The sequence below is a fragment of the Ranitomeya variabilis genome, chromosome 2, assembly GCF_051348905.1.
Source record: "Ranitomeya variabilis isolate aRanVar5 chromosome 2, aRanVar5.hap1, whole genome shotgun sequence".
NCBI lineage: Eukaryota > Metazoa > Chordata > Amphibia > Anura > Dendrobatidae > Ranitomeya > Ranitomeya variabilis.
In genome coordinates, this window is record NC_135233.1 from 1,005,918,397 (window position 1) to 1,006,146,002 (window position 227,606).

Below are 227,606 nucleotides of genomic sequence, written 5' to 3' on the forward strand. Positions count from 1 at the left end.
ACTTTAATTACAAACATTTCTAGGATTCCCTCACTACTCGAACTGCTTTGATTTTATTTTTTTCACCTACTTATTCTTTGATGATGCTTCTTTTGAAAATCCCTAGTGAATGCTTGGATACTCAAACGAGACGTCATCAGAGGGCAGAAGCTACATCCACTGCAGCCATCTCCTCCCACACCCTGAAATGAAGCATTATCAGTAACTTCACGTTCAAGGGCTGGTCTGATCTCTGCTCATCAGGTCTTCTCCTTACAAAGCACACTAACATTGCGCTCTCTTGCCGGCTTGTCACTTCTCATCAGAGCAGGCGAGGGAGTGCACTGTCACTGTGCATTAAAAAGAATATTGCCCAATAAAAAATTCCTACTGAGAATCTGTCAGAATTGACAACTGACGCATGCTCAGTACAGCAGGGACAGCTGAACCAGATGTCACTGATGACGCTTTATTTCTGAATGGGGGCAGACGCTGTGGAAATGACCTCTGATGATGACTTTCTTGAGTATCTCAGCATTCACTATGGATTCTCAAACAAAGCATCATGAAATAGCAAGCAGGCAAAAATAAAACATAACATTGCGAGGGAATGACAAGGACTTTATTATTAAAAAATATTAGAAAACAGATTAGATTAAGACATTAAATAAATAGACACACATTTATGATTTAAATAGATGTTAGGACTAGGTACGGACTGGGACTGAAATTCAGCCCTGGCATTTGAAATCACACAGGCTCATGTTGTTTCTGTACCCAAGTACCAGGTGGGATATATTACTAATATTACCCTGGTTAGAGCAAAGGAAGATTTTCTACAAGACCAATATTTCTAATGATACCCATGGCCTGCTGGGGTAAGTGATGAAGTCAGCGACTTTGTGTTCAGTCAAAATCCTTAACAGCATGGGGTGTCTTGAGAACACAGATTCTGTTAACAACATAGCAGATAAGACAGCCCACAACCAGACAGGCCCTTTTGGCATTTGCCAGAATTGCCAGGTGGCCAGTCCTGCCTTGGTTAGGAACTCCTCTTTAATGATAAAGATGTTAAAACAGGCAAAGGCCCTAGTATCTAGACCTTGTTCACCCTCCAAACCCAACAACTATTTTGCATACGGTCTTGTCAGGGTTAACATCAGCATTTACAGTAAATAGATCGAACTTTTATTTCTTTACAGAGTGAATTAGCAAATTAATTACAGGAATTTGATACAAAGCAATATTTCATTATATAAAAACCAGGAAGAACAAGGGAGATTTTATGAAGACCTTTGCACCATTTGTATGGCATTAGTAAAGTCAAATATTTTTAGCACAACATTGGAAAAGTTTATGTTCTTTCCCTGCCACATTTCAAAAGTGATTAGAAAGGAAGGAGGTCTCAGATTTCAGTTTCTAGCTCTCAAACATTTAAACATGCGGCAAATATATTAAGAACAAGCACATAATATAACACATCATCCTCAAATGCTATTCAATTTAAAATTGGCATATAAAAATCCATTTTTTTAATGCCTGTGTAAAACAATATTTAACTTTTGCAGCAAAACCCTACAACTGCCCTTAATATAGATGCCACTCCCTAGACATCCTCTATAGCAGAGGGAATCACATGTTATCTGATATTATTTGGCCATATTACAGTAAGACTTTCAGATTATTTTGTCACTAATATGTGTTCACTGTTTGGCACTTGTTATATAGATTTTGTAGGTGTAATAGATAATAGGTTTCTATCATTGCTCTAAAAGTGGCTACCACAGATAGATTTAGTGCTAGCCACTAGTGATGCTCAATGATACTTGGATATCACTTGAGTATCTGGGTGCTTAAATGTGCTTGCCAATCGACGGTGCTCGGATGTAATGCTCAAATCCCCACCTCGCATATTTGGCACCTGTTACACAGCCAATAAACATGCAGAGATTGCTTGCCAGTCACTGTAATGGAGTAAAAACATAAGGATGAATGACCTCGGGGAGATCAAAACATCCAACACTGCGGAGACTCCATCAGGAGATCAAAACATCCAACACTGCGGAGACACCATCACGTGTTTCTCAACGCAGTGATCCAGAACACTGCCCCCATCCCTTAAGGGAAATATGCAAATACATGTAGAAAAGCCGCGGAGACACCATCACGTGTTTCTCAACGCAAGCAATAAATATCTAGGTCTTTCACCGGGAAGGAACAACCACGGGAAGGGCAGCATCCAATAAAGGAAAACCACCTATGCCAAAACATGGTATCCATCCACAGACAGCTGTTTCTTTCTCTTTTTTTCTTTTTCCCTCAGATGGGAAAATCCATGGTCCAGAAATCCAAGACCAAAGAAAAATCCCAAACAGCTGCGTCAAATCCAAAACACAAAAGCCGTTCCCATCATCATGAACGGCAACATAAAATTTCAGTTTAATACAACATCAGAAAAAAACAAATCAAGACATATTTACAAGGTATCTCCACTTCTTCACCTTCCAAATCCCTTCGGCATCCACCTCCCCCCTTCTCCTTTTATCCCATAGAAAGCACACATACATCTTCCCCAAAATCACTTTTAGACTATTATTTACTACAATTTCCTTCCTCTTAAAAACATACACATTCCTCACATCCCATAATACTTCCTTTATACATGCAACCATTAACCACAACATTCTCTCCTTCACTCCATCACACATTCCCAAGCCAAACATGAACAACTCGAACGATAACAAGCTCACACAATTCTTTACACAACGGTCCCATTCTTCCAATCACCTCCCTAGCATAATGACAATTCCAAAACACATGTATTACACTTTCCCTTCCACCACACCCACCTCTAGGACACATATCACTTCTCCCCAACCCACGATTCTTCTGAAATTCTCTAACTGGTAACACTCCATGCAAAGACTGCCACACAATCTCACTCTGCCTATTCGTCATACCATCCAACCACACTTTCTTCCATACTTTTTCTATATCATTCCCTCTAACCATGTTTATTCCACACTCTGTCTCTCTACATTCAATCATCCTATACACAGCCTTCTTATTACTCAACAACCTAACATCCACATCACACAACTCATACTTCACCAAAAATTTATAAACCCACACATACCATCTAGGCACATCAAAAGCAACCGGATACCTCAGATCCCTCTCTCGCCACCTCAAACGGAATAAATACGCCCCAAACAAAAACCTACACAAACAAGAAAACCCAAACCACCTTTTTCTAAACGTTTCACCAAAACCTCCCTCCTAGCCCTCTCCATTCTAGAATTCCACAAAAACACACAGAATCCTATTTAACCCCCTCATTCACATATACCCCGGCGGAGAGACCACTGCTATATATAAGAAAATAGGCAAAATCACACTTTTAATAACTAAGATTTTTCCAAAAAACGAAAGACCTCATCTTCCAAAAACATAACTTCCGCTCAACCTTTCCTTTCGCATCATCCCAACTTTCTTTCCCATCCAAACTCTCTGAAAATTTCACCCCCAAAACCTTAATAGACCCAGTCACCTCATTCACTCCGACATCCTTACTTAAAACCCCTCCCCCAAAAACCTTACACTCACTCTTCTCCCAATTCACCTTAAATGCTAACGCATCACAAAAAATAAACACTAATAACTTCACCCGCCTCACAGAATACTCTGAATCACACAACACACACACATGTCATCCAAATAACCACTAAAGGTACCTTCACACGAAACGACTTTGTAACGATATCGCTAGCGATCCGTGACGTTGCAGCGTCCTGGCTAGCGATATCGTTTAGTTTGACACGCAGCAGCGATCAGGATCCTGCTGTGATGTCGCTGGTCGCTGAATAAAGTTCAGAACTTTATTTGGTTGTCCGATCGCCGTGTATCGTTGTGTTTGACAGCAAAAGCAACGATACCAGCGATATTTTACACTGGTAACCAGGGTAAACATCGGGTTACTAAGCGCAGGGCCGCGCTTAGTAACCCGATGTTTACCCTGGTTACCAGTGTAAAATGTAAAAAAAACAAACAGTACATACTCACATTCGCATCCCCCGTCGTCTGCTTCCCACACTGACTGAGCGCCGCAAAGTGAAAGTGAAAGCACAGCACAGCGGTGACGTCACCGCTGTGCCCTGCTACTGCCGGCGCTCAGTCAGTCAGTCAGTGCAGGAAGCGGGCGCCGGGGGACGCGAATGTAAGTATGTACTGTTTGGTTTTTTTACATTTTACGCTGGTAACCAGGGTAAACATCGGGTTACTAAGCGCGGCCCTGCGCTTAGCAACCCGATGTTTACCCTGGTTACCCGGGGACCTCGGCATCGTTGGTCGCTGGAGAGCGGTCTGTGTGACAGTTCTCCAGCGACCACACAGCGACACTGCAGCGATCGGCATCGTTGTCGCTATCGCTGCAGCGTGGTTTCGTGTGAAGATACCTTTACCTTACTTTCCCTCCCCCACCTCCTGGCATTTGTACACCTCTAATCACTTTATCTTTCCTCAGCATACAAAGCAATGGTTCAATTGCACAGATAAAAACCACAGAAAACAAAGGACAACCTTGTCGCACACCTGAAAAAACATTCACTCTTCTACCCACATAACCATTCCTCAAAACACAACTATAAGGCCATGTGCACACGTTCAGTATTTTTTGTGTTTTTTTCGCGTTTTTTCGCTATAAAAACGCGAAAAAAAACGCTAACATATGCCTCCCATTATTTTCAGTGTATTCCGCATTTTTTGTGCAAATGTAGCCTTTTTTTCCGCAAAAAAATCGCATCGCGGAAAAAAAAGCAACATGTTCATTAAAATGCGGAATTGCAGGGGATTCCGCACACCTAGGAGTGCATTGATCTGCTTACTTCCCGCACGGGGCTGTGCACACCATGCGGGAAGTAAGCAGATTATGTGCGGTTGGTACCCAGGGTGGAGGAGAGGAGACTCTCCTCCACGGACTGGGCACCATATAATTGGTCAAAAAAAAAGAATTAAAATAAAAAATAGTCCTATACTCACCTTCGATGTCTTCCCGCCTCTCCGCTGCATGCTACCGCTTCGGTTTCTATAGCTGGTGTGCGGTGAAGGACCTGCGATGACGTCACTGTCTTGTGATTGGTCGAGACCGGTCATGTCACCGCTCACGTGACCGCGACGTCATGGAAGGTCCTGAGCCACACCGGCATCTATAGGAACGGACGCCTGCAGGTGAGTATAACCATTTTTTTTATTTTTTTTATTATTTTTAAACATTCTATCTTTTACTATAGATGCTGCATAGGCAGCATCTATAGTAAAAAGATGGTCACACTTGTCAAACGCTATGTTTGACAAGTGTGACCAACCTGTCAGTCAGTTTTCCAAGCGATGCTACAGATCGCTTGGAAAACTTTAGCATTCTGCAAGCTAATTACGCTTGCAGAATGCTAAAAACCACGAAAAAAACGCAAAAAAAACGCAAAAAAAAATGCGGATTTCATGCAGAAAATTTCCGGTTTTCTTCAGGAAATTTCTGCAAGAAATCCGGACGTGTGCACATACCCTAAATGTCCTTATATAAGCTCCTCACCCTCCAAACAAAATCAGGCGGAAACCCCATTCTCAATAATACCCGGAATAAAAAACTATGTGCTAACCGATCATACACCTTTTCAAAGTCCAAACTCAAAACAAATACACTCTTCTTCCGACTCATACAGTCCCACAAACAATCCCTCAACATACACACACACTCATGTATACGTCTCCCAGGCACTGCACAACACTGTTCATCCCCAATCACACTCTCTATCACATCACGCATCCTATTCGCCATTACTTTCGCATAGATCTTATAATCGCAATTCAACGTTATCGGTCTCTAATTTTCTAAACTCTTCAAATCTCCTTTTTTAGGTATTAACACAACCATCCCTGCACGCATACTCTCAGGCACCTCCATACTAGACCACATATACTTACACACATCCACAAAATCCTTACCAATCACATGCCACATCACCCTATAAAACTCTATAGGAAGACCATCCTCTCCTGGAGTCTTATTGACTGCTAACAGGAAAGACTTTTGTGTCCTCATCAACAGGACGACTGACCTTGCTGTCCTCCTCCTCATCCTCCTCCCTGTCCTCAAGCTATCCACGCTGAACAGACGGTATGACAGCTGTGCTTGTAGTACCATCTATATCGCATGAAAATAGCTCCTGTTCTTCCTCCTCCTCCTCTAACCTCATTGTCTACCAATCCACGTTGGGACGACATGAGGCTGGGCTGAGTGTAATCACCCTGTATGGTTCCTTGCTCCATGTCCTCGTACTCTGCCTGCAATGCATCCTCTTTAATTGTGAGCAGAGAGGTTTTCAGAATGCAGAGAAGCGGGATGGTGACGCTAATTATGGCGTCATCACTGCTCACCATCTTGGTGCATTCCTTAAAGTTTTGCAGGATGGTACGTATGTCTGACATCCATGTCCACTCCTGAGGTCTTATGTGTGGTGTCTGAACTGAAAAACAACGGCCTTCTTGATGCTGGTAGTCAACAACTTCTGCTCACAAATCCTTTCCAATATATGCAGTGTAGAGTTCCAACGCGTGGGGACATCACACACCAGTCGATGAGCCGGAAGCATCAAACACTGCTGAAGCACGACAAGGGCGGCTGAAGCTGTAGCTGACTTTCCAAAATGGGCAGACAGACGGCGTACTTTCACTAGCAGATCCGGCAGCTCCGGGTAGCTTTTGAGAAAACATTGAATGATGAGGTTAAGCACATGGGCCAGGCAAGGTACGTGTGTGAGCTCACCTTGCCTCAGAGCCGCCACCAGATTCCGGCCATTGTCACACACGACCATGCCTGGCTGTAGGTTCAGTGGAATAATCTAAAAATCTGACTGCTCTTTCAGCGCTGTCCACAATTCTTCAGCATTGTGCGGTTTATCGCCTAAGCAGATAAGCAGATTAGCTTCAGCACAGCCTGTTTCCGCTTGACTCGGGAAGATCTAACAGTTGGAATGGCAACTTCCCTCATGTTGGTGTTACGGGGAATGGATGCACACCTTCTGTCTGTGGCCACCACACTGCTTCTTCCTGCCTGTTGGGGTGATATGACTCCTTCTGTGTGCTGCTGTCTTCGCTCTGCATGTCTTCCTGTCAGGTTGGGTCAGCTACTATGTCATCCAGCACCTTGTCTTCCACATCTGAACCCTGCTCCTCCTCCTGACTTTCTGGCAATTGTGTCTCATCATCGTCCACCTCTTGTGATACTTTCCCACCATCGCCTTTGTGTGACAGTGGCTGTTCAAATCTTTGGGCATTCCTACATGCGATCTCATCTGGCCCCACTTCAAGTTGACCAGCCGAGAGTCCGGAATCTTTAAAGGGAAAACTGAACAGCTCTTCGGAGTGTCAAAGTGTGGGATCAGTTGTCTCAGGGCATTCGGTATGGTGGGAGGAAGGAGGATCAGGGTGAGGAATATCCGGTCCACACTCACAGCTACTCAGACTTGACCATGTGGAAGACATGGTGGTGGTGGCTATGTGCCTGAAAGCATTATCCGCTATCCAACCAACAACCGTTTCACACTGCTCTGGCTTCAATAGTGGTATGCTGTGGTCCCCTAGAAACTGGGACAGGAAGGTGAAGTGAAAAGATGTGGGTCTTTGTTGTGGCCCACTTTCAGCTTTGCCACGGCCTCGTCCTCTGCATGCACCATCAGCATCACATCCACTTCCCTGTCCCTTGCTCCTTGCCTTGCCGATTTTAAATGGACTACTGACCTATTTCAAAAGCTCAAGACAAATGTATTTATTTGGTGAAAAATTATATGTGATAAGTATGCCTGAGAAGCTATGATTTTTCAACCACAGAAACACCAGGCCTCAGCCTGACATAACAGACTGTATACATTTTTTTTGTTTTTTGCAGATTTTTTGAAAAAAAATAAAAATAAGTTGAACAAAGCTAGCAGACAGAACTATGCAACTTATGCCTGTGAAGCTGTGATTTTTACACCACAGATACACAAGGCCTCAGTCTGACATAACAGACTGTATACATTTCTTTTTGTTTTTTTGCAGATTTTTTTGAAAAATAAATAAAAATTAGTTGATCAAGGCTAGCAGACAGAACTATGCAACGTATGCCTGCGAAGCTACGATTTTTCCACTACAGATACACCAGGCCTCAGCCTTACATAACAAACTGTATACATTTCTTTTTGGTTTTTGCTGATTTTTTGAAAAAAATAAAATAAAATTAGTTGAACAAGGCTAGCAGACAGAACTATGCAACTTATGCCTTCGAAGCTACGATTTCTCAACCACAGATACACCAGGCCTCAGCCTCACATAACAGACTATAAAGCACCATAAGAGGAAAAACCTCCACTATTCTTGACAAAAAAAACACCAGTACACAGGCAGAGATGCTTACCTGTCCAAGGCCCCAAAACCAATTGCACTATCCAAGGTACAGCGGACCCAAGTTAAGGCTACTTTCACACTAGCGTTAACTGCATTACGTCTCAAAACGTCTTTTTTTCGAAAAAACGCATCCAGCAAAAGTTTTTGCTGGATGCGTTTTTTCCCCATAGACTTGTATTGGCGACGTATTGCGACGGATTGACATACGTCGTGTACGTTTTACGACGGATGCGTCAAAATTTGGCGATACGTCGTCGGCCAAAAAATGTTGCTTGTAGCGTTTTTTGTCTCCGCCTAAAAAACGTGTCGCGACGCATCCTGCGGCATGCGTCGTTGGCTACAATGGAAGCCTATGAGCGACGGATGCGTCGGGACACGTCGTACGACGCAATGCAGCGCTGCAATACGTTTTTTTACACTGAGCATGCTCAGAAGCTGGATTTTGTTGCCAATTGGCCAGACACCCCCAAATCTATATAAACCTGGCCTGGGCCTTCAACCCCACATATATGGCCACGTATATACGTGGCACTTATATACGTGGCATGTATATATGTGCCACGTATATAAGTGCCACGTATATAAGTGCCACGTATTTAAGTGCCACGTATATAAGTGCCACGTATATAAGTGCCACGTATATAAGTGCCGCGTATATAAGTGCCGCGTATATAAGTGCCGCGTATTTAAGTGCCGCGTATTTAAGTGCCGCTTATATAAGTGCCGCGTATATAAGTGCCGCGTATTTAAGTGCCACGTATTTAAGTGCCACGTATTTAAGTGCCACGTATATAAGTGCCACGTATATAAGTGCCACGTATTTAAGTGCCACGTATATAAGTGCCGCGTATTTAAGTGCCGCGTATATAAGTGCCGCGTATTTAAGTGCCGCGTATTTAAGTGCCGCGTATATAAGTGCCACGTATTTAAGTGCCACGTATTTAAGTGCCACGTATTTAAGTGTCACGTATATAAGTGCCACGTATATAAGTGCCACGTATATAAGTGCCACGTATTTAAGTGCCACGTATATAAGTGCCACGTATTTAAGTGCCACATATATAAGTGCCACGTATTTAAGTGCCACGTATTTAAGTGCCACGTATTGGCACGTATATAAGTGCCACGTATATAAGTGCCACGTATATAAGTGCCACGTATTTAAGTGCCACGTATATAAGTGCCACGTATTTAAGTGCCACGTATATAAGTGCCACGTATTTAAGTGCCACGTATATAAGTGCCACGTATTTAAGTGCCACGTATTTAAGTGCCACGTATTGGCACGTATTTAAGTGCCACGTATATAAGTGCCACGTATATAAGTGCCACGTATTTAAGTGCCACGTATATAAGTGCCACGTATATAAGTGCCACGTATATAAGTGCCACGTATTTAAGTGCCACGTATTTAAGTGCCACGATATTTCAGTGCCACGATATTTCAGTGCCACGTATAACCACATAGTTATAGTATTTATAGTACGTGGCACTGAAATACGTGGCACTATGACTGTCAGAAAATGTTCATTAAACGGTTAGGTGTGAGGTTAGGGGTAGGGTTAGGGTTTGGATCCCTTTATCATCATCCGTAGTTCATTAATCGGATGAATCCACAGTCGTCTCCGTCTCCGTTGCTGCAGAAGCATCCTACGTCTTTCCGCTGCCGCCTCCTTCTCCCGCACTATGATATCCAGGCGATTCATCTCAAAGATAACGTCGGTAACCAAACTAGCAATCCTCACAAGAACACCTTCCATCGCTGCCACAAAACTAAAACCCTCAAAGATGGGCTGTAAAAACAGTAACTATATAGTTTTCCATATTTTCCAGTAGCCAATCAAATTTGGGAGCCTCCCATTTTAAAAACGGATCCGTCGTAAAAACGGATGCAACGGATGGTAAAAACGGATGCAACGTATGCAACGCATCCAGTATTTTCGACGGAAACGTTTAGCGGATTTGCGACGGATCCGTCGAAATGCTGTATGCGTTGCATACGTTTTTCACTTTTTTTGACGCATCCGTTTTTTCGTCAAAAAACGGATTTGCGACGTAATGCAGTTAACGCTAGTGTGAAAGTAGCCTAAGATGGCAAATACACAGGTGCAATAATACCGATAAAGCACCCAGCCTACAATCAGGAATTGGCCGCTTGGTACACCAGTGCAAACAAATAATCTGTAAGTGGCAATGTTCACACAGAAATGCAGAGCATATGGCTCAAAGCCTACTAATGATGCCATATGGCGGGCTAACCAGTGCTGACTGTAATGCATCCTGTGTGAACAGAGGCCACAGTTTACAGAGCCATCTGGGCCCAACTGCACCTGAAAAATATATAAAGTGCACAAAAAAACAACAATGTATGCAAGGTATTGGTTGATATTATGGCCACAATACTTATGCTGGCAACCCACGTCAAGGGTCCGTACATATTGCCAGTCCTAATCTAACAAAAAAAGCACCATTAGGGTATGTGCACATGTCCGGATTTCTTGCAGAAATTTCCTGAAGAAAACCGGAAATTTTCTGCAAGAAATCCACTTTTTTTTTTTGCGTTTTTTTTTGCGTTTTTTTTCGCGGTGTTTTTAACATTCTGCAAGCGTAATTAGCTTGCAGAATGCTAAATTTTTCCAAGCGATCTATAGCATCGCTTGGAAAACTGACTGACAGGTTGGTCACACTTGTCAAACATAGTGTTTGACAAGTGTGAACAACTTTTTACTATAGATGCTGCCTATGCAGCATCTATAGTAAAAGATAGAATGTTTAAAAATAATAAAGAAAATAAAAAAATGGTTATACTCACCCTCTGCAGACAGCCAATCTCCTCAGCGGCGTCCTTTCCTATAGATGCCGGTGTGGTTCAGGACCTTCGATGACGTCGCGGCTTGTGATTGGTCGCGTGAGCGGTCACGTAACCAATCACAAGACAGTGACGTCATCACAGGTCCTGAACCACACCATCTATAGGAACGGAAGAGAGAGCATGCACCAGAGAAGCGGGAACACTTTGGGGGCCATCAGAGGGTGAGTATATGACCATTTTTAATTTTAATTCTTTTTTTTTTTACCAATTATATGGTGCCCAGTCCGTGGAGGAGAGTCTCCTCTCCTCCACCCTGGGTACCAACCGCACATATTCTGCTTACTTCCCGCATGGTGTGCACAGCCCCGTGCGGGAAGTAAGCAGATCAATGCACTCCTAGGTGTGCGGAATCCCCGCAATTCCGCATTTTAATGAACACGTTGCTTTTTTTACTGCAATGCGATTTTTTCGCGGAAAAAAAGGCTACATTTGCACAAAAAATGCGGAATACACTGTAAATGATAGGAGGCATATGTTAGCGTTTTTTTCGCGTTTTTATCATGTTTTTATAGCGAAAAAATGCGGAAAAAAAACGCAAAAAATACTGAACGTGTGCACATGGCCTTAGGGTATGTGTCCACGTTCAGGATTTGGTCAGGATTTTTCATCAGTATTTGTAAGCCAAAACCAGGAGTGGAACAATTAGAGGAAAAGTATAATAGAAACATATGCTCCACTTTTGCATTTATCACCCACTCCTGGTTTTGGCTTCCAAATACTGATGAAAAATCCTGACCAAATCCTGATGCAATCCTGAATGTGGACACATACCCTTAGGGTATGTTTCCACGTTCAGGAAACGCTGCGTGTTTGACGCTGAGTAGAGCCGCAGCGTCAAACACGCAGCGTCCAGATGTTACAGCATAGTAGAGGGGATTTCATGAAATCCCGTCTCCACTATGCGGTAAAACACGGAGGCGGCAGACCGGCGTAAACGGACATGCAGCGCGTCTTTTCAGAACGCAGCATGTTTGTTTTCAAAGCGGCGACGCTCCGTAGCCACGCCGTATATTTACCATAGACTATCATTAGATGCGATAAAATCGCATCTAATGATTAGTCACATGCGTAGAAACTGCATACAAGCAGCTTACTACGCATGTCTGCTGGCTAACCTGTCCCGCCTCCGGAAGTCCCTCCTCCAGTGCAGTTCTAGCGATAACTTATGTTATCGTGAGAACTGTCGTGCACGTGACCGGGACTTATCTCCAGTCACTAGTCTGGTTCTCGCAAACAGCTGATCAGCTGTTTGCGAGAACGCTGTAGTGTAGGTGATCGCTGGAGAGTTATCTCCGGCGATCATCTACCGGCTCTGCTACATCTGGATGTCAGGCATCCAGATGTAGCAGTGCCTAGACTGTATGCACATACACCACACAACATACACCATACAACATGTGACATACAACATGCACCATGCGACATACAACATGCGACATACAACATGCATCATGCGACATACAGCATCCAACAAAATGCGACAGCATGCGACAACATGCAACATGCGACATGCAATAACATGTGACATGGGACATGCAACAACATGCGACATGCTACATGCAGCAACATGCGACAGCATGCAACAACATGCGACATGCGAAATGCAACAACATGCAACATGTGACAGCATGCGACAACATGTGACATGCAATGACATGCAACAACATGCAACGACATGCAACATGCGACAGCATGCGGCTTGCAACATGCAACGACATGCAACATGCGACAACATGTGACAACACGCGACATGCAACAACATGCAACATGTGACAGCATGCGACAACATGTGACATGCAATGACATGCAACAACATGCAACGACATGCAACATGCGACAGCATGCGGCTTGCAACATGCAACGACATGCAACATGCGACAACATGTGACAACACGCGACATGCAACAACATGTGACATCCAGCATGCGGCAACATGTGATATGCGTCGACATGCGACAACATGGACATGCGACAGCATGTGACGACATGCGTTGACATGCGATAGCATGCGACATGCGACAACATGCGACATGCAACATGCCACAACATGCAACATGCAACATGCGACAGCATGCAGCAATATGTGACATGTGACATGCAACAACATGTGACATGCGACAGCATGCAACAACATGCGACATGCGACAGCATGCGACAACATGCGACATGCAACATGCAACGACATGCAACATGCGACAACATGCGACAGCATGCATCAAGATGTGACATGCAGCATGCAACAACATGCGACGTGCAACATGCGTCAACATACAACATGCAACACCATGCGACATGCAACATGCAACAGCACGCGACAACATGCGACATGCGACATGCAACATGCGACAACATGCGACAGCATGCATCAAGATGTGACATGCAGCATGCAACAACATGCGACGTGCAACATGCGTCAACATACAACATGCAACAACATGTGACATGCAACATGCAACAGCATGTGACAACATGCGACATGCAACATGCGACATGCAACATGCGACAGCATGCGACAACATGCGACATGCACCATACAACATGCAACATACACCATACAACACATACAGTACATACATATAGACATACAGTACAGTACATTAAACATAGATTACATACTCACCATCACTTTTCACTTTGATCCCCAAAGCCAGTGTCATCTGTAAAAAATATTTAAATAATAAACAAACAATATACTCCCTGATCCACAGAAATCCAATTAAAACGAGTGTCCCACGATGATCTCCCGTGGAGAGCAGCAGCATCAGCTGATGCGACTGCTCTCCAGGGGCTCCAGGAATACAATGATGGAAGGTATCCTTCCACAATGTATTCCCCACAATGTATTCCTATGCCCCTGTGAGAAAATAGTCCCTAGTCTCACTTTTAGCATTGCTGTGTGATAAATTTTCCCATGCAGCAATTGTCATAAAGTGAGACTGAGAGGTTATTATAGTTCAGTGATGCACTGCAGGAGCCATTATCTCCTGTCAGTGCGTCACTGAAGGTCCTATAGAGCAGTGACATCACCCGATGTCACTGTTCTATTGGGGAGATCGTCTTGGGACCCTCGTTATTAATTGGACTACGGCGGACAGGTAGTATACGGTTTATTATTTTACATTTTTTGCAGGCGCTGAAGTATGGTAAGTATGGTTACATTAAGAATAATAAAATACTTTTTTCTGCCTGTGTCTTTATTTTGCTTTTTAACCCTTTCACTACTCTAGGATTAATAATGGATAGGTGTCTTATTGACGCCTCTCCATTATTAAGCCGGCTTAATGTCACCTACAATAGCAAGGTGACATTAACCCTTTATTACCCCATATCCCACAGCTACATGGGAGTGGGAAGAGAGGGGCTAAGTGCCAGAATTGGTGCATCTTACAGATGCACCATTTCTGGGGCGGGTGGGGGCTGGTATTTGTAGCCGGGGGGGGCCAATATCCATGGTCCCTCTCTAGGCTATGTGTTATGACCTGGTGGTTACGGAGTGGTACTGAGATGACCTGGTGGGTAAAACCAATCATGGACAAGCTCAGAAGAGGTGGCAGCTCCACAGACAGTAATCACAAATATGACCTAGTGATTACGGAGCAGCACTGAAATGACCTAGTGGGTAAAACAAATAATGTACTAGCTCTGAGGAGGTGGTAGCTTTACTGACCGCAATCCCTACTCCTAACACCAACACTAGAAATAGCCGTGGAGCGTTCCTATCTCTGCCTAGACGCCTCTTCACAGCCTAAGAACTAGCTACCCCTGAAGATGGAAACGGAAAACTATCTCGCCTCAGAGAAACCCCTAAAGGAAGGATAGCCCCCACAAATATTAACGGTGATTGGAGAGGGAAATGACAAACTCAGAAATGAAACTAGATTTTAGCAAAGGAGGCCAATACTATCTAAATAGACAGAGATAGAAAAGGCTACTGTGCGGTCAGTATAAAAACTAAAAGTCCACGCAGAGTTTACAAAAATAACCTCCACACCGACTCACTGTGTGGAGGGGCAAATCTGCAACCCCAGAGCTTCCAACTAGCCGGAATATTTCATAATGACAAGCTGGACAAAAGAGACATAACTTAAACTGAACAGAAGGTCATAAGCAGGGAAACACCCAAAAACTAGCAGATCTTATCTTAAACTGAAATGGACTGGCCAACAGAGAACTTCCAGGAAAGGACTGAATCCACAGGAAGAAACATTGACAGCTGGCATCAACTACAGCAAAAAGCCCAGTTAAATAACAAGGTCAGGGAACCGATTAGTGAAAGCTGCTGCTAAGTTCCACTTGAAACCACCAGAGGGAGCCCAAGAGCAGAACTCCCAAAAATACCATTCGCAACCACAGGATGGAGCCCAAGAACGGAATTCACAACAGCTATGTATATCAGCCCGCAGCTGTCTGCGTAGCCTTTCTGGCTATAAAATATAGGGGGACCCCACGTCTTTTTTTTGGGGGGGTCCCCCTATCTTTATAGCCAGTAAAGGCTATGCAGACAGCTGCGTGCTGGTATTCATAGTCTAGAGACGGGCCATGGGTATTACCCCCTTCCCAGGCTACAAATATTGGCCCACGGACGTCGGCTTTCCCCCTCTGGAGCAGAAAATTGCGCGGGAGCCCACACCGTATTTTTTCCCCATTTTTTTTTTTAACCCCTTCCCGACATGTGACGGAATAGTACGTCACATGTCGGGACCCCCGCTTTGATGTGCGCTCCGGCGGTGAGCGCACATCAAAGTCGCGACATGTCAGCTGTTTTTTACAGCTGACATGTGCGCGCAATAGCGGCGGGTGAAATCGCGATCACCCGCCGCTATTAACTAGTTAAATGCCGCTGTCAAACGCAGACAGCGGCATTTAACTACCGCATCCGGCCGTGCGGCCGGATATGAGCGCATCGCCGACCCCTGTCACATGATCGGGGGTCGGCGATGCTCCTCCATTGTAACCATAGAGGTCCTTGAGACCTCTATGGTTACTGATTGCCGGTGGCTGTGAGCGCCACCCTGTGGTCGGCGCTCACAGCACACCTGCATTTTAGCTACATAACAGCGATCTGATGATCGCTGTTATGTAGCAGAGCCGATCGGGCTGTGCCTGCTTCTAGCCTCCCATGGAGGCTATAGAAGCATGGCAAAAGTAAAAAAAAAAAGTTTTTAAAAATGTGAAAAAAATAAAAAAAACATAAAAGTTTAAATCACCCCCCTTTCGCCCCAATCAAAATAAATCAATAAAAAAAACCAAAAACCTACACATATTTGGTATCGCCGCGTTCAGAATCGCCCGATCTATCAAATAAAAAAAAGCATTAACCTGATCGCTAAATGGCGTAATGAGAAAAAAATTCGAAACGCCAGATTTACGTTTTTTTGGTCGCCACGACATTGCATTAAAATGCAATAACGGGCGATCAAAAGAACGTATCTACACCAAAATGCTATCATTAAAAACGCCAGCTCGGCACGCAAAAAATAAGCCCTCACCTGACCCCAGATCACGAAAAATGGAGACGCTACGAGTATCGGAAAATGGCGCAATTTTGTTTTGTTTTGTTTTTTGCAAAGTTTGGAATTTTTTTTCACCACTTAGGTGAAAAATAACCTAGTCATGTTAGGTGTCTATGAACTCGTACTGACCTGGAGAATCATAATGTTAGGTCAGTTTTAGCATTTAGTGAACCTAGCAAAATAGGCAAGCAAAAAACAAGTGTGGGATTGCACTTTTTTTGCAATTTCACTGCACTTGGAATTTTTTTCCCGTTTTCTAGTACACGACATGCTAAAACCAATGATGTCGTTCAAAAGTACAACTCGTCCCGCAAAAAATAAGCCCTCACGTGGCCAAATTGACGGAAAAATAAAAAAGTTATGGCTCTGGGAAGGAGGGGAACGAAAAACGGAAACGGAAAAACGGAAAAAGCTCCGGGGGTGAAGGGGTTAAATTAATCGTTCATTCATAAATATCGGCCTTGCTATTACATATCTACTAGATGGTGGCCCGATTTTAACGCATCGAGTATTCTAGAATATGTATGTACGTCGTGCTGTGAGTGGGGGTTAAATTCCGGCCCAATATCGCTAATTGGTCGCGGCCGGCCACGTAGTATATAGCACAGCCCACGTAGTATATAGCACAGCCCACACAGTAGATAGCACAGCCACGTAGTATATAGCAGCCACGTAGTAAATAACACAGCCCACAAAAAGAATGAAAATAAAAAATAGTTATATACTCACCATCCGTCGTCCACCGAAGCTGTCCCGCTTCTCGCGATGCGGCCAGCAGCTTCCATTCCCAGAGATGCATTGTGAAATTACCCAGATGACTTAGCGGTCTTTTCCAGAGACCGCTAAGTCACCTATGTAATTTTGCAATGCATCTCTGGGAATGGAAGCTGCCGAGAGCATCGGGAGGAGCGGGAAAGCTGCGGAGGCGACAGAAGGTCAGAATATCATGATTTTTTATTTTTTTTATTACTTTTACCATTATATCTTTTTACTATTGATGCTGCATAGCCTGCACCAATAGTAAAAGAGTTGGTCAGGGATGGGGAGTAGGGAGGGACCAATCAGCGACTCGGGATTTCCGTTACAGACAGAAAGACAGACAGATAAACAGACGGAAGTACCCCTTAGATGATTATATAGATAGATGGATAATCTATCTATAGATATATTTATAGATATTATAAGAAAAAGGAACAGCACAACACTAGTACTTATCTTCGGGTGCAGGGCCCCAGGCAACCAGTCCAATGATTACTCCAGACTCACAAAGATTCAAAAAAGAGGCAGCACTCCATTGTAAAGGTGAAAAATGTGGTAGGTTTAATCGACCCACATAGCCGGGCGACGTTTCAGCTCAATCTGAGCCTTTATCAAGCCTATATTTATAGATAGATATATCTATAGATACATAGATATACTAAACATCGGACTTGGTATTATCTATCTATCTATCATCTACCTATTATCTATCTATCGATAAATATCTAGCTATCTATAGATATATCTATTGATAGATATTTTATAGATAGATAATAGATACGATAGATACGATAGATAGATAGATAGATACGATAGATAGATAGATAGATTCGATAGATAGATACGATACATCAATCTATTATCTATCTATCTATCCATCCTATATCTATCATCTATCTATCATCTATTATCTATCTATCGATTTATCTGTTATCTATCAACTATCTGTCTGTGTGTGTAAACATTATTCTTCAATGGAGTATGTAAATGAAGAGGTTGGACAAGAAATGACATCACCCTTTTTTTTTATATATCTTTATTGAGCTTACTAAAACACACACAAATCCGCATGAAAAAAACGCGTAAAAAAATGCATGAAAAACGCGTCAAAAACGCATTAAAAAATGCATGAAAAACGCAGGTGATCTGTCAGTGACCTCAGGTGCAGATTTGGTCAGGATTTTACCTGCATAAAATCCTGACCAAATCCTGATGCAATCCTGAACGTGGACACATACTCTTAGAGGAAAAACCTCCACTATTCTTGACAAAAAAACACCAGTACACAGGCAGAGATGCTTACCTGTCCAAGGCCTCCAAAACAATTGCACTATCCAAGGTGCAGCGGACTCAAGGAACAGGTAAGCATCTCTGCCTGTATACTGGTGTTTTTTTGTTTAGAATAGTGGAGGTCTTTCCTCTTATGGTGTTTTTTTTAGATTAGGACTGCCAATATGTAAGGACCCTTGACGCGGGTTGGCAGCTTAAATATTGTGGCCATAATATCAACCAATACCTTGCATACATTGTTATGTTTTTGGTGCACTGTATATTTTTCCAGGGTGCGGCTGGGCCCTACATGGCTCTGTACACTGTGGCCTCTGTTCACACAGGATGCATTATGGTGAGCCCGCTACATGGCGTCATTAATAGGCTCTGAGCCATATACTTTGCATTCCTCTGTGAACACGCCACATACAGACTATTTGTTTGCACAGGTGCACCAAGCGGCCAATTTCTGATTGTAGGGTGGCTGCATTATCGGTATTATTGCACCTGTGTATTTGCCATCTTAACTTGGGTCCGCTGCACCTTGGATAGTGCATTTGTTTTGGAGGCCTTGGACAGATAAAGCTTCTTTGTCTGTGTACTAGTGTATACATTTTTTTGTTTTTTGCTGATTTAAAAAAATAAAATAAAAATGAGTTGAGCAAGGAACTATGCAACTTATGCCTGCGAAGCTACGATTTTTCCACCACAGATAAACCAGGCCTCAGCCTGACATAACAGACTGTATACATTTTTTTTTTTGCTGTGCCTGCGAAGTTACAATTTTTCCACCACAGATACACCAGGCCTCAGTCTGACATAACAGACTGTATTAATTTTTTTTTTTTGTTTGGGGGGGGGTGCTGATTTTTTGAAAAAAAAATAAAATTGTAGAACAAGGCTAGCAGACAGAACTATGCAACTTATGCCTGCGAAGCTATGATTTTTCCACCACAGATACACCAGGCCTCAGCCTCACAAAACAGACTGTATACATTTTTTTTTGTTTTTTGCTGATTTTTTGAAAAAAATATAAAAATGAGTTGAACAAGGCAAGCAGGCAGAACTATGCAATTTATGCCTGCAAAGCAATGATTTTTCCACTACAGATACACCAGGCCTCAGCTTCACATAACAGACTGTATAAATTTTTTTTTGTTTTTTGCTGATTTTTTTATTTTTCCACCACAGATACACCAGGCCTCAGCCTGACATAACAGACTGTATACATTTTTTTACTCTGATTTTTTGAAAAAAAGAAAAGAACAAGGCTAGCAGGCAGAACTATACAACTTATGCCTTTGAAGCTATGATTTTTCCACCACAGATACACCAGGCCTCAGCCTGACATAACAGATGGTATAAAAAAAAATTTGGGGGGGTTGCTGATTTTTTGAAAAAGTAAAAATTAGTTGAACAAGGCTAGCAGAAAGAACTATGCAACTTATGCCTGTAAAGCTACGATTTTTCCACCACAGATACACCAGCTGTCAGCCTGAGATAACAGACTGATCTAAATGTGGCCTTGACTTTTTGGGGCACAACTAAATTGTGTCAACAATATTGCTATGACAGAAAAAAAAAATTGGTGCACTCACATCTGATGCCTGGTACAAAAAAAAATTATTAGATTTGCACGCTCTCTGCATTGGAATAACCTGGCTGTAGTCTGCAGTGTGACCAAGCAAATAAATGAAGACATAAGGGGGCTATGGATTGCTTTAGAATAAAAGGAGCAGGTATACAGAAAGGTGAAGAAAATAAAAAATTGCCACAGATAACAGCAGCTAGGTATATATTAAATAAACAGCAGCAGACAGTAATGGAGCTTTTGGATGTATGCGGTGGAAGCTATGTACTCACATACAGTGCCTGCAGGCCTTGCACTGATGTGGATATGTGCACATATACTCCCCTGCCTACCTAGTGCTGCAATCTCTGGACCTCCGAATTAGCCCTAAAAAGGACTGTTGGTTTCTCAGGAGTTGTGGACTGAACAGTTGCAGACCTTCACTAACTATTAGGCCAGAGTCACACTACAGTGAGATACGGCCGAGTATCGCAGGTTAAAAACAAGCTCTGGCGCCGGCACTCTGGAGCGGAGCATGCGGCCGCATACCAATAAATGGAGCTGCACGCTCTGCTCCGAAGTGCCGGCGCCAGAGCTTGTTTTTAACCTGCGAGACTCAGCCGTATCTCACTGTAGTGTGACTCCGACCTTAAAAGGAAGATTCTGACCCTATCTCAGCAGCAGCTCTCCCTACACTCGCTAAGTCCAGAGCAGAATGCGGAGAGCAGGGCGGTGCCAGGTCTCTTATAGACCTGATGACGCTGTGCGGCCAGCCAATCACTGTAATGCCACAACAATCCCTGCATTGTCATTGGCGCTCTAAGGAGTCTTTAGAAATACCCTGGTTTAGGGAAAGGGAAAACAAGAGACAAGTGCGGCGCTTCCTCTGAGCGTAATACGTTTTTACCAACAGTTTAAAAAAAATTATTTTAGTTGTGGTTATGGTCACCTTCTATCGGTCAGAAATGCACGTTGAGATTCTCAAGGAATCAATTCTTTAGGCAACTCTTCTCCGTATGTTGTATAATCCAATAAGGTGTGCAGCTCACTTTGGAGAACTAAGTGTTGATCCTGCTTCGGATCCACATAGGTGGCGAATTCTAAGGGAAAATAAACTCCAAGCAAATGTGGCGCTAAGCACCTATTTTTTGAATGCATCCACTTCCAGTGAAAAATGTTAATAAAAACTCATTTATTTTCTCAAAATAAAAAAATAAAATATATTTGTAAAATATTATTAAAATACAGTACAACGCGTTTCGGCTAGGGTTGAGCGAAACGGGTCGATCATTTTCAAAAGTCGCCGACTTTTGGCTAAGTCGGCGTCTCATGAAACCCGATCCGACCCCTGTGCTTGTCGGCCATGCGGTACGCGACTTTCGCGCCAAAGTCGCGTTTCAATGACGCGAAAAGCGCCATTTCTCAGCCAATGAAGGTGAACGCAGAGTGTGGGCAGCGTGATGACATAGATCCTGGTCCCCACCATCTTAGAGAAGGGCATTGCAGTGATTGGCTTGCTGTCTGCGGCGTCACAGGGGCTATAAAGGGGCGTTCCCGCCGACCGCCATCTTACTGCTGCTGATCTGAGCTTAGGGACAGGTTGCTGCCGCTTCATCAGAAGCAGGGAGAGCGTTAGGCAGGGTCCACTAACCACCAAACCGCTTGTGCTGCAGCGATTTCCACTGTCCAACACCACCTTCGGTGTGCAGGAACAGTGGAAGCTATTTTTTTTTTTTTTTCCCCTCAGCGCTGTAGCTCATTGGGCTGCCCTAGAAGGCTCCGTGATAGCTGTATTGCTGTGTGTACGCCACTGTGGAAACCAACTGCTTTTTTCAAAGCACATATCCTCTTGTTCCTTCCTTTCTGCACAGCTATCTTTTTTGTTTGTCCACACTTTTTATTTAATTTGTGCATCAGTCCACTCCTATTGCTGCCTGCCATACCTGGCTTACATTACTGCAGGGAGATAGTAATTGTAGGACAGTTTTTTTTTTTTTTTTGTTTTTTTTTTGTGGGAGATTAAGATTGGCATTTCTGCTACAGTGCCATCCCTGTGTGTGCCATCTCTCACTGAGTGGGCCATAGAAAGCCTATTTATTTTTTCCGTGATTTGTGTTCTAAAATCTACCTCAACACAGAAACACTACATCAATCAGTGGGAGAAAAATATTGGCCTCAGTCAGGGCTTGTGTGCCACTGCTGTGTGTGCGCTATCTCTCATTCAGTGGGCTATAGCAAGCCTATATTTTTTTTTTTTTTTTTTTTTTAATATTATTTGGTTTCAAAAGTCTCCCTGAAAAAAAAAAAAAACCTAAAAAAACAGTGGGAGAGTAATATTGCCCTTTCAGCTTGTGTGCCAGTCTTGACTCCTGGGTGTGCCACCTCTCTCCCTCTCATTCAGTGGGCCATAGAAAGCCTATTTATTTTTTTTTTTAAATATTATTGGGTTTCTAAAGTCTCCCTGAAAAAAACAAAAAATACATAAAAAAACAGTGGGAGAGTAATATTGCCCTTTCAGCTTGTGTGCCAGTCTTGACTCCTGGGTGTGCCACCTCTCTCCCTCTCATTCAGTGGGCCATAGAAAGCCTTTTTTTTTTTTGCTTTTTTTAATATTATTTGGTTTCTAAAGTCTCCCTGAAAAAAACAAAAAAAACATAAAAAACAGTGGGAGAGTAATATTGCCCTTTCAGCTTGTGCGCCAGTCTTGACTCCTGGTTGTGCCACCTCTCTCTCTCTAATTGTGGGCCATAGAAAGCCTTTTTTTTTTTTTAAAATATTATTGGGTTTCTAAAGTCTCCCTGAAAAAACAAAAAATACATAAAAAAACAGTGGGAGAGTAATATTGCCCTTTCAGCTTGTGTGCCAGTCTTGACTCCTGGGTGTGCCACCTCTCTCCCTTTCATTCAGTGGGCCATAGAAAGCCTATTTATTTTTTCCGTGATTTGTGTTCTAAATTCTACCTCAACACAAAAACACTACATCAATCAGTGGGAGAAAAATATTGGCCTCAGTCAGGGCTTGTGTGCCACTGCTGTGTGTGCTATCTCTCATTCAGTGGGCTATAGCAAGCCTATTTTTTTTTTTTTTTTTTTTTTTTTAATATTATTTGGTTTCTAAAGTCTCCCTGAAAAAAAAAAAAAACCTAAAAAAACAGTGGGAGAGTAATATTGCCCTTTCAGCTTGTGTGCCAGTCTTGACTCCTGGGTGTGCCACCTCTCTCCCTCTCATTCAGTGGGCCATAGAAAGCCTATTTATTTTTTTTTTTAAATATTATTGGGTTTCTAAAGTCTCCCTGAAAAAACAAAAAATACATAAAAAAACAGTGGGAGAGTAATATTGCCCTTTCAGCTTGTGTGCCAGTCTTGACTCCTGGGTGTGCCACCTCTCTCCCTTTCATTCAGTGGGCCATAGAAAGCCTATTTTTTTTTTTTTTAATATTATTTGGTTTCTAATTCTCCCTGAAAAAAAAAAAAAAACCTAAAAAAACAGTGGGAGAGTAATATTGCCCTTTCAGCTTGTGTGCCAGTCTTGACTCCTGGGTGTGCCACCTCTCTCCCTCTCATTCAGTGGGCCATAGAAAGCCTATTTATTTTTTTTTTAAAATATTATTGGGTTTCTAAAGTCTCCCTGAAAAAAACAAAAAATACATAAAAAAACAGTGGGAGAGTAATATTGCCCTTTCAGCTTGTGTGCCAGTCTTGACTCCTGGGTGTGCCACCTCTCTCCCTTTCATTCAGTGGGCCATAGAAAGCCTATTTATTTTTTTTTTTAAATATTATTGGGTTTCTAAAGTCTCCCTGAAAAAACAAAAAAAACCTAAAAAAACAGTGGGAGAGTAATATTGCCCTTTCAGCTTGTGTGCCAGTCTTGACTCCTGGGTGTGCCACCTCTCTCCCTCTCATTCAGTGGGCCATAGAAAGCCTATTTATTTTTTTTTTAAAATATTATTGGGTTTCTAAAGTCTCCCTGAAAAAACAAAAAATACATAAAAAAACAGTGGGAGAGTAATATTGCCCTTTCAGCTTGTGTGCCAGTCTTGACTCCTGGGTGTGCCACCTCTCTCCCTTTCATTCAGTGGGCCATAGAAAGCCTATTTTTTTTTTTTTTAATATTATTTGGTTTCTAATTCTCCCTGAAAAAAAAAAAAAAACCTAAAAAAACAGTGGGAGAGTAATATTGCCCTTTCAGCTTGTGTGCCAGTCTTGACTCCTGGGTGTGCCACCTCTCTCCCTCTCATTCAGTGGGCCATAGAAAGCCTATTTATTTTTTTTTTAAAATATTATTGGGTTTCTAAAGTCTCCCTGAAAAAAACAAAAAATACATAAAAAAACAGTGGGAGAGTAATATTGCCCTTTCAGCTTGTGTGCCAGTCTTGACTCCTGGGTGTGCCACCTCTCTCCCTTTCATTCAGTGGGCCATAGAAAGCCTATTTATTTTTTTTTTAAAATATTATTGGGTTTCTAAAGTCTCCCTGAAAAAACAAAAAAAACCTAAAAAAACAGTGGGAGAGTAATATTGCCCTTTCAGCTTGTGTGCCAGTCTTGACTCCTGGGTGTGCCACCTCTCTCCCTCTCATTCAGTGGGCCATAGAAAGCCTATTTATTTTTTTTTTTAAATATTATTGGGTTTCTAAAGTCTCCCTGAAAAAAACAAAAAATACATAAAAAAACAGTGGGAGAGTAATATTGCCCTTTCAGCTTGTGTGCCAGTCTTGACTCCTGGGTGTGCCACCTCTCTCCCTCTCATTCAGTGGGCCATAGAAAGCCTTTTTTTTTTTTGGTTTTTTTAATATTATTTGGTTTCTAAAGTCTCCCTGAAAAAAACAAAAAAAACATAAAAAACAGTGGGAGAGTAATATTGCCCTTTCAGCTTGTGCGCCAGTCTTGACTCCTGGTTGTGCCACCTCTCTCTCTCTAATTGTGGGCCATAGAAAGCCTTTTTTTTTTTTTAAAATATTATTGGGTTTCTAAAGTCTCCCTGAAAAAACAAAAAATACATAAAAAAACAGTGGGAGAGTAATATTGCCCTTTCAGCTTGTGTGCCAGTCTTGACTCCTGGGTGTGCCACCTCTCTCCCTCTCATTCAGTGGGCCATAGAAAGCCTTTTTTTTTTTTGGTTTTTTTAATATTATTTGGTTTCTAAAGTCTCCCTGAAAAAAACAAAAAAAACATAAAAAACAGTGGGAGAGTAATATTGCCCTTTCAGCTTGTGCGCCAGTCTTGACTCCTGGTTGTGCCACCTCTCTCTCTCTAATTGTGGGCCATAGAAAGCCTTTTTTTTTTTTTTTTTTAATATTATTTGGTTTCTAAAGTCTCCCTGAGAAAAAAAAATAAATAAATTAGGTGGGAGATTAATATTGACATTAGTGCTTGAGTGACAGTCCTGCGTGTGTGTCATCTCTGTGATTTTGTGCCACAGAAAACAGAGTGTGTAACATTGTGCCTGATTTTCCTTGTGGTCTCACCAACCTGTTAAGGGATATTGAAATCATACTGAAGTTATAGCTCACCGTGTAAGTTGTTTGATAGCAACAAATAAAGTTACTTTGGTTAAGATTTTAAAACAATGAGGAAGTCTGGTGCAAGAGGTCGTCGTGGGCGTTCATTGTCAGCTGGTAATGATGGTAGTGGTAGTGGAGCATCAGGTGGTCGTGGGGATAAAAATATTCCACCTAAGTCTGGAGCTGTGGAGCCAGTTTCGTCGTCAGGCTACACAAGGCCTCGAACGCTCTCTTTTCTGGGAGTAGGAAAACCGCTTTTAAAGGCGGAGCAGCAACAGCAAGTTTTGGCTTACATTGCAGACTCAGCCTCTAGCTCTTTTGCCTCCTCTTCCGAAACTGGTAAATGTAAAAGCAGCGCGTCGCTTGTGGATGTTCACGGTCAGGGACAAGTCGCTTCCTTGTCCTCCTCAGCAAAAACTACAACAAGAGAGAAGGATGCAGCAGGCGACACAACGGGTCACTCCATGGAGCTCTTTACACATACCGTCCCTGGCTTAGAAAGTGAAACATTTAACAGGCCATGCCCATTACAAGTATATTCTGACATGGAGTGCACTGATGCACAGCCACAGCCAGAGTACTATGCTGCTCCTTTGACTCAGACCACCACATTGCCCTCTCAGGGTACAGATCCACAATCAGACCCTGATGAGACTATGTTGCCCCGCCACGAACGCTATACCACCGACCGACACAGTGACACAGACGAAGTTGCACACGAGCTCGAAGAGGAGGTAATAGATGACCCAGTTATTGACCCCGATTGGCAGCCATTGGGGGAACAGGGTGCAGGCGGCAGTAGTTCAGAAGCGGAGGTGGAGGAGGGGCCGCAGCAGGCATCAACATCGCAACAGGTTCCATCTGCCGGGCCCGTATCTGGACCAAAACGCGTGTCAAAGCCAAAACCTGTTGGAGCACAGCGTTGCCATCCGGTTAAAGCTCAGTCTGCAATCCCTGAAAAGGGATCAGAGTCTAGGAAGAGTGCAGTCTGGCATTTTTTTAAACAACATCCAACTGATCAGCGCAAAGTCATCTGTCAAAAATGTTCAACTAGCTTAAGCAGAGGTCAGAATCTGAAAAGTCTAAATACTAGTTGCATGCATAGACACTTAACCACCATGCATTCTCAAGCCTGGACTAACTACCAAACGTCCCTCAAGGTTGTAGCACCCTCGGCCAATGAAGCTAGTCAGCAACGCAACATCCCTTCCGTCACTGTAAGGCCACCATTTTCCGCACCACCGGCAGTATCTGTGCAGGTTTCTTTGCCAGCCAAAAGCAGTCAGGGTCAGGGAATCACCAGTTTTGTAGGAGGAAATATTGCATGTAGGGCACCGGCGGAAACAATACCGTCTCCAACCGTCTCTCAGTCTGCCATGTCCACCGGCACACCCGAAAGTTCCACGATCTACAGCTCTCCAGTCCAGCTCACCCTACATGAGACTCTGGTTAGAAAAAGGAAGTACTTATCCTCGCATCCGCGTACACAGGGTTTTAACGCCCACATAGCTAGACTAATCTCGTTAGAGATGATGCCCTACCGGTTAGTTGAAAGCGAAGCTTTCAAAGCCCTGATGGAGTACGCTGAACCACGATACGAGCTACCCAGTCGACACTTTTTTTCCAGAAAAGCCATCCCAGCCCTGCACCAGCATGTTAAACAGCGCATCGTCCATGCACTCAGGCAATCTGTGAGTACAAAGGTGCACCTGACTACAGATGCATGGACCAGTAGGCATGGCCAGGGACGTTATGTGTCCATCACGGCACACTGGGTGAATGTGGTGGATGCAGGGTCCACAGGCGACATCAATTTAGGGACAGTTGTGCCTAGCCCACGGTCTAGGAAACAGTTGGCTGTAGGCGTTCGCACCCCCTCCTCCTCCTCCTCGTCCTCCTGCAGAAGCTACAGCTCTTCCACAGAACGCAGTCGGCCAACCACTCCATCGGCAGATGACACTGTTGCACACCAGTTGTCCCATTATGGGCCAGCTACTGCCAAGCGTCAGCAGGCTGTATTGGCTATGAAGTGTTTGGGCGACAACAGACACACCGCGGAAGTTCTGTCCGAGTTCTTGCAACAAGAAACGCAGTCGTGGCTGGGCACAGTAGATCTTGAGGCAGGCAAGGTAGTGAGTGATAACGGAAGGAATTTCATGGCTGCCATCTCCCTTTCCCAACTGAAACACATTCCTTGCCTGGCTCACACCTTAAACCTGGTGGTGCAGTGCTTATTGAAAACTTATCCTGGGTTCTCCGACCTGCTCCTCAAAGTGCGTGCACTTTGCTCACATATCCGACGTTCGCCTGTACACGCCAGCCGTATGCAAACCTATCAGCGGTCTTTGAACCTTCCCCAGCATCGCCTAATCATAGACGTTGCAACAAGGTGGAACTCAACACTGCACATGCTTCAGAGACTGTGCGAACAGAGGCGTGCTGTTATTTATTTGTGGGAGGATACACGGGCAGGCAGTAGGATGGCAGACATGGAGTTGTCAGGTGTGCAGTGGTCGAAGATACAAGACATGTGTCAAGTCCTTCAGTGTTTTGAGGAATGCACACGGCTGGTTAGTGCAGACAACGCCGTAATAAGCATGAGCATCCCCCTAATGCGTCTGCTGATGCAAAGTTTGACGCACATAAAGGAGCAGGCGTCTGCACCAGAGGAAGAGGGAAGCCTTGATGACAGTCAGCCATTGTCTGGTCAGGGCAGTGTACAGGACGAGGTAGCGGGCGAAGAGGAGGTGGAGGACGAGGAGGATGATGGGGATGAGTATATTTTTAATGCGGAAACTTTCACGGGGGCACAGGAAATTGGTTGCGTGTCACGGCCGGGTTCTGGTTTTTTGAGGGACACAAGTGACGTAGATTTGCCTGCAACTGCCCCTCAACCAATCACAACCGGAGATTTGACAACTGGAACTTTGGCCCACATGGCGGATTATGCCTTACGTATCCTAAAAAGGGACACACGCATTACGAAAATGATGAACGATGACGATTACTGGTTGGCCTGCCTCCTTGATCCACGCTATAAAGGCAAATTGCAAAATATTATGCCACATGAGAACTTGGAACTAATATTAGCAACCAAACAATCAACTCTTGTTGACCGTTTGCTTCAGGCATTCCCAGCACACAGCGCACGTGATCGTTCTCACACGAGCTCCAGGGGGCAGCAGACTAGGAGTGTTAGGGGTGCACACATCAGAAGTGGCGTTGGACAGAGGGGTTTTCTGACCAGGTTGTGGAGTGATTTTGCTATGACCGCAGACAGGACAGGTACTGCTGCATCAATTGAAAGTGACAGGAGACAACATTTGTCCAGTATGGTTACTAACTATTTTTCATCCCTTATCGATGTTCTCCCTCAACCGTCATTCCCATTTGATTACTGGGCCTCCAAATTAGACACCTGGCCAGAATTGGCAGAATATGCATTGCAGGAGCTTGCTTGCCCGGCAGCAAGTGTCCTATCAGAAAGAGTATTCAGTGCTGCAGGGTCAATATTAACCGAAAAAAGGACTCGTCTGGCTACCCAAAATGTTGACGATCTAACATTCATTAAAATGAACCACAACTGGATTTCAAAATCTTTTGCCCCACCTTGCCCGGCCGACACCTAGCTTTCCTATGAAAAGCTCTTGCCTGTGAATTACTTTTCTAATGTCTAATTTGCTGCTGCAGATTGTACAGCATACGACATGTTTACACCTCCCTAAATGGCCAAACTCCCCACACGGGGCCGTGGTATCGCGACTTGGCGCAAGCACCCGTGAGACTGCTGTTTGTCTGAAGAGGTGGGTGTGCTCGCTTTTGGTTGACGGCATTGCTACTGGGTCCCTCATAGTACAATGTAGTGTCTCTGGCGGTGGTGGTGCGCACCCAACGTCAGACACACCGTTGTAACATGAGTGGCCCTGGGGCGGTCCCGCCGGCCTCAAGAGAGTTCCCCCCTACCCCAGCTCAAACTGGGCTCTACTACGTGCAAAATTATGTCGCACAGCTCCACCAATCTTTAGTCTATTCGCTGACATCATTCAATGTCTGGCACTGACAATACAAATTTGTAGACATCTATGATGCAACTTAAAGTAGTCTGTGTCTGTGTCCTATATTGGCACCATTAAATAGTTACTGCCAAATTACTATGTCAGAAACACAGCAGATGAGCCCACCCCTGTACCTAAGTATGCCATCTTTTTTTTTGTTTTGGTTGTTTTGCGAGACATTAACATCTATTTATATTTTGGGAGTACTGGGACAGACACTCCTTGCACTACTCCTCCACTCAGCACCAAGCTGCCTGCCCGTGTATCCATGTAACCGCTGTAAAACTGCCATGAGCCTATTGTTTGTTATTTTAGGCCTTTGATAGCCTGTCTGCGGTCCCTACTCCTCCACTGACCACCAAGCTGCCTGCCCGTGTATCCATGTAACCGCTGTAAAACTGCCATGAGCCTATTGTTTGTTATTTTAGGCCTTTGAAGCCTTTCTGCGCTCCCTCCTTCCACTAGTCCTCCACTGACCAGACCACTGCTGCCCGTGTACCCCTGGAACCAATTTTAAAGTGCCTACAGCCAGCCCATTTTATTGTGTTAGGCCTTCGAAGCCTGTCTGCGGTCCATACTTCCACTAGTCCTCCACTGACCAGACCACTGCTGCCCGTGTACCCCTGGAACCAATTTTAAAGTGCCTACAGCCAGCCCATTTTATTGTGTTAGGCCTTCGAAGCCTGTCTGCGGTCCATACTTTAAATACTCCTCCACTCACCACCAAGCTGCCTGCCCGTGTATCCATGTAACCGCTGTAAAACTGCCATGAGCCTATTGTTTGTTATGTTAGGCCTTTGATAGCCTGTCTGCGGTCCCTACTTTAAATACTCCTCCACTCACCACCACCAAGCTGCCTGCCCGTGTATCCATGTAACCGCTGTGAAACTGCCATGAGCCTATTGTTTTTTTATGTTAGGCCTTTGATAGCCTGTCTGCGGTCCCTACTTTAAATACTCCTCCACTCACCACCACCAAGCTGCCTGCCCGTGTATCCATGTAACCGCTGTAAAACTGCCATGAGCCTATTGTTTGTTATTTTAGGCCTTTGAAGCCTTTCTGCGCTCCCTCCTTCCACTAGTCCTCCACTGACCAGACCACTGCTGCCCGTGTACCCCTGGAACCAATTTTAAAGTGCCTACAGCCAGCCCATTTTATTGTGTTAGGCCTTCGAAGCCTGTCTGCGGTCCATACTTCCACTAGGCCTCCACTGACCAGACCACTGCTGCCCGTGTACCCCTGGAACCAATTTTAAAGTGCCTACAGCCAGCCCATTTTATTGTGTTAGGCCTTCGAAGCCTGTCTGCGGTCCATACTTCCACTAGGCCTCCACTGACCAGACCACTGCTGCCCGTGTACCCCTGGAACCAATTTTAAAGTGCCTACAGCCAGCCCATTTTATTGTGTTAGGCCTTCGAAGCCTGTCTGCGGTCCATACTTCCACTAGGCCTCCACTGACCAGACCACTGCTGCCCGTGTACCCCTGGAACCAATTTTAAAGTGCCTACAGCCAGCCCATTTTATTGTGTTAGGCCTTCGAAGCCTGTCTGCGGTCCCTCCTTCCACTAGGCCTCCACTGACCAGACCACTGCTGCCCGTGTACCCCTGGAACCAATTTTAAAGTGCCTACAGCCAGCCCATTTTATTGTGTTAGGCCTTCGAAGCCTGTCTGCGGTCCATACTTTAAATACTCCTCCACTCACCACCAAGCTGCCTGCCCGTGTATCCATGTAACCGCTGTAAAACTGCCATGAGCCTATTGTTTGTTATGTTAGGCCTTTGATAGCCTGTCTGCGGTCCCTACTTTAAATACTCCTCCACTCACCACCACCAAGCTGCCTGCCCGTGTATCCATGTAACCGCTGTAAAACTGCCATGAGCCTATTGTTTGTTATGTTAGGCCTTTGATAGCCTGTCTGCGGTCCTTACTTTAAATACTCCTCCACTCACCACCTAGCTGCCTGTGTATCCATGTAACCGATGTAAAACTGCCATGACTGCCTACTGTTTGTTATTTTAGGCCTTTGATAGCCTGTCTGCGGCCCCTACTTGCAATACTCCTCCACTGACCACAATGCTGCCTGGAGTGCCTGCCTGTGTATCCATGTAACCGATGTAAAACTGCCATGACTGCCTACTGTTTGTTATTTTAGGCCTTTGATAGCCTGTCTGCGGCCCCTACTTGCAATACTCCTCCACTGAGCACAATGCTGCCTGGAGTGCCTGCCTGTGTATCCATGTAACCGATGTAAAACTGCCATGACTGCCTACTGTTTGTTATTTTAGGCCTTTGATAGCCTGTCTGCAGCCCCTACTTGCAATACTCCTCCACTGACCACACCAATGCTGCCCGTGTACCCCTGGAACCTATTTAAAAGTTCATAGAGCCTAGTTATATATTTTATTTACTATTAATAAGGCCATGATGGACTACGCTGTACCACGCTACAAGCTAACCAGTCGACACTTCTTTTGCGAGAAAAGCCATCCCAACCCTCCACCAGCATGTAGAAGACCGCATTGTCCATGCACTCTGGCAATCTGTGAGTACAAAGGTGCACCTGACAACAGACGCATGGACCTGTAGGCATGGCCACGGAAGATTACGTGTCCATTACGGCGCAATGGGTTAATGTGGTGGATGCATGGTCCACAGGGGACAGCCTACTAAGTCTGTCTGCAGTCCCTAATTCAAATTGTCCTCCACTGTCTAAATCGGAACTTCCACCTTCTGGCTTTCGGCCTATAGTATCAGAAATTAAACTGCATTTGGCCTTCAACTTTGGTTAGGGCCTACTAACGGCTTCTGCCCCTCCCTGGTGTTGTCCTCAACTAAATAAAGCTGAGCTTCAACCTTCCGGCTCTCATTATGTGGTTTTAAAAAAAAAAATGGTGGTTAGGGCCTACTAACGGCTTCTGCCCCTCCCTGGTGTTGTCCTCAACTAAATAAAGCTGAGCTTCAACCTTCCGGCTCTCATTAAGTGGTTTTTAAAAAAAAATGGTGGTTAGGGCCTACTAACGGCTTCTGCCCCTCCCTGGTGTTGTCCTCAACTAAATAAAGCTGAGCTTCAACCTTCCGGCTCTCATTAAGTGGTTTTAAAAAAAAAAAAAATGGTGGTTAGGGCCTACTAACGGCTTCTGCCCCTCCCTGGTGTTGTCCTCAACTAAATAAAGCTGAGCTTCAACCTTCCGGCTCTCATTATGTGGTTTAAAAAAAAAAAATGGTGGTTAGGGCCTACTAACGGCTTCTGCCCCTCCCTGGTGTTGTCCTCAACTAAATAAAGCTGAGCTTCAACCTTCCGGCTCTCATTAAGTGGTTTTAAAAAAAAAATGGTGGTTAGGGCCTACTAACGGCTTCTGCCCCTCCCTGGTGTTGTCCTCAACTAAATAAAGCTGAGCTTCAACCTTCCGGCTCTCATTAAGTGGTTTTAAAAAAAAAAAAAATGGTGGTTAGGGCCTACTAACGGCTTCTGCCCCTCCCTGGTGTTGTCCTCAACTAAATAAAGCTGAGCTTCAACCTTCCGGCTCTCATTAAGTGGTTTTAAAAAAAAAAAAAATGGTGGTTAGGGCCTACTAACGGCTTCTGCCCCTCCCTGGTGTTGTCCTCAACTAAATAAAGCTGAGCTTCAACCTTCCGGCTCTCATTATGTGGTTTAAAAAAAAAAAATGGTGGTTAGGGCCTACTAACGGCTTCTGCCCCTCCCTGGTGTTGTCCTCAACTAAATAAAGCTGAGCTTCAACCTTCCGGCTCTCATTAAGTGGTTTTAAAAAAAAAATGGTGGTTAGGGCCTACTAACGGCTTCTGCCCCTCCCTGGTGTTGTCCTCAACTAAATAAAGCTGAGCTTCAACCTTCCGGCTCTCATTAAGTGGTTTTAAAAAAAAAAAAAATGGTGGTTAGGGCCTACTAACGGCTTCTGCCCCTCCCTGGTGTTGTCCTCAACTAAATAAAGCTGAGCTTCAACCTTCCGGCTCTCATTAAGTGGTTTTAAAAAAAAAATGGTGGTTAGGGCCTACTAACGGCTTCTGCCCCTCCCTGGTGTTGTCCTCAACTAAATAAAGCTGAGCTTCAACCTTCCGGCTCTCATTATGTGGTTTAAAAAAAAAAAATGGTGGTTAGGGCCTACTAACGGCTTCTGCCCCTCCCTGGTGTTGTCCTCAACTAAATAAAGCTGAGCTTCAACCTTCCGGCTCTCATTAAGTGGTTTTAAAAAAAAAATGGTGGTTAGGGCCTACTAACGGCTTCTGCCCCTCCCTGGTGTTGTCCTCAACTAAATAAAGCTGAGCTTCAACCTTCCGGCTCTCATTAAGTGGTTTTAAAAAAAAAAAAAATGGTGGTTAGGGCCTACTAACGGCTTCTGCCCCTCCCTGGTGTTGTCCTCAACTAAATAAAGCTGAGCTTCAACCTTCCGGCTCTCATTAAGTGGTTTTAAAAAAAAAATGGTGGTTAGGGCCTACTAACGGCTTCTGCCCCTCCCTGGTGTTGTCCTCAACTAAATAAAGCTGAGCTTCAACCTTCCGGCTCTCATTAAGTGGTTTTAAAAAAAAAAAAAATGGTGGTTAGGGCCTACTAACGGCTTCTGCCCCTCCCTGGTGTTGTCCTCAACTAAATAAAGCTGAGCTTCAACCTTCCGGCTCTCATTAAGTGGTTTTAAAAAAAAAATGGTGGTTAGGGCCTACTAACGGCTTCTGCCCCTCCCTGGTGTTGTCCTCAACTAAATAAAGCTGAGCTTCAACCTTCCGGCTCTCATTAAGTGGTTTTAAAAAAAAAAAAAATGGTGGTTAGGGCCTACTAACGGCTTCTGCCCCTCCCTGGTGTTGCCCTCAACTAAATAAAGCTGAGCTTCAACCTTCTGCTCCAAATTACCATTTTAAAAAATGCAATAGGCTTTTCCGGCCTACTAAAGGTGTCTGCCCCTCCCTGGTGTTGTCCTCAACTGAACAAAGCTGAGCTTCCACATTCTGGCTTTCGCCCTATACTATCAGATATTAAACTGCATTTGGCCTACTAGTGTGGTTAGGCCCTTGAAACAGTGTCTGCTGCTCTTGGGTTTGCTACTCCACTGAACAAAGCAATGCCGCCTGTTTAGTCCTGTTACCAATTTTGAACTGCATGTAGCCTACTTTATTCTTTGGCCCTATATCTGTTTCCTCCTCATCCTGCCCATTGCCCAGCCACTGCTAAATGAGTCTGCTGGTACATTGACCTAGACCACTACATTCCCCTTGTACTCTACACAGCCAGAATCTGTCCCTGCTGAAAGTAAGGTTCCCCTTCCCGCATGTTATACCACCTTACACAGGGACAAAGAGGAAGGTGCAGATGAAAGTGCAGGTTCCTTCATCAGGTGGGGGGGCATACTCGTTGGCGACGTCACTGGCACAGGGCCCCTCAGAGTACGCAAAAGTGTCGCTGCTGGTGGGAGGCGCCCCCGCCATGCAAACACACCGCCGTACTTTGAGGGGCCCTGTGCCAGTGGCAATGCGAACGAGTGGGCCCCCCCTGCTTGCTCAGGATCACAGCACTTGCAACTTTTAAATACTTACCTTTCCCTGCAACACCGCCGTGACGTAGTCCGCATTTCCTGGGCCCACGAAAAACTTGAGCCAGCCCTACTCCCCCCACAACTTTCCCCCAATTCCCTATGCCCAACTATTATTATACAGTTAATTAAGATTGGCAAGCTTCAGAAACAAGAATGGATGTTTTTGGCATTAAAATGGGCACTGTAGGTGTTTTCCTGGCCTCCACTCACTGCCGACTATGCTTCCCCATTGACTTGCATTGGGTTTCGTGTTTCGGTCGATCCCCGATTTTTAGCGATAATCGGCCGACTGCACTCGACTCGACTCTGGACAAAATCGGGTTTCCCAAAACCCTACTCGATCTTAAAAAAATGAAAGTCGCTCAACCCTAGTTTCGGCTGCTATTTTTACAGTGCAGCCTTCATCAGATAGCAAAAAAAAAACAACCAAAGAACAGACATACAATAAGCACTATTAGGGCTTGTTTCCATTTGCGAGAAACAAGTCCGTGTCTCGCATGTGGAAACCAAGCTGTGGAGCCGGCACTTTGGAGCGGAGCGTGCGGCTCCATGTGTTCCTATGCGGCCGCACGCTCCGCTCCGGAGTGCCGACACCAGAGCTTGGTTTCTACATGCGAGACACGGACGTCTTTATCGCAAGTGGAAACAAGCCCTAAAGTGATGTTACAACCTCCAAGTTTTCTTATTTATGAGGGTTCCTAGAAGGGATTAGCAGGGCGGGACCGGGGATCAGGTTCTCCTTTCCTGACGAATATCTACATGGCAGCCTCTAAAGAGACTCATTTTTCTTATATATATAAAAGAGCTATTTAGTACTTCTATCCTATCCAAAATGAGCTTTTAAATACATGGTGTTACATTGTTAGGAACAAACATAACATTATAAGTATAGGTATAGGTATACACATAATTATAAATATGATTCACTCTAATACTTATCAATTTTACTACCATCATCTCTACATGAATGAATTCATCCCTTAAAAAAATTACATTAAAAAAACAACAAAAAAACAACAACAAAAATTCAAACAAAAGACAATAACAAAAAAAAGGATTTTGTTGTTATATTAACCCATGCGCAAACGACTGAGCTATTTATGACAAACCCTTGCACATTCTCTACTACATCATTAAGTCCATTTGGATAAAGGCTTTGTAACCTATATATCCAATATGGCTCCTTACGGTTTAATAATTTGTTCCTGTTATTAGCCTCTTTTGGTATATGCTCCAACGGTGTGACCGTGATGCAGAAGCAGGAAATGATGGGACAGACTATGTTTAATCTGCCCGTTCTTTGCATTATAGCGTGATTATTCATCCGGGCGCTCAATTCCTGGGAAGTTCGTCCCACATATTGGAGCCCGCATTTGCAAGTCACTACGTAGATGACAAAATCCGTTCTATTTCTAATTTTGTCCCATTCTAATTTTGTCCCTTCTGATGCATGACGTAAAGGAGATGCCCCAATTATTGCTATTAAGGGAATCTATTAATTTACAGGCTTCTTCATCCATCCCGGCCCAGAAAATGATCAAATCATCTATGTATCTACTGTATAGTAATATTTTTTCTTTGTATTCAGATGCATACAACAGCGATGAGGACTCGAAACGCCCCATGAAGAGATTAGCTAAACTTGGCGCTACCCGAGTCCCCATCGCTGTACCGAGGCGCTGCAAATAGAGTTTACCCTGAAACTCAAAGAAACTGGTCGCCCGATTATATCTGGAATTGATTCCTTAACAAGTTCATTATCGCATTACATTGATTTATTTCTTCAAGAAATTGTGACTACCCTTCCTTCATATTTGAAAGACTCTGCACAACTGATTGAGGAATGTAGGAATATAAAATGGCAGGAGAATTACAGCTTTATCACACTGGATGTAAATTCATTGTACTCCAACACTGATCACATACTTGGCATCAGATCAGTAGATTATTATTTATCATTAATATATTAATATCAGGATTGCGGGAGGAACAAAAAACATTTTTTTGGAAGGGTTGAAATTCATATTAACGCACAACATCTTTGAGTTTCAGGGTAAACTCTATTTGCAGCGCCTCGGTACAGCGATGGGGACTCGGGTAGCGCCAAGTTTCGCTAATCTCTTCATGGGGCGTTTCGAGTCCTCATCGCTGTTATATGCATCTGAATACAAAGAAAAAATATTACTATACAGTAGATACATAGATGATTTGATCATTTTCTGGGCCGGGACGGATGAAGAAGCCTGTAAATTAATAGATTCCCTTAAAGGTAAGGTACCGCGTTTGTAGATCATTAATAAATCACTGTAATGTAGCATAACATGCTGCTATAACCAAGTTTTAAATGCATGTGAAACAGATTTCGTGTGGTATATGTGTTTAAAGAAGGAACTGGGGGCTGACATCTTGGTTTCACAGCAGTTCACGACACTAACAGTGTCATTTTACCGCACCCCATGGACATAGGAGATAATAGACCGGCGCTGACCCTATCTATAACATTGGAGAGGCGTTAGCAGTGAGCTGGGCACGCCTCTGTGGGCTGCACAACTCACTGCTGTAGGTGTGACTAGCTGCCATTTTATTATAGCCCAGTGCTCTCTGCCCAGCTCCACTTACTCTCTATCACAGGAGCTCCATTCACTCCATTAAGCTGCATTCACAGCCTGCAGAGAGGTGACACCTGACACCTCTCTATGCCATACAATGTATCTCTCCCCTCCCTCCACAATGCCTGGCCATTCACTGCAGACCTGGAGCTCCTTCTTATTACTGAGGGATGAGTCACAGACAGCTCTGCACAGACAATGCTGCTCCATACACACCACATAAACTAACTGTGCTTCTGATAGCAGATCACAGGGCAGTCACACACAAAATGGCTCTGCCCTGTGACGCTGCTCTTCATTCTGCCCCAGGGATATTAGACCACCCAAAAGGGGAGGGAAATGCTGATGTCAGCAGTTACTGCCCCAATTTTCCAGCTAACAGTAAAGCTGGTAAGTCTCACTATAGCTGCTTGAGGTCTAAAACGGAAAATGCTCCCCCTAGTGGTCAATATATATATTTGTAAGAAAATATATAATATTTTTCATATAGAAATGTTTGCAAACAGTGCAAACATTGCATTAGTACATTTTATTTACTATTTTAAGCTTAATTTCACAAAAAAACAAACTACAAGAAAACTGGTGGCACCTTCCCTATAATAGCAATGACTGGGGCATCTCCTTTACGTCATGCATCAGAAGAGACAAAATTGTGTTCCTGGACCTGGAATTGGGGCACAAAGCGGGGAAAATTATAACAAAAACACACTTCAAAAGCTGTGATAAGAATGGCTACGTGGACTTTAGAAGTGAGCATTATAAAAAGTGGAAAACTAATGTACCATTCAGCCAGTTCTTAAGGATACGAAAAAACTGTACAAACACCAAAGATTATGTGACCCAATCAGCGATACTGAAGAAAAGGTTCAGGGATAAGAAATATCCAGAAAAATTAATCGAGGCAGCATACAGAAAGAATTTGGAAAAAGTACAGGAGGATTGTCTCCCAAGTAGGAAGGGAAAAGATTGCAATACAGAGGAAATTAGAGGGAAAGAACGGCCAGCAAGCAATGAGGAGAATAAGAGAAATCTTTGGAAGTTTAATTTTATAACAACTTATAATAAAGGGAATGTATTGATAAGGAGAATTTTAAAAAAATATTGGTATATTTTGAAAAAAGATGTGATCCTTGGGAAAATGCCTCCAAGGGAACCGGGAGTCACTTTTAGGAGAGGGGCGACAGTGAAAAATATTGTAGCTCAGAGTAAATTAAGAGAGGTTCCAAAAATAGAAAATATGATAGGCAGTGGCGTAACTACAAAGTTATGGGCCCCGGTGCGAACTTCCAAATGGGGCCCCCCCCCCTACCTCCGTGACGCCCCCCCACCCCCTTCCCCTAGATACGCCTCGGACTGTTGCAGGAATCTCCTGCACTGCAACATGGTGTTGGGTGCCAGCACAGCCCGCACAGTGGTATATCCAGCACAGCCCGCACAGTGGTATATCCAGCACAGCCCGCACAGTGGTATATCCAGCACAGCCCGCACAGTGGTATATCCAGCACAGCCCGCACAGTGGTATATCCAGCACAGCCCGCACAGTGGTATATCCAGCACAGCCCGCACAGTGGTATATACAGTACAGCCCGCACAGTGGTATGTACAGCACAGCCCGCACAGTGGTATATACAGCACAGCCCGCACAGGGGTATATACAGCACAGCCCGCACAGGGGTATATACAGCACAGCCCGCACAGGGGTATATACAGCACAGCCCGCACAGGGGTATATACAGCACAGCCCGCACAGGGGTATATCCAGCACAGCCCGCACAGGGGTATATACAGCACAGCCCGCACAGGGGTATATACAGCACAGCCCGCACAGGGGTATATACAGCAGAGCCAGCACAGGGGTATATAGAGCACAGCCCGCACAGGGGTATATACAGCACAGCCCGCACAGGGGTATATACAGCAAAGCCCGCACAGGGGTATATACAGCAGAGCCCGCACAGGGGTATATACAGCAAAGCCCGCACAGGGGTATATACAGCACAGCCAGCACAGGGGTATATACAGCACAGCCGGCACAGGGGTATATAGAGCACAGCCAGCACAGGGGTATATAGAGCACAGCCAGCACAGGGGTATATAGAGCACAGCCCGCACAGGGGTATATAGAGCACAGCCCGCACAGGGGTATATACAGCACAGCCCGCACAGGGGTATATACAGCACAGCCCGCACAGGGGTATATACAGCAGAGCCCGCACAGGGGTATATACAGCAGAGCCCGCACAGGGGTATATAGAGCACAGCCCGCACAGGGGTATATAGAGCACAGCCTGCACAGGGGTATATACAGCAGAGCCCGCACAGGGGTATATACAGCACAGCCAGCACAGGGGTATATAGAGCACAGCCCGCACAGGGATATATACAGCAGAGCCCACACAGGGGTATATACAGCAGAGCCCGCACAGGGGTATATGCAGCACAGCCAGCACAGGGGTATATAGAGCACAGCCAGCACAGGGGTATATAGAGCACAGCCCGCACAGGGGTATATAGAGCACAGCCCGCACAGGGGTATATAGAGCACAGCCAGCACAGGGGTATATAGAGCACAGCCAGCACAGGGGTATATAGAGCACAGCCAGCACAGGGGTATATAGAGCACAGCCAGCACAGGGGTATATAGAGCACAGCCAGCACAGGGGTATATAGAGCACAGCCAGCACAGGCATATATACAGCACAGCCCGCACAGGGATATATACAGCACAGCCCGCACAGGGGTATATGCAGCACAGGGGTATATAGAGCACAGCCAGCACAGGGGTATATAGAGCACAGCCCGCATCTCATCTTCCCCCCCTCCCCTCCCCGATAATGGCCCCACAGTCCGGTGAAAAAGAAAAAAAAAAACTCTCCTCACCTTTCCTTTTGCCCGCGCTGCTCCTGGTGGCTGCAGTCTGCCCAGGACACTGCAGGTGCGCGATGATATGACGTCATCGCGCACCCGCAGTGTACTGTCAGAGGCAGAGCGGGGAATGATGGGAGAGGGAGCGTCAGGTGACGCTCTCCTCCATCATTGCATTGAACTATACCGGTGTCATAGACGCCGGTATAGTTAAATGCGGCGGCGGCGGCGGCGGCGGGGGGGGGGAGGAACAGTGCAGCGGCCCACTACTGGCATCGGCTCTTCTGGCATTTGCCAGAAGTGCCCGATGTCCGGCCCTGCCCTGACCTGCCGGCCCGGGGCCCCTGACCTGCGGGGCCCGGTCGCAATGGCGACCGCTGCGACCGCGGTCGTTACGCCCCTGATGATAGGAAACAATACCAATGTACTGTAAATGGAGGGAAGGTAAATACAGGAGTATATAGATGCTCTTCAAACAAATGTAAATGTTGTAAGATCATTAACCATGGAGCTAGGAGTATCCAGTCTAATACTACTGGGGAAACAGTTAAGATTAAGCAGAGACTCACATGTAGAACGGATTTTGTCATCTACGTAGTGACTTGCAAATGCGGGCTCCAATACGTGGGACGAACTTCCCAGGAATTGAGTGCCCGGATGAATAATCATGCTATAATGCAAAGAACGGGCAGATTAAACATAGTCTGTCCCGTCATCTCCTGCTGAAGCACAATAAATGCTTCTGCATCACGGTCACACCGTTGGAGCATATACCAAAAGGGGCTAATAACAGGAACAATTTATTAAACCGTAAGGAGCCATATTGGATATATAGGTTACAAAGCCTTTATCCAAATGGACTTAATGATGTAGTAGAGAATGTGCAAGGGTTTGTCATAAATAGCTCAGTCGTTTGCGCATGGGTTAATATAACAACAAAATCCTTTTTTTTTTGTTTTTTTTTTGTTTTTTGTTTGAATTTTTTGTTGTTGTTTTTTTTTTTATGTATTTTTTAAGGGATGAATTGATTCATGTAGAGATGATAGTAGTAAAATTGATAAGTATTAGAGTGAATCATATTTATAATTATGTGTATATGGAGCGCCCCCAGACGCAGGACCGCGGGGTACTCGGTACTGGGCCTCTCTGTCTCGATCTCGGGGTTGTCACGGTGGCCTAGCCCGGTCCGTGACCCTGCTAAGGGATGTCCAATTAAAGGTGGTGGTGCGTGGTGCGATGAAATAACGAGGACACAGGGTTGCAGTCTCTTTACCTCTTTACTGAAGGCTTCAGGATCCTCAATCCAGAGCACTGCTAACAGGGCTGGCTGAGACCGGCCGGTCCGAAGGCACATCCAGAATTCCCTTTGCAAGTGGAAATCAGTGCCTACCTTCTAGCGCCTGTGTGTTGTAGTACCTCCCTGCTGAGCACCACGGGATAGTCCTCACAACTGTTGTGTCTGTTTCTGATGTTCTTTCTCACAACTTTCGTTTCTGTTCTGATGTTCTTTCTCTCTCCGTCCCCCAGATGATATGGCTAGGACGCACCCGTATGACGGGTAGGCCTGGAGTTCTTACGGGACCCTAGAGTTGCCCCTCTCCCACAATTGCCCCCTATGTCTGCTTAGGTGATTTAGGTGAGACAGCCAACCTATAGTTAACTGTCCTGCCGTTGGTTTGAAGTAATGCTTGGAGCCCAATACTTCCTCGGCGTTCCGGCCACCGGCTACGCGCCTCAGTAGGATGCTGCCGATCTCACGGCACGACTCTTACTGGTATTATCGCCTTGTTGCTGTAATCTCGTTTCTCACTTGTCAATGTCGTGCAGGCGCAGTTCCGTAACGTTCTGTCCTGTTCGCTAGGCCACTGCCAGGATCCCACAGCTGACAGAGACCACCCTGAATCCTCCCAAGCAACCCCTTCTCTCACTAGGTGTTGCCTGGGCAAAACCCAGTCAGCTTCTCCCTAACTTCCTATCCAGCCCCCAGTTTTACGCAAGTGTGAGGAGTGGCCTAATACATAGAACCCTTTTCTCCCCTTGGTGGCCGGAGTGTGAAGTGTAATGTGTGACTGTGATACCTGGTCAGGTGAACTCCTTCAGTGCAATCAGACGTACCATCACTCCCCTTAGTGGTAGAGCGACATTACTGCAACGACCAGGTCTCTGGGGCGCTGCATATACCTATACCTATACTTATAATGTTATGTTTGTTCGTAACAATGTAACATCATGTATTTAAAAGCTCATTTTGGATAGTATAGAAGTACTAAATTGCTCTTTTATATATATAAGAAAAATGAGTCTCTTTAGAGGCTGCCATGTAGATATTCGTCAGGAAAGGAGAACCTGATCCCCGGTCCCGCCCTGCTAATCCCTTCTAGGAACCCTCATAAATAAGAAAACTTGGAGGTTGTAACATCACTTTATAGTGCTTATTGTATGTCTGTTCTTTTTTTTATTTATTTTTTGCTACCTGAAGAAGGCTGCACTGTAAAAATAGCAGCCGAAACGCGTTGTACAGTATTTTAAAAATATTTTACAAATATATTTTATTCTTTTATTTTGAGAAAATAAATGAATTTTTATTAACATTTTTCACTGGAAGTGGATGCATTCAAAAAATCCGTAGGTGCTTAGTGCCACATTTGCTTGGAGTTTATTTTCCCTTAGAATGCACTCTAAGGAGTGACAGAATTGCAGGATGGAGACCCGAGCTCCCTCCAAATAATCCTGGAAATACTCAGTGCTTGCCAAGTATAGTGATACTTGGGTGAGTAGTGGCGAGCACGTTCTCTCATCACTACACCTTATCGATCCTTTATTTTTTAGTTCTAAAAGTTGTCAAGTAAAGTAACTCAAGTAAAGTTTTTCATCCAAATTTATAAAGAAATACTTATTTCTCTACTAGAGATGGGCAAACCTGAACTGGAAAGTTCGGCGTCCGTACCGAACACCTACTGTTCGGGCACAGACACCAAACGCGGACTTCTCCAAATTGCCCAAACACCGGGTGTTTGTCATGCTGTCATGTGCATGACAGAGCAGCAAACACCGATTCTGATCGGCAGCGAAATCATCCCCGCTGGTCAGTGAGTCGCGATTCCCATGCTGTTAAAAGACAGTCTAAGCACTCAGCTGTGTTTAGAGGTATAAAGTTTACCTCCGGTCACTGATGTCAGCTAATGGGAACACCGCTCCCATCATCCGACGTCTGCTGCCGATAATAACAGTGAGAGCAGGAGCAGCTGATGGGAGAATTCACCTGCCGCTCATGCACTGTAAATAAATAATTTTAAAAAATCCTGGCGTGGGTTCCCCTGTATTTTTGCAAACCATCCAGGCAAAACTCACAGCTGGGGGCTGCAAACACCAGCTGTCAGCTTCAGAAAAGGCTAGTTATCAAGAATAGAAGGCCAGGCTCTTCCTACTTGTCCTGTAGAGGTGGCAAGTGGGGTGATAGTTGGGGGGTTGATGTCACCTTTGTATTGTCAGGTGACATCAAGCCCCAAGGTTAATAATGGAGAGGTGTCTACACGACACCTATCCATTACTAATCCTATAGTGACATTGTAAATAAAGACACAGCCTGAATAAAGTCCTTTAATTGAAAAAATGACACAGACTCTTTTAATAATCTTAATTAAACTATACTTACAACCTCACCTAATTCCACCGAAGCCCTCGATCTCCTGTAATAAAACTAAAATAAAAAAACAATATACCATACCTGTCTGTAATTCTGTCCCACGCCGTAATCAATGTTTGGGGGATAAACAGTTTTCAACATGGACGGTGCCAAGATACGACTGTCCCACCTAAAAACCACTGGTGACTGAACTGCTGCGAGCGCAGTCTCAGTGACTAGTGGTGACATCACTGAGGCTCCATTCCTTGCCGGGCTGAACTGCGGTGACCTCTGTGAGATCTCCGTAAGCACTGGGAGGAAAAACTCTCACGGTGCTAGAGGGGATGTCACCGAGGTCACAGCAGTTCAGACCGGCTGGGAACGGAGCCTCACTGACTGGATGGCACCACTGTATATACAGCATACAATGGTCTCTTTGAGGCCTTTATACAATGATACCACATTTATCATATGACTAGATTGTGGCCCGATTCTAATGCATCGGGTATTCTAGAATATGCATGTCCCCGTAGTATATGGACAATGATGATTCCAGAATTCGCGGCAGACTGTGCCCGTCGCTGATTGGTCGAGGCAACCTTTATGACATCATCGTCGCCATGCTGTGCCCGTTGCTGATTGGTCGAGGCCTGGCAGCCTCGACCAATCAGAGACACGGGATTTCCAGGACAGACAGACAGACAGAAAAACCCTTAGACAATTATATATATAGATAACACTACAGACACTGTGGATCTGTGACACCTGTGATCTGTAAGAAGATGAACTCTTATTATCAGCAAGGGCATTACACTGGCAAATCACCAGTTTTAGTGACCTACATGCCCTGGTTGGCATCTAGCAGTGCCTCTGTACAGTACAGTGCTACATGTTCCACTGACGTGTGTTTCATCACCTGTGCTGAACCCTCAATCGTTCCTCTGCAGATAAACATCTGGCAAACAGAGTTTCAAATTGGCAGAACTCTGTTGATGTCACATGAAAGAAAAAAAAAGTCTTTGTGCAAAATAAAACATACTCTATCAACAAAAAAGTGACAGAGGTGAGTGGGTCTTGTTGGGAAACTTTTGTGTAAATAACACAAGGACATCTGATCTGCTCACTCAGCCGCCCCCTTATCAATAGAAAGCGAGGTTATAACAGGCAAACAGCAGCTGGATGAGACGCTCTTCGTATGCTGCCTAGTAAGAAATGAGGATGACTCTCCGAGTGCTGCTATGTCTCTGCCTGTGGGGTAAGTACCTGTCCATACAAGCTCATGATGGAATATGTCAATTTGCATATTTAAAATGTAGTTTTTGCCACTGGTTCCCAGCGCTGATAACCTCCGCAATCCGCTGTTATTGCTGATCCTGTCACTGTACAGTTATTCATGTAGAGACCCAAATCCTGCAAAGATATACATGAGTATTAGTGATGAGTAAGTCTGACTATAATTGAATTCGAACGTTTGCTTGAATTTGGCAAGAAAATAAAATTCAGATTAGTTATATTTGAAGCTAATGAAATGTATATTATTGTGCCCTGAGGTTTCTCCAGAACATAATAAACTTGTGTAAAAAAAAATTATACTTGCTGTCCCGCTGTGCAGCCGCATTCTGGCCCAATCCTTCTCTCCAGTCCGTTCTTCACTGGGCTATCTTCGACATCTTCTAGCACACAGTACATTTGGCATCTTCCGCCCACACTATTGATTGTACCAAAGATATGTGAGGGCCGGATGAGTATTAATTTTCTTACATTTGTTTTAATCCCTACACTTCCTTTCCCGGCTAGTAGCAATTTTGTTGAATTCGCATAAATGAAATTGCAAAAAAAAAGTTCAGATTCTGTCAAATCTGATATTTTTTGCAAAACTCAAGACAAATTGACTTCACCTTAAAGCCATTTTCTCATTTCTATAATTATATTTTTATGAATAACATTATCTTTACAGAATAAAACAAAAATATATATTTGCCTTTGCATGTGATGTGTTTTAGAAATAATATTTTATTTCTAACAATACAATTCAGGGCCTCACAATCTTGAATGATCATGATCCTCTGTACTTCTGTTGAGCCCTGTGTCACTTCTGAATAGATTCTTCTCTGGACAGTGAGTTGGCAAATACCTGATAGCAATAGATTGATCTCAACATGGGCAATTTTAATTTATTTCTATGGATGAGGTGATCATTGATAGTTTTGAATGTTTCAACTGTGACTCACTATTTAACCAATATTCATTACGTTAGGAATTCCACATTTCATTGGTAGCTCATGGGGATCTTAAGAGCATGACCTCCCTCTCGCCAGCATGCATAACAGAGCTGCACTTAGAATAGCTGAGCTGTGCTACAACCCACTTATCAGTGAAATAACAATTTTCTAAAAGGGTCTGGAGGATATTATTTTTTGTTTAAAGGCTCATTGGTGCATTTGTTTTTTTTATGAAGTAGATACGGTCGTTAGGTGTAAATGTAGCTGGTATCAGAGGGATTTTTAGCATACCATAGCTGAGATTGCTTGCAACCCAGATGTTAGATATTTTATTAGAATAAAACAAAAGGGCCCATATAACATTAGTATATACCTACAATATGCGCAGTTCCAGATTGGCCATCTGCCTGACCTGGCAGATTCCCAGTGGGCTGCAGCTCTGAAGAAAAAGTGGGCCAGGGCCCTGTTTTGTGGACACTGGCCCTTTAAATTTTCTTCTTGTCAGATAGTCCGCACAAAACTTACAGTCTAGCCTTGTATGGGTGTCCAAATTAGGGATGGCAGAGTTCAGGGCAGTCCAGGCTACAGGAGATGTGGAGCGGCGGTGAAGGGGAGATGTGCTTCAGGCAAGCGTGACCAAGCACGTGATCGCCGGTGGGAGTGGCCGGAGGCGGAGACTGCACCCAGAAACCCGGAGAGCAAAGCTCCGGCGGAGGGAGCAGTAGAGATGTCGGGAAGGCGCAGGACACAACCAGAGGACGGCACAGATACCAGAGGGGACAGACAGAGACGTAGTCAGGGTCAGGCTGGGGCCAGAACCAGAGAGATAGGTGCAGTACCAAAGGGGTCAGACAGAGCGGGTAGTCAGAAATCCAAGCAGAAGTCAAAACCAATCAAGCCAGAAAACAGCACCAAGACAGTATACGAACTCAAAACACAGGGACAAACCGGGTCAGAACCAAGAGATCAAGCACGATAACAGGCACAAGGCACAGGCACACAAGGGTCAACCAACTCAGCTGAGGTCAGAAGTATAACTATGTAGATTGGCAACTAAATAGCCGCCCACTGCCATAGAGAGGCAGATACAGTTAACCCCTGTCTGACCAGGATGGGATAAAGACAAAACCCCGTCCTGGATCATGACACTTCATATTGTCAAGGTGTACGTGTGTGCACACACAAAGCCACTGCGGTACATGGGGCTGTTTCTAAGCCTTTCCTTCTCTGTGCAAAAAGCAATGGATGCATTGAAGCCTTTCATCTGCCTTTATCTCCACGATCTGGGAAAGTCCTGAGATAGAGTCTTTTTATGTATACTTCTGTCCTAATGTCTCGTTTATGTGTACACCAACCCCAGTGTCTCCTATATATTGTATATACACCAATCTCAGTGTCTTCTATGTAATGTATATACAAGAGTAGCCTATATAATGTATATATAGCAGTTGCAGTCTCCTATTTGATGTATATACAGCAGTCATAGTGTATTGTGTATGATGTGACTTTTTGTTAAAAAATATTAACTAAGTACTTTATCTTTTTAATAGCTAAGTACTTTATCTTTTTAATAGCTGAGTTCATGTATTCATTATTCGCAGTGTGCTGATGTATAATGTATGCTAAGAGTCATTAGGGTCCTCTGAGCATGCTTGAATGAAATGTAGGTTTTATTGTCACACCTAACAATGGCTTACTCTGTATACAGTGGGTAATTGAATTTAATTTAATTGTAGTCATTTGGTAAATTCAAAAAAGTTAATTTTTTCTCATTAATCTACAATCTGCACCCCATCTTGACTGAAAAAACCCCAGAAATGTAGAAATTTTAGAATTTTTTGCAAATGTATTAAAAAAGTAAAACCGAAATATCACATGGTCATAAGTATTCAGACCCTTTGCTCAGTGTTGAGTAGAAGCACCCTTTTGAGCTAGTACAGCCAGGAGTCTTCTTGGGAATGATGCAACAAGTTTTTCACACCTGGATTTGGGGATCCTCTGCCATTCTTCCTTGCAGATCCTCTCCAATTCCATCAGGTTGGATGGCGAACGTTGGTGGACAGCCATTTTCAAGTCTCTCCAGAGATGGTCAATTGGGTTTAGGTCAGGGCTCTAGCTTGACCAGTCAAGAATGATCACAGAGTTCTGAAGCCACTCCTGTGTTATTTTAGCTGTGTGCTTAGGGTCATTGCATTGTTGGAAGGTGAACCTTCAGCCAAGTGTGAGGTCCAGAGCACTCTGGAAGAGGTTTTCATCCAGGATATCTCTGTACTTGGCCGCATTCATGTTTCAATGGCAACTAGTCGTCCAGTCCCTGTAGCTGAAAAACACCCCATAGCATGATGCAGCCACCACCTTGTTTCACTGTTGGGATTGTATTGGGCAGGTGATGAGCAGTGCCTGGTTTTCTCCACACATACCACTTAGAATTATCATCAAAAAGGTCTATCTTTGTCTTATCAAACCAGAGAATCTTTTTTCTCATACAACCCCTGGCAAAAATTATGGAATCCACCTGCCTTGGACGATGTTCATTCATCAGAATCACAAAAAATCAGATCACAGACATGGCACAAAACTAAAGTAATTTCAAATGGCAACTCTCTGGCTTTAAGAAACACTAAAAGAAATCAAGAACAAAAAATATGGTAGTCAGTAATGGTTACTTTTTTTAACCAAGCATAGGGAAAAAATTATGGAATCACTCAATTCTGAAGAAAAAATTATGGAATCATGAAAAACAAACAAACAAAAAAACACTCCAAAACATCACTAGTATTTTGTTGCACCACCTCTGGCTTTTATAACAGCTTGCGGTCTCTGAGGCATGGACTTAATGAGTGTCAAACAGTACTCTTCATCAATCTGGCTCCAACTTTCTCTGACTGCTGTTGCCAGATCAGCTTTGCAGGTTGGATCCTTGTCATGGACCATTTTCTTCAACTTCCACCAAAGATTTTCAGTTGGATTGAGATCCGGACTATTTGAAGGCCATGACATTTACCTTATGTGTCTTTTTTCAAGGAATGTTTTCACAGTTTTTGCTCTATGGCCGGATGCATTATCATCTTGAAAAATGATTTCATCATCCTCAAACATCCTTTCAATTGATGGGATAAGAAAAGTGTCCAAAATATCAACATAAACTTGTGCATTTATTGAAGATGTAATGACAGCCATCTCCCCAGTGAATTTACCTGACATGCAGCCCCACATCATCAATGACTGTGGAAATTTGCATGTTCTCTTCAGGCAGTCATCTTTATAAATCTCATTGGAACGGCACCAAACAAAAGTTCCAGCATCATCACCTTGCCCAATGTAGATTCGCGATTCATCACTGAATATGACTTTCATCCAGTCATCCACAATCCACGATTACTTTTCCTTAGCCCATTGTAACCTTGTTTTTTTCTGTTTAGGTGTTAATGATGGCTTTCGTTTAGCTTTTCTGTATGTAAATCAGATTTCCTTTAGGCGGTCTCTTACAGTTCAGTCACAGACGTTGACTCCAGTTTCCACCCATTCGTTCCTCATTTGTTTTGTTGTGCATTTCCTGTTTTGGAGACATATTGCTTTAAGTTTCCAGTCTTGACGCTTTGATGTCTTCCTTGGTCTACCAGTATGTTTGCCTATAACAACCTTCCCATGTTGTTTGTATTTGGTCCAGATTTTAGACACAGCTGACTGTGAACAACAAATATCTTTTGCAACATTGCGTGATGATTTACCCTCTTTTAAGAGTTTGATAATCCTCTCCTTTGTTTCAATTGACATCTCTCATGTTGGAGCCACGATTCATGTCAGTCCACTTGGTGCAACAGCTCTCCAAGGTGTGATCACTCCTTTTTAGATGCAGACTACTTTGATGCAGGTGTTATTTTTGGGTATGAAAATTTACAGGGTGATTCCATAATTTTTTCCTCAGAATTGAGTGATTCCATAATTTTTTCCCTATGCTTGGTTATAAAAAGTAACCATTACTGACTACCACATTTTTTGTTCTTGATTTCTTTTAGTGTTTCTTAAAGCCAGAAAGTTGCCATTTGAAATTACTTTAGTTTTGTGCCATGTCTGTGATCTGCTTTTTTTCTACAAAAATAAACAACTGAATGAACATCCTCCAAGGCCGGTGATTCCATAATTTTTGCCAGGGGTTGTAGTCTGGGAGTCCTTCATGTGTTTTTTAGCAAACTCTATGCTAGCTTTCATATGTCTTGCACTGATGAGAGGCTTCCGTTGGGCCACTCTGTCATAAAGGCCCAACTAGTGAAGGACTGCAGTGATAGTTGACTTTGTGGAACTTTCTCCCATCTGTCTACTGCATCTCTGGAGCTCAGCCACAGTGATCTTGGTGTTCTTCTTTACCTCTCTCAACAAGGCTCTTCTCCCACGATTGCTCAATGTGGCTGGATGGCCAGGTCTAGGAATACTTCTGGTGGTCCCAAACTTCTTCCATTTAAGGATTAGGGAGGCAACTGAGCTCTTAGGAACCTTAAGTACTGCAGAAATTCTGTTGTAACCTTGGCCAGATCTGTACTCGTATGATTTTCAAATGCATTATTCCAAAAGTTTATTAAATTTGTATCAGTGGAAAAAGGTACTTGGCGAGTTGACGTTTCGGCCAACCCGTGGCCTTGTTCACAAAATCGCCTGTTAGAACTGTGTTGCATACAAAGAAAGGACCCTTTACGTTTGGTGAGTCAGATAAAGTGATGAAGAGGCATAACCTAGCAGGAGTGCTAGAGAACATAAGCCCATGCACAAAAGCCGTATCTGTGGCTGGACCGAGACCTGTGGCTGTCCTGTGGATACAGTAAATGATACATTTCAGGCTGTGTCCGTCCTGTATATTTTGCAGTGTCCCAGAGGTAACACGAAGGTATAGTGCTGTGTCACTAGTATATGCAGGGGACCATACAGGTCCTGGCAGCTGTTCCACCGCCGTGACACAGGACTGTGTCGGCTTCCTCCACTACGCCACCAACGCTTGTCCCTTACCTGCACAGACGACTGAGACGGACATTACTCCTCTATCTACTGGCAGCATACCCTACTATACGGAGAGGTTACCTCTAGGGTTGAGCGACTTTCATTTTTTTAAGATCGAGTCGGGTTTTGCGAAACCCGACTTTGTCCAGAGTCGAGTCGAGTGCAGTCGGCCGATTATCGCTAAAAGTCGGGGATCGACCGAAACACGAAACCCAATGCAAGTCAATGGGGAAGCATAGTCGGCAGTGAGTGGAGGCCAGGAAAACACCTACAGTGCCCATTTTAATGCCAAAAACATCCATTCTTGTTTCTGAAGCTTGTCAATCTTAATTAACTTTATAATAATAGTTGGGCATTGGAAATTGGGGGTCATTTAGCAAAAGTTGTGGGGGGTAGGGCTGGTTCAAGGTTTTAGTGGGCCCAGGAAACGTGGACTACGTCACGGCGGTGGAGCAGTGAGAGGTAAGTATGTCAAGTTTGCAAGTGCCGTGATCCTAAGCAAGCAGGGGGGGCCCACTCGTTGGCATTGGCACTGGCACAGGGCCCCTCAAAGTACAGCGGTGCGTTTGCACGGCGGGGGCGCCTCCCACCAACAGCGACACTTTTGCGTACTCTGAGGGGCCCTGTGCCAGTGACGTCGCCAACGAGTATGCCCCACCACCTGATGAAGGAACCTGCACTTTCATCTGCACCTTCCTCTTTGTCCCTGTGTAAGGTGGTATAACATGCGGGAAGGGGAACCTTACTTTCAGCAGGGTCAGATTCTGGCTGTGTAGAGTGCAAGGGGAATGTAGTGGTCTAGGTCAATGTACCAGCAGACTCATCTAGCAGTGGCTGGGCAATGGGCAGGATGAGGAGGAAACACAGATATAGGGCCAAAGAATAAAGTAGGCTAAATGCAGTTCAAAATTGGTAACAGGACTAAACAGGCGGCATTGCTTTGTTCAGTGGAGTAGCAAACCCAGGAGCAGCAGACACTGTTTTAAGGGCCCAACCACACTAGTAGGCCAAATGCAGTTTAATATCTGATACTATAGGCCGAAAGCCTAAAGACTGAAGCTCAGCTTTATTCAGTTGAGTACAACACCAGGGAGCGGCAGACACCGTTAGTAGGCCGTAACCACCAAGTTTTTTAAAAAACAGCACTTAATGAGAGCCAGAAGGTTGAAGCTCAGATTTATTCAGTTAAGGACAACACCAGGGAGTGGCAGACACCGTTAGTAGTCCCTAACCACCATTTAAAAAAAAAAAAAAACACTTAATGAGAGCCAGAAGGTTGAAGCTCAGATTTATACAGTTGAGGACAACACCAGGGAGCGGCAGACACCGTTAGTAGGCCGTAACCACCAAGTCTTTTAAAAAACAGCACTTAATGAGAGCTAGAAGTGTTGTGAACTATACTTCTTGGCTCCCTCTTGTGGTCACTAGTGGTATGGCACTGGGATTGTCTTTCCCCAGCTTGGTACCCACCTGGTTCGTTAGGCCAGGGGTGTTGCTATTTAAACTTCCTGGATTCTCAGTCTGGTGCCTGGCATCGTTGTAATCAGTTCATTTCTGTTTGCTCCTGTCTGCTGGTCCTGGTTCTTTGCAAGATAAGCTAAGTCCTGCTTCCTTATTTTTTGGTTATTTGCATTGTTCTAATTTTTGTCCAGCTTGTACAAAATGTGATTCCTGATATTGCTGGAAGCTCTAGGGGGCTGATATTCTCCCCCCACACCGTTAGTCGGTTCGGGGGTTCTCGAATATTCAGCGTGGATATTTTGATAGGGTTTTTTGCTGACCGTATAAGTCATCTTCCTATATTCTGCTATTAGTCAGTGGGCCTCTCTTTGCTAAAACCTAGTTCATTCTTACGTTTGTCTTTTCTTCTTACCTCACCGTTATTATTTGTTGGGGGCTTGTATTTAACTTTGGGGTCTTTCCTCTGGAGGCAAGAAAGGTCTATTTTTCCCTTATAGGGTTAGTTAGTTCTCCGGCTGGCGCGAGATGTCTAGAATCAACATAGGTACGTTCCCCGGCTACTGCTAGTTGTTTGTGCTAGGTTCAGGTATACGGTCAGCCTAGTTACCACTGCCCTATGAGCTGGTTTTTTGTGTTTGCAGACTTTGCTGAAACCTCTGAGACCCTCTGCCATTGGGGTCATAACACAGAAGGTTGAAGCTCAGATTTATTCAGTTGAGAACACCAGGGAGCGGCAGACACCGTTAGTAGGCCGTAACCACCAAGTTTTTTAAAAAACAGCACTTAATGAGAGCCAGAAGGTTGAAGCTCAGATTTATTCACTTGAGGACGACACCAGGGACCGGCAGACACCGTTAGTAGTCCCTAACCACCATTTTTTTTTTAAAAAACACTTAATGAGAGCCAGAAGGTTGAAGCTCAGATTTATACAGTTGAGGCCAACACCAGGGAGCGGCAGACACCGTTAGTAGGCGGTAACCAAAGTTGAAGACCAAATGCAGTTTAATATCTGATACTATAGGCCGAAAGCCTAAAGACTGAAGCTCAGCTTTATTCAGTTGAGTACAACACCAGGGAGCGGCAGACACCGTTAGTAGGCCGTAACCACCAAGTTTTTTAAAAAACAGCACTTAATGAGAGCCAGAAGGTTGAAGCTCAGATTTATTCACTTGAAGACGACACCAGGGAGCGGCAGACACCGTTAGTAGTCCCTAACCACCATTTTTTTTTTAAATACACTTAATGAGAGCCAGAAGGTTGAAGCTCAGATTTATACAGTTGAGGACAACACCAGGGAGCGGCAGACACCGTTAGTAGGCCGTAACCACCAAGTTTTTTAAAAAACAGCACTTAATGAGAGCCAGAAGGTTGAAGCTCAGATTTATTCAGTTGAGGGCAACACCAGGGAGCGGAAGACACCGTTAGTAGGCCGTAACCACCAAGTTTTTTAAAAAACAGCACTTAATGAGAGCCAGAAGGTTGAAGCTCAGATTTATTCACTTGAGGACGACACCAGGGAGCGGCAGACACCGTTAGTAGTCCCTAACCACCATTTTTTTTTTAAGATACACTTAATGAGAGCCAGAAGGTTGAAGCTCAGATTTATACAGTTGAGGACAACACCAGGGAGCGGCAGACACCGTTAGTAGGCCGTAACCACCAAGTTTGTAAAAAAAACAGCACTTAATGAGAGCCAGAAGGTTGACGCTCAGATTTATTCACTTGAGGACGACACCAGGGAGCGGCAGACACCGTTAGTTGTCCCTAAGCACCATTTTTTTAAAAAAAACACTTAATGAGAGCCAGAAGGTTGAAGCTCAGATTTATACAGTTGAGGACAACACCAGGGAGCGGCAGACACCGTTAGTAGGCCGTAACCAAAGTTGAAGGCCAAATGCAGTTTAATATCTGATACTATAGGCCGAAAGCCTAAAGACTGAAGCTCAGCTTTATTCAGTTGAGTACAACACCAGGGAGCGGCAGACCCCGTTAGTAGGCCGTAACCACCAAGTTTTTTTAAAAAACAGCACTTAATGAGAGCCAGAAGGTTGAAGCTCAGATTTATTCACTTGAGGACGACACCAGGGAGCGGCAGACACCGTTAGTAGTCCCTAACCACCATTTTTTTTTTAAATACACTTAATGAGAGCCAGAAGGTTGAAGCTCAGATTTATACAGTTGAGGACAACACCAGGGAGCGGCAGACACCGTTAGTAGGCCGTAACCACCAAGTTTTTTTAAAAAACAGCACTTAATGAGAGCCAGAAGGTTGAAGCTCAGATTTATTCACTTGAGGACGACACCAGGGAGCGGCAGACACCGTTAGTTGTCCCTAAGCACCATTTAAAAAAAAAAAAAACACTTAATGAGAGCCAGAAGGTTGAAGCTCAGATTTATACAGTTGAGGACAACACCAGGGAGCGGCAGACACCGTTAGTAGGCCGTAACCAAAGTTGAAGGCCAAATGCAGTTTAATATCTGATACTATAGGCCGAAAGCCTAAAGACTGAAGCTCAGCTTTCTTCAGTTGAGTACAACACCAGGGAGCGGCAGACACCGTTAGTAGGCCGAAACCACCAAGTTTTTTTTAAAAACAGCACTTAATGAGAGCCAGAAGGTTGAAGCTCAGATTTATTCACTTGAGGACGACACCAGGGAGCGGCAGACACCGTTAGTAGTCCCTAACCACCATTTAAAAAAAAAAAAACACTTAATGAGAGCCAGAAGGTTGAAGCTCAGATTTATACAGTTGAGGACAACACCAGGGAGCGGCAGACACCGTTAGTAGGCCGTAACCACCAAGTTTTTTTAAAAAACAGCACTTAATGAGAGCCAGAAGGTTGAAGCTCAGATTTATTCAGTTGAGGACAACACCAGGGAGCGGCAGACACCGTTAGTAGGCCGTAACCACCAAGTTTTTTAAAAAACAGCACTTAATGAGAGCCAGAAGGTTGAAGTTCAGATTTATTCAGTTGAGGACAACACCAGGGAGCGGCAGACACCGTTAGTAGGCCGTAACCACCAAGTTTTTTTAAAAAACAGCACTTAATGAGAGCCAGAAGGTTGAAGCTCAGATTTATTCAGTTGAGGACAACACCAGGGAGCGGCAGACACCGTTAGTAGGCCGTAACCACCAAGTTTTTTAAAAAACAGCACTTAATGAGAGCCAGAAGAATGAAGCTCATATTTATTCACTTGAGGACAACACCAGGGAGCGGCAGACACCGTTAGTAGTCAATAACCACCATTTTTAAAAAAAAAAACACTTAATGAGAGCCAGAAGGTAGAAGCTCAGCTTTATTCAGTTGAGGACAAACACCAGGGAGCAGCAAACAGAGGTATTAGGCCCCATCCAGCAATTAAAAAAAAAAAAAAAAAAAAAAAAGCTTAATCAGAGCCAGAAGGTAGAAGCTCAGCTTTATTCAGTTGAGGACAACACCAGGCAGGGGCAGACACCGTTAGTAGGCCCATAACCACCTATTTTTAAAAACACAGCACTTAAAGAGAGCCAGAAGGTGGAAGCTCAGCATTGTTCAGTGGAGGACAACACCAGGCAGGGGCAGACACCGTTAGTAGGCCGTAACCACCAAGTTTTTTAAAAAACGGCACTTAATGAGAGCCAGAAGGTTGAAGCTCAGATTTATACAGTTGAGGACAACACCAGGGAGCGGCAGACACCGTTAGTAGGCCGTAACCACCAAGTTTTTTTAAAAACAGCACTTAATGAGAGCCAGAAGGTTGAAGCTCAGATTTATTCACTTGAGGACAACACCAGGGAGCGGCAGACACCGTTAGTAGGCCGTAACCACCAAGTTTTTTTAAAACACAGCACTTAATGAGAGCCAGAAGGTTGAAGCTCAGATTTATTCACTTGAGGACGACACCAGGGAGCGGCAGACACCGTTAGTAGTCCCTAACCACCATTTTTTTTTTAAAATACACTTAATGAGAGCCAGAAGGTTGAAGCTCAGATTTATACAGTTGAGGACAACACCAGGGAGCGGCAGACACCGTTAGTAGGCCGTAACCACCAAGTTTTTTTTAAAAAACAGCACTTAATGAGAGCCAGAAGGTTGAAGCTCAGATTTATTCAGTTGAGGACAACACCAGGGAGCGGCAGACACCGTTAGTAGGCCGTAACCACCAAGTTTTTTTAAAAAACAGCACTTAATGAGAGCCAGAAGGTAGAAGCTCAGCTTTATTCAGTTGAGGACAAACACCAGGGAGCAGCAAACAGAGGTATTAGGCCCCATCCAGCAATTAAAAAAAAAAAAAAAAAAAAAAAGCTTAATCAGAGCCAGAAGGTAGAAGCTCAGCTTTATTCAGTTGAGGACAACACCAGGCAGGGGCAGACACCGTTAGTAGGCCCATAACCACCTATTTTTAAAAACACAGCACTTAAAGAGAGCCAGAAGGTGGAAGCTCAGCATTGTTCAGTGGAGGACAACACCAGGCAGGGGCAGACACCGTTAGTAGGCCGTAACCACCAAGTTTTTTAAAAAACGGCACTTAATGAGAGCCAGAAGGTTGAAGCTCAGATTTATTCACTTGAGGACAACACCAGGGAGCGGCAGACACCGTTAGTAGTCAATAACCACCATTTTTAAAAAAAAAACACTTAATGAGAGCCAGAAGGTTGAAGCTCAGATTTATACAGTTGAGGACAACACCAGGGAGCGGCAGACACCGTTAGTAGGCCGTAACCACCAAGTTTTTTAAAAAACAGCACTTAATGAGAGCCAGAAGGTTGAAGCTCAGATTTATTCACTTGAGGACGACACCAGGGAGCGGCAGACACCGTTAGTAGTCCCTAACCAACATTTTTTTTTTAAAAAACACTTAATGAGAGCCAGAAGGTTGAAGCTCAGATTTATACAGTTGAGGACAACACCAGGCAGCGGCAGACACCGTTAGTAGGCCGTAACCACCAAGTTTTTTAAAAAACAGCACTTAATGAGAGCCAGAAGGTTGAAGTTCACATTTATTCAGTTGAGGACAACACCAGGGAGCGGCAGACACCGTTAGTAGGCCGTAACCACCAAGTTTTTTTAAAAAACAGCACTTAATGAGAGCCAGAAGGTTGAAGCTCAGATTTATTCAGTTGAGGACAACACCAGGGAGCGGCAGACACCGTTAGTAGGCCGTAACCACCAAGTTTTTTAAAAAACAGCACTTAATGAGAGCCAGAAGAATGAAGCTCAGATTTATTCACTTGAGGACAACACCAGGGAGCGGCAGACACCGTTAGTAGTCAATAACCACCATTTTTAAAAAAAAAAAACACTTAATGAGAGCCAGAAGGTAGAAGCTCAGCTTTATTCAGTTGAGGACAAACACCAGGGAGCAGCAAACAGAGGTATTAGGCCCCATCCAGCAATTAAAAAAAAAAAAAAAAAAAAAAAAGCTTAATCAGAGCCAGAAGGTAGAAGCTCAGCTTTATTCAGTTGAGGACAACACCAGGCAGGGGCAGACACCGTTAGTAGGCCCATAACCACCTATTTTTAAAAACACAGCACTTAAAGAGAGCCAGAAGGTGGAAGCTCAGCATTGTTCAGTGGAGGACAACACCAGGCAGGGGCAGACACCGTTAGTAGGCCGTAACCACCAAGTTTTTTAAAAAACGGCACTTAATGAGAGCCAGAAGGTTGAAGCTCAGATTTATACAGTTGAGGACAACACCAGGGAGCGGCAGACACCGTTAGTAGGCCGTAACCACCAAGTTTTTTTAAAAACAGCACTTAATGAGAGCCAGAAGGTTGAAGCTCAGATTTATTCACTTGAGGACAACACCAGGGAGCGGCAGACACCGTTAGTAGTCCCTAACCACCATTTTTTTTAAAAAAAACACTTAATGAGAGCCAGAAGGTTGAAGCTCAGATTTCTACAGTTGAGGACAACACCAGGGAGCGGCAGACACCGTTAGTAGGCCGTAACCACCAAGTTTTTTAAAAAACAGCACTTAATGAGAGCCAGAAGGTTGAAGTTCAGATTTATTCAGTTGAGGACAACACCAGGGAGCGGCAGACACCGTTAGTAGGCCGTAACCACCAAGTTTTTTTAAAACACAGCACTTAATGAGAGCCAGAAGGTTGAAGCTCAGATTTATTCACTTGAGGACGACACCAGGGAGCGGCAGACACCGTTAGTAGTCCCTAACCACCATTTTTTTTTTAAAATACACTTAATGAGAGCCAGAAGGTTGAAGCTCAGATTTATACAGTTGAGGACAACACCAGGGAGCGGCAGACACCGTTAGTAGGCCGTAACCACCAAGTTTTTTTTAAAAAACAGCACTTAATGAGAGCCAGAAGGTTGAAGCTCAGATTTATTCAGTTGAGGACAACACCAGGGAGCGGCAGACACCGTTAGTAGGCCGTAACCACCAAGTTTTTTTAAAAAACAGCACTTAATGAGAGCCAGAAGGTAGAAGCTCAGCTTTATTCAGTTGAGGACAAACACCAGGGAGCAGCAAACAGAGGTATTAGGCCCCATCCAGCAATTAAAAAAAAAAAAAAAAAAAAAAAGCTTAATCAGAGCCAGAAGGTAGAAGCTCAGCTTTATTCAGTTGAGGACAACACCAGGCAGGGGCAGACACCGTTAGTAGGCCCATAACCACCTATTTTTAAAAACACAGCACTTAAAGAGAGCCAGAAGGTGGAAGCTCAGCATTGTTCAGTGGAGGACAACACCAGGCAGGGGCAGACACCGTTAGTAGGCCGTAACCACCAAGTTTTTTAAAAAACGGCACTTAATGAGAGCCAGAAGGTTGAAGCTCAGATTTATTCACTTGAGGACAACACCAGGGAGCGGCAGACACCGTTAGTAGTCAATAACCACCATTTTTAAAAAAAAAACACTTAATGAGAGCCAGAAGGTTGAAGCTCAGATTTATACAGTTGAGGACAACACCAGGGAGCGGCAGACACCGTTAGTAGGCCGTAACCACCAAGTTTTTTAAAAAACAGCACTTAATGAGAGCCAGAAGGTTGAAGCTCAGATTTATTCACTTGAGGACGACACCAGGGAGCGGCAGACACCGTTAGTAGTCCCTAACCAACATTTTTTTTTTAAAAAACACTTAATGAGAGCCAGAAGGTTGAAGCTCAGATTTATACAGTTGAGGACAACACCAGGCAGCGGCAGACACCGTTAGTAGGCCGTAACCACCAAGTTTTTTAAAAATACGCAGGACGGAGGAAAATAGAGTCAAAAATGCCAAAGTTTACAAAAGTGGTGGAAACTTTATTAAATAATCAGTGCAAATATAAAATCAATATTATGCACACATTGTGCGCACAGCCATGAGCAATGAAGTAAAAGTGTAACACCATAGAATAGTTCATACGATATTCCAAGATAAATGAGATAACGGTACACCTTGTCAACATGTATGGGTCATAATATAGATGTGGCTTACATAAATAAATCCAAGTATGGACATAAGGTATATATATAAGGTGCTGCAACAGGGTAATACGTGGTATCCTATTGGGCACGCTGTAGTGAAAGGAAGTATAGCAATCAGTTTGCAGTAGGTAGTTACCTATCACCTGCAGCTGCCGACCAACTAGTGCTGGTCAAGGAATTCCAAAAAGCCCATACAGCCGCATCATCAGCCCTCAAATGCCAGCGAGGAGATGTAATACAAAGTATATACAGCCTAACACAAATATTTACCCATTTAGTACCATGGACCGGCGTAACCGTGCTCTCACCCCAACGCACGTTTCGGTGCGGGATCACCTTCTTCAGGGGGCGTGGTTTTACTCGTAAGATAATCCCACCTTAAATGTCAGGTGTATTAAGTCACCTGGCATGAATGTACCAATGGAAAAGCTACTGCAGCGCACGCGCACCTGCCGGATTCCAGACAGAGAGCTCCCCACCGTATATCCCCGCCTACCAGCAGCAATCACATGACGTGGCCGGCGCCAGCCCACATCACGCAATGAAGTGCAGCAGGACGGAGACAATGGAACAGGAGCGACCGTCGGGCACAGCAGGCGCGCAAGCGCACAGTAAGCATGATGGAAATAATGGAGGTTAAAGTGTCATTTGCAGATAATGACGTACATCAATATAAATACACATAAACAATGCCATATGTCTATTCAAGAAGTGTGTGGGACAACAGAGTAGTATTATATGCGCAATGGGCTCAGCCACACAAAAGGAATGTCCCTGACATGCCTAGGTCCTGCAGCCAAACCAACAGACAGCAGCCGGCGCCAAGCCGCCGTCGCCAGCAGACTACCAGGACACATAGCAGCAGGAGCATACACAGATATGGGGACAAGAGCCAACCAGACGCACTTGTGCCTGCAATATATGTATATATATAACCCAATTCTATAAAGATACTACTACTTACATTAAGTTAAAAGGCAACAATTATGCAGGCCACCAAACACAAGAACACATGCATATCATATGCGTATAAGAACTTCAATGTACCAAAATCAATACTATATATATTGTGCTAAACAGCTAGCAATTATATAATGTTACACTAATCAAATATCCAACCAAATGGAAGGAAAAGATTAATCATATATAACACACAGTCATTCAGTCACACTTTTTGTCTCTCCGGATCCTGTATATCTTCAGTAGGATGTTGATGCCGGGGTATGTAGAAAGATTGTTCATGGATAGCAGTTTAGGGAAACGATGCACGTAACTCCTCCACATAGGGCCAACGGTACAGTAATGAGGTGGGATACATCATGTGTTTACAAATATTCACTACAAAAAAATATAAATAAAAACAATAAATAAACAACATATAAACGAAAAAATAAAACCAACTAAAATCATTCAAACAGCAAATGGCAATAGCGGATCCTCAAGATGGCAAAATACAACCAAAAGATACCAAAAGTCAAAGGAAAGAAGCAAACCCCTGTGACTCATTGAGTCCGTGGGGGGACATAGTGCCCAGGATGGTAATCCATCTACATTCCTTCTGGGCAAGAACCCGCTTAATGTCCCCACCACGGATCCCAAGCTGGATATGCTGGATGCCCCTAACCTTGAATGTACTCGGGTCACTTTGGTGAAACAGCCTAAAGTGCCTAGGTATGGTTTTAAGCAGAGACAGGTCTTCCACCGAGGCAGCCGCTATTATATCTCGCACGTGCTCTCGAGTGCGTATTCTCAGCTGACGTGATGTCAAGCCTACATAGATTTTGTGACAGCCACAGGTGGCATAATAGATAACCTGTGTGGTTGCACATGTTATGTATTGCCTGATATTAAAACTACGTATCCCGTCCGAGGAGACAAAAGTGGATGTTCTCAATATATTCCTGCAGGCCAAACATTTACCACAGGGGAAACAGCCCTGTGGTGGTCCACGGGAGTTAAAGGGATTACTTATTTTAGGGACATAATGGCTATGTACAAGCATATCTCCCAGATTTTGACTTCTTCTGGCTGTCATGAGGGGATCTTTTGATAGATATTTTGACAGAGCAGGGTCCATTTGTAACACGTTCCAATGTCGTTTAAGAGTTTCCCTCATCTGTGTCCAACGGCTATTGAAAGTAGAAATAAATCTAATTTGGTCACTGCTCTGTCTAGTTTTAACTTGGCCATGTAGCAAGGATGGACGGCTGTCATTCTTTGCCCGCAGATAGCCCCGTTTTATACAGCGTTCACTGTATCCGCGCATCCGAAATCTGTCTCGGAGGTCTGTCGCCTGGGCTTCAAAGGACTCCTCAGATGAGCAAATGCGCCTCATTCTGAGGAATTGGCCCACTGGGATGGCCCTAATGGTGGTCCCAGGATGGCTAGAACTCGCATGCAGCAGTGCATTAACCGAGGTGGGCTTACGATAGACATCTGTTTGCAGATGTAGATTTTCATCAACCAGTATTTTGATGTCTAAAAAGTCCACCTCAGTCCTGCTGCATTTATATGTAAGTCTGATGTTAAAATTATTCGAGTTCAAGCCATCCATAAAGATCCGGAGCTGCTCCTCACTACCCTGCCATATTATGAATAAATCATCTATGTAACGCAGCCAGCACTGCACATGGTCCGCGGCCTGGGCACCCTCCCCCCCGAAAATATCCCTCTCCCAATAGCCAAGGAAGAGGTTAGCAAAAGAGGGCGCACAGGCCGCGCCCATGGCAGTGCCGCACTGCTGCAGGTAGAAAACATCTCGAAATACAAAGAAGTTATGTGTGAGGATATATTGTAGCAGCTCCAGAATGAGCTCACACATAGGGCCATCCCAGTTGCTATTGGTAAGAAAGAACCGACAGGCCTCCAGACCGTCACTGTGTCGGATGCACGTATACAGCGACTCTATGTCAGCTGTCACGAGTATCATCTCCCCATCCAGGGACATGCCGTCGATCCTAGCTAACACGTCCATAGTATCTCGTGCAAAAGAAGGCAGGGACTCCACTAATGGCTTTAAATAATGATCTATAAATTTGCAGATAGGCTCGCACAGTCCACCCAAACCTGACACTATAGGTCGTCCTGGTGGGGATATTGGATCCTTATGGATTTTAGGTGTAAAATAAATTGTGGGGACTTTCGGATTTTTAATAAAAAGGCCATCCATAACTTTCTTAGGAATGATCCCTCTTTCAAAAGCTTGTTGCAGAATCAACTCAAGTTCTGCAGAGAAGGCAATTAGAGGGTTATGATCCAGGCGGCGATACGTTTTTTTGTCCCTCAACTGTCTGTATGCCTCCTTTTCATACATCCCCTGTGGCCAGATGACTATGTTTCCCCCCTTGTCGGCAGGTTTGATAACTATATCTCTATAGCTCTTGAGGTCCCTCAAGGCTATCCGTTGTTTAGCCGTGAGGTTATCATTCACACGGTATGTCGACATCCTGTGAAAATCCTCCATCACTAATCTGGTAAAGATGTCTACCGCCGGACATACCGACAAAGGGGGAAAACGAGTCGACCTGGGATATATGGAGCGTGGAAACATACCTGTTGCTGCTGGATCTTGTTCAGCTAGAAGTTCCTCCAAGGCCCTAAGAGCTTCCGTTTCTGCTTGTTCATTATGTAGTTGTTCGCCAGCTCCCTTATTATGCAGTTTTTTGAGAATTAATTTTCTTGCAAATAAAAACAGGTCTTTTATGGCTGTAAAGGAATCAAAATTATTAGTAGGTGCAAACGTTAGACCCTTGGAGAGAACTTCCAGCTGAGCTTGAGTGAAGGTATATTTAGATAAATTAATTACCTCCAATTGACTGGTTTTATTCTTTTTATCCGGCTTGTTTGAATATGCAACTTTCCGTTTGACTACCTGCATATCCCTGTTGGGAAACATCCTATTAGGCTCCGCAACTCTTTGATGTGATTTTGAAGATTCCTCACTTGAGGCATGGGAGGTCATAGATACAGATACAGATGCAGACCTATTCCTTGGTCCCCTCAATGTCCTACGTGATTTACGATTCCACCTATACATCGTGTTGGATTGCTTGTCCCCAACATCCCGCTGGAATTTAGTGGTCTTAATAGCACAAATTTCTTTCTCCCACTTCTGAAACTCCTTATCAATTTCATTATTCAGGCTTTGTAATTCTATCTCAGATAAATCTTGCCTAAGCAGATTTTGCACAATCTCAATTTCTTTATCTAGAGAGTCTATAGTGTCTTGGTTTAGTTGGGCTAATAGTTCCATGAACCCTTTGGAGCATATAGTAGCATGCTCCTCCCACTTCTGCCGGAATACCACATCTGTCACCTCAAAGGACGGAAATACTTGGACTCTGAGTCCCCTCGGTGTAAGACCTGTCTCAATATATTTGATTAAAAAGGCACGGTTCCACCAAGTTCGAGTACGTCTATGTAATAAATCTTTAAGTTTTTTAGTAGTTGCCTCATGCATGTCCCTACTGCCATCTGCTGCTGATGACTTGGAATTATCATGAAACACTTCATTGATTCGTGTAAGCCAGGATTGCTCACGTGCTTTATAGTCCATAGCTGCTTTGGAACTGGTAGCTGTGAGAAACACAGAAAGTATCAATTGTACAAATAGTCCCGAAAACATAATTAATCTAATTGTTAACATGCATAAAGTTGCATATTAATGCTAAATTGCATTATAAGGCAAAAGGCGACTCAAACAATGATACGCAGGACGGAGGAAAATAGAGTCAAAAATGCCAAAGTTTACAAAAGTGGTGGAAACTTTATTAAATAATCAGTGCAAATATAAAATCAATATTATGCACACATTGTGCGCACAGCCATGAGCAATGAAGTAAAAGTGTAACACCATAGAATAGTTCATACGATATTCCAAGATAAATGAGATAACGGTACACCTTGTCAACATGTATGGGTCATAATATAGATGTGGCTTACATAAATAAATCCAAGTATGGACATAAGGTATATATATAAGGTGCTGCAACAGGGTAATACGTGGTATCCTATTGGGCACGCTGCAGTGAAAGGAAGTATAGCAATCAGTTTGCAGTAGGTAGTTACCTATCACCTGCAGCTGCCGACCAACTAGTGCTGGTCAAGGAATTCCAAAAAGCCCATACAGCCGCATCATCAGCCCTCAAATGCCAGCGAGGAGATGTAATACAAAGTATATACAGCCTAACACAAATATTTACCCATTTAGTACCATGGACCGGCGTAACCGTGCTCTCACCCCAACGCACGTTTCGGTGCGGGATCACCTTCTTCAGGGGGCGTGGTTTTACTCGTAAGATAATCCCACCTTAAATGTCAGGTGTATTAAGTCACCTGGCATGAATGTACCAATGGAAAAGCTACTGCAGCGCACGCGCACCTGCCGGATTCCAGACAGAGAGCTCCCCACCGTATATCCCCGCCTACCAGCAGCAATCACATGACGTGGCCGGCGCCAGCCCACATCACGCAATGAAGTGCAGCAGGACGGAGACAATGGAACAGGAGCGACCGTCGGGCACAGCAGGCGCGCAAGCGCACAGTAAGCATGATGTGCCCGACGGTCGCTCCTGTTCCATTGTCTCCGTCCTGCTGCACTTCATTGCGTGATGTGGGCTGGCGCCGGCCACGTCATGTGATTGCTGCTGGTAGGCGGGGATATACGGTGGGGAGCTCTCTGTCTGGAATCCGGCAGGTGCGCGTGCGCTGCAGTAGCTTTTCCATTGGTACATTCATGCCAGGTGACTTAATACACCTGACATTTAAGGTGGGATTATCTTACGAGTAAAACCACGCCCCCTGAAGAAGGTGATCCCGCACCGAAACGTGCGTTGGGGTGAGAGCACGGTTACGCCGGTCCATGGTACTAAATGGGTAAATATTTGTGTTAGGCTGTATATACTTTGTATTACATCTCCTCGCTGGCATTTGAGGGCTGATGATGCGGCTGTATGGGCTTTTTGGAATTCCTTGACCAGCACTAGTTGGTCGGCAGCTGCAGGTGATAGGTAACTACCTACTGCAAACTGATTGCTATACTTCCTTTCACTGCAGCGTGCCCAATAGGATACCACGTATTACCCTGTTGCAGCACCTTATATATATACCTTATGTCCATACTTGGATTTATTTATGTAAGCCACATCTATATTATGACCCATACATGTTGACAAGGTGTACCGTTATCTCATTTATCTTGGAATATCGTATGAACTATTCTATGGTGTTACACTTTTACTTCATTGCTCATGGCTGTGCGCACAATGTGTGCATAATATTGATTTTATATTTGCACTGATTATTTAATAAAGTTTCCACCACTTTTGTAAACTTTGGCATTTTTGACTCTATTTTCCTCCGTCCTGCGTATCATTGTTTGAGTCGCCTTTTGCCTTATAATGCAATTTAGCATTAATATGCAACTTTATGCATGTTAACAATTAGATTAATTATGTTTTCGGGACTATTTGTACAATTGATACTTTCTGTGTTTCTCACAGCTACCAGTTCCAAAGCAGCTATGGACTATAAAGCACGTGAGCAATCCTGGCTTACACGAATCAATGAAGTGTTTCATGATAATTCCAAGTCATCAGCAGCAGATGGCAGTAGGGACATGCATGAGGCAACTACTAAAAAACTTAAAGATTTATTACATAGACGTACTCGAACTTGGTGGAACCGTGCCTTTTTAATCAAATATATTGAGACAGGTCTTACACCGAGGGGACTCAGAGTCCAAGTATTTCCGTCCTTTGAGGTGACAGATGTGGTATTCCGGCAGAAGTGGGAGGAGCATGCTACTATATGCTCCAAAGGGTTCATGGAACTATTAGCCCAACTAAACCAAGACACTATAGACTCTCTAGATAAAGAAATTGAGATTGTGCAAAATCTGCTTAGGCAAGATTTATCTGAGATAGAATTACAAAGCCTGAATAATGAAATTGATAAGGAGTTTCAGAAGTGGGAGAAAGAAATTTGTGCTATTAAGACCACTAAATTCCAGCGGGATGTTGGGGACAAGCAATCCAACACGATGTATAGGTGGAATCGTAAATCACGTAGGACATTGAGGGGACCAAGGAATAGGTCTGCATCTGTATCTGTATCTATGACCTCCCATGCCTCAAGTGAGGAATCTTCAAAATCACATCAAAGAGTTGCGGAGCCTAATAGGATGTTTCCCAACAGGGATATGCAGGTAGTCAAACGGAAAGTTGCATATTCAAACAAGCCGGATAAAAAGAATAAAACCAGTCAATTGGAGGTAATTAATTTATCTAAATATACCTTCACTCAAGCTCAGCTGGAAGTTCTCTCCAAGGGTCTAACGTTTGCACCTACTAATAATTTTGATTCCTTTACAGCCATAAAAGACCTGTTTTTATTTGCAAGAAAATTAATTCTCAAAAAACTGCATAATAAGGGAGCTGGCGAACAACTACATAATGAACAAGCAGAAACGGAAGCTCTTAGGGCCTTGGAGGAACTTCTAGCTGAACAAGATCCAGCAGCAACAGGTATGTTTCCACGCTCCATATATCCCAGGTCGACTCGTTTTCCCCCTTTGTCGGTATGTCCGGCGGTAGACATCTTTACCAGATTAGTGATGGAGGATTTTCACAGGATGTCGACATACCGTGTGAATGATAACCTCACGGCTAAACAACGGATAGCCTTGAGGGACCTCAAGAGCTATAGAGATATAGTTATCAAACCTGCCGACAAGGGGGGAAACATAGTCATCTGGCCACAGGGGATGTATGAAAAGGAGGCATACAGACAGTTGAGGGACAAAAAAACGTATCGCCGCCTGGATCATAACCCTCTAATTGCCTTCTCTGCAGAACTTGAGTTGATTCTGCAACAAGCTTTTGAAAGAGGGATCATTCCTAAGAAAGTTATGGATGGCCTTTTTATTAAAAATCCGAAAGTCCCCACAATTTATTTTACACCTAAAATCCATAAGGATCCAATATCCCCACCAGGACGACCTATAGTGTCAGGTTTGGGTGGACTGTGCGAGCCTATCTGCAAATTTATAGATCATTATTTAAAGCCATTAGTGGAGTCCCTGCCTTCTTTTGCACGAGATACTATGGACGTGTTAGCTAGGATCGACGGCATGTCCCTGGATGGGGAGATGATACTCGTGACAGCTGACATAGAGTCGCTGTATACGTGCATCCGACACAGTGACGGTCTGGAGGCCTGTCGGTTCTTTCTTACCAATAGCAACTGGGATGGCCCTATGTGTGAGCTCATTCTGGAGCTGCTACAATATATCCTCACACATAACTTCTTTGTATTTCGAGATGTTTTCTACCTGCAGCAGTGCGGCACTGCCATGGGCGCGGCCTGTGCGCCCTCTTTTGCTAACCTCTTCCTTGGCTATTGGGAGAGGGATATTTTCGGGGGGGAGGGTGCCCAGGCCGCGGACCATGTGCAGTGCTGGCTGCGTTACATAGATGATTTATTCATAATATGGCAGGGTAGTGAGGAGCAGCTCCGGATCTTTATGGATGGCTTGAACTCGAATAATTTTAACATCAGACTTACATATAAATGCAGCAGGACTGAGGTGGACTTTTTAGACATCAAAATACTGGTTGATGAAAATCTACATCTGCAAACAGATGTCTATCGTAAGCCCACCTCGGTTAATGCACTGCTGCATGCGAGTTCTAGCCATCCTGGGACCACCATTAGGGCCATCCCAGTGGGCCAATTCCTCAGAATGAGGCGCATTTGCTCATCTGAGGAGTCCTTTGAAGCCCAGGCGACAGACCTCCGAGACAGATTTCGGATGCGCGGATACAGTGAACGCTGTATAAAACGGGGCTATCTGCGGGCAAAGAATGACAGCCGTCCATCCTTGCTACATGGCCAAGTTAAAACTAGACAGAGCAGTGACCAAATTAGATTTATTTCTACTTTCAATAGCCGTTGGACACAGATGAGGGAAACTCTTAAACGACATTGGAACGTGTTACAAATGGACCCTGCTCTGTCAAAATATCTATCAAAAGATCCCCTCATGACAGCCAGAAGAAGTCAAAATCTGGGAGATATGCTTGTACATAGCCATTATGTCCCTAAAATAAGTAATCCCTTTAACTCCCGTGGACCACCACAGGGCTGTTTCCCCTGTGGTAAATGTTTGGCCTGCAGGAATATATTGAGAACATCCACTTTTGTCTCCTCGGACGGGATACGTAGTTTTAATATCAGGCAATACATAACATGTGCAACCACACAGGTTATCTATTATGCCACCTGTGGCTGTCACAAAATCTATGTAGGCTTGACATCACGTCAGCTGAGAATACGCACTCAAGAGCACGTGCGAGATATAATAGCGGCTGCCTCGGTGGAAGACCTGTCTCTGCTTAAAACCATACCTAGGCACTTTAGGCTGTTTCACCAAAGTGACCCGAGTACATTCAAGGTTAGGGGCATCCAGCATATCCAGCTTGGGATCCGTGGTGGGGACATTAAGCGGGTTCTTGCCCAGAAGGAATGTAGATGGATTACCATCCTGGGCACTATGTCCCCCCACGGACTCAATGAGTCACAGGGGTTTGCTTCTTTCCTTTGACTTTTGGTATCTTTTGGTTGTATTTTGCCATCTTGAGGATCCGCTATTGCCATTTGCTGTTTGAATGATTTTAGTTGGTTTTATTTTTTCGTTTATATGTTGTTTATTTATTGTTTTTATTTATATTTTTTTGTAGTGAATATTTGTAAACACATGATGTATCCCACCTCATTACTGTACCGTTGGCCCTATGTGGAGGAGTTACGTGCATCGTTTCCCTAAACTGCTATCCATGAACAATCTTTCTACATACCCCGGCATCAACATCCTACTGAAGATATACAGGATCCGGAGAGACAAAAAGTGTGACTGAATGACTGTGTGTTATATATGATTAATCTTTTCCTTCCATTTGGTTGGATATTTGATTAGTGTAACATTATATAATTGCTAGCTGTTTAGCACAATATATATAGTATTGATTTTGGTACATTGAAGTTCTTATACGCATATGATATGCATGTGTTCTTGTGTTTGGTGGCCTGCATAATTGTTGCCTTTTAACTTAATGTAAGTAGTAGTATCTTTATAGAATTGGGTTATATATATACATATATTGCAGGCACAAGTGCGTCTGGTTGGCTCTTGTCCCCATATCTGTGTATGCTCCTGCTGCTATGTGTCCTGGTAGTCTGCTGGCGACGGCGGCTTGGCGCCGGCTGCTGTCTGTTGGTTTGGCTGCAGGACCTAGGCATGTCAGGGACATTCCTTTTGTGTGGCTGAGCCCATTGCGCATATAATACTACTCTGTTGTCCCACACACTTCTTGAATAGACATATGGCATTGTTTATGTGTATTTATATTGATGTACGTCATTATCTGCAAATGACACTTTAACCTCCATTATTTCCATCATGCTTACTGTGCGCTTGCGCGCCTGCTGTGCCCGACGGTCGCTCCTGTTCCATTGTCTCCGTCCTGCTGCACTTCATTGCGTGATGTGGGCTGGCGCCGGCCACGTCATGTGATTGCTGCTGGTAGGCGGGGATATACGGTGGGGAGCTCTCTGTCTGGAATCCGGCAGGTGCGCGTGCGCTGCAGTAGCTTTTCCATTGGTACATTCATGCCAGGTGACTTAATACACCTGACATTTAAGGTGGGATTATCTTACGAGTAAAACCACGCCCCCTGAAGAAGGTGATCCCGCACCGAAACGTGCGTTGGGGTGAGAGCACGGTTACGCCGGTCCATGGTACTAAATGGGTAAATATTTGTGTTAGGCTGTATATACTTTGTATTACATCTCCTCGCTGGCATTTGAGGGCTGATGATGCGGCTGTATGGGCTTTTTGGAATTCCTTGACCAGCACTAGTTGGTCGGCAGCTGCAGGTGATAGGTAACTACCTACTGCAAACTGATTGCTATACTTCCTTTCACTGCAGCGTGCCCAATAGGATACCACGTATTACCCTGTTGCAGCACCTTATATATATACCTTATGTCCATACTTGGATTTATTTATGTAAGCCACATCTATATTATGACCCATACATGTTGACAAGGTGTACCGTTATCTCATTTATCTTGGAATATCGTATGAACTATTCTATGGTGTTACACTTTTACTTCATTGCTCATGGCTGTGCGCACAATGTGTGCATAATATTGATTTTATATTTGCACTGATTATTTAATAAAGTTTCCACCACTTTTGTAAACTTTGGCATTTTTGACTCTATTTTCCTCCGTCCTGCGTATCATTGTTTGAGTCGCCTTTTGCCTTATAATGCAATTTAGCATTAATATGCAACTTTATGCATGTTAACAATTAGATTAATTATGTTTTCGGGACTATTTGTACAAGTTTTTTAAAAAACAGCACTTAATGAGAGCCAGAAGGTTGAAGCTCAGATTTATTCACTTGAGGACGACACCAGGGAGCGGCAGACACCGTTAGTAGTCCCTAACCACCATTTTTTTTTAAAAAAAACACTTAATGAGAGCCAGAAGGTTGAAGCTCAGATTTATTCAGTTGAGGACAACACCAGGGAGCGGCAGACACCGTTAGTAGGCCGTAACCACCAAGTTTTTTAAAAAACAGCACTTAATGAGAGCCAGAAGGTTGAAGTTCAGATTTATTCAGTTGAGGACAACACCAGGGAGCGGCAGACACCGTTAGTAGGCCGTAACCACCAAGTTTTTTAAAAAACAGCACTTAATGAGAGCCAGAAGGTTGAAGTTCAGATTTATTCAGTTGAGGACAACACCAGGGAGCGGCAGACACCGTTAGTAGGCCGTAACCACCAAGTTTTTTTAAAAAACAGCACTTAATGAGAGCCAGAAGGTTAAAGCTCAGATTTATTCAGTTGAGGACAACACCAGGGAGCGGCAGACACCGTTAGTAGGCCGTAACCACCAAGTTTTTTAAAAAACAGCACTTAATGAGAGCCAGAAGAATGAAGCTCAGATTTATTCACTTGAGGACAACACCAGGGAGCGGCAGACACCGTTAGTAGTCAATAACCACCATTTTTTAAAAAAAAAACACTTAATGAGAGCCAGAAGGTAGAAGCTCAGCTTTATTCAGTTGAGGACAAACACCAGGGAGCAGCAAACAGAGGTATTAGGCCCCATCCAGCAATTAAAAAAAAAAAAAAAAAAAAAAAAGCTTAATCAGAGCCAGAAGGTAGAAGCTCAGCTTTATTCAGTTGAGGACAACACCAGGCAGGGGCAGACACCGTTAGTAGGCCCATAACCACCTATTTTTAAAAACACAGCACTTAAAGAGAGCCAGAAGGTTGAAGCTCAGATTTATTCACTTGAGGACAACACCAGGGAGCGGCAGACACCGTTAGTAGTCCCTAACCACCATTTTTTTAAAAAAAAACACTTAATGAGAGCCAGAAGGTTGAAGCTCAGATTTCTACAGTTGAGGACAACACCAGGGAGCGGCAGACACCGTTAGTAGGCCGTAACCACCAAGTTTTTTAAAAAACAGCACTTAATGAGAGCCAGAAGGTTGAAGTTCAGATTTATTCAGTTGAGGACAACACCAGGGAGCGGCAGACACCGTTAGTAGGCCGTAACCACCAAGTTTTTTTAAAACACAGCACTTAATGAGAGCCAGAAGGTTGAAGCTCAGATTTATTCACTTGAGGACGACACCAGGGAGCGGCAGACACCGTTAGTAGTCCCTAACCACCATTTTTTTTTTAAAATACACTTAATGAGAGCCAGAAGGTTGAAGCTCAGATTTATACAGTTGAGGACAACACCAGGGAGCGGCAGACACCGTTAGTAGGCCGTAACCACCAAGTTTTTTTAAAAAACAGCACTTAATGAGAGCCAGAAGGTAGAAGCTCAGCTTTATTCAGTTGAGGACAAACACCAGGGAGCAGCAAACAGAGGTATTAGGCCCCATCCAGCAATTAAAAAAAAAAAAAAAAAAAAAAAGCTTAATCAGAGCCAGAAGGTAGAAGCTCAGCTTTATTCAGTTGAGGACAACACCAGGCAGGGGCAGACTGTTGTGAATTTGGTTTCTGGGCTCCCCCGGTGGTTTCTGGTGGTACTGCACTTGTGTGCTTCATCTCCTCTGTTCACCTGTTTTCCATCTGGATGTGGGAGTTTTCTATTTAGCCTTGCTCCTCAGTCATTTCTATGCCGGCCAACAATGTTACCAGAAGCCTTTCTGTTGCATGTTCCTGCTCCTAGACAACTATCAGCTAAGTTGGACTTGTTGTCCTAAGTTTGTTTTGCATTTTTGTTCCAGTTCTCTGTGATTGAATATTTCTGAGGCTGGAAGCTCTTGTGAGCTGAAATTGCCACTCTGGTGTCATGAGTTGATATTAGAGTCTTAAAGTAATTTCAGGATGGTATTTTGAAAGGGTTTTCAGCTGACCGTGAAGTTCCCTTTTCTGTCTTCCTACTATCTAGTAAGCGGACCTCAATTTGCTAAACCTATCTTCATGCTTCGTATGTCAATTTCCTCTAAAATCACCGCCAATATATGTGGGGGCTACTGTCTGCCTTTTGGGGGAAAATCCAATCTGTTATGACCCCAATGGCGAGGGTCTCAGAGGAACGTGGAAGTCTGCAGAATACAAAAATCCAGCTCATAGGGCAGTGGTAACTGGGTTGACCATATATCTACTCCTAACGCCAACACTAGAAGTAGCCGGGGATCATTCCTACGTTGATTCTAGATGACACGCGCCAGCCGGAGAACTGACTGACCCTAGCAGAGGAAAATACAGACCTGGCTTACCTCTAGAGAAATTTTCCCCAAAAGGCAGACAGTAGCCCCCACATATATTGGCGGTGATTTTAGAGGAAATTGACATACGAAGCATGAAGATAGGTTTAGCAAATTGAGGTCCGCTTACTAGATAGTAGGAAGACAGAAAAGGGAACTTCACGGTCAGCTGAAAACCCTTTCAAAATACCATCCTGAAATTACTTTAAGACTCTAATATCAACTCATGACACCAGAGTGGCAATTTCAGCTCACAAGAGCTTCCAGCCTCAGAAATATTCAATCACAGAGAACTGGAACAAAAATGCAAAACAAACTTAGGACAACAAGTCCAACTTAGCTGATAGTTGTCTAGGAGCAGGAACATGCAACAGAAAGGCTTCTGGTAACATTGTTGGCCGGCATAGAAATGACTGAGGAGCAAGGCTAAATAGAAAACTCCCACATCCAGATGGAAAACAGGTGAACAGAGGAGATGAAGCACACAAGTGCAGTACCACCAGAAACCACCGGGGGAGCCCAGAAACCAAATTCACAACAGCAGACACCGTTAGTAGGCCCATAACCACCTATTTTTAAAAACACAGCACTTAAAGAGAGCCAGAAGGTGGAAGCTCAGCATTGTTCAGTGGAGGACAACACCAGGCAGGGGCAGACACCGTTAGTAGGCCGTAACCACCAAGTTTTTTAAAAAACGGCACTTAATGAGAGCCAGAAGGTTGAAGCTCAGATTTATTCACTTGAGGACAACACCAGGGAGCGGCAGACACCGTTAGTAGTCAATAACCACCATTTTAAAAAAAAAAACACTTAATGAGAGCCAGAAGGTTGAAGCTCAGATTTATACAGTTGAGGACAACACCAGGGAGCGGCAGACACCGTTAGTAGGCCGTAACCACCAAGTTTTTTAAAAAACAGCACTTAATGAGAGCCAGAAGGTTGAAGCTCAGATTTATTCACTTGAGGACGACACCAGGGAGCGGCAGACACCGTTAGTAGTCCCTAACCAACATTTTTTTTTTTTAAAACACTTAATGAGAGCCAGAAGGTTGAAGCTCAGATTTATACAGTTGAGGACAACACCAGGCAGCGGCAGACACCGTTAGTAGGCCGTAACCACCAAGTTTTTTAAAAAACAGCACTTAATGAGAGCCATAAGGTTGAAGCTCAGATTTATTCACTTGAGGACGACACCAGGGAGCGGCAGACACCGTTAGTAGTCCCTAACCACCATTTTTTTTTTAAAAAAACGCTTAATGAGAGCCAGAAGGTTGAAGCTCAGATTTATACAGTTGAGGACAACACCAGGGAGCGGCAGACACCGTTAGTAGGCCGTAACCACCACGTTTTTTTAAAAAACAGCACTTAATGAGAGCCAGAAGGTTGAAGCTCTGATTTATTCACTTGAGGACAACACCAGGGAGCGGCAGACACCGTTAGTAGTCCCTAACCAACATTTTTTTTAAAAAAAACACTTAATGAGAGCCAGAAGGTTGAAGCTCAGATTTATACAGTTGAGGACAATACCAGGGAGCGGCAGACACCGTTAATAGGCCGTAACCACCAAGTTTTTTAAAAAACAGCACTTAATGAGAGCCAGAAGGTTGAAGCTCAGATTTAGACAGTGGAGGACAATTTGAATTAGGGACTGCAGACAGACTTAGTAGGCTGTCCCCTGTGGACCATGCATCCACCACATTAACCCATTGCGCCGTAATGGACACGTAACCTTCCGTGGCCATGCCTACAGGTCCATGCGTCTGTTGTCAGGTGCACCTTTGTACTCACAGATTGCCAGAGTGCATGGACAATGCGGTCTTTTACATGCTGGTGGAGGGTTGGGATGGCTTTTCTCGCAAAAGAAGTGTCGACTGGTTAGCTTGTAGCGTGGTACAGCGTAGTCCATCATGGCTTTATTAATATTAAATAAAATATATAAATAGGCTCAATGCAGTTTTAAATCGGTTACATGGATACACAGGCAGCATTGTGGTCAGTGGATGAGGATTGCAAGGAGGGACCGCAGACAGGCTAACGAAGGCCTAAAATAACAAAAAATAGGCTCAAGGCATTTTTAAATCGGTTATATGGATACACAGGCAGCATTGTGGTCAGCGGAGGCGGAGGATTGCAAGGAGGGACCGCAGACAGGCGTACTAGGCCTAAAATAACTTAAAATAGGCTCAAGGCAGTTTTAAATCGGTTACATGGATACACAGGCAGCATTGTGGTCAGTGGATGAGGATTGCAAGGAGGGACCGCAGACAGGCTAACGAAGGCCTAAAATAACTAAAAAATAGGCTCAAGGCAGTTTTAAATCGGTTACATGGATACACAGGCAGCATTGTGGTCAGTGGATGAGGATTGCAAGGAGGGACCGCAGACAGGCTAACGAAGGCCTAAAATAACAAAAAATAGGCTCAAGGCGGTTTTAAATCGGTTATATGGATACACAGGCAGCATTGTGGTCAGTGGATGAGGATTGCAAAGAGGGACCGCAGACAGGCTAACGAAGGCCTAAAATAACAAAAAATAGGCTCAAGGCAGTTTTAAATCGGTTATATGGATACACAGGCAGCATTGTGGTCAGTGGATGAGGATTGCAAGGAGGGACCGCAGACAGGCGTACTAGGCCTAAAATAACTTAAAATAGGCTCAAGGCGGTTTTAAATCGGTTATATGGATACACAGGCAGCATTGTGGTCAGTGGATGAGGATTGCAAAGAGGGACCGCAGACAGGCTAACGAAGGCCTAAAATAACAAAAAATAGGCTCAAGGCAGTTTTAAATCGGTTATATGGATACACAGGCAGCATTGTGGTCAGTGGATGAGGATTGCAAGGAGGGACCGCAGACAGGCGTACTAGGCCTAAAATAACTTAAAATAGGCTCAAGGCAGTTTTAAATCGGTTACATGGATACACAGGCAGCATTGTGGTCAGTGGATGAGGATTGCAAGGAGGGACCGCAGACAGGCTAACGAAGGCCTAAAATAACAAAAAATAGGCTCAAGGCAGTTTTAAATCGGTTATATGGATACACAGGCAGCATTGTGGTCAGTGGATGAGGATTGCAAGGAGGGACGGCAGACAGGTGTACTAGGCCTAAAATAACTTAAAATAGGCTCAAGGCAGTTTTAAATCGGTTATATGGATACACAGGCAGCATTGTGGTCAGTGGATTAGGATTGCAAGGAGGGACCGCAGACAGGCTAACGAAGGCCTAAAATAACAAAAAAATAGGCTCAAGGCAGTTTTAAATCGGTTATATGGATACACAGGCAGCATTGTGGTCAGCGGAGGAGGAGGATTGCAAGAAGGGACCGCAGACAGGCGTACTAGGCCTAAAATAACTTAAAATAGGCTCAAGGCAGTTTTAAATCGGTTACATGGATACACAGGCAGCATTGTGGTCAGTGGATGAGGATTGCAAGGAGGGACCGCAGACAGGCTAACGAAGGCCTAAAATAACTTAAAATAGGCTCAAGGCAGTTTTAAATCGGTTATATGGATACACAGGCAGCATTGTGGTCAGTGGATGACGATTGCAAGGAGGGACCGCAGACAGGCATACTAGGCCTAAAATAACTTAAAATAGGCTCAAGGCAGTTTTAAATCGGTTATATGGATACACAGGCAGCATTGTGGTCAGTGGATGAGGATTGCAAGCAGGGACCGCAGACAGGCGTACTAGGCCTAAAATAACTTAAAATAGGCTCAAGGCAGTTTTAAATCGGTTATATGGATACACAGGCAGCATTGTGGTCAGTGGATGAGGATTGCAAGGAGGGACCGCAGACAGGCTAACGAAGGCCTAAAATAACAAAAAATAGGCTCAAGGCAGTTTTAAATCGGTTATATGGATACACAGGCAGCATTGTGGTCAGCGGAGGAGGAGGATTGCAAGGAGGGACCGCAGACAGGCGTACTAGGCCTAAAATAACTTAAAATAGGCTTGAGGCAGTTTTAAATCGGTTATATGGATACACAGGCAGCATTGTGGTCAGCGGAGGAGGAGGATTGCAAGGAGTGTCTGACACAGTTAGTACTCACAAAAAATAAATAGATGTTAATGTCTCGCAAAACAACAACAACAAAAAAAGTGAGGCATACTTAGGTACAGGGGTGGGCTCATCTGCTGAGTTTCTGACAAAGTAATTTGGCAGTAAGTATTTACTGGTGTCAATATAGGATACTGACCCAGACTACTTTAACTAGCATCATAGATGTCAACAAATTGGTATTGTCAGTGCCAGGCATTGAATGATGTCAGCGCATAGACTAAACATTGGTGGAGCTGTGCGAGATAATTTTGCACGTGGTAGAGCACAGTTTGAGCTGGGGGGGGGAACTCTCTTGTGGCCGGCGGTACCGTCTCAGGGCCCCTCATGTTACAACGGTGTGTCTGATGTTGGGTGCGCGCCACCACCGCCAGAGACACTTTATTGTACTATGAGGGACCCAGTGGCAGTGCCGTCGACCAAAAGCGGGCACACCCACCTCTTCAGACAAACGGCACTCTAACGGGTGCTTGCACCAAGTGGCGAGACCACGGCTCCGTGGGGGGAGTTTTCCCATTGAGGGAGGTGTAAACATGTCGTATGCTGGACAAACAGCTGCTGCAAATTAAGAGATTGGAACACTCAGTAAGACCAGTCCACAAGCAAGACCTTTTTATAGGAAAGCTAGGTGTCAGCCGGGAAAGGTGGGGCAAAATAATTTGAAATCCAGGAGTGGTTCATTTTACTGAAGGTGAGATCATCCACATTTTGGGTAGCCAGACGAGTCCTTTTTTCGGTTAATATTGAACCAGCAGCACTGAATACTCTTTCTGATAGCACACTAGCTGCTGGGCAAGCAAGCTCCTGCAATGCATATTCTGCCAATTCAGGCCAGGTGTCTAATTTGGATGCCCAGTAATCAAATGGGAATGACGGTTGAGGGAGAACATCGATAAGGGATGAAAAATAGTTAGTAATAGTGTTGAGCGATACCGTCCGATACTTGAAAGTATCGGTATCGGAAAGTATCGGCCGATACCGGCAAAGTATCGGATCTAATCCGATACCGATACCCGATACCAATACAAGTCAATGGGACTCAAGTATCGGACGGTATCCCTGATGGTTCCCAGGGTCTGAAAGAGAGGAAACTCTCCTTCAGGCCCTGGGAACCATATTAATGTGTAAAATAAAGAATTAAAATAAAAAATATTGCTATACTCACCTCTCCGAGGGAACCGGCAGCGTTGTTTGCTTAAAATGCGCGCTTTTCCTTCCTTCCGTGACGTCACGGCTTCTGATTGGTCGCGTGCCGCCCATGTGGCCGCGACGCGACCAATCACAGCAAGCCGTGACGTAATTTTAAGGTCCTTCTAGGCATTCAGTATTTTAAAATTACGTTCCGGCTTTGTGATTGGTCGCGTCGCGGTCACATGGGCGACGCGACCAATCACAAGCCGTGACGTCACGGGAGGCAGGAGACGCGCGCATTTTAAAATGCGCGCGTGTCCAGCCTCCCGTGACGTCACGGCTTGTGATTGGTCGCGTCGCCCATGTGACCGCGACGCGACCAATCACAAAGCCGGAACGTAATTTTAAAATACTGAATGCCTAGAAGGACCTGAAAATTACGTCACGGCTTGCTGTGATTGGTCGCGTCGCGGCCACATGGGCGGCACGCGACCAATCAGAAGCCGTGACGTCACGGAAGGAAGGAAAAGCGCGCATTTTAAGCAAACAACGCTGCCGGTTCCCTCGGTGAGGTCCAGGCTGCGTCGGAGAGGTGAGTATAGCAATATTTTTTATTTTAATTCTTTATTTTACACATTAATGTTGTTTCGATACCGATACCCGATACCACAAAAGTATCGGATCTCGGTATCGGAATTCCGATACAGCAAATATTGGCCGATACCCGATACTTGCGGTATCGGAATGCTCAACACTAGTTAGTAACCATACTGGACAAATGTTGTCTCCTGTCACTTTGAATAGATGCTGCAGTACCTGTCCTGTCTGCGGTCATTGCGAAATCACTCCACAACCTGGTCAGAAAACCCCTCTGTCCAACGCCACTTCTGATCTGTGCACCTCTAACACCTCTGCCCTGTAGCCCCCTGCAGCTCGTGTGAGAACCATCACCGGCGCTGTGTGCTGGGAATGCCTGAATCAAACGGTCTACAAGAGTAGCTTGTTTGGTTGCTAATATTTGTTCGAGGTTCTCATGTGGCATAATATTTTGCAATTTGCCTTTATAGCGAGGGTCAAGGATGCAGGCCAACCAGTAATCGTCATCGCTCATCATTTTAATAATGCGTGGGTCCCTTTTGAGGATACGTAAGGCATAATCCGCCATGTGGGCCAAAGTTCCAGTTGTCATATCTGCGGTTGTGCTGGTTTGAGGGGCAGTTACAGGCAAATCTACGTCACTTGTCTCCCTTAAAAAAACAGAACCCGGCCTTGCAACGCCACTAATTTCTGTTGGCCCAGGAGAAGCTTCCTCATTAAGAAAGTACTCATCCCCATCATCCTCCTCATCCTCCTCCTCCTCTTTGCCCGCTACTGCGTCCTCTACACGGCCGTGACCAGACAATGGCTGACTGTCATCAAGGCTTTCCTCTTCCTCGGCTGCAGACGCCTGCTCCTTTAGGTGCATCAAACTTTGCATCAGCAGACGCATTAGGGGGAATGCTCATGCTTATTATGGCGTTGTCTGCACTAACCAGCCGTGTGCATTCCTCAAAACACTGAAGGACTTGACACAGGTCTTGTAGCTTCGACCACTGCACACCTGACAACTCCTTGTCTGCCATCCAACTGCCTGCCCGTGTATGTGTATCCGCCCACAAAAACATAACAGCACGCCTCTGTTCGCACAGTCTCTGAAGCATGTGCAGTTTGGAGTTCCACCTTGTTGCAACGTCGATGATTAGGCGATGCTGAGGAAGGTTCAAAGACCGCTGATAGTTCTGCATACGGCTGGAGTGTACGGGAGAACGGCGGATATGTGAGCAAAGTCTGCGCACTTTGAGGAGCAGGTCGGGTAACCCCGGATAACTTTTCAGGAAGCACTGCACCACCAGGTTTAAGGTGTGAGCCAGGCAAGGAATGTGTTTCAGTTGGGAAAGGGCTATGGCAGCCATGAAATTCCTTCCGTTATCACTCACTACCTTGCCTGCCTCAAGATGTACAGTGCCCAGCCATGACTGAGTTTCTTTCTGCAAGAACTCGGACAGAACTTCCGCGGTGTGTCTGTTGTCGCCCAAACACTTCATTGCCAATACAGCCTGCTGACGCTTGCCACTAGCTGTCCCATAATGGCACACCTGGTGTGTAACAGTGGCAGCTGCGGATGGAGTGGATGTGCGACTGCGGTCTGTGGACGAGCTCTCGCTTCTGCAGGAGGACGAGGAAGAGGAGGAGGGGGGGCAAACGCCTACAGCCGACTCTTTCCTTGACCGTGGGCTAGGCAGAACTGTCCCAATATTGCTGTCCCCTGTGGACCCTGCATCCACCACATTCACACAGTGTGCCGTGATGGACACGTAACGTACCTGGCCATGCCTACTGGTCCATGCATCTGTTGTCAGTTGCACCTTTGTAGTCACAGACTGCCTGAGTGCATGGACGATGCGGTCTTTAACATGCTGTTGGAGGGCTGGGATGGCTTTTCTAGAAAAGAAGTGCCGACTGGGTAGCTCGTAGCGTGGTACAGCGTAGTCCATCAGCGCTTTGAAAGCTTCGCTTTCAACTAACCGGTAGGGCATCATCTCTAATGAGATTAGTCTCGCAATGTGGGCGTTCAAACCCTGTGTACGCGGATGCGAGGATGAGTACTTCCTTTTCCTAACAAGAGTCTCATGTAGGGTGAGCTGGACTGGAGAGATGGAGATCGTGGAACTAGCGGTGGTGCCGGTGGACATGGGTGAGTGAGAGAGGGTTGGAGATGGTATTCTTGCCGGTGCCCTACATGCAGTGTTTCCTACTGCAAACCTGGGGATTCCCTGACTGCTTTGGCCTGGCGACGAAAGCTGCACAGATACTGCAGGTGGTGCGGGAAATGGTGGGTTTACAGTGAGGGAAGGGATGTAGCGTTGCTGACTAGCTTCATTGGCCGAGGGTGCTGCAACCTTTAGGGACGTTTGGTAGTTAGTCCAGGCTTGCAAATGCATGGTGGATAAGTGTCTATGCATGCAACTTGTATTTAGACTTTTAAGATTCTGACCTCTGCTTAAGGTAGTTGAACATTTTTGACAGATGACTTTGCGCTGATCATTTGGATGTTGTTTAAAAAAATGCCAGACTGCACTCTTTCTACTATAGAATACCTTTTCAGGCATTGCAGACTGAGCTTCTTTAACCAGATGGCCACGCTGTCCTCCAACTGGTTTTGGTTTTGCCCCGCGTTTTTGGCCAGATACGGGCCCGGCAGATGGAACCTGTTGTGATGTTGATGCCTGCTGTGGCTCCTCCTCCTCCGCTTCAGAACTACTGCCGCCTGCACCCTGTTCCCCCAATGGCTGCCAATCGGGGTCAACAACTGGGTCATACATGACCTCCTCTTCTATGTCGTGTGCAACTTCGTCTGTGTCACCGTGTAAGCCGGTGGTATAGCGTTCGTGACGGGGCACCATAGTCTCCGCTGGGTTTGATTCTGCCTCAGTACACTGCGAGGGCAATGTTCTGGTCTGAGTCAAAGGAACAGCATAGTAATCTGGCTGTGGCTGTGCATCTGTGCACTCCATGTCCGATTCAACTTCTAATGGGCATGGCCTGTTAACTGTTTCACTGTCTAACCCAGGAACGGTATGTGTAAAGAGCTCCATGGAGTAACCTGTTGTGTCGACTGACGCATCCTTCTTTGTTGTTCTGGGTGAAGGACACAAGGAAGCGACTTGTTCCTGACCGGGAGCATCCACTGACGATGCACTGCTCTGACATTTGGCACTTTCCGAGGAGGAAGCGAAAGAGCTAGAGGCAGAGTCAGCAATGAAAGCTAATACTTGTTCCTCCTGCTCCGGCTTCAAAAGTGGTTTTCCTACTCCCAGAAAAGAGAGCGTTCGAGGCCTTGTGTAGCCAGACAACGAACCTGGCTCAACAACTCGAGACTTAGGTGCTGTACTGCTTTTACCATGACCACCTGATGCTCCACCACCACTACCATCATTACCAGCTGACAATGACCGCCCATGGCCACGACCTCTTCCACTAGACTTCCTCATTGTTTGCAAAACGTAACCAAAGTAACGGTATTTGTTACTGTAAAACAACTTATAAGGTGAACTCAAACTTCTGTTGGATTTATATATACCTTTATAGGTGCCTTACACTGAAAGGAAAATCAGGCCCAATGTTACACACTAGGTTTTCTGTGCCCCAATAATTTGAGACAGATGGCGCACACACAGGACCAGCACTCAAGCAGAAATGCCAATCTTAATCTCCCACTATTTTTTTTTTTTCTGGGAGAATTTAAAAAAAAAACAACAATATTACACACTAGGTTTTCTGTGGCACACAATGAGAGACAGATACCACACACAGGACTGGCACAGAGGCAGACTTGCCAATCTTTATCTCCCAGACTCCCACTATTATTTTTTTTTTTTACAGGGAGAATTTACCCCCCCAAAAAAAGAATGGCCCAGTATTACACAGTGGTTTTTGGTGGCACACAATGAGAGACATATGCCACACACAGCAATGGCACAGAGGCAGACTTGCCAATCTTTATCTCCCAGACTCCCACTATTATTTTTTTTTTTACAGGGAGAATTTACCCCCCCAAAAAAGAATGGCCCAGTATTACACAGTGGTTTTCGGTGGCACACAATGAGAGACAGATGCCACACACAGCAATGGCACAGAGGCAGACTTGCCAATCTTTATCTCCCACTAATTTTTTTTTTTTTTACAGGGAGAATTTAGAAAAAAAAAAAGAATGGCCCAGTATTACACAGTGGTTTTCGGTGGCACACAATGAGAGACAGATGCCACACACAGCAATGGCACAGAGGCAGACTTGCCAATCTTTATCTCCCACTAATTATCTTTTTTTTACAGGGAGAATTTAGAAAAAAAAATGGCCCAGTATTACACACTGGTTTTCGGTGGCACACAATGAGAGACAGATGCCACACACAGCAATGGCACAGAGGCAGACTTGCCAATCTTTATCTCCCACTATTTATTTATTTTTTTACAGGGAGAATTTAGAAAAAAAAAGAATGGCCCAGTATTACACAGTGGTTTTCGGTGGCACACAATGAGACAGATGCCACACACAGCAATGGCACGGAGGCAGACTTGCCAATCTTTATCTCCCTGCAGTAATCTCAGAAAAGTATGGCAGGCAGCTATAAAAAGGACTGCTGCACACAAAAGTGTGGACAAACACACAAGATAGCTGTGCAGAAAGGAAGGAACAACAGGATTTGTGCTTTGAAAAAAGCAGTTGGTTTGCACAGCGGCGTACACACACAGCAACACAGCTATCAGGGAGCCTTCTAGGGCAACCCAATGAGCTACAGCGCTGAGGAAAAAAAATGTAGCTTCCACTGTCCTGCAAACAAAAGGTGGTGTTGGACAGTGGAAATCGCTACAGCACAAGCGGTTTGGGGGTGAATGTACCCTGCCTAACGCTATCCCTGCTTCTGACGAAGCGGCACCTCTCCCTACGCTCAGATCAGCAGCAGTAAGATAGCGGTCGGCGGGAACGCCCCTTTATAGCCCCTGTGACGCGGCAGAAAGCAAGCCAACCACTGCAATGCCCTTCTCTAAGATGGTGGGGACTGAGATCTATGTCATCACGCTGCCCACACTCTGCGTCCACCTTCATTGGCTGAGAAATGGCGCTTTTAGCGTCATTGAAATGCGACTTTGGCGCGAAAGTCGCGTACCGCATGGCCGACCCCACACAGGGATCGGGTCAGGTTTCATGAGACGCTGACTTTGCCAAAAGTCGGCGACTTATGAAAATGAACGATCCGTTTCGCTCAACCCTAGTTACCTCTATAACTATCTGCCAGGACCTGTATGGTCCCCTGCATATACTAGTGACACAGCACTATACCTTCGTGTTACCTCTGGGACACTGCAAAATATACAGGACGGACACTGCCTGAAATTTATCATTTACTGTATACACAGGACAGCCACAGGTCTCAGTCCAGCCACAGATACGGCTTTTGTGCATGGGCTTATGTTCTCTAGCACTCCTGCTAGGTTATGCCTCTTCATCACTTTATCTGACTCACCAAACGTAAAGGGTCCTTTCTTTGTATGCAACACAGTTCTAACAGGCGATTTTGTGAACAAGGCCACGGGTTGGCCGAAACGTCAACTCGCCAAGTACCTTTTTCCACTGATACAAATTTAATAAACTTTTGGAATAATGCATTTGAAAATCATACGAGTGCAGTGATTTTTTGGACTTGATGACGTGTGGGATTGAATATCCCGTTCACTAGCACCGTGAACTGTATTGATTGAGTGCTAGCTTTCCATTATTTCCTATAGTTATTGGCCAGATCTGTGCCTTGCCAGAATTCTGTCTCTCAGCTCCTTGGCCAGTTCCTTTGACCTCATGATTCTCATTTGGTCTGACATGCACTGTGAGCTGTGAGGTCTTATATAGACAGGTGTGTGCCTTTCCAAATCAAGTCCTCCAATGAAGGAGTAGAACCATCTCAAGGAGGATCACAAGGAAATGAACAGCATGTGACTTAAATATGAATGTTTGAGCAAAGGGTCTGTATACTTATAACCATGTGATATTTCAGTTTTTATTTTTTAATAAATATGCAAAAATTTCTACATTTGTTTTTTTTTTTCAGTCAAGATGGGGTGCAGAGTGTACATTAATAAGAAGAAAATGAACTTTTTGAATTTACCAAATGGCTGCAATGAAACAAAGAATGAAAAATTTAAAGAGATCTGAATACTTTCCATACCCACTCTATATAGAAAACTGGGAATAACCATATAGGTCATTGCCATTTTAGGAAAATAAGAACTTGTGAGACAAAAATAAATGATTGTATTTATTAGAAATATACATTTTTATGAATAATATGTCATTTGCTTGTATAATCTTTATATATAAAGCTGGGTACTGATCCAAATAGAAATATAAGTAATAGCAATTGGATAAAACTTAACCTTTAATTGGTTTGTATAAAATGGTACATATATTGAACTATAAAATAGACAAAGGACTAAACAACAAACCACCCTTGTGCTATGTGCAACCTACCAAACAGAACGGGGGAATAACAACAAAGACAATAAAGTTGACAGTGGTTGAGGGTCACGATATACAATGGCCCTTAATCCCTGGCTGGGGATATGTATTGATAACCAATACCCTTTAGTATATGAGGCTCCAAAATTTGGCCATACAATATTTCTTGGTATGGTATAAATATTCTGAGTATATATCCTGGAGGTGATACTGACTATGTGAAATGACCAATTGGTACCGTTACCACATGTATCACCGTAAACACCAAGGTTCCCCACTTATAGGTATGTAAAAAAACCACAATGCATGTTAGCTCAGGGTATAAATAAGAACCTTATTGTGGGAACATGAGTAAATTACCCGCCAGGCATATATCATAACTGTGACACTGTCAACACGAAATAGCAGCAAGAACAAGAGGCTTATATGAGCAAATCATGACCTTAAACAATACCACTATACTTGAAAAGATTTAGGACCATGCTACCTCATGGACATATGCCACGAGCATCCCTTTGAGTCAAGGTAGTGAGGTCAATATGTTCCTGCACAGGACCCTATTACCAACGGGCCCTATATGTGCAGATGTATGTGCAATACAACATATCCATATAACGGATAGATCTCACCCAAATGATGAAAAAAAGACGTTATTTATATAGGGTGAGCCAGCCTCTCTCCTACGTGGCGTCTCCCGACGCGTTTCGTCCATGCGGACTCATCAGGGGAGTTTGAAGACCTAAAGTTGCCGCTTTACAGATCTCCCCGCTACTGTGGTTTAAAAAGCCAAGAGCACGGAGGCGCGCCAGAGAGACTCCGCCCCCAGCGTGTGACGCGTCTCCTGTGCTCTGCAAGGTACTTCCGGTATGCCGAGAAAAGTTCACGGACCGTACCGCGCTGAATGTCATGGAGAGGGAACGATCACGCCCCCCCCCCCCCATGTGATGCGCCATCCGACTCAGTAACTATTTCGGTTCTGTACCTACATGTAATAAAGATAGCACCGTAATGATAGCTATTAAGAACTGCGTCTGCGCCGTCATATATATATGATAGGCATAGCCACCAGGCACGGCACAATAAAGGAAGGACAGTTAATTTTCATAATGTCCTATCCACCCATCAATATGGTACAGTGTTCCCCTCACCATAGCAACAACACCATGCGGTGGAATAACGGACAGATGCTTAAATAAAGACATAAATGGAGACATAATCGACATTGTCATTATTGCAGGCAAAGGCCTAAATTGGTCATTTCACATAGTCAGTATCACCTCCAGGATATATACTCAGAATATTTATACCATACCAAGAAATATTGTATGGCCAAATTTTGGAGCCTCATATACTAAAGGGTATTGGTTATCAATACATATCCCCAGCCAGGGATTAAGGGCCATTGTATATCGTGACCCTCAACCACTGTCAACTTTATTGTCTTTGTTGTTATTCCCCCGTTCTGTTTGGTAGGTTGCACATAGCACAAGGGTGGTTTGTTGTTTAGTCCTTTGTCTATTTTATAGTTCAATATATGTACCATTTTATACAAACCAATTAAAGGTTAAGTTTTATCCAATTGCTATTACTTATATTTCTATTTGGATCAGTACCCAGCTTTATATATACTGTCATAACGATATGGCAGGGTTCCTCACCACGGGCATCGACACAAATCAGTGGTTTGCGGAAGTTACAGATGTTTTTTCAGACAAGACATATACTCAAAAGAAATATGTGCCTCCATTTAATGGAGCCTTTAAAGAACTGACTAAAACATACAAAGATCAAATAGCGTCCTGGTGGGAGGTGCAGAGTCTAGACAATTATATCAAGTCTGGAATTGTCCCTAGGCATCTCAGAATTACGTTAGCACCGGGGTATCGCTATAAAAATCCAGCTTTGTTGGTTAAATGGGAAAGGGAAGCTACAGAAAGCTCACTAAGGTTGATGAGATTATTACTGGAGGAAGAAAAACAGAACTTGACTAATTTAAATGATTCTTTAAAAGAACAAATAGAGATCACAAAAAAATTCTCTTCTGAACCAGAATTCTCTAAAAAGGAGATCTTTTTGCATAACTCTTTGGAAAGGTTTCAATATCATTTAAAAGAAAAAAAGCATAAATTTTTTATAAGAGATCTCCAAGACTTTAAAGATAATAAAGCCTATTCCCTTTCCACAGTGAGATCTACCCGAAGGACGGAGACGGACATTTCCTCCTCGGAGGCTGAGGCTTCAGATTGTGACACACGTTCAGGCGGGCAGAGGGGTAGAGGGAGAGGTAGGGGCAGAGGTGGCAATTGGGGGCGAGGCAGCAACAAAAGATCACCTCCCAAAAATAGTTTTTTAGAACTAAGCTATCCTCTCAGAAATCGGACAAATCCACCGACATAGATTCTCAAGTGGTCAATCTATCATCAAGACCCCTCACCATAGATGAAACATGCTTATTGAGTAAAGGTCTGTCATTTGTTCCCACCTCAGATATGGACACATTTGAAGTAGTCAAAGATCTCAATTTATTTGTGAGACGGTTGAAATGGAAAAAGTTCTTTATAAGAGAGGATAAGAAACAATGTGCGGAACTTGGCATTTCGGATGACCTGCTCCAAGATGTACAGTTATTGTTTCATCTGAATGACCCCATTACGAATGAGGATGGCACCGGTCCATTCACAGATTTGAAAAATAAGAGTTCCAAGATGCCCCCACCAATGGGTGATCTTGGGTCTATTGATATTTTTCTAAATCTTGTCACTGAAGATATTATGAAGCTCTCAGGAATGAAAAAGAGAGGTCAATTTAATCTGTCGAAGAGCGAAATGGCATGTTTGTGCAATCTAGAAAAGGATCACAGTATCACAATAAAACCCTCTGACAAGGGGGGTAATGTGGTTATCATGGATACAAATGAATATCGTGCCATGTGTTTTTCGCTACTCGACAGAAAGGATGAATACAGGGTCCTTAAGCACAATCCTACGGACCAGTTTTTGACTGAATTGAGAGCTATCATAGAGGAAGGCTTTGCAAGTGGTGTGGTGGGGAAGGAGGAGAGAGATTTTCTAATACCTAAAAACCCTACTATCCCCACTTTCTACTGTCTCCCCAAAATACACAAAGGGACTACTCCCCTCAAGGGGAGGCATATAGTTTCAGGCAATAATAGCCTTACAGAAAGATTGGGGATGTATGTAGATAAAATACTCAAGCCCTTCGTAATTGCTTTAAATTCCCATGTGCGGGACACCACTGACCTCCTAAGTAAACTAGATGGGGTCTGTCTCGAAGATGATATGATATTAGCCAGTATAGATGTGGAAGCATTATACTCCTCCATTCCCCATGAAAAGGGTCTTCTGGCTGTGAACCATTACCTCAGAACTAGGGGGATACAATATGACAAACACAACAGATTTGTTCTAAGGGCCTTAGAGTTTTGTCTTACCAAGAATGTGTTTTTATTTGATCAGAAGTACTTCCACCAGCTCAGGGGCACTGCAATGGGCAGCCCTTGTGCGCCATCGTACGCAAATTTGCTCCTGGGCTGGTGGGAGGAAACAGTCGTTTTTGAGGACTACTCCTCTGTTCCAGATGACAGGATAATACTTTGGCTAAGGTATATAGATGATGTACTGGTCATCTGGAGAGGAAGTATTATTGATTTTGGGAACTTTGTTGAGGGCCTAAATGTAAACGATATAGGCTTACATTTCACACATGAGGCAAGTCCCACGAAGTTGGCGTTTTTGGACATCTGTATAGAAAGGGATGATAGTGGGACGATTTCCACAAAAACTCATAGAAAGGAAACGGCTACTAACTCCCTCTTGCGATGGGAAAGTAATCACCCTGCCCCCTTGAAGAGAGGGATCCCCAAGGGACAGTATTTGAGAATTCGGAGGAATTGCTCTAATGATGGACTGTTCCATGAACAAGCCAGAGACCTGCGAGGCAGGTTCTTGGATAGGGGTTACCCTGAGGGGGTGCTGAAAAAAGCTTATAAGGAGACGCTGACAAGAGAGAGGAAAGATCTATTGATACCTAGATCAGAGACAGAAACTGAGACAACTATCCGATTTATAACTAGATATAGTAATGGAGCAAAGGACATTCGTGATATATTTCAAAAACACTGGCTGGTCCTTTTGATGGACAGAGATATTAGGGGACAAATCACCTCATACCCCCAAATTACCTATAGAAAAGGAAGATCTCTGGGCGACAGACTGGTTCACAGCCATTATGACCCAAAGGGCAACATAGGTCAACATCTGCAACATACAAAAGGCTGTTTTAAATGTGGCAACTGTAAAGCCTGTTCATCCATAACAACCACGAAAAAATTCACCAGTAATGTTACTGGCACTTCTTACTCCATTCGGCATTTCATCAATTGCCGCACCAAGGGCATAATCTACAAAGCGAATTGTGAGTGTGGGCTGGAGTATGTGGGGAAAACCAAGAGGGAATTTCGAAGGAGAGTGAGGGAGCATCTTCGAGACATCGAAAATAAGAGGGAGACCCCAGTGGCAACCCACATGAATACCGTACATCAAGGTAACCCCAAAAAAATCACCTTTGTTGGGATAGACAGAATTCTACCATCTGTGAGGGGGGGTGATTGGGATAAACAAATTCTTCAAAAGGAAAGCAGGTGGATCTTTAATTTAAAGACTGTCCAACCTCTAGGACTGAATGAGATACAGCCCTATAGCTGCTTTCTATAAAATTTTATCTCAATTGATTTATTCACTGGCTATCCTTTATATTCCCCTTTTTTTGTTTTCTCCTACCTGTATTTGTTGGCATCTTGGCTCTGAGGCAAAGTAGGCAGGGATAGCCACCGTTGAGTGGGGGCGCCATGGCGTAAGGTCCTAGGGTGCCAACCCCCGCGTTAGGTAGGAGTCAAGTGATATTAATACTCCTTAGGTGTGTCTATGTACCATCCCATTAAAAAATGCTCTGCAAAATATTCAAATAATAATTCCTTACATCTCATATTGATTTCATTTCAAACAAACTTTGGTCATTTCCTCCCTATCTGTACCAATGTAGGGACAATAGGGACAGTTAGATAGGGATAGCCTACGTCGAGTGGGGGCGCCATTTGCGCAGGGTCTCTGAGGGTGCCAACCTCCGCGTTAGGTAGGGTACAGAAGTACAGCGGATAGGTTGTAGGGACATAATAGGGAGCCTTCCTTCATCTCTTCTACCCCATGTGGGGTGTCAGTGGTGTCCTGCACTCTCCACATTTTGTATATTTATTTTTATTTTTATTTTTCTTGTATAAATATTATTATTTTCTATAAACTAAGGGCATACAAATTATGCCCTCACTCATTGGATTGTGAGCAATTTCTCACATATTTCTCTCTCCTCCTTTTCCATCAGGCTTGTTGCCTGTAATGGTGACAATGTTGAATCTATGTTGCCATTTGTGTCCTCATTTCTCTCGTCCTTCCTCATTAGGCCTTTGCCTGCAATAATGACAATGTCGATTATGTCTCCATTTATGTCTTTATTTAAGCATCTGTCCGTTATTCCACCGCATGGTGTTGTTGCTATGGTGAGGGGAACACTGTACCATATTGATGGGTGGATAGGACATTATGAAAATTAACTGTCCTTCCTTTATTGTGCCGTGCCTGGTGGCTATGCCTATCATATATATATGACGGCGCAGACGCAGTTCTTAATAGCTATCATTACGGTGCTATCTTTATTACATGTAGGTACAGAACCGAAATAGTTACTGAGTCGGATGGCGCATCACATGGGGGGGGGGGCTGTTATGACCCCAATGGCGAGGGTCTCAGAGGAACGTGGAAGTCTGCAGAATACAAAAATCCAGCTCATAGGGCAGTGGTAACTGGGTTGACCATATATCTACTCCTAACGCCAACACTAGAAGTAGCCGGGGATCATTCCTACGTTGATTCTAGATGACACGCGCCAGCCGGAGAATCTAGCTACCCCTAGTAGAGGAAAACAAAGACCTTTCTTGCCTCCAGAGAAGGGGACCCCAAAGCTGGATAGAAGCCCCCCACAAATAATGACGGTGAGGTAAGAGGAAATGACAAACACAGAAATGAACCAGGTTTAGCACAGAGAGGCCCGCTTACTAATAGCAGAATAAAGAAAGGTAACTTATATGGTCAACAAAAACCCTATCAAAATCCACACTGGAAATTCAAGAACCCCCGAACCGTCTAACGGTCCGGGGGGAGAACACCAGCCCCCCTAGAGCTTCCAGCAAAGGTCAGGATATAGATTTGGAACAAGCTGGACAAAAATACAAAACCAAAACAAATAGCAAAAAGCAAAAGGCAGACTTAGCTGATATAACTGGAACCAGGATCAGTAGACAAGAGCACAGCAGACTAGCTCTGATAACTACGTTGCCAGGCATAGAACTGAAGGTCCAGGGAGCTTATATAGCAACACCCCTAACTAACGACCCAGGTGCGGATAAAAGGAATGACAGAAAAACCAGAGTCAAAAAACTAGTAACCACTAGAGGGAGCAAAAAGCAAATTCACAACAGTACCCCCCCCTTAGTGAGGGGTCACCGAACCCTCACCACGACCACCAGGGCGATCAGGATGAGCGGCATGAAAGGCACGAACTAAATCGGCCGCATGAACATCAGAGGCGACCACCCAGGAATTATCCTCCTGACCATAGCCCTTCCACTTGACCAGGTACTGAAGCCTCCGCCTGGAGAGGCGAGAATCCAAGATCTTCTCCACCACGTACTCCAACTCGCCCTCAACCAACACCGGAGCAGGAGGCTCAGCAGAAGGAACTACAGGCACAATGTACCGCCGCAACAAGGACCTATGAAATACATTGTGAATAGCAAACGACACAGGAAGATCCAGACGAAAAGATACAGGATTAAGGATTTCCAATATCTTGTAAGGCCCAATAAAACGTGGTTTAAATTTGGGAGAGGAGACCTTCATAGGAACAAAGCGGGAAGAAAGCCACACCAAATCCCCAACGCGTAGTCGGGGACCCACACCGCGGCGGCGGTTGGCAAAGCGCTGAGCCTTCTCCTGTGACAACTTCAAGTTGTCCACCACATGATTCCAGATCTGCTGCAACCTATCCACCACAGAATCCACCCCAGGACAGTCAGAAGGCTCCACATGACCCGAAGAAAAACGAGGATGGAAACCAGAGTTGCAGAAAAAAGGCGAAACCAAGGTGGCGGAACTAGCCCGATTATTAAGGGCAAACTCAGCCAACGGCAAGAATGTCACCCAATCGTCCTGATCAGCAGAGACAAAACACCTCAAATAAGCCTCCAAAGTCTGATTAGTTCGCTCCGTCTGTCCATTAGTCTGAGGATGGAAAGCAGACGAAAACGACAAATCAATGCCCATCCTACTACAAAAGGATCGCCAGAACCTGGAAACGAACTGGGATCCTCTGTCTGACACAATATTCTCAGGGATGCCGTGCAAACGAACCACGTTCTGAAAAAACACAGGAACCAGATCGGAAGAGGAAGGCAGCTTAGGCAAAGGAACCAAATGGACCATCTTGGAAAAGCGATCACATATCACCCAGATAACGGACATGCCCTGAGATAGCGGAAGATCAGAAATGAAATCCATGGAGATATGTGTCCAAGGTCTCTTCGGGACAGGCAAGGGCAAGAGCAAACCGCTGGCACGAGAACAGCAAGGCTTAGCTCGAGCACAAGTCCCACAGGACTGCACAAATGACCGCACATCCCTTGACAAGGAAGGCCACCAAAAGGACCTGGCCACCAGATCTCTGGTGCCAAAAATTCCCGGGTGACCTGCCAACACCGAGGAATGAACCTCGGAAATGACTCTGCTGGTCCACTTATCCGGGACAAACAGTCTGTCAGGTGGACAAGACTCAGGCCTATCAGCCTGAAATCTCTGTAACACACGTCGCAGATCCGGAGAAATAGCTGACAAGATAACTCCATCTTTAAGAATACCAACAGGATCAGCGACTCCAGGAGCATCAGGCACAAAGCTCCTAGAAAGAGCATCGGCCTTCACATTCTTTGAACCTGGTAAATACGAGACAACAAAATCAAAGCGGGAGAAAAACAATGACCAGCGGGCCTGTCTCGGATTAAGGCGTTTAGCAGACTCGAGATACATCAGATTTTTGTGATCAGTCAAGACCACCACACGATGCCTAGCACCCTCGAGCCAATGACGCCACTCCTCAAATGCCCATTTCATGGCCAACAACTCCCGATTGCCCACATCATAATTTCGCTCGGCAGGCGAAAACTTCCTAGAGAAAAAGGCACAAGGTTTCATAACAGAGCAACCAGGGCCTCTCTGCGACAAAACGGCCCCTGCCCCAATCTCCGAAGCATCCACCTCAACCTGAAAGGGAAGTGAGACGTCAGGCTGGCACAAAACAGGCGCCGAAGTAAACCGGCGTTTCAACTCCTGGAAAGCCTCCACGGCAGCAGGAGCCCAGTTAGCTACATCGGAGCCCTTCTTGGTCATATCCGTCAAAGGTTTCACAACGCTAGAAAAATTAGCGATAAAACGACGGTAGAAGTTAGCGAAGCCCAAGAACTTCTGAAGACTCTTAACTGACGAGGGCTGAGTCCAATCAAGAATAGCTCGGACCTTGACTGGGTCCATCTCCACAGCAGAAGGGGAAAAAATGAACCCCAAAAAGGGAACCTTCTGTACACCAAAGAGACACTTTGAGCCCTTGACAAACAAAGAATTTTCACGCAAAATTTTAAAGACCAACCTGACCTGCTCCACATGCGAATCCCAATTATCAGAAAAAACCAAAATATCATCCAGATAAACAATCAAAAATTTATCCAGATACTTCCGGAAAATGTCATGCATAAAGGACTGAAAAACTGAAGGCGCATTGGAGAGCCCAAAAGGCATCACCAAGTACTCAAAATGACCTTCGGGCGTATTGAATGCGGTTTTCCATTCATCACCTTGCTTAATGCGCACAAGGTTGTACGCACCACGAAGGTCTATCTTGGTGAACCACTTGGCACCCTTAATCCGGGCAAACAAGTCAGACAACAGCGGTAAAGGATACTGAAACTTGACAGTGATCTTATTTAAAAGCCGATAATCAATACAAGGTCTCAAAGATCCGTCCTTTTTTGCCACAAAAAAGAATCCCGCACCAAGAGGGGAAGAAGACGGACGAATATGTCCTTTCTCCAGAGACTCCTTGATATATGAACGCATAGCGGTATGTTCAGGTACCGACAGATTAAACAGTCTTCCCTTAGGAAATTTACTGCCTGGGATCAAATCTATAGCACAGTCACAGTCCCTATGAGGAGGCAGTGCACTGGACTCAGACTCACTGAAGACATCCTGATAATCAGACAAATACTCCGGAACTTCCGAAGGCGTAGAGGAAGCAATAGACACAGGCAGGGAATCCCCATGAATACCACGACAGCCCCAACTTGAGACTGACATAGCCTTCCAGTCCAGGACTGGATTATGGGTCTGTAACCATGGCAGCCCTAAAACAACCAAATCATGCATTTTATGTAAAACCAGGAAACGTATCACCTCGCGGTGTTCAGGAGTCATGCACATGGTAACCTGTGTCCAATACTGCGGTTTATTTGCTGCCAATGGTGTAGCATCAATACCCCTAAGAGGAATAGGATTTTCTAATGGTTCAAGAGTAAAACCACAGCGCTTAGCAAATGAGAGATCCATGAGACTCAGGGCAGCACCTGAATCTACAAACGCCATGACAGGATAAGATGACAGTGAGCAAATCAAAGTTACAGACAGAATAAATTTAGGTTGCAAATTACCAACGGTGACAGGACTAACAACCTTAGCTATACGTTTAGAGCATGCTGAGATAACATGTGTAGAATCACCACAGTAGTAGCACAAGCCATTCCGGCGTCTATGAATTTTCCGCTCATTTCTAGTCAGGATTCTATCACATTGCATTAAATCAGGTGTCTGTTCAGACAACACCATGAGGGAATTTGCGGTTTTTCTATCACATTGCACCGAATTAGGTGTCTGTTCAGACAACACCATGAGGGAATTTGCGGTTTTGCGCTCCCGCAACCGCCGGTCAATTTGAATAGCCAGTGCCATAGTATCATTCAGACCTGTGGGAATGGGAAAACCCACCATAACATTCTTAATGGCTTCAGAAAGGCCATTTCTAAAATTAGCGGCCAGTGCACACTCGTTCCAATGTGTCAGCACGGACCATTTCCGAAATTTTTGGCAATACACTTCAGCCTCGTCCTGCCCCTGAGACATAGCCAGCAAGGCCTTTTCTGCCTGAATCTCAAGATTGGGTTCCTCATAAAGTAAACCGAGCGCCAGAAAAAACGCATCAAGATCAGCCAATGCCGGATCTCCTGGCGCCAGCGAAAAAGCCCAATCCTGAGGGTCGCCCCGTAAGAACGAAATAACAATTTTTACTTGCTGAGCAGAATCTCCAGATGAACAGGGTCTCAGGGACAAAAACAATTTACAATTATTCACGAAATTCCTAAACTTAAACCTGTCTCCGGAAAACAGTTCAGGAATCGGTATTTTAGGTTCTGACCTAGGATTTCTGATAACATAGTCTTGTATGCCCTGCACACGAGTAGCCAGCTGGTCCACACTTGTAATCAAGGTCTGGACATTCATGTCTGCAGCAAGCATAGCCACTCTGAGGTAAAGGGGAAAAAGAAAAAAAAAAAAAACTCAGAATCTTCTTTCTTATAATCCCTCTTCTGCAATGCATTAAACATTTAATACTGGCCTGGCAAACTGTTATGACCCCAATGGCGAGGGTCTCAGAGGAACGTGGAAGTCTGCAGAATACAAAAATCCAGCTCATAGGGCAGTGGTAACTGGGTTGACCATATATCTACTCCTAACGCCAACACTAGAAGTAGCCGGGGATCATTCCTACGTTGATTCTAGATGACACGCGCCAGCCGGAGAATCTAGCTACCCCTAGTAGAGGAAAACAAAGACCTTTCTTGCCTCCAGAGAAGGGGACCCCAAAGCTGGATAGAAGCCCCCCACAAATAATGACGGTGAGGTAAGAGGAAATGACAAACACAGAAATGAACCAGGTTTAGCACAGAGAGGCCCGCTTACTAATAGCAGAATAAAGAAAGGTAACTTATATGGTCAACAAAAACCCTATCAAAATCCACACTGGAAATTCAAGAACCCCCGAACCGTCTAACGGTCCGGGGGGAGAACACCAGCCCCCCTAGAGCTTCCAGCAAAGGTCAGGATATAGATTTGGAACAAGCTGGACAAAAATACAAAACCAAAACAAATAGCAAAAAGCAAAAGGCAGACTTAGCTGATATAACTGGAACCAGGATCAGTAGACAAGAGCACAGCAGACTAGCTCTGATAACTACGTTGCCAGGCATAGAACTGAAGGTCCAGGGAGCTTATATAGCAACACCCCTAACTAACGACCCAGGTGCGGATAAAAGGAATGACAGAAAAACCAGAGTCAAAAAACTAGTAACCACTAGAGGGAGCAAAAAGCAAATTCACAACAGGGGGCATGATTGTTCCCTCTCCATGACATTCAGCGCGGTACGGTCCGTGAACTTTTCTCGGCATAACGGAAGTACCTTGCAGAGCACAGGAGACGCGTCACACGCTGGGGGCGGAGTCTCTCTGGCGCGCCTCCGTGCTCTTGGCTTTTTAAACCACAGTAGCGGGGAGATCTGTAAAGCGGCAACTTTAGGTCTTCAAACTCCCCTGATGAGTCCGCATGGACGAAACGCGTCGGGAGACGCCACGTAGGAGAGAGGCTGGCTCACCCTATATAAATAACGTCTTTTTTTCATCATTTGGGTGAGATCTATCCGTTATATGGATATGTTGTATTGCACATACATCTGCACATATAGGGCCCGTTGGTAATAGGGTCCTGTGCAGGAACATATTGACCTCACTACCTTGACTCAAAGGGATGCTCGTGGCATATGTCCATGAGGTAGCATGGTCCTAAATCTTTTCAAGTATAGTGGTATTGTTTAAGGTCATGATTTGCTCATATAAGCCTCTTGTTCTTGCTGCTATTTCGTGTTGACAGTGTCACAGTTATGATATATGCCTGGCGGGTAATTTACTCATGTTCCCACAATAAGGTTCTTATTTATACCCTGAGCTAACATGCATTGTGGTTTTTTTACATACCTATAAGTGGGGAACCTTGGTGTTTACGGTGATACATGTGGTAACGGTACCAATTGGTCATTTCACATAGTCAGTATCACCTCCAGGATATATACTCAGAATATTTATACCATACCAAGAAATATTGTATGGCCAAATTTTGGAGCCTCATATACTAAAGGGTATTGGTTATCAATACATATCCCCAGCCAGGGATTAAGGGCCATTGTATATCGTGACCCTCAACCACTGTCAACTTTATTGTCTTTGTTGTTATTCCCCCGTTCTGTTTGGTAGGTTGCACATAGCACAAGGGTGGTTTGTTGTTTAGTCCTTTGTCTATTTTATAGTTCAATATATGTACCATTTTATACAAACCAATTAAAGGTTAAGTTTTATCCAATTGCTATTACTTTTATAATCTTTATTCTGAAATTTTCCAGCTCTGAGTTCTGCAGCCCCCAGTGGAAGAAATGTACGTTGGTGTGTGACGTCAGATACTGAAGAACAAAAGTGCAATGATCTGGTGACATCTTGTCATGTAGATGAGATTCTACTCACATGTGTGAAAAAATCCAGCACCGAGGACTGTGTGAGAGCGATCAGTGTGAGTACATCATCATGGAAGTCCACTTGGTAGAAGTGTCAATTGATATTCAGCTGATCACATAGTGTCTCGCCTGCAGGGGCAGGGTATAATCCTTGAGAAAATGAAGCATTACACAAAGCCCACTAAAATCAATCATGGTTTTTGTGATGCAGTACAGCACAGGTCCTCCCAGGTGTGAGACCATCTTTGTAGGTATTATCCTTTCGGGCCAATTAAATGAAATTGCGTATATGGACATGGAGAGTCTAACTGATTCTTTCCAACTCTCCTAAAATATCTGAAAAATAGACCTCATGTATTTGCTTCTAGAATTGGCAAATCTCCTCTCGAAACTTTGCAGCGTAAGGTTTAATTCAGTGGAGACCTGCCTCACAATAAAGATTTTAGCTTTTACATACATGACAAATAGTGATTTATCACTTACAGAAAAGATAACCACATGATTCTGCTCCTTTAATCCATTTTTGCACGGCAATACGTTTAATATTGAGCTATTTTGTTTTCTAGAAGAAAAAATGATTGTGTTTTTTTTTTAAATAAGTATAACTATGGTATTAGCTTTTAATATTGATTAAAATAAATTTGAAAATGAGTAGAAATAAATAATTTAACACTGAAAGAGTGAAGATCTGGTGTATTCACTGTCTAGTCAAAGAAGAATTCCATCAAACTTTTTTATCTTCCTAATATATTGCAAAGTGAGAAGGACGGCACTCTTGTGAAGTTATATAGGGAAGGGTCCCAACCCGTTATGCATAAACAGTTCAAGAATCCAGCACCCAATCTGGTGAATTTATTTACAATCTGTGGAAGGTGTACAACATGTTTCGGTCATTAAACCTTCATCAATTTTACACTAAATTGTTCAAATAGATTCAGAGAGATTCAAATATATAGCACATGCGTATCCGGATCTTTTTTATTTAAAGCAAAAGCTTGTTTTAAGGATATGGTAAGCCTATGGTAGCCTGCCGCCTAGCGACTCCTGATGCTGCAGTGACCATTGCTCATTTTGTCTTTCTACCCAGCTAATTCTTCTCTTTTCCATTAGGTCTATGATATCACTTGATTAAAAAAGACTAGCTGAATCCATCTAAGCTCTATGTAGAAACAGGAAGTCTGTTTTCCCTGTATGAGCCATGAGTCACAGCAAAAGTCCCTGGCAGGAGGAAAGGACGGAGCAGCTGGGTCAGGAGCTGAAGAGGATTTTTGCAGGGAAAAGAAACTCGCTGTTTCAATATAAAGCAGAGAAAATAGATACATTTATTGGATAGAAAGGTGAAATGAGCAATTGTGAGTACACTGTTCTATATAACTAGCTATTGAACCCGTTCTACGCCCGGGTGGCGAGCATTTATATTGGTATATGGTCCCCATCCTGTCATGTGCTGCTCCCATCCTGAGCCCCTGTTTTGTGATGTGGTGCTGTCATCCTGCTCCCATATTTTGTAATGTGCTGCTGCCAGCCTATGTCCCCATCCTGTTATGTGCTGCTGCCATCCTACGTCCCCATCCTGCCATGTGCTGCTGCCATCCTACGTCCCCATCCTGCCATGTGCTGCTGCCATCCTACATCTCCATCCAACCATGTGCTGCTCCCATCCTGCGCCCCCATTTTAATCAGTGGTGGCAACAGACACTGTGGTGGTACTGAGTCGAAAGTGGCTGCCTTGCTCCACAGACGTGTGTTATATATTCTTTAGAAAGTTACTTGGTAGCTTTGCTGACATATTGTATAGTGTAGATAGTCTTACACATGCTCCTGATATCTGTAATGAAATCATTAATGTGGGCGGAAATGCCACGACATCATGAGAGGGCGGGATTGTGACGCAGTAATTGGCACCTGCGCAGTCCGCGCTGCAGTGTCTCTTCAGATGTATGTAAGTAATGTCATGAGGGCGGGATCATATCCACCGTGTCCCCACGGCCCCTGATTCCAGCCCATAAATGTCCCCTGCTCCCTGAATTGGCGCCTGCGCAGTCTGCGCTTTCCAGCGCCATTTTCTTGAAGATACACTGCAGTATCCAAGAAAATGGCCCCGTGCCGTGCCCCGTGCCACAGTCCGCCACAGTGCGGACTGTGCAGGCGCCGATTCCGGGAGCAGGGGGACATTCATGCCCTGGAATCAGGGGGCCTAAGTAAGTAATTGCTGTGGCATGAACTGCCACAACGTCATGAGGGAGGTATCGTGTCCACCGTGTCCACACGCCCCCTGATTCCGGCTCTTAAATGTCCCCCTGCTCCCGGAATCGGCGCATGCGCAGTCCGCGCTTTCCGGCGCCATTTTCTTGAAGAAACACTGTAGTATGTATTAATGAAAATGGCGCCGGAAAGCGCGGACTGCGCAGGCACCGATTCCAGGAGTAGGGGGAAATTCATGCGCCAGAATCAGGGGCGTAAGTAATTGCTGTGGCATGACCTGCTGCAATGTCATGAAGGCGGGATCGTGTCCACCGTGTCCCCACGCCCCCTGATTCTGGGAGCAGGGGGACATTTATGGACCGGAATCAGGGGGCATGGGGACACTGTGGGGGTGGAAATTAAGTGATATGGGCGGGATTGTGACACAGATTTCGGCGCCAGCACAGTCTGCGCTTTCCGGCGCCATTTTTTCTTGAATACGAACACTGTGTCTATAATCTAACGCTAGGAGCATCGCGCTTGCGCAGTCTATAAAGGCTTCAGACAGAGTGACGCTCCTACCGTTATATTATAAATATGATAATTGCAATGTATTAAGAGGATAAAAACTTTGATGAAAGTACTTCTTTCATGATGACCAAGAAAGAAACAGTTTTTTTCTGGTGTAAGAAAGCGGTTTTCAAATAACCTATCTAAATATTACAAAAGAGCGGATTCCCTGATCAGGAATTTATTAGCCAAAGCACTTTATGGCTACAAAGGGTACCGCTCGCTCTAATGACTATGTAATATTTAATCTATCCTCTTGGGGCATCATTATCAGTGAAGACCTTTTTGCTTTTCAGAATGGAGAAGCAGATGCTATTTCTCTGGATAGTAAAGACGTTTACAAAGCTTCATTACATCCTTTTAATTTGAAGCCCATCATGACTGAAGCTTATTCTGAGAGAGGTGAGCGCTAAATTATTTTACTTATCTAGAATCAACCCTCAACAATCAGAAATATACATTATTTCTATGGTCCTATCCAAACCAAGATATTGGATTTATTAAACACAATAAAGTCAGTTCACCACCGCTAAGAAATTACAAAGAAGGTACACGCATGAAAAAGAAGACGCGACAAAAGTCAGCTGAATTTCTATGGTTTGAACGGTTATATTAAACCTTTCAACTTTATTTTGCATTTTTCTTTTTTTTATGCTCAGCTATCCTTCAGGACTCATGAATTTTATACTCCTTATTCAGGAGTAATGGAGTTTTAAATATAGAAAAAATAAAACTTGTCTGTAATTAAAATCTAGCCACTGATGAGTGGCACTACGTCATTGCTGAAACATAGTAGCTTCATCAGAGGCTCCTGTTCTGTTTTCATGTTTTTATTACAACAGGGAATAAAAGAGATGTTTGATAGAAAATCCAGCAATGAAGGCATTTCCCTTTTTTGGCCTCATTGTATTAAAGCTATAAAAGTATTATGATTAAGCATCCTAAAAGAAATGTAAATTAAAAATGCCAGAATACCGTATTTTTCAGATTATAAGATGCACTTTTTTTTCCCTCAAATTCGGGATGAAAATGGGGAGCATCTTAAAATGCAGATATACCTTTCCGGCTGCAGGCTGGGATGAGGGGGTGTTTGGATGCGTGGTGCGGCGCACTGCTGCGGGTGTCCGGTGCTGCGGGTGTCCGCTACTACAGGTGTCCAGTGCTGCGCTGGCTCTGCCGACATCTTGTGAACGCCCATACCCCAGCAGTCACATGGCTTCCTATGAGGAGGACTGGACTCCGGGAAATTGTCTGCAGGCCGGGGGCGGCGCATGTGCAGATGATAGTTATTTATTTGTGTTTTAAGGCAATGTTCATATTGTGTGCAGTCCACGTGTCAGTGTTTCTGTTGGGACTTCTGTCTGAAGCCCTGGAAAACAGGATTCGGACAGAACCTCTGATGGAGCCATTCGCTGTGAGGCAGACATAGTCAGGTGACAGCTCCCATCTGTCTCTGTAATACTTTGGAGGAATTTACTTTTTATGTCAGTATCATGACAACTTATTATCTAGACCCTAAAAGCCAAGGAATCTTCAATTCGCCATGAAACATCATCTCTATTATGTGAATAGTTTTTCTTGTCTGATAATTTGTTTTATTTGGATAGAACATACCCCTTGTATGAGGCATCGGCAGAGTGTGCTCGGAGGAAAAATAATGAAAATAGGGGCATTTGTACCAGAATGTGAGGAAAAGGGAAACTACGCTCCAAAGCAGTGTCATGGCAGCACCGGTTACTGTTGGTGTCTTAACGAAAATGGTGAAGAGATCGAGGGAACAAGAACTCCACCAGGAAATCCGGGCCTAACATGTGAAGATAAAGGTACTAATCCATTCTATCAGTGTTCTCACCTCAGTCTCTACATTGGGTTAGTTATGCCCTTACTTACTATAGGTCATTCTTTACAATTAGGAGTCAGTTAAAGGGAACCTGTCACCTGTTTTGGCAGATATTAGCTGCGGCCACCTCCTTTCAGGGCTTATCTATAGCATTCTATAATGCTGTACATAAGCCCATGATCTGACCTGCAAAAGAAGAAAATTAAGTTATATTATACTCACCCGGGGGCGGTCCTGTGCGTTCTGGTCAGATGGGTGTCGCAGGTCCGGGTCCGGCGCCTCCCATTTTGTTGTGACGCCGCCCTCCTGCTTCTTCCTTGCTGCCTGGCATCACGCTCCTGCACAGGTGAACTTCTCTGCCCTGTTGAGGGCAGAGCAAAGTACTGCAGTGCGCAGGTGCCGGGAAAGGTCAGAGAGGCCCAGCTCCTGCGCACTGCAGTACTTTGCTCTGCCCTCAACAGGGCAGAGAAGTTCACCTGTGCAGGAGCGTGATGCCAGGGACCGATGAAGAAGCAGGAGGGCGGAGTCGCAAGAAGTTGGGAGGCGCCGGACCCGGACCTGGACCTGCAACACCCATCGGACCGGACCGGATTTTTCTTCTCTTGCAGGTCAGATTGGGGGCTTATCTACAGCATTATAGAATGCTGTAGGTAAGCCCCGAAAGTCAGTGGCCGCAGCTAATATAGGCCAAAACAGGTGACAGGTTCCCTTTAAATTATCTACAGTAGTTACAGAAATATATTTCATAAGGTTAGGGATGAAACATTCCGTATAATAAATAGCAAGTGGGGGTGAGTAGTGTTCTCTATAATGTATGCTACCACAGGGCTATAGGGAGGGACACAGGGGACCATCTGAAAACATTTATTCTGAATACCTATAAGTGATTTACTAAGTAAATGGCTCTCCTAGCCAAGACATATAACCTACAAAAAAAGGAGTACTAAGCCAATATAAAATATTTAATCTTTATTAATTACATAGCTAAATAGAAATATAGAAATAAAATAATTGAAAAAGTACTATAATACATTACCAATATTCATCTCTAAAAGAGAGTATGATATGAATATAAGCCTTACTAAGTCCAGTTTCCATATAGGTGTAGCCAAAATATGTAGTGTCACCTAACGAACAGTATAGGCCTATGCACATACACCGGTAACCAAAATATGTCCTTTGGCCAGAACAAAATACAGCTCTGAGGATACAATATTTTGGATAACAAAGTTAGTACCAAGTGTATATGACTACATGACAGTGGACTTTTTCTCTTTTTTAAATGATTTTATGTGCATATGACCATTTTACTACAGTATGTAATTAGTAAAGATTAAATATTTTATATTGGCTTAGTACTCCTCCTTTTTTGTAAGTTAAACATTTATTCTGAGTTGGTCAGTGTAGTTATCCCAGGTGAAGGAGAGAGGGTGAGGTTTGCCAACACTGAAGGGAGTAGGAGTGAAGATTGTATCCACCACGAGGGTAATGATTAGCTGCCCTCATAGGGAATATAAGGGGTACCACACCAGACGTGGCAGGATGACTGGTATATGTGTGAGGCGTACAGTCCAGCCTTCTAGTCATCCTGTGTCCAGAACTAAAAAGCTTACTGTATTTTCCTTTTCCTTTGGGGTCTTATCTCTTCTCTGTACCACAATGATTCTATGTAACTGCTTTAACCCCTTAGTGACAGCCAATACGTCTTTTAACTGACCTGAGATATAAGAGAATAGCATCCCCATACAGGTCACAATCCAGCAGCTGTCGGCTGTACACTGTAGCTGACAACTTGCTGTATCAGCCACGATCAGTGTTTGCTCCTCCCAAATCTGGTTAACCCCTTAGATGCTGCTGACGTCACCGCTGTGCTCTACTTTACTGCCGGCGCTGACACATTCAGTGCAGGAAGCTCTGAGCAGCAGCGCGTAACCCTGTGGACGCCGGGGGACGTGACAGACATCAGAAGGTGAGTATGTACTGTTTTTTTTAACTTTTACAATGGTAACCAGGGTAAATATCGGGTTACTAAGCGCGGCCCTGCACTTAGTAACCCGATATTTACCCTGGTTACCCAGGTGCTGCAGGGGGACTTCGGCATTGTTGAAGACAGTTTCAACGATGCCGAAGTCGTTCCCCTGATCGTTGGTCGCTGGAGAGAGCTGTCTGTGTGACAGATCCCCAGCGACCTAAACAGCGACGCTGCAGCGATCGGCTCGTTGTCTATATCGCTGCAGCGTCGCTGAGTGTGACGGTACCTTTAGAGTCTGACGGCTGTAGTAATCTGTTCAGAAGTTAGAGGCATTTAGGTGGCAAAAATACACATTTTCATTTCTGTCATGTCACTTTGCATTAATTCCTGTAAAGCACCTGAAGGGTTAATAAACTACCTGACACCAGTTTTCAATATGTCTAGGGGTGCTATTTTTAAAATGGTATCATGTTTGGGGGTTTCCCAATATATGGGACCCCTAAAGTCACTTCAAACATGGATAGGTCCATAAAAAAATAAATTTTGTAAATTTCCTTGAAAAAATGAAAAATTGCTGCTATATTTTTAAACCTCCTAAAATGCTAAGAAAGTAAAATAACATTTTACAAATGGTGCTGATGTAAAGCAGACATGAGGGAAATGTTATTTATTAATGGTTTGATGTGGTATGACTATCGGGATTAGAGGGATAATCATTCAAATTTAGAAAATTGCTAATTTGTTTACATTTTTCTCAAATTTTTGATATTTTTTATAAATAAACACAAAACATATTAACCTAAATTTACCATTAACATAAAGTATAATGTGTCACGAAAAAACAATCTCAAAATCACTGGGATTTGTTGAAGAGTTGCAGAGTTATTACCACATAAAGTGACACTGGTCAGATTTCAAAAATTTGGCTCTGTCACTAAGGGGTTAAAGGAAATTCTCATTCGGACTCCTCTGCTGTGCCTTCGTATGCCTCTGATTTCACAACAAATTTTCATGTATGGTTCCATATTAAGCATTGGTTTTTAGAAAGAAAACACATTGGCACACAAGGAGTACAATGGAGCCGCCACACATACTGACTGTACTCCTTTGGACTAAATTATATTAAAAGTAGCTATCAATACAGAAACTGCAACTATAATCGCTATTTAAAAAAACAAACAAACATGCAATGCTTCAGGACCTTTGTTCCCAAAGTCAAGATTATATGATACCACATACATAGCAATAAACGGCTTCATAAACTCTTGGTTATATCCATTTTTAGCAAACAAACCTCCCTGCTTGAAGGAACGTCAGAAACTGCTCAGTGCTAAACCTTCACCAGCAGTTTTTGTGCCGGAATGTGATGAAAAGGGCAACTATCGACCTCAGCAGTCCCATGTCTACTCCTGGTGCGTGGATGAGTATGGGGAAGAGGTTTTTGGTTCCAGAACTTTCCCTGGAAAACCACCAAAACCATGTGAAGCTTCTGGTAAGGATCTACTTTACCCTTCCATCCTCTCCCTTTGCATCGATGTTATTACAGGCAGTGATTACAGATATAACACTACACGGAGTCACTATAATGATTTATCACTGATACATTGTGACTCTATAATTGTGTAATGTCATTGTTGGGCTCCTTGTCATTGTATGCTGAAGTGATAGAGAAGAAGGTGGATCTAAGCTCGGACTACATCAGCTCTGATGGACTGAGAAATATTTGATGAAAGTATGGTATGAAGGTCATCCTACAACATAGTCAGGAATATACAGAAAATAACACCAATTCTTCTATATTTGTCTTATCAGGTGAAACGCTCTGCATAAAAGAACGTAATAAAGTGCTCAGCGCAACAGAACCTTTACTGGGAGCCTTTGTACCGGACTGTGATGAAAAAGGCTACTTTAGTCCATTGCAGTTCCACGGCAGCACCGGATACAGTTGGTGTGTTACCAAGAATGGTGAAGAGATAAAGGGTACAAGGACTGGACCGGGGCAGACACCCCCTACATGTGAGGTACCAGGTGAGGAGCTACAGAGTATGTCAGGCATTACATTTGTGGGACACCGGCTGACCAAGGCCACTTTTCTAAGCCCCAACACAACTACTGAATAAAATGGCGGTCCGGCACCAAAAAAATAAGACTAATGGCGTAATATACCATATTTTGCAACTTCTTAAAACTATAAATCATAAAGATTTGATAAATTCTCTTCTTAAAGTTCAATTCAATATGAAAGATCACATAAAATCTTTGCCCTGATTTTTATGCCCTCTTTTTGGACCTTTGCCTTCCATGCTCATCCATTTTTTAAATCAGAAAAACTTTTTATTAAAATGTTTTGTTACACAAACAGAAAAACAAAAAAAACCCAATCCCGCCCCACGCTCAGCCATTTGGTGCTACAGTGAAGCATCATACTTGGCAGTGGAAAGTGCTATAAGCCGTCCCCGCTTAACTGTAAAGTGCTGCGGAATATATTGGCGCTGCAAAAATAAAATTTGTAATATTATTAAGCTCTATTATTTTATACTGTGGTTATCTACTTGAATATTGTGTATGCCACCCTTGTCTATGCCATCCACCTGCCTAAGTGGATCAAGAAAGATACGTACTAGTCATATTCTCTATATTTGCTTGTTAGTTCTTTTAGTTTTTGTTTTTATTAATGTAAGATGAACATAGCACTTAGTTATTGCCTATCTGTTCCAATTGAAACAATAATTACAGAGAAGCCTCATTCATTCGACTGTGTTGCACGTCCGTGTTCTTCCAGTGTTTTTCATGAATACAGCAGCTACCCATAACAGTCTATGGGGCTTTTCACATGTTCGTTTTTTACAGCAACAGCAGATATGAAAAGACCCAATACAAGTCTATTAACATTGTAAAGTATACTAGAAGCTTGATCATCTATTTATTTATCCATACGTGAAAAATACTGATGACTCATGGATCCAAAACACTGATGGCACACAAAACCAAACACTGATGAAACACTGACCAAAAACTGAGGACACACAAGACTAAACACTGAAGACACTCTGTGAACACCGATGATACACTGACCAAACACTGCTGACACACAAGGCCAAGCACTGATGAAACACTAACTGATGACAAACTGGAAAAACATTGATGGCACAAAAAAACAAACACTGATGATAGACTGACCACACACTAACAAATGGAGGCTCCTAATACTGTATGGAGGACTATATGGGACCCATAATAATGTATGGAGAACTATATGGTACCAATAATACTATATGGAGGACTATATGAACTCATAATAATGTTATATGGACTATATGGGACCCATAATACTGTATGGAGGACTATATGGGGCCCATAATGCTATACAGAGGACTATATGGGGCTCCTAATACTGTATGAAGGACTATATGGGGCCCATAATACTGTATGGAAGATTATATGGAGCTCATAATATTTTATGGAGGACTATGTGGGGCCCATTTTACTGCTTGTGTAACTATATGGGGTCATTATACTGGTGGGAGATCTATGTGAAGGGGTATTATGCTGTTTGCAGGTATATGTGAAGGGGCTGTTATACTTTTAGCCAGTGTCTGTGGGGGGGGGGGATTATACTGGCTGCAGGTGTATGTGGGCGGCCATTATATTGTTTGCAGGAATATGTGAAGGCCATTATACTGTTTGCCCGTCTATGTGGGGCTCCTATTATACTGTTTGCAAGGCTATGTGGGGTCCAGTGTGCTTTTTGGAGGGCTGAGAGGGGGCCATTAAACAGTGTGGATAGTTATGTTGGGGCCATCATACTGAGTGGAGGGTTGTGGGGCCATTATACTATATGGAGGCACATTATGCTGTGTGGCGATCACAGTTGGGGCATCATACTGTGTTCAGGTCAGCATACTTTACCGGGCGAGTTTGTTACAGTAGGGTCATCATGCCATGTGGAAGAATTGAGGCCGGGTACTGTGGAAGAATTCACTGTGGGTGTATCATAATGTGTTTCAGGGAGACACTATTGTTAGCATCATGGGGGTGCCCAATTAGAACTGCTATAGTGATTTGTATGTACAGTATGTTCCTGTTCACGTGATTCAATTACTGGACGCACTCGCAGAATGATGCTATTAATTACTCATGCTTCATCGGCATGAGAAAAAAGCACTGTTCAGAACCGCTCCATAGTATAACAGAAATAAAATAGCCCAAACACCTTGATTAAGGACACACCAAAGATTAGCACCACACCAGGGAATAAGATTAAAAATCAACTTTTATTGTACATATTGGTAGCAACAAATAATTCATAAAAACATGTATGATATAAAATATCTAATATATCAGTGCGCACCACAGGACATATAACACTAAGTAAATTAAAGCTAAACTCAGTTTTCCATTGATAGGTCCCACTCCTATTATAAAGAATATAACAATGTGTGTATCACAAATATATAAAAACCACTTATAATACGATAGTATAACAGAGTATATTCTCTAATGCAAGAGAATCAGATCGATTATGCTTATGAGTGAGAGTTTGACACGAGTGTCATCTTACTGTTATCAAATTCTCTCGCATGATAGAATCACAGCACAGGTGTGGAGAAGATGGAGAACCTAATTTCTCCATCTTCTCCATTGTCTCTGTGAGCATACATCGGACTGCAATGATATTTTAAACGCAACCAGCTTGTTGTGATTGTCTTCTCTTGCTGATTGGCAGGAGAAAAATTGGGGCGAGTGCTGTCCGATAAAACATCAGATAGCACTTGGCCGTGTTATACGTTAGTATGAGCAAGAGGATGTCTTTGTGGTAATTTTCCTGATGAAGGGGTAGACCTGGAAACGCGTTGAATAAACCACCAGAATTCTTCAATATATCTGAATTTGTATCATTGTGGCAGCACGGATTTAATCCACAAACTATCCTGTACAACGTCTCTGAGAAGGTCTCGTGGGCGGCCTGTAGATCTGCACCAGCCGATATACACATGCTTTTGCTTTATGCCATCAGGTGAGCAGCTCATTGTTAAAAACCACAACTAAAAGTACCTTCACACTGAACAACTTTCCAACGAGAACGACAACGATCCGTGACGTTGCAGCGTCCTGGATAGCGATATCGTTGTGTTTGACACGCAGCAGCGATCTGGATCCCGCTGTGATATCGTTGTTCGGAGCTAGAAGGCCAGCATCTTATTTCGTCGTTAGGTCGGTGTGTATCGTCGTGTTTGACAGCAAAAGCAACGATGCCAGCAATGTTTTACAATGGTAACTAGGGTAACGCAGGGCAGCGCTTAGTAACCCGATATTTACCCTGGTTACCATTGTAAAAGTAAAAAAAAAAACAGTACATACTCACCTTCTGATGTCTGTCACGTCCCCCGGCGTCCGCGCTGCTGCTCAGAGCTTCCTGCACTGAATGTGTCAGTACCGGCCATAAAGCCGAGCACAGCGGTGACGTCACCGCTGTGCTCTGCCGGCCCTGACACATTCAGTGCAGGAAGCTCTGAGCAGCAGCGCGGACGCCGGGGGACGTGACAGACATCAGAAGGTGAGTATGTAGTGTTTTTTTTTACTTTTACATTGGTAACCAGGGTAAATATCGGGTTACTAAGCGCGGCCCTGCACTTAGTAACCCGATGTTTACCCTGGTTACCCGGGTGCTGCAGAGGGACTTCGGCATCGTTGAAGACAGTTTCAACGATGCCGAAGTCATTCCCCTGATCGTTGGTCGCTGGAGAGAGCTGTCTGTGTGACAGATCCCCAGCGACCTAAACAGCGACGCTGCAGGGATCGGCTCGTTGTCTATATCGCTGCAGCGTCGCTGAGTGTGACGGTACCTTTAGACCCTTTTTGTGCTTTTTTATCTCCTTCATTTACTAGTACAAGAGGCAGTAATGGCATAAATATCAGTATTTGAAAAAGGCTGGATGCTTTTCTCTCAACAAATAGCATTGTTGGGATATAGATAATCTAGAGATAGAGGTGAACCTGATGGGCCTGTGTCTTTTTTCAATATATGTAACTATATGTTGTTGTTTCAAAGCCTAAAAGGTGTTTCCTTTCTATGCTATTGAAGATGTAGTCATGTAATCAAGTTTTTTTTTTTCATGAAAAATAATTACTAAATGTTTATAACATTCTTATACATTATTGCCTCATTATGTATTTCAGCTCCTGTGACGCTGCACTATGCCGTCGCTGTGGTTAAAAAATCGAGTAGCTTCCATCTTGATCAATTGAAAGGCAAGAGATCTTGTCATTCTGCGGTGGGAGAGGCGGCAGGTTGGGTCGCTCCTTTGAATGTACTCCTTAAGAAGAAATTACTGTTGTGGGAAGAACCAGAACAAAAATCTATTGAAAAAGGTACAAGCGGGTACGGGTACAAGGGAGTATGAGGGAAGCACCAACATCAAAGTTTAATACTATTTTATAAGCTAAAACAATCAAATGCAGTATTTAGTTTGGTACGACTATGGCCGAGCTGATGGCTCAAAGTCCAATGCAGCTAGCAGAAGCAACGTTGACTCTGCAGCATCGCAAAAGTGCTCCGGACAGCATCAGGAGCTAGAGATTCGGCTAACTTCATATCAGCGCTTACAAGATGAACGCCAATCAGCTTGCAAGTGCTATATCCTTCCCTATATCCTTTCCTCTGAGGTGACCGGTAACCTAGGCAATGTGCATTAAACTATAGAATTAAAAATACCTTCATTCTTGAGAACAAAAATATTTTAAAATAAGAAGTAAATCGCAAAGTAGCTTGTTTTTACAAGGAATTTGAAAATTCATCCATTAGAAAATAAGAAAATCCCTTTAAGGATATTTTTCACAGATCCAAAATTTGCAATCCATAGAAATGTATTGGCCCAGACTGCACACATGTGCATGGAGAATATACACTTCTCCACAGGGCACCAGACAGTCCCTTAGGCCCTCTGCACGTCTAATGTATGGATTCGTGTACATCATATTGTGAATGGCAAATTTGATTAGTAAAAATCACTGAAACTTCATTTGGAAATATGATATCTTTACTGAAACAATAAATATAGAAATACACTTCAAATTCCTACAGCTGCAGATTTAAAATTCTCTACTGCTGATTTCCAGTCTATTGAGTAATTTAGAGATGAGTGGATCAGGCGAAATTCTAATAAATATTTCCCGGGAAACTCAATTCGCAGTTAAGATTTTCTCCACTAATTTATGGTAATCTCCTTTATTATAATCTGGGCTCTAGAGAGACCCCAGTGCATAGCAAACATAAGATGTAAAAAATATTTATACTCACCTTACCTTTCCCCTGTCCGGCTCCTCCGCTTCTCTCCATCACCAGTTCGGTCCTTCTTATCATTGCTGAGAGCGCTGGATCCCCGGGCTATCTCCCAATAGGATTTTGCATGCTCTCATATAAGGTCACGACATGCACCATGACCTTGCATGTGCAGGTGCTGAACTCTTCTGAGTCTCTCACTGAGCTGGGACTTCCAGCTCTGATTCAGCCCAGGACAAATCTGCGCAATCAGCTTGAGCAGAGCCCTAGCGTGAGGAGACCCTGGGATTTCAGCACTAGTGGCAGTGATAAGAAGATGTAACGAGGAGTGGACGGATGATGTTAAGTAAAGAGGGGCAAGAGAGGTGAGAAATAAATAGAGCATAAGTATGTTTTTAACATTTTTATGACCTTTTACGGTGCAGAAAAATTGAGGCCAGAGATCACTATATTATTGGATTCGCGCAGAAACGATTACAAAAATTTGTATAGAATTCCACTCCACTCGAACATATTTATTCATCTCTACTAATAATTTATTCCTAATGAAATTTTCTTTTAGGTCCTTTTCAGGTTGTCTATTAATACCAAATAACAGATATTGTTTAAAGTTTTTTACCGGTATTCGAGTAAAAAATAGATAGTGCTCACCGATCTGTATTTGTGGCGTAATCTCTATAAGTTTACTACATTCTGTTTCCACCATAGTTGCCTCAGAGATCTTCTCAGCGAGCTGTGCCCCAGGAGCCCAAGAAGCGAACCTGTGTGAGCAGTGTGCAGGCCAGGAAGATAAGTGCACACGTGGTCCTGGAGAGCCGTACTATGGGGATGAAGGCGCCTTTAGGTGAGGTACAATGCAACTTTTAAGGTTGTGTTTCTACGAGGAGTTTTTAGTGGGTTTTTGATGCTACTTATTTTCGCTGCATCACAATTCAATGTTTTTCTAACTTTTAAAATTTACCATTTGACTCTTATTATCCCCCGAGACTTTTTTCTCGCACTTTGTTTGACAAAGCATAATTCCATTCTAAATAGACAACAGAACCAAGTAAGGCATTTTTCCCGAAGAAAAATAAGTCACACTTTTAGACTCAAAATCTGTTGTCAAGATTAATAGAGAATTAAAAAAGTCAAGCCAATCTATTGAATGAAAATCTGTTCTGTAGCGAAAACTGCAGCAATTCAGCAACCATTGGTGGGTGAAGACGTCACGTGACACCAATGTCAAGTGACTACTGGGAATTGCAGCACCAACATCATTGCAGTGGCACTGCTCTGTGAGGTCAGCATCAAGCATTTTTACATTATGAGGGGCACTGGAACAATTAAGGAGCAATTGCCTAGCAGTATTCAGCCCCTTCAATGAACCCATGTACATTAGATTAAAGTAGTCCAAATGTCCTGATTTTGATGGCATCGATCCATGGTGTAATGCAGTGTTTCCCAACTCCGGTCCTCAAGATCTGCCATCTGAGATCCGCCATCTGGTCATGTTTTCAGAATTTCCCTAGTATTGCACAGGTGATTATTGCATCAACTGCACAGGTAATAATTCCAGTACCTGTGCAATACTAAGGAAATCCTGAAAACATGACCTGGTGGTGGGCCTTGAGGAAGGAAGTTGGGAAGCACTGATCTAATGTGTATGAAACCATCCCAACTCCACCCTAAAAGATGATTTTAGAGAAGATATGGATTGGGCATTTTGAATTAAAAATCCAATCTTTTTGATCTGTTGGCACCAAAGCACACGAGTATTCTACCAGGCGTTCATGTACATGTGGGAGTCAGGAGGGATAGCGTTCATCCAACAGTTATTTAAAGTGTAACAACCGGGTACCAAGTACCCAAACACACCACTCTCACAAAAAGTGTTTAGAAAAATTAACAAATTTTATTATTAAAAACACAGAAAATATCAAAATGTCGTATTCATTAAGAGGAAAGGATGAGTACCCAAGTACATAGCACAAAAAAAGTGATACAGGAAATAGTATACAGGCTTCTGGGATCATATAGTCTGTGTCATAGCATCCCAAATATATAAGCCCTAGTCTAAATAGACCTAAAGTGCATAGGTGCACTTTAGGTCTATTTAGACTAGGGCTTATATATTTGGGATGCCCATATGCTATGACACAGACTATATGATCCCAGAAGCCTGTATACTATTTCCTGTATCACTTTTTTGTGCTATGTACTTGGGTACTCATCCTTTCCTCTTAATGAATACGACATTTTGATATTTTCTGTGTTTTTATTAATAAAATTTGTTAATTTTTCTAAACACTTTTTGTGAGAGTGGTGTGTTTGGGTACTTGGTACCCGGTTGTTAGATTATGATAGGTTAACACACCCCTATATTTAATGCTTTGATGGATAAACCTTCCATGCTGGAGGTTCCTATATATTTAGCATTATTATGTTTTTGGACAGCTTTGTATTAGTTATTTAAAGTGTATGGACACCTTTTGGCTATGTTACCACATAGGAAAAATACTGCTTCTTTTGTGATGTGTCTTTTTGTTCAGATTTTCATTGCATTTAACTGTCGAAGGGAGGATGTAATTTCTTAAAAAGTCATGCCCATTGAGTGTTTAAAGACACTGTTGATGTGAGCAATTCTGGTGTTTTGTTTTCTCTATAGGTTTCTATGGGGAGCCTGAGAAACACGCGCAAAAATTATGCTATGTTTTGAAGTGCAGAATAAAACATTTCTATAATAATAATTTTATATAATAATCATTTTTATAGCGCCAACACATCTCACAGGACTTTGCAATTCAAAGGGTACTTGTACAAACAAGATAAGACTATACAGAGTTCTGCCGGAGTCACGCTACAGTAGAATACGGACGAGTGCTATGTGAGAAAACATTGCATAGCACTGGGACCACTGTTAATCTGTGGGGCAGCTCACATCACAGTTTATTTTCTTGGGCGTATTTAGCATGCGTGTAAAATGACAGCATGCTGCGGTTGTCAACGAGACTCGGCCGAGGCTAACCAATGCAATCCTATGGATGGAAGAAAAATATCGCACAGCACTCGGACCATACGAGTGCTGTCCGATTTTTACGCACCGGTGTCCTTTGAAAAGCCAGCAAGTCATGTGCTGCATACAATAAAATCATACTAACAGATAAGAATAGAATAGATAGAATAGATATATACACATACAAAACACATATATATATACAGTATATATATATATATTGTGATGCAGTGACCCCTGTTACAGGTAGGGGGTGCTGCATGGTCTCCCAAGAATACGAGTGGAGGCCTATTGAGGCCATAGGAATGCATGGCCATCACAGGCATAACTGTGGTGATGAGTCAAAGTCCGGAATTATTGTGAATGGCCGGTATGTGTGTCGCAGAGGAAGATACTCTGTGCTGTCAGCCTGAAATAAGGTTGTTCTGGGACGTGTAGTCCCACAAGTAATTATGTTGTTTGTATAATTGTGAAGGGATGCTGGCAGGGCTAGTTCTGAGAGCTGGGTGGGTCGGACTAGCTACACACACACTCCCATCTAGGGGAGTGGTTGCAAGTATGTAATGTGACCAGGGTGTGGGTCACATGTCTCTAAGTGTGGACCTGAATGGTTCTGTGCTGGAAGGTCCTGGAAGTCTATGTGTTGGGAGTGCTAACTTCCTGAATAGCACGTGGTGGGGCTTTGGGACCTGGTGGCCTGTGTGTTGGATGGTCCCAAGTAGGGACGGATGTCCTGAACAGCACACTGAAGAGGCCTTGGTGTTGGGAGGTCCAGAGTGAGGACCGGAATCCCTGAAGAGCGCCTGGTGAGGCCAAGGACCTGCAGAGTTGGTGACGGCTGCTGTGTGGGGAAGCTACTGTCCTTCGGTGGGTCTGTACTGACTGATGTTTGCCTGCCAGGCAAGTTGGTGAACCCCGTAAGGCAGTTTCCCCAGGAGAGAGGACTGACAAGGAGTCAGCAGGTGGAACAAGAGCTCCCGTAAGGTAACTATACAGACTGTTGCTGCTTGTTATGTACTATAAACTGTGTGGTAACCCACGGCAACTGGTCAGAAGAGGACCAGCATGTTTAGTTGCCGCAAACTAATGATGTGAAGCCTGATACAAAGACTGTTCACCTTTTGTTGGTTTGGTGGTTCATGCTGTCTAAAATAAACCGCATGGACTGTTTAAATGAAAAACCATGCCTGCCTGAGTGTATCCCGTTGCCAAGCGAGTGTCCCCCAACACATGCGGTGAGAGCTATTTCACTATATATATGTATATACACTGCTCAAAAAAGTAAAGGGAACACTAAAATCCCACATCCTTGATATCACTGAATGAAATATTCCAGTTGTAAATCTTTATTCATTACATAGTGGAATGTGTTGAGAACAATAAAACCTGAACATTATCAACGTAAATCACAACTAATATCCCATGGAGGTCTGGAGTTGGAATGATGCTCAAAATGAAAGTGGAAAATGAAGTTACAGGCTAATCCAACTTCAGTGGAAATGCCTCAAGACAAGAATATGATGCTCAGTGGTGTGTGTGGCCTCCACGTGCCTGTATGACCTCCCTACAATGCCTGGATGGCAGATGATCTCTTAAGGGATCTCCTCCCAGACCTGGACTAAAGCATCCGCCAACTCCTGGACAGTCTGTGGTGCAATGTGATGTTGGTGGATGGTGCGAGACATGATGTCCCAGATGTGTTCAATTGGATTCAGGTCTGGGGAATGGGCGGGCCAGTCTATAGCTTCAATCCTTCATCTTGCAGGAACTGCTGACACACTCCAGCCACATGAGGTCTGGCATTGTCCTGCATTATGAGGCACCTATGGCCAATCGCACCAGCATATGGTCTCACAAGGGGTCTGAGGATCTCATCTCTGTACCTAATGGCAGTCAGGCTACCTCTGGCGAGCACATGGAGGGCTGCACGGCCCTCCAAACAAATACCACCCCACACCATTACTGACCCACTGCCAAACCGGTCATGCTGAAGGATGTTGCAGGCAGCAGATCACTCTCCACAGCGTCTCCAGACTGTCACGTCTGTCACATGTGCTCAGTGTGAACCTGCTTTCATCTGTGAAGATCACAGGGTGCCAGTGGCGAATTTGCCAATCCTGGTGTTCTGTGGCAAATGCCAAGCATCCTGCACGGTGTTGGGCTGTGAGCACAACCCCCATCTGTCGACGTCGGGCACTCAGACCATTCTCAAGGAGTCGGTTTCTAACCATTTGTGCAGACACATGCGCATTTGTGGCCTGCTGGAGGTCATTTTGCAGGGCTCTGGCAGTGCTCCTCCTGTTCCTCCTTGCACAAAGGCTGATGTATTGGTCCTGTTGCTGGGCTGTTGCCCACCTATGGCCCCCTCCACATCTCCTGGTGTACTGGCCTGTCTCCTGGTAGCGTCTCAAGCCTCTGGACACTATGTTGACAGACACAGCAAACCTTCTTGCCACAGCTCGCATTGATGTGCCATCCTGGATGAGCTGCACTACCTGAGCCACTTTTGTGGGTTGTAGAGTCCGTCTCATGCTACCACGAGTGTGAAAACACAAACAACATTTAAAAGTGACCAAAACATCACCAGAAGGCATTGGTACTGAGATGTGGTCTGTGGTCCCCACCTGCAGAACCACTCCTTTATTGAGTGTGTCTTGATAACTGCCAATAATTTCCATCTGTTGTCTATTCCATTTGCATAACAGCATGTGAAACTGATTGTCAAACAGTGTTGCTTCCTATGTGAACAGATTGATTTAACAGAAGTTTGATTTACTTGGAGTTATATTCTGCTGTTTATGTTCCCTTTATTTTTTTGAGCAGCTTATCTCTCTCTCTGTATATATATACATATACATACACTCTACACTGAATATATGTCTATTTGTATTGTTATGTTTATATATCATAATATTCTAGTTATAATATATGAATATATTTATGTATATATACATACACAGTGACTTGAGAAACTATTCATACCCTGTGAACGTTTACACATTTTTATGTATAAATTTTGTGGTAGATCAGCGGCTCAAAGAGGTAGTCTCAGGAATGCTTTCCATTCAAGTTTTCAAATGGTGTATTAAAATGTACTGCATAAACTAGTGCAAGGTTTGAAAATAGAGATGGGAGGACAACTGAATGTTCGGGTCAGGCGGGTTTGATTTACTTGGCGTTATGTTCTGTTGTTTAAGTGTTCCCTTTATTTTTCTGAGCAGTGTATATATAGATATATATATATCTAATATATAAAGCTGAATGTGTGTATGTGTGTATGTATGTCCGGGATTGGCATCTGAACCGTCGCAGCTACAGCCACAAAATTTTGCACAGTCACACGTCTGGACCCCGAGAGCGTCATAGGCTATGTTGTGAGGTGAAATTTTAACCCCGCGCTTTCCAATTCACCAAACAATTTTGCCCCTATCTACATAATGGGGAAAAAGTGAAAGGAAAAGTGTTGGAGGCGTCGCAGCTACAGGCACAAACTTTTGCACAGTCACACGTCTGGACCTCGAGAGCGTCAAAGCTATGTTGTGAGGTGAAATTTTAACCCCGCGCTTTCCAATTCACCAAACAATTTTGCCCCTATCTACATAATGGGGAAAAAATGAAAGGAAAAGTGTTGGAGGCAAATTAACAGCTGCCAGATGTGAACAATGGGGACTTAAAGAATGAGAGCGATGGCGCCAAAGAGTATATACTGTACAGTTGCTAAGGTGGGGCCCCGACATGGGATAATCACCACACCACCACGGGGATATCAACACACACACAAAATGCGCCACACACCACCACATGCTCAAACACATATACCACCCTCAGCGCACATTTCACCACACATACACCAACCTCGCCATATAAAAGTTGAAACACAAAAGTCACCGACAAAACTCGCCACGCGCAAAACTCTCCACATGCAAAACTCGCCACACGTGGAAAAAAACGCACCTCATGGAAAACTCGCCACATGCAAAACTTGCACACGTGGAAAAATTGCCACATGCACAAAAGTTGCAACACATGCAAAAGTTGCCTCACACAAAACTTGCACATACTCAAAAGGCACCACACATAAAACTCGCCACGCGCAAAACTCGCCATGCGCAAAGCTTGCTGCACACAACTTGCTACACTAACCTGTCACATGCAACTCGACGCACAAAAAATTGCTACACGCATGTCGCCACACAAAACTCATCTCACAAAAGTCGCTACATGCATGTCGCCACACGCAACTCAACACACACAACTTGACACACGAAACTCGCCCTAAAACACACAAGTCTGGTATTATCCTTCAAAAATAAAAATCTGATTAATAAGCTGACAAACTACAAGAGCAACAAATGTACCATATAGGAATCTGGCAGCTGTCAGTCACATGACCAGTCTATTATGTGTATGTGTGAGCTAATATATACTGCCAGGGGGTGGGCTTACTGTTGGCTGGGGATTTATCAGGCTGCCAATTTAGCTTACAAATGCTGAGGTAAAAATACTGACCAAAAAACGTGTGAACGAGGTCTAATACAGGAGGAGATGACATACAGATATATACTATATACAGGAGGAGATGACACACAGGTATATACTATTTACAGGGGAGATGACACACAGGTATATACTATATGCAGGAGGAGATGACACACAGATATATACTATATACAGGAGAGATGACACACAGGTATATACTATATAGAGGAGATGACATACAGGTACATACTACATACAGCAGGAGATGACATACAGGTATATACTATATACAGAAGGAGATGACACACAGGTATATACTATATACAGGAGCAGATTACCTACAGGTATATAGTATATACAGGAGGAGATGACATACAGGTATATGCTATGTATAGGAGGAGATGACATACAGGTATATACTATATACAGGAGGAGATGACACACAGATATATACTATATATAGGTGAGATGACACACAGGTATATACTATATACAGGAGGAGATTACATACAGGTATATATTATATATAGGAGGAGATGACATACAGTTATATACTATATACAGGGGAGATGGCACACAGCAGGTATATACTATATACAGGGGAGATGGCATACAGGTATATACTATATACAGGAGATGACATACAGCTGTATACTATATATAAGGGAGATGACAAACATGTATATACTGAGGTGAAAATGAGAGGTGTGAGGTGAAAATGAAAAGGTGTGAGTGCAAAATGAGAGGAGTGAGGGAAAATAGTGGAGTGATCGGAAAATGACAGATGTGAGGTCGGGAGTTAGGGAGGAATGAGAGGAGTGAGGGGGAAAATAAGAGGAGTGAGGGGGAAAATGAGAGGTGTGAGGGAGAAAATGAGAGATGTGAGGGGGAAAATGAAAGATGTGATGGGGAAAATGAGAGGCGTGATGGGAAAATAAGAGAAGTGAGGTGCTATAACTAACCACAGATATTTACTATGCCCAGGCAACACCGGGCTCTTCAACTAGCTTAGATTTACAATCGCCATGCTTTTCTCATGGTCAACTTTATGTGGCCTGTTCAAGAGTTGGAACAGCCAAAAATCTGTTTGTCTTTGCACCTGAAGGAAAAACTAAGAATGTCCTTTATCAAAAGGCTCTCGAATAAGTAGTAGAAGATTACTTCACAGTTCTTGGCCAATTTAGTTAAATCTGTGTGGAATATCTCTGGTGTTGAAATATATGTTGTAAAATGCTTCTATTAGCTTAGTTTTTGCCTTTTAATAATTACATTTCTATCTATTTGTTTTGTGTTTTTTTTTGTGCAGAATACATTTTTGTTAACACATTCTATTTTGCTAACAGCAGTTATTACCCCGGGCGAAGACGGGTAGTACAGCTAGTATATATATATATATATATATATATATATATATATATATATATATATATATATAGTGATGCAGTGACCCATGTTACAGCCAGGGGCCGCTGTATGTGCTCCTCAGTTTCCCATGGAGGCATATCTGTAAAAGTGATAATGAAAGTGCCGGGCATGATTATAAATGACCGGGATGTGTCGCAGAGGGAGTCTGCGCTGTAAGCCTGTAGTGTTGTTATGCTGGGACCTGTAGTCACACAAGTATTTGTATAGTTTGTAAAGGGAGGCTTGCAGGGTTAGCTGGAGAGTTAGGCGGGACTGGCTAGCCACACACACCTCCCATTTATGGGGATGGTTACAGGTACATAATGTGACCAAGGTTTGGGCTCACATGTTCAGGTGTATGATCCTGAATGGTCAGAGTGTGAAGTCCTGTGAATGGCCTGTGTTTTGGAATGTCCTGGAGTGGACTGGATTCCTGGAAGCACCTGGTGAGGCTATGTATTGATGGCCTGTGTGTTGGAAGTGCCTGGGACTGGACTTCCTGTATAGCGCATGGAGAGGCCGTATCTGCAAAGCTTGTGATGGTTGTGTTGGGGAAGCTACAGTTCCGTCTGCGGGTCTGGACTATCTGAAGTGCCCTGGTCACAAGGACGGAGATCCCAGCTCGGCAGCTTCCCTGGGAACCCGGACTGGCAGGAGTCAGTGTGTTGAGCAGGAGCAATCACTGGAGAAGGGCATCACGGTATAGAAGGAACAAGGCGAAGAGAAAAACCAGCAATCTGTTGGCTTGATACAATCAAAATAACAATGTTTTAAGACCCTGGTGGACCTATCTAGGCTTGCACAATATCGATCTTCCTACAGATCACTCTTTCATGAAGTGACCATGGCTCGAGATTGCGCCAAAGGTCATTAAATAAGTAAATAATTTTTTAAATCAGAAAACTCAACACCCCTTGCCTATGTCTCCTCTTCTCACTTCCACAGCACTGTGGTCACTCAATTAAGGGTACCGTCACACAGTACCATTTTGATCGCTACGACGGTACGATTCGTGACATTCTAGCGATATCGTTACGATATCGCAGTGTCTGACACGCAGCAGCGATCAGGGATCCTGCTGAGAATCGTACGTCGTAGCAGATCGTATGGAACTTTCTTTCGTCGCTTGATCACCCGCTGACATCGCTGGATCGTTGTGTATGACAGCGATCCAGCGATGTGTTCGCTTGTAACCAGGGTAAACATCGGGTAACTAAGCGCAGGGCCGCGCTTAGTAACCCGATGTTTACCGTGGTTACCAGCGTAAACGTAAAAAAACCAAACAGTACATACTTACATTCCGGTGTCTGTCCCCGGCGTCTCAGCTTCTCTGCACTGTGTGAGCGTCTGCCAGCCGGAAAGCGAGCACAGCGGTGACGTCTGACGTCACCGCTGTGCTTTCTGGCTATGGCGCTTACACAGTGGAGAGAAGCAGAACGCCGGGGACAGACACCGGAATGTAAGTATGTACTGTTTGTTTTTTTTACGTTTACGCTGGTAACCAGGGTAAACATCGGGTTACTAAGCGCGGCCCTGCGCTTAGTTACCCGATGTTTACCCTGGTTACCGGGGACTTCGGCATCGCTCCAGCGCCGTGATTGCAACGTGTGACCGCAGTCTACGACGCTGGAGCGATAATCATACGATCGCTGCGACGTCACGGATCGTGCCGTCGTAGCGATTAAAATGGTACTGTGTGACGGTACCCTAATACATTATACATAACACAATTACTACAAACTTAGTGTATCTAAAAGTAAATTATCTTTTTAGCAAATACCTCCCCACTGGGATAATCTATAAGCATCAAACTTCTGTCGCCTAAAGCTGGCCATACACATTAGATGGCTGTCTGATCAACAGTGTTTCTCAGCCGATAGTCCCATATTCCCATAGTTCCTCGGCTGAATGATCATTCCTGTGTTCTCTATAATAAATCTGCTGGCTGACACCTTGGCATCCCCACTCACATTAGACAGTCAGCTGAACCTGTTGATATCGGTGGTTTTGGCAGATATTAGGCTAATGTGTATGGGGCTTTTATGGTGAATCTAGCTCAGGCAGGCACTAAGTAATATATTTATTATGGCTAAATGTTTTTTTTGTAACAGGGGAGTATAAAATAATGACTTATGAATGCATCCTTTTTTTCCTTTGGTCAGGTGTTTGAGAGAGGATAAAGGAGATGTGGCTTTTGTAGAAGACACAGCATTAACAGGTAATGTCATGTAGGTGTCATTTTTATGGTTGTACTAGGACCTATGCAGCCATATCACTAGGGCACTGCAAAGTGACAAGAGCAAAACTACAGTATTCTAGCAAAACATCTCCAGTGCGTTTCACTTTTAATGTCTGATTGCTATTGAACAGTATGCAGATATAAACTAGCAGTGGGTTGTCTACCTATTGTTAGCGTATAAATATACAGTCCATGTGGAGGTAGACCTAGATAGGATGGTCAAAGAACTTCCTTCTATACCAATCACAATTTTAATTAAGGAAGTTCATGTAAAATTTAATTTTTAATGAATACTTTAAAAAATTACTACTCATTGCCATACTAGTGTGTTTACTCAAAGGAAACAATAATAATACGTATGCTCCAAACAAAGGCAGCAAACGTATGCTCAATGTATATTATTAATATTTGCAATTGCTCCAAATAAATAATCAATCATAAAAGGATCTTATCAAGGCAAATAAGATCATGTGGATCGCCATTGGAAATGTCATTATTACTCATGCTTATGGTACTTCTTATTCAACCATCACATCTCTAACAGACGCGGGTGGTGTGGAGCTCATTCTATGCATTCGTCGGCCCACTTGTGACATGATCATAGAGCACCGAATGGTTTCCACGAGAGTTGGGGGTCTGCTGAAGACCCACGTGCCATTAATTATGATACTCCTGTGAAAGTCAGCCTTTAGCTGGCGTTCATAGGAGACCATGATTCCCATTATATATAGCAGAGCTATAGCACTGCTCTGTATAGTACAAGAAATCGGATGGTCGCTAAGTCACTAAGAGGACTAACAACACTAAGAGGACTAACAAATACAATAAAAAGTTAAGAAAATTTTTTTAAAAATATGAAATAAATAAAAATAAAATAAAAGTTTTAATTAGTCCGATTAAAAATAAAGAAATTAGAAAAAAACATATTTGGTATCACTTCACTCGTAAATGTCTGATGTATCAAAGTGTAAAACAAATTAATCCGATAAATAAATGACATAAGTAAAGGAAGAAATCGAAACTTCAGAATTATTGTTTTTCAGCTGTCGCAACATTGCAGTAGAATCATGATGGCAGGTCATTTTTAGCATTTAGTGAACCTAAAAAAGCCAAACAAAAAACAAGTGTGGGATTGTACTTTTTTTGCAATTTCAACGCGCTTGGAATTTTTTTCCCGTTTTCGAATATACGACATGGTAAAACTAATGGTTGGGTTCAAAAGTGCAACTCGTCCCACAAAAAACAAGCCCTCACATGGCCATTTAGACCAACAAAAAAAAAAAGTTATGGCTAATAAAAATGTAAAACCAAAAATACCTCTGGTCATTAAGAGGTTAATATACTGTATATCTTCTTCCCATATAAATTCCATGTATTGTTCTTTAGGGCAATACTCGGACAATTTTGAGCTGCTGTGTCCAGACAATACTAGAAGACCACTAAGCCAATACAAAATCTGTAACTTTGGAAGAATCCCCAGACATGCTGTGGTGACCAGAAGCTCCGGAGACAAGATGAAGGATATCACTGAGTATCTTCTTCAGGCTCAGGTAACATTATAAGCATCATCTGAAATTATTAGTATAGTCATACAAGGCGAGTGCGACTATCAGGTGGGCAGGTGGTGCATTCGCATATACACATCTCTGAAGAATTGTCACGTTATGGACAGAAATAGGGTTCAGTTAGGTAATTTTCAGCTTTTCAAGGAGGAATTCATCGGAAATAAACTAAAGCTAATTTATTTTCAGTGATGGTATAAAAAAGTTCTGCAAAATTTCCAATGCAAGTGAAAAGGTTTTGGAAACTCTGATTACATGTATAGGATGTAGATTGTCATCATGTAAAGATGGAGAAGTCTTTTACACACACTCAGATGACTTCTTATGTTTGTTGTCTGACCTGCTGCTTTAAGGTGTTAGATTTTATGTGAGCTGCAGTTTTCGTGGACATTTAGGAATGACAGGGTTAACTGTTCGTGACAGCCCAGGTGGGGATTCGTTAATTGGGCATTTTAGGAACTGAGTTCTTGTTTCAAAACTTTGTTAAGACAAGTAAGAGAAGTAACCTCAGAATTGCAGACTAGCACAGCTCTGGGTTATGTGTAGAAGAAAGAGAAAGCATTCTGGAGTACTGGTAGCAAGTCCTGAAAACAACCAACCAAAGAGTGTAAGAAGTTCTTACATACAGTAGGCAAGTAGAGTGTCTATAGTTACTGCAGAAGTGAACATCAGCCAGACAGAAAACACATTTTATCAACCAACAATCCTACAAGAAAGTGGCAGAAGCATTATCCTAGAAGTAAGAACAACTTAGTGGGAAGCTGGGACAAATCCGAACATAGTTGGGAACCACGGTCGTGCAGAGCTATGAGTCCAGGCCCATGAACAGGAACAGCTGCGGGTTTGACGCTGCATATTTGTACAGCATCAAGCCCACAGCAGCCAGACATTACAGCGTAGTGCATAGCATTTCTAGAAATCTGATGTCCACTATGTATGCATAGCCTCCTGCGGATCACCCACGTCTATCAAGACCGCAGCATGTCAATTTCTCTTGCAGAGGCGCTAGTTTCCGCAATAGAAATTACATCAATAGAAATGTAGAGGATGTGGTAAATCTGCACGGTTCAGTGAACACATATGGATGATTTACCTGTGTTCAATAGAAGGCAGCGCTTTGGATGTATCGAACATGCGCTGCGTCCAAAGTGCTGCTAGTTCCGGATCATGGGCACCCGTCCTTAGAAGTCTTAAGACTGCTGTGGGTTAGACAAGGTAGCCTGTATTCATGCAGTGGTGGACTATAAATGCCAACTTAATGTGGAAGATTTAGAGAAGAAATTCTAATTCTTGCCTCATGGGAGGATTTGGAAAAGTATCTGCTGCAGACGGTGTGCAGAAAGTAGTAAAAATGGATTTTACTAAAATGGATTCATGTGACTGTGAGATTGTATTAGAGAAGTGAAAGCTATTACCATGGATAAACATCTGTATGAAAACTCTATCAAATCCAAGTGAAGCAATGGAAAGAAACTGAAAAGGAGAAGATACAGATTAGATATTAGAAAAAACTTTTTTACAGTGAGGGTCATCATTGAGTGGAACAGGCTGCCACAAGAGGTGGTGAGTTCTCCTTCAATGGAAGTCTTCAAACAGAGGCTGGACATACATCTGTCTGAGATGGTTTAGTGAATCCTGCATTGAGCAGGGGGTTGGACACGATGACCCTGGAGCTCTCTTCCAACTCTAACATTCTATGATTCTATGAATACCAATCAATCTGATGTCCGTTATCTGTTATATTGTTCCAAATTCATCTACCTCAGTAAAAAACATTCTGTTGTTAACTTTAATGTCCTCTCTTCTCCTGCTTTTTAGTCCATCGCCTCCACTACACTACATCACAGACCTTTGCCACCGACCAAAAAGTGTGAAGTACCATTTGTGTGAGGCAAGATATTGTCACCACATCACACGTTTCACTGGTGTTGACGGTTTCCACATCTCCTCCTTCGGCCTCTACTCCTGTGATCTTCTATCACCTCTCTGTGACCCGGAGCTTTCTTTCTATTGCGCCATCCACTAATGCGCACCTCCCACTGTAGGTTGGGTTGTCTTCACAGGGTATTCCCTTTTTCTGGGCCAGACTTTTTGTCAGCTGGGCATTTCATTGTGCTCTATTGTGCCCTCCACTCCAAAGTTCGTCTGCTCTTCTTTTCCTTAGTACAACACCATCTTCATTGCACCACGAGTCTTCCTAAAAAAATATTCCTACAGGGCAAACCGATCCTGCCGACTATGCCAATTTAGGTGTAAGGAACATATCGAGATTTGCTTTGCTTCCCCAAAACACCCCTGAGTGTATGTGGAATTTGGAGATTTGCTGCTTATTCCTTTTCAGGCCACAAGTGGTTTGTTGGTACAGGTAGCTTGTAAATATGTGACATATCAATGAGACTAGAATCGTCTTTTAGAGAATTAAATATGGCATTTTGATAGTATAGGAATAGTTCAATAGTGACAGAATACACCACAAGCTTTCTAGCTCTGTTTTTACTTTCTTTATGCTCAACTATAATGGGCACCTTGTGTTCCTTCTGGGTCTGAATAGGATTTCTCTAAACCTCCAGAATCAGTTTACAGGTTGCCTTTCTGTAGCCCACTCCTTCTAGCTACCTACAAGAATTACACCTCCCTGAGCTCTGTTTATTTCTATGGCTGGTAATCACTGATAGTGAAAGAAACCTTCTGGATACTACTCCAATCTCTGCACTCCGGCCATGTAGGAAATCAGTTGTAGAAAACTTTGGTCTGGAACTTTCTATTCCTTTAACAAGAACTTCTGTCACTGAACACTCTTCCCAACTTATGGCCTTTTCCTTCTTAAGCAATAATGCTTCTTACTTCTTCAATAATTAATCATCAACTCCTTAACAAACAGGAAGGAGCTTCCTATGTTCCCACTTAAATCCTCCCAACCTGGGCTGGCACTAACTGTTAACCCTATCCAAGCTAATTACACTGTTGCAAAGCACAGTATATACAACCACATATAAAACAGATTAATGAATCACATTCATAGACATGTTTTTCATCAGATTTTCAGAAGAGGTGCCGACTAGTGATGAGCGAGTGTACTCGTTGCTCGGGTTTTCCCGAGCACGCTCGGGTGGTCTCCGAGTATTTGTTAGTTTTCAGGAGATTTAGTTTTCCTTGCCACAGCCGAATGATTTACAGCTACTAGCCAGGTTGAGTATATGTAGGGGTTGCCTAGTTGCTAGGGAATCCCAACATGTAATCAAGCTGGCTATTAGCTGTAAATCATTCAGCTGCTGCGATGAAAACTAAATCTCCCAGCAGTCCTAATTACTCGGAGACCACCCGAGCAACGAGTACACTCGCTCATCACTAGTGTCGACACTTCTTTCACATCTATACAATCAGAAAAGATGCTAATTTGAGGATTGGTAGATTAAATGTGTCAAATACAACACATTTAAACATCTCCTAAACACTTGCAATAAATACGATGAAGTGCAAAGGCCTTCATTGATGAACAACAAAGGGGAGGATTGTGTCAGTCACCTTTCTAATGAAGCTTGGTAGTTTGTAGTAACTTGTGGTTTATGATATTTTTAAAATCACAGAAAAAAGAGTGCAAACTATTCAGCTCCACTCATGGCAAGGATTTGCTATTTGAAGACACCACCAGCGCTCTGATAGCTCTTCCATCAGCAATGGACACTTTCCTCTTTTTGGGACCAGACTTGTTTAACGGCATGAAAACACTTAACGGTAGGAAACATATGTGGCTTAATTCTGGTATTGCATGACCTTAATAATCTCTAATTAATCAGTTTCAATTTACTTATAGCAGCAATTTATTTTTTGCCATTAGGAGCTCGTCCTCCTCAAGTTAACCAGCAAATACGGTGGTGTCCACAGAGCAAAAATGAGAAGAAAAAATGTGATGACTGGTCCTCAGTTAGTGGTGGCACCATTAAATGCACAGAGCCATCGTCTGCACTGGAGTGCATCAAAATGATTCTGGTAGGTGATCTTTATTAGCAGAAAGAAGCACCATATGTGGTCACTCAGAGATGGCGAGTAGATGGGGTGAGGACTAAGGACATCAGTAACATGACTTTATTCTATAATTTGCAGAAAGGTGAAGCGGAAGCAGTAAATCTTGATGTAGAACACGCATACACAGCACTGAAATGTGGACTGCTCCCATCGGTTGAAGAGTACCGCAATAAGGGTAACTTCAATTAGACCCAAAATATTTCCAATTTAACTCATCATGTGCATCCTAGTTTTGCCCAACAAGGGAACATTTGCACATCTCATACTTCACAATGGATAACAAGGGACATAGGGCCAGCACCAACATCTGGTGAACATAGGCATGTGCCAGGGGCCAATTCTTTCGGGGGGCCTACTCAATGCTGTGGGCACTGCATGTATGGAATAGGCTCAGGAGCAAAGTCTGCTCCATACAGCACAGATGCCAACTGCTTGTACAGCCAGCAACTGAGTGTAACTGGTGAGATCGTAGCCAGCTCTAAGAAATGGTTTAACACCTTAGATGCTGCTGGCCCGATGCTTGAGTCTAATTACTGTGATCAGAGGTCGCAGCAGAGAAACCCCTTAAGGGAACTACTGCATGAAATGCATCATTGGAAATTTAAATAAAGAACTTTTTTGTTACAATAGACATCTCCACAGTGAGTCTTACACAACGTTGACAATTAGGCAATCCAGCAGTGCTGAAGCACTACATTTTCTGTAAAACCATACATTTATTAATGTATTATGGATGCATCACTGGCCATATTAGTCCTTGACTAGCGATACCAGCCATATTAGTCCTTGACTAGCGATACCAGCCATATTAGTCCTTGACTAGCGATACCGGCCATATTAGTCCTTGACTAGCAATTTTGTGCTTGGACAACAAGGAGCCACAACAGAACCACTTCCTCCCCATACGTGAAAAGGTGAGGAGCACCTTGTCCACCCAGGTACCTTAAACATAATTACATGAGGTGCCACTCTTTTTTTTTATAGTTTCCTAGCACACTGTGCAAAATTTTAGTGGAAAAAATATTCAATGTATACTACAAAAAAAACAAAAAAAAAAAACATGAATTACGTTTTCTTCACCATTTCACCAAACTTGGAACTTTTCTCTCATTTTTCAGTGCATTTTATGTTAAAACTAATTCAAAATTGCAACTCAACCCGCTAAAAAAACAAGCCCCGATATGGCTACGTCAAGGGAAAAATAAAAATGTTATAGAAGATGACAAGAAAATAGCGAAATTCAAAATGTGAAAATTGCATATTCATATCTACGTGTATATAAAGAATGAACCTTTCAGTTTAGGAGAGCGGGACAAGAAGAGGCAGCTGGGAACCTACAAGTCAGACTAGTCAATAAATACAATAGCCACTGATGCATGTCAATTGTAAAACTCCTAACAGGAATACGTCCTACAATGGACATGAAGGATAACAGGGAAACTCCACTAATACGCAGATCCTACAAAACAGCTACGGAGTATGAATACCCATAAAGTCATAAGTAAAATGTAACAACTTTTATTAAACATAATCAAATCACATAAATAACAGACAAAGTACACATATAGTGCATGTAAGGCGTACAAACAACACTGTAAATAACACCAAGGGTATAGGAGGGCAGAGACTAATTGCTATTATGGGCATATTAGTTAGTCAGTAGAGCGTGATTGTTACCATAAAGTGCATAGTGCTTCCTATGAACCGGCATATGCCTGGTCCTTCCATCTGAGTTACTACTCAACAGCCCAGAATAGATATAAATAATGGTAATAAAATACTGCCAATCTTAGGCTACTTTCACACTAGCGTCGGGAACAACCCGTCGCTGCGCGTCGGGCCGACGTTCCCGACGCTAGTGTGGTCTCCGCCGCACAACGGGGGCAGCGGATGCATTTTTCCCACGCATCCGCTGCCCCATTGTGAGGTGCGGGGAAGTGCGGGGAGGTGGGGGCGGAGTTCCGGCCGCGCATGCGCGGTCGGAAAAAGCGGACCGTCGGGAGCAAAAAACGTTACATGTAACGTTTTTTGCTCCCGACGGTCCGCAACAGCACGTCGCACCCGTCGCACGACGGTTGCAACGTGTGTCATTGCGTCGCAAATGCGTCGCTAATGTTAGTAAATGCAGAAAAAACGCATCCTGCAAGCACTTTTGCAGGATGCGTTTTTTCGGCAAAACGACGCATTTGCGACGTAATGCAGTTAACGCTAGTGTGAAACTAGCCTTACCCGGATATAATTGGTGTCAGTGTGAGTCCGGCGGCCCTGACGCGCGTTTCGCGTAGGCTTCCTCGGGGGGACGTGAAAGTCAGACTAGTCAGCCTATATGAATAGTCTCCACAGGTTTTTCAAAGCATGTTTTCTCTGAAACACTGCAGCATTTTGGAGTAAAACATACATGGCAGCAATAATGGCTCTGGACTCTACGTCATGCTGCCTATGGTTTGGGCAACATGAATCTTCTGAAAGGTTAATTTTAAAACATATCATACACACTCTTTTAAAAACGTTATATGTAAAAAATGTTTTCTGTTTCTTTTTTTTTTTCGGCAGATGACTTGATCCCGTGCCAGATACCTGGGTCAGAATATTCAGGTAACATGCTGGTATCTATATATATATGAGGCATCGTGATTACTTGCTAATCCCGCCCTCTGCACAGTAGCTCTGCCCCCACCACATCACCACACACAATCCCGCCCTCACCACATCACCATACACAATCCCGCCTTCATCACATCACCACACACAATCCCGCCCCCCACCACATCACCACACATAATCCCAGCCCCTAATACATCACCACACATAATCCCGCCCCCCACCCCATCACCACACATAATCTCGCCCCCCACCACATCACCACACATATTCCCACCCCCCACCATATCACCTCACATAATCCCACCCCCAACACATCACCACACATAATCCCACCCCCAACACACATAATCCCACCCCCCAACACATTACCACACATAATCCCACCCCCCCACCACATCACCACACATATTCCCGCCCCCCACCACATCACCACACATAATCCCGCCCCCCACCACACATAATCCCACCCCCCAACACATAACCACACATAATCCCACCCCCCCACCACATCACCACACATATTCCCGCCCCCCACCACATCACCACACATATTCCCACCCCCACATCACCACACATAATCCCACCCCCCAACACATCACCACACATAATCCCGCCCTCCACCACATCACCACACATAATCCCGCCCCCCACCACATCACCACACATAATCCTGCCCCCCACCACACATAATCCCACCCCCCAACACATCACCACACATAATCCCACCCCACCACATCACCACACATAAGCCCGCCCCCACCACATCACCACACATAAGCCCGCCCCCACCACATTACCACACACAATCCAACCCCCCACCACATTACCACAATCCCGCCCTGCCACCACATCACCACACATAATCCCGCCTCCCCACTGCATTACCACAGATAATACCGCCCCCCACCACATTACCACACACAATAACGCCCCCCACATCACCACACACAATCCTGCCCCCCTCCACATGACCACACATAATCCCGCCCCCCACCACATCACCATACATAATCCCGCCCCCAAGACATCACCACACATAATCCTGCCACCCCCACATCACCACACATAATCCCGCCCCCCACCACATCACCACACATAATCCCACCCCCCACCACATTACCACAGATAATCCCGCCCCCACCACATTACCACACATAATCCCACCCCACCACATCACCACACATAATCCCGCCCCCGCACCACATCATCCACACATAATCCCGCCCCCCACCACATCACCACACATAATCCCTGCCACTAACACATCATCACACATAATCCTGCCCCCCACCACGTCACCACACATAATCCCGCCCCCCACCACATCAACACACATATTCCTGCCCCCCATCACACATAATCCTGCCCCCACACATAATCCCTCCCCCCCACATCACCACACATAATCCTGCCCCCCCACATCACCACACATAATCCCGCCCTGCCACATCACCACACATAATCCCGCCTTCCCACCACATTACCACTTATAATACCGCCCTCCACCACATCACCACACATAATCCCGTCCCCTTACCCCATTACCACACATAATCCTGCCCCCCACCACATCACCACACATAATCCCGCCCCCCACCACATCACCACACATAATCCTGTCCCCCACCACCACACATAATCCCACCCCCCCACCACATCACCACACATAATCCCTCCCCCCACCACATCACCACACATAATCCCGCCCCCCACCACATCACCACACATAATCCCGCCCCCACCAAACAATCCCACCCCCACCACATCACCACACATAATCCCGCCCCCCACCACATCACCACACATAATCCTGCCCCCCACCACACATAATCCTGCCCCCACCACATCACCACACATAATCCCACCCCCCACCACATCACCACACATAATCCCACCTGTCATGATTCCCAATGGCAGGGACATGGGCAAAAACGGACTAGCTCTAGGAAGATGGTATCTCAGGTAACCGCGATGCTGAACCTAACACGCAAATAAAAGTAGCCAGGGGGTGTGCCTACGTTGTATCCCTAGACACCTCGCGCCAGCCGGAGAGCTAACTACCCCTATAAGAGGAATACACAGACCTGGCTTGCCTCCAGGGAAACCCCAAAAGTTATAGTAGCCCCCCACATATAATAACGGTTAGGTAAGAGGAAAACACAAACGCAGTATGAATATAGATTCAGCAAAGTGAGGCCCTCTGACTAGATAGATGAAAATACAAAAGAGGACTTCGCGGTTACCTCAAAACCCTAAGCAGCCATCCTGAAACTACCTTAACTCCGTTATCAACTCATGACACCGGAGTAGTAATTTCAGATCACTAGAGCTTCCAGCAGCACGAGAAATATAAATGCATGCTGGACAAAACAAACACAAAAAGCCAAAGATTTCAACTTAGCTGAATTGCAGACTTGGAGCAGGTAGCAAGCAACAGAGATGCTCTGGTAACATTGATTGCCGGCACTAGAGTGACTGAGAAGCCAGACTAAATAGGAAACTCCCAATTTCCTGATGAAAACAGGTGCACTGGAAACACAAGACCAAAGTCAACCAGTACCACCAGTAGCCACCAGAGGGAGCCAAAAACAGAATTCACAACAGTACCCCCCCTTAAGGAGGGGGCACCGAACCCTCATGAGAACCACCAGGGCGATCTGGATGCGCCCTATGAAAGGCGCGAACCAAATCAGAGGCATGAACATCAGAGGCAGTCACCCAAGAATTATCCTCCTGACCGTATCCCTTCCATTTAACCAGATATTGAAGTCTCCATCTGGAAATACGAGAGTCCAAAATCTTCTCCACAACATACTCCAATTCACCCTCCACCAGCACAGGAGCAGGAGGCTCAACAGAAGGAACAACCGGTACCTCGTACCTCCGCAACAACGACCTATGGAAAACATTATGAATGGTGAAAGATGCTGGAAGGTCCAAATACATACAGGATTAAGAATCTCCAAAATCCTATAAGGACCTATGAACCGAGGTTTGAACTTAGGAGAAGAGACCTTCATAGGGACAAAACGAGAAGACAACCACACCAAGTCTCCAACACGGAGATGATGACCCACACGACGATGACGATTAGCAAACTGCTGAGTCTTCTCCTGAGACAACTTCAAATTGTCCACCACATGACTCCAAATCCGGTGCAGTCTATCCACCACAGAATCCACTCCAGGACAATCCGAAGACTCCACCTGACCAGACAAAAAACGAGGGTGAAACCCTGAATTGCAAAAGAAAGGAGAAACCAGAGTAGCAGAACTGGCCCGATTATTGAGGGCAAACTCTGCCAACGGCAAAAAGGTGACCCAATCATCCTGATCAGCAGACACAAAACACCTCAAATACGTCTCCAAGGTCTGATTAGTTCGCTCCGTCTGGCCATTAGTCTGAGGATGGAACGCAGATGAAAAAGACAAATCAATGCCCATCCTGGCACAGAACGCTCGCCAGAACCTAGACACAAATTGAGATCCTCTGTCAGACACGATGTTTTCCGGGATACCATGTAAGCGAACCACATTCTGAAAAAATAAAGGAACCAACTCCGATGAAGAAGGCAATTTGGGCAAGGGTACCAAATGAACCATCTTAGAAAAACGGTCACACACCACCCAAATGACGGACATTTTCTGAGAAACCGGGAGATCCGAGATAAAGTCCATAGAGATGTGCGTCCACGGCCTCTTCGGAATAGGCAAGGACAACAACAATCCACTAGCCCGAGAACAGCAAGGCTTGGCCCGAGCACAAACATTACAAGACTGTACAAAGGTACGCACATCCCGAGACAGGGAAGGCCACCAGAAGGACCTGGCCACCAAATCTCTGGTACCAAAAATTCCAGGGTGGCCCGCCAACACAGAAGAATGAACCTCTGAGATGACTCTACTGGTCCACTCATCTGGAACAAACAATCTCCCAGACGGACAACGATCAGGCCTATCAGTCTGAAACTCCTGCAAAGCACGTCGCAAGTCTGGGGAGACAGCAGACAAAATCACTCCATCCTTAAGGATACCCGTAGGCTCAGAATCACCAGAGGAGTCAGGCTAAAAACTCCTAGAAAGAGCATCTGCCTTCACATTTTTCGAGCCCGGCAAGTATGAAACCACAAAATTAAACCGAGAGAAAAACAATGACCAGCGCGCCTGTCTAGGATTCAGACGCCTGGCGGACTCAAGGTAAATCAGATTCTTGTGATCAGTCAAGACCACCACCTGATGTCTAGCACCCTCAAGCCAATGACGCCACTCCTCAAATGCCCACTTCATAGCCAAGAGCTCCCGATTACCGACATCATAATTTCGCTCGGCGGGCGAAAACTTTCGAGAGAAAAATGCACATGGTCTCATCACTGAGCAATCGGGACTTTTCTGCGACAAAACCGCCCCCGCTCCAATCTCGGAAGCATCAACCTCAACCTGAAAAGGGAGCGAAACATCAGGCTGGCGCAACACAGGGGCAGAAGAAAAGCGGCGCTTAAGCTCCCGAAAGGCCTCCACAGCCGCAGAGGACCAATTGGCAACATCAGCACCCTTCTTAGTCAAATCAGTCAGAGGTTTAGCAACACTTGAAAACCCAGTTATAAATCGACGATAGAAATTAGCAAAGCCCAAGAACTTCTGAAGACTCTTCAGGGAAGTAGGCTGCGTCCAATCACAAATAGCCCGAACCTTGACAGGATCCATCTCAACAGAAGAAGGGGAAAAAATATACCCCAAAAAGGAGATCTTCTGAACCCCAAAGATACACTTTGAACCCTTTACAAACAGAGAATTGGACCGCAAAACCTGAAAAACCTTCCTAACCTGTTGAACATGCGACTCCCAGTCATCCGAAAAAATCAAAATATCATCCAAATACACAATCATAAATTTATCCAGGTATTTACGGAAAATATCGTGCATAAAGGACTGAAAGACTGAAGGAGCATTAGAAAGACCAAAAGGCATTACCAAATACTCAAAATGGCCCTCGGGCGTATTAAATGCAGTTTTCCACTCATCTCCCTGCTTGATCCGCACCAAATTATACGCACCCCGAAGATCAACCTTAGAGAACCACTTTGCCCCTTTAATACGAGCAAATAAATCAGTCAGTAGTGGCAAAGGATACTGGTATTTGACTGTAATCTTATTCAACAGGCGATAATCAATACAGGGCCTCAGGGAGCCATCTTTTTTACCCACAAAAAAAAAACCTGCTCCTAAAGGGGATGAGGATGGACGGATATGTCCCTTTTCCAAGGACTCCTTAATATACTCTCGCATAGCAGCATGCTCAGGCACAGATAGATTGAACAAACAACCCTTGGGAAACTTGCTGCCCGGAATCAAGTCTATAGCACAATCGCAATCCCGGTGAGGGGGGAGAGAACTAAGTTTAGGCTCCTCAAAAACATCACCATAATCAGACAAAAATGCCGGAATTTCAGAGGGAGTAGATGAAGCAATGGAAACCAAAGGTACTTCCCCATGAGCCCCCTGACATCCCCAGCTTAACACAGACATTGTTTTCCAGTCAAGGACTGGATTATGAGTTTGCAACCATGGCAATCCAAGCACTAAGACATCATGCAAGTTATGCAACACAAGGAAGCGAATCACCTCCCGATGGTCAGGAGTCATACACATAGTCACTTGTGTCCAGAACTGTGGTTTATTCCTAGCCAAAGGTGTGGAGTCGATACCCTTCAGAGGGATAGGAACTTCCAAAGGCTCTAGGCTAAACCCACAACGTCTGGCAAAGGACCAATCCATAAGACTCAAGGAAGCGCCAGAATCCACATAGGCATCCACAGTAATAGTTGATAATGAACAGATCAAAGTTACAGACAAAATAAACTTAGACTGTAAGGTGCCAATTGCAAAAGACTTATCAACCTTTTTTGTGCGTTTAGAGCATGCTGATATAACATGAGCAGAATCACCACAGTAGAAGCACAACCCATTTTTATGCCTATAATTCTGCCGTTCACTTCTGGACAGAATTCTATCACATTGCATAATCTCCGGTGCCTGCTCAGAAGACACCGCCAAATGGTGCACAGGTTTGCGCTCCCGCAAACGCCGATCAATCTGAATAGCCATAGTCATGGATTCATTCAGACCTGTGGGTGTAGGAAACCCCACCATGACATCTTTAACGGCGTCAGAGAGACCTTCTCTGAAATTCGCCGCCAGGGCGCACTCATTCCACTGAGTAAGCACAGACCATTTTCGAAATTTTTGACAATATACTTCAGCTTCATCATGCCCTTGAGAGAGGGCTAGCAAGGCCTTTTCAGCCTGAATCTCCAAATTAGGTTCCTCATAGAGCAACCCCAGTGCCAGAAAAAACGCATCCACATTGAGCAGCGCAGGATCCCCTGGTGCCAATGCAAATGCCCAATTCTGGGGGTCACCCCGCAACAAGGCAATAACAATTTTAACCTGCTGAGCGGGGTCTCCAGTGGAACGAGATCTCAGAGAAAGATACAATTTACAATTGTGCTTAAAATTCAAAAAGCGAGATCTATCTCCAGAAAAGAACTCAGGTATAGGGATCTTGGGTTCAGACATAGGAGCATGTATCACATAGTCTTGGATATTTTGAACCTTAGAGGCAAGAGTATTAAGATTAGAAGCTAAACTCTGGATATCCATTTCTCAACAGCAGAGATCTGAGCCATTCAGGGGTTAAGAGGAGAGAAAAAAACAAAAAAAAAAACAAAAAACAGCAGATTGCAATTATGGCTAGACAGAACCTCTGAGTAAAAAAAAAAGTGTCAGAAACTTCTTTTTTTCTCTCCTTCTTTAGCCAATACCTTTAATACATTATGGCCGGCAATACTGTCATGATTCCCAATGGCAGGGACATGGGCAAAAACGGACTAGCTCTAGGAAGATGGTATCTCAGGTAACCGCGATGCTGAACCTAACACGCAAATAAAAGTAGCCAGGGGGTGTGCCTACGTTGTATCCCTAGACACCTCGCGCCAGCCGGAGAGCTAACTACCCCTATAAGAGGAATACACAGACCTGGCTTGCCTCCAGGGAAACCCCAAAAGTTATAGTAGCCCCCCACATATAATAACGGTTAGGTAAGAGGAAAACACAAACGCAGTATGAATATAGATTCAGCAAAGTGAGGCCCTCTGACTAGATAGATGAAAATACAAAAGAGGACTTCGCGGTTACCTCAAAACCCTAAGCAGCCATCCTGAAACTACCTTAACTCCGTTATCAACTCATGACACCGGAGTAGTAATTTCAGATCACTAGAGCTTCCAGCAGCACGAAATATAAATGCATGCTGGACAAAACAAACACAAAAAGCCAAAGATTTCAACTTAGCTGAATTGCAGACTTGGAGCAGGTAGCAAGCAACAGAGATGCTCTGGTAACATTGATTGCCGGCACTAGAGTGACTGAGAAGCCAGACTAAATAGGAAACTCCCAATTTCCTGATGAAAACAGGTGCACTGGAAACACAAGACCAAAGTCAACCAGTACCACCAGTAGCCACCAGAGGGAGCCAAAAACAGAATTCACAACACCCACCCCCCACCACATCACCACACATAATCCCGCCCCCCCACCACATCACCATACATAATACCTCCCCCCACCACATTACCACACATAATTCCGCCCCCCCACATTACCACATGAGGCTCCATCCCCACACATTACCACACGAGGTTCCGTCCCCACACATTACCACATGAAGCTCTGTCCCCACACATTACCACACGAGGCTCCGTGCCCACACATTACCACACGAGGCTCCATCCCCACACATTACCACACGAGGCTCCGTCCACACACATTACCACACGAGGCTCCGTTCCCCCACATTACCACATGAGGCTCCGTCCCCACACATTACCACATGAGGCTCTGTCCCCACACATTACCACATGAGGCTCCATCCCCACACATTACCACACGAGGTTCCGTCCCCACACATTACCACACAAAGCTCTGTCCCCACACATTACCACATGAGGCTCCGTGCCCACACATTACCACACGAGGCTCCATCCCCACACATTACCACACGAGGCTCCGTCCACACACATTACCACACGAGGCTCGGTTCCCCCACATTACCACACGATGCTCCGTCCCCCCACATTACCACACGAAGCTCTGTCCCCACACATTACCACACGAGGCTCCATCCCCGCACATTACCACACGAGGCTCCTGAGCGTGCCAAGCGTTAGCTGGCTGGAAACAGCTAGTACATAATATAGGTACAGTACAGACTCTGATATCAGCAGATCTATAACTGCAGTATTCACTACTGATATAAAACCTTACACTTTACACCAGAACATCACTTCCAAATTTATCAGCGTGCCCTGAACATTACCTACTAGTCTCTGTGAGGTACAGTGGGGCAAAAAAGTATTTAGTCATTCAGCAATAGTGCAAGTTCCACCACTTAAAAAGATGAGAGGCGTCTGTAATTTACATCATAGGTAGACCTCAACTATGGGAGACAAACTGAGAAAAAAAATTCCAGAAAATCACATTGTCTGTTTTTTTATCATTTTATTTGCATATTATGGTGGAAAATAAGTATTTGGTCAGAAACAAAATTTCATCTCAATACTTTGTAAAATATCCTTTGTTGGCAATGACAGAGGTCAAACATTTTCTGTAAGTCTTCACAAGGTTGCCACACACTGTTGTTGGTATGTTGGCCCATTCCTCCATGCAGATCTCCTCTAGAGCAGTGATATTTTTGGCTTTTCGCTTGGCAACACGGACTTTCAACTCCCTCCAAAGGTTTTCTATAGGGTTGAGATCTGGAGACTGGCTAGGCCACTCCAGGACCTTGAAATGCTTCTTACGAAGCCACTCCTTCGTTGCCCTGGCGGTGTGCTTTGGATCATTGTCATGTTGAAAGACCCAGCCACGTTTCATCTTCAATGCCCTTGCTGATGGAAGGAGGTTTGCACTCAAAATCTCACGATACATGGCCCCATTCATTCTTTCATGTACCCGGATCAGTCGTCCTGGCCCCTTTGCAGAGAAACAGCCCCAAAGCATGATGTTTCCACCACCATGCTTTACAGTAGGTATGGTGTTTGATGGATGCAACTCAGTATTCTTTTTCCTCCAAACACGACAAGTTGTGTTTCTACCAAACAGTTCCAGTTTGGTTTCATCAGACCATAGGACATTCTCCCAAAACTCCTCTGGATCATCCAAATGCTCTCTAGCAAACTTCAGACGGGCCCGGCATGTACTGGCTTAAGCAGTGGGACACGTCTGGCACTGCAGGATCTGAGTCCATGGTGGCGTAGTGTGTTACTTATGGTAGGCCTTGTTACATTGGTCCCAGCTCTCTGCAGTTCATTCACTAGGTCCCCCCGCGTGGTTCTGGGATTTTTGCTCACCGTTCTTGTGATCATTCTGACCCCACGGGGTGGGATTTTGCGTGGAGCCCCAGATCGAGGGAGATTATCAGTGGTCTTGAATGTCTTCCATTTTCTAATTATTGCTCCCACTGTTGATTTCTTCACTCCAAGCTGGTTGGCTATTGCAGATTCAGTCTTCCCAGCCTGGTGCAGGGCTACAATTTTGTTTCTGGTGTCCTTTGACAGCTCTTTGGTCTTCACCATAGTGGAGTTTGGAGTCAGACTGTTTGAGGGTGTGCACAGGTGTCTTTTTATACTGATAACAAGTTTAAACAGGTGCCATTACTACAGGTAATGAGTGGAGGAAAGAGGAGACTCTTAAAGAAGAAGTTACAGGTCTGTGAGAGCCAGAAATCTTGATTGTTTGTTTCTGACCAAATACTTATTTTCCACCATAATATGCAAGTAAAATGATAAAAAAACAGACAATGTGATTTTCTGGAATTTTTTTTCTCAGTTTGTCTCCCATAGTTGAGGTCTACCTATGATGTAAATTACAGACGCCTCTCATCTTTTTAAGTGGTGGAACTTGCACTATTGCTGACTGACTAAATACTTTTTTGCCCCACTGTAGCTATGTGTATGGGGGATCTCTATTACTAAATCGGTCAATTCTTTGTGCAGAATTAATTACAGATTTTACCCTTCATATTACATGGAGGAAAATTCACTCCAAATTTTACATGTAAAACATACGAATTGTGTCACACACAGCAAGGCGCGGGAGCGCAGCAACAGCAGGCATCACTCACAGAATCCCAACGTCGGGCTACTTATATTAGTTATCCTAATCAGAGCACTGGGACCCTTGTCCCCCTCTTTTTCCTCATTGCATACTTCTCATAAGGATTAAGCGATTATGATAAAGGCTCCGGGGAGCCGAAACGTCTTTTGTAATATCGCATTCCTTATTTTGTTTATATTCTGTTATGCTCCCAGATTATGTTACTTTAACCTTGATAAAATTTGGCATATGATAAACATTAGAGTGTGCGGTGAATTTGCTATTCTACTTGAGTTCCTGGGCCTCCTGGTCCCTTACACCAGCACCTCGTCTAAATTGGTACTGAGTGCACGCTAATAATATTTTTCTATTTATTTTTATGGTGCAGAGTTTGGATCATACAGGATTGTGGCCTTAGTGAAGAAGACGGATAAAGATCTCACATGGAACAATCTTCAAGGCAAAAAGTCCTGTCACACCAGGGTTGGTGACATGATGGGATGGAATATCCCTGTCTATCTAATTTCTAAGAAGACCAAAAATTGTGACCTTGGTAAGTATCAGCTGAATATACTGTATATCTGTATCAACTGTATATAGTGTACATCTGTATCAGCTGTATATACCATACATCTGTAGCAGCTGTATATACTGTTGCAGTCCTCATTGGCCCCAATCCTCTCCATCTCATGTCCTGATTCTGCTCTGAAGCATTACAATGAAACCCTGCAAAGTGCCCTGGATGAAGCTGCACCTCCTATACATAGAACAACTCGGCACAGACGGCGACAAAAGTGGCACATGCTGCAAACACGTTTCCTGCAACGGTGCTCCAGATGCGCCGAACGTCTGTGGAGAAAATCTAATCTCCCCGAAGATTTCATCCATTATTAGTTCATGCTAAAAACATACAACTCTGCCCTTCACCTCTCCAAACAAACCTATTTCAACATCCTCATCACCTTGCTGTCCAATAACCCTAAACGTCTCTTTGACTTTCCAGTCCCTACTCAACCCAAGAGAGCAGGCCCCAACCACAGATCTCCGTGCTGACGGTCTGGCCAATTACTTCAAAGAAAAAATCGACCACACTCGACAGGAAATCATCTCCCAATCCCCTCATACCATGCATTGTCCTCCCTCCCCCACTGCATCTAGTTCACTCTCTGACTTTCAACCAGTTACAGAAGAAGAAGTAAGCAGGCTCCTTGCATCTTCTCACCCGACCACTTGCACCAGTGACCCCATTCCGTCACATCTCCTCCAGTCCCTTTCCCCGGCTGTCACCTCTCACCTAACAAAAATATTCAACCTTTCCCTCACTTCCGGTATTTTTCCCTCCTCATTTAAGCATGCCATCATACATCCATTACTTAAAAAAACCCTCCCTCGACCAAAATTGTGCCGCTAATTATAGACCTGTCTCTAATCTTCCCTTCATCTCTAAACTCCTCGAACGCCTGGTCCACTCCCGTCTTACCCGCTATCTCTCAGATAACTCTCTTCTCGACCCTCTTCATTCTGGCTTCCGCTCTTTACACTCTACTGAAACTGCCCTCACTAAAGTCTCTAATGACCTACTAACAGCTAAATCTAATGGTCACTACTCCATGCTAATTCTCTTGGATCTCTCTGCAGCATTCGATACTGTGGATAATCAGCTCCTCCTCACTATGCTCCGCTCCATCGACCTCAAGGACACCGTTCTCTCTTGGTTCTCCTCCTATCTCTCTGACCGATGCTTCACTGTATGTTTTGCTGGTTCCTCCTCCTCTCACCTTGCCCTTACTGTTGGGGTTCCTCAAGGATCTGTCCTAGGCCCCCTCCTCTTCTCTTTGTATACTGCCCCTATTGGACAAACAATCAGTAGATTTGGTTTCCAGTACCATCTCTATGCTGACGACACCCAATTATACACCTCTTCTCCTGTTATCACGCCAACCTTTTTAGAAAACACCAGTGATTGTCTTACCGCTGTCTCTAACATCATGTCCTCTGTTGTGAATTTGCGTTTTGCTCCCTCTAGTGGTCATTAGTGATTTGACTCTGGAGCTTCTGTCTTCTCCTATATGCTCACCTGGGCCGTTAGTTCAGGGGCGTTGCTATATAAGCTCTCTGGACCTTCAGTTCAATGCCTGGCATCGTTGAAATCAGAGCTAATCTGTTGTGCTCTTGTGTACTGATCCTGGTTCCTGCTTGTTAAAGCTAAGTCTCTTCCTTGCTTTTTGCTTTTGTTTTGTTTTGTATTTTTGTCCAGCTTGTTCCAATCTGTATCCTGACCTTTGCTGGAAGCTCTAGGGGGGCTGGTGTTCTCCCCCCGGACCGTTAGACGGTTCGGGGGTTCTTGAATCTCCAGCGTGGATTTTTATAGGGTTTTTGTTGACCAAATAAGTTATCTTGCTTAATTCTGCTATTAGTAAGCTGGCCTCTCTTTGCTGAACCTGGTTCATTTCTGTGTTTGTCATTTCCTCTTACCTCACCGTTATTATTTGTGGGGGGCTTGTATCTTGCTTTGGGGTCCCTTTCTCTGGAGGCAAGAGAGGTCTTTGTTTTCTTCTCCTAGGGGTAGTTAGATTCTCCGGCTGGCGCGAGTCATCTAGCGATCACCGTAGGCATGATCCCCGGCTACTTCTAGTGTTGGCGTTAGGAGTAGATATTTGGTCAACCCAGTTACCACTGCCCTATGAGCTGGATTTTTGTATCTCGCAGACTTACACGTACCTCTGAGACCCTGTCCACTGGGGTCATAACAGTATGCCAGGCCCGTATTGAATGTATGATGCATTGCAGAAGTGGGATTATAAGAAAGAAAATTTTGAGTTTTTTTTTTTCCTCTCTCATTTTTTTTTTTCTTTTCCCCTTTACCTCAGAGTGGCTTAAGCTTGCTGCAGACATGAATGTCCAGACCTTGATTACAAGTGTGGACCAGCTTGCTGCTCGTGTGCAGGGTATACAAGATTATGTTATCAGAAATCCTAGGTCTGAACCCAAGATACCGATTCCTGAACCGTTTTCAGGAGACCGATTTAAGTTTAGGAATTTCAGGAATAATTGTAAATTGTTTTTGTCCCTGAGACCCTGTTCGTCTGGAGACTCTGCTCAACAAGTAAAAATTGTTATTTCATTCTTACGGGGTGACCCTCAAGATTGGGCTTTTTCGTTGGCGCCAGGAGATCCGGCATTGGCTGATATTGATGCGTTTTTTCTGGCGCTCGGTTTACTTTATGAGGAACCCAATCTTGAGATTCAGGCAGAAAAAGCCTTGCTGGCTATGTCTCAGGGCCAGGACGAGGCTGAAGTGTATTGCCAAAAATTTCGGAAATGGTCCGTGCTGACACATTGGAACGAGTGTGCACTGGCTGCTAATTTTAGAAATGGCCTTTCTGAAGTCATTAAGAATGTTATGGTGGGTTTTCCTATTCCCACAGGTCTGAATGATACCATGGCCCTGGCTATTCAAATTGACCGGCGGTTGCGGGAGCGCAAAACCGCAAATTCCCTCATGGTGTTGTCTGAACGGACACCTGATTTGAGGCAATGTGATAGAAAAACCGCAAATTCCCTCATGGTGTTGTCTGAACGGACACCTGATTTGATGCAATGTGATAGAATCCTGACTAGAAATGAGAGGAAAATACATAGACGCCGGAATGGCTTGTGCTACTACTGTGGTGATTCTACACATGTTATCTCAGCATGCTCTAAACGTATAACTAAGGTTGTTAGTCCTGTCACCGTTGGTAATTTGCATCCTAAGTTTATTCTGTCTGTAACTTTGATTTGCTCACTGTCATCTTATCCTGTCATGGCATTTGTAGATTCAGGTGCTGCCCTGAGTCTTATGGATCTCTCATTTGCTAAGCGCTGTGGTTTTATGCTTGAACCATTAGAAAATCCTATACCTCTTAGGGGTATTGATGCTACGCCATTAGCAGAAAATAAACCGCAGTATTGGACACGAGGTGATACGTTTTCTTGTTTTGCATAAAATGCATGATGTGGTTGTTTTGGGGCTGCCATGGTTACAGACCCATAATCCAGTCCTGGACTGGGAGGCTATGTCAGTGTCAAGTTGGGGCTGTCGTGGTATTCATGAGGATTCCCTGCCTGTGTCTATTGCTTCTTCTACGCCTTCGGAAGTTCCGGAGTATTTGTCTGATTATCAGGATGTCTTTAGCGAGTCCAGGTCCAGTGCATTGCCTCCTCATAGGGAATGTGACTGTGCAATAGATTTGATTCCAGGCAGTAAATTTCCTAAGGGAAGACTGTTTAATCTGTCGGTACCTGAACATACCGCTATGCGTTCATATATCAAGGAGTCTCTGGAGAAAGGACACATCCGTCCGTCTTCTTCCCCTCTTGGTGCGGGATTCTTTTTTGTGGCTAAAAAGGACGGATCTTTGAGGCCTTGTATTGACTATCGGCTTTTAAATAAGATCACTGTTAAATTTCAGTATCCTTTGCCGCTGTTGTCTGACTTGTTTGCCCGGATTAAAGGGGCCAAGTGGTTCACCAAGATAGACCTTCGTGGTGCGTACAACCTTGTGCGCATTAAGCAAGGTGATGAATGGAAAACCGCATTCAATACGCCCGAAGGTCATTTTGAGTACTTGGTGATGCCTTTTGGGCTCTCTAATGCCCCTTCAGTTTTTCAGTCCTTTATGCATGACATTTTTCGGAACTATCTGGATAAATTTTTGATCATTTATCTGGATGATATTCTGGTTTTTTCTGATAATTGGGACTCACATGTGGAGCAGGTCAGGATGGTCTTTAAAATTTTGCGTGAAAATTCTTTGTTTGTCAAGGGCTCAAAGTGTCTTTTTGGGGTACAGAAGGTTCCCTTTTTGGGGTTCATTTTTTCCCCTTCTGCTGTAGAGATGGACCCAGTCAAGGTCCGAGCTATTCTTGATTGGACTCAGCCCTCGTCAGTTAAGAGTCTTCAGAAGTTCTTAGGTTTCGCTAACTTCTACCGTCGTTTTATCGCTAATTTTTCTAGCATTGTGAAACCTTTGACGGATATGACCAAGAAGGGCTCCGATGTGGCTAATTGGGCTCCTGCTGCCGTGGAGGCTTTCCAGGAGTTGAAACGTCGGTTTACTTCGGCGCCTGTTTTGTGCCAGCCTGATGTCTCGCTTCCCTTTCAGGTTGAGGTGGATGCTTCAGAGATTGGAGCAGGGGCCGTTTTGTCGCAGAGAGGCCCTGGTTGCTCTGTTATGAGACCTTGCGCCTTTTTCTCTAGGAAGTTTTCGCCTGCTGAACGAAATTATGATGTGGGCAATCGGGAGTTGTTGGCCATGAAATGGGCATTTGAGGAGTGGCGTCATTGGCTCGAGGGTGCTAAGCATCGTGTGGTGGTCTTGACTGATCACAAAAATCTGATGTATCTCGAGTCTGCTAAACGCCTGAATCCTAGACAGGCCCGCTGGTCATTGTTTTTCTCCTGTTTTGACTTCGTTGTCTCGTATTTACCAGGTTCAAAGAATGTGAAGGCCGATGCTCTTTCCAGGAGCTTTGTGCCTGATGCTCCTGGAGTCGCTGAACCTGTTGGTATTCTTAAGGAGTTATCTTGTCAGCTATTTCTCCAGATCTGCGACGTGTGTTGCAGAGATTTCAGGCTGATAGGCCTGATTCTTGTCCACCTGACCGACTGTTTGTGCCTGATAAGTGGACCAGCAGAGTCATTTCCGAGGTTCATTCCTCGGTGTTGGCAGGTCACCCAGGAATTTTTGGCACCAGAGATCTGGTGGCCAGATCCTTTTGGTGGCCTTCCTTGTCAAGGGATGTGCGGTCATTTGTACAGTCCTGTGGGACTTGTGCTCGAGCTAAGCCTTGCTGTTCTCGTGCCAGCGGGTTGCTCTTGCCCTTGCCTGTCCCTAAGAGACCTTGGACACATATCTCCATGGATTTCATTTCTGATCTTCCGGTGTCTCAAGGCATGTCTGTTATCTGGGTGATATGTGATCGCTTCTCCAAGATGGTCCATTTGGTTCCTTTGCCTAAGCTGCCTTCCTCTTCCGATCTGGTTCCTGTGTTTTTCCAGAACGTGGTTCGTTTGCACGGCATCCCTGAGAATATTGTGTCTGACAGAGGATCCCAGTTAGTTTCCAGATTCTGGCGATCCTTTTGTAGTAGGATGGGCATTGATTTGTCGTTTTCGTCTGCTTTCCATCCTCAGACTAATGGACAGACGGAGCGAACTAATCAGACTTTGGAGGCTTATTTGAGGTGTTTTGTCTCTGCTGATCAGGACGATTGGGTGACCTTCTTGCCGTTGGCTGAGTTTGCCCTTAATAATCGGGCTAGTTCCGCCACTTTGGTTTCGCCGTTTTTCTGCAACTCTGGTTTCCACCCTCGTTTTTCTTCGGGTCATGTGGAACCTTCTGACTGTCCTGGGGTGGATTCTGTGGTGGATAGGTTGCAGCGGATCTGGAATCTTGTGGTGGACAACTTGAAGTTGTCACAGGAGAGGGCTCAGCGCTTTGCCAACCGCCGCCGCGGTGTGGGTCCCCGACTACGTGTTGGGGATTTGGTGTGGCTTTCTTCCCGCTTTGTTCCTATGAAGGTTTCCTCTCCCAAATTTAAACCTCGTTTTATTGGTCCTTACAAGATATTGGAAATCCTTAATCCTGTATCCTTTCGTCTGGATCTTCCTGTGTCGTTTGCTATCCACAACGTGTTTCATAGGTCCTTGTTGCGGCGGTACGTTGTGCCTGTAGTTCCTTCTGCTGAGCCTCCTGCTCCGGTGTTGGTTGAGGGCGAGTTGGAGTACGTGGTGGAGAAGATCTTGGATTCTCATCTCTCCAGGCGGAGGCTTCAGTACCTGGTCAAGTGGAAGGGCTATGGTCAGGAAGATAATTCCTGGGTGGTCGCCTCTGATGTTCATGCGGCCGATTTAGTTCGTGCCTTTCACGCCGCTCATCCTGATCGCCCTGGTGGTCGTGGTGAGGGTTCGGTGACCCCTCACTAAGGGGGGGGTACTGTTGTGAATTTGCGTTTTGCTCCCTCTAGTGGTCATTAGTGATTTGACTCTGGAGCTTCTGTCTTCTCCTATATGCTCACCTGGGCCGTTAGTTCAGGGGCGTTGCTATATAAGCTCTCTGGACCTTCAGTTCAATGCCTGGCATCGTTGAAATCAGAGCTAATCTGTTGTGCTCTTGTGTACTGATCCTGGTTCCTGCTTGTTAAAGCTAAGTCTCTTCCTTGCTTTTTGCTTTTGTTTTGTTTTGTATTTTTGTCCAGCTTGTTCCAATCTGTATCCTGACCTTTGCTGGAAGCTCTAGGGGGGCTGGTGTTCTCCCCCCGGACCGTTAGACGGTTCGGGGGTTCTTGAATCTCCAGCGTGGATTTTTATAGGGTTTTTGTTGACCAAATAAGTTATCTTGCTTAATTCTGCTATTAGTAAGCTGGCCTCTCTTTGCTGAACCTGGTTCATTTCTGTGTTTGTCATTTCCTCTTACCTCACCGTTATTATTTGTGGGGGGCTTGTATCTTGCTTTGGGGTCCCTTTCTCTGGAGGCAAGAGAGGTCTTTGTTTTCTTCTCCTAGGGGTAGTTAGATTCTCCGGCTGGCGCGAGTCATCTAGCGATCACCGTAGGCATGATCCCCGGCTACTTCTAGTGTTGGCGTTAGGAGTAGATATTTGGTCAACCCAGTTACCACTGCCCTATGAGCTGGATTTTTGTATCTCGCAGACTTACACGTACCTCTGAGACCCTGTCCACTGGGGTCATAACAGTCCTCCCTCTATCTGAAACTGAACCTGTCAAAAACTGAACTCCTCGTGTTCTCTCCCTCTACTATCTGTTGTGAATTCTGTTCTCGAACTCCCTCCTGTGGTCATGAATGGTACTTCAGCGAGTTCTGTCCATGGACTCCCTCTGGTGGCTGTGAGTGGAGCTGCTGGTTCTGAGGTTTCTTCCTCAGCTGACCTCGTTTAAGTCCTAGGCTGGCTGCTCTATTTAACTCCACTCAGATCGTTACTTGATGCCAGCTGTCAATGTCCTAGTACTGGTTCAGATCTCTCTTGGATCTTTCAGATGACCTGTCTACTCCAGCACAAGCTAAGTCCCTGCTAGTCTATTTGTTTACCACTGTTTTTTTGTCCAGCTTGCTATCATGATTTTGCCTTGCTAGCTGGAAGCTCTGGGATGCAGAGTGGCACCTCCCCACCGTGAGTCGGTGCGGGGGTCTCTTTTGCACACTCTGCGTGGTTTTTTGGTAGTTTTTTATGCTGACCGCAAAGATACCTTTTCTATCCTCAGTCTGTTTAGTTAAGTCTGGCCTCCTTTGCTGAAACCTATTTCATTCCTGTGTTTGTGACTTCCATCTTAACTCACAGTCAATATGTGTGGGGGGCTGCCTTTTTCTTTGGGGAATTTCTCTGAGGCAAGGTAGGCTTTATTTTCTATCTTTAGGGGTAGTTAGCTCTTAGGCTGTGAAGAGGCGTCTAGGCAGATTCAGGTACGCTCCACGGCTATTTCTAGTTGTTGTGATAGGATTAGGGGTTGCGGTCAGCAGAGCTCCCACTTCCCAGAGCTTGTCCTGTATTACTAGTTTGCTCATCAGGTCATTCCGGGTGCTCCTAACCACCAGGTCATCATAACAGTACAGCTGGCCCGTAAAGTGTTAATGCATCTCAATAGAGGGATAAGAGAAGTTCTGAGACCATTTTTTTTTTCCCTCTGCAGCGTGTTTTGTCTTTCTTTTCCCCTAAATCTCTGGGTGGTTCAGGACACAGGTGTAGATATGGACATTCAGGGTCTGTCCTCTTGTGTGGATCAACTCACTGCAAGGGTACAAGGCATTCAAGATTATGTAGTTCAGAATCCGATGTTAGAACCCAGAATTCCAATTCCTGATTTGTTTTCTGGGGATAGATCTAAGTTTCTGAATTTCAAAAATAATTGTAGACTGTTTTTTGCTTTGAAACCCCGCTCCTCTGGTGACCCCATTCAGCAAGTAAAAATCATTATTTCTTTGCTACGTGGCGACCCTCAAGACTGGGCATTTTCCCTTGCGCCAGGAGATCCTGCATTGCGTAATGTAGATGCGTTTTTTCTGGCGCTTGGATTGCTTTATGATGAACCAGATTCAGTGGATCAGGCAGAGAAAATCTTGCTGGCTTTGTGTCAGGGTCAGGATGAAGCGGAGGTATATTGTCAGAAGTTTAGAAAGTGGTCTGTGCTTACTCAGTGGAATGAGTGTGCCCTGGCGGCAATTTTCAGAAAGGGTCTTTCTGAAGCCCTTAAGGATGTTATGGTGGGATTCCCCACACCTGCTGGTCTGAATGAGTCTATGTCCTTGGCCATTCAGATCGATCGACGCTTACGTGAGCGCAAAACTGTGCACCATTTGGCGGTATCTTCTGAGCAGAGGCCTGAGCCTATGCAATGTGATAGGACCTTGACCAGAGCTGAGCGGCAGGAATACAGACATCAGAATGGGCTGTGTTTTTATTGTGGTGACTCCACTCATGCTATCTCTGATTGTCCTAAGCGCACTAAGCGGTTTTCTAGGTCTGCCACCATTGGTACGGTACAGCCAAAATTTCTTTTGTCCGTTACACTGATTTACTCTTTGTCGTCCTATTCTGTTATGGCATTTGTGGATTCAGGCGCTGCCCTGAATTTGATGGACTTGGAGTTTGCCAGGCGCTGTGGTTTTTTCTTGGAGCCCTTGCAGTATCCTATTCCATTGAGAGGAATTGATGCTACGCCTTTGGCCAAGAATAAGCCTCAGTACTGGACTTAATTGACCATGTGCATGGCTCCTGCACATCAGGAGGATATTCGCTTTTTGGTGTTGCATAATCTGCATGATGTGGTCGTTTTGGGTTTGCCATGGCTACAGGTCCATAATCCAGTATTGGATTGGAAATCAATGTCTGTATCCAGTTGGGGTTGTCAAGGGGTACATGGTGATGTCCCATTATTGTCAATTTCGTCTTCCCATCCTTCTGAAGTCCCTGAGTTCTTGTCGGATTACCGGGATGTATTTGATGAGCCCAAATCCAGTGCCCTTCCTCCTCATAGGGATTGCGATTGTGCTATTAATTTGATTCCTGGTAGTAAGTTTCCGAAGGGACGACTGTTCAATTTGTCTGTGCCAGAACACGCCGCTATGCGGAGTTATATAAAGAAGTCCTTGGAGAAAGGGCATATTCGCCCGTCGTCGTCACCGTTGGGAGCAGGGTTCTTTTTTGTGGCCAAGAAGGATGGTTCTCTGAGACCTTGTATAGATTACCGCCTTCTCAATAAAATCACCGTCAAATTTCAGTACCCTTTGCCGCTACTGTCTGATTTGTTTGCTCGGATTAAGGGGGCTAGTTGGTTCACCAAGATAGATCTTCGAGGGGCGTATAATCTTGTGCGTATTAAACAGGGCGATGAATGGAAAACAGCATTTAATACGCCCGAGGGCCATTTTGAGTACCTGGTGATGCCATTCGGGCTTTCTAATGCTCCATCTGTGTTTCAGTCCTTTATGCATGATATCTTCCGAAAGTACCTGGATAGATTCATGATTGTATATTTGGATGATATTTGGTCTTTTCGGACGATTGGAAGTCTCATGTGAAGCAGGTCAGAATGGTGTTCCAGGTCCTTTGAGCTAATTCCTTGTTTGTGAAGGGGTCTAAATGTCTCTTTGGAGTTCAGAAGGTTTCATTTTTGGGCTTCATTTTTTCCCCTTCTACTATCGAGATGGACCCTGTTAAGGTTCAGGCCATTTATGATTGGACTCAGCCTACTTCTGTGAAGAGCCTTCAGAAATTCCTGGGCTTTGCTAATTTTTACCGTCGCTTCATCGCTAATTTTTCTAGTGTTGTTAAACCATTGACTGATTTGACCAGGAAAGGTGCGGATGTGGTCAATTGGTCCTCTGCGGCCGTTGAGGCTTTTCAGGAGTTGAAGCGTTGTTTTTCTTCTGCCCCTGTGTTGTGTTAGCCAGATGTTTTGCTCCCGTTTCAGGTCGAGGTGGATGCTTCTGAGATTGGAGCAGGGGCTGTTTTGTCTCAGAGAAGTTCTGATGGCTCGGTGATGAAACCATGTGCTTTCTTTTCTAGGAAGTTTTCGCCTGCTGAGCGCAATTATGATGTGGGCAATCGAGAGTTGTTGGCTATGAAGTGGGCATTCGAGGAGTGGCGACATTGGCTTGAAGGAGCCAAGCATCGCGTGGTGGTCTTGACGGATCACAAGAATCTGACTTATCTCGAGTCTGCCAAGCGGTTGAATCCTAGACAGGCTCGATGGTCGCTGTTTTTCTCCCGCTTTGATTTTGTGGTTTCGTACCTTCCGGGTTCTAAGAATGTGAAGGCTGATGCCCTTTCAAGGAGTTTTGTGCCTGATTCTCCGGGAGTTCCTGAGCCGGCTGGTATTCTCAAAGAGGGGGTAATTTTGTCTGCCATCTCCCCTGATTTGCGGCGGGTGCTGCAGGAGTTTCAGGCTGATAGACCTGACCGTTGTCCAGCGGAGAAACTGTTTGTCCCTGATAGATGGACTAGTAGAGTTATCTCTGAGGTTCATTGTTCGGTGTTGGCTGGTCATCCTGGAATCTTTGGTACCAGAGATTTGGTGGCTAGATCCTTTTGGTGGCCTTCCTTGTCACGGGATGTGCGTTCTTTTGTGCAGTCCTGTGGGACTTGTGCTTGTGCTAAGCCCTGCTGTTCTCGTGCCAGTGGGTTGCTTTTGCCCTTGCCGGTCCCGAAAAGGCCCTGGACGCATATTTCCATGGATTTTATTTCAGATCTCCCTGTCTCTCAAAGGATGTCGGTCATCTGGGTGGTTTGTGATCGCTTCTCTAAGATGGTCCATTTGGTACCTTTGCCTAAATTGCCTTCCTCCTCTGATTTGGTTCCATTATTTTTCCAGCACGTGGTTCGTTTGCATGGCATTCCGGAGAACATCGTGTCGGACAGAGGTTCCCAGTTTGTATCAAGGTTTTGGCGGTCCTTTTGTGCTAAGATGGGCATTGATTTGTCTTTTTCTTCAGCTTTCCATCCTCAGACAAATGGCCAAACCGAACGAACCAAACAGACTTTGGAAACATATCTGAGATGCTTTGTTTCTGCTGATCAGGATGATTGGGTGTCCTTCTTGCCTTTGGCTGAGTTCGCCCTTAATAATCGGGCCAGCTCGGCCACTTTGGTTTCGCCTTTTTTCTGTAATTCTGGTTTCCACCCTCGTTTTTCTTCAGGGCAGGTTGAGCCTTCGGACTGTCCTGGTGTGGATTCTGTGGTGGACAGGTTGCAGCAAATTTGGACTCACGTGGTGGACAATTTGACATTGTCCCAGGAGAAGGCTCAACGTTTCGCTAACCGCCGTCACTGTGTTGGTCCCCGACTTCGTGTTGGGGATCTGGTTTGGTTATCATCTCGTTATGTTCCTATGAAGGTTTCGTCTCCTAAGTTTAAGCCTCGTTTCATTGGTCCTTATAAGATTTCTGAAATTCTTAATCCTGTGTCGTTTCGTTTGGACCTTCCAGCTTCTTTCGCCATCCATAATGTGTTCCATAGGTCGTTATTGCGGAGATATGTGGCTCCTATGGTTCCCTCCGTTGACCCTCCTGCCCCGGTGTTGGTTGAGGGGGAGTTGGAGTATGTGGTGGAGAAGATTTTAGATTCTCGTATTTCGAGACGGAAACTTCAGTACCTGGTCAAGTGGAAAGGTTATGGTCAGGAGGATAATTCCTGGGTTGTTGCCTCTGATGTTCATGCTGCCGATCTGGTTCGTGCCTTTCATTTGGCTCGTCCTGATCGGCCTGGGGGCTCTGGTGAGGGTTCGGTGACCCCTCCTCAAGGGGGGGTACTGTTGTGAATTCTGTTCTCGAACTCCCTCCTGTGGTCATGAATGGTACTTCAGCGAGTTCTGTCCATGGACTCCCTCTGGTGGCTGTGAGTGGAGCTGCTGGTTCTGAGGTTTCTTCCTCAGCTGACCTCGTTTAAGTCCTAGGCTGGCTGCTCTATTTAACTCCACTCAGATCGTTACTTGATGCCAGCTGTCAATGTCCTAGTACTGGTTCAGATCTCTCTTGGATCTTTCAGATGACCTGTCTACTCCAGCACAAGCTAAGTCCCTGCTAGTCTATTTGTTTACCACTGTTTTTTTTTCCAGCTTGCTATCATGATTTTGCCTTGCTAGCTGGAAGCTCTGGGATGCAGAGTGGCACCTCCCCACCGTGAGTCGGTGCGGGGGTCTCTTTTGCACACTCTGCGTGGTTTTTTGGTAGTTTTTTATGCTGACCGCAAAGATACCTTTTCTATCCTCAGTCTGTTTAGTTAAGTCTGGCCTCCTTTGCTGAAACCTATTTCATTCCTGTGTTTGTGAATTCCATCTTAACTCACAGTCAATATGTGTGGGGGGCTGCCTTTTTCTTTGGGGAATTTCTCTGAGGCAAGGTAGGCTTTATTTTCTATCTTTAGGGGTAGTTAGCTCTTAGGCTGTGAACAGGCGTCTAGGCAGAGTCAGGTATGCTCCACGGCTATTTCTAGTTGTTGTGATAGGATTAGGGGTTGCGGTCAGCAGAGCTCCCACTTCCCAGAGCTTGTCCTGTATTACTAGTTTGCTCATCAGGTCATTCCGGGTGCTCCTAACCACCAGGTCATCATAACAACTAACCTACCTTTGCCTGACATTGCCATCTCCGTGTGCGGTTCCACCATTACTCCAAAGCAACATGCCCGCTGCCTTGGGGTCATCCTTGATTCCGAGCTTTCATTCACCCCCCACATCCGATCACTGGCTCGCTCTTCTTATCTGCATCTCAAAAACATTTCTAGAATTCGCCCTTTTCTTACTTTCGACTCTGCAAAAACTCTTACTGTCTCACTTATTCATTCTCGTCTGGACTATTGTAACTCTCTACTAATCGGCCTCCCTCTTACCAAACTCTCCCCTTTCCAATCTGTCCTGAATGCTGCTGCCAGGATCATATTCCTCACCAACCGTTACACCGATGCCTCTGCCTTGTGCCAGTCATTACACTGGCTACCCATCCACTCCAGAATCCAGTACAAAACTACTACCCTCATCCACAAAGCACTCCATGGCTCAGCACCACCCTACATCACCTCTCTGGTCTCAGTCTACCACCCTATCCATGCCCTCCGCTCCGCTAATGACCTCAGGTTAGCATCCTCAATAATCAGAACCTCCCACTCCCGTCTCCAAGACTTTACCCGTGCTGCGCCGATTCTTTGGAATGCATTACCAAGGTTAATACGATTAATCCCCAATCCCCACAGTTTTAAGCGTGCCCTAAAAACTCATTTGTTCAGACTGGCCTACCGCCTCAATGCATTAACCTAACTATCCCTGTATGGCCTATAAAAAAAAAAAAAACATAATCAGGTTCCTCGCATCATGTTCTCATACACTTTATGCAGTTAATAGCCTCTGTGTCTGTACTGCTACATACTTAGGCAGTTAACTGGTTCATGCAGCTTTACATGAACACCCGAGCCTTACACTATGGCTGGTCCAAATAACTAAAGCAATTGTTACCATCCACCTCTCGTGTCTCCCCTTTTCCTCATAGTTTGTAAGCTTGCGAGCAGGGCCCTCATTCCTCCTGGTATCTGTTTTGAACTGTGATTTCTGTTATGCTGTAATGTCTATTGTCTGTACAAGTCCCCTCTATAATTTGTAAAGCGCTGCGGAATATGTTGGCGCTATATAAATAAAAATTATTATTATTATTACATCTATATCAGTTGTATATAGCGTACATCTGTAACAGCTGTATATACCGTACATCTGTATCAGCTGTATATACCGTACATCTGTATCAGCTGTATATAGCGTACATCTGTAGCAGCTGTATATACCGTACATCTGTATCAGCTGTATATACCGTACATCTGTATCAGCTGTATATACCGTACATCTGTATCAGCTGTATATACCGTACATCTGTAGCAGCTGTATATACCGTACATCTGTATCAGCTGTATATACCGTACATCTGTATCAGCTGTATATACCGTACATCTGTATCAGCTGCATGTACTGTATACCAGTATCAGCTGTATATACTGTATATCTGTAGCAGCTGTGTATACTGTACATCTATCAGCTGCATATTCTGTATACCGATATCACCTGTATATACTGTATATCTATATCAGCTGTATATACGGTACATCTGTAGCAGCTATATATAGTGTATATCTGTAGCAGCTGTATATACTGTACATCTGTATCAGCTGTATATACTGTACATCTGTAGCAGCTATATATAGTGTATATCTGTAGCAGCTGTGTATACTGTAAATCTGTATCAGCTGTATATACTGTACATCTGTATCAGCTGTATATACTGTACATCTGTAGCAGCTGTATATACTGTACATCTGTAGCAGCTGTATATACTGTATATCTGTATCAGCTGTATTTATTGTACATCTGTATTAGCTGCATATTCTGTATATCGGTACCCGCGGTATATAATGTACAGTATATCTGTATCAGCTGTACTGTAAATCTGTATCAGCTGTACATAATACATATCTCTATCAGCTGTATATAATGTATATCTCTATCAGCTTGTAGTAGGTTGACTCACTCAGCAGCGTTCAAAGGTAGACACAGGAACACTTCTTGGGTCAAGCGCCTGCTGGTTTATTAACCACAACATAAAACATGGAAGGATTTAACAAAATAAACATGGCCTTTCTAGCATAACGGCAAAACAAAAAGTGAATTATAGCACAGTCCAAATATCTACAGGCTTCGTCCACTGAGTATTCAGTACACTTCAGCTCCCACTGGAGTGACAACCTGGATACTTTCCTGTCTCCAAACACACAACAGACAAAAAAGAAACATAGTAGTTGGTGAAAAGGTGTCCCACCCATGTATTACACCTACTCACAAAAAGACCCAAATCATTGTAATGGCTGATTAACCCCTCAGCACATAGCATGCTGGAGAGAACTTCATGAGCTTCACATCATGGAAGATAGCAACCTTCGTGACACATATCTCCCCTCACATACAGCACCAGTGACTATGTCACACAGCTGTATATATCGTACATCGATAGCAGCTGTATATACAGTATATGTGTATCAGCTATATATACTATACATCTGTATCAGCTGTACATTCTGTACATCTGTATCAGCTGTATATACTGTGCATGTGTATCAGCTGCATATACTGTACATCTGTATTAGCTGTATATACCGTATATCTGTTTCCGCTGTTAATACTGTACACCTGCTGTGTTTTCAGTATAATTCAATGGCTATGAAATGAGACATATGTTTTATCCAAAGCGAACTTGATTCGATTTCTACTAGTAGCTGAAGGATATTTCTATATGTACAGAATAAACATACCCTGCAACTGAGATTTTGCACCAATATGTAGGCAAAGTAGACTAGAGGAAACAAGAGAAGTATGGAGGAGGGGACCCGTGGATGTTTGGGTTCGTCCGAACTTTACTCCAAAGTTCAGTTTGGGTACCAGAACTTGACCCGAACGTGACGCTGAACTCAATATTTGTCTATGGGGACATGAAGTTTGGTGCTGTAAAATATCTGTACAATGGTTGTAGTAAGAGCTAGTGGGCTGCAAAAGGATGCAAAATGGGGGTAAGAGCGGGACAATTGCCCTGCAGACAAATATGGGTAGTGAAATTACTTAAAATAACATATAATACCGTAGAATAAAAAAATAATAATAATAATCTTGAACCATGAGGCGGAGGTCCAAGTGGAGGAGTAGAGCAGTGACTTGCAGGTGTACGTGTTAATAAGTAAATAAATAAATGGAAAAAAAAACCTTAGTTTTTTTTACAACCAAGGAACCTTTAACAACCTAGGGAAAGCAGACAGCTGCGAGTTGATCTTATTATGTTGGGAAAGGGCCAATATCCATGGACCTTCCAAACCTATTAATATAAGCCCCAGATATCTGCTTTGACTTTGCTGGTTATTAAAAATAGGCAGACCCCCCAAAATGATGTGGGTTCCCACCCTACCTAATAACAAGCTGAGACAAAGTACTTAGGCTGGGAAGGTACATGGATAATGGCCAGTCCTCAGCCACCCCAGAAATAGTCCATCCATTAGATTTGCCAATTCTGGCGCTTACCCTGGAGCAGTAGCAATTGGGGTAATAGTTTTGGGGGTTGAAGTCATCTGTGTAATGTGAACTGGCATCAAGCCCAGAGGTTAGTAATGGAGGGGCATCTAACAGATCCACCCAATACTAACCCCATATTTAAAAATAAAAAAACAAACACAGGAAAAAAAGTTTACCTGAATAAAGACTCCCCCACACATTCTCGAGTTTACCCATTTATTATTCAAATAATCACAACAGTTCCAATGTAATCCATTAGGGTTTCCATGATGTCCACTGATTTTCTCCTGCAATCTAAGGAGTGTTGTTCTGAGAATGAGGCTTCATAGGTTACTCGTAGTCATGTCTCATGGACAATGACGTCAGTAACTTCATCGCCCATGAGACATGAATGGGATTGACCTATGGAGCCTCATTCTCGTAATTGCATAGGTCACTTGAGGAAATGTCTCATGGGTGATGACTTCAGTAATGTCTTCACTCGTGAGATATGATCGTGAGTGACCTATGGAACCTTGTTCTCAGAACAACACTCCATAGGTTGTCGGAACTGCTAGAATAATTTTTTTTAAATAAACCGAGTAAACCAAGGAATGTGTGGGAGAGTCTTTAATCAAATACACTTTTTTCCTGTATGTGTTTTTCTATTTTTAAATATGGGGTTAGTAATGTGGGTGTCTGATAGACACCTCTCCATTACTCACCCTTGGGCTTGACTTGACATCATACAGATGACATGAACCTCTAAAAACTTTTACCCCGATTGCTACCACACCAGGACAATTGGGAACAACCAAGGCTAAGGGCCATAATTGCTGCATCCAATGCATGTGCCGTTTCTGGTGTGGGTGAGGGCTGGTCTTATTAGGCAGGGAAGTGCCCAACATCCATGGACATTCCCAGACCATTAATATCAGCCCCCAGCTGTCTCCTTTGCCTTAACTGTTTTTTTAAAAATAAGGGGACCCCCACATTATTTTTTTAGGGTTCCCCCATTTTTATTAACCAGCAAAGGCAAAACAGACAGCTGGGGGCTGATATTAATAGGCAGGGAAGGTGCATGGATATTGAGTCTTTTCAAGCATAAGATCAACTCAAATATGTCTGCTTTCCCTTGGCTGGTTATTAAAAATAGTATTTTTTTAATTGCTTATTTATTTATTTTACACTGTCCCTATGCTAGTCAGAGCACAATGGCGGTGCAACCCGTGATCCAGTGTTTTTACAGGCTAAGTCACGTGTTATCATGAAACGCGCGTCGGGGTGGAGGAACAAGTGCAAGGATATCACACACCATGTAAGTCAGTTACTCTTAATTTTACATGTGAGCTTTAGTGAGCTGGGCACATAATGATGCCTTTTTTACATGGGGCATTAATTTATTGACTATATATTATTTACATAGCGCAAGATAGATTGGTGGTAATCACCCTATATCTAGGCTTTAACCCCTTCATGACCCAGCCTATTTTGACCAAAATGGCCTGGCCGTTTTTTGCAATTCTGACCAGTGTCCCTTTATGAGGTAATAACTCAGGAACGCTTCAACGGAACCTAGCGGTTCTGAGAATGTTTTTTCGTGACATATTGGGCTTCATGTTAGTGGTAAATTTAGGTCGATAATTTTTGCGTTTACCAGTAAAAAATTGGAAATTTGGCTAAAATTTTGAAAATTTTGAAATTTTCAAATTTTGAATTTTTATTCTGTTAAACGAGAGAGCTATGTGACACAAAATAATTAATAAATAACATTTCCCACATGTCTACTTTACATCAGCACAATTTTGGAAACAAATTTTTGCTAGGAAGTTATAAGGGTTAAAATTTGACCAGCGATTTTTCATTTTTACAACGAAATTTACAAAACCATTTTTTTAGGGACCACCTCACATTTGAAGTCAGTTTGAGGGGTCTATATGGCTGAAAATCCCCAAAAGTGACACCATTCTAAAAACTGCACCCCTCCAGGTGCTCAAAACCACATTCAAAAAGTTTATTAACCCTTCAGGTGCTTCACAGCAGCAGAAGCAACATGGAAGGAAAAAATGAACATTTAACTTTTTAGTCACAAAAATGATCTTTTAGCAACAATTTTTTTATTTTCCCAAGGGTAAAAGGAAAAACTGGACCCCAAAAGTTATTGTACTGAGTACGTCGATACCCCATATGTGGGGGGGAACCACTGTTTGGATGCACAACAGGGCTCGGTAGGGAAGGAGCGACATTTGACTTTTTCAATGAAAACTTGGCTCCAATCTTTAGCGGACACTATGTCACGTTTGGAGAGCCCCTGTGTGCCTAAACATTGGAGATCCTCCACAAGTGACCACATTTTGGAAACTAGACCCCCCAAGGAGCTTATCTAGATGCATAGTGAGCACTTTAAACCCCCAGGTGCTTCACAAATTGATCCGTAAAAATAAAAAAGTACTTTTTTTTTCACAAAAAAATTCTTTTAGCCTCCATTTGTTCATTTCCACATAGGCAACAGGATAAAATGGATCATAAAATTTATTGGGCAATTTCTCCTGAGTACACCGATACCTCACATGTGGGGGTAAACCACTGTTTGGGCACACGGCAGGGCTTGGAAGGGAAGGAGCGCCATTTGACTTTTTGAATGAAAAATTAGCTCCAATCGTTAGCGGACACCATGTCGCATTTGGAGAGCCCCTGTGTGCCTAAACATTGGAGCTCTTTAGCCCGCAATTTTTTATTTTCACAAGAGTAACAGGAGAAACTGGACCCCAAAAGTTGTTGTCCAGTTTGTCCTGAGTACGCTGATACCCCATATGTGGGGGGAACCATGGTTTGGGCACACGTCGGGGCCAAAAAGGAAGTAGTGACGTTTTGGAATGCAGACTTTGATGGAATGGTCTTCGGGCATCATGTTAGGCTGGTTTCACACTTGCGTTTTGATCTGCAGCGTTTTTACCAAAAAAAAGCATGCGTTTTTTTTCCTATATTTAACATTAAAAACGCATGCGTTTTTTTGCATGCGTTTTGCTGCGTTTGACAACTCATGCGTTTTTTATCTGCTTGCGTTTTTTTGCGGAAATGCAACATGTAGTAATTTCTAGAGGCGTTTTTTTGCGGAAAAAAAATGTATTGCTGTCTATGTAAACGCATGCGTTTTTAAGCACATGCGTTTGCTTGCGTTAAAAACGCATGCGTTTTTATAGAAAAAAACAAGAATACACACTGACAAGCCACCCCCCACCATCAAGGTGATAAAGGGATCCAAACCCTAACCCTAACCCTACCCCTAACCCTACCCCTAACCCTAAAGCCGGTAATTCAATTGCCGGCTTTTCATTTCTCCTGCCTAAACACGACATGATATGAGACATGGTTTACATACAGTAAACCATCTCATATCCCCCTTTTTTTTGCATATTCCACACTACTAATGTTAGTAGTGTGTATGTGCAAAATTTCGGCGCTGTAGCTGGTAAATTTAAGGGTTAAATCGCGGAAAAAATTGGCGTGGGCTCCCGCGCAATTTTCTCCGCCAGAGTGGTAAAGCCAGTGACTGAGGGCAGATATTAATAGCCTGGAGAGGGTCCACGGTTATTGCCCCCCCCCCGGCTAAAAACATCTGCCCCCAGCCACCCCAGAAAAGGCACATCTGTAAGATGCGCCTATTCTGGCACTTGGCCACTCTCTTCCCACTCCCGTGTAGCGGTGGGATATGGGGTAATGAAGGGTTAATGTCACCTTGCTATTGTAAGGTGACATTAAGGCCGGCGTCACACTTGGCGTAAGACAATACGCCACGTATTATACGTCCGTACTACGGCCGTAATACGGAGAAATGTTCCCAAAATAGTGATCCGTAGTCAGGGTGTGTGAGCGTATTTTGCGCATGGCATCCTCCGTATGTAATCCGTATGGCATCCGTACTGCGAGATTTTCGCGCAGGCTTGCAAAACCGACATCTAATGGATTTATGTGCTCAAATGTTCGGGAAAACATATATACAGTATATATATATATATATGTCATTGTGACACATATATATATATTCTGTATTTAGATTTCAATCAGCGCGATATCTGTGAACAGCCGGTAATTCAATTGCCGGCTTTTCATTTCTCCTGCACAAACCCGACAGGATATGAGACATGGTTTACATACAGTAAACCATCTCATATCCCCCTTTTTTTTGCATATTCCACACTACTAATGTTAGTAGTGTGTATATGCAAAATTTCAGCGCTGTAGCTGCTAAAATAAAGGGTTAAATGGCGGAAAAAATTGGCGTGGGCTCCCGCGCAATTTTCTCCGCCAGAGTGGTAAAGCCAGTGACTGAGGGCAGATATTAATAGCCAGGAGAGGGTCCATGGATATTGGCCCCCCCATGGCTAAAAATATCTGCCCCCAGCCACCCCAGAAAAGGCACATCTGGAAGATGCGCCTATTCTGGCACTTGGCCACTCTCTTCCCACTCCCTGTAGCGGTGGGATATGGGGTAATGAAGGGTTAATGCCACCTTGCTATTGGAAGGTGACATTAAGCCAGATTAATGATGGAGAGGCGTCAATTATGACACCTATCCATTATTAATCCAATTGTAGGAAAGGGTTAAAAAACACACACACACATGATTGAAAAGTATTTTAATGAAATAAACACAGCGGTTGTTGTAATAATTTATTGTTCTCTCAAATCCATTTGCAGTCCCTCGCTTGGCAACATAATAAACGCACAAGATACATACCTTCTGATGTACTGTCAGGTCCAACGATGTAATCCATCTGAAGGGGTTAACTAATATTACAGGCAGGAGCCCTGCTATAATGCAGCTGTGCTCCGTGCCTGTAAACCCCGGCGAATGAATGAAATCTAGGTCATTGACCTACATTTCATTCATTCGCGGTGAGGCGCCCTCTGGTGGATGTTCTCATGAACTGCAGCCTGGGAACTTTTTCCCACGCTCCAGGTCATATGAGGACATCCACCAGGGGGCGCATCACCGCGACTGAAGGAAATGTAGGTCAATGACCTAGATTTCATTCATTCGCCGGGGATTACAGGCACGGAGCACAGCTGCATTATAGCAGGGCTCCTGCCTGTAATATTAGTTAACCCCTTCAGATGGATTACATCGTTGGACCTGACAGTACATCAGAAGGTATGTATCTTGTGCGTTTATTATGTTGCCAAGCGAGGGACTGCAAATGGATTTGAGAGAACAATAAATTATTACAACAACCGCTGTGTTTATTTCATTAAAATACTTTTCAATCATGTGTGTGTGTGTTTTTTAACCCTTTCCTACAATTGGATTAATAATGGATAGGTGTCATAATTGACGCCTCTCCATCATTAATCTGGCTTAATGTCACCTTCCAATAGCAAGGTGGCATTAACCCTTCATTACCCCATATCCCACCGCTACAGGGAGTGGGAAGAGAGTGGCCAAGTGCCAGAATAGGCGCATCTTCCAGATGTGCCTTTTCTGGGGTGGCTGGGGGCAGATGTTTTTAGCCACGGGGGGGCCAATAACCATGGACCCTCTCCTGGCTATTAATATCTGCCGTCAGTCACTGGCTTTACCACTCTGGCGGAGAAAATTGCGCGGGAGCCCACGCCAATTTTTTCCGCCATTTAACCCTTTATTTTAGCAGCTACAGCGCTGAAATTTTGCATATACACACTACTAACATTAGTAGTGTGGAATATGCAAAAAAAAGGGGGATATGAGATGGTTTACTGTATGTAAACCATGTCTCATATCCTGTCGGGTTTGTGCAGGAGAAATGAAAAGCCGGCAATTGAATTACCGACTTTTCACTAACACCGCTGCGTATTTCTCGCAAGTCACACTGCTGGTCCTTGTGGAATCCGTATTTTTCTCGCCCCCATAGACTTTCATTGGCGATTTTTTTGCGCAGTACGCTGACAAACGCAGCATGCTGCGATTTTGTACGGCCGTAGAAAGCCGTATAATACTGAACCGTAATATACGGCTAATAGGAGCAGCCCCATTGAGAATAATTGTGCCGTATGTTATGCGAGTTTTACGGACGTAGTTTCTGCGCTCTTACGTCCGTAAAACTCGCCAGTGTGACGCCGGCCTAAGCCAGATTAATAATGGAGAGGCGTATCTATCTAGATATGTGGTGAGCACTTTGAACCCCCAAGTTCTTCACCGAAGTTCGCAACGCAGAGCCGTGAAAATAAAAAATCATTTTTCTTTCCTCAAAAATTATGTTTTAGCAAGCAATTTTTTATTTTCACAAGGGTAACAGGAGAAATTGGACCGAAATAGTTGTTGCCCAGTTTGTCCTGAGTACGCTGGTACCCCATATGTGGGGGTAAATCACTGTTTGGGCACACGTCGGGGCTCGGAAGGGAAGTAGTGACGTTTTGAAATGCAGAGTTTAATGGAATGGTCTGCTGGCGTCATGTTACGTTTGCAGAGCCCCTGATGTGCCTATACAGTAGAAACCCTCCACAAGTGACCCCATTTTGGAAACTAGACCCCCCCAAGGAACTTATCTAGATGTGTGGTGAGCACTTTGAACCCCCAAGTGCTTCACAGAAGTTTATAATGCAGAGCCGTGAAAATAAAAAAATCCTTTTTTTTTCCTCAAAAATGATTTTTAGCCCGCAATTTTTTATTTTCACAGGGGTAACAGGAGGAATTCGTTCCCAAAAGTTATTTTCCAGTTTGTCCTGAGTACGCTGATATCCCATATGTGGGGGTAAACCACTGTTTGGGCACACGTTGGGGCTCAGAAAGGAAGTAGTGACATTTTGAAATGCAGACTTTGATGGAATAGTCTGCGGGCATCATGTCGCGTTTGGAGAGCCCCTGATGTGTCTAAACAGTGGAAAATTCCCAATTCTAACTCCAACCCTAACCCCAACACACCTCTAACCCTAACCCTACCCCTACCCCTAATCCCAACCCTAACCCTACCCCTAATCCCAACCCTAACTTTAGCACCAACGCTAACCCTAATTTTAGCCTCAACCCTAATGGAAAAACTGGGGTGATCAGCGGGGCAGAGGGGAGATCAGTGGGGCAGGGGAAACATCTGCGGGGCAGGAGGGGACATCATCGGAGCAGGGGGCGATCCACAGGGCAGGGGGAGATCAGCGGGGGAAGGGGGGAGATCAGCGGGGCAGGGGAGGACATCAGCGGGGCAGGGGAGGACATCAGCAGAGCAGGGGGCGATCCACAGGGCAGGGGGGACATCAGCAGGGCAGGGGAGTACATCAGCAGGGCAGAGAAGGACAGCAGCGGGGCAGAGGGGACAGCAGCGGGGCAGCGGAGGACAGCAGCAGGGCAGGGGAGGACAGCAGCGGGGCAGGGGAGGACAGCAGCGGTGCAGGGGGCGATCCACAGATCAGGGGGGTGATCAATGGGGAAGATCAGTGGGGAAGATCGGGGGCGATCAGTGGGGAAGATCAGGGGGGCGATCAGTGGGGAAGATCAGTGGAGAAGATCAGTGGGGAAGATCAGGGGGGAAGATCAGGGGGGAAGATCAGAGGGGGAAGATCAGGGGGGAAGATCAGGGGGGAAGATCAGGGGGGAAGATCAGGGGGGCGATCAGTGGGGAAGATCAGGGGGGCGATCAGTGGGGAAGATCAGGGGGGGATCAGTGGGGAAGATCAGGGGGCAATCAGTGGGGAAGATCAGGGGGGCGATCAGGGGGGAAGATCAGGGGGGTGATTAGGGGAGAAGATCAGTGGGGAAGATCAGGGGGGAAGATCAGTGGGGAAGATCAGTGGGGAAGATCAGTGGGGAAGATCGGGGGAAGATCGGGAGGAAGATCAGGGGGCGATCAGGGGGAAGATCAGGGGGGAAGATCAGGGGGGCGATCAGGGGGGAAGATCAGTGGAGAAGATCAGGGGGGAAGATCAGTGGGGAAGATCAGGGGGGAAGATCAGTGGGGAAGATCAGGGGGGCGATCAGTGGGGAAGATCAGGGGGGAAGATCAGTGGTGAAGATCAGGGGGGTGATTAGTGGGGGAAGATCAGGGGTCGATCAGTGGGGAAGATCAGGGGGGCGATCAGGGGGGAAGATCAGGGTGAAGATCATTGGGGCAATCAGGGGGATCACTGGGGCGGGGGCTGTCTGGTGCGATACAGCAGTAGGAAATGTAGCCGGCAGCAGCAGGGGGATGATCTCCAGGGCAGGGGGTGATCACCGGGGGGGAGGGGGGAAGGAAGCAAAGGTCGGGGGCGTGGAATCGCACGGCAGGGGGGGAAGAGAAGCAGAGGGGAGTACCTGGCGACGGCGGTGATGGCAGCGGCAGCGGTAACTGCAGTGGCGGCGATCGCAGTATGTGGCAGGGCAGCATGCAGGCACCTCGCTCTTCAGCTTCCACGGAAGGCATGAAGCTGGACAGCGAGGCAGCCATGGTTTTCTCTGCCCCTCCACATCTGAATGGAGAGCTAGCGTCACATGGACGCTAGCTCCAATCAGATTTGGGGGGTGGTGACAAAGTGGTCACCAGGGCGATCGTAGCCAAGTGGGGGCTAAGCCACCCCCCGGGCTAAAGTACAAGTCCCCCTGTACCTGCAGGTTGGGTGCAATTTCAGTTAACCTTTTCACCCGACCTGCAGGAACGCGATCCTGCCATGACGCATAAGCTGCGTCACAGGTCGGATTGGCACCGACTTTCATGACGCAGCGTATGCGTCATAGGTCGGGAAGGGGTTTTAAAATTGGAATCCTTTTCCATGTAAATTTTGGGTCTGATCTTTGGTATAAGCTCTGCTAGTAGTGTTTTCACTGCAAGTCATGATTGCTGCAGATGTATATGTTGATAATCCTTGTAACTCGTATTCCTCACATTGGAGGTAATTCTTTTTATATAAACTATTGGTGCTTTAATTCAATTTGATATTTAATAAAATTGATTTATTTTTTGAATATACAAGTGCATTGTGCGGTATTGTCTTTTCTTGCTTTACAAAAGCGAATAGTGGCTGCTTTTTGGATTGTGACACGTGTTGTGCCAGCCAATCACAGCCATGCCAACTCTTGACATGGCTGTGATGGCTCCAGAAATTCCACAGCCTTAAAGCTTGTTGATTGGATGCACTGCAGCTTTCAACAAACTTTATTAAGCACCGAACCCGATCAGTAAAACGGACTTCCGGGAAAAAGTCCGTGTTTAGAGTTTGATACTGGAGTCTAGGTGTCCGGTATGAACCCCAAACTTTTCAGTTTCACTCATCACTAAAGAGTAGGTAAACACATATGAAAATATTTCAGACTTACCCAACATCTTACACAAGTGTTAATATCTTTTAAAATAATTGAAACTTAACTGGATAAATTGTTGCTGATTCAGTTTTTAGTCTAGTCAGTTTAGTGCGAAAATCTATAATGGGAAGCTAAAATCAGAAAATTTCCTATTGCTTAAATTTTTCTTTGTTAAATAAATATATTTTTTAAAATGTTAGCATTTTTTTTAAATCAAATCTGTAATACAAAAAAATAGAATTCTTCCAATTTTCACACTGACCACATTGTAGAGTCATAACTTCTGTTCTTCACAGGAGACTTTTCAGAGATCTCATTATCATCAGAGGCAAGACTACAATGACACCTGCATGCAGATCTGATAACTCAGAAACTACCAATCACAATAGGTGATGTCACTCCCTTTATAATGACCTTTGCACATACTCATTAGATGTTTTGATACGAAAGATAGAGTCTGAGTTAGTCTATTGCTGCTAATGTACATGTAGATTTCCTAAAGGAACAGAAAGTATGAGTTCAGAATAGCCCCAGTAGCCACTGTGAAAACTGCACAATTTCTTTTTTTTATACAGATATGATTGTAAAAAATAAACTTTGAGAAAAAGTACATTTATAATAATAATATAATATAATAATAATTTTTATATAGAGTGTGTATACTGGCGCCTATTCACCTGAAAGGGTAGACTAGAATGCTGAGGGAGCTGCGAGTGGTTACAACAGGTTCTGCGCCAATCCTGTTAAAAAGAATAACCGAGTAATGAAAGAAAATAGGAACCACTGCGCTTCCCAAAAGCAAATAGAACAAGCAGATAAAAACTAGACTTACTTGATAAAGAAATGGATAATGGGTATAGGAGCCGAGGGTTCCCTTAGGAGCGGGGTAGAACCTGATTATGCTGAAAGGAATGTAGTACAGTCAATGGGATGTTAATAGAATAATACAAATGCGATAATAGAGGGTATTATGTGCACACTTACTTATTATAAGAGGCTTTTGTAAGTTGTACTGTAAAAAGTGTCCCTATGTAAGGACTGCCAATCCTCCTTCATTAAAGAATGTTTCTAAGGACAAATAGTATGTTGCGTATTAAAAAGTATAAACATATACCTTCAACCTATTATTAATATAAATTCAGACTACTCACTGCTTGTATGGGCGTCTGGTGGCTGCACTGGTGGTGCTAGCTAGCCGCAGTGTAGTTTAGTCGGTGCTAATATGGAGAAGGACAGAACGATGGTATAAGCAATCTATCAGGTCATAGATAGTTTGTCCTGGAACATGTACAGCTGGCGATAGCAAAGGGATAAAGTGGTCCGTTCACTCACCAGGTACTGCTAGAGTCAATGCTTCTGAGAGTGATAGCGCTGGTTAGGTCCGGCAATAGATGCTGCAGGGGGATACCAGGAGCGCGTTCTAGTGAGAGCGCAGGAGCGCGGGAGATCACCAGCGCCTCGCGTGCCCCGGCCGGAAGCAACGCTGAGGACGCGGCGGTGACTAGGGGGCGGAGCTGTTGTGACGTCACACAGAGTAAGGACGGGAACGTGGTGGAGACAAGCTGCCTACGCGTTTCGAGGGTTAACTTCCCTCTTCGTCAGGGCTATGTCCCCACTGTAGGTGTCCGTCCTTAAATAGTCGCCTAATTTACCATTTACCAATCAGGGGTTCCAGGGGAGCCTTTCTAGTAATTAGGCGACTATTTAAGGACGGACACCTACAGTGGGGACATAGCCCTGACGAAGAGGGAAGTTAACCCTCGAAACGCGTAGGCAGCTTGTCTCCACCACGTTCCCGTCCTTACTCTGTGTGACGTCACAACAGCTCCGCCCCCTAGTCACCGCCGCGTCCTCAGCGTTGCTTCCGGCCGGGGCACGCGAGGCGCTGGTGATCTCCCGCGCTCCTGCGCTCTCACTAGAACGCGCTCCTGGTATCCCCCTGCAGCATCTATTGCCGGACCTAACCAGCGCTATCACTCTCAGAAGCATTGACTCTAGCAGTACCTGGTGAGTGAACGGACCACTTTATCCCTTTGCTATCGCCAGCTGTACATGTTCCAGGACAAACTATCTATGACCTGATAGATTGCTTATACCATCGTTCTGTCCTTCTCCATATTAGCACCGACTAAACTACACTGCGGCTAGCTAGCACCACCAGTGCAGCCACCAGACGCCCATACAAGCAGTGAGTAGTCTGAATTTATATTAATAATAGGTTGAAGGTATATGTTTATACTTTTTAATACGCAACATACTATTTGTCCTTAGAAACATTCTTTAATGAAGGAGGATTGGCAGTCCTTACATAGGGACACTTTTTACAGTACAACTTACAAAAGCCTCTTATAATAAGTAAGTGTGCACATAATACCCTCTATTATCGCATTTGTATTATTCTATTAACATCCCATTGACTGTAATACATTCCTTTCAGCATAATCAGGTTCTACCCCGCTCCTAAGGGAACCCTCGGCTCCTATACCCATTATCCATTTCTTTATAAGTCTAGTTTTTATCTGCTTGTTCTATTTGCTTTTGGGAAGCGCAGTGGTTCCTATTTTCTTTCATTACTTAATAATAATTTTTATTTATATAGCGCCAACATATTGCGCAGCGCTTTACAAATTATAGAGGGGACTTGTACAGACAATAGACATTACAGCATAACAGAAATCACAGTTCAAAACAGATACCAGGAGGAATGAGGGCCCTGCTCGCAAGCTTACAAACTATGAGGAAAAGGGGACACGAGAGGTGGATGGTAACAATTGCTTTAGTTATTTGGACCAGCCACAGTGTAAGGATCGGGTGTTCATGTAAAGCTGCATGAACCAGTTAGCTGCCTAAGTATGTAGCAGTACAGACACAGAGGGCTTTAACATAAAATCCTATTTAAACAATAGGTCATATTCTGATGACACATTCCTTTTCTCCCCTTCATGACTGAGCGACTTTCCGTTTTTTCGCACCCCTCTTCCGAGAGCCAAAACTTTTTTTTTTTTTGCCTCTTTATAGCCATTCGAGGGATTGTTGTATAACGTAGTTACTTACTGTAATTGTAGCTTTGTAAGACACCATTCAGTTTGTCATACAATTTTCTGGAAAACAAAGAAAAAATTCCAATTGTTTTGAAATAAGGAAAAAAGGCCGTTCTGCCATTGTTTGTTTTTTGGAGTTTTTTTTTACTGTGTTCAATGTGCAGTGTGGATGGCTTAGATTTGCCAACATGATTTTTCAAGTCAGTGTAATTATGGTGATACCAAACTTGTAAAGTTTTTTTATGTGTTCAAAAAAAAAAAAACCTGTATTAAAAAGTAGTTTGGGTCTTTGTTATCTGAAAACCACAAAAGCTTTATTTGTCTCTCGATTGAGCAGTATAAGGGTTGGAAAAAAATTATTGATTTGAATTTTTTAATTTTAGATTCCTAAAACCATTTTTTTTTAGTCTTGTAGTGGACTTGAACCTGCGATTACTTGTTCTATTGCAGTATATAATGTAGGTAAATTGAAGGTCTGGTTTGGGTGCCCGAAACATCACAACAACGCAATTTGTACTACTCCTGCCACTGCCAGAGACTCACAGAAGCACTTAAGAAGTAACAAACATAACTAGTATAACTCAGCCAGATATACACTCTATAGAAAAAAATATTAAATTGATATTTAAAAATAAATAATACATAATATATGTTAAAATCAGGGTACTGTATAACACACAGAGTATCAGCCCACCCAGAAGTCTTTCAAATGCACACGATAAAGGCCTCTGTGAGAGTCTATACTTGGTGTGTTATACATGTCAGGTTTTCAATAAAGATGCCATATTTTAAAGACACAGGTGCATATTTTTTTCTACTGATTCCCATTAAAGAATGTGATTGACTACAGCGATCAAGTAACTTTGCTCCCAGAGATTAAAAAAAGACAGACATAGACCACCAGAGTAGGTGGCTGGTACCTTTACAGTTGTTGATATGTCACATAAACATGTCAGGGGTTGATCGGTGACAATGATACGGCTTAGACTTCCACCAGTTGCTAAAATGAAAGCTAGAAGCTCTCTCCTGAGCACTATACCCTTTTAATTCTAATTTGTTTCGCTCATTTTTACGTGGGGAAATCCATACAATGGATTCACAAATGGTCTTAAACCACCACTGACTAAAGACTTCTGAAATGTCTATGCTAAATGACATTATAAGATATCGCAGGTAACTACTGTTTATTTTATGTATAATTTAGGCACCAAGATATTCATTATAATTTTTGATAATTGATACATGGTGACTGGGTGTAATGCAAAGAGTGAAATCAGCTACAAAATTTACTACAAAATCTATGGCAAATTCTGTAATGCACGACGATTAGTACTGTGAATTCTAACTGGGAAAACTTGCTCTTAGGTTCCCCTAACGCTGATTATATTCCCACACAAACATTATTGGAAGTACAAGTTTTTCCAATGGTGATAAAAATCATGGACTCATCAATAGTTTCCTGTGATTTGTAGTCAAGAGTTCCCTATTTTTATGGATTGTTGGTAATTCATGATCGGTTGGTACTGATAATACTGCTGAGAAACTAAATAACCATGCTGATATGTCTCTGTCCTCAATAGGATCCTACTTCAGTCAGAGCTGCGCTCCGGGATCCGCCATTGATTCCAATCTCTGCAAACTGTGTATTGGTGATCCACAAAACCCAGAGGCAAATACAAAATGTTCTCTAAGCGACAAAGAGGCGTATTACGGCCATGAAGGGGCCATCAGGTAAAGTAGTCTAGTAAGATCATTCCTAGCCATCCTGCTCCTGTCATTTTACATGTAGTGAAGGACGATTCTTGAGTTTGTATTATATGGAGATAGAAAATTCATAGGATGCAGCAAATTCCACATTCTGTTAAAATAGAATGGTTTGGATATCTCACAAATGAAAATTGGATGTGATGAGTGTATTTAAGTAAATGGATTTAATCCTTTAGTGAAGGATAGGGGTGATAAGCTATGAATATAATGAGCGGTCTTAGGAGCTTTGCTCACTCTACTGATTAACTGATGAAATCAAAGCTAACTTTAATTGCCTCAGTTTAATCTCTTAACTGCCACTGTGTGTCAAAAGCATATAATATTTGTCAATATCCCAGTCAAGGCAAAAATGGAAGCTGGAACGTTTAGACAGGTTGCGATGTGGGAATGAAGAGACTATCGATTCCAAAACTGTTTTTATAAATACCAACGCGTTTCTGCCTCAGACGAGTGTATTTCTCAAAGTATAAAACCAAGTGTTGCTTTTGATTTCACAAACTAACTTATGCGCTCTTTTTTTTTTTCAGAATGTACTAAACTGTTGCTTTGGCCACTCCTAATATTTCTGCTATCTCTTTGATGTATTTCCTCTTTTTTCAGCTTAATGATGGTTTGTTTTTCTTCCATTGAGAGCTCCTTTGACCGCATGTTGTGGGTTCACAACTTCAGCTTATGTAAATGCCACACCTGGAATCAGCTACAGACCTCTTACCTGCTTAATTGATGATATCTTAATGAGGGAATAGCCCATGCAACCCCTTAAGGAGCTTTTGAGATAATTGTCCAATTATTTTTAGTCCCTTTATAAAGAGGCAGCTACATATTATAGAGCTTTAATTCCTAAACCCTTACTCCAGTTAGGATGCAAATACCCTAAAATTAAAGCTGAGAGTCTGCAGCTTAAGCCCATATATTGATCATATAACTGTATCTTGAATATGTTTTGGTAAACATCTAAAATGGCAAAACTAGTGTTGCTGTCCAAATATTTATGGACCTAACTGTACATAAGTATATGGAAAAAATCTACTGAGTTCAATGTCTTTGTAATGCTTTTTTCATGTGATTTTTAGCTAAGATCCATTCCCCTGGTGTGGTTTGTACGGTATGATGGTTGTTGGGTAGTAGTCATCAGAAAAGTATTATAGTTTTGCTCTGCTTTCCATTTTACCAGAGCAGTGTAAGAAATTAATGTTATCTTCCGGTCAGTCATTTGTTTCTCTTAAAATAACTATTGTGATGTGTATGCGTCCAACATGACATATTGTGTTAGTGAAGGCCGATGTACACACTGGATCATTCACAGAAGCATAACTGTTCTGCTGGTCAACATCTGGATTTTCTTGTTCTAGCAAAACACAATATACCTGGTTTGATGTGGAAATGGTGTAACACAGAATTGGTGCAATGTAAAAAAAAATATGCAGACAAAGACGTGTTTGGGCACAGGTTGTGTGAGGAATATAGGAAAGAATAATGAGAAGTCTTAAGAAATTAATGTAAAAATGATCCCAGAAAGGAAACATCAGCTGTTATGTCTCACTGGTGAAGTGGTTCTTTGAAGCCCCAGGTCCAGGAGAGCAGTCCTAGAACATCACAGGCAGGAGGCTGTGGAGCAGAAGGATGGAGGAGTGGACTGTAGACCAGATGTCGATCTGATGTAGTAGAGTTGAAACAATAACCATTTTAGCAGAGCTGGATCAGCAATTTCTAATTAGTTGGTACAATAATACAGCCTTACTTCTATACCATGAAAGATATTTCAACAAATTGCTAAACCGCATGTATGTAAGTACTTGGTTAAGAATATAGTAATTAACCAGTGCCAGCATGGGTTTGTAGCAAACAAGTCATGCCTTACTAATCTAATTACCTTCTATATGGAAACACTGACTGGGTGGATTAGGGAAATACAGTAGATAGAGTTCATCTCGACTTCAGCAAAGCATTTTATAAAGTATCTCATACTATCCTTATTGAAACAATGACCAAGTTTGGGAACGACAAGGCTACGGTTAGATATATTCATAACTGGCTCCATTATCGTACTCAAAGAGTTGAAATAAATGGTTGCTGATCCAATTCGAAAAGGGTTTCAAGTGGGGTACCACAAGGCTCTGTCCTGGCCCTTTTCAACATTTTTATAAATGATCTAGATAAAGGAACTGAAGGTAAACTAATCCAATTTGCAGACGATACAAAGCTAGGAGGGGTAGCTACACTACTGAAGTCTGACAAAGGATTCAGAAGGGTGTGCACAAGGGGGATTTTGTTGGTGTTGTCATGTGGTTGTTGTGTGGTGTGTTTAAGTTCAGGTTCCAGTAGATTCTTTGGGTAGCCTCTCTCGTTGAATTTCTCCACCAGGTCTGTGAGTCTTGTGTTCAGAAGAGAGGGGTCAGTAAGTATCTTGGGTACTCTGTGGAATTGGGAGCAAGGTAAGGATTTTTTTAAAGTACAAGTTAGGAAATAAGCCTCACTCCTCACTGTGATGAATGGATGGTTGCTTCTCAAAAGTGCAGCCAGGATCCAAATCCATTGACCATCGGAAAAAAGTAGGGCAAAAAAAGGGAAAAATGATCAATAGGCTGAACATGAATAAAATTCCATTTTTATTTCATTCCATTAAAAGGGAAAGGTGGTGTCTAGACAGGTTAAAAAGAATCCAACATTCGAATGTGTTTCTGGCCGGAGGCCTGAGTCCTAGAATAAGACTAAGGGCTACAGCCAGAAACGTGTTAGAATGTTGGATTCTTTTTAACCTGTCTAGACACCACCTTTCCCTTTTAATGGAATGAAATAAAAATCGAATTGTAAGGACTTTTAAGTTGTTCTAGCATGACAGCTGGAATAGTACGACAGGTTGTTTCTATCTATCTGTTTTGTGCATAAATCAGAAGTAAGATTTCCATATTAGTCTTTGATGATGGTGTCAAGAAAATTTATTTGACTATGGTGATGGCGAAAGGTGAACTGAAGACATTATTAATTGGGGAGACAAAAGTAAGTAAAGAATCAATGGAACCATTCCATATGCAACATATGTTGTCAATATAGTGATGCCAGCAAGTGGCAAATGATTTAAATAAGTAATTTGTGTACATGAACTCATCTTCAACAAAGACTCATGTAGCAGTTTGCATAACATGGTTCTACGTTCGAGCCCATAGTGGTCTCCCATAGCTGAATGTAATAAATGTCACTAAAAAGGAAGAAGTGGAATGAAGTACTATGGATAAAATATTTATACATTCCTACAAGTACGCTACTTGCTTGCTAATTTTCAGGGCTTCTTCTGCACATAGACCTAACATCATTTGTACAGAATTGGCTTGGCAGCTCAAAGACTTTCCTGTTACACTTAGAATTTAATATGTAAATACAGTATATGTATATAAGTTTATATCACTTTTTTTTTTTTTACATCATGTGTATTGTGAGTCAGTGACCGGTGTCACATGCGAGGGTCGCAATGTGTCCCCCCAAGGATGCGCACAGAGGCGTATTGAGGTGGTGGGAGTGCATTGCAGGCACAGGCGTAACTGTGATTGCGATGCAAAATTAAAGTAAGTGTTGGTCTTGGGCAAGCTATTGGTCCAAGGCAGATTGAAGAAAACCTGCTCTGAGCTTTTATTTTTGAAATGCACTACAGGATGGTAGTGGGGCAGTCCGTTTCCTTTCTGGCTGAGTTTTCCATGTGGCCTATGGCCACAGGTTCCTTGTAAAAAAACCTGAAGCAGAGGGTTGGGTGTGTCATTGTGGTTTTGCAAGTGTGCAGAGCAAAAGGCTCTGCAGAGCTCTACCTGTGTGAGGCAACACAGGCAAGCGGAGCCAAAAGGCCAAGCAAAGCCAAAAGGCTTGGCACCCACAGCGTACACGTCAGTGCAGCCGCCCACGGTAACAAGTCTCAAAGGTGGACTGGAGTGTTTACCGGCGGCGATCCGGGAAACATATCTGATTTCTGTGAGTTGGACGTTAAAACACGTTTTGCTTTGAACCTTGCTGGGCCACTGCATCATCACTGCACAGTGTGGATACCGCTGCACTTCAGTATATATACTGTGTATATATATATATATACTAGCTGTACTACCCGGCTTCGCCCGGGTTAATGACTGCTGTTAGCAAAATAGAATGTGTTAACAAAAATTTATTCTGCACACAAAAACCACAAAACAAATAGATAGAAATGTAATTATTAAAAGGCAAAAACTAAGCAAATAGAAGCATTTCACAACATATATTAGCTTTGTTATACTGAGAATGTCTTTGTTGCCTATATTAACCAATCAGAGCTCAGGTTAATTAACTGTAGCAAAATAGAAGCTGAGCTGTGATTGGTTGCTATTGGCAGCCTGATAAATCCCCAGCCAACAGGAAGCCCTCCCCCCTGGCAGTATATATTAGCTCACACATACACATAATAGACAGGTCATGTGACTGACAGCTGCCGTATTTCCTATATGGTACATTTGTTGCTCTTGTAGTTTGCTTATTAATCAGATTTTTATTTTTGAAGGACAATACCAGACTTGTGTGTGTTTTAGGGCGAGTTTTATGTGTCAAGTTGTGTGTGTTGAGTTGCGTGTGGCGACATGCATGTAGCGACTTTTGTGAGATGAGTTTTGTGTGGCGACATGCGTGTAGCAACATTTTGTGTGTTGAGTTGCATGTGACAGGTTAGTGTAGCAAGTTGTGTGCAGCAAGATTTGTGCATGGCGAGTTTTGCGCGTGGCGAGTTTTATGTGTGGTGCATTTTGAGTATGTGCAAGTTTTGTGTGAGGCAACTTTTGCATGTGGTGCAACTTTTGTACATGTGGCAATTTTTCTGTGTGTGCAAGTTTTGCATGAGGTGAGTTTTCCATGAGGTGAGTTTTGCACGTGTGGCGAGTTTTGCGTGAGCCTAGTTTTGCATATGGCGAGTTTTGCATGTAGCGAGTTTTGAGTGGTGACTTTTGTGTTTCGACTTTTATGTGGCGAGGTTGGTGTGTGTGTGTGGTGAAATGTGTGCTGAGGGTGGTATATGTGTTCAAGCACGTGGTAGTGTGTGGCGCATTTTGTGTTTGTGTTCATATCCCCGTGTGTGGTGAGTATCCCATGTCGGGGCCCCACCTTAGCAACTGTACGGTATATACTCTTTGTCGCCATCGCTCTCATTCTTTAAGTCCTCATTGTTCACATCTGGCAGCTGTCAATTTTCCTCCAACACTTTTCCCTTCACTTTTTCCCCATTATGTAGATAGGAGCAAAATTGTTTGGTGAATTGGAACGCGCGGGGTTAAAATTTCACCTCACAACATAGCCTATGACGCTCTCGGGGTCCAGACGTGTGACTGTGCAAAATTTTGTGGCTGTAGCTGCGACGGTACAGATGCCAATCCCGGACATACACACATACATACATACACACATTCAGCTTTATATATTAGATATACCTGTATGTAATCTCCTGTATATAGTATATACCTGTGTGTCATCTCACCTATATATAGTATATATCTGTGTGTCATCTCCTGTATATAGTATATACCTGTATGTCATCTCCTCCTATACATAGCATATACCTGTGTCATCTCCTCCTGTATATACTATATACCTGTAGGTAATCTGCTCCTGTATATAGTATATACCTGTGTGTCATCTCCTCCTGTATATAGTATATACCTGTATGTCATCTCCTCCTGTATGTAGTATGTACCTGTATGTCATCTCCTCCTCTATATAGTATATACCTGTGTGTCATCTCTCCTGTATATAGTATATATCTGTGTGTCATCTCCTCCTGTATATAGTATATACCTGTGTGTCATCTCCCCTGTAAATAGTATATACCTGTGTGTCATCTCCTGTATATAGTATATAGCTGTATGCCATCTCCTCCTGTATTAGCCCTCGTTCACACGTTATTTGGTCAGTATTTTTACCTCAGTATTTGTAAGCTAAAATGGCAGCCTGATAAATCCCCAGCCAACAGTAAGCCCACCCCCTGGCAGTATATATTAGCTCACACATACACATAATAGACTGGTCATGTGACTGACAGCTGCCGGATTCCTATATGGTACATTTGTTGCTCTTGTAGTTTGTCTGCTTATTAATCAGATTTTTATTTTTGAAGGATACCAGACTTGTGTGTGTTTTAGGGCGAGTTTCGTGTGTCAAGTTGTGTGTGTTGAGTTGCGTGTGGCGACATGCATGTAGGGACTTTTGTGAGATGAGTTTTGTGTGGCGACATGCGTGTAGCAACTTTTTGTGTGTCGAGTTGCATGTGACAGGTTAGTGTAGCAAGTTGTGTGCAGCAAGTTTTGCGCATGGCGAGTTTTGCGCGTGGCGAGTTTTATGTGTGGTGCCTTTTGAGTATGTGCAAGTTTTGTGTGAGGCAACTTTTGCATGTGTTGCAACTTTTGTGCATGTGGCAATTTTTCTGCGTGTGGCAATTTTTCTGCGTGTGCAAGTTTTGCGTGTGGCGAGTTTTGCACGTGTGGCGAGTTTTGCATGTGGAGAGTTTTGCGCGTGGCGAGTTTTGAGCGGCGACTTTTGTGTTTCTACTTTTATGTGGCGAGGTTGGTGTATGTGTGGTGAAATGTGCACTGAGGGTGGTATATGTGTTCGAGCACGTGGTAGTGTGTGGCGCATTTTGTGTGTGTGTTCATATCCCCGTGGTGGTGTGATTATCCCATGTTGGGGCCCCACCTTAGCAACTGTACAGTATATACTCTTTGGTGCCATCGCTGTCATTCTTTAAGTCCCCCTTGTTCACATCTGGCAGCTGTTAATTTGCCTCCAACACTTTTCCTTTCATTTTTTCCCCATTATGTAGATAGGGGCAAAATTGTTTGGTGACTTGGAAAGCGCGGGGTTAAAATTTCACCTCACAATATAGCTTTGACGCTCTCAGGGTCCAGACGTGTGACTGTGCAAAATTTTGTGCCTGTAGCTGCGACGCCTCCAACACTTTTCCTTTCACTTTTTCCCCATTATGTAGATAGGGGCAAAATTGTTTGGTGAATTGGAAAGCGCGGGGTTAAAATTTCACCTCACAACATAGCCTATGACGCTCTCGGGGTCCAGACGTGTGACTGTGCAAAATTTTGTGGCTGTAGCTGCTACGGTTCAGATGCCAATCCCGGACATACATACATACATACATACATACACACACACACACATTCAGCTTTATATATTAGATATATATATATATATATATATATATATATATATATATATATGTTTTCTCACTTGTTTGCCCTGCTTCATAACTTTGATCGGTACTTTGCTAACTTTATTTATATTTCATTTTTCCTACTGACAATTTTGGTAAAGATTCCACAAATTGATAAGTCAATAACATATTGTCACAATCAAGGAACAAGTTTTCATATATGAACCTTTACCTTTATAAGGAAAGCTTCATCACTTCTACTTCACCAACTGAGTGTGAACATCTCTTTGAGTTTACAAATTCACTCAGCAAATTGGAAATATAAAAATATTTTAAAAAATGTAAATATCGAATGTCTGGTGTTTCAGAAGGTGAACATGATGAGGCGGAAGCAACTGTGAGTAACCACTGACAAAAACCACTTCCAGCCTTCCTGAAATAGGTCATTCCTCCATTTTCTGTTACCGTGTACAAACCGCACAAGGGAAGCAGGGATTTTTTGCTCACGGACCACCAAGTAACTTACATCTATTTTACTTCCAGTCAGTTAAACTTTTCCCTTTGATTTTAGGTGTCTGGTGGAGAAGGGAGATGTGGCATTTGTGCCGCACACAGCTATATTTGAAAACACTGACGGTAAGAGAAGTATCTGACAGCGCTCCTCATGGTCATGTTAAGCAATGGGGTCAGTAGAGCTGCCCTTATACACCAGATCAGATTGCTGGAAGACCCCCCTCTCACCCCACACCTCAAAATTGCCCATAACGAAAGGTCTGCATATAATATCTCTACCAGTGATATTTAATTTTATTGATTGTATAATTAAAGTGTTTGCAGCTGTCTTATGCACTTTGTATTTCAATTTCTCATCATACTTTAAGATTTCTGATAGCTGTGAATGAATGAAACATTATTCTTTACATTTAGAATCAAAGCCCCTATCCTATCAGGTTCCTTTGTGAATTATTTATTTCATAGGTAAAGGATCCCTTCAGATACAATGGATACATATCCAAATGTCCCTGATCTTTTTATTGTAAGGTCATAAGTCCCCATAGCAGTGTCTTCATGGAGCGCTCAATGGGTTTGTGTTATATTCAACAAATATATAGCCCATTCTGAGTTTGACTAATGTGGGTGGCTCAGATTATTGGATAATGTTTACAAATGATGAAATTATGTTATTTGTCCTTCAGGTAAAAATCCGGCACTTTGGGCGAAGGATGTAAAATCCGCAGATTTTGAGTTGCTATGTCCTGATGGATCTCGTGCTCCTGTCAGCGACTACAAAAAATGTAAACTTTCAGGCATCGCCAATCAAGTTACCGTCACCAGACCGGAGAATGTCAAAGATGTTGTAAGAATTACACAAAATCAGCAAGTAAGTGACTTATATGTCTGACGAGCCTATAAGTGCAGAAATGGATTTCATCGTGGTGAAAATTTGCAATTTGTGTCACGACATGGCGTTGTTTTCTCTCACAAACATAATAAGACACATTGGCCCCAATTCAGCAAAGTCATTATGTCAAAATTGCTTTGAAAGATCACAAAATTTTTGTTGAGTTGGGCAAAAATTTAGTGACTACTGGAGTTTTATCACCAGTTTCACCCGACTCCTCCAAAATGACGAGCTGTTGTGTTAGTTACACCAGAAATCTTACTCCAGTCTCTAGAGTAAGGGTACCGTCTCACAGTGGCACTTTGGTCGCTACGACGGCACGATCCGTGACGCTCCAGCGTCGCTCCATTATCGCTCCAGCGTCGTAGACTGCGGTCACACTTCGCAATGCACGGCGCTGGAGAGATAATTTCATGACGTATTTGCGATGTAGAAGCCGTTGGTTACTGTGCGCACATCATATACAATATCGTGCACACCTTTGTTACACGATGCGATCATGCCGCCACAGCGGGACACTTGACGACGAAAGAAAGTTTCAAACGATCTGCTACGATTCTCAGCGGGGTCCCTGATCGCAGTAGCGTGTCAGACACAGCAAGATCGTAAGTATATCGCTGGAACGTCACGGATCGTGCCGTCGTAGCGAGCAAAGTGCCACTGCGAGACGGTACCCTAAGATTTGTGATGAGGCACAAAGAAGCACAAGGCACTTGTCAGACGCTCTTGATTCACTAATAAACATGCTCCTCTTAATGAATCAGGATCGTCTGATTCCAACATGCCCCCTGAACAAGACCAACGTGAACATTGCGAATCTTGATGAACTGGGGCCATTGTAGTGTTATACTTTTTCTGTATAAACAGTTTACACAAAGCACTCTCACTTCTTATGTTTGTCTGATATTAACACTTTTGGACAAACCTCAGAAAAAAACTGAAGAAGTGGTACATGGAAGTTGAAAGGTTAAACCAGGAACAGGGTTCTTGGAGCCATAAACCACAGGATACCTTCATTGGTCTTAGGGACCTACACAATGTTAGGCAGGTGGTTTTTAATGACATGGCCTATCATTATTTATTTATTTATTTATTTATTATGCTTTGCTTATATTCCACAGCGTTTAAAATACGTTATTTTCACTGTACCCAGTGTGGCTCACAATCTTTATTCCCTATCAGTATGTCTTTGGAGTGTGGGAGGAAACCCACACAAACACAGGAGAGCATACATCCATGTCCATGGTGGGATTTGAACCCAGTGCTGCAAAGCAACAGTGATAACCACTGAGTCACTGTGCTGCCCATGTCTACATGTCCTGTCTATGACTAGTTGGGACGCAAAATACAGATTTTGGCCGGTGTCACACGAGCATATGTTTTCTCGTGCAAGAGAATCGGGCAAATTATGTTAATGACATTCGGATCAAACTCTGTCAGATTTGGATCTAAGTGTCACTTTGGTGTGATCCGATTCTCTCGCATGAGAGAATTGCAGCAAAGGTGCAATGAAGATGGAGAAATTAATTTCTCCATTTTCTCCAGTGCCTGGGTCCGTGGCAGACTGCACTCAGATAACATGTTTTACACGCACTCATAAACTTGAATGGGAGAGTGCGATCCGAAAATCATATGCTCTTGCATCGTGCTGGAATTGTTCTCTCGTGCCAAATTAGCATAAGAATAAAATGGCAGATCTGAGCTGCCCCACGGAATAACACTGGTCCAAGTGCTATCCGATAAAACATCGCATAGTACTCGGCCGTATTATATGCACATGTGAGCGAGCCCTTCTACAGATATATGTGCTAAAGTTGGATTTCTAATCCCAATATTTACTTTCCTTTAGTCTCTCTATGGACAGACAGGATCCCAGAAGGACATATTTCAGATGTTTTCTTCCAGTTATGGCCAGAACCTCCTCTTCAATGATCGCACACAATGCTTGTTTGAGTTCGACCGGATGCTGGATAGAGATATTATGGATGATTATTTCGGCAAACCCTTTCACAAACATTTGATCAGAGACAATGACTGCTTACCAAAATCAGGTACATATTCTGAATCAGGTACTTTACTTCCTCTTATATGGAAATATTAAAAGGTCTGAACAACCATGTATGAGACATGATGAATTTACAGTTCCCCGTAAAGAAGTCACCACTTTCTATCATAGTGAGTAAAAATGGAAACGGCTGAGGACCTCACTGGGCTGGCACCATATATCATTCTCCATGTATATCCCTCTAATCACATCTAATCTAATGGCATATCCAATAGATACTGCAGATGTAAGGAAAATGGGAAGGACAATTAGTAAGATCTGTTTGGATCTGTCCGAAACCATAAATCAGCAGTCCTGGGAAGGTACATAAGGGGAGGTCATCTTTTACATTTATACTACTGTACAATTAACTATTTTATATAAAATAGTAATTTTCATTTTCTTTTGTATCTACAGCTTTGGCCTCTGCTTGCTCGTTCCATCACTGATGAGAAGACTTAGTAATGGGCACCTGGTCATTGAGCTGCCATTATTCTTGTCATGTTTGCTGTTTTTTATCCCTCTATTTTACTATTTTCAGTTTTTGCTGTCATAATGCAATAATCTCAATATATACTTACCTTGCAATGTCTTCACATCATGCTCCATCCATATGTGTCCAGATCCCAGAATTCCAAGCGGCGAAAGTTCACCGACCGCCATATTGGGACACCAAAGTGATGGGTGTCTCAATATGGAAACTGCTGGTGGTACCAGCCACACACACACACACACACACACTGTATATGCCGTATGCACCACACACCCACACTGTATACGCCGTATGCAGCCTCTTGTACGGTACCACCAGTGGAACACCATTGAACACGCCACCGCCGGGATCAGCCAAATGATTCACTGACCGCCACCATCATTGTACAGGAGGAGCGCATGCTCAGTTTTAATGTGACTGCAGCTATCTGTCTGCACAAAGATGGCGGTGGTCTGATTTACTGCACCTGCATGAATTCTGTGCAGGTGCAGTGAATCATTCAGCTGATCCCGGCGGCAGATGCGCGACGTGTCTACAGGCAGAGGAAGCCGGTCACATTAAAGGGGTTTTCCCATGAACGAAAGTTAATTTTAAAAATTGTCTGTGTCTGACCATGTACGGAGCATACTACATCTCCTTGGCAGGGGAGGTAGCAAAAGACAATACTGACATTACAGCAGGAGATCACAAAGGATTCATTTTGTCAGGTAAAATATTTCATTGACTGTTTTTAAACAATATTTTACCTCACAAAATGTATCCTCTGCGATCTCCTGCTGTAATGTCAGTATTGGCTTTTGCTTCCTCCCCTGCCCAGGAGCTGTGGTATGTTCTGTACATGGTCAGACACAGGCAATTTTTAAAATTAACTTTTGTTCATGGGAAAACCCCTTTAAAAAGCAAATATCAACGCCAACATGGCTCCTCCTAAAAAGTACGCCAATGACAATGAAAGGAAAGCAGCAAAGGCACAATGTCAAAGACACCAAAGGGAAATGAGACTCTTGAAGAGCAACAGCATTGCTGGGACAAAAACAATGCATGTAAGCGTAGGCGTCAAGCACATGAGTCCCCTGTTGCAAAAGTCATGGTAACACAAGCCCCATTCAAACCCCAATAAATACACGTGACACCAAAATTTGCTGGAAGAAAATGGCCGTGGCGTTTTATTTTGAGTTACATATAAATTTATATTTTAATCCAATAACCAACAATCAACCATTTTGAATAAATAAATTAATATTACTCCAATTCATTACCAAATCCACCCGAATTCAACGGGCGATTCTCCCAAACGCCTCGCCTTGAAAAGGCGAGGCCCCCCCCCCCAAACGCCAGAGCCATTTTTCAATCATTGATTGAAAATCCAAATTCAAAATGTCCAGGCCCACTTCTGACAAGTGAACCAGATCCTGCCTGGAATGACATGCCTGGAATGACTTCTTCTAGTTCTAAGTGCCTGAAAGAAAAACTGCTGGTTAAAGACATAAATTTCTCCATGCTTCTGTTGAGTCTCTTACGAATTTTCTCAAGAAAGACCATGTTGTTGTTAAACCATAAAAATCTTGGTACAATTTCAGAAAAAACCAGAGTAGAATTAAAAAATTCAGTTTTTAAAATTAAGATATCCCTCCTCATTGAAGCAATTAAATTAAGGGTGCTAATTTTACCCAGATCATTACCACCCAAGTGTAATATTATCAAATCTGGATTAGGCCAAATCTTCTTCAATCTTCACATTTCATCTATCAGTTCCTTCCATTGCATTCCACGCCTGCAGTGCTAAACCAAAAAACTTGAAGAAAAGAAGCATTAAAAGATAGATTTTTTGAATACGATCTTACACTCGCCCTTTTCTCAGCCCAAAAGACATAGGAATGTCCGATAATCCAGACTGATAATAAACCTAAAAAAGGAACCAAATATTAAGAAACATACAATTCAGGGTGAATATAAAACTTAAACCTATTAGACTCCCATCTGCCTATACTCTTTATCCTGCTATCCTGAAGACCCACTCTAGCGGCTTCTGTTGCCGCGCCAATCCGAAAAGAATGAGAAGACATTTTTTGGTCTGATAAATTCAACGCTTTCAGACATTTTTTGAGAATGAAATTGAATTGAAAAATAGTTGCAGGTTCCCCATTTAAGTGAATAAAAAATGGTCCGCTAACTCCGGGGCGTAATATAACCCATCTCCTAGCGTTGGAGACGGAGCATATGACTTTGTCTGATATAGCATTTAAACGTATGGAGGAGCCTCTACCCATCTGGTCCGTCTTTTGATTTTTTAATAGATAAAATAACATGTGAGTCAAATAGCTTAACATCATCAAAAGACAAACCAGAAGGAAGAGCCTTTTTGTGAGATACGATTTCGCTTACCCGCAGGGCCGCGAAAAAGGCTAGAGAGAAGGCTGTAGAGAAAAGACAGGCTTCAAATTCATTAATACAAACCGAGGGGAGGCATGAGCAAAGGTCTTTTAGCAAATGAAAAGAAATAGGACGACGGTCGTCTGGTTTAAAATGAGTCTTTTTAAACCCGTTTAAAAACTGCCGAACATGAAATATATCTGACATTGGCCTTACACCTAGCATTTTCAGAAAAAATGATATTCCTGCGACATTTTTTGATAGAGCTGAAAAGGATAAGCCTTTTCGCACCAGATGCTCTAAAAAACTAAGCGCTATCCCCACACTACAATTACCGTGGGGGTGATTCTTAGCCAAACAAAAATCCATCCAAAGCTTCCATGCTGCCGTATAATCGGCCCATCTAGTATCAGCCAATGATTTAGCAATGAAGTGTGAAATTAATCCTGAATCACATTCCATATCCATTGCGGGCAGAAAGCTCTGTTCTCCTCCACTTTCAGGGATTCCCTCTTGAAAAGAAACAGCTGGTGGTGACAAACAGATGCTGTATTACTATTCAAAGCAAAAACCAAACCTTGGTTATTAGATGAAAACAAGATTCGCTTGTCCTTGAGGAAAACTCCCCATAACTGAAAACATAAAAATATCAAAAATAAATCCAGTACTGTCTGATTATTCAAAACCTTGAGTTCCTGCCAAAAAGACCGCCAAGTCTCTGATGACCAACGTGAGGCTGGTGATATGCCAAATCCAAACTCTCTGTCAGAATAATAATATAAACTGATATCTTCTGCCGATACGAAAGAATTCTGCCACATAGTCCTACCATTAAAGCTAGCTAAAAACTTTAACCATACTTTAAGATCATCTTTTAAATCCTTCCCCAGACGTATATGAGACTTAGGGGAAGAATGACCGGCTGTGGCCTCATATAGCCCCCTAGAAAACACCCTGCCAATGGGGATAATTCTTAATGCAAAATTTAGAAGTCCTAACAGAGACTGTAATTCTTTCAACGTAACTTTCTCTAGAATCAAACAGCGGGAAATTGCAGATTGTAACTTAGACAATTTTTCTGAAGGTAAGGAGCAACACATACTATGAGAATCAATTACAATACCTAAAAACTCAAGTGATGTACAAGGAGGTACCGTTTTTTCATTAGCAATGGGGATGCCAAACCGGTCACATACTTCCAAAAACCTACCTAACAAAGCCTGACACTTGACCGAATCTACTGGACCAATGAATAAAAAATCATCGAGGTAGTGTAGCATACCGCCTCCTGAAAAATCAAACTCTACTACCCATTGAATAAACGTAGAAAAAGATTCAAAGTAGAAACATGAAAGAGAAAACCCCATGGGGAGACATTTATCAAAAAAGAATTTATTCTGAAAAGAAAAACCCAGGGAGTTGAACCCTTCCGGATTGACTGGTAAAATCCTAAATGCAGACTTTATGTCCGATTTTGCCATAAGGGCATCGCGACCAAATTTCCGTAATAAGTCTAATGCTACATCAAAAGATGTATATTGAACTGAACAATTATAACCGCCCACTTCATCATTTAGCGAATCACCCTTAGGGTACAATAAATGATGAATGAGTCTAAAGGACCCAGTGTCTTTCTCAGGAACTACACCTAACGGTGAGATCCTGAAATTCTCAAATGGTGGAGTATTAAACGGCCCGGAGACCCTACCCAATTTTAATTCTGCTACGATTTTTTCCTCTACTACTTGTGGAAATTCAAGTGCAGACGGAAGGTTAACCACGTTTTTGCAACCTATGCCTGAAAATGGGGGTACAAAAAATCCTTTTAAAAAACCGTTAAAAAGAAGCGAACTACTCTCCTGATCTTGGTATATTTTTAACCATGGGACCATGTTTTCCAGGTTCACTGGCGTCGTTGCTTTTAGAAAAGGCTTCTCTATTGCCAGCGTGCTGAATACCTTGCATCTGTTTTTTATAACATTTGGCCATAGGATGAACGCCCCCACAGAAGGAGCATTCATGCCGAAACCTACAATTCTGGGCCCATTTACATGACGACTCATTAAATGCAAAACACACACCCTTTTTTATCGTGGGATTAGCGTTCTGTCTATGGGATGGAAACCTCTGAGGTATCATTAGGTTAATCCATAACCCGACGTCTTTAGTACCCCAAGATAAATTAGGGAACATTGATAATTTCTGCCTGAATGCCTCGTCATAAAGAAGCCAGGCCATACCTCCGAAGTTACGGTATGCTTCCAGAATAGAATCTAAATGCTGAAATAACCCAGAGCAAAGGTTCGGAAACTTCTCTCCTAGTACAGCAGAATAGATTGAGAAGGCCTGGATCCAGTTATTAAATGATTTAACTTAAATGGATTTCCGTTTATCATCTGAATCCTTCTTCTTCTCAAATCTACCCGGTTGCTCCCTACCAGAAGGCAAAAGGGAAAATAAATCCACAAATGCCCTGCTCCATATCAGTTCTTTCACCGCGGGGGTTAAATGAAAACCCAGCGGTGATATGTCACATGTAAGAGATTCCTTCACAAGAATCTCTGGCATACCTGGTTTCAGTACAGCATTACAACTACCAGAATTGATATCATTGAAAGAGCATCTGGGGGCAAAAGAATTGGTGCCACTGCCCAGATATTCTTCCAACGCCTCTCTCACTAAATCTTTTACATTAAGGGGGTTCACAGACAATGGCACATTTAGGCTCTCACCGCTTCCGTGAAGCCTCCGGCCCTGTGTGGCGCGGGTGTCGGCACTCAAGCCTGCTCCTGCAGGCGAATGCACTCGATGAGGAGGGTGCATCATCTCTCTGCTGGGCGCTGTAGGCTGGTTCATCCAAGACATGGCAGTGGAAGATGCGGCAGCCGGTGAGCTTGTGATGACGATTTCATTGTTAGAGGGCTCAGGGTTGCGCCATGCTCCCTGGACCGCTGCGGCGCTTGTACGGCCAAAGCGGTTAGACGAGGGATCAAGCGAATCTGCAGGCACAGGAGATTCTTCCGGTTCTTCCCTTCTTGACGCGCCGGGTACAGATGCAGTATCCGGTGCTTGAAGATGAGACGTCATCCGGCTCCCCTAGAGATCTCGCGGCGGACTCCGGGACTTCCGCCGCGACGACTTCCTCCTGTTACTGCGCGCCGACAGAGCAGTTTCTGGCCTCAGAGAAGATGGTGGCGAAGGAGAATACGCCACTCTCGCCTTGCGGTTCCTCCCAGTGTTCCGGCTTGACCTCGCCGGTGTTGAGGGCTCTTCATCCTGCTGAGGGGAGGGCGACAGCCTATGCGCTGGAGAAGCCGGCACCTCTATATCAGAGGTAGGTTTTACAGCTGGGCTCGAAGCCAGACAACTCTGTAGCCATTCAGCGCCGCCCTCCGCCTCCGCTCTCTGGATCAGCTGCTGCAGGAGGGAATCCATCAGCTGTCTTCTGTCTTCATCAGGTGACTGAGCGACAGCTGATGGAACAGCTGATTATATAGGAAAGATTCTTCCCGCACTTTTCCCGCAGACCAATCATAACTCATAAAAAGTGCGGGAATAAAACCAGATAAAAACCGGTTATAACCTGCTCACGCATAGCGCAGCTTACTTTATAATTTAACCCTTTCATACAAAACCTCAAAAACTCATAAAGCCTATTGAATCTTAATGCCAGACATTAATTAAAAACCAATGGGGGGGGAGTGAGATAAATGTAGGGGCTGTGTTATCATGTGACCCCCCATGTATTCTTCAAGGGGGGGGGGCGTTCATTAGATTATCACAGGATGCCATTAGGACCACAGATGGGAGAAGTCAGCACATGGGGAAAGAAAGAGTGGATAGGTGGGTGAGCACATGGGGGGAGAGATTCTCAACGCTGCAAAGTCTTCCCCCATAGTGACATTACCGCCCTCTCGATGCAATAGCATCGGGCCTCCATCTAGTTATCATATAAGATTTATAGTTTGCTTTATTCATAACAAATTTCATTAAAACAGATTAAAAAATAGACAACCACCAAGGACTGATTGCTGAGACCACAGAGTTACAAAATAAAGTGCAGTGCAAATAAATCAGATACATTACAGGGCTTCAAATAGCCAAAACATGCACAGTATAAGAATATAAGTACCAAGTAGAATAAAGAAGAATTTCCATAAATCCGAAACTAACATTTGCGATGCCACCCTCCTGCATGCTTCAAGGCTCCCTGTCATCGCACTCCTGCGCAGGCGTACTTATCTGCCCCATTGAGGGCAGTGCGCAGGTGCGAGGAAAGGTCAGAGAGACCCAGTGCCTGCACACTGCAGTACTTTGCTCTGCCCTTAACAAGGCAGTACGCCAGCGCAGGAGTGCGATGTCGGGGAGCGATGAAGCAAGCAGGAGAGCAGCATTGCAAGAGGATGGGAAGCACCGGAGCAGGCCCTGCAACACCCATCAGACCAGACCGCCCCCAGGGGAGTATAATAAAACTTATTTTTCTTCTCTTACAGGTCGGGTTGGGGGCAGATATACAGCATTATAGAATGCTGTAGATAAGCCCTGAAAGGTGATGGCCGTATCATATATAGACAAACACATTTATGATTTAAATAAATAAGACCACCCCTTTAACGATAAATATGTTAAAACAGCCAAAAGCCCTATTTTCTAGTCCTTGTGCACCCTCTAAACCCAACAATCATTTCACATACGGTTTTGTCAGGGTTAATTTCAGTTTGTCTAGTAAATAGATTGAATTTTTATTTCTTCACAAAGTGAATTAGCACATTAACTACTGGTATTTGATACAAAACAATATTTCATTATTTCAAAACCAGGAAGAACAAGGGAGATTTTATGAAGACCTTTGCACCATTTTTATAGCATTAGAAAAGTCGAATATTTTTTTCACTACATTGGGAAAGTTTCCAAAATGACTAGAAAGGAAGGAGGTCTCAGATTTCAGTTTCTAGCTCACAAACATTAAAAAATATGGCAAATATATTAAGAACAAGAGCATAATATAACACATCATCCGCAAATGCTATTTGATTTAAAATTGGCATATAAAAATCCATTTTTTAAATACTTGTTTGTAACAATATTAAACTTTTGCAGCAAAACCCTAGGACTGTCCTTACTATATATGCCACTCACTAGACATCCTTCATAGCGGAGGGAATCACATTTTATCTGGTATTATTTGGCCAAAAGACAGTAGAATTTCAGATTATTTTGTCACTAATATGTGTTCACTGTTTGGCACTTGTTATATAGACTTTGTGGGTGTAATAGGTAATAGTGTTCTATCAGAGCTCTAAAACTGGCTACCACAGACAAATTTGGTGCTAGCCACTAGTGATGCGCAAACGTGCTCAATGATACTTGGATAATACTCGATTATCTGTGTGCTTAAATGTGCTTGGTAATTGTCGAGCATTGTCTGGTGCTCGGATGTAATGCTCGAATCCCCACCTCGCATATTTGGCACCTGTTACACAGCCAATAAACATACAGAGATTACTTGCCAGTCACTAATTGAGTAGGCATCTTGGTAGTAGCATTACTGTGATTGGATGGCCACATTACCTCATCAGAGGATATCAAAGGACGCCATTACACAGCTCAGGGACAGTTGTGATTGGAGGGAGAGAGTAGTTGTCCAGACTTGTATATGCACAGTTTCATTAACCCCTTAACCCCCGGAGCTTTTTTCGGTTTTGCGTTTTCATTTTTTGCTCCCTTTTTTCCCAGAGCCATAACTGTTTTAATTTTTCCATCAATATGGCCATTTGAGGGCTTGTTTTTTGCTGGACTAGTTGTACTTTTGAACGACACTATTGGTTTTACCATGTCGTGTACTAGAATACAGGAAAAAAATTCCAAGTGTGGTGAAATTGCAAATAAAGTGCAATCCCACACTTGTTTTTTGTTTGGCTTTTTTGCTAGGTTCACTAAATGCTAAAACTGACCTGCCATTATGATTCTACAGGTCATTACAAGTTCATAGACACCAAACATGTCTAGGTTAGCTTTTTTATCTAAGTGGTGAAAACAAAATCCAAACTTTGTTAAAAAAAAATTGCACCATTTTTCGATATCTGGGGACTTATATTTTGCGTGCCGAGCTGACGTTTTTATTGATATCATTTTGGTGCAGATACAATTTTTTGATCACTCGTTATTGCATTTTAATGCAAAGTTGCGGTGACCAAAAAGCGTAATTTTGGAGTTTTGACTTTTTTTCTCACTACGCCATTTAGCGATCAGGTTAATCCCTTTTTTATTGATAGATTGGGTGATTCTGAATGCCATGATACCAAATATGTCTATGTTTGATTTTATTTTTATTTTATTTTGAATGGGGTGAAAGGGGGTGATTTGAACTTTTATATTTTTTTAATTTTTAAAATATTTGTAAAAACATTTTTTTATCTTTGGCATGCTTCAATAGTCTCCATAGGAGACTAGAAGCTGCCACATCCTGATCGGCTCTGCTACATAGAGGCGATGTTCAGATCGCCTCTTTATAGCAGAATTGCTCACTTGCTATGAGTGGCAACCACTGGGTGCCGCTCACAGCAAGCAGTTACTGACAACCATAGAGGTCTCCAGGAGACCTCAGGTTGTCATGCCAAACACATCGGTAACCCGCAATCACGTGACGGGGTCACCGGTGTGCGTATTTCCATCCCAATGGTCGGAAGCGCGATTTAAATGCCGCTGTCAGAGTTTGACAGTGGCATTTAACTGGTAAATAGCTGCGGGTGTATCGCGATTCCACCCATGGCTATTGGGGGCATATATCAGCTGTTCAAAACAGCTGACATGTCCTCAGAAAGATGTGGTCTCACCGCCGGAGCCCATATCGAAGGGAGGGACCCCGCCATCGGCATAAATGTACACCCGATGTTGGTAAGGGGTTAATCAGAGTCATCTGGTGTTGATGCTGAACCATCCTACTAACAGTCCTTCTAAGTTGTTTTTCTGCTTTTATGTGATATATTCTGCATTTAGCCTATGGACAACTGCTGGAGCAAAGAGAGTAGCTGAATACAGCCTCTAGGCAGGGCTTAGGGCTTTACAGTCCATTGCTAAATATATAGCTGCTGCAGTTGACCACTTTTTTTGTGAAAACATTGACTGTATTATCATCCATACAGTTTAACATGCTTTGTGTGAAATTATGGTGGTTTGAAATTAAAAAAAAACGCTTTGGCTGCTCCAAATCCATACAGTTTAACATGCTTTGTGTCAAATGAAAGTGGTTTACTAGTGTGCGATGTCACCATGTGCTAGAACTCCACACTGCACATACTGACAAGGTTCTTTCAACAGCAGAGGCCAGTTGTCGAATACCAGCTCCAGCCTATCGGTATTGTGGTCAGCCTCCGAAGAGTGGGCATTGTTGTCTGACATTTGTGTGGTTTTCCAAGACTTTGAAGAGTTAACAAAGATTGTGAGCGGCAATGACACCATAATCAGTACAGCGATCCCACTTCTTTGCTTACTGAAATAGTCACTGCTCACATATAACATGAATCTTTGCATGTGGACCAGGTGGACATAGAGGAAGACATGAGAAAGTGAATTACTACCCATCCCAGCCTCATCTCATCAGCTGACAAATGGCAGCAGTGCATAAAGTGTTTTTAATCTTTTTAATATTTGAATGAGGCCCTCCAGTTGTTGCCTTTAAGAGTCTATGGATAACTGGACGACCCTTCTGATAATTTTTTCCTGGCTTTGCACTTTCGGTAGAGCCTTTATGAGTGTAGGAGTACATCAACTAAATTTTCTTAAAATTTTAATGAGATCCTCCAGTTGTTAACTTTAAGGGTCTAAAAATGGAGACACTACATGTCTCGGAAAATGGAAATACAAAGCAACATTTTTTTTTCTTACAAATTTCAGAATTTTGCTTCACCACTTAAATAAAAATGAACCTATACATGTTTGGTATCTGCATCCTCCTACTGACCTGGCAAATCATATTTCAAGGTGCATCTAGTGAACATGGTAAAAAAAAAACAATGGTAGAATTGTACTTTTTTGCAATTTCACTGAACGTGTTATTTCTTTCCCATTTTCCCGTACGCTACATGGTAAAATCAATGGTGTCATTCAAAAGTCCAACTCGTCCTGCAAAAACAAGCACTCATACAGCTACATTACAAAAACAAAAGCGCAATAATGGAAAATGGCAGGTCGTAAAGAGATTAGGCCACTGTACAGAAATCTAGCCTTACACAGGGGATTTTCGGTTGGCTCCATGGAAAAGGTCGTGCAGGCTGGCAAGAGTGATCAGGTTGCCGGGTCAGGTCCAGGAGAGCAGACAAGGTACATAATCAGAGGTGAGTAAATAGACCAAATTCAGAACAACAAACTGATAGACAAAACAGGAGTGGAGAAGCAGCAGCAAACCAGAGGAAGAGCTAACTATAGCTGGCAGCAGTATGCCGGGAGCTGTAGAGTGAGTCGTGGTGTCCAATTGACCAAAGCAGGGAGTTGATCACTCCAGATGGATAGCACTCACATCCACACTGCCAGACTGGGCCCCACCAATCTAGTCTGAGTAATTGGACAGAACTTTTGGTCCCAACATCTCCTCCATCACCAGCACCAAATGTAGAATGAATACAGCGATGACTGGTGACAGAATAGATATTGTAACAGCAGGCTCCAGAGGAGATGTGACAGAGGCACCCTACTCCACCCCTCTTTTATTTTATCAGAGCCTCTGGACCATTTGAACTATTTTTACTCTGGGACAAAAGTTGAACCTTCCTGATCAGGTTTTTAGCGTTGATATTACTCGATGGAACCTAGGATAGCTCCTCTGAGCCATAACCACTCCAATGCACAGGCTCTCTCACTAGAAGAGAATCCAGGTTTCTTTGAACCTCATCTTCCACCTCATGAGGATCTATGACAGGGAGAACTAGTGAACGATATGACTTGAAGAGGGACTTGTGAAACACATTGTGTATTTTAGAAGATGGAAGAAACTTCAAGTAGAAAGCTGTAATGTTAATGACCTAATTTATTTGATAAGGACCAATAAATCTGGGATCCAGTTTGGCAGAAGGAACCTTAAGCTTGATATTTTTCATGCACAACCATATCTTGTACTCAGCTTCAAAGTTTGTGACCTTAGAGCATCTCTTATTAGCAACATGTTAGGGCATGTTAGGTTAGGCTATGGGTTGAACTAGATGGACTTAAAGTCTTCCTTCAACCTTATTAACTATTAACTGAGGTCTGACTATCTTGCCCCTTCCTCAAGTTCTTTCTGACTTCAGACCAGATAACCTTTTTATCCCCAGATTTTCAATCTCTGGAGTATCCATCATGGTAATCAAAAAGAACCAAAAACAATGACACAACTCAAGACTACACAAAAAAGGAGAGGCTTTCATGGATTCTTGATATTATTTTTAGCAAATTCAGCTAACAGAAGATGTTGCACCCAATCAGACTGATTTGTTTTGTAACACTGAAGATATTGCTCAAGCATTTGATTTGTAAATTCTGTCTGACCATTGTTTTATGGGTGGTAGACAGAAGAAAACAACAACTCAAAATTGATCTTTTTACAGAATGCCATGCAAAATTTGGAAATTAACTTGGTCCCCTGGTTGTAAACTATATTTTCCAAAATATCATGTAAACCCACAGTGTGTTTAATTAATAACTTACTTAAGGTTTGAGAGTTAGACAACACAGGCAGATTGACAAAATTACACTGTTCACTGAACCTGTTAACCACCACACAGATAAGAGTTTTCCCTTCTGAGGGTGGGAGTTCAGTTATGACATCTGTGGAAAGGTGGGCCCAAGGACACAAGTAAGTAAAGGATGGAGATAATAGACGTTACTGGATCGGGGCATTGTTGCTCGAGCACAAATTTCACAAGCGAACGTGTATTTCCTGCAGTCCCTATCCATGGTTGGTAACCAAAAATTCAGATACTATTGTTAACATCAGGGTGACCTGCAAGTACAAAATCATGAAACTCCAGAATAACACATAGACAAAACTGAGGAGGAACAAATCAGTTTTAGGTAGGAGTAGTGTCAAGGGCTAAGCCTTGGGTTCTACATATGTCCTCTACAAGATCTAGGGAAACAGTAGTAGCACAATTTTACCCTCAGAGAGAAAAGTAATTGGTTAGTCCTCAGACTAATATCGAAAGAAACTGCAAGTGAGAGCATCACCTTTTATGTTTTAAGTGACAGGTCTGAACATCACCATAAAATCAATCTTACAAAAGAACAAAGCCCAGATAGTTGCTCACTGTTGAGTCTTTTTGCCGAGTCTAATCAAGTCAAATTTAGTAGTCTGTGATAACAGTGATTTTATGTTTCGCACCATAGAGGAAATGGTGTCATTCCTTGAAGGACAACTTAATAGTCAACAGTTTATGATTACTGATGTCATAATTCTTGTCGGCAGGTGAAAACAAGGCACATGAACACCGGTCCAACTCAAACCTCGATAGTATTGTGCTCCACAATAAAAGGATGCTCTTTGATTAGATTGAACCAATACATGGTCAAACAAAAAAACGTTATTTTAAGTCAGTGAAGCCGCAGATAGACTGAGGTTTCTAATTTACTACATCTGCCCATTTCTTAGTCAGGTCACGTAGTGGTTAGGCAATCTTTGAAACATTTTTAATACATTTATTATAGTAGTTTGAAAACCAAAGAAAATGCTGCACGACCTTGAGGGACTTGGGTTCACTCACTTCTTAATAGCTTTAACATATATACAGTATATAGAAGACTCATGGCTGTGCTAGCTCAAAACGGTGCTTCTACTCAATACTCCATAAGTATGACCATGTGATATTTCAGTTTTTCTTTTTTTATTAAATTTTTAAAAATTTCTACATTTCTGTTTTTTTTCTGTCAAGATGGGGTGCAAAGTGTACATTTATGTGAAAAAAATGAAAATTGAATTTACCAAATGGCTACAATGAAACAAAGAGTGAAAAATTTAGAGGTGTCTGAATACTTTCTGTACCCACAGTATATCACAAACATAACAACATTAATTTAAAACATGTTTAACCACAAAAATTATTATGCTCTACATAAGAGTCAGATTTTTCCTTTTTGCTTGACCATCTCTGACCCTGTTCCTGGTTAGGCCTGGTACCAGTACCATTTGGTTGGGACCCTGGAATGTACAGTTCAAGTCTCTTTATTATCCTGGCCCTTTGGCCAGCAATACACATTTGCCCACAGACGTATGCGTAAGGAGGAGAGCAGACCCTGGTGTGCCTTGTCCAGGAGGAGTCTGGAACCATTGGTGCTGTCATTCGAGTTGCACGGGGGTAAGCTTAATTCTCCGGACAGACCTTTGAACTTGAGACCAAAGGGTGTGTAGGATATAAAAGGGCGACCGTGCGTGGGAACCAGGAAATTGGCGGCGGGAAGCTGTAGTGCACGGAGGTCGACTGTGATTCCTCCCTTGCTGTTCAGTCAGGACAAAGTAGGCCCAAGCCCAAGAGGCCCACGGAGACTTAACGGAGGCTATAGACAGACACCTTCCGGTATCCCTGACAGTTCGCACTCCCGTGACGCCACTGAGCAGAAGTGATTCCCCTTCATGACCCAACCGCAAGGGGTGCACCTTGAGATGGTACCAACAGGCCTCAAACCTAAGACGGCAGCCTGACATATCTGCTCCGGCATACTGCAGCGTGGTGTCGGCACTTAAAATAAAGGACTGTCACCTCTCCAGCAGTTCCCTTCTTGGATCCACGACCCGCGACCGGACATCTCAGGATCATCGACGGCATTGGGACCCAGGACCTCTTCTGGACCAGGATGACTACGGAGCCTTCAAGTGTACAAGCCAGAACGCCTCCGCCATCATCGCACAGACTGCTCCTCATCTAAGCCAGACTGATAAGTTTAACACCTTTGAACTCTCCCCTACCGAATCTTACAACCATTGTTCCCAAGTTTACCCAGTATAGCCTGTTCATCCTCTCCTCCATTTATCTTCTCCCTGTGTGGAGTAATGCTGTTACATTTAATCCCTCTGTTAACCCTTGTTCTGCCTCCGACCATTACTGCATCCCGGTACCTGCCTTCATATGGGCACAGCCCCTTATAACCTGGCACGACCCTCGGGTTGTCCAGTTAGTACTACAGGTCTGCTTGACCCTGGTCCCTCCACCATGGGGACCATGACACAGTATCTCAGTACTTTGCCAATACGGGTCCACATGACCCCCGATCCCTTTCCTTAGGGACCCTGACAGAGTGTCAAAGTTCCTATTTAAACATGGGTCTGACTGACCCTGATCCCCTTGCTCCTGGGACCCGGTCATACATCTGGTTCACTTTAGGACACACCAGGCCAGCTGGCCAGTCCTCTTCCTATTCCGAGTGTCCAAACACAGGAATTCCATGAAAACAAAACATAGTGGCAACTCAAGTCACCACAGCTCCGACAGTCCAGGAGAATTTACAATCCATGTAGTCCTGACCCAGCTCGCTCCTCAGGTCTTCCTGTTAAGGCTTCCCCCTCCTTCCTTTTTACAGAGTACGGCCCTTTAAAAACAACTGTGCTGCTCTTAAACCCCTGAGGAGAAAATTCAAGTTATACAAAGACAGTTCATGGATAATAGAGCACAGTCTGTTTTCATCTCAAAGGGTGGTCGGCCCTGTTAGGGTCTTTGTCCCGTAACCCAACAGGGAATGCACAAACGTATGCAAAAGAACTTGGAGAGGGGGAAAACACACAAACTTTCTCAATTGCGGCTGCAGCGACCACACTATACTGTGATTTGTATGCAATGCAAGTCACTCACTTTTAGGTTGGAGTTTTCCTCAGGATGCACGGTCCTGATCTGGATATCACCACACACTGATTAACAGAGTCCAAGTCCATTTTTAACAACTCAACTGTACTCAGCAGGTTCAGCTTAGTCACAGCCTTTGCACAGTATTTCCCACTGGTCATAAATCCTTTCATCTGTGCTGTCCCTCGCTCTCATGGCAATCTTTGTTGCGGTACCGTACCCTCTGGTACTGCAGCTTCCCAACTAGTCAGACTAGTTTGTGCCTGGGGTTCCCCACCCGTTTTTCCCTCCGAGGGTGAAATAGAGGATGGTGTTTCCCAATCCTTCTCAGACCATAGGTCTCGAATGTTCCGGGATTTCCCACTGAACCTAGTCGCTGCGGCTCTCATACTGCTCCTGTTTTCCTAGTGTTCATGTAACTTCCAGCCCCAAGGCCCTGAACTGCTGGTCTCCTCTTCTTAAACTTGCCGCTGGAACAACCGCACTGTTCTTCATCTCACTCTCTAACTAAACCCAGGAAGAGTGTCAACTATCACTCTTCTGGCCCCGCTAACTCCGAGATCCCCTATTGCCTTAACCAGTTCTTATCCTAACTTGATCTAATCTCCTAATCTACAGTAGCCCCCACTGTTCTAAACCCTATACTACTCATGACTATTACTAGACCTTATTATCACACTGTGTTTCCCTATCTATATCCCTAGTCCATAAAGATTTATAACTTACACATTACACAAACCTCATAACATTATAAAGCATCATATTACATAATACACCATTTTACAAGTAAAACGTACCCGCTTTATGAGGACGGGATGCAAGGCATGGCACGACCCCAGCACACCCTTACACATGCATGTGAAACATAAAAAGGAGTAACAAAAAGAAGACCTGCAGTTTGCTGATATAGTGTCCTTGTTAAAGTTCACTGAAGGATGGGGGTTATCCTTGTACCTGAGAGCTCCTGTGTGTATTGGTGTCCGCTGTAGGGATCATATATCCATAAGCAATTAGAAATTGACGTGGTGCAGTAAGACCCTGTGAGTACTCTGGTAAGTCTAACAAGTCTGTGCGACCAGTGCGCTCCAGCCGGTAGCATCCCTGGTAACTGAGCGGGAGAATTCTGGAGTAGCGTGTGACATCACAGTAAAAAGCTACAAAGTCCTGTGGTGTCCACAACCTTTGTATTTTGTGGAAATCTCGGTTCGGTTATGTGGATTGAAGACCACAGGGGAAGCCTTAAAACTCCCAGCTCCACCCATACAAATTGATGCCACTGGATAGCACTGGAGTTTTTTTTGCCTTTTTTGTGGATATTCCCTTCCCCCCAAAAAAGGAAGGGGGAATATATGGAACTTGTCACAAAAATTATTCAATTGCTTATCATATTTGATATATACATAAAACACATATATTTTATTACAGGTAAGAATAAAAAGTGCATCTCTGGGATTTGTATGAAAGAGTGTATGTATATATACTGTATATATATATACACTCACTGGCCACTTTATTAGGTACACCTGTCCAACTTCTTGTTAACACTTAATTTCTAATCAGCCAATCACATGGCGGCAACTCAGTGCATTTAGGCATGTAGACATGGTCAAGACAATCTCCTGCAGTTCAAACCGAGCATCAGTATGGGGAAGAAAGGTGATTTGAGTGCCTTTGAACGTGGCATGGTTGTTGGTGCCAGAAGGGCTGGTCTGAGTATTTCAGAAACTGATGATCTACTGGGATTTTCACGCACAACCATCTCTAGGGTTTACAGAGAATGGTCCGAAAAAGAAAAAAAATCCAGTGAGCGGCAGTTCTGTGGGCGGAAATGCCTTGTTGATGTCAGAGGTCAGAGGAGAATGGGCAGACTGGTTCGAGCTGATAGAAAGGCAACAGTGACTCAAATCGCCACCCGTTACAACCAAGGTAGGCCTAAGAGCATCTCTGAACGCACAGTGCGTCGAACTTTGAGGCAGATGGGCTACAGCAGCACAAGACCACACCGGGTACCACTCCTTTCAGCTAAGAACAGGAAACTGAGGCTACAATTTGTACAAGCTCATCGAAATTGGACAGTAGAAGATTGGAAAAACGTTGCTTGGTCTGATGAGTCTCGATTTCTGCTGCGACATTCGGATGGTAGGGTCAGAATTTGGCGTAAACAACATGAAAGCATGGATCCATCCTGCCTTGTATGGAGCATCTCTGGGATGTGCAGCCGACAAATCTGCGGCAACTGTGTGATGCCTTCATGTCAATATGGACCAAAATCTCTGAGGAATGCTTCCAGCACCTTGTTGAATCTATGCCACGAAGAATTGAGGCAGTTCTGAAGGCAAAAGGGGGTCCAACCCGTTACTAGCATGGTGTACCTAATAAAGTGGCCGGTGAGTGTATATATATATATATATATATATATATATATATATATATTTATATATATATATATATATATAGCCTACAAGTAGTATTCAACCCCCTGCAGATTTAGCAGGTTTAATAAGATGCAAATAAGTTAGAGCCTTCAAACTTCAAACAAGAGCAGGATTTATTAACAGATGCATAAATGTTACAAACCAAAAAGTTTTGTTGCTCAGTTAAATTTTTATAAATTTTAAACATAAAAGTTTGGGTCAATTATTATTCAACCCCCAGGTTTAATATTTTGTGGAATAACCTTTGTTTGCAATTACAGATAATAATCGTCTTTTCTAAGACCTGATCAGGCCGGCACAGGTCTCTGGAGTTATCTTGGCCCACTCCTCCTGTTATGACCCCAATGGCAGAGGGTCTCAGAAATAGTTACTAAGTCTGCAAACACAAAAACCAGCTCATAGGGCAGTGGTAACTGGGCTGACCATATATCTAATCCTAGCACCACAAATACCAGCAGCCGGGGAACGTGCCTACGTTGATTCTAGACGTCTCGCGCCAGCCGGAGAACTAACTAACCCTAGAAGGGAAAAGAAAGATCTTTCTTGCCTCCAGAGAATAGACCCCAAAAGTTGGATACAAGCCCCCAACAAATAATAACGGTGAGGTAAGAGGAAAAGACAAACGTAAGAAATGAGCTAGGTATTTAGCAAAGAGAGGCCCACTAGCTAATAGCAGAATATAGTAAGATAACATATGGTCAGCAAAAACCCTATCAAAAAATATCCACGCTGGAAATTCAAGAACCCCCGAACCGTCTAACGGCCCGGGGGGAGAACACCAGCCCCCTAGAGCTTCCAGCAAGGTCAGGAATCACATTTAGTACAAGCTGGACAAAAATGAGAGCAAGCAAATAACCCAAAAAACAAAGAAGCAGGACTTAGCTTGATTTTGCACGAACCAGGACCAGCAGATAGGAGCAAACAGAATGAGTCTGATTACAACGATGCCAGGCACTGGACTAAGGTTCCAGGAGGTTTATATAGCAACACCCCTGAACTAACGACCCAGCTGGGTGCAAACTGAGGGAAGAAAATCCCAGAGTCATATCACTAGTAACCACAAGAGGGAGCCAAAAAGTCTAATTCACAACATCCTCCATGCAGATCTTCTCCAAGTTAACTTGGTTCTTTGGGTGTCTCATGTGGACTTTAATCTTGAGCTCCTTCCACAAGTTTTCAATTGGGTTAAGGTCAGGAGACTAACTAGGCCACTGCAACACCTTGATTTTTTGCCTCTTGAACCAGGCCTTGGTTTTCTTGGCTGTGTGCTTTGCGTCGTTGTCTTGTTGGAGATGAAATGACGACCCATCTTAAGATCCTTGATGGAGGAGCGGAGGTTCTTGGCCAAAATCTCCAGGTAGGCCGTGCTATCCATCTTCCCATGGATGCGGACCAGATGGCCAGGCCCCTTGGCTGAGAAACAGCCCCACAGCATGATGCTGCCACCACCATGCTTGACTGTAGGGATGGTATTCTTGGGGTCGTATACAGTGCCATCCAGTCTCCAAACGTCACGTGTGTGGTTGGCACCAAAGATCTCGATCTTGGTCTCATCAGTCCAGAGAACCTTGAACCAGTCAGTCTCAGAGTCCTCCAAGTGATCATGAGCAAACTGTAGACGAGCCTTGACATGACGCTTTGAAAGTAAAGGTACCTTACGGGCTCGTCTGGAACGGAGACCATTGCGGTGGAGTATGTTACTTATGGTACTGACTGAAACCAATGTCCCCACTGCCATGAGATCTTCCCAGAGCTCCTTCCTTGTTGTCCTTGGGTTAGCCTTGACTCTTCGGACAAGCCTGGCCTCGGCACGGGAGGAAACGTTCAAAGGCTGTCCAGGCCATGGAAGGCTAACAGTAGTTCCCTAAGCCTTCCACTCCCGGATGATGCTCCCAACAGTGGAGACAGGTAGGCCCAACTCCTTGGAAAGGGTTTTGTACCCCTTGCCAGCCTTGTGACCCTCCACGATCTTGTCTCTGATGGCCTTGGAATGCTCCTTTGTCTTTCCCATGTTGACCATGTATGAGTGCTGTTCACAAGTTTGGGGAGGGTCTTAAATAGTCAGAAAAGGCTGGAAAAAGAGATAATTAATCCAAACATGTGAAGCTCATTGTTCTTTGTGCCTGAACTACTTCTTAATACTTTAGGGGAACCAAACAGAATTCTGGTGGGTTGAGGGGTTGAATACTAAATGACCCTCTGAAAAGACTTTTCACAATTTAAAAAAAAAAATAAACAAAGAAATAACATTCTTTTTTGCTGCAGTGCATTTCACACTTCCAGGCTGATCTACAGTCCAAATGTCACAATGCCGTTAATTCCAAATGTGTAAACCTGCTAAATCTGCAGGGGGTTGAATACTACTTGTAGGCACTGTATATATATATATATATATGTGTGTGTATATATATATAAACACACACACACACACACACAGGTGCTTCTCGCAAAATTAGAATATACCGTATATACTCGTGTATGAGCCGACCAGAGTATAAGCAGTGACCGCTAATTTTGCCACAAAAAGCTGGGAAAACTTAATGACTCGAGTATAAGCCTAGGGTGGGAAATGCGGCAGCTACTGGTAAATTTTAAAAATAAAAATAGATACCAATAAAAGTAAAATTAATTGAGACATCAGTAGGATAAGTGTTTTTGAATATCCAGATTGAATCAGGAGCCCCATATAATGCTCCATACAGTTTATGATGGGCCCCATAAGATGCTCCATATTAAAATATGCCCCATATAATGCTGCACGAAGGTTAATAATGGCCCCGTAAGATGCTCCATAGAAACATTTACCTCATACAGTGCTGCATAAAGGTTGATTATGGCCCCATAAGATGCTTGATAGAAAATGTGCCCCATACAATGTGGCATAAAGATTGATGGCCCCGTAAGATGCTCCATAGATTATGCCCCATACAATGCTGTACAAAGGTTGATGGCCCCATAAGATGCTCCATAGATTATGCCCCATACAATGCTGTATAAAGGTTGATGGCCCCTTAAGATGCTCCATAGATTATGCCCTATTCAATGCTGTAAAAAGGTTGATGGCCCCATAAGATGCTCCATAGATTATGCCCCATATGCTGCTGCTGCGATTAAAATAAAAAAAAAATCACATACTCACCTCTCATCACTCAGGACCTCGGCACTTGCGATATTCACCTGTCCTCGTTCCACTAACTACGTCATCGCGCCCTCTGACCTGACGTCACAGGCAGAGGATGCGGAAGACGGAGAGGCACCTGGCGATGGAACAGGGTCAGGTGAATATTGTGCAATGCTCACCCTCCCCCGTTATACTCACCTGCTCCCGGCGCAGTCCTTGGTAGCTTCTCACCGACAGATGGTCCCTGGGCACCAGCAGCTTCTTCCTATGTTCAGCGGTCACATCGTACCCGCTCATTAAAGTAATGAATATGCATCCATATTCATTACTTTAACCCTTTCCTGACATGTGCCATACTAGTACTACTGAGTTCCCGCAAACCGCAGTACTAGTAAGGCGGCACGATCGCGAGGTCTCACAGCGAGCACCGCGGTGATCGTGTTAAGGTGTCAGCTGTATGTGACAGCTGACATCCCGCAACAGTGCCCACGATCGGCGCTAGCGCCGATCGTGGGCATTTACCCCCTCTGATGCCGCTGCCATAGAGGGGCATAGTGCAGGGACGGGGCTCCCTGCGCTCTGCCACCGGAACAACGCGATGTGATAGCGTTGTTCTGGTGTTCTGGAAGGAGTCCCCAGATCCAAAATGGCCGCGGGGCTCCTTCCTGGTCCTTCACTGAGGTGGCTTGCCGGCGCCTGCTAGGAGCAGGCGCCTGAAAGCCTCTTGCACTGCCTGGCAGATACTGATCTGACACAGTGCTATGTAAAGTGTCAGATCAGCGATCTGGTGTGATATAGTGCTGTCCCACCCTGGGACAATGTTATAAAGTAAAAAAAAAATCCCCAAATAAAGAAAAAATAAATAAATAAATATTTTCCAATAAATCCATTTATTTATGTAAATAATAAAAAAAAAATAAAAGTACACATATTTGGTATTGCCGCGTCCGTAACGACCCGCTCTATAAAACTATCACACTAGTTAACCCCTTCAGTGAACACCACAAAAAAATAAATAAAAAACGAGGCAAAATACAATGCTTTATCATCATACTGCCGAACAAAAAGTGCAATAAAATGTGATCAAAAATACGGATATAAATAAACATGATACCACTGAAAACGTCATCTTGTCCTGCAAAAAAAACTGCCAAACAGCGTCATCAGCAGAAAAATAAAAAAGTTATAGCTCTCAGAATAAAGCGATGCAAAAACATTTTTTTTTAATATAAAATAGTTTTTATTGTGTAAAAGCGCCGAAGAATAAAAAAATTATATAAATGAGGTATCCCTGTAATCGTACTAACCCCAAGAATAAAGCTGCTTTATCAATTTTACCACATGTGGAAAGGTATAAACGCCCCCCCTAAAAGAAATTCAGGAATTGCTATTTTTGTTCATTCTGCATCCCAAAAATTTGAATAAAAAGCGATAAAAAAAGTCATGTGTCCGAAAATGGTACCAATAAAAACGTCAACTTGTCCCGCAAAAAACAAGACCTCACATGACTCTGTGGGCCAAAATATGGATAAATTATAGCTCTCAAAATGTGGTGATGCAAAAAACTATTTTTTGCAATAAAAAGTGTCTCTTAGCGTGACAGCTGCCAAACAAAAACCCGCTATAAAAACTCGCTATAAATAGTAAATCAAACCCCCCCTTTATCACCCCCCTAGTTAGGGAAAAATAATAAAATTAAAAAAATTTATTTATTCCCATTTTCCCATTAGGGTTAGGGTTGGGGCTAACATTAGGGTTAGGGTTGGGGCTAAAGTTAGGGTCAGGGTTTGGTCTAAAGTTAGGGTTGGGGCTAAAGTTAGGGTTAGGGTTAGGTGTTGTGAATTCCGTTCTCGGGCTCCCTCCTATGGTCGTGAATGGTACTTTGGTGAGTTCTGTCCTTGGACACCCTCTGGTGGCTTTGAGTGGAACTGCTGATCTTTGAGGTTGCTTTCTCAGCTGCCCTCGTTTATTTTCTTCTGCTGGCTTCCCTATTTAACTCTGCCCAGGTCGTTAGTGGATGCCAGCTGTCAATGTCTCAGTACTGGTTCAGATCTCTCTTGGATTTCTCAGATGACCTGTCTACTCCAGCAGAAGCTAAGTCCCTGCTAGTTCATTTGCTGTTCATTGGTTTTTGAATATATTTCTCAGTACATGCTATGTTTCTAGTCCAGCTTGCTATTATGATATTTCCTTGCTAGTTGGAAGCTCTGGGGGTGCAGAGCTGCACCTCCACACCGTGAGTCGGTGTGGAGGTCTTTTTGCACGCTCTGCATGGTTTTTGTAGTTTTTAATACTGACCGCATAGTTCCCTTTCCTATCCTCTGTCTATTTAGAGAATATTCGGCCTCCTTTGCTAAAATCTGTTTAATTCCTGTGTTTGTTACTTTCCTCTTAACTCACAGTCAATATTTGTGGGGGGCTACCTTTACTTTGGGGAATTTCTCTGAGGCAAGTTAGGCTGCTATTTCTGTCTTTAGGGGTAGTTAGCTCTTAGGCTGTGAAGAGGCATCTAGGGAGAGTTAGGCACGCTCCACGGCTATTTCTAGTGTGTGTGATAGGATTAGGGATTGCAGTCAGTAGAGTTACCACCTCCTCAGAGCTTGTCCCAGGTTTTCTGTTTAACCATCAGGTCATTTCAGGTGCTCCTAACCACCAGGTCCATAACAGTACAGCTGGCCTACAAAGTGTTAATGCATCTCAAAAGAGGGATAAGAGAAGTTCTGAGTCAATTTTTTTTTCTTTGCAGCCGTTTTGCCTTTCTTTTCCCCTTAACCTCTGGGTGGTTCAGGACACAGGTGTAGATATGGATATTCAAGGTTTGTGTTGTGAATTAGACTTTTTTGGCTCCCTCTAGTGGTTACTAGTGATATGACTCTGGGATTTCCTTCCCTCTGTCTGCACCCAGCTGGGTCGTTACTTCAGGGGTGTTGCTATATAAACCTCCTGGAACCTTAGTCCAGTGCCTGGCATCGGTGTTATCAGACACATTCTGTTTGCTCCTGTTTGCTGGTCCTGGTTCGTGTTAAATTAAGCTAAGTCTTGCTTCTTTGTTTTTTGGGTTATTTGTTTGCTATCATTTTTGTCCAGCTTGTACTAAATGTGATTCCTGACCTTGCTGGAAGCTCTAGGGGGCTGGTGTTCTCCCCCCGGGCCATTAGATGGTTCGGGGGTTCTTGAATTTCCAGTGTGGATATTTTTGATAGGATTTTTTGCTGACCATATAAGTTATCTTTCTATATTCTGCTATTAGGCCTCTCTTTGTTAAATTCCTAGCTCATTCTTATGTTTGTCTTTTCCTCTTACCTCACCATTATTATTTGTGGGGGGCTTCTATCCAACTTTTTGGGGTATTTCCTCTGGAGGCAAGAAAGGTCTTTCTTTTCCCTTCTAGGGGTAGTTAGCTCTCCGGCTGGCGCGAGACGTCTAGGATCAACGTAGGAACGTTCCCCGGCTGCTGGTATTTGTGGTGCTAGGATTAGTTATATGGTCAGCCCAGTTACCACTGCCCTATGAGCTGGTTTTCTGTATTTACTGACTTAGCATTATTCCTGAGACCCTCTGCCATTGGGGTCATAACAGTATGCCAGGCCAATATTGAATGTTTAAAGCATTGCAGAAGTGGGATAATAAGAAAGGAAATTCAGAGTTTTTTTTTTTTTTTTTCCTTCTCTTCCTCCCCTTTACCTTTGATTGGCGTGTGCTTGCTGCAGACATGAATGTGCAGACCTTGATTACAAGTGTTGACCAGCTGGCAGCTCATGTGCAGGGTATACAAGATTTTGTTACCAGTAGTCCTATGTCTGAACCTAAAATACCTATTCCGGAATTGTTTTCTGGAGATCGATTTAGGTTTAGGAATTTCAAGAATAATTGTAAATTGTTTCTTTCTCTGAGACCCCGTTCATCTGGAGATTCTGCTCAGCAAGTTAAAATTGTTATTTCTTTTTTACGGGGCGACCCTCAGGATTGGGCTTTCTCGCTAGCGCCAGGAGATCCGGCATTGGCGAATATTGATACGTTTTTTCTGGCGCTCGGATTGCTTTACGAGGAACCCAATCTTGAAATTCAGGCAGAAAAAGCCTTGCTGGCTATTTCTCAGGGTCAGGATGAAGCTGAAGTGTATTGCCAAAAATTTCGGAAATGGTCCGTGCTTGCTCAGTGGAATGAGTGTGCTCTGGCCGCAAATTTCAGAAATGGCCTTTCTGAAGCCATTAAGAATGTGATGGTGGGTTTCCCCATTCTTACAAGTCTGAATGATTCTATGGCGCTTGCTATTCAAATTGACCGGCGTTTGCGGGAGCGCAAAACCGCTAATCCTCTAATATTTGTGGGGGGCTACCTTTACTTTGGGGAATTTCTCTGAGGCAAGTTAGGCTGCTATTTCTATCTTTAGGGGTAGTTAGCTCTTAGGCTGTGAAGAGGCGTCTAGGGAGAGTTAGGCACGCTCCACGGCTATTTCAAGTGTGTGTGATAGGATTAGGGATTGCGGTCAGTAGAGTTACCACCTCCTTAGAGCTTGTCCCAGGTTTTCTGTTTAACCATCAGGTCATTTCAGGTGCTCCTAACCACCAGGTCCATAACAGTTAGGGTTAGGGCTGCGGCTAAAGTTAGGGTTAGGGTTGGGGCTAAATTTAGGGTTTGGATTATGTTTGCGGTTGGGGTTAGGTTTGGGATTAGGGTTAGGGGTGTGTCAGGGTTAGGGGTGTGGTTAGGGTTGAGATTAGGGCTGGTATTAGGGTTACGAGTGTGTTGAGGTTAGGGGTGTGGTCAGGGTTATGGTTAGGGATTGCGGTTAGGGGTGCATTGGAGTTAGGGTTGGAGTTAGAATTGGGGGGGTTTCCACTGTTTAGGCATATCAGGGGCTCTCCAAACGCGACATGGCGTCCAATCTCAATTCCAGCCAATTCTGCGTTGAAAAAGTAAAATGGTGCTCCTTCCCTTTTGAGCTCTGCTGTGCTCCCAAACAGTGGTTCCCCCCACATATGGGGTATCAGCGTACTCAGGACAAATTGGCAACAACTTTTGCAGTTAATTTCTCCTGCTACCCTTGTGAAAATACAAATTTGGGGGTAAAATATCGATTTTGTGGAAAAAAAAATAAAATTTATTTTCACGGGTCTGCATTAGAAACTTTAGCAAAACACTTGGGGGTTCAAAGTTCTCACAACACATCTAGATAAGTTCCTTAGTGGTCTAGTTTCCAATATGGGGTCACTTGTGGGGGTTTCTACTGTTTAGGTACATCAGGGGCTCTGCAAACGCAAAGTAATGCCCGCAGACCATTCCATCAAAGTCTGCATTCCAAAACAACGCTCCTTCCCTTCCGAGCTCTGCCGTGCGCCCAAACAGTGGTTACCCCCACTATATGGGGTATCAGTGTACTTAGGACAAATTGCACAACAACTTTTGGGGTCCAATTTATCCTGTTACCCTTGGGAAAATAAAAAAAATTGGGGCGAAAAGATCCTTTTTGTGATAAAAATGTGATTTTTTTATGGCTCTACATTATAAACTTCTGTGAAGCACTTGGATGTTAAAAGTGCTCACCACACATCTAGATTAGTTCCTTAGGGGGTCTACTTTCCAAAATGGTGTCACTTGTGGGGGGTTTCCACTGTTTAGGCATATCAGAGGCACTCCAAACGCGACATGGTGTCCGATCTCAATTCCAGCAAATTTTGCATTGAAAAGTCAAATGGTGCTCCTTCCCTTCCTAGCTCTGCCATGTGCCCAAACAGTGGTTTACCCCCACATATTGGGTATTGGCGTACTCAGGACAAATTGTACAATGACTTTTGTGGTCCAATTTCTCCTGTTACCCTTGGTAAAATAAAACAAATTGGATCTGAAATAAACATTTTGTGAAAAAAAGTTCAATGTTCAATTTTTTTTAAACATTCCAAAAATTACTGTGAAGCACCAGAAGGGTTAATAAACTTCTTGAATGTGGTTTTGAGTACCTTGAGGGGTGCAGTTTTTCGAATGGTGTCATTTTGCGCATTTTCTGTCATATAGGCCCCTCAAAGTCACTTCAAGTGTGAGGTGGTCCCTAAAAAAATGGTTTTGCAAATTTTGTTGTAAAAATGAGAAATCGCTGGTCAACTTTTAACCCTTATAACTTCCTAACAAAAAAATTATGTTTCCAAAATTGTGCTAATGTAAAGCAGATGTGGGTAGTGTTATTTATTAACTATTTTGTATGATATGACTCTCTAATTTAAGTGCATAAAAACTAAAAGTTTAAAAATTGCAAAATTTTCAAAAATGTTGCCAAATTTCCATTTTTTTTACAAATAAACCCAAATCATATTGAAGAAATGTTACCACTATCATAAAGTTCAATATGTCACAAGAAAACAGAATCTCAGAATCACCAGGATCCATTGAAGTGTTTCAGAGTTATGACCTCATAAAGTGACAGTGGTCAGAATTGAAAAAAATGGCCTCGTCAGGAAATCGAAAACAGGCTTCGGGATGAAGGGGTTAATGAGCGGTTTCACGTGAACGCTGAACACAGGAAGAGCTATCGGCGCCCAGAGACCATCGGACATGCAGGGACCATGCCAGGAGCAGGTGAGTATGTGACAGCCGCCGCTCCCCCTCCCCCGCCGACCCCCTGGGACAATGACTCGAGTATAAGCCGAGAGGGGCACTTTCAGCCTAAAAAAATGAGATGAAAATCTCAGCTTATACTCGAGTATATACGGTAATCAAAAAGTTAATTTACTTCAATTCTTCAATACAAAAAGTGAAACTCATATTATATAGAGTCAATACAATCAGAGTGATCTATTTCAAGTGTATATTTCTGTTAATGTTGATGATTATGGCTTACAGCCAATGAAAACCCAAAAGTCATTATCTCAGTAAATTAGAATACTTTATAACTCCAGCTTGAAAAATGATTTTAAATCTGAAATGTTGGCCTACTGAAATGTATGTTCAGTAAATGCACTCAATACTTGGTCGGGGCTCCGTTGGCATCAATTACTGCATCAATGCGGCGTGTTAAATTCAACAGACAACTATAGGCCCACACTCATATATCTTTTATTTATATTTTTAATTACATTCTATATAACACACCAATATAGTGATTGCCCCAGGTGCTCAGTGAGAACTAAAAGAAACACCAAAAGGTAAACTATCATAAAATACCGGACAACGATTATTCAAATAAAATTGCTTTTATTAAATAAACAAAGGCAAACAGTAGTACTAAATATATAAAAGACATGTGCACGTATCAGGACCGTACATGAGATGATATGTGAAAAAAATAAATATATAATCACATATATAAATCCTATAAAATAAGTGGTGGGACAAAGTAAGTTATTGATCACAGAAAAAATAGAGTTATAAAATACCATAAGGGGCCCCGAGGAAAAATAAGAGAAGGAAAAACAATACATGAAAAAATAAATAAAAAAGCGTTCAATGAATGATCTAAGCAGCCACAAGTGTTCGGCCTTAATCTGCCCAAACTTACTTTAGAACAACAAGAGTCCCTTACTAAACCCTTTTCTCGAGGCGAGGTTCGATCAACTCTGTCAAACAGTACTACAGGGAAAGCTCCTGGACCCGATGGACTGACTGTCATATACTATAAAACTTTCTCTAAGACCCTTGAACCCCATTTTCTTAACATGTGTAATCAATTGCTCCGGGGCAATCCCTTCCCCCCTCAATCCTTGGAAGCCCATACTTCTCTAATACACAAAGAGGGCAAGGATCCAGAACTCTGTAGTAATTATGGACCAATCTCCCTTCTGAATGTAGATCTCAAAATTTATGCTAGCAAAACGCATAGCGGAACACCTGCTGAACCTGATCTCACCAGACCAGACAGGCTTCATTAGAGGTAGAGAGGGTAAGGAAAACACTTGGACAATCCTCCATTTAATGCAATTCTCTAATCTCCATAAGATACCATTAGTGCTTCTTGGCACTGATGCGGAGAAAGCGTTTGACAGAGATTATTGGATCTTCCTTCAGGGCACCTTTGACTACTTTAACTTTCCTCCCTCACTAGCTGCGGCCATATTTCAAATGTATTCCCAGCCGTCAGCTAAAATCAGACTTAATAATTCCCTTACCAAACCATTTGAGATTCACAATGGCACAAGATAGGGTTGTCCCCTCTCGTCGTTGTTATAGAAATGGTGATGGAGCCCCTATTCAAGGCTATTAATTTTAGCAAGGACATAGAGGGAGTGAATATACAAGAAATATCCCATAAAACTATGGCCTTCGCTGATGATTTATTAATTACTTTGACTTGCCCCCATAGAGGCATACCGGCCCTTATGCGGATCCTGGAGAGATATGGCTCTCTTTGTAATTTCAAAATAAACTTAACCAAATCCGAAACTTTAGCAATAAATATACCTGCTAGCACTTTAAACGGCTTCAAATCACAATTTCCCTTTCACTGGCCTGGCAACTATATAAAGTATCTTGGTATTAAGATCAGACCATCCTATAAAGACTTATTTAACTTAAATTATAAACCACTCCTTACCCTAATAGCAGACCATACAAAGAAGTGGAGGGCCCCATATCATTCTTAGATGGGCAGAAAAAACCTAGCTAAAAGTATTCTCTTACCTAAACTAATTTATCTATTTCAAATGCTGCCTATAATAATAATATTAATAATAATAATCTTTATTTATATAGCGCCAACATATTCCGCAGCACTTTACAATTAAGCAGGGACATACAGACAAATTCAATACAAGTTAAGACAATTTAAACAGTGACATTAGGAGTGAGGTCCCTGCTCGCAAGCTTACAATCTACAAGGAAATGGGGGGGACACAATAGGTGAAAAGTGCTTGTTATTTCAGGTCTGGCAATTATAATAAATAGGGATTTTCATACAAAGCTGCATGATCCGGTCATCAGCCCGTATATATAAGTGCAATAGTCAAGTATCAAGTGCAGTTATCATGAGCATGGAGGGTGAGGAGACAGATGAATAGTAGGGTGCAGATTTAGAATAATATTTGGAAGGAGGGAACAGGGCAAAGTTAGTTTACTGAGTAGTTGATGTGGTAGGCTTGTTTGAAGAGATGGGTTTTTAGAAAGCGCTTGAATAGGTCGGGGCTAGGTATCAGTCTGATCGTCTGGGGAAGTGCATTGCAGAGAGCAGGCGCAGCACGAGAGAAGTCTTGGATACGGAGGTGTGAGGTTCGAATTACGGGGGATGTTAGCCTTAGGTCATTTGCAGAACGGAGGGCACGTGTAGGGCGATAGACAGAGATGAGAGAGGAGATATAAGGCGGTGCAGAACTGTGGAGGGCTTTGTGGGTGAGAGAGATGAGTTTATACTGGACCCTGTAGCGAATGGGTAGCCAGTTCTTGTGATCCTAATGGCAGAGGATCTCAGGGTCTTCAGCGAAGTCTGCAAACATAAAAACTAGCTCTTAGGGAGGTGGTAACTGAGCTGACCACATACCTGATCCTAGCCCACAACTAATAGCAGCCGGGGAACGTACCTACGTTGGTTCTAGACGTCTCGCGCCAGCCGGAGATCTAACTAACCCTTTCAGAGAAAATACAGACCTCACTTGCCTCCAGAGAAAGGTACCCCAAAGTAGATACAGGCCCCCAACAAATAATAACGGTGAGGTAAGAGGAAAGGACAAACGTAAGTATGAACTAGATTCAGCAAAGAGAGGCCCACTATATAATAGCAGAAATATAGAAAGCGGACTTATGTGGTCAGCGAAAAACCCTACAAAAATATCCACGCTGAATATCCAAGAACCCCCGTACCGACTAACGGTATGGGGGGAGAATATCAGCCCCCTTAGAGCTTCCAGCAAAATCAGGAATCACATTATGAACAAGCTGGACAAAAAACAGAATAATACAAATAAACAAAAAAACAAGAAAGCAGGACTTAGCTTATGTTGCAAAAATCAGGACCAGTAGACAAGAGCAACCAGACAAGGACTGATTACATGGATGCCAGGCAATGGACTAAGACTCCAGGAAGTTTAAATAGAAACACCCAGAGTGTTAACGAACCAGGTGACTACCAACCTGGGGAAAGAGTATACAAGAGCCATACCACGAGTGACCACAAGAGGGAGCCCAAAAGTATAGTTCATAACAGTACCCCCCTTTAAGGAGGGGTCACCGAACCCTCACTACGACCACCAGGGCGATCAGGATGGGCAGCGTGAAAGGCATGAACCAAATCGGCCGCATGAACATCAGAGGCGACCACCCAGGAATTATCCTCCTGACCATAGCCCTTCCATTTGACCAGATACTGAAGCCTCCGTCTAGAGAGACGAGAATCTAATATCTTCTCCACCACATACTCCAACACGCCCTCAACCAGGACCGGAGCAGGAGGGTCAACAGCAGGAACCACAGGCACAATGTACCGCCGCAACAAAGACCTATGGAACACATTGTGAATGGCAAACGACACAGGAAGATCCAAACGAAAAGACACCGGATTAAGGACCTCCAAAATTCTATAAGGACCAATAAAGCAAGGCTTAAACTTAGGAGAGGAAACCTTTAGAGGGACAAACCGAGAAGACAACCAAACCAAATCCCCAACACGAAGTCGGGGACCCACACCGCGGCGGCGGTTGGCAAAACGCTGAGCCTTCTCCTGTGACAACTTCAAGTTGTCCACCACATGATTCCAAGTCCGCTGCAACCTATAAACCACGGAATCCACCCCAGGACAGTCAGAAGGCTCAACATGACCCGAGGAGAAACGAGGATGAAAATCAGAGTTGCAGAAAAATGGCGAAACCAAAGTAGCGGAACTAGCCCGATTATTGAGGGCAAACTCAGCCAATGGCAAGAAGGTCACCCAATCATCCTGATCCGCAGAAACAAAACATCTCAAATAAGCCTCCAGCGTCTGATTAGTTCGCTCCGTTTGGCCATTAGTCTGAGGATGAAAGGCAGACGAAAACGACAGATCAATGCCCATCTTAGCACAAAAAGATCGCCAGAATCTGGACACAAACTGGGATCCTCTGTCAGACACGATATTCTCAGGAATGCCGTGTAAACGAACCACATTCTGAAAAAACAAAGGAACCAGATCGGAAGAGGAAGGCAACTTAGGCAAGGGCACCAAATGGACCATCTTGGAAAAACGATCACACACCATCCAGATGACAGACATTCCCTGAGACACCGGAAGATCTGAAATGAAATCCATGGAAATGTGTGTCCAAGGCCTCTTCGGGACGGGCAAGGGCAAAAGCAACCCGCTGGCACGCGAACAGCAAGGCTTAGCCCGAGCACAAGTCCCACAGGACTGCACAAAAGAACGCACATCCCGTGACAAGGAAGGCCACCAAAAGGACATAGCCACCAAATCTCTGGTACCAAAAATCCCAGGATGCCCTGCCAACACCGAGGAATGAACCTCGGAAATAACTCTGCTGGTCCATTTATCAGGAACAAACAGTCTATAAGGTGGACAAGAGTCAGGTCTACCAGCCTGAAATCTCTGCAACACACGTCGCAAATCAGGAGAAATGGCTGACAAAATCACTCCCTCTTTAAGAATACCAGCCGGCCCTGAGACTCCAGGAGAGTCAGGCACAAAGCTCCTAGAGAGAGCCTCAGCCTTCACATTTTTGGAACCAGGCAGGTATGAGACCACAAAGTCAAAACGGGAGAAAAACAATGACCAACGAGCCTGTCTAGGATTCAGGCGTTTAGCAGACTCGAGATACATCAGATTTTTGTGATCAGTCAAGACCACCACACTATGCTTAGCTCCCTCGAGCCAATGACGCCACTCCTCAAATGCCCACTTCATGGCCAACAACTCCCGATTACCAACATCATAGTTCCGCTCAGCCGGCGAAAACTTCCTGGAAAAGAAAGCACATGGTTTCATCACAGAGCAACCAGAGCCTCTCTGCGACAAAACAGCTCCTGCACCGATCTCAGAAGCATCCACTTCAACCTGAAAGGGAAGTTAGACATCAGGCTGGCACAAAACAGGCGCCGAAGTAAACCGGCGCTTCAGCTCCCGGAAGGCCTCAATGGCCGCAGGAGCCCAATTAGCGACATCAGAACCTTTCTTGGTCATATCCGTCAGAGGTTTAACAACGCTAGAAAAGTTAGCAATAAAACGACGGTAGAAATTAGCAAAACCCAAAAACTTCTGAAGACTCTTAACAGACGTGGGTTGAGTCCAATCATGAATAGCTCGGACCTTGACTGGGTCCATCTCCACAGCAGAAGGGGAAAAAATAAAACCCAAAAAGGAAACCTTCTGCACTCCAAAGAGACACTTTGAGCCCTTCACAAACAAAGCATTATCACGCAAAACCTGAAACACCATCCTGACCTGCTTTACATGAGAATCCCAATCATCAGAAAAAACTAAAATGTCATCCAGATAAACAATCACAAATTTATCTAGATACTTCCGGAAGATGTCATGCATAAAGGATTGAAACACTGAAGGAGCATTAGAGAGCCCAAAAGGCATCACCAAGTACTCAAAATGACCTTCGGGCGTATTAAATGCAGTTTTCCATTCATCTCCCTGCCTAATGCGCACAAGGTTGTACGCACCACGAAGATCTATCTTGGTGAACCAACAGGCACCCTTAATCCGAGCAAACAAGTCCGACAATAGTGGCAGAGGGTATTGAAATTTAACAGTGATTTTATTCAGAAGCCGATAGTCTATACAAGGTCTCAAAGATCCGTCTTTCTTGGCCACAAAAAAGAATCCCGCACCAAGAGGGGAAGAGGATGGACGAATATGTCCTTTCTCCAAAGACTCCTTTATATAAGAACGCATCGCGGCATGCTCAGGTACCGACAGATTAAATAATCGTCTCTTAGGAAACTTACTACCAGGAATCAAATCTATAGCGCAGTCACAGTCCCTATGAGGAGGAAGAGCACTGGACCTGGACTCACTGAACACATCCTGAAAGTCAAGCAAATACTCAGGAACTTCTGAAGGAGAGGAGGAAGCAATAGACACCGACGGGGAATAACAATGAATTCCCTGACAACCCCAACTTGACACAGACATAGCCCTCCAATCCAGAACAGGATTATGAGCCTGTAACCATGGCAGACCCAAAACGACCAAATCATGCATCTTATGCAGAACAAGAAAACGAATCACCTCCCGATGTTCAGGAGTCATGCACATGGTCACTTGTGTCCAATACTGTGGTTTATTCTCCGCCAATGGCGTAGCATCAATTCCTCTAAGAGGAATAGGATTTTCTAAAGGCTCCAGGACAAAACCACAGCGCCTGGCAAACGACAAGTCCATAAGACTCAGGGCAGCGCCTGAGTCCACAAACGCTATAACAGGGTAGGAAGACAATGAGCAAATTAAAGTCAGACAAAATAAATTTAGGCTGCAAGTTACCAACGGCGACAGGACTAACAAACTTTGTTAGGCGTTTAGAGCATGCTGATATAACATGTGTAGAATCACCACAGTAAAAACACAACCCATTCTGACGTCTATGATTTTGCCGTTCAGTTCTAGTCTGAATTCTATCACATTGCATTAAATCAGGCGTCTGTTCAGACAACACTGCCAAAGGATTAGCGGATTTGCGCTCCCGCAAACGCCGATCAATCTGAATGGCCAGCGTCATAGAATCATTTAGACTTGTAGGAATGGGAAAGCCCACCATCACATTCTTAATGGTTTCAGAAAGGCCATTTCTGAAATTTGCGGCCAGAGCACACTCATTCCACTGAGTAAGCACGGACCATTTCCGAAATTTTTGGCAATACACTTCGGCTTCATCCTGGCCCTGAGAAATAGCCAGCAAAGCCTTCTCTGCCTGAATTTCAAGATTGGGCTCCTCATAAAGCAATCCGAGCACCAGAAAAAACGCATCAATATTCGCCAATGCCGGATCTCCTGGCGCCAATGAGAAAGCCCAATCCTGAGGGTCGCCCCGCAAGAAGGAGATAACAATTTTAACTTGCTGAGCTGAGTCTCCAGACGAACGAGGTCTCAAAGATAGAAACAATTTACAATTATTCCTAAAATTCCTAAATTTAAATCGATCTCCAGAGAACAGCTCAGGAATAGGAATCCTAGGTTCTGACATAGGACTGCTAGCAACAAAATCCTGAATGCCCTGCACACGAGCAGCAAGCTGATCCACACTAGTAATCAGAGTTTGCACATTCATGTCTGCAGCAGAGTTTCAAGCCATTCAGAGATAAAGGGGAAGGAAGAAAAAAAAAAAAACTCAGAACTTCTTTTCTTTTAATCCCACTTCTGCAATGCATTAACTATTCACTGGCCTGGCATACTGTTGTGATCCTAATGGCAGAGGATCTCAGGGTCTTCAGCAAAGTCTGCAAACATAAAAACTAGCTCTTAGGGAGGTGGTAACTGAGCTGACCACATACCTGATCCTAGCCCACAACTAATAGCAGCCGGGGAACGTACCTACGTTGGTTCTAGACGTCTCGCGCCAGCCGGAGATCTAACTAACCCTTTCAGAGAAAATACAGACCTCACTTGCCTCCAGAGAAAGGTACCCCAAAGTAGATACAGGCCCCCAACAAATAATAACGGTGAGGTAAGAGGAAAGGACAAACGTAAGTATGAACTAGATTCAGCAAAGAGAGGCCCACTATATAATAGCAGAAATATAGAAAGCGGACTTATGTGGTCAGCGAAAAACCCTACAAAAATATCCACGCTGAATATCCAAGAACCCCCGTACCGACTAACGGTATGGGGGGAGAATATCAGCCCCCTTAGAGCTTCCAGCAAAATCAGGAATCACATTATGAACAAGCTGGACAAAAAACAGAATAATACAAATAAACAAAAAAACAAGAAAGCAGGACTTAGCTTATGTTGCAAAAATCAGGACCAGTAGACAAGAGCAACCAGACAAGGACTGATTACATGGATGCCAGGCAATGGACTAAGACTCCAGGAAGTTTAAATAGAAACACCCAGAGTGTTAACGAACCAGGTGACTACCAACCTGGGGAAAGAGTATACAAGAGCCATACCGCGAGTGACCACAAGAGGGAGCCCAAAAGTATAGTTCATAACAGCCAGTGTAATGACTGGCACAAGATGGAGGCATCGGTGAAGCGGTTGGACAGAAATATGACCCTGGCTGCCGCATTCAAGATGGATTGGAGAGGAGAAAGTTTGGTAAGAGGGAGACCGATCAGAAGAGAGTTGCAGTAGTCCAGACGAGAATGAATAAGAGCGACAGTAAGAGTCTTAGCAGTTTCAAAGGTGAGAAAAGGTCAGATTCTGGAGATGTTTTTAAGATGCAGGTGACAAGAGCGAGTGAGTGATCGGATATAGGGAGTAAAGGAAAGTTCGGAGTCGAATACGACCCCAAGACAGCGGGCATGCTGCTTGGGAGTTAAGGTTGAACCGTCCAGAGTAATTTCGATGTTGGGAAGAGTGAGGTTAGTAGAAGGGAGAAACACAAGAAGTTCCGTTTTGGAGAGATTTAGTTTCAGATAGAGGGAGGACATGATGTTAGAGACAGCAGACAGACAATCCTTGGTATTTTGAATTAGGGTAGGGGTGATGACAGGGGAAGAAGTGTATAATTGGGTGTCATCAGCATAGAGATGATACTGGAACCCAAATCTGCTGATTGTTTGTCCAATAGGGGCCATGTATAGAGAGAAGAGGAGGGGGCCTAGGACTGAGTCCTGCGGAACCCCGATAGTAAGGGGACGAGGAGAGGAAGAGGAACCGGCAAAGGATACAGTGAAGGAGCGGTCAGAGAGATAGGAGGAGAACCAGGAGAGGGCTGTGTCCTTGAGGCCTATGGAGTGGAGCATAGTGAGAAGGAGCTGGTGATCCACAGTGTCAAATGCGGCAGAGAGATCCAGGAGAATCAGCAGAGAGCAATGACCTTTGGATTTAGCTGTTATTCGATCATTAGAGACTTTAGTGAGGGCAGTTTCAGTGGAGTGTAAAGAGTGGAAACCAGAATGTAAGGGGTCGAGAAGAGAGTTATCCGAGAGATAGCGGATTAGATGGTAGTGGACCAAGCGTTCCAGGAGTTTAGAGATGAAGGAAAGGTTAGATACAGGTCTGTAGTTAGCAGTGCAGTTCTGGTCCAGGGATGGCTTTTTAAGTAAAGGGGTTATGATGGCATGTTTAAATGAGGAGGGAAAGATACCTGAAGAAAGAGAGAGGTTAACTATTTTAGTCAGGTAAGTGGTTACCACTGGTGAGAGAGACTGCAGGAGAGGTGAAGGAATGGGGTCACTGTTGCAGGTTGTAGGCCGAGCAGAAGCGAGGAGCTTGGAAACTTCTTCTTCTGAGACAGGCTCAAAGATGTCTAGTGAGCTTGAGGTGCGGCAGGGAATGGGATCCAGGCACTGAGGAGATTGGGCTGAGATATCCTGATGGATGTGGTTTATTTTTTCTTTTTTCTAGGAAGTAAGTGGCCAGATCCTCACCACTGAGATTGGTGATGGGGGCCTGCACTTTAGGTTTCAGGAGGGACTTTAAGGTTTCAAAAAGTCGTTTTGGGTTGTTGGATAGTGAGGTGATGAGGGTGGTGAAGTAGGATTGTTTGGCCAGATAAAGGGCAGAGTTATAGGTTTTGAGCATGAACTTATAGTGGATGAAGCCTTCTGCTTCTGCACACCTTGAACAACGCTGAAGAAAGCGTGTTTGCATAGTGTGCCAGGGCTGCCGTTGTCTGTGTTGGGTCTTTCTGCGTGTAGAAGGTGCTGCTTCATCTAGGGCATTCTTCAGTGTATTATTGAAGTGTGACAATGCTAAGTCTGGACAGGAGAGGGAGGAGATGGGGGCTAGAGATGTGTGGAGATTGTCCACAAGCTGCTGGGTATTAATGGAACATGTATTCCGATAAGTGTGGTAAGTGGGGGTGTCCTGAGTGAGGAGACAGCCTATAGAGCTGTCCAAGGCATTCCTGACCCAAGTCAATTGCTCTTTCTTTAACTACATATGGAATAATTGAAGACACAAAAGAGCACAGTGAGGTAAAAAATACTCTGTTGTAAAAAAAATCACAGTAATCAGCAAGTGCTAGTCAAAAGATGTAAAGAAAACAGGGTATTTAGTTGATACTTTTTTTGCAAAAAATTTAAAAAAATGTATACTAAGCTGCTCCACCAAATCGTCAAGGTATACCCTTATAGAGCAGTCCTAACTAATGTATAGAATCCCTATCTGATGTATTTAAAATCTGGTCATCTGTATAGTACCTGTATAAGCAGGGTTCAGAGAAGGACTATCCATGTGGACATGCAGGATGGAACAGCTTAAATGCAAATGACCCACAGAGGAGTGGGAATAAGCATCGTTTAAGGCTTAACTCCCACACGCTATCTGTACCCAGGAGAAATGGAGATATGGGAGCCCCCAATATCCATTTCTATTATTCAGCCTCACTATAGAAGAGCAGATGTCTCCAATTCAGTTGCGATCTATTATCCTATCTCCCGTTACACCACTCAAAATTACCTTTCCAAACCTCCTTAGGCTACTTTCACACTAGCGTTGGTACAGGTCCGTTGCTATGAGTCGGGCCGACGTAACGAAGCACGTTGTGAAATTTATGTACGACGTGGGCAGCGGATGCAGTTTTTCAATGCATCCGCTGCCCATTCTGAAGTCTGGGGAGGCGGGGGCGGAGTTTCAGCCGCGCATGCGCGGTAGAAAATGGCAGACGCGTCGGAAAAAACGTTCACTTGAATGTTTTTTCATGCCGACGGTCTGCCAAAACACAATGGATCCGTTGCACGACGGACGCGACGTGTGGCCATCCGTAGCGATCCGTCGCTAATACAAGTCTATGGGCAAAAAACACATCCTGCGGGCACATTTGCAGGATCCGTTTTTTGCCCAAAACGACGGATTGCGACGGATTAAAAAAAACACTAGTGTGAAAGTAGCTTTATTCGGGCAGCGGTCAGGTGCTGGAAATCTGTGGCACCCTGCTTGTCTCCCTCTCCCTTCCCACTAACCAGGGTATCAGACATCATAGCCTTCAAACTAGCAAAACCTGCTTCAGCTGATAAGTCAGCCCTGCTGGATAAGAAATATAAGGAGGGGACCGTTATTTCCTTTCAAGATATGAAGGAGCTCCCCACTATGTCCAATTACACCTTCATCCACTATGAATCTCTCAGGAAGACATTGCGCCAAATCATGATTAGTGTAGACTTAAGGCGGCCATTAACCGCCTTTGAAACCTTGTGCTCTCAAACAAGAGCACCGAAAAAGTTGCTTTCCGTCCTCTATAATGTGCTATTCATAAAAGATATTTCCCTGAAAATAGCTTTTCTACTGAAATGGGAAAAATAATTGGGCCACTCTTTTACTAATTCTCAAATTAACCTAATTTACAAATCTACATACGGCCCTTCACAATGTGTGATGTTGTGAATTCCGTTCTTGGGCTCCCTCCTGTGGTCGTGAATGGTACTTTGGTGAGTTCTGTCCTTGGACACCCTCTGGTGGCTTTGAGTGGAACTGCTGATCTTTGAGCTTGGCTTTCTCAGCTGCCCTCGTTTATTGCTTCTGCTTGTTTCCCTATTTAACTCTGCCCAGGCCGTTAGTCCATGCCAGCTGTCAATGTCTCAGTATTGGTTCAGATCTCTCTTGGATTTCTCAGATGACCTGTCTACTCCAGCAGAAGCTAAGTCCCTGCTAGTTCATTTGCTGTTCATTGGTTTTTGAATATATTTCTCGTTACATGCTATGTTTCTAGTCCAGCTTGCTATTATGTTATTTTCTTGCTAGCTGGAAGCTCTGGGGGTGCAGAGCTGCACCTCCACACCGTGAGTCGGTGTGGAGGTCTTTTTGCACACTCTGCGTGGTTTTTTGTAGTTTTTATACTGACCGCATAGTTCCCTTTCCTATCCTCTTTCTATTTAGAAAAGATTCGGCCTCCTTTGCTAAAATCTGTTTCATTCCTGTGTTTGTTACTTCCCTCTTAACTCACAGTCAATATTTGTGGGGGCTACCTTTACTTTGGGGAATTTCTCTGAGGCAAGTTAGGCTGCTATTTCTATCTTTAGGGGTAGTTAGCTCTTAGGCTGTGAAGAGGCGTCTAGGGAGAGTTAGGCACGCTCCACGGCTATTTCTAGTGTGTGTGATAGGATTAGGGATTGCGGTCAGTAGAGTTACCACCTCCTCAGAGCTTGTCCCAGGTTTCCTGTTCTAACCATCAGGTCATTTCGGGTGCTCCTAACCACCAGGTCCATAACAGTACAGCTGGCCGATAAAGTGTTAATGCATCTCAAAAGAGGGAAAAGAGAAGTTCTGAGTCAATTTTTTTTTCTCTGCAGCTTGTTTTGTCTCTCTTATCCCCTTAATCTCTGGGTGGTTCAGGACTCAGGTGTAGATATGGATATTCAAGGTTTGTCCTCTTGTGTGGATCAACTCACTGCAAGGATACAAAGTATTCAAGATTATGTAGTTCAGAATCCGATGTTAGAGCCTAGAATCCCAATTCCTGATTTGTTTTCTGGGGATAGATCTAAATTTTTCAATTTCAAAAATAATTGCAGTTTGTTTCTTGCTCTGAAATCCCGCTCCTCTGGTGACCCCATTCAGCAAGTAAAGATTATTATTTCTTTGTTGCGTGGCGACCCGCAAGACTGGGCTTTCTCCCTTGAGCCAGGAAATCCTGCATTGCTTAATGTAGATGCATTTTTTCTAGCGCTTGGATTGCTTTATGACGAACCAAATTCTGTGGATCAGGCAGAAAAGATCTTGCTGACTCTATGTCAGGGTCAGGATGAAGCAGAAGTATATTGCCAGAAGTTTAGAAAATGGTCTGTGCTTACACAATGGAATGAGTGTGCCCTAGCAGCAATTTTCAGAAAGGGTCTTTCTGAAGCCCTTAAAGATGTTATGGTGGGGTTCCCCACGCCTGCTGGTCTGAATGAATCAATGTCTTTGGCCATTCAAATTGATCGGCGTTTGCGTGAGCGCAAAATTGTGCACCATTTGGCGGTGTCCTCAGAGCAGAAGCCTGAGCCTATGCAATGTGATAGGACTTTGACCAGAGCTGAACGGCAAGAACACAGACGTCAGAATGGGCTGTGTTTTTACTGTGGTGACTCCTCTCATGCTATCTCTGATTGTCCTAAGCGCACTAAGAGGTTCGCCAGGTCTGTCACCATTAGTACTGTGCAGCCTAAATTTCTCTTGTCTGTTACTCTGATTTGCTCATTGTCGTCCTACTCTGTTATGGCATTTGTGGATTCGGGCGCTGCCTTGAATTTGATGGACTTGGAGTTTGCCAGGCGCTGTGGTTTTTCTTTGGAGCCTTTGCAGAGTCCTATTCCCTTAAGGGGAATTGATGCTACGCCATTGGCCAAGAATAAACCTCAGTACTGGACTCAGCTGACCATGTACATGGCCCCCGCGCATCAGGAAAATATTCGCTTTTTGGTGTTGCATAATTTGCATGATGTTGTCGTGTTGGGTTTGCCATGGTTACAGGTTCATAATCCAGTACTGGATTGGAAATCAATGTCTGTGTCTAGTTGGGGTTGTCAAGGAATACATAGGGATGTTCCTTTGATGTCAATTTCTTCTTCCACTCCTTCTGAAGTCCCTGAGTTTTTGTCGGATTACCAGGATGTATTTGATGAGCCCAAGTCCAGTGCCCTACCTCCTCATAGGGACTGTGATTGCGCTATTAATTTGATTCCTGGTAGTAAGTTCCCTAAGGGCCGATTGTTCAATTTATCTGTGCCAGAACATGCCACTATGCGGAGTTATGTAAAGGAGTCCTTGGAGAAAGGGCATATTCGCCCGTCGTCGTCACCGTTGGGAGCAGGGTTCTTTTTTGTGGCCAAGAAGGATGGCTCTCTGAGACCCTGTATAGATTACCGCCTTCTCAATAAAATCACGGTCAAATTTCAGTACCCTTTGCCTCTGCTGTCTGATTTGTTTGCTCGGATTAAGGGGGCTAGTTGGTTTACCAAGATTGACCTTCGAGGGGCGTATAATCTTGTGCGTATTAAACAGGGCGATGAATGGAAAACAGCATTTAATATGCCCGAGGGCCATTTTGAGTACCTGGTGATGCCATTCGGGCTTTCTAATGCTCCATCTGTGTTTCAGTCCTTTATGCAAGACATCATCCGGAAGTATCTGGACAGTTTCATGATTGTATATTTGGATGATATTTTGGTCTTTTCAGATGATTGGGAGTCTCATGTGAGGCAGGTCAGGATGGTGTTCCAGGTCCTTCGTGCTAATACGTTGTTTGTGAAGGGGTCTAAGTGCCTCTTTGGAGTTCAGAAGGTTTCCTTTTTGGGCTTCATTTTTTCCCCTTCTACTATCGAGATGGACCCTGTTAAAGTTCAGGCCATTTATGATTGGACTCAACCTACATCTGTGAAGAGTCTTCAGAAGTTCCTGGGCTTTGCTAATTTTTACCGTCGCTTCATCGCTAATTTTTCTAGTGTGGTTAAGCCTTTGACTGATTTGACAAAGAAAGGCGCTGATGTGATGAATTGGTCCCCTGCGGCCGTTGAGGCTTTTCAGGAGCTTAAACGTTGTTTTACTGCAGCCCCTGTGTTGCGTCAGCCAGATGTTTTGCTCCCTTTTCAGGTCGAGGTTGATGCTTCTGAAATTGGGGCAGGGGCTGTTTTGTCTCAGAGAGGCTCTGATGGCTCTGTGATGAAGCCATGTGCTTTCTTTTCTAGAAAGTTTTCGCCTGCTGAGCGTAATTATGATGTCGGCAATCGGGAGTTGTTGGCTATAAAGTGGGCATTCGAGGAGTGGCAACATTGGCTTGAGGGAGCCAAACATCGCGTGGTGGTCCTGACGGATCACAAGAATATGACTTACCTCGAGTCCGCTAAGCGGTTGAATCCTAGACAGGCTCGATGGTCACTGTTTTTCTCCCGTTTCGATT

The 227,606-nt window shown here is 43.8% G+C and overlaps 1 protein-coding gene across 1 annotated transcript; it reads left to right on the top strand.

Moving 5' to 3' along the window:
- The first annotated feature begins 45,689 nt into the window (after window positions 1-45,689).
- Window positions 45,690-185,056, top strand: LOC143808514 (saxiphilin-like). Its single transcript, XM_077291264.1, has 20 exons — window positions 45,690-45,854; window positions 99,341-99,504; window positions 102,499-102,604; window positions 103,810-104,025; window positions 107,300-107,506; window positions 107,827-108,042; window positions 112,195-112,386; window positions 114,005-114,140; window positions 124,337-124,392; window positions 125,800-125,963; window positions 129,563-129,710; window positions 129,814-129,965; window positions 130,080-130,176; window positions 132,555-132,596; window positions 143,145-143,309; window positions 173,691-173,841; window positions 181,608-181,672; window positions 182,233-182,417; window positions 184,288-184,489; window positions 184,900-185,056. The coding sequence occupies exons 1-20, from the start codon at window positions 45,812-45,814 to the stop codon at window positions 184,929-184,931; spliced, it is 2,739 nt and encodes a 912-aa protein (XP_077147379.1). The 5' UTR covers window positions 45,690-45,811; the 3' UTR covers window positions 184,932-185,056.
- Window positions 185,057-227,606: the final 42,550 nt, after the last annotated feature.

Excerpts from the sequence above, each read along its gene's own strand:
- LOC143808514 (XM_077291264.1), top strand. The coding sequence starts at position 45,812 with ATGAGGATGACTCTCCGAGTGCTGCTATGTCTCTGCCTGTGGG. Across the intron at positions 132,597-143,144 it reads ACCTGGGTCAGAATATTCAG|AGTTTGGATCATACAGGATT; the intron begins GTAACATGCTGG and ends TTTATGGTGCAG. Across the intron at positions 143,310-173,690 it reads GACCAAAAATTGTGACCTTG|GATCCTACTTCAGTCAGAGC; the intron begins GTAAGTATCAGC and ends TGTCCTCAATAG.